The sequence below is a fragment of the Apostichopus japonicus genome, chromosome 17 (genome assembly GCF_037975245.1).
Source record: "Apostichopus japonicus isolate 1M-3 chromosome 17, ASM3797524v1, whole genome shotgun sequence".
NCBI lineage: Eukaryota > Metazoa > Echinodermata > Holothuroidea > Aspidochirotida > Stichopodidae > Apostichopus > Apostichopus japonicus.
In genome coordinates, this window is record NC_092577.1 from 823,006 (window position 1) to 1,067,247 (window position 244,242).

The window sequence follows — 244,242 nt, forward strand, 5'->3', positions numbered from 1 at the left end:
CTCTGCATCCACATATGAATGTTGGGGGGGGGGTGGGGGAGGAGGGGGATATCAAAATTTTGCTGATTTTGGGATTGGCATAAAGAATGATGCCATCACGGCAACTCATCAAAAACTGTTTTTGTTTTTCTTTATAATTGAACTCCCTAATTGTAATCACAGAGGAAATTATTATTCCTGCAATAAATATTGCAGAGAGCATTGACAATTGGGCAAACATTAACATGTTTCACATTCAATAATGATCAAGAAAAGGATCATAATCATAAGAACACTTTTTTTACAAACGTGTGTACCTTGATGATATCATTAAGAGTAATTCACTTGTGGCTATTATTGATTTAAAGTTCAAAGGTCATCTATTTGTGACTTCGACTGATATTCGTTTAATGTATGGTCTTACCATTTATGTCGAATTCATCCAACAGTTCTGTAAATTGCCGGATGCCTTTGTTGCAGGAAGCAGCCAACCATTCACGTCCATCTATCAGACCGTCATTATTCTCATCTAGTTTAGTAAAGATTCTGTTCAATTTACTTGTGTCAACGTCTCCTCCTACAGACCTGAAAACAAAATCAAAAGTTGAGCAGTTTGGACAATGTTGAAGGTATGCAAAACGTGGTCCATGTTTCACATGTGAATATTCTCACGTGAACACATCACGACCTGACGACGAACTCGCCAGCAAATCGCACTCAGGAACGACAAGTTGCCCGTTCCGGGAATTGTTATTTTACGATTTTGTCTCATTTTAGTGAGATCTTCTTCCGAGGCCGTAAAATATCGATACACGGTGAAAAGGCTATGCAGTATTGGAAGGATTAAAGATCCAGATATTTATTAGGAAAATACTATACGGCGTTGCTGCGGGCAATGTTATTATAACCTTAAATAAGTATACAAAACTACATGAAAAACAACAATATTATAATGGGAAGTTGATTCTTATAAACATTAGCATTGTCCACCAGTTCTTTGGTAGAGAAATTACAATCAGTGAATCACAAAGTACGTAGTCATGTGAATAAACCACTGTGTGAATTGATAATAATAATAATAATATAAAAATATATATATATAGTAAAACGCCTGCCAATGGTTTACAAGAAAACGTATGTACTATATAGTAAAGGGTTTATACAAACACCTTGTCGATGTTATGGTTATCTAAAGACTTTATAGGTACAGTTAAATAGACCCAATGCTTTGTTTAGCTGATCTAGAAGCTTTCAGCTGAGCTATAGCGATCGCGCGTCTCTGCCGAAATTCTCCTTGCCATCGTGTTTAAATGACTGCCATTTTGTATTTATAGAGGTAGATTACACTAAAAATTAAACTTTATTTCCAGCAAATTGCAACATCAACACGTGCTCTGTGGTGGTGGTGTTGGTAGTTGCATGAGTTTGTGGTAAAGGAGTATGCTGTGTCGTTATATTTCTCTCTTAAACATTGAAATGTTCACGGTTCACCGAATACTTTCTTCGCAAATCGATCAAACTACTTTTAATATCCCACGCACCTCTCAACTCCCTGATTCCCATCCTCAAAACCCCCTTGCCCATTGCAGGGTAAATTGAATGTAAACCGAGTGCCTCACAACACCTTCCCATCCTGAAAACCCCTTCCCATTATCACAACCCCATCATTGTCCTGACAACTCTTTTGAACGCAAGCTGCACGTGGCTGGTAATACATTCAACAAGTTCATTAATAGTTAGAGCTCTCAGCCCGATTCTTATACAGAGTAAGCTGCTGAGCCTTTAGACACAAATCCTAGGCAAGCCTGTGATGTCTCAATAATTAATGGCAACCACAACATATTAAAATCGTAAAGAACTAACGTATATATTCAATATACTAATGGTACAAACATAGCTATCTTACCTTCCTTTCCGTCTTCTGGTTATCTGGTTTCTGATGCAATTCGCATTAAATTTGGCGGAACCCTTCTTGCAATCTAGACGCCCCTTTCGTCTGCGCCTCGCATTTACTGTGATTGAAATGGCCAACACCAGCACAAAAAGCATCAAAATCTTTGTAAGTTTAGCCATCTTTAAGTATTAATTTCAAGAGATGATATGTCGCTCGAGGATTGGTAGTTGTTGGTAGTTGAATACAGCAGCAGTTCTGAAGGTCTAATGACTAAGCTCTCTATGTAGACAACCCTTATATAGACTGTGACACTGTACCTAACCGTCAGCTACTGGTCTTCGTTAAGTCATCAAACTGACGGGTGCTTCCCCGTAGACCTACTGAACCAGTTAGTGCCAATCGTTGTGGCGGATGCCTGAAATTATTAAATTGTTGTTATAAGGAAATAATTCACTATAATTCGAAAAGAATTTCTGGATTTACTTAAGTTATTAACCTCAATGTTAACTTCTAGTCACATGAAAAGGTAAATGATGTTAATTTCACTTTGTACTTACACACTATATCGTCTTTATTAATATTCCCTCTCAAGCCTTGTAAACTATCATTTGTTCGGATAATAGACCGACCATCTTTTGCACCCAGTTCCGAATTAACACCCTCTGTAGCCCTAAGGCGCCATGCGCATTGCCACGTCATCCCCTTCATAACTTTTACAGACCCTACCCAACCAAAAGTAATAAGTTTGTATACTTGCCTGGAAGTGTTCATCCCCTGAATCGGGGGGGGGGGGTCCTTGACTTTGGTACCCGTCGGCACTTACCCCATCTGCTTATTCGTTCATCTGGCATTGTATAACATCCTTAACTGTCATTCGTATGCCTGGTATCACATAAGATACAGAACGTCTCACATTGGAAAAGTCTTTTCAGGGTCACGTGGTAGTAAAATAATTGCATATGTATGAGCATGGTTGACCATGCTAAGCATATTGTTGGGAGGGGTGGGTGTAACCAGTACTTAATATGCAATTATGTCTTCCGACCTTAACAACAAGCAAAATTGTCAGGACCCCCGACACTTGGGAGACTGGTGTGGGTATGCCGACAACTGGTACAGTACCCCCGAAACTTGGGAGCCTGGTATGTGTATGCCGACATATGGTACAGGACCCCGACACTTTAGAGTCGGATATGGATATGCCGACAACTGGTACAGGACCCCCGACAATTGGGAGCCTGGTATGGGTATGTCTACAACTGGTACAGTACCCCCGAAACTTGGGAGCCTGGTATGTGTATGCCGACAAATGGTACAGGACCCCGACACTTTAGAGTCGGATATGGATATGCCGACAACTGGTACAGGACCCCCGACAATTGGGAGCCTGGTATGGGTATGTCTACAACTGGTACAGTACCCCCGAAACTTGGGAGCCTGGTATGTGTATGCCGACATATGGTACAGGACCCCGACACTTTAGAGTCGGATATGGATATGCCGACAACTGGTACAGGACCCCCGACAATTGGGAGCCTGGTATGGGTATGTCTACAACTGGTACAGTACCCCCGAAACTTGGGAGCCTGGTATGTGTATGCCGACAAATGGTACAGGACCCCGACACTTTAGAGTCGGATATGGATATGCCGACAACTGGTACAGGACCCCCGACAATTGGGAGCCTGGTATGGGTATGTCGACAACTGGTACAGTACCCCCGAAACTTGGGAGCCTGGTATGGGTTTGTCGACAACTGGTACAGGACTCCCGACACTTGGAAGCCTGGTATGGGTATACCCACAACTGCTCTGCTATGTTAATGCATGGTCTTGTCATCAGTCAATATATAACTGGCGGTAATTGCACTCTGCAATGATCACGCAGCACAATGGATATCAAATATTCATGGAGGTGAAGGAATAAGGAAATGATTACAGATAATGATGACTTTAAACTGGTTTAAACATAGACGTGTAGTCACTGTACATAATGCATGTCAATCGATGTGTAATATTGGCCGGAGATATTGAACGAGGTTTTACAGCCGTGCGCGTTATATCCGGGATTGAAACCCCTACAAAATGACAGCCACTATGTGCGTCTTGCGCACAGTGGAGACAGTCACGACTAGAAGCAATGTTAGTACATGTGTCTGTACCATACCTTGGTATGATCAATGCCAATGAACTGTACAATGAAGGACTGTCATCATCCTTTCAATAATGATAACAGTATTTGTACAAAGTCACTGTAGCACGTATAAGTGAAGGTGATTGGTGGTACGTGCTCTGGTAGACGAGAAGGAAAACTTGGCAGTGCGTGTTTAATGACTTTAACTGAAATGCGTAATGCAGGTGTATCAAGAGTGTGTTTTTGTATTGGTCAATGATGTACAACACTGAACGATGATTCATCTTACCAATGTAGCAATGTACTATACCGTAATGTACCGCCAATTCACTGTACCGTACAGTAATTTACCAAACCGTGATGTACCAATACACTGTACCATACCGTAATGTATGATACCGTAATGTACCAATGCACTGTACCGTTCAGTAATGTACCAATGCACTGTACCGTTCAGTAATGTACCAATTCACTGTACCGTACCGTAATGTACCAATTCACTGTACCGTACCGTAATGTACCAATTCACTGTACCGTACCGTAATGTACCAATTCACTGTACCGCACCGTAATGTACCAATGCACTGTACCGTTCAGTAAGGAACTAATGTACTGTACCGTACCGTACCGTAATGTACCAATGTACCGTAACGTACCGTAACGTATACCGTAATATATAGTGGTGGTTTTGTGGTTTTGTAAGAAGTGGTTTTGTAAGGAAATAATAGCTAGTTACTGACTAAAACTAAATTATACCTGTATGTAATTACTATATATATATATATATATATATATATATATATATTGAACATTTAATTTGAACTTATATCCATGTATGTATTCATACACATATATATATTTTGTTTTTTCTTTTCTTTTCTTTTCTTTTCTTTTCTTTTCTTTCTTCAGGGAGTCTTCCACATTGTTAAGCTTTTAAGCTTTATGGAAGACTTCCTCCACTTTGTACTTTTGTGGCAAACAAATAAATAAATAAATAAAAAAAAAATATATACAAATTTACTGTACCAATGTACCGTACCATACCGTAATGTACCGTAATGTTCCCTACCGTACTGTATCATACCGTAATGTATCATATTGTAATGTACTAACGTAACGTGCCGTAAGCTAATGTACCGTACCATTATGTACCAGTACTGTGAAACAGTTTGACTGGCTCTGCTTGTCACGACATGAATTGAATTGCCTGTTTTGCTTGTGTGTTGTTAAGTATTGTTTTTAGATATATGTAATAAACCAAACATAAGTCAAATGCCCTTTTGTTGATCCGTGTTGGGGTCTAAAGTCAATGTCAGTCGTTGTCATCAGAATATCGTCAGGACATAAATTTGCGGTGTACCAGAACATCAAAATAATACTATAAATCCGCCAATTGACCATAAATCGACCGTAATTCGACAGAAAATCGACCGTAATCAAGTGCCTCCTAGAGTCGTTGTTGTCGTAAAGAACTTAAATATCAGTGGTTATGATCTTATTCTCTGGTATTTAGCTTTCGTTACTCCTTCGCACGCAGGTAACGAGTTCCGTACTTTGGTTATTTGCCTAATACTTTTCTGCAAAATGTCAGCGCTAGTGTCATCCGACTATAATAACGTGCTAGGACTCGTCTGGTCTGAGCTGATGGTAAGAGACGATTCTTCCTGAATTTGTTGGTACTAACTATTAACTGCAAACATAAATTTGCTTAAAACAAAGTACACACATCATAAAATGTTAGCACACTTCGCCTGCCGGACATTCCGTGATATCGGTATTAATTTCAGTAGGCACCGATAGTAGTTTACCGCCCCCCCCCCCCCCTTCTTACGAGAAATATTGGACTAGCGACTGAAATCTGTTTGATGATAAACTTTGTTTTTAAAAAGTGCCTGTTTGCAATATACCATAATAAACCGCATTCATTTTTGGTTCCAGGGCTCTGTTGTCGATCATCTGTTGACCAAGTTTTGACCCCGACGTGCCCCCGACAGAGATGTGTGAACCGTTTTTGTTCGAAGTACAACTCTGTCACAGGCTTGGAATAGAGAAGACATTTTTGTGCGAATGATCAAAGGATTGCCATGTATTTGCTTAAGCCGAACTCATTGCTTCCCACGGCAAGTCTGTGCTTGTTTAGCGCGCTACACGTAGGTCACGTGACGACATATGTATGTATACGTCATAACGGATGCCCTGAAGTTCACAGAGCACAGATGACAGTTTCCTTCGCTAAGTAAGTATTTATCGAAGATGGTGAACTTTGGACAGATCTGATGTTTAGTATGCATATGTATAAAATTGGGCACAAGAAACATATCACGATATCAGTGGAGGTTGGTGGTCAATATCTATCTCTGTGATTACATTCATGTCACCTTTACATGCGTCTTGCTGTACTTCCTACATCAAATATATTCAAACCTCTCAATGTACAACATGTCCAAATCATTACAACATAGTGTATATAGTATCATCACAACCAGTTTGAATGATCGCATTCTGCTTCAGAAAAGTAACTTTGTTGTTCATGTTCTTTGCACAACCTATACAGCCCGTAAATCGTCTGGAACCATTCAGTAGTGTCGCTTTGATTATTATCTTTATTTGCCTCCAGCGGTCCACAAACATGTAGGCCCACATCCCAGGATCTTTCATGAGGATTGCACCACCACGGACCGGTGAGATCTCCACTACTTATGCAGAATCGATGCTCATAATGCATGTAAGGTAGTTTGGACCATAGTGCACTGATGTGCAGGAATAAATGAATCCCCGTCGGCAAGGTCCAGAAAACTGTGTATTAATTTTCAAAGTCTGAATAGATCGATTTCGCTATCAACTTTTGGGGTCGCGCCCCTTGGTTTAAGGGACCGATGATTTAAAGTACATTGCGAACACAAATATATTCAAAGATATTCAATGAAGGAATGTAAAATATTGAACTATGCCATCACTTGGTTGAATAAAGCCCTCTTTACGTTACACATGTATTACACTCCTCCGCACAGTGGCTACGACTGAGTACAGGGGGAGTATGGGGGTGAGGGTGGGGGTGTGTGTGAGTTCGTCTGCCTCTCTCGTCTTCATATAACTTGTAGACATATTTCTAATCTGAAAGTTCAAACGAGATTTTGCTGGATAGTAATCCAAAACGTGTCTACCGGTAATAAATCATATAAGCATATAGGTTATAAAATATGAATATGATAATTATGTAGCCTTTCATATGTTGATCCTCATAAACCGATATCACGTTTTAAGGTAATATTACAAGTTGAACCCACAGACTGATATCGAATTACGCAACGAACGGAAACGTTATCATATCGCATCTCGTATACAGGTCCTATATATATATATACATAATTCTGTTCGAGTGGAATATTCTGTGGCAGATGCCTAACTATCCATAGTACAATAACAGACAGATACAAACTTGTCGGTCGACAGGGAAAATGTTATTTGCTTTCATTTATCTGGAAATGTATGGGCCTTTTCGAGGATGAGAAAGTGTAATGCAACAAAAACGCTTTGAATTACAACTCACAAATCTGGTACAACCAACGCTTCCGTGTGTAAATTTACCACGTTCCCACATTCAATAAATTGTCCGTATACCATGACCATGTGTTAAATATTTGAGTTCGAACAATGAATTCAAGCCTTTTCACTCTCAAAAGTCGTTATTTTCCTTCGCTGCTCATAAAGACCGAACGTAGGGCACAACGCTTCACGTTACATTCACGTGGCTAAATATCCCAGCTAGTTTGGTACGATAATGTTAACAGCTAACCTTATTTTTCTTTACACTGCACTTTTCCTGACTGTTTTCGGTAAGGCTCATAATTTCGACACTTTAGGCAGAAGATTTGCTTCTCAAAGTGGTGGAGTGTAGGGGGGAGGGGTGGGTGGAGGGGGCGTTGAGAGCAGGGGCGTAGCGAAGGGGTTTTTGTTGGGGGGTGTGGAGAATTTGATTTGCCGACGGATGTGGAAGTGGTGACTGAAATGGGGGAGGAGTCTAAGGGGAGGGGGTGTCCGCCTCCCCTTTGGAAAATTTTTAGTTTTGAAACGTCGTTAGATGCAATCTGGTGTATATTTTAAGTCAAATTTGATTTGCCGACGGACCTGGAATTGGTGACTGAAATGGGGGAGGGGTCTAAGGGGAGGGGGTATACCCCTCCCCTTTGGAAATTTTTTAGTTTTGAAACGTCCTTAGATGCAATCTGGTGCATATTTTAAGTCAAATTTGGCACGGAAGAAGCTCCCGTTCTCCTTTTCTCTATTCAGCTTTCCTTCTTTCTTCCCCTACCGCTCTCTTCACCTTTTCTCCTTTTGCCGACAGACCCAAAATTTGCCGACAGCGACCAAACCCCCCCACACCCCCCCCCCCCCCCCGCTCGCTACGCCCCTGGTTGAGAGGACGGACTCATGCCTGAAATCTGACATCAAGTCAATGTGTCATCGTTATTGAGAATGGTTCGAAGTGCAGGTGACGGCAGAGGGCTTTCAAAGCCCTGCTAATGTGTATTGGAAAATATAGCAGATTGTGTGTGCTTTTGTTTGTGTGGTAGTTTCAGTTTAATAATCCAAAAGTGAAGTAAAACATATCAAATAGAACATGTGTTAATTTAATTTTCTTAAACTGTACCATGATATTGTGTTGAATTGTTTTCACCATATTGTTAGGTTTCTATAATGTTAATTCCATATCAACCCTTGTCTTCTGCAAGCTGAAGTGATTGCACAATAAGGAAATATGGCGGCTGAGTTCCTTTACATTCCGAACTTGGATACCAGCTGTGAATTGTTTCCTTCAGGCATGTTAATCAGGGACATTAATCATTCCCCTAACTCCATCAATTACTTTCCTTTAGAACCCGCAAAACAAAGATCTAAATATGACCTTCTTGTGGTCGCGCTTCCGTATATCACCTTGTGCAGGGGCTTTTTCCCTTGAACTTGTGCATTTGGGCTTTTTCCCTTGCCATTTAAACTTTCGATACATTTAAAGCATACTACTACTGCATACTACATTACCGCAGTCAATTACTGCAACAACCATATACTATCCAGTGATTTCGCTTTTTATCTCGTACTATATAACTTCATATATTTAGTTGACTGTCGGTTGAAATATATAGAAGACATAGAGCCAATGGCCCTGTATTTAAGTAGAGATATTATAAACGATAGCTGACCCCTCCCCCCCAGCCAATGGCCCTGTATTTAAGTAGAGATATTACAAAGATAGTTGACCCCTCCCCACCCCCTTTCATCTGTAGCGAACTGAATGTTTACTATATGAATGACTCAATCCTTACCATTCCTTTCATTTTTCAGTTTGATTGCGCCAAACATAGTGGAGAAAGACTGTGAAGAAGACAACGTATGGGTGCCCTGGAGTGGGTGGTGGACGCCACCCCCCCCTCCCTCAGCCCTAGACACGGGTACAAGGAACATGCCGTGGGCAGGTAACACATTATATTAAAGACAAATTTCTGTCACAAAATTTATCGAAAAGGGCACGTTTGAGATTTTCACACAGCTGGGGTGAACGTACACTCTCTTCCCCTGCCCCCACCCCTCGTTCCCGGTGTGTGTGATCATGATGAGATTCTGCAATGTGAATCCGGCATTGAATAGTGTGTCTATATGGGGTGTCTATATGACATATTTCTCAGTATAGTATACAACTTTCGTCGGTTACATCTCTATGTTCCGACGTCTCTATGTTCCGACAAATTTTTTGGACTCTAATTTTTTTTTTACCCAAATTTTTGACCAACATGTTTTCGGACCCAATTTTTTCGGACCCAAATCCTTTTTGACCAAAATATTTTTATGACCCAAATTTTTTTGGACCAAACATTTTTTTGGACCAAACATTTTTCTGATAAGCACTATTTGGGTCATAACAAATTTTGGGCCCCTTTTTTCTTTTTCTTTTTTTTCGTGAAAAAAAAATTTGGCGGTGCGTCCAAAAAAATTGAGTCCCCCAAAAAAATTAGGTCAGAAAAAAATTGGGTCCAAAAAAATTGTCGGAACATAGAGACGTCGGAACATAGAGACGTCGGAACATAGAGACGTCGGAACATAGGGATGTCACCCTTTCGTCAGACATCACAAACCACTCGATCGTTTGTTCATGCACCTGATAGTTTGATAGCATTATAAACTTTAAATCAACCCGACTAGAAATACATCTAATCGTGAAATCATGTATAGGCGATAACATATACAGTATAGACAGTTATACTGTATAGTCAATCTATACTTGTCTCTTGGAGGCACGTGACACTTACCGTCCGTCAGAAGTTCTTAATTAAGTTATGATTAATAAAACGTGAGTTATACTTGCATAAACAGTTCTTTTAATAATTTATAAAAACTTGTAAACCAAACATTATTAGAGTTTACGCATTGGAGGATGACGTATACAAAGTTTACATACAGATCAAACTAAAATATATGTGTTTTGTTTATTGCCATTCTAAGGGAACAATAAAGCCAGGAATGCATTGTCTGCAAACACGTAGTATTATGGTACACACAGTGTGGTGATTGGGTGCTTAAAACTGGCTGGGGGCCAAGCGTTATAGTTTAAATACCGTTTGATGATGAAACACTGACCGGAGACGAACTGAGTTATTACGAGATTGCTTACGTAAAACACTTTTTGATATGTCCTGTTTTGCCCATATTTGTAGCTACATTGATTGGTTGCCGTATACCAGCCCCTTTCTTACTTAGGTAACAAACCGGATTATGTTCAACAAATATTACGTACTTGCATATGTTAACTTTGACAGAGAATTGGATGGGGGCTAGGAAGGTAGGGATGGGACTGGGGAAGTAGGGATGGGACTGGTAAGGTAGGGATGGGTCTGGGACAGTAGGGTTTGGACTAGGAAAGTAGGGATGCAACTAGGAAGGTAGGGATATGACTGGAAAGGTAGGGATGCAACTAGGAAGGTAGGGAGTTGACTGTGAAAGTAGGGATGGGTCTGGGACAGTAGGGTTTGGACTAGGAAGGTAGGGATGCAACTGGGAAGGTAGAGATGGGACTGAGAAGGTAGGAATGGGTCTGGGACAGTAGGGTTTGGACTAGGAAGGTAGGGATGCAACTGGGAAGGTAGGGAGTTGACTGTGAAAGTAGGGATGGGTCTGGGAAAGTAGGGATGGGACTGGGAAGATAGGGATTTGACTGGGAAGGTAGAGATGGGACTGAGAAGGTAGGGATGGGTCTGGGACAGTAGGGTTGGGACTAGGAAGGTATGGATGCAACTGGGAAGGTAGGGAGTTGACTGTGAAAGTAGGGATGGGTCTGGGAAAGTAGGGATGGGACTGGGAAGGTAGAGATTGGACTGAGAAGGTAGGGATGGGTCTGGAAAAGTAGGGATGGAACTGGAAAGGTAAGTATGGGACTGGGAAACTAGGGATGGGACATGAAGCGTCATTAGAGAAGAGAAGTGATTGGTTCTTTGAAAATAGAGGGCGTTTACTAGTTGCCGTTTTTCACACTTGACTAATACTGTAAAGAACTACGTTAGTTATATGTAATGTATATTTTTGTTTCCGATTTAGCTCTAGGCAACAGCATCATATTCACTACTTTACACTAAAAGAAAACAGTGCAACTGTAAAAGTTAAATACAAGACAGCAATCTACCAGCAAAAAGGAATTTTCTTTATATTGGTTGGGAGGGGGTCGGAGTCGGTGTAAAACAAGACAAAGAATCTATCACACACAGCTATTGTTGATCATGCGCAAAAGCTTTACTTCGGATGCCCATGCGCCCTGGACACGTGTATTAATTTCTACTAAGGCATTTATAAATTAACTTTTGTTAGGTTATAGTATCATATTTCTAAGTGCTGGTAAGTTTTCCTTATAGACACCGTTTATACTAAATGAAGTCAATGACAATGACCTCACACCGATGGTACTTACAACGCGCAATTGAAATCATCTCCAATAGTATTATATGAATTATAGGTAAGTCTATTTTGTTTTCATATAAAGGTTATATTATTTTTATTTTAAAAGGGGAGTGAGAGGGGAAAACGGAATTAAATCGGAAATAAAAGTTTGCTTAACGGTAGCTATGTCCTTGATTTGAGTATGATATGTTTATCTACCAAAGTATTTGCCTTCAACTTGGATAATGTCTCGCAGATAGTCCGTCTGTTTATTCAGCGATAATCGTGTGTGTCTGTGTACTTTGTCTTACATTCGACAACAGCACGCTATTAACACAACCAGCATGCGGCCTGCTAATGATCCGATGTAGGTAAACGATGTTTATCCTCGGTGCTATAATATCCATTAAAACCTGCAGTTAACAAGTTCTCAATATTCAGTGTTAATTAGGTGACATCGAATTATATAATTTACAACATTTAACAACTTTGAAACCATTCTAGAAAAATAGAACTATACAGCTTTGGGAAGTTTACCTGTTGTGTTCATATTCCATCCATTGTGCGATGGTATCATTTGTAAAAAAATGTTCCAAAGCAATCAACGTCCACCACCTCATCCAACTTCCACCACCTTACCCAACGTACACAACCTCACCTAGCGTCACCCACATTACCCAACGTCCACCACCTCACCCAACGTCCAACACCTCACCTAACGTCCACAACCTCAACCCAACGTTCACAACCTCACCAAACGTCCACAATCTCGCCCAACGTCCCAATCTCGCCCAAAGTCCAAAACCTCGCATAACGTCCATCTCCTCACCCAAATTCCACCACCTCACCTAACGTCCACCTCCTCACCTAACGTCCACCACCTCACCTAACGTCCACCCCCTCACCTAACGTCCACAACCTCACCCAACGTCCACCTCCTTACCCAACGTCCACCACTTCACCCAAAGTCCACCACATCACCCAATATCCACAATTTCGCCCAACGTCCACAATCTTGCCCAACCTCCACAACCTCACCCAAAGTCCACCACCTCACCCAACGTCCACCACCTTACCCAAAGTCCACATCCTCACCCAACGTCCACAACCTCACCCAACGTCCACCACAACACCCCAACTCCGGTCACTGTTCGCGTAATGACTCAGGTTTGTAAGCCAATAAGGGTTTAGTTCGTATATACCTGTAATCTCTGTTCGTGTCCAACTCATGTGGGTAACACATTGCGATCGATTGAAACAGACACTTGTCACAGAATATTCTCCCATTATCACAATATAAAAATCATATTTATTTGTATACTTGTGTGTCTTCATGTATGTCTGTAGTTCTGTTTATGTGTCATAGTTCATTGAGTTGAATAGCAAGGATTTATTTGTGCACAATATTTGATCTGTACGTACATTGTTTCAATGTGGGAACATTCTTCATCTTAACTAGAGACACCAGCTTCAATTTTTTGTATAGAATTTCCACTGAACTACTAGCATCTCAGGTTGTTGTAACTCGTATTATTCCCAAGTTCTAAAAACAATGAGCTATTGTAACCGAAACTGTGAAAATTCTTCTTCTTATCTGCTTACGCGTCCTGTCTTGTTAGAAATCCCTAACAAACAATTAGGCATGATTGAGTACACACTTATTAAGTCGCAGTAACACACAAATAGGCATTATGGAGTACACACATAAGAAGGTCTCAGTAACACACAAATAGGCATTATTGAGTACACACATAATAGGTCTCAGTAACACACAAATAGGCATTATTTAGTACACACATAATAGGTCACAGTAACACATAAATGGGTATTATTGAGTACACATATAATGTCGCAGTAACACACAAATAGGCATTATTGAGTACACACATAATAGGTCTCAGTAACACACAAATAGGCATTACTGAGTACACACATATTTAGTCGCAGTAACAAAAGAATAGGCATTATTGAGTACACACATAATAGGTCTCAGTAACACACAAATAGGCATTATTTAGTACACACATAATAGGTCACAGTAACACATAAATGGGTATTATTGAGTACACATAATAGGTCGCAGTAACACACAAATGTAGGCATTATTGAGTACCACATATTAGGTCGCAGTAACATACAAATAGGCATTACTGAGTACACACATATTTAGTCGCAGTAACAAAAGAATAGGCTTTATTGAGTACACACATAATAGGTCGCAGTAACACACAAAAAGGCATTATTGATCACACCCATATTAAGTCGCAGTAACAAACAAATTGGCTTTATATTACACACATAATAGGTCGCAGTAACACACACTTGTAGGCATTATTGAGTACACATTTATTAGGTCGCATCTACGAGAAAGGAGCATACTTAATTAGTCATGATAGGTTTACTTTGTATTTTATGTTATGTGACTATACTAGCTCGAAAATAGTTGATACATTTCTAATCCCTGACACCCTCCACCCACCCACCCCCCAACCTTCCCCCTTCTCATGCCTGTTTTGAAAATGACACGAGCATAAAGATCAACAGAGTAGTTTAGTACGATTAGGTCTACGAATTGAATCCACATTATGCATACTGGATACTCAAGAAAACTAATGTGTACTGATATACAAAGTTGTCTGTTTCCATGGCTTGGAGTATTAAGGGTATTACTCCCTACTTACTGAGGCTTTATGCACGTGCCACAATGTGGGCACAATATACACTTCATAAACACAGGAACCCTCTCCCTTACTTCATTAACATGTGAGATATTTCAGTAAGAAACGAGACACTTCAAAAGTACACGAGTTGCTTTCTTAGCACATAATTAGACACCTTTGTGTAGCGAACATCGATTCTTTGTTAATATACAAGATCCTTTGGTATAACACATCGAGGCACTTTTTGAACACACTGAGACACCAGTAAAAGAAAACATCGAGGCACCTCGTTAATCTTAGTTACTTTATAAATAGACGAGACTCCTTAGTAATGCACGAGATACTGCACTGGTAAGACTTCAATAGTCAAGGGACGCCAGACCAGAAAATATTGAGTATCTGGATTTGTTTGTCTTAGAAATTGTTTAGGCTAAAATTCGGCTGCATTTGTGAAGGTATCCAATACCAGTGTAAATAATTTTTCGCTAAACTGCAATCCTTTAGTGCAAACTATATCTAAGTTGTTACTAACCAGCCATGATGGATACAAACAACGGTTGCCATGTAGATGAATTTTAATCGAATTTAAATCCAGATAAGGGATCCTATAAATTATCGCTTAAAGCACAGATTTAATTATGTTAAGTCATTTATTTTGCCATGATGAATGCACATTAAACTCTCATTGTATAAAAAGAAAGCATTGTGACGTCACTCCACAAGGTGCATAGTACTTAATAAGTTACTACTTAAACTACCTGCAAAAGTTTACACTTGACTCACTTCGGGTACTAACAAAATGCAATATATCAGCGCACTGTTTAATTGCGAAACTTATGGGGGAGGGGGTGTTTCTGTATTTTAAAATAAAACAAAAATCAAAAATACATAAAATTGATTGCCAATAATACACGCCTCGCAATAATAAAAAACAATAGCTGCATGCGGTCATTTTAGAAATTATAAACTAAATTCAACATTGTATTTAGTCCAACTGGTTTACACACAGCTATTGCCATCCGTCGCAATAAAAACTGTACGGAATATTTGATATCCGTGATTTATCAAACATTAGCTGTATGGTATAGTATCGTATTGATTGCAGCATACACTAATTAATACCAGTCTGTTGTCTTTTATGTAGAGTAGGAAAGGCAATTATATACATATCGAATGTATAAATCAAATCAAACATGCAGGTTATTAACGTAGTGGTACTCGTTTTTTTAGTATAGTTGCTTGTACTAATAATCGCAGTGGTACTCTCGTTTTTGGTTCCTTGCTTTAGCAAAAGGAACCTATGTAGTCAGGTTGGCGTATGTGTGTGTGTATGTGTGTGTGTGTCTGTGTGTGTGTCTGTGACACTTGCTTGGGTACGCTCTATCTCAATAAGGGAATGTTGGATTGAGGCCAAACTTGGACTATAGATCCGCCATATGGAGAAGGTGTGCCCTATTGTTTTTGGTGCCCACAAAGGTCACCAAAGGTCAGTTATGGTCCAAAAACCGAAAATATTAAAACTGCAATAACTCCCAGTGCCAATGTGCGACATGGTTGATATTTTGGGACAAGTTGCAAATGGTATAGGGGAAAATTTTCAAACGTAATGGTCAGGTGATCCGAGGTCACCAAAGGTCAATTAATGATAAAAAACTAATTTTTTTGCGATAACTTGAGAACGAATTGTCCGTTAGGGTTGGAAATTGCTTCAATGTAATCCAATTGTCGACCCGTATCTGGGTGACCTCTGACCTCAGTTTGACCTCTGGTGACCTTTACTTGTTTTGGGAATTTTTACAGTTTCGATGCTATTTTCAGATGTCAAAAGTACCTTCTGATCATAAATGTCAATAGGTTGACCCCTGTGTGACCTTCGTGTGCGAAGTTATACAAGGTCAAAGTTAATTTTCAGACATTTAATGCAATAACCCCCATTGCCAAGGTGTGACATGGTTGATATTTTTGGACAAGTTGCAAATGGTAAAGGGGAATATTTTAAAACTTAACGGTCATGTGATCCAAGGTCACCAAAGGTCAATTAATGTTCAAAAACTAGTATTTTGGGGGAGAAAATGGGCAAAGAAAAAAATGTTTGAATTTTTATAGTTTGATGCTATATTCACGTCACACCAATCAAAAATGTCAATGAGTTGACCCCAGGTGACCTTTGTGGGTTCAGTTATATGAGGTCAAAGTTAATTTTCAGACATTTAGTGCAATAACTCCCAGTTCCAAGGTGTGACATGGTTTATATTTTGGGACAAGTTGCAAATGGTATAGGGGAAAATTTTCAAACTTAATGGTCATGTGATCCGAGGTCACCAAAGGTCAATTAATGATAAAAAACTAATTTTTTTGCGATAACTTGAGAACGAATTGTCCGTTAGGCTTGGAAATTGCTTCAATGTAATCCATTTGTCGACCCGCATCTGGGTGACCTGTAACGTCAATTTGACCTCTGGTGACCTTTACTTGTTTTGGGGATTTTTACAGTTTCGATGCTATTTTCAGATGTCAAAGGTACCTTCTGATCATAAATGTCAATAGGTTGACCCCTGTGTGACCTTTGTGTGCGAAGTTATTTATGTTAATAATTAATGTTAAAAAAAGAGTATTTTGGGGGGGAAAATGTGCAAAGAAAAAATGTTTGAATTTTTACAGTTTCGATGCTCTATTTAGGTCTCACCGATCAAAAATGTCAATTGGTTGACCTCGGGGTGACCTTTGTGTGTGAAGTTATGTATACAAGTTCAAAGTTAATTTTTAGACATTTAATGCAATTAAATCCCAATGCCAAGGTGTGACACGGTTGATATTTTGGGACAAGTTGTGAATGGGGTGGTGGAACATTTTCAAATTTAACAGTCATGTCATCTGTGGTCACCAATGTTATCATATCTGTTGACCCGCTTGTAGGTGACCTTATATTTCTTACATTTTCGACGCCATGTTCAGATCTCAAAAGTGCATTTTGATCAAAATCTGATCACAATTTGTGATCACAAGAGTGTTGGCTATAGTGTTGGTTACATTATGGGTACATGTAGGACCACAATTACATGACTATTTGAGCCCAATCTTGCTTGATAATATTATGTGTATTGTCATATACCCCTACGCAAGGAACCACAGTGCCCTTGGGCTCTTGTTAGTATAGTTGTTTGTACTCGTACTGGGCCGGCCATTTTAGATATCTAGTATCATATAGTACTAGTGGGAGATTCAGTACCCATAGTCACCCTCAGAGTCTTGTACTCGCACACAAGGGCGTAGGAACCGGGGGCTGGGTGGCACCAGCCCCCCAGTGAAAAATATGGAGGGGCGGAAGTATCATTCCGCCCCCCCCCCCCCCCGCTTCGCAAGTCAGAAAACCCCTTTTTCATTTCCAAATGAGAAGAAAATCTCATTTGGAGCACCAAATTGCATCTAAGGCCAGGTGAAAATGCAAAATTATATACAAAATGGAACGGGTGGGTTGAAGTGTGCTATATTGCACCAAATTGCATCTGAGGCCACCTGGAAATGCAAAAAAATTCCAAAGGGGAGGGGGACACCCCCTCCCCTTAGACCCCTCCCCCAGGCTGGCCATCAGTCTTCAGCCCCCCCCCCACTCAAAAGTACCTTCCTACGCCACTGCTCGCACAGTACAACACACTTCTATGATAAAGCCTACCCAAGTTTGCATGAAATACAAAAGACCGAGTATTGTTGTTACCGATAGCTTAATCTAATAATATATCGGCTAACTTGACATTGTTGAGAGAAGTGAAACGTGACTGATGGCCTTCGCTGAAAAACAAGAGCATTTCTCTACTTTTTGATGTATTTGTTTTCTATATTTGTTTATTTATAAATCAATGTATAATGTATAATGTATGTATGTATATTAGATCCTCCTGCAAGCAGGAACTCGCGAAGAAGCCTAATTGGCTTATCAAAACCGCAAGCTGACCAAAGTCAGTCTCTTACATTTATATTTAACGTCCATGATTATGAATTGTTAATTGTCAACAACTCTGTAACTGGACGACATACATTAATCTGGGAGTGACTCGAACCGGGGACCTTATGATTGAAAGGCACCGGTGTTAACCACTGAGCTAACACTCCACAATAATAACGGCCGCTTCCCCTCCCCAACAACAACCAGCATCCAATGCTCGATCGACGAATCCCAGGGACGCTAGTTCCCAGGCTCGTCAAAATGAGTTACGTTATGATCACTAATTCTTGTATGCAATACAAAGAAATATATATCGTTTAAAATTAGATCATTGTTTAGAGATATAACCGGAACTCATAAGTCTCTATTAAGTATTAATATTCATGATGCTCCAACGTAATGAAAGCTCATATTTGAGTAATGCAATTTGAAAAGGTAGAGGAACACAAATATTTCATGAATATTTAACCATAACTCAGATATTAAGGATATATATGATAGGAACATTAGGTCTTGTTCCCATTTAGCCTACATGAATTTATAGTTGATTACAGAATGACACCAAAACATGCACGATGTATTTGTTCATTGGCAAAGGAACTTGTACAGGCGCTACGAAAACTCCCAAGTATTGCTGTTTCAATTTCATTTCTTGTACACACCGATAAGGACAACTGCCTGGAGTATAGTATAGCAGCCTACCAGTACAATCTAACAACGGTGTTAAATTTTTTTAAAGTTTGTCGATACAGCCGCGCCTCGTAACGCTTATGCATATCATACCACGCTACGATTAGCAACGCTATACCAAACATCAAGCTTGTTCACCTCTTCTGTCTTGTTGCAAAGTATCAAAAAGTTGGTTAGCTTACCATTGAGAATATACATCAAAATGTGGCTTGTTTTCTTGATTCCATTTTGTAAAGGCAGTGCAGGTTATCTCGTCATAAATCCTATCTTTTACCGAATCTTAAACAGAATAATTGCATAATACCTCACAATATTGGAAGTTCACAACAGCGTTTATTACTTTATATCAAGCCTAACACACTTTCAAAGCTAATGTACTTAGCCTAGCTTTATTTTGAACAAACATTGGGGGGGGGGGGGGGGTTACGTTGGCCCACTTCAGTGTATACCTACCACACGATCATAGAACATTTATCAGTAAATTTCGACGATATAACAATTCATCAAACGCAGTTTAGCTGAGAGAAAAGCTTCTGATGAAATTTTTAATATTGCACAAGTAGGTTAATTGAATCTTGGCGCAAGATGTATTTGCTCATGAATGGCAACCATCTAATCAAATCATAGGAATAAATCAAGATGAAGAGAGAAACACGAAAAAGAGCCTGGGATCATCTCAACAAATGATTGAAAACTAGTAAGGCCGCAATGTTTCAGGTAAACAATTAGCATAGCTTTAGTTAGGTGTCTAGGGTCACAGTTATTACTAATCACTGCTATGGGCGATTGGATAGTGCCATTGGAAGATATGAAACCTAACGTCTTACGGGGGATCATGGTTCCAGGCCCTGTCGGTAGGCAGTAAAGTAAGACGGCGTTCTTATCCTGGAAAATTCCAGCTTTAATACCATCTCTCTATGAACATTCTAATGATAAAATGAATCCAGCCTGTGCTATCGTTGTAGACTGAAAACCGAGCGACTTGAAGTAAATACAACATTCTCCACCTGTATAAATGGCTGCAGCCGAGCATCGTAAAATAATTGTCTCTCTATAGAGCAAGGTTCCCCTAACTTTATCCCCCACGAACCCCCTGTGGAGTTGTCCACGAACCCCCAAGTTTCGAGACACGATCTGAGTCATTATAATATATTATAATACGCATAACAGTGCTTCGTAAAAGATCTAGCTCATAATGTCATATTGTAATGATAAAAAAAATAAGAGATGAACACATATTTATTTATCACATGCATTGTACGGTACTACTATGGCAACATATGCGTATATGGAACGCGAAAAGAGTTTGTCGATAGGTACGACTTTTGTACATTACTAAATTATATGATATATCAGATTATATATAGTTAAACGAAAAGTACTCTAATTTTGACTATCAGAAACGTCTCACGAACCCCCTGGGATGGACTCACGCACCCCTGGGGGTTCATGCACCCCAGTTAGGGAACCCCTGCTCTAGAGTGTTGATATTGAAACATTTGCCTGCTCGATGACACCAATCTGATATTCCTCTTATTCGCAACCTTCCATTGGTAAAGGATTCTACGGTGAGGAGGTATGCCCCCTCCCCTAAGTTGAGAAATGTTAACATGGTTTAGGGTGCTTAGTTGAATTATGGTGTTATAATTTGCAACTTTTGAGGAAATTTAAGTTGAAGAATTTTCCATATTCCCCCACAAAGTCATATCGGTAGTTTATTTTCTCTTTCGAATGTTCAGCAATCCTCAAAAAAAAAAACTGGCGACCAAAAAAGGCTCACTGCCCCCCCCCACCCCAACCCACCACAATTGAATACCAGGCGCAATATATCTCTTTAATCGTATTTAAATGCTCCTAGAGTTTCAGTAAGATTTGCTTCACGTGCGTGATTAGATCGCTTAGGGGAGGATAAAACCAAATTCGTAAAGGTCAAGGTCATTTGTAAAACATTTATTTAAGATTCAAACAAAGGATCCTAGTTATAATGACGACATTATATTTCTATTTACCAGAACAACATTTACTTTTTAAGTCTAAGTGCATCAAGGTATACCCTACATTTGTGCCGTTTATTAATGTACGGAGCACTTTAATAGCCAAACGAAACACATTTAAATTTATACCTCTAAGCATGGAGGTAAAAACAGTTTTTACCTCCATGCTCTAAGTAAGTAACATTCAGGTTAGTTTGTTTGTATTATGCATACAGCTTTACCATGTATTTCCAGTGGCGGAGCTAGGGGTATTGGTCAGGGGGCGAGAATGGCATGTATAGGGGCGCTTTCGACACTATCTAAGCGGAGCGCCACCACAGGTTGGCGCGGAGCATACAGAAATTTTTTGAGTAAAGAAACTCCCTAGATCGTCGGAAATTGCCCTTTCCGGGCCTTGCTAATTTGCAGATAAACGAAGAATAAATAGGTGTCATTGCCATTTTTGACAACTCGGAAGTTTATATGGGTGTTGGAAGTACATGCGATTCAGCACAATCCCTGTGGTATCTTTGTGAGTGCTCAGGTTTTCGAGAAAAAAATAGATCGAAAACCCCGTACAGTGCTTGGAAATAGTTTCGTACAACGGAATTAAGTGCCGATAAATTAAAGACCGCCGTACGTTAGAGCATTTTGCCAGAAAATTACACCAACAAAATGTGAAAAATGTCAATAGGTAGATGAGAGCGCAATAAAAGTCAATAATAAAAATAAAAATATCATTTCAATGTAATCCTCCCTCAGTCTGTTTTGCTATGAAATGAAACAGGTGAATGATCCATCAGTGCCCTAGGGGACATCCGTAGTTAGAAAAATGGTTCGATGCAAACCTACCACTTTCAAAAGTGGGTCGTCTACTTATCTGGTCCTTTAAAAAATAGGCTTATCGTAAAGAATTGAAAAGGTTAAAATTGAAATGCAAATTTAATAATGGTGCAGGGAACAAGTAATTGTTTACAGAAGACAATTGGTGATAAGAGAATTTGCTGAAGTCAGAACGGTATGTAAATCGCAAAGAACCTTCAATCAATAAGACAATCATAAAATCGGTATCAATTCTCAGACTGGTATTCCAAGGTCAATAGGCATATCGATCTGAAGATACAGCGAGGTAATTGGGAGTATTCTTGTATTTACACTACTGAAGTATGACTTATGAGTACAATAATAATTTATGTAACATTGCGTTTGTCTTGTGAAATATCCTAAAGTAGGTGCACGGGTGAAAGTTTAGGCAATGACGCCTGCAGTACGGGGCAACTGGTGTCGATCGCCCCCCACCCCCTTGCCCTTCACTTGAGTTCATAGCACGGGGGCAAGGGGGCAAAATGGGGCCCTCCATGTAGGGTGGCAGGAAGTGCCTTCCCTCTAAAGACTTGAGCTTTAAAGTTGATTAATTTACCATAAGATTCTGGTATTTGAGTCCCAGAAAGGCCAGATATTGTCTCACGAAAGTGCTAAGTTGCAAGAGCTTCAGGGAATTCGTCCCCCGGACCCCTACCGGGGCTTCGCAACTAGACCACCAAACATGGGCGCAGATCCTGGTGAGGACAGCGGGACGCGTCCCCACCAACTTCAGTGGTGGGGACATGATATGCGGTGTCCCCACCAATTTGTCTTGACCAAACGCTGCATTTCAAATTCCCCTGTATTGAACTTTGGCGCAGTTTGATCCAGCATTGTGCAAATAACATGCAGCAGTTCTCATTTTATGACATTTATCCACAGTTGTTAAATATTGGACGGAAATCGCATTTGCGACAGTCTATAATTGTTTTCTGGGAGAGGACCCCAGACCCATCGTATACAAAAGTCTAAAGATTATTTGTCCCCTGATTTGTTTGCTGCAGACGCCCATATATTTCCCCAAACTAAATTTCAAAGCCATGAGATCTAAAATTTAAGGAGATTTGGGAGCATCATTGGGTCTGGGAAGTGTTATTTACGGAGATCTGGGAGGTATATTTGCCCAAAAAAATGCTTGTACTACGCGAGAACCCTTGGTCGCGCTCCGCTTAGATAGTATCAGAGAACAGACACGCGTCCTCACCATTATCCAAGACTGATCTGCGCCCATGCCGCCAAACATATTTCGCTCCTAACCTCTTTAAATGCAGAGGTCCTGAGAATACGCCAGTGGTTTTTCATATGAACGGTAGATATACAATACAGTGTATTTTCCCCATATATCATTCATATGATCTGTTTTACAGATTGAGAGAAAATAACATTTGAAACTTAGCACAAACCACTAAACTGTAGTAAGGGTTCTTACTTTTGTAGATGTAACGTAACCCTAACCGGCCTAATTTTCTAATTTCATAAAAAATAAAAAAAATCGATTACATTTTTTCCTACTTTTATTTCTTAAAACTCTTGACAGAAAGCGTCAATATTCGAGAAAATTGCAACAATTACTACAAAAACATCCAAGATTATTTTTGGATACAGGAAGCGAAAAAGGAAATGATCATTTCATTGCCTGACACTCCTTTTTGTTAATACTAAGGATCCAATTGAATGTATTAGCAGTGTCGTGTAGTATACGTCAATAGCTGAAAAAGTGAGGGGTAGAAATATATTCCTTCTCCGGCCCACTTTTCAAAGTGTGAGCTTGAGTTATATTCATTTAGCACCAATGCGTATAACACAATACAATACACTATTCCAGTGCTAAGTAACGCTGTGGTTATTTTTGCAGTCATTATATATATTTATATATGAAATCTTGATTGTCACAAGGGACGCCAAAGTAGACTTTAATATCAAACGGGTTTTAAACAGAAACATAGTTTGTACTCTAATGAAATAATTTAAAAACAATGAGTGAAAATAATTAAAATATGAGAAATAAACTAAGACATGCATAGCTCTATTGCCGTGAAGAGAATCATTCTGCTGTTGCCAGGTGCAATCAATAGAAGTAAAATTACGTCATTGTAACCAGTTTAATGGCCAAAAAGGTGAGAAACTGGTGAAAATAGTCTTGTTTTGGGGCAAAACTTTACCCAAATTTGGTACATACGTACCCAGTTGGGTAACATATTTGTCTTACGTTTTTTTGTAAGATTTTTTTTACCTGTAATGAAATTTAACATAATTTGGTTGTCTCTTAGAGAGAAACCTGTTCACACAGTAATAGAAAATGTATTCCCCCATAGTGCCCTATATAGAGAAAACTACATGGAAGGTATACCGCAATCATTATGTCTGACCCAAAATTAAACTCGGTTTCATAATAGTATAATGACACAAAAGTCAATATTATTCGAAAGCAATTTTAACATAATTAATATTGCATGAATAATAAAATCCACACGTTAAGTATCCTGCATATCTAGAAATGAGTTCTCAGAAGGTTCAACCAGAAATTTGCTTGTGTTTATTTAGGTATAAGCACTGACGCTTTGCTGATGCACACTGTAAAGTAAACACAGAAAAGATAACGCCATTCATTAGTGATTATCTGACGTCAAAGTAAATATGAATATCAATAAATGGTCTGTACTTAAGAACGACGACCAACAGGTAATTCTATGAGTGTAGTAAACTTTCTCATGCCGATCAAATGCGTTTGTCTTCTTCTTTGTATTTTACTACAGCTTTAACTGTTCACGTCGAAGGACAACGCTAATCGGACAAGGAAAGTTGGAGAAGTTTTATTTCTTATTCTTTCAAATGATGGTTTCTACTATTTGAGTTTTACAAGATAGTAATTAATCGAGAAACCGTTGGAATGGTGTGGGTGACCATTCCTCACCGGTTCTCGGTGAACTGGTGTTACCTGGTCGTACTGTTTACGATATTTTCGCTTAATCGAGTTACTTTGGCCCAATGTTCGGTGAGTTTCTCACCTAACAGCACTGTCATCATCGCTGAAAATACGGCTTGCGATCTCACAGGAGAACCGAACCAAATATGGCGACTGGAAGTGAAAGGGAACCTCACGATAAGGAAAACTACGCCTCCTATCCAACTGGATGTCCGAGAGCTGATCGTTTATCCGACAGGACGAATATCCGCTGACGGTTCGGGATTCACCGCGGGAAGTGGCGAAGGAAAAGGAACCAATGAAGGGTCCGGGGGTAAGTAGACAACGAGAAGTATCCATGACAACGGTACCTGAAAGCATAAATAAGCGATTTCTGTCTGACTGAGCTTACTCTATCTTGAATCAGCACTGGATTTTAACCAGTGGGTGGTTTACGTAAATGTTTCAAATTTTATTCATTTATAAGAGAATTTACAGGAAAATAAGTCCCATTTGACTCAAATTCAAGAGAACTTTGATGACTTATTGCATTTTCAAAGTCACTTGATTTCAATTTCGTTCTTACTACAAATTCAACAACTTTCCATTCCACGCCAATAGGTACAAAAAACCCGGAAGTTTTCCTGATTTGAAAGTTACAAACCTGTTCGTAGGTTGGAGAAACAAAGATTTGAGTAGAGTTCTGACGGTAAGGGAGAGGGTGGGGAATGGAGAGGGTGGGGAAGGGAGAGGGTGGGGAAGGGTTGGGAAGTGAGAGGATGGGGAAGGGAGAGGGGGAGGGGAGGGAGATCAATCTCACCTCACTTGTGCCACGTCATTCGTTGAAATCGTGAAGAAGATTATTGTATTGAAGGAGACTTGTACGTTACTTTCCATTTTTATGAAGTCATAAAATATATACAAATAAATATAATTGTTAAATTATTCGCTCTTAAGGTTGATCTGCTTTGACACAAATTACCTGTTCTTACTAATGGATTTTTCCTTTCGAGTTTTGATCGACTAGAATAATGAAAAAAGAAAATTGTGAAACGCAGAAAACATAAAAAGGACCAAATCAAGGTATCGAATAAAATATAAAATAAAAATGAAAAGTTATGACAATTAATGACATAATAAAATAAAATAAATAGCCACCGGACCTTGCTTTATAGAGTTAATACAATGCTGAAGGGTTAGCAATAGAGGTATATTCAAATGTAACATTTTTTTTAAAAATCTTCAACGTAAGGCTTTAGAAGACTAACGCTTTAAAATTAGAATTGTGTTCCGTATGGTCTAGAAGTAATGTTGAAGTGAGCAGTAAAATTTAACATTTAGTATTTGCTTTTGTTGAAAGAGAGAGAGAAGGAGATAGATACAAAATCTGAAATGTAGCATTTAAAGTTGATTTGGTAAATTTTGCGATACTCAGATTTGGAGCAAATATTTTAGTTGACCAAATAAAATTTATGAAATGGTATAGTCACGCACTGAACGTCATTTGGTGAAATAATCTATGGAGGTATGTCTTAATATGACCAATCACATAAGTAAGATCACCCAGGCTGGACAAATCATTGATTGTATAAATCCTGACGAAGGGGTGGGGTAGGGGGAGGGGAGGTTGAGGAAGGATGCAGCCTCGGGCTTTAGGATGAAAAAGTTGCCCGGGGAAATATTTTAGGCGTTCGTAAAGGGTGAGATAAATAACTATTTATTTTAATTTTCATAATATGTTTAACGGAGGTAAAAGGGCAAGATTCACATGAGTGTATATACGCGAGACACGTTATCAATGACCAGGGGTTAACTATAGTCAATTTAAATGGTGCGAGAAGGCCTTGACTTGATACAAAATGTAAACCTTCAACTTTAAAAGTTAATATATCTAGTTTTGAAATGACAGCAGGGTCCAGAATACATATGACTTTATTAAAACTCATGATATTCAATACGGTTTCTTTTAAACAAGAAAACGTTTGCCTTCTAGTGATTTTTTTAGTTTGCCCACCATTTTGCACCATATGAAATCTTAAGTTTTAAATTGGGGCCGCAAAGATATATGACTTTGAACAACTAAAGATAAGAACCCTTTATTCTCAGTAAACAACCGCTGTTCATTCATACTTAGTAAAGATTCCTAAATCCTATTGGTCCATTCAGGTCAGCTGATCGTGGTTAATCCTGTGAGTAACGCACGGTAAAATTACGGGGCATCACTTTAATAAATCTTTGGTTATATGTAACCAAAAATGTTTTGTTTTATGATTTTTCCCCCACACAAATGGTAGTGTATGAATGAACGGGGTTAATCAACGGTCTAGCGTGCGTTACTCACATGATTAATGCACTCCGGGTGTTAATGCTATCGCTGGATGCACTCGGGCTCCGCCCTCGTGCATCGCTTGCATTATCCCCCGATCGTGCATTAATCCTGTGAGTAACGCACGCTAGACCGTTGATTAACCCCTTACTTATTCTCAATCAAATCATTATTAATCATGATCAAGAGTTCAAACAGACACTTTGAACACGTTAATACTTTATCAAAACTGAAATAAAAGTGGCTAGTTATGCTACTTACATTGAGAATTTTGTTTTAGTGTATACTGTACTACAAAATTGAACAACATCAATTCAAAATGTTAGCTTACAAATAGAAAATATGCTTTAATGAGGGATTCAATTTTCTACGAGAGCAAGCCAGTTGTAACGTACCCGTGCAGTAGACAGTAAGGTGTAGGGGGAGGGGGGGGGGGGGTCTCTTCGAGAGTCTCAACAGGAAAAGCTGACCAATGAGTTAGCCAAACAGATCAAATGAAGTTCTAATTTCATCCCTTTCTCAGTAACCCTCAACTTATAGGTTTTTTCTTTTCCTATGGTAGTTGTGTTAATGAGGTTTACAACTTTACGAACACATATATACACATACTGACCAGAGTTGTCAACAAGTCCCTAGCTGCAAGTCTCAAGTCAAGTCTCAAGTCTTTACCAGCAAGTCTCAAGTCAAGTCTCAAGTCACCTTGAAAATTTTGAGCGAGTCTCAAGTCAAGTCTCAAGTCTTTGGAGGTCGAGTCTCGAGTCAAGTCTCAAGTCCCTATGAGCAAGTCCCAAGTCAAGTCTCAAGTCTTTGAAGTTTGAATACAATGATGCAGGCTACGAATAATGTAACAGTGTTCCAGGAATTATGTGGTATAAATTAAACAGCCGAATAGCAAAACCGGGGCACACGCCACGGAACAAATTACCTCAAAATTTGCTAGCCACTGTTTTATTGAAAAAGGCCAACTTTCAGCCAAACAGCAGTCCTGGATGGTATATTCAACCAAGCCAATGGTAGTTATGGTAACGCCTGTAGTCGTCGTTGGGCGCTCGTAATTCGAGCGTACACGCAGGGCCGTCTTAACGCATGGGCCCACGGGGCCCTGGCCCAGGGCCCCGCGATGTCAGGGGCCCCGCAATCACAGTAACCCCGTGTCTTAATCTGGGAGGAAAACTTATTGAATAGGCCATTATGCCTGATTGAATTCGATACTTGACAACTTGTGACGAGAGTTGGTGAAACACTTGAGAGTTTGACATTAAATATTCAAATCTGAGTTGGCTACCCTGGAATATACAATGCCCCGAAGGCTTACACAGAGAAACTGTTACTCCGTAACTATAAGAAAGAGGAAATTGCCTCAGCCACGAAAGGCATAAAATTTGAAAACCGTGGGCAGTACCTCACTACCAAACCTAAACAAAAGTAACCACCACTTGTGTTCAAGCTCACCTTTACACCCCATATCAAAACCACGCATTTGAAAAAAAAAAAACTTTAGAAACATTGGCACTTAATCTCGCAACACGCAACAATTATCCAAACTGTTTCCAAAAGAACCGATTCTAGCCTACAATAGGGCCCAAAATCTCAAAGATTTACTTGTTAACTCAAGGTACTAACGAAGAATCAGCTGACTCTCAAGGTTCACACGAAGCTCTTTTAGATGCTTTTATAGCTGCACCATGAGTCCATAAAAACGTGTGCACAGAAAATAGATGCATTTTGAGAATGAGACGCCCAGGCCGAATATAAAATATTCAAAGGCGTCTACTGATATAAGCTCCTCCTATGAAGTTTGAAAGCAGAAACCGGTCTAGTTGGTCATAAGAACCTACGCTAGTCTCTCCTACTATTAACAGTACATTCAATTCACCTAATAGGTGCAATTATGTTTCACCATGAGGAGCATGCTATAAGTTCATGTTCCTCGGGCCCTCCCTTAAAAATACTTCATGTTCTTGGCGACTACGTTGCGTTAGATAGTGTAAAACCGCCTACACCTCCCTCTCAGTTGAAAGACTCAACACAAGGGTGTTACAAATGGTAAGTCCAGTATTGTTAGGGAAGGGATGGAGGGCAACTGGAAGATTTCTCTTCTATAATGTATTTCATTTTTTAGATATATCACGTATGTTATTCAGCTAAAGTTTTATGCTTTATGCGCGACATAGGGAGGGGGTGGTAAATGCAGGCATGTCTATGCTTGAGCGATTGTCAAGGATGTCAATTTTTCACGCAACTTTTTTCGAACTCACTTGATTGATGGGCCCCGCTCCATTGCCGGGCCCAGGGCCCGGTGATCACTTAAGACGGCCCTGCGTACACGAAACCATAATTATTTATTATCGATATCAACTTATGAAGTTATTTAATGATTAGAAAATTGTGAAATACAAACAAGTCTCTAGTAGAAAAACCGAGTCTTTTGAAGGCAAGTCTCAAGTCAAGTCCCAAGTCTTTGCTAACTTTTTGGGCAAGTCTCAAGTCAAGTCCCAAGTCTCTGAGAGCCGAGTCTCGAGTCGAGTCTCAAGTCCTAAAATTTGCGACTCGAGTCGGACTCGAGTCCGAGTCCCTGACTTGAGTCCCCAACTCTGATACTGACGACCCCCCCCCCCCCTCCCAACCCCCGGATAAGTTACCTCAGTCGCCCTTCTGAAAACCACCTTACCCTCATTGACACTCCCATCTGCCCACCCACGCCTAAATTCACGTGATTCACGTGACGAATTCACATGACCTACACGTTCCTTTTCTTTCGCCGACACTCCTAGGAAGTTACGGTGGCCGAGGAGGGCATTCAGCGGGTTTATTCCTAACCGAGGATGATGCAGTGCCCTACGGATCGCCTATCATTCCAACAGAGTTTGGTAGCCCAGGAGGCGGCCCTTCCCCGGGAAACGGTGGCGGTGTTATCATTATAATGAATGCTCTGTCAGTCGAGGTTTGTATTGATCTATTTCATCTTTAATTATTTGTTAATTTTTTCCTTTTTTCTTCCTTCACTGCTAACGTGCTTATATATATTTCTGTTATCGATATAATTATTAATCGATCATTTTTTAACTTGATAATTACAATTCATTTCATTCTTATTCTGGTTATTCAGTTAGGACTATTTCAGGAACGTGTGACACTAGATGCGCATGCTCAATCATTACGTCACAAACTGTAATCATACATGAGCCAATGGTTAGGGAGATCGTTGTTACTATTTAATGAACAGGGTGTGTCTATATGCATATATGATAATACATACAGCTGCGTACAATTGCTAATACAAAGTTAATAGTGCTTGCGTATAATATCACCGCTTCGACCAATCACATTACTGTTGTGGGGCATGCGCATTGGCATGTTAATGATTCGAGGCCGAATTGTGTTGTATCCACTTTTCCAGATTTCAGACTTATGAGCGTTTTGGCGCCATTTGGCCACCGTCTCTGCCTGCTTTTTTTAATTCATCATTTTATAACTTTTCTCAAATTTTCAAATTCTATCATATGTTTATTAAACTAGTTTAGTCCATACAATAAAATCTTGGAGGAATGAGTTATCTCCCTGTGTAAAATAAAATACTGCAGCAAAATGAGAAGATATATTCACAAATATAGTATTTTTGAGACATAAATATGGTGAGTGTGTCTTAATACCAACACAGATGTGGAAGGTCGCATTATTCAAATTTGCATCTACATTTTGTGTTGGGGTTTATTTTGTTTTAGATTATTCTGACCAAACCTTAAACTATCCACATATACAAAATATAGTAACGAAATAAACATACAACGATGTCAACATTTAAACTTACCTGTTAGAGATTTACAAACAATTTAGTCCATGAAAAAAAAAAGATTGTGTACCATTTTTTAAATATTTATTATGGTTTAATTGCTTGGTTCTACGAGGACGATTTTGGCATAGGGAACAGCCCCACATACACCACCCACCCTACTCCAACGGTTACATCTTGGTGGGGGGGGGGGAGTATGTTATTACCCCTCCAATAATTGCTAATGGATATGTAAACAAAACAATAGATACAATAATTTGTTGAGTCTGATTCAAATTATCTAAGGCAGGTCATATACAATGATCATGCAATCATCATGCAAAAGTCATACACTTCATGCATGCCGTCTATAATAAATACTTCATCAAGTAGGAAATTTGTAATTTAGTTGCTTCCTTGGACAAATAATAGGCGAGGAGATGGGGGGGGTGGGGATAGAAGGAGGTAAATGACACAGTCACTTCGTTTTTACTTCTAGTCAAGTGTATTTGCATTCATGGAGGACTTATTTTTAACATTTCGGACACTTTTTTATGTTTGTGCAAGCGAAAAAATACTTGGAAAATAAGATATTTTTTCTTCATTTTATATGCTGATATGTTAAATTTTGAAAATAAAGTTATTTCCCCGTTGTGAATTTATAACATTATTCGTCTGATTATAGAATGAAACGTGCCGCATCAAATTACATTCATCCTGCGCATTTTACGAAACCCGTCCAAAGAAACCAAACATCAGGGCTTATAACTGAACGGCACTATAAGCACTCAAATAGATCCCCGCAAGAAACAAATACAACTATTAACCCTCCACCCCCCCCCTCCTCACTTACCACCCGTACCATTCAACAAACCAATTCTACAAAACCACAAATGTGTTATGTCTTGATGATCTCAGAAACATGAAGATTCTGCTGGATAAGTTTATTATATTAATTTAAATTTCACAATAATATTTATAAATGTTTAGCGCCACTACTACAGCCCTCAAATAGTCAAGGTCGTTTTACAACCATGGGGCAAGAATACATACACTGCAGTCAATCAATCAAACATGAAGAACATGTCAGAAGTTACATTATGTCACGATGTGTATATTTTTTTCTAACAAATATATTAATATATATAAAAAGTATATCGCCCAACTTTGTTATGCCGACAACATATCGCGGTACTTTAAATGGGTTTTTAAGATCCGGACTTGGTTACTTCAAGTTGTTATCACCATCCATCATCGGAAGATCGTTTGCTAAGTTAGACTTTACATAACCTTTAGACCACTTCGAGAAAATGAGACAGAGGACCTAAAACAGGGTCACATTAGAGATTCGTGATTCTACTTGTGGCGTTATACAAATATTTATTCTCACCTTCATTGAGCCAAACTTATAAGTACGAATAGGTGGAAAGTGACTGATATGGGTACGGTTAGACCCAGGGGAGGGACAGAGGGCTAGTTCTAAATTTGGTGAATGGGGGTAATAACACTCACAACAGGTTTTATGACTGTCTCGACAGTGTATATATGACAGTTAACTCTAGATCGACCCATTAGGCTTTTACGGACCTAATTCGTTTCTGTGGACCCCATGTGGACCCCATACGGATCCCCTACGGGCCCCCTCCTCACGCACCCAAATCTGTTACAGGACTCCACAGAAGGATAGCTCTAACATTTTAATAAACACTTTTTCTTAAATCCATCAGTGGATCTCGTGGAACACACTGAGAGTTTGTAAATGAAGAGAGCAACGATAGTGCAGTTATTCTTTTACCAACTTTTAACCCTTTTTTCAATATAAATTACCCACAATAGTTGACAAGGTGGAAAGTCACCATCAATAGAAGCAGTTAATAAAAGTTAACATTGATACGCGTCGTAAAACAAAATTCACCCTCCAATTCTTCCCCTCCCCTCTCCCAACTACTTCCATGACTCATTTTATTCCTGCGTACAGAAAGTATACTAAGGTCGAATGTGGTAACAAGGCGAGCAATACCTATTTTATGCCATTTTGATCCAGTAACTTAATAAACTAAATTTTTATGAGCTTGGAGAATTTAAAGGCATTAAAGACTCGCCCCAAACCGCGTGCCGCCCTGTGAAAAAGTTAACTTTCCGTTACTTGCAAGTGAAGTTTTCTCTTGTCGCGTGACATCCTCTTAAGGGAAAAGCCCCCTTTTCAAGTTTATTGTCCTGTTTGGACCAGTTATTTATCAAACCTGTCATTAGAACCCTGGAAGTTCAATATAGATAACAATAAAGAAAATATCGCCAGTCTGAAGCCTCATTCATCATAATAAAGACTGACATGTCCAGTGAATACCTCCAAAAGAGATTTGAAAAAAAAACTTATCCACTTTATAAAACTAGGCTTTATTTGTTATCAGTAGTTCTTGCAAATACAGTTCGGTAGGTTTGAAGTATAGCCAAGTCAGAAATACACAAGCTGAAGAGGAATATCAATATAGGCGAGATGGGCATGATAAAGTGTTATTCCGTTTGGCGGTCAATATAACTCTAATAATACTAGAAAAGGGAAAAGGAAATATTCCGCAGCTCAATATTATATCAATATAGGTCAAGATATGGTTGATTAGCTGTAGCTTTGTTTTTACTGGCTTATCTTCAACTACTCCAGGAAGTATTTAACATATGCAATGTTATCATAGTAGAGCTTCTTCAAGCGTTAAAGCCTTCTGTGGTAGTCTTTATGCTACTGTATCTTTCAAAAGTTTGGAATGTTTGCCTGTAGCTATTAATTTTCCTCTGTATTAAGCAATTAATGAAAATGTATTTTATTGAAGGATATATTTCCATAATCTTCCTCACTTTGTGTATAAGTATAATTTAAATATTCCATGGCAGAAAACAAGAGAGTTTTACAATGTTGTGACTATTTTCAATCTTAACAACGTAGCTTTATCAGCGGCGGTTGCCTCGTCCTCTGCTGGGGCATAAATGATAGATTTTGCCGATGGTTACTTTGGTTGATATGGTATCAGTGGTGGGATATCCTAGTAAACTCCTTAACAAAATATTCATATCTACTATTGTTGTTTTTATATTCCAATAGATATATGCGATACTTTTTTCGGACGGAGACTTTGCATCAGATGGTGTCAGCGGTGGGGATATTTTAGTAAACACCATAACAATGTAGCCATATCTACTATTGTCTTTTATATTCCAATAAATTAATGGGATATTTTCTGCGGACGGAGACTTTGCATCAGATGGTGTCAGCGGTGGGGATATTTTAGTAAACACCTTAACAATGTAGCCATGTTTACTATTGTGTTTTATACCGATAGACTAATGGGAGACTTTGCATAAGATGGTGTCAGCGGTGGGGATATTGTAGTAAACACCATAACAATGTAGTCATATTTACTATTGGTTTTTATATTCCAATAGATTAATGGGATACTTTCTGCGGACGGAGACTTTGCATCAGATGGTGTCAGCGGTGGGGGAAGTGGTGGCAGCATCAACATCCAAACGAAGAAGATTAATGGGTCTGGTCTCATTTCCGCAACCGGTGGAAGATCATCGAGTACAGGAGGTGGGGGTGGATCTGGCGGACGTATCTCCATCCGGGCACCTACGAATACCTTCCAAGGCAACACTAGGGCATACGGTGGATACATCACAGGTAAAAGTAAAACATAAATAAACAAGCAACTCAAACATCCAATAAACGGAATAGAATGTTTATCTTAGGACGGTGACGGTTGCAAAGACTAATCGTCCGCACCCCCCCCCCTCCTTAATAAAAAGAAATGAAGAAACAATAATGTACCAGGGTAAATTTACCATATGTAAGAAACTGCATTATATAACGGTTTTATTGTTTGAACAATATGGTAAAACAGGCTTGTATCAGGCACATTGTGTTTATGTTACAATTCCGGAAAGCTCTCATGAAGTTGTTATTGTTGTTAATGTTGTTTGTGTTTATTCATAGGTCAATTGGTGACCCTGTCCGACCCTGCTCCCTATTCTCCGTCTAGAATCTCATCAGGCCAATATCAATCAGTGACGTTTACGAGTGCGAAACCACTATATGCTATTTCCATCAAAGGATGTGCTTCGTATAACGAATGCAGATACAATAAAAACAACAGACCGCAGTACGTACAGTCGTATTATTTACGAGTTGATGACGGGTCTGGTGTATACAAAGACTACAAGGTAGGCTTAAAGGAGCAATCGGGGTATCAAAATAGTGAAAATAAAACAGAAAGTGGATCTCACATCCATCTCGTTCCCGCTTCATCGCCCTCAGTTTCATCCTACCTTCGTTTCATTACACTTTCTAATATCAAATTCCTTTCCCACTGAAGGAGGGGAGGGAGTGGAAGGATCGGAACAAGGAATACGCCAGTGGGTTTGAAGAAATCTTTTCGCCTCGTTCTTTATTCATCCAACCATATAATTATCTTTCCTTTTTTATTTAAAATAAGATATCTTCCATTAATTACTATACTTTTGAAGAGAAAAAAATGCCGATTTTGTTTTCTTCAAATTTGCATCTTTTGTCGAATGTTGTATCGAATGCAGCCGGGTTGCGGATTTGTGGTCACTGACTATCCCCAAGCAGTGGAATCATTATTGTGTTGATGAGAATGACAGTCTAACTCAGTCGGCAGAGCACAGGAAACATATTTCATTTTTCTTTCAAATGTTTGAAGGCTTATTAGCAGGGGGCTCGGAGCAAGGTGTGGTTGAAACGTTTTGAAAGTAGCTCCTTTTTATAAATAATAAATATCCATTTTTGGTGAAAAACGTACCACCTTTGATATTCAGTTTGTAAGTAAAAAGTGTCTTTTCTTATTCAAAAAGTACCTTCTTGTTGAAAAATTAATTAAAAATATAATTAGAAGAGTCAATTTGTCTTTCCATAAAGGAAACAACAATGTATTTAAAAAATAGGTTTCGAGAAACCTACCCCTCCTCCCCCCCCCCCAACTGCCCCTCGAAGTATATGCGTGCCTTACCTTTTAGATTGAACCCTCTTTCGCTGCCCTGTTTATCAGTCCGGATAGAGTTCTTGATTTAATTACAGCAATATAATTTTGAAATATCTATTCACAGGAAACTCCTTTAGGTCCAAGAGTGTACTTCAGCGCCAATAGCGATGGTGTTACCACGGTTACAAACTACTTTCAAGCTCCAATAACAGTAAAGAGATTACTGATTGTTCCACACTCATACTACAAATATAAATACATGGACGTAAACTTACTCGGAGTCGCTGGAGGATCCACGGGTAAGAGGAATTGCTGCTATTTCTTGTCGATTACTTCTTGATGAGTTCGAAATTTGAAGTGGTTTGTAAATCGAAACAAAATATGTCAAAACAATCCAACAACTAAGAACTAATTTGTATGTAAGTTAAAGAATAAGTTTCTCGATATTAGATCTCTTTAATTGACAATCTCAATGAACTAATTTATATGTAAGTTAAAGATTAAGGTTCTCGATATCAAATCTCTTTAATCGACACTCTTCAAGGACTATGTAAGCAACATCGTGACTAAAACTGACGATTTACATAAATTTTCATACATGTTTGTTAATCATTTCAGATGCCTGTTGGGGAAGCGACACAGAAGGTACCGTACATAAATCTGTTTTACTAGCACAGTTTGAACGGGAAGACATTGGGGCCAAACTTGAGAACAACTTTAACAGAGAATTTTTTTGTGTTGAAATGGCGGGGGTGATGGGGTCCAGATTAGGAATTAAAGGGCCGCGGAATTGACACATTTATGCATAAATGTCTTAAATCTGACAAATGGTTTTCGAAAGGTTCATTTACCCAACAATAGCATAAAATGTAGGAGGACAAGGATACATTTTAGGGAACAGAACTCGTTTAATTTCTTTTTCGTAAGGAAGCAAAGATGAATAGCTTTCTATTTTGTTGGGTACACCCACACAGTAAACAATTGAAAACGACTTTATCAAGTATACTGTTTTTCAATTCTGAAAGGAAGCCTAACGTTAGGCCTTTCTGCACATCACTCAACGTAACGTAGATGGAGATGATTCCCAGTTCATGCGAAATTGCATAGCTTGTCATTCACCGTTTAGCTTGCCTTGACTGAGGAAATGGTTGGTTAAACGCAAAGTCTTAATCTATAGACACAATTAAGCGCATTGTGCTTCGACTGTCATAGTGAAAGTTCTTGGAATGAGGCAATGCTATTGTACTCCTTAAGAAAGAGATGGTGATACTGATAGTGATACGAATTGTACTACTAAAACTACTACTAGGCTATATGCCTAGTACTAGTAGTAGTAGGCTACTGTAGGCCTTGGCTAATCCCTGATAAGTGATAGTACCAGTAGTACGTGTTAGGCCTAGGCCAGGCTACATTGAGGCTGTAGGAGCCTAGCTAGTCTAGGCCAGCCTACTCTGGCTATTCCACAGGCGCTGTCAACGTATGTAACACAGTATCTGGTCCAGTTTTATAATTTATAAAGAAATATTGTGCTGCACACTTTGGAAGTGCCTTTGTGCTAGCCTAGTACTAGTAGTACTTATATAAAAAAGTTTGATAGTCATGTGACTGAGGCTAACAGAGTCTAACCACTAACCCAGTAGTGTGCCCTTTGCTCATGGCTTGAAGAAAACAGAACCACATGCATCATGTAACCAGGAAAAACTGAACTGTGACATTTTATGAAACATTTTATGGAACAATTATAAACTTCTGAAGAGAAATGTTCCAAAACATTTCACCACACTGGAGCTTAGGAGGTTACGTGGGGACTTGATCCAGGTTTTCAAGATTACATACGTTTACAGGAGGTCTCTGTTGAAAGAGACCTAGGTATCTACATTGACTCGTCTCTGCAACCTTCCAAACATTGTCTTGAAGCTGCTAAAAGAGGTAATAGGGTTTTAGGTATGATCAAGAGGAACTTCAGTTTTCTGAAAGAGGACATCGTAGTTAGGCTTTATAAGCAGTTGGTTAGGCCTCATCTGGAGTATGCTGTGCAGGCTTGGAACCCTTATTTTGCTAAGGATAAGGAAGTACTTGAAAAGGTCCAGAGGAGGGCTACTAGGATGATTAGTTCCTTAAAGAGGGTTCCTTATTATAGGCGGTTACAACTGTTGAATCTCACCACACTGGAGCTTAGGAGGTTACGTGGGGACTTGATCCAGGTTTTCAAGATTGTGTATGGTTTCGACAATTTATCCTTTACCGACTTTTTCATGTTTGCAAACAGTAGTTGTACTAGAGGTCATTGTCTTAAACTTCAAAAGTCGCATAGTAGGATTAATATTCGGCATAACTTTTTTTCTAATAGGGTTGTGAATGAGTGGAATAGTTTGCCTGAGAAAGTTGTACTTGCAAGTAGTGTCAATGGGTTTAAGAATGCTTTGGACAAGCACTTTAAGCATTGTAATCGGGTCTGAGTGTTTGTGTCTTCAGTTTTTTTCCCTCTCTTTATAGGGTCCTTGATGGGGACTTAAGTGTCCCTCCTGATCCTTTTTTCTACTAAACTAAACTAAACTAAACTAAAATGACATATACCATCCAAATTATAAGGAATAGCATACCTTCCCAAAAAAATATATGACTCAAAAGACTGTTTTATTTCATTCTACGTCACAGTTATTCCAGAAGTTGGAGGACCAGGAACAGTATATTTGGGGTCAGAAGAGACAGGTGGTGATCTCATTATTGACAATGGAGGACAGCAAACAGCTGTAAGTTGCTATGGATACAAGGGAGATTCAGAAACAGGACTTGGGAAACTGTCGAAATAAATTCAGTATGGTAGAAACAAGGAATACACTAAGTTGTCCATGAAGCAGCTCTTTAAGGTGCTATGAAATGAGGGAGGTTAGAAAGATGATTTGTGGAACTATAAAACAATATTCAACATGGTAGCAACAAGTTTACACACAAAGTGGTTAATGAGGGACGTAAAAAGGAGCGGCGTTTGCGAAGATGGTTTAACTGTAGAATTAAAATCTATACTGTACAGTCATGGCAAGGATATACACAAAGTCTTAAATTAAGCAGCAACAGATGCGATGCGAAGGAGGGAGATATGGAAAGGATTTGAGGGAACCCCTGCAATAAATCTGGGATTGGAGATATAAGGTGGTACAGAGGGCTCTCTTTATGAAAAGTTAGAGACATTGAGAAACAAATTTACACTAGGGCTGAAAGCACTTGCTGATCTCTTGTAAATGCAGTATGCTAGGTAGATCTTGCAGGACAAAGAAGGTTGAGAAAACTACAGGATGTTCATTTGTTCTAATTAAGGGGGGGGGGGGCAGGAGTGGATTTCATGGAAAAGTCCTTTCAATTCCTAGCAAGTTGCCTATAGATGTAGTTAATGAATTAATCACAAGGAGATAATATGCCAATAACTCTTGTGTGATTCCACTCTCAATTGTTCTACAGCTATATTAATACTTGAAGTCTGAGTAAGCCCCTCATCATGTGCAGAAATAAATTGGATTATTTCAGTTATTCTATTTATTGTTTTTGCCCTTTTCTTCAATTTGGGATGGTCAGGGGAATCGACTGGATGTTGGGTGTCATCTGGCATCTGTAAGGTTACTGAACAAGTTAGAAGACTCCCTACTAGAAGACATGGTTATAATTGTTTGGAAGTTTATGGACAATAACACCGTTCAGGTGACATTCTGATTTTCTTTCCATGTTTATCTTGTCTTCTAACAGCCAAAGAGAAATGCTGACTGTTCACAGTTTTTCATGGAAGATTCTGGTGCAGCAGCTTGGATTCCTGCTGGAACTAACACAGAATTTCAAAGAATCACTTTCAGAGCCCCATCCCACCTAGTGGTAGCAGGGACTACAATCGTTACCACGGTTACCGGTCAGCTTCCATCGTACCTGCATATTCATTCTCAAGGTAGTCTCACCCTCAATGAAACACTCAATATTCCAACCTACGTTGATGGAATCTTTGACCTCCCAGGGAAGAGTGTCACCATCTCTCAATCTTTAAGAGTCTGGGGAACTGTTTCATCCCATCTCGATGCTGGTATTGTCTTCAGTGGAGATCTACTGCAGCTGTTTCCCGATGAAACCTTGCAAGTAAACCAGATACTAAGCTTGAGGGCACTGGACATTGGTGCAAATGCTGCTGTGGTCTTGGACAAGTCTGACCAATCCACCCACTGTGGGTACGCCCTGGATATCCATGGAGGGCAGGAGGGTTCCATTACCATGGGAGCAGGGTCCTCCTTGATGGTAGCTTGCCTGGTGACCATAGATGCAGACTCTGTCAACCTTCATGATGCTATATTTGATCAAGTGGGACATGAGTCTAACTCCTTCGCAGAGCCATCGCTGATCAGAACACCAAATTTAGTCATCTCTGGGGATGTATCAACTGGATTGGTAAAATTAGAAGGCGTGGATGACTTCAGTGTGAGTGCATCTGGTGATTTAACCTTTGAACCCTTTCATAATAACTTCACCGTGGCAACGGTAAGTTCAGCAGGTATTGTACAGAGCACATTACCATTGAGTGTGGTCAGTGAACTATTTGAGATTACTGGGGGCCAGTTTATCTGGCCTGGGTCTGCTAGTTCTTCCTTCAATGCACAAACTGCTCAAATCAATGGCGCATTTAAACCTGGTGCTGTCGTTTCAAGCAGTGATGGGTTTCATGACTTTGTAGTCGGCAGTCAGGGGAACGTAGTGATGAACTTGTTGACAGATTTCAAAACAGATCGGTTTTATATGAGTGGTACCATGGCAGTGAATCAAGATGTAGTCTTCACAGGCTCGTCAAGTGAAAGGATAAACACGTTCACCACAGGTGAGAACAGCGAGCTAAGTTTGGTCAAAACTGAATCTGATGCTCCTTGTCAAATACATGCAGACAATGTTACCATCGATGGTCACTTCGAGGCTGGTCCTTTGGACATCGGAGTTGGCTTCATCTCACTCAGGGTCGGAGGTCATCTTGTGTTCGAACCTGTGGAGGAGCTACAGATACACGAAGTTGTCGTTTCTGGTTGGTTTGAGTCGCAGAGTCACATGTCTTTGGGTCACAAGAATGACACGGACCAAACTATCTTCCAAACCACACCAGGCAGTACGGTAATTCTGAACAGTAACAGCAGTCATAACCTAAATGGATTGACACATTCTCAACTCAGTTTGATTTCATTGGAAGTTGGAGGAACCTTTACTGGCAGTGATGTGGAGTTTACTTTTCCAATGAATTCAGTGTTGGTGACTGAATCTGGAAATCTTCAATTTACATCTGTCGGTTAGTTGAACTCGATTCTATGTTTGAAGTGTCAATTCGGTTTATTGAAGTTGCATTGAACTAGATTGGTGGTGGATAAAGGGGGGCGAGGGGGAGAGGGAGGGGGGAGATGAGTGCTTTCCAATGAATGTTTAATTATGTAATATGAAATCAAAGTACAAGAAAGGATGAATGGGAGTTTTGAATGTAAATGTCTATAGGATAGAGGTGTAGGCTGCAGTGTTTAATATTTTTGGAACAAATCAAATCAAGAAACGATTAATGTAGTTGTCTTCATCCAAGATCATAAACTGAATAAAAATCTGGCCTCTTAATTGTTATAATGACTATTAATTAAAGGTGCCAGGTTAGAATAGTATTTTACTGTATATGAATATTCTTGCAACTGAATACTTGTAGAGAGAGTACTTGTAGAGAGTAAAGAGTTGTAGTTTTTGTTACATTACAGACACCATTAGACTATTTTGAGTGATTCTGACTTCCGTCTTTAATACAATCCTTTTTGGAAGTTTCTTGTCTGAAGGCTAGATTCATTTTCTTCTCGATTTCACAGGTTTCATCCAAGCAAATTCCTTCACCGTCAATGGCATCTTCACCGCATGGAACAACATCATCCTGTTTGGCAGTTACCGACCACGGGAAGGAGATTTAACGATTGGGCCCTTGGGACAGATGACTCTAGATGCCTCATCTCAGGGTGATAAATTGTGGGTGAAAACATCGTACCTCTACCCACTTCATCTAGAGTGTAACGGTCGATTCATGGCCGGTTTACTATCTGTGGATTTACCCGAGGGATACTTCGCTCTGTTCGATAGGGATGGCTTTAGGACTTATGATGCCCTCGATGATGGTAACTCAACAATGGTTGGTATACTTGGATTAGATGACTTCAAGAAGTTCTTGGAATTAAACATCTCTGGGAGCTTTGAATTTGAAGCTGCCAGTGATCTTGATGTGGTCACCATCGATATCTCTGGCCGGATGGAAAGTTACGGCCCAGTCACGATTGGCGTTGCTACCGAAGACTCCCCGACAACGATTACTACGACAACCGGAAGTCATGTGGAGCTTAACAGCCTCAACAGGTCTGTTGGTCCTTCAGGGCTAGGACATTCGGAAATTTATGCAACTGTGTTTACTGTCGGGGGAACTTTCGTGGGTAGAGAATTACATTTTCCAGAAGCTCTTGTGTCGGTTACTGTGACAGAAACAGGACACTTGAGCATGACTTCAGTGGGTAAGATAAATGAATATTCATTGAAATTGAGTACGTAAAGATCTTGGGAGAACTGATATTAAAGTTACAATTGTATTTATAATAAAAATTTCAATAAGACAAAATTATTGACTAATTAAGCTATTTTGGTATGCTAGAAATTTTAATTTCTTCTTTCAGTTTTGTTGCACATGTCTGGAAATTCTGTTGGTTCTTCAGTATCTCTTTGTGACATATATTGCATATAAAGGTTAAATAAGTGCATGTATCCTGACTTCTAGGACACGTTTTATTTTAAAGCTATGAAATTTGAATCTGTAAATTTATCACAAAATTATTTTGAAAAATTAAGTTACAAAATGTAATCTTAACTGTTACTCAAAATGTTGTTGAAAGCTTTTCCATATATTCATTTAGTGATTCCATCAATATGATTATCTTTCATGAAAGGCAAGAAATATAAGAATGTGTTAATTATGGGGAGAGATCATAGCATCTAGAGCATTTAGTTTGGACAGTTAGAGCTTTGTGGAAGAGGGGAGGAAAGGGGGTGCGGAGCATACAAAGAAGAAATTAATGTTAAGCATATTCCATGCAGCAGCATATTACATTCCGTTCAAATTTTTGAATTTTCAAAATCAAATTTTACTTATTAAACTTGATGGTAATGACTTAAACTCTCTTCTAGGTCCATTTGAATCTCACAATTTCAACTTCAATGGCATCTTCACGGTCTCTAACAACATCACTCTGGCTGGGAATCGCCTCGAACGGTCTCGTTACATCGAGATTGGTCCATCGGGATCGGTCATCTTGGATGATGTTGCTCAGAGTACCCGGATGTGGAGTGGGGTTTCGAACGTCTTTGTCCATCAGCTGGACAGCGCTGGACAATTCCATGCGGGGTTACTCTCTGTCATCACAGGGTTCGGTGCAGGCACCGATGAAATCGAGTTCACCGGAAGTAATGCCGAATTTACCTTCCAAAGTCACCTGGAATTACGGACGGATTATTTGGGAATTCTCGACGGAGCGAAGATGGAGAGCTTCACAGAAGTCGTTATCCGTGGAAGCCAAGTGGAAAAAGTGGTGATGGTTAAAGTCGGGAGTGAAGCCATGATGGTTCTAAATTCCCAGGTTCCCCGCGCCTCATGGCCAAGCTTACAATACTCTGAAATCAGGTCAGACAGCCTAGAGGTGCAGGGTACTCTGGAAGCAGGAACATTGTTCCTGGATGAGGGATGGTATAACTTTACCATCGGACCCGCTGGAAAAGTGTTCATGTACATCTATGACGAACGACTCCCCGTGGATAATCTTGTCATTCAAAGTGGCTCTGCCATCCTGGAAGTTTTGAATCCGTTTGTTCTTCACGGTAAAACTCTAGCCGATGTAGCATACGTAGAGTTTGGAACCGGCTCGACAGTAACGTTTGACTCCAGAGGTCTGGCCGGCACGAACCAGTCAGGTCTGACTTACTCTAGAATAGAAGGATTTAACGGCTGTTGTACTTGGAACGGTCGATTTGTTGGTAATCATCTTTCTTTTAGTATCGCAGACCTGTTGATTGGTGGTCATGTGACTTTTATATCAAGCACCCGGCAACAAGCAAATTACATCACCGTGACAACGACGGGAGACGTCGACGTGACGGGTATTATTGACCTCCATGGATTGGATGCTCCGAACGTATTTGTCATAAATATCGCTGGATCTGTGACCTTTGATGTCATGGTCACAACTAGGAACAGAGATGCTTGGTCAGATTTGACCGGGTCAGTAGTTCGTGCCGATGATATCATTGTGGCGGGAAGTTTCCAAGCTGGGCTGCTGTCAATTGATCAAGGAGTACAGTATCTGACTGTCAATGGTCTCATGACCTTTGAACCGTCCAGCTTTTACAAGATCAACACCACATTTGTCGGTGGTCAATTAAGAGCTTTGGCACCGTTTGACAACTCAAAGCCATTGAGTGGATCATCGTTTGAAGTGTCTTCTGGTGCCTTGGCAGATTTTGAATACCAAGGGAGATCCTATGGTGTAGACGGGGGATGTGTACCTTCTTTTGTGATGATGGAAGACATCATAGTTGATGGTACATGGCAGTTAGGTTCTGGAGAAGTGACTACAGACTCACTTACAGTCCGTCAGGGTGGTCTCATCCAGGTCACAGAAGGTGGATACCTGAGCAACTACGGACCAGGTAAAGTTTAAAGCTACCACATTTGTCCCATGTTGATTAGCGTAAGACTAAATTAGGTATTAAAATTGGGTGTATTTAATGAGCCAGGCTTCTTTTATCTTTTTTCATTCTTTCATTACCTTGAGTTGTAAAATTAGTATAGAATCGTTCAGCCCTAGGGCTGTGGAGACCATGTCAGTTTGCAAACTGCAAAGAGTACCTGAGGAAGTAAACAGAGCCCTTAAGGAAGTATCTGTTGCCAAGGTAACTATGGAACTGCAGGCACACCTTGACTGAAGAAATGTACACTAGTGACTACTGTATTAAAATTGACAGTGCATACCATTTTATCTGGTAGGCTAACCTGTGTAGGCCAACCTGTGTAGGCCATGGTAGGCCAACCTCATGTGTCTCTTATCAAGTTGGTTGAATAATCATAAGGTTTGTATGTTCAAGTACAGAGTGATATTTTAACTATACAGTGTGAATGAGAGCAAAAAGAACTTCATAGGTCTGCATTAAGTAGACTAGGGCTCTTCCTGATGTGCTGGTTGCTTGACGATGCCTGCCTTTATAGGAAATATCCCCAGGGCTAACAGACACAGAGTAGAGAGTACCTTTAATATATGTAGATCATGGATTACTCTCCACTGAAAACAAACTGTAATTGTGGAATACATTTAAGTGAATTATTCATAATGTTCTAATTTTGATGCTGTTATTTGTAATCCCTACAGGAGCTGGACTTAGTGGTACCTATGCCTCTGGAGGAAGCTTTGGCGCAAGAGGGGGCAGATCAGGGAAGTCTCCGGTACTGTTGGCGCCCCATCCCTATGGTAGCATCTATTTTCCTGGTACATGGGGAAGTGGAGGTGGTTCATCGTCTAGTTATGATGGAGGAAGAGGCGGGGGTTTCTTCCATGCAGCTGTCAGGGATACCTTTAACATCAACGGTGAACTTGTGTCAAATGGTGGCACAGCTGTTGGGGTAAGTTTGCTATAAGTCTATCTGTGAAGGTAATCACAACAACTGGAAGAGGTCTTTGTTGTTAGAGCATTTGTACTCTATAGTAGACTTGGGTCTTACAAGATTCCTGGAGATTGTAACCATTTCCTGCTCATTTTCTTGAGTCTGTGATGAGGATGTGTCAGTCAAGTAAATATATATATGTTTGTTTATGTAATTTTCTAAAAATCTACAACGGTGGTCGAATATAACAAGATATCAATGCATATTTGCAAAATCAATGCATTTGGTATTTCGGCACTGTGGAAGAAGTTTTTCTTTTTTATGATAAGTTTTATTATAAGTTTCCATCATCTATAGTTGCTTTGAAGTACATTCTTAAATCCCTCTCTCATGAATGTGTCATTTTTAGGGTCACACTGGAGGAGGAACTGGGGGCGCTATCTGGGTTACAGCTGATCGTTTTGTTGGTAATGGTTACCTACGTGTGATAGGTGGAGCAGGCCTAAGCTACGGTGGTGGTGGGTCTGGTGGAAGAATCACAGTGAAGTATGGCTCTGGTGACTTTCATAGTGACCATGCTGTGGCTCACGGTAAGCTGATTGTTTGAATACAGTGTATACACATGTACCCTGCACACTGCTGTATCATAACTAACAATATTGTGTACAAAGATTTAAATAGCGGAGGTTCATTAAGCACCTTAGCTACCCACCACATCCCTTAAACACCCCTCCACCACCTCTACCCTACCAATACCATCTTTACAAGCACCAAGAAGTAAATTAAAGGCATTCGTTGAAGTTATAAATGTGAAACATGCTCAGAGATATCTTATCAGTATTTGGTTGCCATGACAAAAGTCCTACCAGGGTTGATATATTAGACACTTAAAATGTCTTTATTACAGTGACAGGTTTCCAAGGCAGTGTAGATTTTAATATTTTGTTGACACCTAAGTTTTCCGGATGTCTCACATATATGTGTCTAAAATAAATTTTCATTAATTAATGTCTTAAATTTGGTTATTCTGCTTAATAAATTAAGCTAAATATATATAGGTTTTTTGATAGATTTGTTAATATGAATAAGATTTGAGGACATTAAATTAATGAAGATTAAGTAGGCAGGAATGGAAGATCTGATGCAATATTTCCCGTTCATAATTTTTGCCGATTCTCTTCAGCTATTTCGGTGTAAATAACGCACTCAGCAACAAGTGTGTAGAGATTTAAACCTAAACTTAAAAACCATCCCTTGTAGAAACCCATGCATACCAACTTTGGAATATATAGCCATCATCCTCTCATAGCTAGAAAACACTGATTTGTGACCAGATGAAGTTTGGAAGTCTAGTAACATCGGAGCTCTTTTCCCTCTCGTTTATTCTCAGGTGGAGCAACTACATATGGGGAACCTGGAGGCCCTGGTGTTATTTATCTAGAAGGGTTAGAACCAGAGAACAAAAACATCAGGATTGACAATAACTGCCAAGCCCCTCAGGTGAGCTGATGTATTGATGAGAGAGTAAATGCAAAAAGTGAAATCAACACAAATCAATATGACGGAAAGCCTATAATTGGGACGAGAGACACTCACTGAAATTCAGAAGACTATTTTGTAGTATTAACTGACTAAAAGCTTAAACAAGAACTTTGAAATGAATTTGTTCAAATATTAATCTGTCAATTGACAGAAACAATTTCATCATTTTGGGGAATAAATATGTCTTCAAATTATGTATAACAGTTCTGCAGGCTCGGAATTTTTGTCTCTGAATAAGATATTACGGTTACTGTGTAAAAAATTACTATACAGCTCTGAACGTGTTTAGCTATCTGTTCATTTTGCATAGTAGCATTTTGCGATGCGATACTGGATAAATTATTCCCATCGAGCTCTTTGTCTAATTGTAAATTATTTAGTGCATCATCATCATCATTTCTTTGAGACAATGAAGATTTTGGCTCTTAGCCAATTAAGGCACAACATCCTTCAAATCTCGTATTGAGAACGTATTAGTATCATTGGGACAAACATCTCCACAATATTGTTATTTATTTATTGTTATTTATTTATTTATTGATTGTTATTTATTTATTGATTGTTATTTATTGATTGTTATTTATTGATTGTTTATTTTATTGTAGTTTGATGCGGTTCCATCAGGTGACAGAGCTACTGAAGAAGACTACCAAAATTTCTTACATACTGGTGAGCTGCCCTACAACCCTAATTAAAGGCATTGAAGACTCGCCCCAAACTGTGTGCCGCCCTCTGAAAAAGTTAACTTTCTGTCGCTTGCAAGTGAAGTTTTTACTTGGCGCTACAAAATGCAGACAGTAATGAAACGTGATACCTTGTTATCTTTTATCTAGACCTGAGATGTCCATCGCTGCTATGTACACTGTCTGTGTTGTGGGTATTGACCATAACTGCATGTACTGACTGTACACTAGTGTCTAATTACTGACAGTAGCAAGCTGTGTGTGTATTTTCTGGGATCGATGGTGGTGTCTAACACTTCTGTTACACCTCATTCTAAACTAGGTCAGATTACTGTCATCAGACGTTTCTTTGTTCGCGAGTCTTCACTCCTTTTAAATTAGCACAATGTGATATTGTTACTAAGCTACTAACCAAGTCTCAATGTAAATTATATGAAATTACAAAAGCAAAGAAAACCCTCGTATGATTCAGATGGACGTAATTTATGATACATTAGTGTTGGCTGAACTGGTTGGAGACTTTCTGCTTGTTTAGGGTAAAATCCACATCCTAATAACATTTTGTGTGACAAAGATATGAATTTTTGTCAAATTTGGTGATATGTTTGTGAATGCATCTGGCAACAGTAGAGTGAATGAGATGTTGTCATGGAAATTCAAGTGAAAATGTTTTGCTTTCCTTTCCTTTCAAAATAATATTGCTATCAAAAGAGTTGCACTTTGATGAAAATCCAGAGAAACATTGACAGCCAAACAAAAAAGCATTCAAAAGTTATCACATTTCAAGGATAAATCAACAAAAATATTATAACAGGAAATTAAGCTGTTGAAGCACACCTACCATGATGACATCATGCCCCACCCACTGTGATACACTTCCTGTGGTAATAGAGGGTATTACCAGTCAAAAGGTGACATTCAATGAACCATACGGCCTCCAGTTAGAGACAGATATCAAGATAGAGTTTTTTCAGCAGACATTGTGGACTGTTTTCTTGTGATGACAAAGTGTAACCTAGTCTGCCAGTGTAGTCTCTCTCTCAAATTACAATTCAAGACTTTTGATTGTTTTTCTAATAGGAGCTGCAGCTTATCTATTACCAGATGAAGACCTGACCAGTACTTATGATTTCACGCTGATTGAGATCCATGGAGGGGCAGTGTTGGTGTTTGACGGCAATGACACGTCCGTTCACACTCAGGACATCGTAGGTGACGACACTGGAGCTGTGCATGTTGGTCCTTTCAACACTCTTGCCCTTACCAAGGTTGGTATTATTAAATTATTATTTGTTTTTTATATTTATATTTATTTTTAATTCATTTAATTTATTAAATTAATTTATTAAAACGTACTAGTATTATATAATCTATTCACGTATCCATCTCAGCATCATTAGGATATTATTACTGAATATTCAATCCTTACGTATATATGCTGTATTATATATATTTGTACATTTTTCTTTTCTCCCAGGGAGTCTTCTACCTTGTTAACTCGATTTAAGACTTATAGGAGACTTCCTTTCCCATTGTACACAATTGGCAAAAACACAAATAAATGAATGAATTTATAATTAATCAATCTGTAATGCCACGTAGAACTTTGTCTATTAAATATAGATGAATGTAATTTCTTATTTTGTAGATCATCACATTCCCAAGCTTTATCTAAGATTTTCAAGAGAATCTGCAGCAGACCCTAACAGGATATTAAACCCTCTATACTTCTATACTAATAGTTTTTTGTGGAATTAGACGGCAAATAACTTATCTTTGCTGTTATTTTCAGGAATCCACCTACAAGAGGGTGAATATAACCTGGGCTCCTTACATCTATGAGGATGCTAACTTTGTGTTCCCTCCATCCGTGGTGGAATACAGAGCACCGGTGAACTGGAGACTCTTCCCAGACACGAGCAGCCAAGCATGTCCTGCTTCCATGATTCGAAGCTCAGCAACAACTATCTGGGGTCATGTGGACGGATCTAGGGGTCACCTTCTTGTTGGAACAGGTGAGATCTGATACTTAGAGATTTATAAGATATTCTGTTCATAAGGAAAGAATTCCAACTGGAAAAGAGAAAATAATTCATGGCTACAACAGGATTTCAACCAGTGACCTCTGAGTGACCTAGAGGTCAGCTGGTCCAAATCCCTCTTTAGTCATAAATTTCTCTTTTTTTTCGAATGTGTAAAATATTCCAGTAAGTTTCCCATTATTCATTTATTTGTAAAAATTGTTGATAAAGATTTAAGGGTTTGATGACTTAGAGCAGGGGTGGGCAACCTATGGCCCGCGGGCCACATGCGGCCCGCCAGTATTTTTTTGCGGCCCGTGAGATGTCTCAAGAGATAGAAAAAAATCAAGCTATTTTTACATCATCACAAAAAACGAGCTAGCTGCTTAGAATTTATCGGCACGAATGATACTGTCAGGTAGGCCTATTATCCCCATTAATTATCAACTGTACTGTATTGACATTATGTTTTTGTGAATACAGATTAAGTAGACACACCTATTGCTTGATAGTCCTCGGAATCAAAGGTTTGAAATCAACAGCAGGTCGTTGGTTAGGTGTGGCCCAGTCAGTTTTTCACTCCTTTTATCTGGCCCATTCATTCAAAAAGGTTGCCCACCCCTGACTTAGAGGAATGAAAAATTAGAGTACCTCAGAAGGAAGAACAAGGTTAATATCTCATTCATTCTTCCTCTTGAGAAAGATCTTGAAAAAAGCATTTCTGTATTTAAGAAAGTCCTATGATGTCACTCAATACATTATGATGTATACACAGAATTATGTTTGAGCAGGAGAGCTAGAGAAGAGCTTAACCTTCACATATGGTGAAAGATTCCTCCCCAGTTGACTAGCTATCCTACTTCTTGATGATTCTGCAGAATTATGGCCTACCTACAGTTTTTTGTGGAATTATTAAAGTTAAAATCAAATTTGTTCATGGATGAAATGAAGCTATAAATCTCTAACTTCTTAGATGGTAAATATAGGCTGTTTCTGATTTGACATTTTTGTATTCCTTCAGGTGGCACCTGGACCATGGGGTTGCCTAGCAACAGAAATCTTGAATTTGTTGGTATCACCGTCCAGAATGACGGCCATCTTATTTTTCAGACTCATTACGGAGTCGTTGGTGATCAGTGCACTGTTACGGTGAGAATAACACAAGTTTTGTTGACATGATAGGTCTCAGTAGTGTTGATACTTGCTACTCTAATGTGACGTATTATTGGTTTGACATTACAGGGCTCATTATAGTTTTTGATACTTGATACTCTAATGTGACGTATTATTGGTTTGACATTACAGGGCTCAGTATAGTGTGTGATACTTGATACTCTAATGTGACGTATTATAGGTTTGACATTACAGGGCTCAGTGTAGTGTGTGATACTTGATACTCTAATGTGACGTATTATTGGTTTGACATTACAGGGCTCAGTATAGTGTGTGATACTTGATATTCTAATGTGATGTATTATAGGTTTGACATGATAGGGCTCAGTAGTGTTTTATACTTGATACTCTAATGTGACCTATTATTGGGTTATATTGAAGCATCTCCAGTGCTTGGAAGAGAATAATATTTGGCAAAACCTTGGTCACCTCTACTACCCTTTGAGGTCAAAGCTGTTCCCACTCTACCAAATAGTTTTCTGAAAGAGGACATCTAGTTGGTAGGCTCTATAAGCAGTTGGTTCTTGGTGTCATCTGGATGTAGGCCTATGCTGTGCAGGCTTGGAACCCATATTTTGCTAAGGATAAGGAAGTACTTGAAAAGGTCCAGAGGAGGGCTACTAGGATGATTAGTTCGTTAAAGAGTGTTCCTTATTATAGGCGGTTACAACTGTTGGATCTAACCACACTGGAGCTTAGGAGGTTACGTGGGGACTTGATTCAGGTTTTCAAGATTGTGCATGGTTTTGACAATTTATCCTTCACTGACTTGTTCATGTTTGCAAACAGTAGTTGTATCAGAGGTCATTGTCTCAAACTCCAAAAGTCTCAAAGTAGGATTAATATTCAGCATAACTTTTTGTCTAATAGGTTTGTGAATGAGTGGAATGGTTTGCCTGAGAAAGTTTTACTTGTAAGTAGTGTGAATGAGCTTTGGACAAGCAGTTTAAGCATTGTAATCAGGTCTGAGTGTTTGTTTCTTCAGTTTTTGAGTGTCCATTCTGATCCTTTTTTCCTCCTAGAAGCTAAACTATACTAAACTAGTTTAAAGTGATCCAGTAATCTGTTTTGTTGAATGCTTTCAGTTATCTAGAGACGAGGGACCGTACAAGAGAGACGGTGCTCTGATCATCGAGGGAGGAGGACATATCTCTGCCAAGACTCTCCATCTCATAGCTGAATCGGTGTCCATTGAGAGTGCCGGTCTCTTAACTTTAGATGGAGAAGGACTTCTGGAAGGGGGTGGGGTGAGACCTGCGGGAACTCTATCTGGTGCAGGTCACGGTGGATCAGGTGGAAAGGGACGCTCATCCGGTACGATCAATTTGTCTTCCTCTCAAAATGAATTCCTTATGATATTTTGTATATCACCATGGCACTACAGTGATGTTTGTATATCACCATGGCACTACAGTGATGTTTGAACATGTTGCGATAGAATGTTAGGGAGAGTCAATAATTGCATAAGTCAGGAATTAAGACAGTGATCCTCAGCCACGCCCTAAGTCAACAGAGGGCAGCTGTCATATCGGATCTACATAGTTCCGAAAAAAATTGACAAGCTGCTGTCTCTTAAATCACTGAGAATTCCTTTGAGGAATATCTGACGGACACATCTGGGCCAAGTACCTGCACATTCCTTAATTCAAACATAGTGTGACATAGTCGTGTTAACATATGGTTTGCAAAATCTAATAACTAGCTTATGTTATCAATGAAATATTCTATGGTAACTTACACGTCTAGCTGTCAACCTATCAGAATGCTTCTTTGAGGTATTGTTAATCAACTAAGGTTAAGCTTTGGGCGTCAGTAAAATTGTATCCAATTCTCCTAAATGGAATACCTGCGATTCTTATCGTAATTATTGAAGACCAGATTCAAGACATTTGTTATTGCTATGAAATCTCAGAACACGTCATCTTTGTTTCATTGACATCGTTGATTTATTGCAGATTCCACTGTTGGATATATCTATGGTAGTCTCACAGAACCACAGGACTTTGGCAGTGGGACTGGCTCAGGGACAGTAACAGGTTTGTATGGGTACCCTTGATATTAACAAGATATTGATAAAATTCGAAATTTCTTGAAACAAAATTGACTGACTTGAGCATTGGAAACAAACAATGTGAATGGCCATTAAATTTGTGCTTTCATTAAACAATTCTCAAACAATGAGACAGAAAACACTTATTTACTGTGGGGTATGCTCAACTTCTGATCTAATAAATTAAACTTCATCAAGCAAATTCCAGTTTTTACATACAAGTTGTAAATGGAAAACTGCTGAGTGAATGCTAAACACTTATTGAAAGAAAGTTTCTTTGCTTCTTGAAAAAGTAAATTCTTGTTGACTTCATCATCTATTTTTGTTCTCTAACTCTTTGTACCTTGTAAACAATCCTTCCTGACCTATCCATAAACATTCCTTCCTTGACTATCCATAAAAAATCCTTCCTGACCTATCCATAAACATTCCTTCCTTGACTATCAATAAAAAATCCTTCCTGACCTATCCGTAAACAATCCATCCTGACCTATCCGTAAACAATCCTTCCTGACCTATCCATAAACAATCATTCCTGACCTATCCATAAACAATCCTTCCTGACCTTTTCATTAACAATCCTTCCTGACCTATCCATTAACAATCCATCCTGACCTATCCATAAACAATAATTCCTGACCTATCCATAAACATTCCATCCTGACCTATCCGTAAACAATCCATCCTGACCTATCCGTAAACAATCCATCCTGACCTATCCATAAACAATCCTTCCTGACCTATCCATAAACAATCATTCCTGACCTATCCATAAACATTCCATCCTGACCTATCCGTAAACAATGCTTCCTGACCTTTTCATTAACAATCCTCCCTGACATATCCGTAAACAAACCTACCTGACCTATCCGTAAACAATCCATCCTGACCTATCCGTAAACAATCCTTCCTGACCTATCCATAAACAATCATTCCTGACCTATCCATAAACATTCCATCCTGACCTATCCATAAACAATCCTTCCTGACCTATCCATAAACAATCATTCCTGACCTATCCATAAACATTCCATCCTGACCTATCCGTAAACAATCCTTCCTGACCTTTTCATTAACAATCCTCCCTGACATATCCGTAAACAAACCTACCTGACCTATCCGTAAACAAACCTATCCGTAAACAATCCATCCTGACCTATCCATTAACAATCCTTCCTGACCTATCCGTAAACAATCCATCCTGACCTATCCGTAAACAATCCTTCCTGACCTATCCATTAACAATCCTTCCTGACCTATTCGTAAACAATCCTTCCTGACCTATCCATAAACAATCCTTCCTGACCTATCCATAAACATTCCATCCTGACCTATCCGTAAACAATCCTTCCTGACCTTTTCATTAACAATCCTCCCTGACATATCCGTAAACAAACCTACCTGACCTATCCGTAAACAAACCTACCTTACCTATCCGTAAACAATCCATCCTGACCTATCCGTAAACAATCCTTCCTGACCTATCCATAAACAATCATTCCTGACCTATCCGTAAACAATCCTTCCTGACCTATCCATAAACATTCCATCCTGACCTATCCGTAAACAATCCTTCCTGACCTTTTCATTAACAATCCTCCCTGACATATCCGTAAACAAACCTACCTGACCTATCCGTAAACAAACCTACCTTACCTATCCGTAAACAATCCATCCTGACCTATCCGTAAACAATCCTTCCTGACCTATCCATAAACAATCATTCCTGACCTATACATAAACATTCCATCCTGACCTATCCATAAACAATCCTTCCTAACCTATCTGTAAACATTCCATCCTGACCTATCCATAAACAATCCTTCCTGACCTATCTGCAAACAATCCTTCCTGACCTTTTCATTAATCCTTCCTGACTTATCCATAAACAATCCTTCCTGACCTATCCGCAAACAATCCTTCCTTATTTTTTGTAGGTGGTGGGATATTGAAGATGACTGTTAACAAAAGCATCTCAGTAGAAGGAATAATAACAGCAAACGGTAAAGTTGGAGGTGCTAGTGGTGGATCCATCTGGATCAACACATATGAAATTGAGGGATCAGGGATCATAAGGGTGAGTCGTCATGATAATTATTCATAAGAATAAATGTTATAGAGTTGGGAGGTGGTACCAGTGGATCCATCTGGATCAACACATATGAAATTGAGGGATCAGGGATCATAAGGGTGAGTTGTCATGATAATTATTCATAAGAATAAATGTTATAGAGTTGGGAGGTGGTATCAGTGGATCCATCTGGATCAACACATGAAATTGAGGGATCAGGGATCATAAGGGTGAGTTGTCATGATAATTATTCATAAAAATAAATGTTATAGAGTTGGGAGGTGGTATCAGTGGATCCATCTGGATCAACACATGAAATTGAGGGATCAGGGATCATAAGGGTGAGTTGTCATGATAATTATTCATAAAAATAAATGTTATAGAGTTGGGAGGTGGTATCAGTGGATCCATTTGGATCAGTAAATATGAAGTTGAGGGATTAGGGATATAAAAGGTATTAGTTACTGTGATAATTATACTTAACACCAAATTGTAAAGTTGGATAGTGCTGCTATGTTAGTTAAGGATAAAAATGAGTAACATGTAGATATGGTTGTGATCTGGTCAAGGTTTGATTAGATCTGACTAATGTGATCTGGTCAAGGTTTGATTAGATCGGACTAATGTGATCTGGTCAAGGTTTGATTAGATCTGACTAATATGATCTGGTCATTCTGGTACTCTATTAATTGTTTAACATCTTCTTTTCAGGCTAACGGTGGAGCCGGTGATTCTTCTAATACAGGAGGTGGAAGTGGTGGTAGGCTAGCTGTTTATTACCAAGAGGAGGATTGGTGGTTTGGTTCACTGCAGGCATTTGGAGGGTCTGCCTCCTATGGACCTGGAGGGGCAGGAACAGTCTTCCTTGAGGTGAATTTACCAGCTTTGAGTACATCAATTCTGCAAGTCGTTGAATTCTTTCGGGTTTTCTTCCAATACTATAACTGCATCAGCTACTAATTTACATAACTGGTTATTAAAACATGTGCAGTTATAATTGCTGGATACAGACATACATTTCTTTGCTCTTAACAATTGTCTATAAAAGTTCGCAGTCAGTTTTTCATGATTCATTAATTATAATATAATTGAAGGAGATAGATTTGTAGTCATTTTTCATTTTTCTGAATTGAGCTCACCATGTATTGAAAATATGATGTGATCAACCTCCAACTATATCATGGAAAAGTTTCATGAGATTACGTAATTGACCTGACTTTTACCTCTTTTTGCCAATTAGTCTGCAATGCCTGCCATATATTTTTCTTGTGCGAGGGTCTTTGTGTGAACCCTGTATGAATAACTACACCGTAGACATGTGAAGTGAAATCAAATTCCTACCAACTTGAAGTCTTGCATCACTGTTGTAAATTGCTCAACAGAACACCCTTACAGACATTCAGAACCGAACTCTTCTGGTGGCAAATAATGACATGTCCCCTCCTTTGGAAACGGTTACCTCATACGACCCCAGCGTCCTCGATGGAAGCAGAACCTGGTTGAGAGGAGAAGACTTAGTAGTCTTCGATCATCTAATGCTCCATGACCTGGGTCACCTGGCAACCGACCCAAATACAACAGAGTAAGGAAGAGCATCAATATTGTAATATTAAAAAATACAAAATATTATTAAGTCCGTTTAATTTTAAAAACAAAATCTTGAATGTTACCAATAATTCTCTTGAATTAAATCACCAATCAGATGTTTCATACCATGAATGGCAAAGTGTGTAGTTATTTGTAGTAAACCTATACCTATTGGTCTTGTTAGCCATAATAAAATCCAGGTTGGTAAAAATTGTTATTGATCATTCATTGACAGGTTTACATGGAACTAATCAATCAGAACTGCTGGAGAAAGATAAAATACTTTGTGGCATCTAATTTGACAAATTGTTCTAAAACTGGCAGATAAATAGTACTGTAGATAGAGAAATCAAATTGAATTTATGGTAAATTTGGTAGTGAAAAGTATCCAGTTTGCAATTGGGTTTTTATTCATAACTTTTTTATCATTTTAATGCATAGTACAATTTTCATGTATAAATTAAATAATTAGTCATTTTTGATATCGTGCATTTCATTTTTGGCAGTTTAAATTTAAATTTTGTTATAATTTCAGATTCCATGCATTCTCTCTACTGGCTGACCAAACCTCTTTCCTTCATGTGGGGCCGGGCCAGGTTCATGTTATAACAGTCGCAGAATACAATGAAATGGAGGCGAATATTTATGTATATGAGGGCGGTATTCTGATATTACCTCCGTCCTTTGCATGCTACGGAGTCACCATACACGTGAGGTAATTATTTGCATCATTGAGAGTTTTCACTTACCTATCTCCACACACATGTTACACTCTGATATGTAGCAGACTCTTTGTTTTCATTGACGTTGATGTATTCATCTGTCTCCTACAGAGGGGTCATCGTTGTTCATGATGTCCACACACATGTTACACTGTGATATGTAGCAGACTCTTTGTTTTCATTGATGTTGATTTGTTCATCTGTCTCCTACAGAGGTGTCATCGTTGTTCATGATGTCCACACACATGTTACACTCTGTGATATGTAGCAGACTCTTTGTTTTCATTGATGTTTATTTGTTCATCTGTCTCCTACAGAGGTGTCATCGTTGTTCATGATGTCCACACACATGTTACACTCTGTGATATGTAGCAGACTCTTTGTTTTCATTGATGTTGATGTGTTCATCTGTCTCCTACAGATGTGTCATTGTTGTTCATGATGTCCACACACATGTTACACTCTGTGATATGTAGCAGACTCTTTGTTTTCATTGATGTTGATGTATTCATCTGTCTCCTACAGAGGTGACATCGTTGTTCATGATGTCCACACACATGTTACACTCTGTGATATGTAGCAGACTCTTTGTTTTCATTGATGTTGATTTGTTCATCTGTCTCCTACAGAGGTGTCATCGTTGTTCATGATGTCCACACACATGTTACACTCTGTGATATGTAGCAGACTCTTTGTTTTCATTGATGTTGATGTGTTCATCTGTCTCCTACAGAGGTGACATCGTTGTTCATGATGTCCACACACATGTTACACTCTGTGATATGTAGCAGACTCTTTGTTTTCATTCATGTTGATGTGTTCATCTGTCTCCTACAGAGGTGTCATCGTTGTTCATTATGTCCACACACATGTTACACTCTGTGATATGTAGCAGACTCTTTGTTTTCATTGATGTTGATTTGTTCATCTGTCTCCTACAGAGGTGTCTTTGTTGTTCATTATGTCCACACGCATGTAACACTCTGTGATGTGTAGCAGACTCTTTGTTTTCATTGATGTTGATTTGTTCATCTGTCTCCTACAGAGGTGTCATCGTTGTTCATGATGTCCACACGCATGTTACACTCTGTGATATGTAGCAGACTCTTTGTTTTCATGATGTTGATTTGTTCATCTGTCTCCTACAGAGGTGTCATCGTTGTTCATGATGTCCACACACATGTTACACTCTGTGATGTGTAGCAGACTCTTTGTTTTCATTGATGTTGATTTGTTCGTCTGTCTCCTACAGAGGTGTCATCGTTGTTCATGATGTCCACACACATGTTACACTCTGTGATGTGTAGCAGACTCTTTGTTTTCATTGATGTTGATTTGTTCGTCTGTCTCCTACAGAGGTGTCATCGTTGTTCATGATGTCCACACACATGTTACACTTGTGATGTGTAGCAGACTCTTTGTTTTCATTGATGTTGATTTGTTCGTCTGTCTCCTACAGAGGTGTCTTTGTTGTTCATTATGTCCACACACATGTTACACTCTGTGATGTGTAGCAGACTCTTTGTTTTCATTGATGTTGATGTGTTTGTCTGTCTCCTACAGAGGTGTCTTTGTTGTTCATTATGTCCACACACATGTTACACTCTGTGATGTGTAGCAGACTCTTTGTTTTCATTGATGTTGATGTGTTCGTCTGTCTCCTACAGAGGTGTCATCGTTGTTCATGATGTCCACACACATGTTACACTCTGTGATGTGTAGCAGACTCTTTGTTTTCATTGATGTTGATTTGTTCGTCTGTCTCCTACAGAGGTGTCATCGTTGTTCATGATGTCCACACACATGTTACACTTGTGATGTGTAGCAGACTCTTTGTTTTCATTGATGTTGATTTGTTCGTCTGTCTCCTACAGAGATGTCTTTGTTGTTCATTATGTCCACACACATGTTACACTCTGTGATGTGTAGCAGACTCTTTGTTTTCATGATGTTGATTTGTTCATCTGTCTCCTACAGAGGTGTCATCGTTGTTCATGATGTCCACACGCATGTTACACTCTGTGATATGTAGCAGACTCTTTGTTTTCATTGATGTTGATGTGTTCATCTGTCTCCTACAGAGGTGTCATCGTTGTTCATGATGTCCACACACATGTTACACTCTGTGATATGTAGCAGACTCTTTGTTTTCATTGATGTTGATGTGTTCATCTGTCTCCTACAGAGGTGTCATCGTTGTTCATGATGTCCACACACATGTTACACTCTGTGATATGTAGCAGACTCTTTGTTTTCATTGATGTTGATGTGTTCATCTGTCTCCTACAGAGGTGACATCGTTGTTCATGATGTCCACACACATGTTACACTCTGTGATATGTAGCAGACTCTTTGTTTTCATTGATGTTGATGTGTTCATCTGTCTCCTACAGAGGTGTCATCGTTGTTCATGATGTCCACACACATGTTACACTCTGTGATGTGTAGCAGACTCTTTGTTTTCATGATGTTGATGTGTTCATCTGTCTCCTACAGAGGTGTCATCGTTGTTCATGATGTCCACACACATGTTACACTCTGTGATATGTAGCAGACTCTTTGTTTTCATTGATGTTGATGTGTTCATCTGTCTCCTACAGAGGTGTCATCGTTGTTCATGATGTCCACACACATGTTACACTCTGTGATATGTAGCAGACTCTTTGTTTTCATTGATGTTGATGTGTTCATCTGTCTCCTACAGAGGTGTCATCGTTGTTCATGATGTCCACACACATGTTACACTCTGTGATATGTAGCAGACTCTTTGTTTTCATTCATGTTGATGTGTTCATCTGTCTCCTACAGAGGTGTCATCGTTGTTCATTATGTCCACACACATGTTACACTCTGTGATATGTAGCAGACTCTTTGTTTTCATTGATGTTGATTTGTTCATCTGTCTCCTACAGAGGTGTCTTTGTTGTTCATTATGTCCACACGCATGTAACACTCTGTGATGTGTAGCAGACTCTTTGTTTTCATTGATGTTGATTTGTTCATCTGTCTCCTACAGAGGTGTCATCGTTGTTCATGATGTCCACACGCATGTTACACTCTGTGATATGTAGCAGACTCTTTGTTTTCATGATGTTGATTTGTTCATCTGTCTCCTACAGAGGTGTCATCGTTGTTCATGATGTCCACACACATGTTACACTCTGTGATGTGTAGCAGACTCTTTGTTTTCATTGATGTTGATTTGTTCGTCTGTCTCCTACAGAGGTGTCATCGTTGTTCATGATGTCCACACACATGTTACACTCTGTGATGTGTAGCAGACTCTTTGTTTTCATTGATGTTGATTTGTTCGTCTGTCTCCTACAGAGGTGTCATCGTTGTTCATGATGTCCACACACATGTTACACTTGTGATGTGTAGCAGACTCTTTGTTTTCATTGATGTTGATTTGTTCGTCTGTCTCCTACAGAGGTGTCTTTGTTGTTCATTATGTCCACACACATGTTACACTCTGTGATGTGTAGCAGACTCTTTGTTTTCATTGATGTTGATGTGTTCGTCTGTCTCCTACAGAGGTGTCTTTGTTGTTCATTATGTCCACACACATGTTACACTCTGTGATGTGTAGCAGACTCTTTGTTTTCATTGATGTTGATGTGTTCGTCTGTCTCCTACAGAGGTGTCATCGTTGTTCATGATGTCCACACACATGTTACACTCTGTGATGTGTAGCAGACTCTTTGTTTTCATTGATGTTGATTTGTTCGTCTGTCTCCTACAGAGGTGTCATCGTTGTTCATGATGTCCACACACATGTTACACTTGTGATGTGTAGCAGACTCTTTGTTTTCATTGATGTTGATTTGTTCGTCTGTCTCCTACAGAGGTGTCTTTGTTGTTCATTATGTCCACACACATGTTACACTCTGTGATGTGTAGCAGACTCTTTGTTTTCATGATGTTGATTTGTTCATCTGTCTCCTACAGAGGTGTCATCGTTGTTCATGATGTCCACACGCATGTTACACTCTGTGATATGTAGCAGACTCTTTGTTTTCATGATGTTGATTTGTTCATCTGTCTCCTACAGAGGTGTCATCGTTGTTCATGATGTCCACACACATGTTACACTCTGTGATATGTAGCAGACTCTTTGTTTTCATTGATGTTGATGTGTTCATCTGTCTCCTACAGAGGTGTCATCGTTGTTCATGATGTCCACACACATGTTACACTCTGTGATATGTAGCAGACTCTTTGTTTTCATTGATGTTGATGTGTTCATCTGTCTCCTACAGAGGTGTCATCGTTGTTCATGATGTCCACACACATGTTACACTCTGTGATATGTAGCAGACTCTTTGTTTTCATTGATGTTGATGTGTTCATCTGTCTCCTACAGAGGTGACATCGTTGTTCATGATGTCCACACACATGTTACACTCTGTGATATGTAGCAGACTCTTTGTTTTCATTGATGTTGATGTGTTCATCTGTCTCCTACAGAGGTGTCATCGTTGTTCATGATGTCCACACACATGTTACACTCTGTGATGTGTAGCAGACTCTTTGTTTTCATGATGTTGATGTGTTCATCTGTCTCCTACAGAGGTGTCATCGTTGTTCATGATGTCCACACACATGTTACACTCTGTGATATGTAGCAGACTCTTTGTTTTCATTGATGTTGATGTGTTCATCTGTCTCCTACAGAGGTGTCATCGTTGTTCATGATGTCCACACACATGTTACACTCTGTGATATGTAGCAGACTCTTTGTTTTCATTGATGTTGATGTGTTCATCTGTCTCCTACAGAGGTGTCATCGTTGTTCATGATGTCCACACACATGTTACACTCTGTGATATGTAGCAGACTCTTTGTTTTCATTCATGTTGATGTGTTCATCTGTCTCCTACAGAGGTGTCATCTTTGTTCATGATGTCCACACACATGTTACACTCTGTGATATGTAGCAGACTCTTTGTTTTCATTGACGTTGATTTGTTCATCTGTCTCCTACAGAGGTGTCATCGTTGTTCATGATGTCACATGTTACACTCTGTGATATGTAGCAGACTCTTTGTTTTCATCGACGTTGATTTGTTCATCTGTCTCCTACAGAGGTGTCATCGTTGTTCATGATGTCACATGTTACACTCTGTGATATGTAGCAGACTCTTTGTTTTCATTCATGTTGATTTGTTCATCTGTCTCCTACAGAGGTGTCATCGTTGTTCATGATGTCACATGTTACACTCTGTGATATGTAGCAGACTCTTTGTTTTCATTCATGTTGATGTGTTCATCTGTCTCCTACAGAGGTGACATCGTTGTTCATGATGTCCACACACATGTTACACTCTGTGATATGTAGCAGACTCTTTGTTTTCATTGATGTTGATGTGTTCATCTGTCTCCTACAGAGGTGTCATCGTTGTTCATGATGTCCACACACATGTTACACTCTGTGATATGTAGCAGACTCTTTGTTTTCATGATGTTGATTTATTCATCTGTCTCCTACAGAGGTGACATCGTTGTTCATGATGTCCACACACATGTTACACTCTGTGATATGTAGCAGACTCTTTGTTTTCATGATGTTGATTTATTCATCTGTCTCCTACAGAGGTGTCATCGTTGTTTATGATGTCCACACACATGTTAAACTCTGTGATGTGTAGCAGACTCTTTGTTTTCATGATGTTGATGTGTTCATCTGTCTCCTACAGAGGTGTCATCGTTGTTCATGATGTCACAATCGGTCAAGGCTGCCGCCTCCTGCTCTCTCCTGCCGGTACCACCTCTGTCCGTAATAACAGCATCGATACGTCATGGAATGCCACTGACCATGGACTGCCTGGACACTATCAGTTCACCACTCTCACTGTTAGTGACGGGGGAGAGGTAACGTCAACAGAGTCTGCAGATGAGTTGAAATATTTCACACTTTATGCTGCCGGGATCTATGTGGAAGGAGGAGGCTTCCTTCATAATGTGGACCTTACAGTAAAGGCCACAGATCTGGTCGTTAATGACTTAGGCCGTCTGGTAGCTGACTCTCACGCATTGCCTTGTGTCAATCCTGATGGAACAGGGAAGACTGTGACGTATGGGGCTTCAGGTATGTCTATATGTTAGTGGGGTGGGGCTGAGTATGGGAGGAGGGAGGGGTGTCAGGTAGGTCTATTTGTGTGATAGGGGGTCACTGAAGCTGGGAGGGGCTTCAGGTATGTCTATGTGTATGGGTGGGGGGTTGAGGATGAGAGGAGGGAGGGTCTTCAGGTATGTCTATGTGTGTAAAGGGGGGACTGAAGCTGGGAGGAGGGAGGGGTGTCAGGTATGTCCATATGTGGGAGGGGGGCTGAGGATCAGAGGAGGGGACTGAGGATCGGAGAAGGGTGGTTTCAGGTATGTCTATGTGTGAGGAGGGGGGATGAGAATGGGAGGAGGGAGGGGCTTTAGGTATGTCTGGGTGTGTGGGGGGATGAGAATGGGGAGGAAGGGGCTTCAGGTATGTCTATGTGTGTGTGGGGGGACTGAGGATGGGAGGGAGGGGGTTCATTTGCTGGCGGTAGGTAGGTATGTTTGAAGATTGGTGAGCTATGGTTCTGGTTTGACAAAGGTAACAGAAGTTACATCACATTATACTGCAGGTTTAGGAGACTACTTTTTATTCTTAGTGTAACTAGTCCCTTAATACTTTATAAGTTTCAGTCTAGTTGTTACCTTAGCCTTTCCTTTTCAAGAGTTTGCTTTGTCGTTTTCTTGAGAAAGGGGGATGGGGCGAATGGGGGGGGGGGAATATTGTTGATGACCAAGCAACCTTCAGTTCATAACACTCTCATATTACTTCAATTCATTCAGTCTTATTTTCCAAATCTTTCCTTATTTTTAATTTCTAGGTGCCGGTCACGGGGGTCGTGGGGGCAGAGGGAGCCTAACCAAGTCTACGGGAGCTGCCTTTGGGAGTGTCTTTGAACCCGTTGAATTTGGATGCCTTGGTGGAGGTGGCAATGGGGGTGGTGGAGGAGGTAGGATTAAGCTCTATGTGACCGGTACCATGCAGATTGATGGTGAAGTCAGCGCCAATGGTGCAGATGGTGACCTCAATAAAGCAAGTGGTGGAGGCAGTGGAGGATCCATCATGATTCATGCTGAACATATGCAGGTAAGAAGGACTTAACAACCTGCTGATCAAAATTGTGATAACTCTATCAACAAATTTGAATGTTTTAAAGTTTGTCATCTATTCTACACTGTCTTGCTGCATAAGTGACATATCAGAATCGATAGGAGACGGTTGTGAATAAAACAAATGTGGGAAATTTGAAATACAAGAAGTAAGGAGATTGCTAAGAATTTTTAGTATTGACTGTGAAGTGTGACGTGCATGAGGAATGAACTTTATGACAAGTATTGTGTGAATGAAGTGTTCATTTTGAAAATTAATGAAACTATAATAAAACTAGACCTGGTGAGATTTAGTGGCGAGTTACAGCAAAGATGTGTTCTCCTCCATTCTATACAACCTTTGACAAATCTGTTATGAGTAACCCTGACTAATGTTACAAAATGATTACTAGGCTACTTCCAACTGGCCGTATCTGTTTACTTTTTCTTTCCAGTAAAAGCCAGAAGGTATTATCTTGTCCAGTTTGGTGGAATCATCTATTATATAAATAAAACCTAAACACTCGAGGAATAAATGACTATAACCCAGAGTTTTATATCCAGATTAACTTCAGCCAATTAGAAATATTTGCCTTGGAAGTGCTGAACACCTGGGCTAAGAATCTTAAAAATAAGTACACTTTCTGAAACTATTGTGGTATAAGTGCAGCTAAGAAATTGGGTTGTTTGAGATGTTAGATTGCCAGCTAAGTGGATGTACTCTCCTTTCCTTCCCCAGGGGTACGGAGCTGTTCAGGTCAACGGAGGTGATGGGAGCATCTACAGCACCCACCAGGGGGGTGGGGGCTCTGCTGGACGCATTGCGGTATACTTCTCACTTAACAGAACATTCTCCGGTGAATTTCAAGCTTTTGGAGGTCTAAGGGGCGGACCAAATGCTGGAGATGGCGGGCCGGGCACTGCATTCTTTTATCACACAAGTAAGAAACCGATCTTAATAGGCTAATACCTCCTGATTCTAACCCACACCTGGGGAATATATCAAATCTGGTTAGATGAGAAAAAGCTATAGCTAGCATAAAATAGGGTTGGTTTTTGTCTTAAATGAAGAAACATAGAAATTCTTTACTCTTAAACACAATTAATAAACTAAAATTAGATTGGTGATCGTGTAGCGATTTAGACTTACTGATAGTGTTACAGAGTAACTGATTACTACATACTTAAAGCAATATAGGCATACTTACACGTACTTACAGCAATAACTTTATTCATATGGTAATTAGTTATTCATAGTCTTTCAGAGTAACTGACAGCAACATATGTAAAACAATACAGTCATACTTATAGCAACTTATAGCTGCAATTCAAATAATTCCTACAGTAATATACTCTTAGTCTCTGAGAGTTACTGACAGCCACAAGCATAAGGCCTTATAGCTACATAGTGTCAACTTCACTCTTACAGTGGTGTACTCATAGTCTCCCAAAGTGTCTCACAGTCACACATATTCAGACAATACAGAGATGCTTGCAGCTACTTAGCTGCAGCCATATTCCTACCGTAAATTTCTCCAACATTTGCTGACATCTTTCAGGGTTTAATCATCGCACTCTTGTTGTCAATAATATTGGCCGAGGGCCTGGCGAGATGGAGAATGCTATTGAAAGCTACCAGGATCTCAGTGAAGATGAGAGCAGAGCGTGGCTTCTCCCGATATCAGGAGAACATGAATTTGCAGGTACAGGACGAAGCACATTATAACTACTTTAACAACATTTAAATGTGATACCGAAATGTTTAGTTAGTTTAAATATAAACTTATATATCCAACAGGGTGTTAGTGGGAATTTATTGTCAATGGGCTTTACAATGCAGGAAAACTGTTTGGTAAAGTGGAATCTTTTACTCTATTCAGAAAGATGGGAATATGAAAAGTAAAAATATGCAGAGGTTTTTCAAATTTCTAACTTACAAAAAACGGTGAGTAAGTGACTTAGGATTCTGGAGGCAAGAATAAGAAAATACATTGACTACTGCCATTATGGCAATACAGTAGTTAGAAATTTTTGAAATGATTTCTAATTACACGAATTAATATTTACTCTTCTAGTTGTGTGAACTTTCCTCTTTGCTAGTTATTCAACAATTAAGAAGAAAACATGATCATGTGATTGAACAACTTTTGATGTAAAAATATCTGACATAACCAATGAATATCTTGATTATGTAAATATCTTGTTTATGGTATAATTTTCTTGACAGGAAATCATAACTACTACTTTGAGGAGCTCCAAATATACGGCAACGCCCATCTAGCTGCCCTCCAGGAACCCTTAGATGCCTCTGCAAGCATCTACTTTGAGAACATGATTGGAGACAGGACAGGGACGTTGCACATTGGACCAAACCAGGAGATGGATTTATATAGAGAGGAGGTGGATTTACCTTTCAGTGTCAGGGTTTACCAAGACGGCCATCTTGGGTTAGCTAACAGGACCGTCGTCCACGATGTCACCATCTATATGGACGGTGCCCTCAGCTACGTGGACAACCTCACCCTTCACCATGGGGGTAGATTTTGGTTGAATCACCACGGTCATACCAGCCAATCGGAAGTGGGCTTCTATGAGTTTGATCACGTTCATGTACAGGATGACGGATATATCCACATGGTCTCTGATCCTGTAGAGGACACTAGTATCAACTTTAACGTCATCACCCTTCATGTCGATGGTGGCGGTCTGGTGGAGGGTAGCTATGTCTACATTCATGCAGAGAATATAACTGTTGATGCAGGAGGGGTTTTCAGAGGGGATGGATTAGGGTACAGTGTCACTGATGGGGTGTCTACCTATCCTAATGGTACTTTCAGATGGGGTCGTCATGGGGTCATCAACTTTGGTCTCGGATTCACAGGATCAGGAGGATCATCTGGTGCCGGACATGGGGGAAGTGGAGGACACGGTCAGGGTAGGTACTAAGCATGTATATATGGTACTGTATGTTACTGTATGATAATGAATGGATAGGTTTTAAGAGTTATAGGTACTTTAAAGCATGGTATATATGTTAATGTATGATAATGAATTGATAAGTTCCATGGTAGTGAAGTAAAATATTAGTAGTTATTATAACAGTTATTATAAGGTTAACATTCACTGATGTACTCATATACTGAAGGTTTCATATTTGTCCATAGGAGCTGCCAAGACAGGTCTACCATACAGTGACCTCTACGAACCAGAGGAGTTTGGAAGCGCAGGAGGAGGTCCCATTGGAGGTTCTGGCGGTGGTAGGATATGGTTCAATGTGACGGATACCATCCACATCGACGGAGTGGTATCATCAGATGGTAACCCTGGGGGAGTGGGCAGTGGAGGTGGAAGTGGTGGCAGTATTTGGATGCACTGTAACTTGATCAAAGGGTACGGTACCATCAGCACCAACGGTGGAGAGGCGGGGTCCAACTCTGGTGGTGGTGCTGGAGGTAGGATAGCACTCAACTTCTGGAAAAATGAGACTTCCAACGGGTTTAAGTTTGAGTCCCACGGGGGGTTGCCCGATGGCGACTGGGAGGGCGGAGGTCCAGGGACAGTGTTCATGTACCATCACGAACATGAACATCGCACTCTGTACGTAGAAAATGCTTACATTTACCCGAAGCAGAAAACTATCGACTGGAACAATGTAGAGGAAGATGGCTGCAGGGCTTGGATTCTGCCAGTCTCTGGGACTCACCGACATGCTGCCAGTAACAACGAATTTCATTTTGAAGAAATCCAGATATACGACGGTGCCCATGTAGCTGTGATGCCACCTGGGGAAGCACTGGTGGTGGTTGAGTCACTCGGCTTAAACGATAACATGGATTTCACATTCCTATGGTCGAACTCAACAGAGATGGAAGCCACCATTTTCTTCAAGCACATGATCGGAGATCGGACCGGAGCCATTCATATCGCAGATAAGCAAGAGATGGATCTGGAGAGACCAGAAATTGATTTGCCTTTCAGCACTTACGTCTACCACGACGGCCACCTCGGACTGGCACCCAAGACAGTGGTTCATGGTGTGGAGATATTCAATGCTGGGCTGCTCTCCCATATCGTCAACCTTACACTTCACCACGGGGGATTTCTGTGGACACAGTATGGTGGGAGGACGGCAGGCCAACCACCCCACCATTATGCATTCCAAACCGTGAGAATTCAAGATGGCTCTACGATTAATTCAACCACCGATCCCATCGACGAACCGGGTATAACCTTCATTACGGAATCCATCTATATTGAAGGCGGAGGTATCTTACATGGCACCAAACTCACAATGATCTCAGAAAACATTACCATTGATGCTGGAGGTAGCCTCACGGCAGAAGGACTTGGCTACACGGGTCACCACAGCAACGATACCCATGGTGAAGATTCCCTTCATGGTGATGTCAACCTTGGTAAACCGCATCCAGTCTATGGTTTAGGTGGTGGAGGTGGTCATGGAGGCAGTGGAGGTAGAGGGCCCAATGGTAAGGCTGGGTTTGCCTATGGGGACCTGTATGAACCTTTCCTCTTTGGAAGTGCTGGTGGTCACGGCTTGAATAATCAGCATGGTGGTACAGGTGGTGGCTACATATGGTTGAACATTTCTGATACCATTCACATCGACGGTGAACTGACAGCCAATGGTGGCTATGCAGATGCTGTTGGTAGTGGAGGAGGCAGTGCAGGGAGTGTATGGTTACATTGTGATACCATCAAAGGTTACGGAAGGATAGCAGTGAATGGTGGGGATGGGTACGAAGACAACCAATCCCCAGGGGCCGGAGGAGCAGGTGGACGCTTGGCGATGTACTTCTACAAAAATGAGACGGCAAATGGCTTCAACTACCATTCTCGGGGCGGCAGAGCAGGAGGTCCGCTTGCGGAAAATGGTGGAGCAGGGACGGTGTTCCTTTATCACATGGAATATGATCATCGTACTCTGCTAATCGACAATGGTGGTCTGGAGGCCTGGACGGATCACCACACGCTATACGATTACTCTGATTGGGCAGATGACGGATGCAGGACCTGGATACTCTCACTGTCTGGACATCACTACTTCGCTGGTGGCAATCACGACTTCCATTTCGAAGAGCTCCAGATTTACGGCTCTGCTCATCTGGCTGTGCTGACCGAACCGTTCGGTAGAAATGCCACTCTGTTTTTCTTGTACATGATCGGGGACAGGACGGGGACGGTCCACATCTCAGAAAACCAGTCGTTGGATCTCCACAGACCTGAAATAGACCTTCCGTTCAGCGCCAGGGTCTACGCCGATGGTTACCTGGGTTTAGCTCCAGACACCTATGTCCATGGGGTTAGTATCTGGCTGCATGGTACCATCGCTCATGTGAAGAATATGACGCTTCACCATTATGGCATGTTTACCATGGAACATGGTGGCCGTTCCCTAGGTGATGAAGAAAGCAGTTATCACTTTGATAACATTCTGGTCCAGGATGACGGGACTGTTTTAGGAGTTACTTCGACCACCAAAGATCCAGGTATTTCCCTCTATGTTGACACTCTCACCATCGAAGGAGGAGGAACCGTCCATGGGACTCGATTGTTCATACAGACAGAGAACATCACCATCGACGATGGCGGTAGTCTGAATGTTAACGGCCGAGGGTATAACCGAACTGACATCAGGGACGATGCCGTTGGAGTCAACATTGGACAGGGCGTGGCAAGCACAACGGGGTCATCTGGTGGAGGGTTTGGAGGGACCTCAGGAAGGGGAAAAGGTACTCCTCTGACCGGGCAACCATACGGTAACTTGTATGAACCATTTGACTTTGGTAGCTCGGGCGGTGGAACCATGGGAGGTGCTGGCGGTGGAATACTGCTGCTAAATGTCACAGGATTTGCCATAATTGATGGTGTCGTGAGTGCCAATGGGGTGATGGGCGGAGACACAATCAGTGGTAGTGGTAGTGGGGGTACCATACTTATGACCACCAATGTGTTAAGAGGACAGGGTGTCATTGCTTCAAATGGTGGTGACCAGTCCCAAGATTATCAAGGAGGTGCCGGATCCGGAGGCCGGATTGCCGTTTACTTTGAGGTCAACGAAACGTATCGAGGTGAGTTTCACTGCCACGGAGGGGAGGCCTTCAACCAAGGGGAATCTGGCGGTCCGGGTACCGTGTTTCTTTACCACCTAATTCATGAGCACAGGACGTTACTGGTGGACAATGCCCACTTGACATCTTCCTATGTTGGCCCCATAGCCACTTACTCGGACCTCAGTCGGGACAGCTTCAAAGCCTGGATTCTTCCCCAATCTGGTGAGCACCACTTTGCTGGCGGGAATCATAACTACCACTTTGAGGAACTCCAGATCCTCGGCAATGCACATCTCGGTTACAGGACCGAACCGTACGATATGGGAGCCTCTTTCTTCTTCAAGCACATGATCGGCGACTGGACTGGAAACGTTCACGTGGGACCCAATCAAGTCATGGACCTCGAGAGGCATTTCATCAACGTTCCGTTCAACATTTACATTTACCAGCGCGGTTACACCGGTTTAGGATATTTGACGGTTCTCAGTGAAGTCTTTGTTCACATAGAGGGTGAAATGGATCATGTTAATGATTTGATTTTGTACAATGGGGGCGAGATACGGGCTTTCCTGACAGGTTCCGCCAGTTCCACCAAAGAACGACATTATTCATTCGAATCCATCAGGATCAAAGCAGATTCGAGATTTAATTTCTCGATGCCCTTCGCTCATCCAGATCAATATAGACTCTCGGTCAGTTCTGATCTGTACGTAGAAGGAGGCGGATTAATTTATGGAAAGAACGTCTTCATCCACAGCAGTGGAAATATGACGGTAGATGATGGAGGCTCAGTAGATGTCAGTGACGGAGGCTTTCTGACCAATCAGGGACCAGGTAAGGGGATATCACATTTTTTATGACCAATCAGGGACCAGTTAGGGGGTTACACAATTCATTTCATATTTGTTTCATTTAATATGTTTTAGGTTCAAGATACACATCTCAAATATTGATGTAAAAGAGTATGCACATCATTGTAAAAGGCAGACCTGTTCTAACACGCCTTGTAGCTGAAAAAGTTGGAATGCTTGCATCACAGAAAAGGAAGATTAGAAACGAGACCTAACAAGAACAGAAATAATTAAAACACATTTTGACAATGAAAACATTGGCCGAGGCCGCATCTTCTGTGAAATGTCAAAGTGTAGTTTCTAATTTTTATTTAGACTTTGTAAATGTATCTTTTTTGTCTGAAGGCTTCATTAAAAGCTATCAGATAGAAGAAAAGTATGGTCAGAGCTTTCCTCCGTACATAACAATTTAAAACTGATGGAGTAGAACTGTTTTCTGTCACTATTGTATTTTCATCACACCACACCTCTTTATCCAGCTCCAGGCATAAGTCATCACTTGGGATCTAGTGGCGCAGCTCACGCTGGTCTTGGTGGAAGAGGGGCCTGCAGTGGATCTAAAACTTGTCGGACATTCAAGAACTTACCCTACGGCAGCATGTATCATCCAAGAAACTTTGGAAGTGGTGGCCATGGTAACCAAGGTGGAATTGGTATGTTGGATTGGTCCTGCGACATTGATGTTTTATGTCGAAAAATTCTGAAGATATCAGTTCATATGGGTATTCCCATCCACTATGATCGTAATGTTAATGTTACTCTCATGAGTATTCAAAGTTATGCTTTCATGAATGTTAATAAGTATGCATATTAGGGCTCGAATTAATAATCAAGAGATGCAAGGCATTTTTTAAGGTGAGTTAGTAATTGTCTTTGATTTTATTGAAGTGGCAGGGCGCCAAGGCAAATTATAAAAATATATAAAATCATTTCATCAACTGAAGGTTTTTTTTTTCCAAATGGGGAAAAGCTACATACAGAAATGACACCAAATAGGAATGGTTTGTGAGATTGGCCAATACATATGACCATACATCTGATCTTGGCATTTTCAGGCATAAATATTGCTGTAGTTTCAGACAATTTGGAGCTTTGATTCAGATTATTATCAGGGCTCATACTAGCATTTGATTAAAGGAACAAAGCAGTTGTTGCCGTTGGTAACAGATTATTTTTAAGGGTTTTTACTGCATCTGGTAGGTTCAGCAGCAGAGATGATGTTGGTTAATTCATTCCCTGATGCATGTTATTGAGTATCAGTAACTATGCTATCAAATAGTATTCATAGCTATACTGTGATGAATATTCATAAATTATACTGACATGAATATTCATAAACTATACTGTTATGAATATTCACAATCATGACACTTTCTTGCAGGTGGAGGTATCTTGGAGATTGAAGTCCATGACATTCTACGTGTGGATGGTGCGATTAAAGCAAATAGCTTGGATAAAGATACAGGGGTCTCGATGAGCGGTGCCTCAGGAGGAAGTGGTGGCAGTATTTTAATACGAGCTGGTGCTTATGTCGGTAAATATCTTTGTATACTACCAATGGGATCTTTATCTTATAACTTAATGACCAATATTAGCATAGAACTGTAATGACTTAAACTTAAAAATTTGCTTCTGAAGAGTAGCAAGAAGAATCAGTTTAATCTGATATTCTGTGTTCATTTTCATGCTCTGACCTTTCTTATCATATATGCATATATTTGCATATATTTAGGCTGAACAAACCACAGAACTAACAAACCATAAAATTAAGTCTGAGAATGTCTGTAAAAGTGTGATAACTCTTTAATCCTAGTCAACTATTTTGAAGCGTTTTAGCATTCTTTACAGGCAATACCATTCCTGTTAACTATTTTATTTTATTTTAGCATTCTTTACAGCCAATACCATTCCTGTTCACTATTTTTTTATTTTATTTTAGCATTCTTTACAGGCTTAACCATTCCTGTTAATACCTTCATGAATAATCTCTGTCCAATCAGGTGGTCACACTGGTAGCATTGAAGCACGTGGTGGCAGCGGTGATAACACTGGTGGCAGCGGTTCAGGAGGACGTGTTGCAATATACTCTGCCAATAAAATGACTCATGGTCAATACCTTGGTTCATATTTCCTGCAGGGTGGTCCTGTAGGTACAAGTGGGGCAGAAGCAGGGGCTGCTGGAACAGCTTATACCATTCATACTGAAACAGGTAATTATTCATCACTTTGAATATTCATGTAAGCTAATTTCATATTCCTGTTTGGAATAATATCTCTTGCACATGAATCCGTCGTACATAATAATAGTGAGTAACTATTTATCTAGTTGTCTTATAATCCACGCCATGATTTACTTAATATCCTGACAAGTTATTTGTGTTTGTGTATCATTTTATGCTGTTTCAGGAAATTATTGAGTTCTGCTGAAGTAAATTACTATTATAATTTAAGTTTTATTTCTCTTTTTACCATATTACACTTAGTTTCTGTTTCTTTCTGTTTCACCAATTGTTTGTAATAGCACACAGCACACTGTATGTGAACAACTATGGACGACTCCCTCTATCTTCTGAGATCAGAAACATCGGCCGAAGACTTGATTTAACGACCTCCACCGCTTTAAACGTAAAAAGTGAAATATACCAAGCCGATAATGGCATAATGGTAACTTCAACCGGTGCAATTTACGATGACATATATAGTTCTGATAGTACGTACTATGCCATTGGTTACCTCTTTGACCAATCGTTAAGCTCGCATCCTACACATTACTACAGGAATGCCTACGCCAGCGTTACGTTAACCTTTGACCTCAAGAAAGTTTACTTCCTGAATGTTGTCAGAGTTCATGTGTTTTGTGGATTAACGACAAAATTCAAAGTGAGTATCTTTATTTCGAATCTGGTAAATATTGTGGAAGTTTATTGCGATGCTTTAACAAATCGTTGATAATTGTAAACAATTTTAATGATTGTTTACTGTATTTCCTAAAAAGAAATTCATTTTTGCACCAGTATATTATAGAATACTAATATATCATTTTCATGCTAGTTTGTTAAGTTTTCACTCTGAACTGAATTTATATCTGTAATATTTTGTTTGATGTCCATGACTCTCTATATTTTTCCTCATGAATGAGTTTTTAAGGAATTTGACAATTGAATGGAGAGAACAAAGGTCCATAGATATTAAGCGGATAAACTTGGTAGTCTTAGAAGAATCTTTAAAGGATTGGTTCAGTTGTCATACATGTTTATGTTATATGAAAGAGGACAATAAAAGAAACACAATGGTGAAAAAACTGTTCAAATATCTTTTTCGGTTAAAGAGATATTCACGTGTAAAGTTTTATCAGATTGTGTAGAAACTGCTGAAATCTGACTAGCTGTGATGTCACATCCTCACATTCCTGAAAAGTCTTTGTTTTTTTTCTGAATATTTTGTGAGATTTCATGACTTTCAACCAAAAGATATGTCAGGAGATCTCTCTCATATTTGTCAAAGGAAGTATTCGAGATTAAACATCTGAAGAATTTTTGATTATATTATTTTCAAATGTGTTAAAAAATGTAAATCATTTTTAAAGAAATATATTGACACATGTTAAGGAAGTGAGGATGTGACATCACACCCTCACAGTAAGTCTTTCTACACCAGTCATTTTCAAAGAAATTTTGATATCTTCAAAGTGTCGTATCTCCTTAACAGAGCATGCTATCATGGTAGTTTCTTCACTGTTCTTTTTGTCTTTTTGTGCTCTTTCATACAAAATAGACATGTCAAACACCTGAACCAATCCTTTAAGAGTTATCTGGTCTTTAACTTACTTACCAATGGTCTGTGTATATTATACACCTGTTCAGGGGATACACAATTATCTGACTTTGTGATCTCCTGATATTATACCTATAGGGCAATGTATGAGGCAGTACTTTGAAATCAATCCCGACATAAGTATTGGATTGCTTGAGATAAGTGTCAGTTTCTTCCTGAGCAAGGCAAAGTATTACCGTTAATTTCACCCTTACTCAGCAAAGGATACGTAATCCTATATATTGAAAAACTGAATATTAAAAATGGAAAGAAAACATCATTTTAAGTCATTCTTTTCTGGGAAAATCACTTAATTTTAATTCCTATTAAACAAGTATGGTATGTTTACTTTGGCAGATCACAGGGAAGTTGGAAGGATCAACTTACCCAATCACCACGAGCTACGTAATCCCACCGTCCCCTTGTACCAGCTCTGAGCCCTACGTGGAGATACCAGTCAGACAACAGGCAGATGGTTTGATCTTTTACTTGGTGGCGACATCATCCAGTGGTGATGCCTCTCTCTCAGAGATTGAACTTTATGTAGAACCCATTGATGTTTACGATAGGTGAGTGAATCATAATGTAGTCCCCCAATTTATAGTCTAAAATAGTATTACAATTGCGGCTACTTTAAGTTAGTAAGAATTACCTATCTTGGTGATCATTCTGAGCCTGAAAGCTCTAGAAACTATTTACAGTACTAACCATATTGTATTTTGAAGGAGTTGATCACTTAAGCAAGTCAGAAGTGCACCTTTACTCATTAATACTGATACACATAATTCATTCCCGGGTGGAGAAGCCATTCAGCTTCTCACTGCACATACACATATGGGGCTGTTTAACATCTTTCAGAAAGCTGCCTCCTGAGCTGATTATTATCAATGAAGCTGTGTATGTCAATTAATTAGAGTAATTAACATTGGTCACACAATGCCTGACTAAATGTGCCCCAACTCAAGTCAACTGTTTAACTTGATTTCTTATCTAGCTTCTTACAATAACACACTGATCGGCTATGAGTACACAATGAAAACCTGTTACTTTGTAAAGTGTGGTGCTTTGCTTTGGTCATGTGAATAATTAAATTCCCTTTGATTGATTACAGTTGGTGAAACTGGGTAGACCTTCTGCACAGTGCCAACTGGTATCAGGAAAGTCTACATGTTAAATTTCTCCTAGAGATGTAGCCCCAACATAAAACTCTTGATCAATGATAGCCATAAGCTGTCCACGACTTTCCTCCTTTAAGTGGACATGAGTTTCACCCTTCCCTACAGCCTTTAGGCTTCCATTATTGCCATGGCAACCACAAAAAGTACCTTTTTATTGTTTTCTTAAATACAGGTACAATCATCGTGAATTAGACTCGGCAAAAACCTGGATTGAGGAAGACGAGGGACCACATGACTTCACTGAGCTGACTGTGATTGGTGGATCCCAGTTAGCCTGTATGTCTGCTGGAAATCTAACCTCACCTGTAAAAACTACAGTAGAACATCTCCATGGCGATACAACAGGTAGGATGCTTAACTCAAATAACATTTCAACAAAATTAAATGAGGGGGTAAGAGGGTAAGACTTACTTGCAAAGGTGTCTCCTCATTAGATGTGGTCATTAAAATCCTTAACATGAGTCTCAGATCTTTGCATCCTCCAGTTATTACCATATTTCCTTCGTCAAAACGTAAAAATTATACTAACTCAAGTCTGCTTCTTTCTCTCTTCTCTTTATTCTTCTCTCACACCCTCACTGTACCCCTTCCCGTTCTACCCCTTCCCCTACTCTACCCCTTCCCCCACTCTACCCCTCCCCCACTCTACCCCTTCCCACTCTCCACTACCCCCAATCTACCCTTCCCCCACTCTACCCCTTCCTCAATCTATCCCGAATATACCATCCCCCACTCTACCCCTTCCCCACTCTACCCCTCCCCACTCTGCCCCTCCCCCCACTCTGCTCCTCCCCATTCCACCCCTCCCCTCTACTGTTTGACCTTGTGTGAGCTTCATTTAGACTTAAATTTGCCTGACTGAACCCATCATATTTATTTCACCCTAATATGTGTTTCATTCTATTGGTTCCCTTAGGGTACATTCACATTGGGTATGCACAGAGTATGGATATTGCCCACGCTAATCCAGATGTCCCTGTCAGCACCAGAGTTTATGAGAATGGTGAACTCCGAATGCCACACAGAACATTCTTTTGGAATGTGGAAATGATATCTTCTGGAAAGGTAACATTCTTCAAGCAACGACATTGTGTTTTCTGCTGTATATATGTTAACTGTTGATGGTAGGAATTTGTACTTGAATAGGTTACCATAACTTAGAAGTAATGTCATTAGCAGCTTAATGAAGTTAGTTGCAAACCGGTAACTTTGTTAGATCGATGTTTTGCTAACATCTTTGTCAGGCCTGTGTGATGTTAAAGATACGGTCACAACACTTTATTCCTAAGCGGCTCTTGCCTGCCCTGATTCTTGCATGCAAATTTTGCTAGAGGTATATATCACTTCTCTGAGTGTATTTTAGGACCAGTACTATTTTCATTTTTTTTTCAAAATGGAAGGACTTTCTTGGTATATTGAACATCTCTATGAGTCTGTGGTATTTAATTATTTGTTGGAAATATGATTTTTTTGCTCATTTTTATTTGCAATGCACACTCAATCAGTTGTCTTTAAAAAGTGGGGGTTTTGATGGACAGTTTATTCTCAATCGTCTAACTGTTTTTTACTTTATTTGTTTTTCTGTCATTTGTTTGAAAAAGTTGCTTCAGTGATAATTTGCTAACTAAAACAGTAAAAGGCCTGTGTATGTATTTACTTTATAACAGATTCCAGTCCTTTTGCAACCACAAACAAGTTGCTTTCAATACATATAACATACAGTTTAATCTCACAGTCATTAATATAATATTATGTCCTACTCTACACAGGTAACAGGTATTGAGGACCTGTTTGTTCACTACATATAACATACAGTTTAATCTCACAGTCATTAATATAATGTTGGTGTCCTAACTTCTTTCTCTACATAGCTAACAGTTATTGAGGACCTGTTTGTTCACTACATATAACATACAGTTTAATCTCACAGTCATTAATATAATATTATGTCCTTCTCTACACAGGTAACAGGTATTGAGGACCTGTTTGTCTTTGACAGTGGATATGTCAGGTTTGATAGTAACTCTAGTCTTGGAGAAGATGCAGAACAATCTCAATTCCATCTGAAATCCCTTCATGTCCAAGACGGAGGAACTTTTGAGCTGAGATCTCATGAGAAGGATGCTGGCATGGACATAAAGCTCGGTAATCTTACTGTAAGTATATCTCATCTGACAGTTATTTATGTAACTAAACTAAATATATGCTGTGGGTCTACATCCTCTGAAACTAACATATGAAACTTAACTAAGTACATCCTGTGGGTCTGTATCCTCTGACACTTACCTATGAAACTAAACTAAGTATATCCTGTGGGTCTATATCCTCTGAAACTTACCTATGAAACTAAACTAAGTTTATCCTGTGGGTCTATATCCTCTGACACTTACCTATGAAGTTAAACTAATTCAGAACTAGCTCACTGGGTTGTACACTCTCTGTTGGTCTTATATGTTGCGACTTGTTGCTGTGTTAGAATAGAACTAAAAGTTGCAGGATACATTTTACTTTCTGACAACAGTGGCCATCTATCGCTGTCAGTAATATGAATCTTAGAAAAGTAAAGAAAAAAAAGGACAAGCTATATTCCAATTCTGTTAATTAGACATAGTATTTTATCTATAAGGTTCTTTGCCTTACTTGTAAGTCCTTGTTGCCTTACTATGTTACTATATTAAAAAGACATAATCAGTGGCGGAGCGTCTATACAGTCAGAGGGGGCGGATGCCCCCCCCGACGGACTCAAATGGACTGCTGGGGCCCTTTTCAGCTTTTTACCTCATTTGACTTATTCACGATTATTGACTTTTTTATTGCTCTCTCATCTACCTATTGGCATTTGTCACATTTTGTTGGTGTAATTTTCTGACACCTATTTATTCTTCGTTGATCTGCAAATTAGCAAGGCCCGGAAAGGGTCATTTCCAGCGATCTAGGGAGTATCTTTACTCAAAAATTCTGTACGCCCTGCACCAACCTGTGGTGGCGCTCCGCTTAGATAGTGTCGAAAGCGCACCTGCAGACCATTCTCGACCCCCTGACCAATACCCCTAGCTCCGCCACTGGACATAGTATATTTTATCTATAAGATTCCATGCCTTACTTGTTAGGCCTTGTTGCCTTGAGACAGTATATTTTATCTATAAGATTCCATGCCTTACTTGTTAGGCCTTGTTGCCTTGAGACAGTATATTTTATCTATAAGATTCCATGCCTTACTTGTTAGGCCTTGTTGCCTTGAGACAGTATATTTTATCTATAAGATTCCATGCCTTACTTGTTAGGCCTTGTTGCCTTGAGACAGTATATTTTATCTATAAGATTCCATGCCTTACTTGTTAGGCCTTGTTGCCTTGAGACAGTATATTTTATCTATAAGATTCCATGCCTTACTTGTTAGGCCTTGTTGCCTTGAGACAGTATATTTTATCTATAAGATTCCATGCCTTACTTGTTAGGCCTTGTTGCCTTGAGACAGTATATTTTATCTATAAGGTTCTTTATATTTCTTCCATCTGCAGGTGTACGGTGGTGGCTTCTTCAAGTCCAATGATCGGTTTAATCTCACAGCGGATCATCTCTTCGCTATCCACTCTGGAGGAGAGATTAACCTTGATCATGGTGGCTATGAAACCATGGAAACCAGAGGACCTGTCAATGGCTATGTACCATCTGAAGGACCTGGTCAAGGTTATGGAGAAGTGGGTAAGTATACATGAAGGACTTAATGACAACATATGGAATCCTTGCGGAGCTCGGCACAAAACAGCGCAGCAAATATCGCTACAAAATAAGCACATTTCGAGCGAAGTCTTTTCATAACTTTCTAAGTATAACCCTCAGAAAACTCTTTCTTATGTCATTTCGAAGATTATTGTGTCCTCTTTACAATATTGTGTCGTTATTTATTATGCTTGTGAACTAAACCCTGTACTTTTTAATCTGAAAAAGTAAAAACCACTTCAGAATTGAACCTCTTCAAAATATCCCTATCTCTCAATGCTTACATTGTGCTTGCTGGTAATGTGATTGCATAACCAATTATTTTCTATGCCAAAGAAAAGTTTGTTGACTCTTCTCTCTAATGATATAAAATTCGACTTGATTGGTCAATATTAAGGCTCCTACTTTTCAATAGCAAATCAAAAGCATCGTAAGAATTTTGTGAAGTCCTCCTTTACGCGGCTAATCTGAACACACCACAGTGTGCAGTGCTCTCACAGCAGTTTCGGAGAGTAAAAACCGCAAGCTTCCTGTGCGTATACAACAGCATTTAATTCTCCGACAACGGGCCGTTTATAGAGCAAAGGTTTCCATATGGGATTTATTCTATAGTTTATATGACAGTCATTATACAGTATGAATAAATGTTGCAGCATCTATATTGATAGTAAGTTGATTCTTGTTACCCCGGAAACCACTGGACAGAGTATTGGCCGGGTTTGGCCAAGATGATGATTATCTAGCAAGAAGGTTACTCTCTCAAAGGCTATTAAGTGACCATGTCAAAAGTTGGATACTGGGGGGGTAGGGTTGAGGGGGGGTCTGCAGCATGACCAGGCTGCATAGGACATAATTTATTGTGCTCCACAGTTTCACAGAATAGACACTGCAGATCTGCAGAGATAATCACCTAGTGTATGATATCAGATCGTGTTGTAAAGGTTACAGCAGGCACAGCAATTAATTATGCTGTGTATGCAATAATTTATATACTTCTATTCTGCTGTATATGCAATTGCTTATAAAATATTTTAAAAAAGCATTTGTTGAATATTATATACGTTATATTTAGATATTATCAGTCTGATATTTAAACACTTGTAATATTAAATGTCAAAAACATTACTTGAGTCCTTACTAACTTGAGATATTATAAGGGGAGTGATTTATCTTTACTTTTCTGCAGGTAGCAGCAGTGGAGGGAGTGGAGGTGGACATGGTGGCAGCGGTGGGAGGAGTAGCTCTCAGGTCAAAGTTGGTCTACCCTATGGCTCTATTTATGAACCTGTGGATTATGGAAGCACTGGAGGATATGGACGAGACTATGGTAAATATCTATTGCATATTCATGAATTGAATATTATATATCCTAGTAGATTACAGTGGGGTAAGTGAATGTGTACATGGTGGCAGGGGTGGGAGATGTAGTTCTCATCTCAAAGTTGGTCTACCCTATGGCTCTTTTTATGAACCTGTGGATTATGGAAGCACAGGGGGATATGGACGAGACTATGGTAAATATCAATTGAATGTTCAAGAATTCTTTCTTATTTCCTAGTAGCTTGTAGTGGGGTAAGTGCATGGTGGCAGGGGTGGGAGATGTAGTTCTCAACTCAAAGGTGGTCTAATATATCACTCCATGAATGAATCTGTAGACAATGGATGAACTGGAGTATAATGAAGAACTATGGTAAACATCTAATGTGAATATTTATACATTCATTCTTTCTTTTTTTTATTTCCTGATAGCTTGTACATGTACATGGTGGCAGCAGTGGGAATATTAAGCCATCAACTCAAAGTGTGTCTAATGTGTGACTCTGCTGATCCTTTAGTTACTGCTAATAGTTAGTAATTTATTACTTCTACACAGGTCAGTTGTACTTTGGAAATGAAGCAGAACTTAACACTGTCGTTCGGCTTGGATTGGGTGGAAGAGGAGGAGGAGCCATGAAAGCCATGGCCAGGCACATATTCATCGACGGAAAACTGACAGCCAATGGGGAGAATGGAGATGTTCATGCAGGTAAGTGTCATTAGGGTAACTTACAGCCAATGGGGAGCATGGAGATGTTCATGCAGGTAAGTGTCATGAGGTAAACTTACAGCCAATGGGGAGAATGGAGATGTTCATGCAGGTAAGTGTCATGAGGTAAACTTACAGCCAACGGGGAGAATGGAGATGTTCATGCAGGTAAGTGCATGAGGGTAACTTACAGCCAATGGGGAGAATGGAGCTGTTCATGCAGGTAAGTGTCATGAGGTAAACTTACAGCCAATGGGGAGAATGGAGATGTTCATGCAGGTAAGTGTCATGAGGTAAACTTACAGCCAACAGGGAGAATGGAGATGTTCATGCAGGTAAGTGTCATTAGGGTAACTTACAGCCAATGGGGAGAATGGAGATGTTCATGCAGGTAAGTGTCATGAGGTAAACTTACAGCTAATGGGGAGAATGGAGATGTTCATGCAGGTAAGTGTCATGAGGGTAACACATTAGCATATGTATTCAGCAGCTCGAAAACCAGTCTTGTCAGTCAGTCTCACAATGTTTTCTGGTCTTACTTCAATGAAAACTGGCAGAACAATTCATGTAAAGCTGTGTCATATACCTGAATATTTAACCTAAAAAACTTGAAGTTAGAAAGGGGTTGCTGTGTTTTGAAAATATGATCACAGTCTCCATTTGCTAAATTCACTGCTACTATCAACTAAATCTATTCATAATGGTTGCTATAAAGAATTTTAGTGTCAATATTTAAATTTTTTCACTGAAGTGCGATTGATTTCACCTGAGAAGAAAGATAAACAGAACTTTGCTGGTAAAACAGAGATGAACATATTTAAACTAATGGTACGGAAAATTAGTTAAGACTTTGAATATCACTAAATAGTGTAATATGTAACTGCGTTATTCTGTTTACGGTAGAGATTTCTTATTGCAACAAAATGTTATTGATCCTCTTTTCACACAGTTGCGTCAAGTTCTTTTTGTATACTATACTTTAATGCTTAAGTGCACTTTCAATGACAGTAATATTTATTAGTAACAATTATCCTGTTTCTAATAGATAATCGTTAAGATATGTTCATATTGTCACTACAAGTCCCAACTCCAAGCACAACATGAGAGGCCCAGTCTAGAGTCATTTTTCTAGCATTAGAGAATTGTCCCAAATGGCTGAAATTGTCCCGACTAGGTGCACCGGGCAATAATGTGACTTGACCTACAGGGAAGAGATAAAACTGATTATGTAGATATCTTATAATATTACTTTCATTTTAGGTGGTGGGTCCGGTGGCAGTATTTGGTTGGACTGTGAGGAGCTGGATGGGGACGGTGAGATCTCAGCCAATGGTGGTAAGGGTCATACTTACTCTGGAGGTGGCGCTGGTGGTCGGGTGGCCATCTACCATCACAGAATGCATGACTTCAACGGAACCATCTCTGCATATGGAGGTATGATAACTGATGAGTATTCATGTTGGCATTTTTTATATTTTTGCTTCCAGTGGAACCTTGATTGATGTGTTTGTCAGAGGTCCTCTTGCTGGAGGTTGAAATGAAATTTGCTGTAAAGCACAAGAAAGGTTGAAAAGGCTATGACTGGAAAAATATTTGAGATCAAAGTATTAGACTTCATAACGTGACTATAATTCCTTAAACGTTATATAATTCCAGGGCCCAAAGGTGATTGGAATGTAATAGTTAGTGAATTGCATAAGAACACCTAGAGTAGGATGTGTGCATCTTTCAAATACAACATTTAATGGAGAAGTCAGTGCAACTTAGTGTTTCACATTCATCAAGTGTGGTTCACTGTAGTTTAATAGCTGGTTAATGACCTCACCAGTTGATAACAATGATAACAAATGTATTCAAACTCTTTTATGCAGTGTAGTTTAGGCTAAGGTCAGTTTATGTTGAATGTTTTGTAGGTATAAGCCAAGTATTGGCCTAGCCCTGTGTTCACACTAGCCATATGTTTCACACTAGCCATATGTTTCACACTAGCCATATGTTTAACACGCCATATGTTTCACTCTAGCCATATGTTTAACACTAGCCATATGTTTCACACTAGCCTTATGTTTCACACTAGCCCTAGCTATGTTTAACACTAGCCATATTTTAACACTAGCCATATGTTTCATACTAGCCCTATGTTTCACACTAGCCATATGTTTCACTCTAGCCCTATGTTTCACACTAACCATATGTTGTACACTAGCCCTATGTTTCACACTAGCCATATGTTTCACACTAGCCGTATGTTTCACACTAGCCATATGTTTGTGCTGAAAGTGCATTGTTTCGCTCAGCAGGGAGACGATACTAAAGTTACAAATTAAACCTGCTGTTTTCATAAGACTCTCAGCAGTTTAGATTTGATGAGGAAATCTGGTTGAGGTTACAAGTATATGACAATAACTTCTGTTTTACTTCAGGCACTGGTTACAGCAGTTATTCTGGTGGAGCAGGAACAGTTTACTTGGAGAGAATCGAGGATGAAAGTGACTCTGACAGACGTACGGTCTACAAGATCCTTAAAGTAGACAACAAGGGCATCAACCATCCTCCCACCCAAAATATTTTGAATGGTGTTTATGATGACATCACAGAAGTAGGCGGAGTCACCTGGTTGTGGCACTCCTCTCATGAATATCAATTTAATGAGGTAATGCAGAAATTGTCATTTGAATTATTTCATCACATTTTCCTGTGATATTCATTCGTTTCTGTTCTGACATCAGGTCTGAAGTTTCAATTCCAGATGTTTGTGATCAAATCATAATTGAAGTATTGCACACTTGACGTGAGCCTGCAATACTGGTGTGCATATTCTAGCATTATATAGTGGTCTGCCCTCATACTCACACTCATAGGGTGAACTGTACATAGTGGTCTGCCCTCATACTCACACTCATGGGTTTGTACTGTTGCGCATATTCCAGTCTGCCCTCATACTCGCACTCATGGGTTTGTACTGATGCGCATATTCTAGTCTGCCCTCATACTCACACTCATGGGTTTGTACTGATGCCCATATTCTAGCATATAGTTGTCTGCCCTCATACTCACACTCATGGGTTTGTACTGTTGCGCATATTCCAGTCTGCCCTCATACTCGCACTCATGGGTTTGTACTGATGCGCATATTCTAGTCTGCCCTCATACTCACACTCATGGGTTTGTACTGATGCCCATATTCTAGCATATAGTTGTCTGCCCTCATACTCACACTCATGGGTCTGTAATGGTGCCCATATTCTAGCATATTGTTGTCAGCCCTCATACTCACACTCATGGGTTTGTACTGGTGCGCATATTCTAGCATTATATAGTTGTCTGCCCTCATACTCACACTCATGGGTCTGTACTGGTGCGAATATTCTAGTCTGCCCTCGTACTCACACTCATGGGTTTGTACTGCTGCGCATATTCTAATCTGCCCTGGTACTCACACTCATGGGTTTGTACTGGTGCGCATATTCTAGTGTGCCCTCGTACTCTTACTCATGGGTTTGTACTGCTGCGCATATTCTAGTCTGCCCTCATACTCATGGGTTTGTACTGATGCGCATATTCTAGTCTGCCCTCATACTCATGGGTTTGTACTGATGTGCATATTCCAGTCTGCCCTCATACTCACACTCAGGGGTCTGTAATTGCGCTCTCTCTTGCAACATTCTAGAAAGCCAGCTTAGATACTATTTCATTATTAAGTACTTCTTGTACTCACTCTTAGGGGCTTGTAGTCATATTTGTACTTATAACTGAGTGGGAATTCTTTATGTACTCTTACTACAAGAGTACTTTCTTGAGAGTAAAAAGAGTTCTGCCCAGAAACTGAACATTATTTATACTGCTTCATCAAGATAACTGTCAAAGAATTGGAGCGATGCCCTAAAAAATCCTTTGGCAACAATCAAGCACAAAAGATAACTTGAAGAAACAGAACACGTAAATCTTTCATTATGTAACCAGCTTGAGCATACTTGGCTAGTTATAAAGGAAGTAATTGATAAATTTGAAATAATGTTTCTCTTTCAGACTCACGTACATGGCAATGCTCACCTCGCTGTCTTGAGTGACACAGAGAGGGAGACAGTTGTAATAGATGGCGGCTCGCTCTACGGGGATCGCTCGGCAGTGATCCACATTGGAATGAATCAGTCCCTAAGCTTTGATTGGGTGGATGTTTACTTTGCTGCTAATGTTATGTTGTACAGGTGAGTAGAATTTATCACAGCTGTTCAGAGCAGGTTCACGACAAGTTATAAAGAATTGCGTTTGAAACTGAAAAGAAACTGTTTTATAATTGATTCATCTCAGATGCTGCAGTTAAAGGTAGAGAGCTATGGGTAGTTTTATGTTCTGTTGTAACAGCTGATAGTGCTTGCATTGCTCAACTATTGGGTGTAATATTTCAAAACAATACCAAGCATTACTCAAAATAAGTTAAGAGTTGATCAAAGGGAGATTTTCTTTGCTGATATTTTTACCAAGTGGGTATTTATCAGTGGAAAACCAGGCCTTACATTTTGGTTTTCCATACCATTAAAGATATGTCCTCATTATATAGCAGGTTTACATACCACACAGCACTAATTCCTATATTCATTAGATTCTGTAGATGCCTTACAGCCCTGAATGTCTGTAATGCTGGGTAATCTCTTTCATTACATCATGGTGAAGTTTCGAAATGTCTTTGTCGCATAGTCCATGCGATGTCCCTAAATTATGCGATTCTCCGGTTACTTTTGTCATTTCAGACATGGCTGGATGGCCATCCCTTCTCGTTTGAGTATGCGGGATGTCTGGTTCCAGGTCAGGGGAACATTCTCCCATTCTTTGGAGCTGTTTGTGGATAGTGGTGGATCCCTATCCATGTGGTCAGAGGGCAATTCGGCGGACCATCCAGTCGGTACTTTCAAATTTACCGACATTACGGTTCGAGCCAACGGTGAGGTCGTCTGGTGGACTTCTGCTGATTTCCCCGAAATGACTGTTTTACTTCGAGATTTGAAGATCAATGCTGGTGGTGAAGTGATAACAAACCAACTGATACTAGAAGCAGAGAATGTTACGATTGATACCTCTGGTATGGAGAACTTTTACAGAAATATATTAAAATAATGTTATTTGATATAATAAATGTATCTGCCTGGGGTGAGACAGAAACTAATTCATATTTCTGGTTTTGATAAATTTACAGAAATGAATCAAAATAAATAAATGAATATGATTCACGAAATTAACGCTCACTTCTTTGTAAGTCCCTCATTGCTACTCTATAATTGATCAGAGGAAGATAATTGTTTATATGTTGCAGCTCAGGAGAATGATATTCGCATGCCTTACCCACCTTGTGCATTGGTGGTAATGACAATAGTTCATTTAATTGGGAATTGGTATAAACGTGAAGTGTTTTAATCCTAATAGGATCAACCTCCATATTTAAATTAAGCTTCCATATTTACCCATTCAAACATCCATATTTTAATGAGACATGTATCCATTTTTAACCATATTTATATTACACATCCATATTCAACCATATATATAAATTCCAATATAAACTCCAATATTTAACCATATTTACATTCAAATCCATATTTAACCATATATAATTTTTAACTTCCATATTTAACCATATTTAAATAAAATGTCCATTTTTGGATTTTACACAGCCAGAAAGTTGTTAAAATGAATTATGCATTTTGATAGGAGCAAACTTGAAGAAATCATGGGCTCTTTTCTGTTCTTCATAAGTTTGCTGTTCAATAATTTTTCTCTTGATTAAGGAATGTATGTATAGAAGTAACAGATGAATGTAAACCAGAGGAGAATGTGTTTTAGAATGTTAAAGGTCTAACTATCATTCCAACCTCATTCGGGAAAATGATTCAAGCTATTACATAACTTTAAACTGCAATGGCTTATTTATGAAGAGAACCAGGTATTTTGACTATTTTGATCATTTTCCTGTAAAGAATGTGATTTACGTATGGTTTGGTGTACAGGTCAATTCCATGCTGATGGAGGTGGCTATTCAGAGGGCCCAGGAGTGGGAACACCACCATTATCTAAGTATCCCAGCACAGAGGGGGCCAGTGGAGGTGCCCATGGTGGAAGAGGAGGTCGTGGTTATTATGGGCTATATTCCTCACAGGGGTACGGGTCTGTTCATACGCCAAGGACGATGGGTAGTGGTGGAGGTACATCCTCAGGAACAGCTGGATCTGGAGGAGGTGAGTAGGAAGATATCTAATTATTGGGGATGGAGGGTGGGGGAGAAAGTACCTCATGGGGGTATGGTTCTAGTATTATGTCAAGGACAATGGGTAGTAGTGGAGGTACATCCTCAGGAACAGCTGGGTCTGGAGGAGGTGAGTAGGAAAATTTCTATTGATTGGGAATGGAGGGGTGGAGGTGGGAGAAAGTACCTCACAGGGGAATGTTTTGTTCATATGCCAAGGAAAATGGGGGAGTGGTGGAGGTACATCCTCAGGAACAGCTGGGTCTGGAGGAGGTGAGTAGGAAGATTTCTATTGATTGGGAATGGAGGGGTGGAGGTGGGAGAAAGTACCTCACAGGGGTAAGGGTCTGTGTGTACACCATGGACAATGGGTAGTGGTGGAAGCACATTCTCCAGAACAGCTGGGTCTGGTGGAGGTGAGTAGTGAGATTGATTTAGAATGCAGGAGGGTGGAAGGGGGGGGCGGGTCACTGGACATGGTATCAACAAGTCATCAATAAGTTTGCAAACCTTGTGTACCCAACTGTATTAATGATATCCCTGAGGTTAATTGGTACAGTATGTTATTAGTATGTTAATTAGTTTAGTGGCCCCCAAAAATGCTATGAAGTATGTTTCCTTCATTCTTTACCATAGAAAAGCATTGATATCTCTGTTAGCTCATTTTCATTAATTTAAACTAATAAACACAGTTTCACATATATTGTTCTAGTATGCAAAGAAACCTGGGCTTAGTTACAACCAGGGAATATTTTAGTGTTCAAATTTTGTCTCATGAAATACAATAGTTACTGTCTACAATCAAATGCTACACATCTTTGCACTTGTATAGCTTTTATAAATGTCCACAGGGGAATGATAAAAGTATAAGTGCAACACAGTGAATATATAATGTAAGCTCAGTTATGCATTGTGTCAGAGACTGTTACATTGAAACATGATTTGGTGAATGTGCAATGTATCGGATGTGTGCTCTACCCAGTAAGCAGATTAAAGGTGCAATGTATCGGATGTGTGCTCTACCCAGTAAGCAGATTAAAGGTGCAATGTATCGGATGTGTGCTCTACCCAGTAAGCAGATTAAAGGTGCAATGTATCGGATGTGTGCTCTACCCAGTAAGCAGATTAAAGGTGCAATGTATCGGATGTGTGCTCTACCCAGTAAGCAGATTAAAGGTGCAATGTATGGGATGTGTGCTCTGCCCAGTAAAGCAGATTATTGATAGTATGAAGTGATATGACAATTTTATTCTTTACATCCTTGTTTGATCAGCCGTGAGACACATTCAATACCTTTTGTAGTAGCATGGATGGCCAGTTATAATTTTTAAATACACTGTAATATTTAATATCATAAAAAAAAAATTTAGCCAGCTTAAAATGCATTCTCAAGAGACACCCTGAAAGTGACAGAACACAAACTGTATAAAGTTACTCTTAAATTGTGATTTTTTTGGTTGTCGTAGGAACCATTTTGATGACTGTAAGGGACACTCTACGAGTTGAAGGAGAGCTTCGGGTGAATGGAGAGGCAGGGACCGGGTACTCAGGTGGAGGCTCTGGTGGAAGTATTCTGGGATATTTGAATCATCTGGATGGCACTGGTAGTGTACAAGCACTGGGAGGAAGGGGTAAGTGGAGGGTCTATGGGTAATGTTAATTAGAGGTATTATGGGATATTTGAATCATCTGGATGGCACTGGTAGTGTACAAGCACTGGGAGGAAGGGGTAAGTGGAGGGTCTATGGGTCATGTTAATTAGAGGTATTATGGGATATTTGAATCATCTGGATGGCACTGGTAGTGTACAAGCACTGGGAGGAAGGGGTAAGTGGAGGGTCTATGGATCATGTAAATTGGAGGTATTATGGGATAGTTACATAATCTGGATGGCACTGGTAGTGTACAAGCACTGGGTGGAAGGGGTAAGTGGAGGGTCTATGGGTCATGTAAATTAGAGGTATTATGGGATATTTGAATCATCTAGATGGCGCTGGTGGTGTACAAGCACTGGGTGGAAGGGGTAAATGGAGGGTCTATGGGTCATGTAAATTAGAGGTATTATGGGGTATTTGAATCATCTGGATGGCGCTGGTGGTGTACAAGCACTGGGTGGAAGGGGTTAGGTTCCAACAATGATGTTGCACAAAATATGTGTGAATGTTTTGTTTACCCTTAGCTTGGATTTTGATGGAAATATATATGAGGTCTAAATACAATTTCTTGAAGTATATATAATGAATGCTAAATCCTTGACATTTTATACTTGATTGTGGTCATATTTTATCTCCATTGTAGGTGCCCTAGGTCACTCCGGGGGTGGTTCTGGCGGCCGTCTGGCATTCTATTACACCACCGATAGCTTCATTGGTGACTTTATGGTCCACGGTGGATCAAACATCCCTCCATACCAACCTGGGTCTGGTACAGTCTTCTTACAGGACAACTTCAACATGACCAGCCCAATCAGAAAACTGCTGGTAGATAACGACCTCAGAGCAACAAAATCACGAGTGACTAAGGAAGAGACTCTCTCTACGGCTGGTGTACGGGTTGGAGATTACCAATATGAGCTGTACAATGGCATCGTTGCCAAGACAACAGCCTCTCACTATCATTACAATTATTACACCTACTATTACTTCAGTGATATGTTCCAGCAAAGTACATATGGTTACGTGTCGGTATCAACAGCTCCCAAAATCACTCTGCAGTTTCCACTCACCACGTATCTAGAAGCCCTCAAGATATATCCGATATGCTCAGGGTGAGTACTCATATTGTACAATGTAAGATGTATCTTATTTGCTCAGGGTGAGTACTCATATTGTACAATGTAAGATATATCCTATATGCTCAGGGTGAGTACTCACATTGTACAATAGGAGATATGTCCTATTTGCTCAGGGTGAGTACTCATATTGTACAATGTAAGATGTATCCTATTTGCTCAGGGTGAGTACTCATATTGTTCAATGTAAAATGTATCCTATTTGCTCAGGGTGAGTATTCATATTGCACAATGTAAGATATATCCTATTTGCTCAGGGTGAGTATTCATATTGTACAATGTAAAATATATCCTATTTGCTCAGGGTGAGTACTCATATTGTACAATGTAAGATGTATCCTATATGCTCAGGGTGAGTACTCATATTGTACAATGTAAGATATACCCGATATGCTCAGGGTGAGTACTCACATTGTACAATGTAAGATATATCCTATTTGCTCAGGGTGAGTACTCATATTGTACATTGTAAGATATATCCTATATGCTCAGGGTGAGTACTCACATTGTACAATAGGCGATATGTCCTATTTGCTCAGGGTGAGTACTCATATTTTACAATGTAAAGATATATCCTATTTGCTTAGGGTGAGTACTCATATTGTACAATGTAAGGTTGTGTTACGTCTTTGTCATTTGCCTGATTGACCGGAGTTAGAGGATAGTACACTTGATAAGGGAACTGATAAATAGGGTGTATGGTGTGTCCTCCTCACCTAACCTGTTACCCCCAGTATCCCTCTATCCTCCCTATACCTAAGCTGTTACCCCCAGCATCCCTCTGTCCTACCTATACCTAACCTGTTACCCCCAGTATCCCTCTATCCTCCCTATACCTAACCTGTTACCCCCAGTATCCCTCTATCCTCCCTATACCTAACCTGTTACCCCCAGCATCCCTCTGTCCTCCCTATACCTAACCTGTTACCCCCAGCATCCCTCTGTCCTACCTATACCTAACCTGTTACCCCCAGTATCCCTCTATCCTCCCTATACCTAACCTGTTACCCCCAGTATCCCTCTATCCTCCCTATACCTAAGCTGTTACCCCCAGCATCCCTCTGTCCTACCTATACCTAACCTGTTACCCCCAGCATCCCTCTACCTTCCCCATACCTAACCTGTTACCCCCAGCATCCCTCTACCTTCCCCATACCTAACCTGTTACCCCCAGCATCCCTCTGTCCTACCTATACCTAACCTGTTACCCCCAGCATCCCTCTATCCTCCCTATACCTAACCTGTTACCCCCAGCATCCCTCTGTCCTACCTATACCTAACCTGTTACCCCCAGCATCCCTCTACCTTCCCCATACCTAACCTGTTACCCCCAGCATCCCTCTACCTTCCCCATACCTAACCTGTTACCCCCAGCATCCCTCTGTCCTACCTATACCTAACCTGTTACCCCCAGCATCCCTCTATCCTCCCTATACCTAACCTGTTACCCCCAGCATCCCTCTGTCCTACCCATACCTAACCTGTTACCCCCAGCATCCCTCTGTCCTACCTATACCTAACCTGTTACCCCAGGCATCCCTCTACCCTCCCCATACCTAACCTGTTACCCCCAGCATCCCTCTACCTTCCCTATACCTAACCTGTTACCCCCAGCATCCCTCTACCTTCCCCATACCTAACCTGTTACCCCCAGCATCCCTCTACCTTCCCTATACCTAACCTGTTACCCCCAGCATCCCTCTACCTTCCCTATACCTAACCTGTTACCCCCAGCATCCCTCTACCTTCCCCATACCTAACCTGTTACCCCCAGCATCCCTCTACCTTCCCTATACCTAACCTGTTACCCCCAGCATCCCTCTACCTTCCCTATACCTAACCTGTTACCCCCAGCATCCCTCTACCTTCCCCATACCTAACCTGTTACCCCCAGGCATCCCTCTACCTTCCCCATACCTAACCTGTTACCCCAGGCATCCCTCTACCTTCCCCATACCTAACCTGTTACCCCAGGCATCCCTCTATCCACCCCTACCTATATGAATAAGTCATATCTGTAACAGTTTATATCTATTCTGATTTCTTTCAGTCTTGGCTCTGGTACTTCTTTCCAAGTATCCAGTAGGCACGGGGACATCGTGACTAGTCACAGCGACGGTTACCTAGCAACCAGTGGATGTAATGGTGAATACGACAATCAGAAAATCTTTATTCGCAGAGACGTTGATGAGGTAAAGCTTCATAAATATCTTGTTGTATAGAAAGAAAATATGAACCATCGTTAGCAATTGCATCATTCATAAAACTCTGCAATATACACAGCTCTTACAGCCTGTATTAGTTAGTGGCTTGATTACAGAGCATTACATATGTGAACAAAAATGTAACCCAATTTATCAATAGCAAGGACCTGAATTTGACATGTGCTATATATCTACAGTGGTGTAGCAAGTAGGAAGGCCTTCATGTGGGTACCAACAAGTGATGAGTGTATTGATGTACAATTATGCTGACTTTTACCTCTAGATATACTCACTGACCCAGCTGTGACCACCGCTGTATTTAAACAAGAAGTATGATTCCTGAAATTTGAACCAGACCCGTCTCATTTGCAATTGATATTATTGTGTTTATGCCTTTGATGAAAGTCATCTTACAGCTAATGTCAGCTAAGAACTTACTTGTACTTAACTTTCTGTGCCTGATAGCTGGTAATAGCTTACATGGCTATCTGCTAGACCTTTCACCTTTAAATGATATTAATATGTCCTTGAGGGTAATTCATAAGTAATCTTGCCAATGTTCGAGGGTTGATAAGTTTTGACTAGTTTTGACTAGTTTGCGAGGATGAGAGGTCTCCTTCATCTTTGTGGAAAGCTGTGTAATCTTATACTGCCAGGTTTATCAAACCCTTAAAGCAGCCATTTGTGTTTGGGTGAAAATGTTCCTACTTTAATAAAGCTCTCTGTGTTATCTTCAAATATGAGTCATTTTTGTACTCAAAATAATATTTGTATTTTACTGTCTTGCCCAAATCTTAGGTCATCATCGATCTCTATTTGGGAAGTGGTAGGGCCGGTCTGAAATTCATGGAGATCATCGTAACAGAAGATCCAGACCTGAATCGTCAGTTGGAGTATTCCATCGAGGCAGAGAGTCTGCTCATCGGAGAAGAACAAAAGGGGGCGGAGTTTAATTATGATGAGGTAAGAGGTTAAACTCATTTGAAATAATCCATTTTGGTTTCTTTACACTGGGCTATCATAGTCTTACTTGTCAATGATTAGAATAGGTTTGAATATGTAGTGTGTAGTATTAGGTTAACCGGCCTAACACAGCTGCTTGAATGTGTAGTGTGTAGTATTAGGTTTAACAGCCTAATACACCTGATTGAATGTGTAGTATAAGGTTTAACAGCCTTACACAGCTGTTTTAATATGAAGTGTGTGGTATTAGGTCTAACAGTCTAACAGAGCTGTTTTAATGTGTAATGTATAATGTGTAGTATTAGGTTTAACAGCCTGACACAGCTGTTTTAGTGTGCAGTGTTAGGTTTAACAGCCTAACACAGCTTTTTGTCACTTTTTGTTGCTTCTGCAAGACTGGTTTTAAAAATGGAAAAGAATAAAGGAATGTAAATGGTTATTTGGCTTGTATAACATGAAGGAGATGTTATTGTTTCAAATATTTGATGCTACACCCAGTCCTATGTTAATTAAATGGGGGGTGGGAAGGGTAAGGTGCAGGGGGAGGGGTGGAAGAAGGAGGTAGCCTCAGTAGGCTATACATCATAAAGTGTGTAACTAACATACATCTGCGAAGGAGGACTGGTATGTGTTTCCTCCTAATGAATTGGTTTTTCAAAATATAAAATTGATTCCAGATTTTTATTACAGAGTGAATGTTTTATCTAACCATTAGGTCGAGATCAGGGGTGGAGCTACACTCGGTCTGACAGGGAATGCTACATTAAGGACTAAGGCAGTCAGGGGTGACCACACAGGACAGCTGAATATTCTCTCTGGTCAACAGTTTGACATAATATCGGAACACACTCTGATGCCCTTCTCTATATTTTCACGGAGTGACTCTTCGGTTACTTTACCGATGTCGCTCGACTGTAAGAATGTTGAAATGTCCCTCTTTGGTAAGTGGATGCATTCTGTGCCTTTATTTGCATAGTTATGTTAAGTTTTAACTGAAATAACAAATAAAATGCATGTTCTGATTAAATCTCATCATAATTGGGAGGATAAAGGGCTGTGGAGATAAACAGCCCTTAATCCTCTCATCACTCTCTCCTTTCATCTTACCTCTCCTTTGTTTTGTCTATTTTTGCTCTATTCATTGCTCATTTGCCTGAAATATCCATTAGAATCTTCCCTGCCTATAGCAAATACCACCCGAATCCCCTGTTTTTGGCCAAAAACAGGGGCGATAGAATATCTACCCGGGTTGGTAAATGCTAGCCATACTGACCGCTCCTGTGCACAAATTCATGATCAAACACACAGTGTACTACTTCATTGGCCATTAGAGCACTGATTGTGTTTACAATCATAGGGTGGCTGGTCAATTAATTAGGTGCACTCAAGAATCAATCCTAATGGCAGTACATGGGGTAGTCTATGCTATCAAGTAACATTATTTATGCTCGAGTGAACTTGAGGAGGACTGTTTTTCTAGTCAGGCTTGACCGTCTTGTCTGTCTGTCCGTCTGAGTCTCTTAATGTGCGGTTTGCTCTCAGATTCTTTCTCTCTTTAAAATGCATCAGAAACACAATTCCAAATGTTGATAATTTTGTTTTATAAATTGATAATCACTAGAGATGCCTAATAAACTACACGCATGCACTATGCTGACAACTTACCATCCTAAGGTCAAACAGATTGTATTTTCTTCATGGGATCCCAGTAAAAAGTAACATGCTCATCCCAGACTTATTATAGGACTGCTTCGATGAAAGGTGCAAGTTCACTTTCAGCACTGTTTGGAACCATACAAACAACAAGTTAAACCACCACAGAGTTCAGAAGTCCATTCTGTGAAGCTATTATTTAAAGTGACAGTCATAGACATATGCATCATTACCTTCAAGTCAACAGTAGTGAATATCATTTATCTACATCACAAATCAAAGTCTGGGTCAGTAGTGGGAAAGTTTGGTCAAAACGTGGAGAATGGTCACAACTGTAGATTTGGGGCTTCTTGGTATCTGTCATGTAGTCTGTTTGTGCAATTATTGACTCCAGAAAGATTCCAGACCTACTCTCTGCTAATAGCTCAACAAACTTGGCTTTAATTTGCTACTCTTGTATGGAAGACAAGACAAGTTTAACATCTAGAGTATTAAATTGCAATATACACTTAAATCTTGATGATTTGTATGTAACAGGTGAACTCAATTCTTTGGACCATTTGAAGCTGAGCTCCCATTGCATTGTGGGACTGCAACATTCTGGTGATCTAGCCATCAACATTAATCACTTGGATGTGAAAACTTTCGGCAGTCTGTTGATCAACGACTGGGTACCTGGGTCAACCTCATTGACAGGCACCACTCTCAATGTTAGGAGTGGTGGAATAGTAAGTTAACACCACTTATTAGTTTGCCAATGACTGTGTCAGTGTCTACCTCATTGACAGGCACCACTCTCAACGTTAGGAGTGGTGGAATAGTATAAAGTCAACAACGCTACTTACTTAATTCATGAAAAATCTAATCTTTTCATCGGCTAATTCTACATCACTTCTTTCACAAAGCAAATACCTAAAATCTTTTATTTCTGTTTTCATTGGCAATTTTCAGATCCGAGCCGGTGACCTGCAACTCCGCTACACCAACATAAGTTTGGAGCCGTCTTCATTCTTGAGTGTTCAGTACGACCCAGAAGCTCAATTACAGGTTGGAAGTGGTGAGGATGTTGTAACTGAATATATTCAAAAGCAGACAGTGAAGTGGTCTTGTCTTGTTGTAGAAAATAATAGCATTCTTCTTTTCTTTTCATTTTTGCATTTTGGAAGAAATTAAAGATACAGTAGAAAAAAAGAGGTCAACCCAATGGATATATTTCATCAGTTCTTCATTCTTCTTTTCTTTTCAGATGTTGGCTATGGTGTCAGTAGTACCTCAGGTTCTTCCGGTGCAGGACATGGTGGCAACGGTGGGCAGGGATCATCTCAGAATACAGTAGTAGGGACCTCCTATGGGTACTTTGCCATGCCCACTGACCCAGGGTCATCAGGGGGTCATGAGGTCTTTCCACACATGGGTGGAGAAGGTGCTGGGAAGCTATTCCTGGAAACGACTGATACTCTAACCATCGATGGAACCTTGGAAGCCAAAGGTAAATAAACAGAGTTCAGAAAACAAAAGGAATGAAACAGGAGGAGTAAACGAGTAAAGTAAAATGAAAAATAAAAAAATTCAAACAAATAAAATGATGTCAAAAGCAACGAAAGTTTTCCATTCTGATGATGCACTCTCGAGATATACAATTTGATCATTTTAAGCTGACACTTCTTCCTGTGACAGAATACATTTATGAATGTTGACACCAAAAGGGGCAGCTTTTTCTTTGGGAAATTTATATATTTAAAGCAAGTCTTAAAGTGGTTCTTCACGGTCTGAATCAAATGTTTCCTTTTTACTTGAAAAAAATAGGTGGCGATAGCAGGAGCCCCCACTCTGGTGGTGGCAGCGGTGGGAGTATATGGATACAGACAGAAATCTTTGATGGCGATGGTACATTGAATGTTGGTGGCGGTAGTGGGGATGATGGTGGCGGCGGTGGGGCAGGAGGCTTTGCTGCAATTTACTACACTTACAACCACTACTCAGGTAAGTTGAAAAGATTACTGGAGCCTATGCAAGGACTAGCAGGTTTGCACATAGTCTCTTTATCAGGAATTAAAACAAACGGACTTCAATCGAACACATGTAGAAATGTGTGCCCTTGTCTTTCAGTTCAACAGTGTTTCAATATCCTGATGTTGCAATAAGCAGACTTATTCAAAACCTTTTGTCCAGTTGGTTGTGAACCCAGAGCCTTTAATGAAAACCACTTCAGTTGCTCACTGAAACATAACACAAGGTATAACTACCACATTTATGTTCACTTGCCATGAATGGGAAACTAGGGTCTCAATTTACTTGAATGATCTTTCTAAGAGCAATGTACAGAATTTAGTAAATTGAACAGAACTTACATGTTGAATACCACACTGATGAACTATTGTATTCCAAGCTGTTTTATCAAATAGAAGCATTGTAGTACTAGAGTATTCTGGAGACTAATATTAGGAATGGACAGAAGACTTTAATTTTAAATTAAGTTAATAGTTGTTTCATCAAACAAGATTCATGAGTCACTTGCATTTTTATATTAGACCATGTCATGAGCAATACCAAACTTGTTATTTCTAGGTTGACTTCAATATAAATATTTGTTTGTTTGTTCTTCAGGTGACTTGATTACTGCTGGTGGAGAATCGTTCTATGAGCCTGGGGGTTCTGGAATGGTGTATCTACACCACCTCCAGCCCATCAATGGTACCAAACTACTGGACGCTACCAGCCCAGAAGCACGAATACACCACCAGTCCAATGTCACAAGTCCACTCACTAACCGAACCCTGTACCTCAATAACCTCGGTCGGCTGCCGAGAGTCGCACTGAGGAACATGACCACTTATTATGGAGCCGTCAGGAATATCGGTGCAGTGACCTGGTTGGAGCCTTCAGAGGTGGCGCCGATTGTCCGGGAGAGGAACACGCCGAGTCATTACTACGAAGATCACATCATCATCGATGAGCTTCACGTTTACGGTGGAGCGGAGATTGGGTTCGTTCGACCCTCCCAGCCGAGGGATGAGCTCAATATCAGACTAGGTACCATCACTGGTGACTACACAGCCCGTATGATGGTGGGCTTCAACCAGACTCTGTACGTCTCCAAAGCTCACTTCCCTCTCAACGTTGACATCTACAGAGGCGGACGGTCATCCCTCTTTGGAGAACTGGACATCAAGAAGATCACGTTCAATATTGAGGGTGTGCTGGAAAACTTTTGGAATGTCACTATTACTCAAGGTAAATATTCATCTGTTCAGTAATTTGAAAAGAAAATGCTACTTTACAGGACTCTGTTGTGTTTCAATTGGAAAAACAATATTTTAAAAATAATTAATAAATTACTTCAGGTGTACCAGTGGCAAAGACCAAATGAGGGATATATGCCCAGTACCGTAATGTCTCAAGCAACAAAAGACAAATATTAAGCTAATTATAATTTTGTTTTCAATCACAGAGAGCCCACTTTCAACTTCCTTGAAACCATTTTTTATATTATTTCACAGGAACTCTGAATATGCATGAGATGATTGACACAGAAGGTCAGTCAACCCGCGAATTTATATTCAACTCTATCATCGTGCGTAACCACGGTACCTTCAACACACATCATGGAAAGGAAGAAAGATTCATGCAAGGAAAATATCTCAGGGTAAATAGAAATAGTCTACTCCAGTAGATTATTGAAAAAAAAATGATATAAATATGTAACTCAGAGACTGGCAGGTCCAAAAAGATCCTCAAATTTCATCCTTTTATGACATAAGAAGACAAGAAATGCTTTCTAATGTTGAGGTGAATTTCCTACAAGCTTTAATCAAGACCACTCTGTATATTTTAAAGAAATTTTAAAAGCTCTGGTTTGCCATGTTAAAATTTCTTCTAAGCTTCTTTCTTTATGGCTAAATATATTTGACATAAAGTATTTCATTTTCAAGTAAAAGGAAAAAATTCTCTGAAATTTTGGTAAGTATGGAATTCACTTAAGAAAATTTTGTAGTGACATTAACAGGGATGTACCCAGGATTTCCTGAGTGCCGGGTATACTGATTGCCGTCCTGGGGGAGGGGGTCTAAGGGGGAGGGGGTGTCCCCCTCCCCTTTGAGAAATTTTTGAATGTGCTCAGATGCCAAATGTTGGCACTTGTGTAGCTTTTTAAGCACATACACAAGTTTTGCAAACAATTTACATTTTTATATATTTTTTTAGTGAAATATATTACATACCTGGTAAAAGTTATTAGTTCGTTTCAAAGAGATTTTACAAGGGATTTATTGAGAGCCGTAAGTAATGTTTCTCGCATGCGTAACTGATGCATTATTAGTCTGTTTGATTTTGGCATAGGCTAGGCCCAATTTATGTTGAATATATTGTTAGGAATGTTGGGATTTTAATGAAAATAGTGCTGGGCGGGATTCACAATTTTTAAGACAGTGCTGGGCTTTAAGTTTTAGTGCTGGGCGGGGCCGCCCAGTGTGGGCACATCCCTGCATTAACATGTAATGTCAGTCACTATATGAGCTGGAAAAAAGGAGGAAATTTAAGCTGTTTGGTATAAAAGTCTCAAAGCTACCTTTGGTTTTAATTTTCATTTCCTTCTGTAGTAGACATATTTTATTGCTCTGCTACTGAAGCCAAAGTATGTGAAGATATGAGCTGCATGTATAAAGTATAAAACTATCAATTATATGAGCTACAGGTTACCTTTAAGTTCTTAAAATTGTTAAAGTTGTTACATCAGAACAACATGAAGAACTTCAAAGGAAGAAATCATGTATGAGAATTTAGTTAAAAGATTAATTTGATTAAGTATTTTTGCTCAATGAGACCTAACACATTATTAAGGATATATATCAGGTTGAGACAATCAATATGTGAATTAATTTCCAAAATGCTATGTATGTATTAGTATTATATTTGTCTTTAATGAAACATTTAAATAACCCATAGTGGTAGTTAATTTCAGTGAGGAAAGTAAAATGGAAGAGGATTAGTTATCATTGTCAGGTTTAACATTGTCTGTGTATCTTTCTACTTTTGAAGGTCTTTGGTGGTGGCACGCTGACTTCAATTAATTTGCATATTGATGTAGATGAGGTTGTTGTGGATACCAAGGGTTCTATCAGCGTTACTGGACAAGGCTATGCAGCAGACGGTAAGAGAAATGAAAATCAAAATGTCATATTATGATGGACCTGACCACTTTCTCAAATACTGAGGGAATTGACAGCATCTAATTCATCGTCACTGCAGTGCACACATAATGAATGCAGCACTGCTGTTTTGCCTGCCAAACAAGGCAAAACCATTTCCAAAATTCTCTTAGCTGACATTTGATGGTAATTGTTGTTAACTATACTCAATCATGAGTTGATAATTAATTTCTCCTTGTTCCTTATAGATGGACCTGGTGCCGGGAAGGTATCTGGTGGCTATGGGACAGGGGCTAGCCATGGAGGTGAGGGAGGGGGCAAGACTGCCAGTGATGTCGCTCCGGCAGCCTACGGTTCCTTTACAGTACCGGATGAGTATGGGAGTGGGGGAGGCAAGAATGGAGGCCCAGGAGGTGGAATTCTGAAAATCGTGACCGGTCGACTGGAAGTAGAGGGCGCTGTTGAAAGTGACGGTGATTCATCATCCAGTAGTACAGGAGGTGGCGGTAGTGGGGGCAGCATTGTCATAGACACAGAATTGATATACGGTGGAGGAATCATCTCGGTGAGTATGAGGGTTAGGTAACACGTAAATTTAATACTTTGAATTTTTAATCCAAAAACAGGAAAATAAGGAATGTGGTTTGACAGGTACATTTAGTATTAACATAAACATATGCAGCATGGTCTAGCATTAAACACAAACTAAAAAATGGTCTTTAGATTTCTGAAATGCTTTTCTTCAAGCGCAGAATGTTTATCATCTCATCTCCTCACAAATTCCTCTAAGAGCATTGTTATTTGTTATATTCTGTAAGACTGTTTTACAATATCTGCGTAAAATCTACAAATTGAGAAAACTGAGATCGTAAAAAAACTAAATTTGGAATAAATCAGAATCTTACACTTTAAGCTCAAGATAGTTATGTTCTTCACCTTTCTCATAATTATCTCTTTAAATTAAGTTATTTTTACTCATATTTGATTTTTTTTGCTTTGTAAGACGGATGGTGGAGCTGGTGTCTCTGGTGGAGGTGGTGGTCGTCTAGCCGTCTATTATCAAACTAATCTCTTCCACGGAATAATTGATGCCCAAGGTGGCGCTGGTTCCCAGTATGAACACGGTGCAGCTGGGACGGTGTACATGAAGGAGACCGGAGGAGATGAATATAAAACCATCAAAATATATAATAACTTTAGGAGAGCCGACCAACAGGTATTTTAACCCATCTAGTTACCATGGTATCGAGAAAAACATTGTTGAAATCAGTCCAGTCGGTGATAGTGGAAATTGCCCGAAGAACCCTTAAAACAGTATCAAGATGGTATATTTATATTCTATAAAGTTATTATTGTCTGGTTAGCTTGATTTCCAGTGTGGGAATTCTTTAAAGTGTGTAGTTCTATCTACAAAAATCTTGAGAAGAACTTTACAAGTAAACTTTAATAAACTGTTTTGCCAGGTAACAAAGGTACAATAAGATAAAGAAAACAGTGGCAGGAAAATATCATCTGTGTGATTATATAAACACAGTACTTTGTTAATTATGATAATTCTATAAAAAGTTTGTTGTTTGCAGGAATCAAATAAATGAATAAAAACAAAGGAAAGAAATTCTTCCTCACATTTGAATATATATGGGTCATCACAATTCATACGCCCAAATTGTACTACCTAAAATATCTTCTCATGGAATTGATGTAATTAAACTAGATGTTCAATATTGAAGTAAACCGTAATTATTTGAGAGAAATTGCGATAAAGAAACCAGTTAATACGTTCTAGAAATGTTCCTGATTATTTGGTATTCATATAAGCTAGTAGGTTAGAAGATCTGATAGTTAGTCATATCAGAATAAAATAATTATTTCCTGGCTAAATCCTTCACATTTATTTCCGTTCATATCTTTCATATATCTTTGCATTAGGTATTAAGTACCCCCCTCCCCCCCCCCCCAGCTCCACCTTACCCTCCTTCCTGTCTTTTTCTATTTTTCCCATAATTCATCAGTATTTACTGCCAGGTTCAATCACTCGTAGTAATTTTGCATACTTGTTAATTAATCTGTCTTTCCGTTTGTCTTTCTAGACAAGACGAACATTAATCACTCTTCCTCCATTTGATGATCCCGATCATCACATCGACCTGCTGGACATCGGTCATTACGCTCACGTAGAACTAGAGGCTGTCGACGACGATAATAATTACCCAGTCGTGAACTTGAGTGAACGTGTACTTCATGTGAAGAGTATCCATGGTGATAATACTGGTACCATGCACATAGGGGAACAAGATATCCTGAATGTTGAACCTAACCATTCAAAATACTTACCCTTCAGCCTAACAGTGTATCAGGTTTGTATATGTCATTACTTAGATGTGTAATTATAGCATAGTGATATTAGAACACAGACAGTAAGGCTACTCCTGTGAAGGGTATGATATTGGTACCATGCACACATGCACATAGGGGAACAATGTTGAGCCTAACCATTCAAAATACTTACCGTTCAGCCTAACAGTGTATCAGGTTTGTATGTCATGACTAGTAAATGTTTTATAAATTTTTCAACAGAGCTCTTCAGTACCATTTTGTTCACTGGGTGTTTCCTCACAATTACCAAAGTATTTATATGATAAGACTATCTGAGTGACATTTTACTCTTTTTTTTTTATCTAGAATGGAGAGGCAATTCTTCCAGAGCATACCATCAGTCAAGATGTAACCATTGACTTGCAAGGAGGGAGAGTAGCGGGCGTACAAGATTTAGAGGTACACAAGGGTGCGGAGCTGAAATTACATCCCGATGCCAAGATCAACAGCTATAATGCCAGCTCGGTAAACCTGAGGTCCCTGTCTGTATATGGATCAGGGCTGGTTTCGTATCACGGTCTTGCGGAACAAGGCGACCAACTTCATGTGAATTTAGAAGAGAAGTTTCACATTAAAGGAGGTGGCCTTGTCAAAGCCAACTATCTCTTACTTGAGAGTAAGTCCAACTTTGTTTTGGTTGAGGAGGTAATTAGGGGTAAGGGAATGGTGCATGTGGGTTTTTTTGTTTTTTTTAATCTGAGAGCAAAGAAATGTTGCATTTCAGAGGAGCTGGAAAATGGAATATCAAGGGAACTGGAGCCAGATAGATAACTTACTTTAAATTCAAAGCCTTTCTCATACATAAATAGTAAATGGAAAACTGACTGCATTGGGAAAAAAGGGGCTTAGCAATTATTGGTTAAACTTTGATTTGAACCAGTGACACCAGGGTTACATTACTACTGAGGGACAACGATTAAATGTTAAAAGTAAAGCTTCAGCCCGATTGTTCCCTTTCGTGGTTCTTTTCAGGTAAAGATCTTGAAATTGATCATGAGGGCGTCCTTGATGTATCCGGGCGAGGATGGAGCCATGGCCTTGGTCCTGGCGCAGGGTTGACAGACAGTAATGGAGGGTCTGGTGGCTCTCATGGGGGTGAAGGAGGTCGTGGCGGAGGTGCTAGTTTCTCTGCAGATGCTTATGGAGATACCATGTACCCAGAACACTATGGCAGTGGAGGAAGTGACCAGAATAGTAATCAGAAGGTAGGCTTAATATAATTTGCTAAACATTCTCACGTAATATTTGTTGCCTCTAAAGATGCTACTAATTCATATAATGAGACCAGTAAAGATTAAACTTGCTCAAAATGTTGCCTACTGTACCTTTGTTCCTATCCACTATCTGTGTCATGTTTTATTGTAGTGCTCAGGAGTGGTGATAGTAATGAGATGTACCTGTGTTTCTCTACACTATCTGTGTCATGTTTTATTGTAGTGCTCAGGAGTGGTGATAGTAATGAGATGTACCTGTGTTCCTATCCACTATCTGTGTTATGTTTTATTGTAGTGCTCAGGAGTGGTGATAGTAATGAGACGCACCTGTGTTTCTCTACACTATCTGTGTCATGTTTTATTGTAGTGCTCAGGAGTGGTGATAGTAATGAGATGTACCTGTGTTCCTATCCACTATCTGTGTTATGTTTTATTGTAGTGTTCAGGAGTGGTGATATTAATGAGATGTACCTGTGTTTCTCTCCACTATCTGTGTCATGTTTTATTGTAGTGTTCAGGAGTGGTGATATTAATGAGATGTACCTGTGTTTATCTACACAATCTGTGTCATGTTTTATTGTAGTGTTCAGGAGTGGTGATAGTAATGAGATGTACCTGTGTTTCTCTACACTATCTGTGTCATGTTTTATTGTAGTGCTTAGGAGTGGTGATATTAATGAGATGTACCTGTGTTTCTCTACACAATCTGTGTCATGTTTTATTGTAGTGTTCAGGAGTGGTGATAGTAATGAGATGTACCTGTGTTTCTCTCCACTATCTGTGTCATGTTTTATTGTAGTGCTTAGGAGTGGTGATAGTAATGAGATGTACCTGTGTTTCTCTACACTATCTGTGTCATGTTTTATTGTAGTGTTCAGGAGTGGTGATAGTAATGAGATGTACCTGTGTTTCTCTCCACTATCTGTGTCATGTTTTATTGTACTGTTCAAGAGTGGTGATAGTAATGAGATGTACCTGTGTTTCTCTACACTATCTGTGTCATGTTTGATTGTAGTGCTCGGGAGTGGTGATAGTAATGAGATGTACCTGTGTTTCTCTTCACTATCTGTGTCATGTTTTATTGTAGTGCTCAGGAGTGGTGATAGTAATGAGATGTACCTGTGTTCCTATCCACTATCTGTGTCATGTTTTATTGTAGTGTTCAGGAGTGGTGATATTAATGAGACATACCTGTGTTTCTCTCCACTATCTGTGTCATGTTTTATTGTAGTGTTCAGGAGTGGTGATAGTAATGAGACATACCTGTGTTTCTCTCCACTATCTGTGTCATGTTTTATTGTAGTGTTCAGGATTGGTGATAGTAATGAGACATACCTGTGTTCCTATCCACTATCTGTGTCATGTTTTATTGTAGTGTTCAGGAGTGGTGATAGTAATGAGACATACCTGTGTTTCTCTCCACTATGTGTCATGTTTTATTGTAGTGCTCAGGATTGGTGATAGTAATGAGACATACCTGTGTTCCTATCCACTATCTGTGTCATGTTTTATTGTAGTGTTCAGGATTGGTGATAGTAATGAGACGTACCTGTGTTTCTCTCCACTATCTGTGTCATGTTTTATTGTAGTGCTCAGGATTGGTGATAGTAATGAGACATACCTGTGTTCCTATCCACTATCTGTGTCATGTTTTATTGTAGTGTTCAGGATTGGTAATAGTAATGAGACATACCTGTGTTTCTCTCCACTATCTGTGTCATGTTTTATTGTAGTGTTCAGGATTGGTGATAGTAATGAGACATACCTGTGTTTCTCTCCACTATCTGTGTCATGTTTTATTGTAGTGTTCAGGATTGGTGATAGTAATGAGACATACCTGTGTTTCTCTCCACTATCTGTGTCATGTTTTATTGTAGTGCTCAGGATTGGTGATAGTAATGAGACATACCTGTGTTCCTATCCACTATCTGTGTCATGTTTTATTGTAGTGTTCAGGAGTGGTGATAGTAATGAGACATACCTGTGTTTCTCTCCACTATCTGTGTCATGTTTTATTGTAGTGCTCAGGATTGGTGATAGTAATGAGACATACCTGTGTTCCTATCCACTATCTGTGTCATGTTTTATTGTAGTGTTCAGGATTGGTGATAGTAATGAGACATACCTGTGTTTCTCTCCACTATCTGTGTCATGTTTTATTGTAGTGCTCAGGATTGGTGATAGTAATGAGACATACCTGTGTTCCTATCCACTATCTGTGTCATGTTTTATTGTAGTGCTCAGGATTGGTAATAGTAATGAGACATACCTGTGTTCCTATCCACTATCTGTGTCATGTTTTATTGTAGTGTTCAGGAGTGGTGATAGTAATGAGATGTACCTGTGTTCCTATCCACTATCTGTGTCATGTTTTATTGTAGTGTTCAGGATTGGTAATAGTAATGAGACATACCTGTGTTTCTCTCCACTATCTGTGTCATGTTTTATTGTAGTGTTCAGGATTGGTGATAGTAATGAGACATACCTGTGTTTCTCTCCACTATCTGTGTCATGTTTTATTGTAGTGTTCAGGAGTGGTGATAGTAATGAGATGTACCTGTGTTCCTATCCACTATCTGTGTCATGTTTTATTGTAGTGTTCAGGAGTGGTGATAGTAATGAGATGTACCTGTGTTCCTATCCACTATCTGTGTCATGTTTTATTGTAGTGTTCAGGATTGGTAATAGTAATGAGACATACCTGTGTTTCTCTCCACTATCTGTGTCATTTTTTATTGTAGTGTTCAGGATTGGTGATAGTAATGAGACATACCTGTGTTTCTCTCCACTATCTGTGTCATGTTTTATTGTAGTGTTCAGGATTGGTGATAGTAATGAGACGTACCTGTGTTCCTATCCACTATCTGTGTCATGTTTTATTGTAGTGTTCAGGAGTGGTGATAGTAATGAGACGTACCTGTGTTCCTATCCACTATCTGTGTCATGTTTTATTGTAGTGTTCAGGAGTGGTGATAGTAATGAGACGTACCTGTGTTCCTATCCACTATCTGTGTCATGTTTTATTGTAGTGTTCAGGATTGGTGATAGTAATGAGACGTACCTGTGTTTCTCTCCACTATCTGTGTCATGTTTTATTGTAGTGTTCAGGATTGGTGATAGTAATGAGACGTACCTGTGTTTCTCTCCACTATCTGTGTCATGTTTTATGGTAGTGTTCAGGAGTGGTGATAGTAATGAGATGTACCTGTGTTCCTATCCACTATCTGTGTCATGTTTTATTGTAGTGTTCAGGAGTGGTGATAGTAATGAGACGTACCTGTGTTTCTCTCCACTATCTGTGTCATGTTTTATTGTAGTGTTCAGGATTGGTGATAGTAATGAGACATACCTGTGTTTCTCTCCACTATCTGTGTCATGTTTTATTGTAGTGTTCAGGATTGGTGATAGTAATGAGACATACCCGTGTTTCTCTCCACTATCTGTGTCATGTTTAATTGTAGTGTTCAGGAGTGGTGATAGTAATGAGCCTTACCCGTGTTTCTCTACTCTATCTGTGTCATGTTTTATTGTAGTGTTCAGGAGTGGTGATAGTAATGAGATGTACCTGTGTTTCTCTCCACTATCTGTGTCATGTTTTATTGTAGTGCTCAGGAGTGGTGATAGTAATGAGACGTACCTGTGTTTCTCTACACTATCTGTGTCGTGTTTTATTGTATTGCTCAGGAGTGGTGATAGTAATGAGATGTACCTGTGTTTCTCTACACTATCTGTGTCGTGTTTTATTGTAGTGCTCAGGAGTGGTGATAGTAATGAGATGTACCTGTGTTTCTCTACACTATCTGTGTCGTGTTTTATTGTAGTGCTCAGGAGTAGTGATAGTAATGAGATGTACCTGTGTTTCTCTACACTATCTGTGTCATGTTTTATTGTAGTGCTCAGGAGTGGTGATAGTAATGAGATGTACCTGTGTTTCTCTACACTATCTGTGTCATGTTTTATTGTAGTGCTCGGGAGGAGGTGTTGTTCACTTGGTGGCTTCTCAAAATGCTTTGATAGACGGTGACATCAAAGCTAACGGAGACGATACCTATGTAGCTAGCCGTGGTGGTGCTAGTGCTGGAAGTATCTGGATAGAGGCTGGACATCTCACAGGTATGATCACAGTGTAACATTTAATGTAAGCATTTCATTATAAATGGTTGAGTGTAATATTGTGTTTATCTAGATAGATGTTGAATGATCAGTTGTCATCATGTGGAGATACAGCTATTAGGAACTGAAGGAAGTTGTTGAGCTACAAAACAGATAGATTATCGGAGATCCATTACTGCTCCAAGCTGTTTACCTTTCAGACAATCATCTTTAAACTTTAGATGGCCATATATTGGAATATGATATATCTGTCATCACTCCTCTGTTTTCTCTATTTTTAGGTCGAGGTCACCTCTCGGCAAACGGTGGTAAAGGAGGATGCTTGCCCAACTGCCACTGGTGTGATGAGTATCTCAGATGCAGAAGATGCTCAAACAATTACTGGTGGCAAAGTTACAACTGTGTCTCTGATTGTCATTGGTGGTACAACAGACATAACAGTGGCTCTACCATCGGCAGATACTGTAGCAGGGAGAGGTCTAACAGCGTCTATGTGAGTCACTTGTCATTCATTAATTCAGATCAGCTTTCATGATTTCTATGATATTTGATGCATAACATTATTAGAACCTTTGTGCCAGTTTAATATGTCTCTAAAAAATCAGAATTAAAATATGTATTTATATAAGGTTTCACAATAAAGTATTATCTGAAAGCAGTTAACGAAACGACTGGATAAAATGATCTTGAAAAGTAAAACTATAAGATAGTTGAGTTACATGAAATTAATATAAAAGTCCAAAGTAAAATATTGAAATATTTATAAATTAATGGAACTGAAAAGGTTAAGGCTGTATATATGAATAATTGATGTTTAGGAATAGATCTAAATGCTCTACCCATATGTTTGTGTCATGACCATATGTTTCCATGGTGACCATATGTTTGCATTGTGACCATATGTTAGCATGGTGACCATATGTTTGCATGGTGACATATGTTTGCATTGTGACCATATGTTTGCATGGTGACCATATGTTAGCATGGTGACCATATGTTTGCATGGTGACATATGTTTGCATTGTGACCATATGTTTGCATGGTGACCATATGTTTGCATGGTGACCATATTTTTGTGTCATGACTATATGTTTGTGCCATGACCATATGATTGTGTTATGACCATACGTTTGCATTATGACCATATGTTTGCATGGTGACTATATGTTTGCATGGTGACCATATGTTTGTGTCATGACTATATGTTTGTGTCATGACCGTATGTTTGCATGGTGACCATATTTTAGCATCATGACCATGTTTAAATCATGACCATATGTTTGCATTGTGACCAAATTGTTTGTGTCATGACTATATGTATGTGTCATGACTATATGTTTGAGTCATGAACATATGTTTGCTTTGTGACCATATGTTTAATGTCATTGAGATATATGGATGTACTTTCTACTACTAAATAAAATGCACAAGGTGTTTGCCATTGTCATATATTCCTTCCAATGGAACTTGTTTTCCAACCTCGATTCCATCTGACAAACAAACTGGCTCTTTTTTTTGTAATAGAGAGTTGGGGGAGGAGGTGGTGGGGGACGGATAGCTTTGCATTCTCACCAACACTACACATTCCGAGGAACCTTTAAGGCCTACGGTGGACTGGGATATCTGGAGTCTGGAGGTGCTGGTACAATATACATATCACAGAATGTTAGCAGTGGTAGTGACATTGATGTCAACAGCATCAGCAATGGTGACAGCGGTTTACACAGAGATCTCGTCGTCAGCAATGATGGACAGGAACCAAAGATTGAGTTCCTATCAACGGTTGGGACAGACAGCGGAAGGACGGTGGCAGTTCTTGGATCAGATAGTCAGTATGATTTTGAGAAGTTGACGTTAGAAAGCAAATCTCATGTCACATTCAAGCCTGCCAATAATGGATCCAAGATTAACATTGGTATCATCAGTGGGGACAAGACTGGTTTGTTGCATGTTACTGCTGGAACACCAGTAAACATTAAAGATGCTTCCGGTTCTTTTGGAGCTGCGTTCAGATCGTACAGCGGCTCTGACTTGGGACTGCCAGAAGGTATAAATATATTGATGGGTGGTCCTAGCCTAGCCTAGTGAAGTATTGATGGGTGGTCCTAGCCTAGCCTAGTGAAGTATTGATGGGTGGTCCTAGCCTAGCCTAGTGAAGTATTGATGGGTGGTCCTAGCCTAGCCATTGAAGTATTGATGAGGTACTCCTAGCCTAGCCTGAATTTGAAGAAATAGTACAGATCAGAGTCGAAATGTTTCACATTTTGTGAATTTCCATCATGCAACATTTGGCAAATCAACTTAATGTGATGATAAATTATGTTTGAAAATAACTGGAATTTTCCTGAATATACAATGTTATCATTAAAATGAAGCATTCAGTCGGTTAGTTGTAGACTATATTATTCTGGTGTATCAAATGCAGCTGATTGGTTTGATCACTGTGGGTCAGTCTGTACATATGGTGGTTCTAATGCCAAATGTGGATAATTTCAAACCTTTACTGATCAAAGGGAATGAGAAAAGGAAGGGGGGAGTGGGGGAGGGGGAGGTACAGTAGTGGGGCAGGTGGGAGTAGCATGTGACCATTGACCAAGTCACATAATATTTACAAATTACCGGATATTAACCATCAGTTTAAATTAGTGTTTTGTAGGATTAGAACTGTTTAGTTTATCCTAATCTTTCTTGCTATACTTTTGTTTTTCACAAAAGTTGAGTCTTTTGTTTATTATCACATTTGCAAATCTTTGAGGTTTTTTATCTAATTTCATGATTTTTGGAGTGATTTTGGTGGGTTAAAGTTAGCAGATTATATTTTCAAACTCTTTAGGCTTCATTTACGTATAGAATCTGGTCAGAATCTATCACAAATGAAATGAAAGAGGTATAGCTTCAAGAGGTAGCAAATAGTCCAAACCAACGTAGCATACCGTATTTTGTTATGAGAATCTTTTTTCCTTTTCATTTTCAGTTCTTCATCTGAACGGTCTGCATCATACCGAGATCTACATGGCTGGAGAGATCAGTGGTGTTAAAAATATGACGGTTGGAAGTAACATCCATGTCATCATAGAAGAAGGGGTACATTTAATATTCAATTTTTATGAAAGGAAGTGTAATACATATTTCAACAACAACATATATGTAGAAGTTTCCTTTTCCCTTTTTTATAAGACCTAAGTTGTCTAGCTACTCCTGATAATATATGATAAGTTCCCCTCTGTCAACACCTGTACCATACAAGACCAACACCAATCCCTTTTTTATTAGTTTCATTTCAAATTTGATGTTTATCTTTTCTAAAGGAATAAAGCCAATAAATAGGACAATGAATTATAGATTACTTACATCTTATCACAATTCATTTTTGCTATCTTTTATCAGTTTTGTTTCAAACATTTTCTATATGTCTCTTCAGGGCAGAAGCAAAGGAGCCTCGCCATGGACCTTTGACCTGGATAATTTACATATACTGAGTGATGGGCATATGGAGTCTCTATACCCATCAGGATTGACACATGACCCACCTGTTACCATGGTAACTATTCCATCCCTATCACTGCAACTGAACAACTCTTTGAAGATTCAACCCGGAGGGAAACTAACGGTAGGTTTCTATACTTGTTCTGTGTTGTTTGAATTAACATTTTAAAGTTACAATATTTGGGAAATTATTTTACCAAACCGAAAGAATATTACACAACAAAATTAAGATAGCATTTGATCTCACTGAGACAGCTTCCTAGATTTTATTTACCAGCAAAAGGTTAATAAGTGAATAATTAACAAATTTGGTTTATAGATTTTCAAAATTTTGGTGCCTGTAATACGTGTTTCATGTTTAGCAGTAGGCTATTAATGCACATTTGAAAGCACAAAAGGGAATTTCAAAAACGAAAGGATGAATTAGGCAGAACTGAAGTAAATATGATAATACAAGAAAAAAGAGAAACATGGATAGCTTGTAAAGTTTCTTCAACTGCTTTGGCTTAACAAGGATATCCAACTTTAAATATAACTAAATCTCGGAAATGCTCCTTTATGGCTAAGTTAATGATGTTGTCAGCTCCTCATTGCAGGCCTGACTGATAATGTTAATCCAAGTTCTTTGAATCCTCTATGAACAATGGAGCTAACAACAGATTTAAGTTTGTGTCTTAAGTAATCCATTAATATGATGTGGTGTACGATATCACTGATTTGAAGGAAAAATCAAACCTTGTGCAATTTAACCTAAATAAAATAACCAAAATTGAACCAAAAAAGTCTGAAAAGTTCATTTGCCAGAAGGGGCTCATTGTGCCATCTCAGGAGACAAATTTACCATATTTCAGACTAGTATAATTTACTCATTAAGGGATATGTCGTAAGAGTACCTTCTAATGAGTTTAGTGTGGAATACAACCCAGCTGTTACCAAGTCTTTGATTCAGTCTGTGTTTTGACTGTTTCAGACTAGTTGGTTGGATGTTTCTGCCGGTGTCGAGATTGACATTGACACAGCAGCGATGATTGATGCCAGAGGGAAGAGTCCAATCCCACCCAGAGGAACACTGAGTGGTCTAGACAGCAGATTTGGTAAATTAAATCTTATGTTATTTTACAGTATTACAACGATATTGCCAACAAATATGGTAGTAGCATTGTCTGCTTATGGAGTCAATACTACATGTTAAAGTCTCAATGTGTGTTTGCCAAATTTTAACACCTTTCCAGCTTACCGCAGTAAAAGCTCAGTGAAAATAACACCGTTCTATGCAATTTTCATATTAATAATGATTATTTTTATTGAGTTATCTGTTGAGTTATAAATTCCTTTTTTTCGATTGCGACAGCTTTTCTCCATTAAACCCACCTGGTCAGAGTGCATTTAGAATAAAAAAACATTGAATCTGCTTCGGAAGTTTGTTTTCCAAAATTCATCAGCAAACACGTAATGAGACTTTAAGTTACATTAAAACTCTCTCCATGATGCACATACATTGTAACTTATTTTATCCTTGAGCTCTTCAGGAATATTTTCTTTAATTGTGTTCTGCTCTTTTTTTCCCTTTCCTTAAGGTGCTTCTGGTGGAAGTAACGGTGGTACTGGTGGCAGGGGGTACGGTCAGACCATTCCAGGCCCTCCTCAAGGTTCAGTCTTCACCCCTAAAGAATTTGGAAGTCCCGGTGGGATGGATGATAAGGATAACACTGTTAACGTTGGAAGAGGTGGAGGTATAGTCTCATTGGTGGCACCATTCATTGAAGTAAATGGTGACATCCTGGTAGATGGCGTCTCCACCTCTCATCCTTCTTTTGGTGGTAGCAGTGGTGGCTCAATATTCTTATCCACTGATGTTTTCAGAGGCCATGGAAAGCTCTCAGCCAATGGAGGAGCAGCATCTACTCAACAAACAAGCTACCCCGGGGGAGGGGGCGGGGCTGGACGTATCGCTGTTCATTTTGCGGAGAAGCATTTCGCCGGAGAGGTCTCCTGTCACGGTGGGGAGAGTTTGTTTGAGGCAGGAGGGCCTGGTACTGTACTATGGCACGACACTAGCAACATAACATACTCACTCCATGTGGATAACGCCAATACGGCAAGTGCCACCCTCGACACCGATGTTAACTTTATACCTGGCCTACCAGGCAGTCAAACCAGCAGCAGGGCATGGTTACTACCGGAGATTGATGGCAGGGAATTCACTTTTGAGGAGGTGTCCCTTAGTGGCGGAGGTCATTTAGCGGTAGCTTTAAAGGATAAAAATGACTCTGCCACCGTTGATGTGAAGCACAGCCAAGGAGATCAAACAGGGCTGTTTCATGTCGGCCCATATCAGGTAAAAATAGCAATGTAGAGCCCTTTCTCATTTCATCATTTTTACAGTTTAAACTTTATATCAGATAAAAGTGTTTAGCTTTGTTTCGTCTTTGCAAATACCATTATTGGTTTATGAGCAAACTTATGATTTGATTTCCCCTTGTATTGCTACTGATGTAAATCAGAAATATTTGCTGTACAGATGTATCACTTTGATTAATATTGCACATGTCATTTGATAATTTTGCTGGGTTGAAGTTTTGAAGACTATGAAGTTAATATTTCTCATTCTAGGATTTGGAGATTGACCTACCCCCTGAGAGCCCTCGTCTTGCCTGGAGCATCCATCTCTACCCCCGGGGTGTCCTTACTTTACCTCCAAAGACTGAAGTATATGACATGACTCTTGAATTGGACAGCAAGGTCAACGGCATGGGCGACATAACTATCGGATCTGGAGGAGTAGTGAACCTTAGGTAAAGACTTCAGAATAGCTGCTTGAGTTTGTAGTATTTTAATATCTCTTGCTATCATATACAGCTTCAAAGAAATTAGTTTTCTTATAGATTAATGTCATAACAGTATGGTGTGTTTAATGTTATGATTAACCTATTTGAAAAAAATAAATGCAATACAAGAAAGAATAAAACTGTCTTTGACGTATAGTTCCATTCTGTAAACTCTTCTAGTGTGTTATCAGCTATATAGATGATGAATATTATTATAATAATTATGATTATTATGATTATTATTATTATTAATATTATTATTATTATTATTAATATTATTATTTTTATTATTATCATTATGATTATTATCATTGTTATAATTATTATTAATTATTATTATTATTATTATTATTATTATCATCATTATTATCATTATTATTATTATTGAATTACATTGGTATAGCACTTACTCTGAAAGTAAGCTCTAAGCGCTTTACAAATAGAAGAAACTAATATTTTAGATGAAAGTTTTATAAACTAGTCAGTGGCCAATTTTCATTCATTTCTTATCCTTTCCTTCTTTTTTGTTTTTAGACCTTACACCAACCTGACAGAAGAAATTGTTGATACAGTCACCTTCACTAGCATTGACATTCGTGGCGGAGGAAGATTGGTGATAGAGGGCGACCATCAAGGCTTAAATCTGATTGGCTCTACGATTCACATCGAGAGTGGTGGAATCCTAGAGGCCGATAATGTCCGTATTACTGCTGATGAGTTTACTGTCGATGAGTCTGCTGTTCTAGATTTAACAGCTAAGGTACAATCAGTAAATAATTTGAATAATTCAACTGCTCTTTCTGTTACACTAGATGACTTTAGTTGGCAGAGAAGATAGTTAAATAATGCTTTTAAAACCAAAAGAAGAACGCGTAAACGACCCTGAAACTAAATGGAATTGAATTAAAAGCGGTTTTTAAGAATTAAGCAAATGAAGCAAATATCAGATGCTTAATTCCCATGTCAGTGAAGTTTTTGGAAGTAAAAGATCTCTTCCGGGGAACAGTAAAGACATCTGGAAGGGATTTTTTTCTTGTTTCTTAGTTTAGTTTCCTTCGGGGTGGGTAGTATGGCTAGTCTGTTTCCCAATCAAGGGCGGCGGAAGCACTTTTAATCTGGGGGGGGCACCGACATCAAAGGGCACTTTGCAGAAATTCGATTGGACTGATGCAGCCTTGTATTAAGTACCCTTTATAACTCTTATTGTATTATCTTATTTGCGTATACACCTCACTCCATCAAGCCCCCCCCCCCCCTCAAGGAAACTATGCATATAGCACTGCAATATCCAATGAGCAAATTGGGAAACAAGGAACAAGTTTTCTATTGAGACAAAATGAGGTGAAATCATGCTAGTTGCTAATGTAGGAATCTTCCGAATTAGAGTTTATTTCTTGTTAATATCTTAACAAATTTTTGCCATTCGAAGTAGCTTTGAGTTTGACCGACAGAAATTCATTAAAAGTCAGGGGCGTAGCCAGGATTTGGAAAATTGTATGCACGACTATCTGAGAGGAGCGCCACCATCGATTGGCGCGGAGCGTACAAGAATTTTTTTGGTTTTACAAACCCCTCAGATGGCCGGAAACAGCCCTTCCCGAGTGTTCATTCTGGTTCCCTGGCCTCTAATTGCTAACTTGAGACACCTCAATTTTTATGTAGAAAAAGGGCACATTTTTAACCTGAGGAAAAGCGGGGGAGGCACGTGCCCCCTGTGCCCCCCCGGTTCTGCCGCCCTTGTTCCCAATATTTTATTTGCTAATCTGCTGGAGCAGTGCTTGGCACGGCTCAATCAGGCTTGTTCCCTCAGTGAAGTTTATTAGCTTAGAGAGCTACTCTGGTGGCAGATCATGCAATATTCTTATATCTTAAGCAGAAAGATATTCCACATTGTGAGATCGATAAAACCCCATCAGTATCATGTCTCTAGTAAACTGAAGATATGTAATGTAACCTACGTTGTGTGGCTTAACCTCCCATTACTCTTTACTCAGCTGTTAGTAGCCGCCCAGAGTGAACTGCTGTAAAACAATGTGCTGTTATAACCAGCCTATCCAAGCATGCATTAACTAATAGTCTGTGGGAGTAAACAAGCCTATCCAAGCATAAACTAATAGTCTGTGGGAGTAAACCAGCCTATCCAAGCATGAACTAATAGTCTTTGGGAGTAAATGTTACCCTGAGAAAGTGACACATGTCCCAACCAATGCCTTCCTACTTTTAACTTAGGATGAATATTTTGAAAATTTATGGCACATAGATTTGCATATGGTAGGATACTCGTTTTGGTAGAAGTATGCATTGGTGTAATTCTTTTATCTTGACTAGTTTTATTGTTTTTATATTTTTTATTGATTTAGTATATTTTTTCTTCACACCCTAAGGCAACTCCCAAGTTCAGTGATAAAGGAAGAGCAATGTCTTGCTCTGGTGCTGGACACGGTGGTCTCGGAGGGAGATGTCTCACTTACAGTTCTGGATCTTTCTACGGTAGCCTGAAAAGGCCACAACACTTTGGAAGCAGTGCCAGCGAGGATCTTGCCTGGGGTGGAGGGATATTGAAGTTGACTGTACACGATTCCTTGGTTGTCAATGGTAAGTAGACATATGTTTAAGAAGCAATATATGTATAGACAACAGCTGAGTAGAGCTGATCGTATTTACTTATATTTAATGGTAGTTAACTAGCTGTGTTTAAGCAGAGTGCTATCCTCTAGAGTCTACTTATCCCAAGTAACAAAGTAGTAAGAGTCTGTTATGCAATGTAGTAAGAGTCTGTTGTATTGTTGAAACAGATTTTGCTTTGGAAGATTCTGTCTTCGTTCTCTTATAATGCCCCTTAAAATTCTGACTGATAATTTAATGGTTTGAACTGGTATCTTCACTGTTTTATGCTATATTTACAGTTTCAACTGTTGTTCTTAATGTTTTTAAGTATTATATTTGTGTCTTATGGTTTTAAATGATATTTTTATGGTTTAAATTTACAGTTTGAACTATTGTGTTTTAGAGTAAAAGCTATGTTTATGGTTTGAACTGATATGCTTAGGGCATTATCTGATATGTTTACAGTTTTTACCAATAAATTTATAGCTTGAACCGTTGTGTTTACAGTAAAAGCTATGTTTATGCTTGGAACTGGTATGCTTTCAGTTTGAACTGTTCTGCTTATGATGTGAACTGATATGCTTACAGTTTTAACTCTTTTGTTTATGGTTTGAACGAATATGCTTACAGTTTTAATTGTTTTTTTTTATAGTTTGAACTGATATGCTTACACTTTTGTTTCATTTATGGTTTGAACTGTTTTGTTTATGGTTTGAACTGATATGCTTACGGTTTGAACTGATATACTTACTGTTTGAAATGATATGTTTTGAATGTGTAATTATACCTCTTTCTAATACATTACAGTTCATCTTTTTCTTGAATATTATTTCTTTTGCTTTAATTAAACCCAGGTGACATTTTGTCTGATGGTGACCATGGTTACAACGGTAAAGGAGGAGCCAGTGGTGGCAGCATACTGATAGACACAGACTATTTTAGTGGAGTTGGAAACATCCGAACAACTGGTGGACAAGGTATGCAAACCTGACTCTCACAATCTATTTTAGTTGATTAATATCTTTCTACTTGAATTGTTTTATTACAATTAAAGATGTTTTATCGATTGATTGACCTCTATATTTGTAGATGACATGTTTTGTGTATTTATGATTAATTTAAATCATACATTCATCTCATCTCAAGTATGCTCAAATTATTGTCAATACTCATGTAGTGTATGTACAACTAAATCTAAATTTATTGATCTTCGAACTTATTATAAGAAAATTTATAACACACCAGACCTCATCCACTGCTTTACCTTTAACTCACAGAGCCATAATATTTCTTGTAATTATAATATTGGTGTATGATCACTCTTAACTACTTTAACTTGATTTTCTGAAGCTGTGATAAGGTTTATGCATTACATTGAGACCCTGTTAACTTTTAGTGAGAATATTAATGCAAATCATACTGTCCAATATGCCCAACATGCTATAAACTTTTCCAAAATTTAGATAAAAAATTGTTGGGTTCATTCAAGTTCCCAAGTTTACTGTTTGTATTTTGTAGGCTGATATTGTGTTCTATATTCTGTAACCTGCTGACCCATTATCATATATATTTATTAGTCTAATGCAGTAGACCCATACTTCTCAAACTATAGGTGAGTCTAAAGCTGGGTAGCTGAAAACAAAAACTGTGTGATAAGTAGACAATGTTTCCGAAAGAATATGACAGTAAAGTTCCTGTCAAAATGATTATAGTTTTGATAAATGTGTGTGTCTGCACATGTGATGTTGTTTTCTTAAACTATTAGTGAAATCAGTCAATGTGCAATCATCTCAGTCAATGTGTAGTTAAATGCAATCAAATCAGTCGATTGCAACCACATCAGTTGATGGACGTACAATCAGTTGCAATCATCTCAGTCAATGTGTAGTTAATTGCAATCCAATCAGTCGATTGCAACCACATCATTTGATGGACGTACAATCAGTTGCAATCATCTCAGTCAGTGTGTAGTTAAATACAATCAAATCAGTCGATTGCAACCACATCATTTGATGGACGTACAATCAGTTGCAATCATCTCAGTCAATGTGTAGTTAATTGCAATCGAATCAGTCGATTGCAACCACATCATTTCATGGACATACAATCAGTTGCAATCATCTCAGTCAGTGTGTAGTTAATTGCAATCAAATTAGTCGATTGCAACCACATCATTTGATGGACATACAATCAGTTGCAATCATCTCAGTCAGTGTATAGTTAATTGCAATCAAATAAGTCGATTGCAACCACATCATTTGATGGACATACAATCAGTTGCAATCATCTCAGTCAATGTATAGTTAATTGCAATCAAATAAGTCGATTGCAACCACATCATTTGATGGATGTACAATCAGTTGCAATCATCTCAGTCAATGTGTAGTTAATTGCAATCCAATCAGTCGATTGCAACCACATCATTTGATGGATGTACAATCAGTTGCAATCATCTCAGTCAATGTGTAGTTAATTGCAATCAAATCAGTCGATTGCAACCACATCATTTGATGGACGTACAATCAGTTGCAATCATCTCAGTCAATGTGTAGTTAATTGCAATCAAATCAGTCGATTGCAACCACATCAAATTGATGGTTGTACAATCAGTTGCAATCATCTTAGTCAATGGGCTGTTTAATCATCAATCCAATCCCCAGGGAGTAGAAATTGGGTGATATTAAGCCTTAAACATTTTATAGGTTGTGACTCGTTGCAGGAAATACAATGGTAGAATTTGGCGTATGGGTAGTTGACTGTATCATCAAGCATTTTATTCAACAGGTCTCAAGTTAATTTCCGTTCATCCTGTTCTACAGGTACAGGCAGTGATGGTGGGGGTGGTAGTGGGGGTCGTATTGCCATCTACTACACCACTAATGCTTTCAGCGGTACCGTTTCATCCTATGGAGGTGACTCTGGTCGAATGCCAGGAGCAGCTGGCACAGTTTACTTGGAGTCTAAGACCAGGTCACCAGAAAACAGACAGTTAATTGTTGACAATAAAGGCTTGGATACAACAGCTGTAAGTATGGCATAGAAAAGTGAGAATATGGTTGTTAAAAATATGACATATATAGTGTAGTGTAGATATTTTAACTGCCGGTTACATACCCAAAGCAAGACATGTCAATGAATCAGATAATTTGCTGGCCAACACGATAAATATTAATATGTTTTTACTTTTGCTGGTGTCTTACGTAAGCATCTGAAGTTTTGTTTGAACAGGTTGTGATGGTTATAACTGAAGTCTATTTCTTTCTTCCATTACCTATAAGTTGGTTGGAAATGGATTGTATGGAATATGAAAGTGAGTTAAGACACATGTCTTATTTACACTGATATTGGCCTAAGTTATATGGTATTTGCACAGATGACCACTGACTGCTACCGGATTTTGTTGTGTGTGAGAAGAACAAATACCACAATATTGATATAAATATATCAAAGTACCCTAGACAACATCCACATTAGAGTCACTCTGGTTATATTTTCTTATGCTTTCTTTAAATTATTTATAGCTTTGTCCTACTTTATGGATGAACGTCTCTGGCTGAATTGTGGACTAGATTTCTTGTTTGATCTCTGACATTATTTCCTGTCATTTCTCATTCCCTATGCTGAATATGGTTAATTAACCATTCTCTTAAGATTACAAAACACAAGGACAGAAATTATCAGATATGATCAAAGTCTCCAAATATATTTCTTCCTGTCAGACAACCATCCCCAGCTACTTCGACCACACAAATGATGAAGCTCGTACGTGGATTCCTTTGAACAAAGACGGATATGAAGGATTTGAATTTGAAGAGGTGACCATCAAAGGGAATGCCCAGCTGGTCTTTGAAGTTTTGCCCGAAGCATACGAAACACAGCACATACTTATTCATCAATTATCGGGGCCCGTCCCAGAGAAGAGCCATCTTTACGGCCGGCTCCATGTCGGCCCGGACCAATACATTGAGATAAGGAACTGTCCTTACTTTTTTCCTGTCAACATTGAGACGTACTTGTTCTCGATCCTCGTGCTTCCACCTCGTTTACAGTTTCATGGCCACCAGAGTTCCGTCGAAGGAGCTGTTAGTGGTCTGAGAGAATTAATCGTGTCAGGAGGTTCGCTCACCTTCCATCAGGATTCCGGAACTCTGACGGGGCCCGGATCCAAGACTCTTCAACTTAATTCGTTACAGGTTAAGAACGATGGAGTTGTGAATGTCGGGGACGGGCTGGATTTATTTACTCTGCAGACACAGTCGTTGGATCTAACGTCTGGATCAATCCTTCGAGGCCGTAAACTCCTCTTGGAAACGGAAAGACTTCATATCGAAGGAACGGCAGAACTAAAGGTTTGGGGATTTGATGACAACCCTAGAGGTACAGTACAACAATAACTAACATGTTATATCTATATTCTATTAAATCAATTTTTGTAACACTGGTATTCAAAGCTTGTTTTGTTAGAATTCAAGAATATAATTATGGGATTAAGTCTTTATTTGAAAAGAATACCAATGATGAGTTGCTCTTTATTTATAAAACTTTACTATTGTGAATGTATAAATTAAAATACAAAAGCAAACATTTTAAATCTAAATTTGCTAAAACTATTATTCAAAATATACTAAATTACCATTGGGAATGAATATTTGTAAGAAACAAACAAATGTAACTATAGTGGGGTTACCTTCTGACAATAATGAATATTTGTAAGAAACAAAACAAATGTCACTATATCGAGGTTACCTTCTAACAACCATAGGAGCTGAATAGAAGGGAATTTCTGCTGTTTTTGTTCACAGGAAACAGCGAAAAGTCAGCAGGAGGAAATCACATTGGACAAGGTGGTCATGGTGCCTCCTCCGTTTACTTCTATGACACCTACGGGGACATTCTGGCGCCCGATACGTTCGGTGAAGCTGGTTTTTGTAGACTACAGAATTCTGATACAATTGATACAGTCTGTATCAATGGAGGTGCACCAGTATCTGGTGGCGCTCTGCATATTGTCGCAGGAACCATTGAAAATGCTGGAACCATCAGTGCCAGGTATGGTTACTAGAAACCTGTAACAGCTTCGAAGCTGTAAGTGATACATTGTCACAAGAACCATTGAAAATGCTGGAACCATCAGTGCAAGGTATCATTACTAGAAACCTGTAACAGCTTCTAAGTTATAACTGATACGCAAGTTTTGACTTCCTGTAAGAAAATTACATGTGCTTCAATGGCCTTCGAAGCTTGTGTAATGACATATTTCCTGAAAGACAATTTGATACCTGATCAGAGCACCACCATGGATAGCTTGGGATGGATATGTGGTTGTGTGGCCAAAGAATTTAGGCTGGTAGCAGCATTATGTGAGGCTAGCATTAACAAGGGATACATATTGTTACGTTGCTAAATCCATCTTGGTCACATTTAATGGGAAGTTCAGAGCATCGCCAAAAAAATGTTAACAGTATCAAGGAAATATGTCCTTCAAATGTGTTCTCTTCAGCAACACACGTGAGAAGAGATTGCATGTGGGTATTTGATAGGACATTTCATGCTTGGGTGTACAGTTTCTAAAATACCATTATAAAGCAGTTTAATGTTTATTATTCTCTCCTGTTTGATCTTTTTCAGAGGAGAGTCAGCAGATGTAACCCTTGACCTCCATTACCAAGCTGGAGGTGCAGCTGGGGGCAGTATCTGGATAGAAGCTAATCGCTTAACTTCCACAGGTGAGCTGAGAGTGAAGAAAGATCAGCTAGAGTAGTTGGTTAATGCTTCAGACTAGTTACATAGTAAAATACAGTGTAAATGACTAGTTGCATAGTAATACAGTGTACATGACTAGTTGCATAGTAATACAGTTTACATGACTATAGTAATACAGTGTACATGACTAGTTACATAGTAATACAGTGTACATGACTAGTTACATAGTAATACAGTGTACATGACTGGTTACATAGTTATACAGTGTACATGACTAGTTACATAGTAATACAGTGTACATGACTAGTTACATAGTAATACAGTGTACATGACTAGTTACATAGTAATACAGTGTACATGACTAGTTACATAGTAATACAGTGTACATGACTAGTTACATAGTAATACAGTGTACATGACTATAGTAATACAGTGTACATGACTAGTTACATAGTAATACAGTGTACATGACTGGTTACATAGTTATACAGTGTACATGACTAGTTACATAGTAATACAGTGTACATGACTAGTTACATAGTAATACAGTGTACATGACTAGTTACATAGTAATACAGTGTACATGACTAGTTACATAGTAATACAGTGTACATGACTAGTTACATAGTAATACAGTGTACATGACTAGTTACATAGTAATACAGTGTACATGACTAGTTACATAGTAATACAGTTAACATGACTATAGTAATACAGTGTACATGACTAGTTACATAGTAATACAGTGTACATGACTGGTTACATAGTAATACAGTGTACATGACTAGTTACATAGTAATACAGTGTACATGACTAGTTACATAGTAATACAGTGTACATGACATAAGATACAGCAGTCTATCTAATCTGACAAGGTATTCACTGGTCCTGTACCATCAATGAAAGGCATAGGAAGATGGTTCTTACAGAAGCTAGTGGCAATTTTAAGGAGGTCTTAGGATAGGGCAGGGCTAAAATATGCTCCATATTATAACCAGCCATGACTTTTTACAATTGAAAACTAGCTCTAAAATGTGCCAAGGTACTGTTCATTGTTAACACTGACAATTCTTACATTATCATGGATGCTATTAGCAACTTTTAAGAGATAGCATCTTGTTATGCCTTCCATGCATCCCACTCTCTCTAGATATGTCTATATATTATCTTACATTCACTGACATCTTGTGAAACATGTTGCAAATATATTGACCTTATTTTACTCTATTGATGGATATATTGATGCTTCAACATACAGGCACTATAACAGCTACCGGAGGGAATGCCCATCCACAGGGAGGGGGAGGATCAGGGGGCATCATTACCCTGGCATACGACAATGTATTCATGAGACAGGATCCTGCTGCCCATGGTGGCACTGGGTGGCAACATGGTGCAGCTGGTATAGTTCATCTGAGGAGACGCAGTGCTGGGGATCTCCATTCACAGGTAATTGTACCTATTTAAACCACGATGATTACTTCAATATTTAGTCTGTGTTTCGTGAGTTATTCCATTATATGACTGCAGTACTAACGATAGTTTAAGTTATCTAATTTGGTGCTATGTCACATAATAACTAGTATAGCCTTAGTGTACAAGTTCATTTACATTGCAATGCACTTCCTAAATCTCCATGATCAATTTAATCCATTGCATGTCACTTTACACCTCAGGATGGAATTAAATCATTAATTTCAATAACTTTAATTAACATTCACTTCATTTACTGAATATATAACAAGTTCTTATATGACTCCACCAGTGTTCAGGTTATTGTTTAAATATTGTTTGAGGACATTGGCTTTTGATATAATATCTAATGTGATTAATATTCATGCCCTCTCCTTAACAGCTGATTATTGCCAACAATAACAAACAGACACCTATGGAAACCCGAGCATACCTTAATGGAACCACATTTACCCTAGAGAACCTCCAAGTGACCAATAATGGTCGATTTGTACCTCTAAAAGGATCTACTGGTCCAACTAATCTCTGTATGTACACCGGAAGGATGGATGGTGATTCTACTGGTACGTTGGTATTGTCTGCTGGTATCTTATTCCATCTGTCAACATGTGGATGTCCATCATGTTTCTATGGCCAGCTGACGTCACTGGACATTAATACAAACCTGATAGTCAAACCAGAAGGTTATCTCAGCGTTCCTGAGAATGTAGCTATAGGTAATGGTATTTCCATCGACTTGTGCGGCACGCTGGACGGTCTTCAGAGAGGTGCTTTGAAGATCTACGGTGGGGCTAGGTTCCGTGCAGATTACCCGGCAAACTCAGCAGAGCAGGATTCCTTGACTTCCTCTCTCGTCATCCAACGAGTAGATATCTTCAAAGACAGCTTCTTTGAAACGAGCAACCTTTGCTCGTCAGGGTTGAAACCAACCCTTTATTCTGATACTGTCAATGTGTACTATAGAGGTAACTTTGTCCAAAATGAGTTTATCCTTGCCAATACAACAACGGTAGATATGTATAAGACTGGCCAGTTGAACCACACAGAATGTCCTACGTCCGGGGAACTGGTATTGATTGCCAATCAAGAATGTACTCTGTCAGTCGGTGTGTACAACTATGATGCTATTATAGTCAAGGGTGGAGCTACCATGTGGCTGGAGGGTGACTACAATATCACAGAGTGGACAGACATTAGGATGAACATAATGACAGACATTCTGATAGTAGAGGCAGGCGGACTTATCACTTCTGTCGGAGAAGGTTTACCTGAGAGTGGAGAGATGGCTTGTACCGAAGATGATCTCGGTTCCATACAATACCCTGACTTCTATGGCAGCGGTGGCACGTATGTCAGGGGTGGTGGACACCTGGGATTAGTGGTAGCTACTGAAATGAGAGTTGACGGAATCATCGATGTGAGTGGAGAAGATGGATATCATCTTTCTGGTAGTGCCGGGAGTGGTGGCAGCATCTCTATTACAACCCCAACCATATCAGGGTTTGGTTCAATCCAAGCGGAAGGAGGCTCCACCTCCAAGGGATGTGGAGGGTATGGGGGTAGAATTGCTATTCACAGTACCTCACAGCTGATGTTCACAGGAAGCATCAGTGTGGCTCCAGGAGCTGGTGTGACTTCTGGAAGGGGAGGGGTCGTCTTCACAAGCGATGCTTCAGCTGGTAAGACAAAGATCACCATTCATGGAAGCAGAGGCATTCCGACCATCCTCGGTCATCAAGATTTGACAGGACTCTCTGAAATTGATGAATTGGTAGTTGAAGATTCTGGTTACCTTCAACTGCAAACCTCTATACAAGTACGTCTCCTGAAAGGAGACCAGACAGGGAGGATCAAGTTGTCAAATGGAGCCACGCTTGAGATACAAGACAGTCGTGAAAGAGGAACGGAATGTTCCTTTGAAGTGGACTACGGCTCCGAGCTCGTGTTGGGAACAAAGATTCGTCTTACCGGACCCACACCTGTGCTACAAATAAGTGGAACAGTATCAACTGAACATCTCTATGTAGGTCAAAGCAGGGTAGCAGACATAACTCCATCTGGTGTCATGAATGTCAGAAGCATCACTCTTGAAGAAGGTGCAGCATTAGAGATACAAAATGGTGGCACCATTGGTGATGCTGCTGTAGGCAATATTACCCTGAAAGAGTTTGAAATGGGTGCAAGTTCAGAAGTCATTTTTGGATCAAGAACAACAGATGTCACTGCTGACATATTGATTCTGAGAAGCCAAGCCAAAATGCGTAGCTCTTCTGAATTACAAAGACTCTACATTCATGGAAAGAGCATTATTCTAGAAGGAGATTCTGAGATTTCTGTAGATTCAGGTGGCCACCCAGGTGAAGGAGCAGGTGGCTGTACGGATGGATCCATGGGTGGCTCTCATGGTGGCCAGGGAGGGCATGCAGAACATATCAGTGCATCAAGTTGCTATGGGGCTATTCACAAGCCTTTGAACCCTGGAAGCGGTTGCTCCAGCAATGGACATGAGACCAGAGGCGGAGGGCACATCACAATTGAAGCTGTGGACTCTCTGATTCTGGATGGAATCCTGAGTGCCAGGGGACAAGATTCAGATGGAACTGTAGGAGCTGGATCCGGAGGGAGTATCTTCATCGATTCACCAACCGTGTCTGGTTTGGGATATCTGGTTGTAACAGGAGGAGATGCCTCTACCACTGGACTAGGTGGAGGCGGTGGTGGCAGAATCGCAGTAGACTCAGAACAGGTGTCCGAATTTCATGGAGTGTTTGATGCTTCGGGTGGAACCGGGTTTTACTCCGGTGCTGCAGGAACAGTGGCCATGGTAGATAGATCAAAAGGTTTTGATTGCAGTCTAACCGTTGATAACAAAGGCAAGCTGTCGGACAGTTACGCAGTGCTTAAGTTTCATTATTCAAACATAATCTACGGTGTGGTAATTGTCCAAGGAAGGGGTCGTTTGACCTTTGACACACCACCAGATACCACATTGTCATTCACATCCTTGGAAGGTGATTTAAGCGGTCTCTTCTTAATTCAATCTAATCAAAGAGTCTCTGTCGCTAAGAGTTTCAGCACTAATTCCTTGTACCCTTTGCAGTGCGCTATCAAGGTAGAGGAAGGTGGAGAACTGATTTTACCACCGGAAGTTTACCTGCTGCATATTCCAGATATGATCAGTCTGGATCTGTCTGGCACTTTGACCGGTGTTAGGAAATTAGAAGTGGGTGTCGAAGCTTCATTCCTAGCACATCCTACAGCCAGTACAGCTGCCAGGGATAGTAAGGACATTCTTCTCTTCAGAGATCCAGCTGGTACTCTCAGCTTGGATACAGCGGTAGTCCATGGCAGTGGTACAATGTCACTCAAGAGTGACCTCGACCAACCGATGGTGCTTGTAGTACTGCAGGAACTTACTATACACTATTCAGGAACACTGAAGGCAGTTTGGTTACAGATCAAAGCAGAGGCACTCTACCTGGAGACTGGAGGATCAATTGATGCCATTGGTCAAGGGTGGACAGGAATGGAAGGACCTGGAGCTGGTGTGGCAGGTAGCATAGGATGGACAGGAGGAAGCTATGGCGGCGCAGGAGGCGGTATCCTGGATTATGATCCAAACCTGAGCCTCTATGGATCCATTTATGAAGCTGACCAGTTTGGAAGTGGGGGAGGTGGTGATTCTGTATCAGAGACTGGTGCTGGAGGTGGACTTATAGAGATTGATGCCTCCATACTAAGACTAGATGGTAGTATCGATGCATCTGGCCTACCAGGTTACCGAGTGATGGGAGGTGGCAGTGGTGGGTCTGTTAACATTAATGTTAAAGATGAGATAAGCGGTGCAGGTGCTATATTCGTGGTGGGTGGAGATGGTGGTGAAGAGTCCGGGGGTGGCGGTAGTGGCGGTCGAATTGCTGTTTACATTGAAACAGTTAGTGCATTTACAGGTAACGTATTGGTCAGAGGGGGCAATGGTGGATTAGAGACCCAGGCTGGAGGATCAGGTACCGCTTATTGGCAGGAGTCCATCAAGGGTGTGGTCTCATCTAAATTATTCGTGGATAATCGTGGAGTGACTTTGGAGACTCCTCAGATAACCGTGATAAATGAGACTTTATCAGAACTTCATTTCAATGAGCTTCACTTGCATGGAGACAGCCATCTAAAGTTTGTGGGTGATTTGATTGTCTCGGTGGATAGATTAGTATCCAGCAGTGGTGGGGGAGTAATCAGCATTCATGATGGCATGGTACTGAGTGTCAACGAAGGATTCTCAGAGCACGTCTTCTACTGCAGCTTCCACCTGAGTGCAGATGGGGAACTGAGGCTTCCAGCCAGAACAACCTTCAATGGAGATTCAAACACATTTTCAGGTTTGTTTACCTGCTGTTATTTCTCTCTGGCTTTATGCATACCTTAAAAAATGATATCATATCCTTCTTGTCAGTCAATTATGCTTTTCAATTTACATTTCAATTTGTAACTTAGGTAACATTTTGTTACAGATGCTTACTGCGTTGAGTAAGATCACAGACGATTGTCCACCATGATAGTTATGTTGCATGCAGCCAAAACCTGGTTACAATAGTTTGCAACATTTTTTGTTAAGGAACCATGTCAGAAAGAAAAGCAAATTTCTGATGTGCAGTAAGGCTGAATCAAAATTGTCTACAACTTCAGAGCACAAAAAAATGCTGACTGCAGCTTTTCTTTGTGCCACAGTGCCTAACTACACAGGTGGTACTTACAGTCTACTATAATCCTTCATAATCATGTTTAAAACCATAGATTTTGTCATGACTCATTTCTTTAATCTGCACAGGTAACCTCACAAATTTACAGGACCTAGTTGTTGCCCCTTACAAGACACTTAAACTCTCTCCGTTGGCAAGGACAACATTATACGTGGATGGAGTCTACCAATTTAGTTCACCAAGGGGTGCCTACAAATTATCATCTATTACCCTTCAACACCATTCCACATTGGTCCTGGAGGAAGGTTACCCGACGGAGCAACCACTGGCTATATCGGTGCTAGAGGCAGACTATGGTGCTACAATTGTGGCGTATAGCTTAGTAGTTACTGGGAGTGAAATGATTCTCCACTCAGGAAGTAGACTGGATTTAAATGGCGGTGGACATGTTGGAGGTGAAGGACCAGGCGCCGGTTATCTGGTAAGCATCTAAAAAGCATCCAGTAAGTTCTGGATATAGGAATGCAGGTTGTACTAACTTCAAGCATACATCACGTACAGACATAAACATAGTGTTTACATATTGGTATTCTGGCCTGATAACCAGTACTACTCAGAACATTTGTAAATCTAATATTATAGATATTAATGCACATTTAGTACAGTCCAAGAGACTTTAACTTGTATTTCTAAATCCCTGCCAATTCAAAGTGTTTTGTTAGAAAAACCCAATGTTCACCTTCATCTTGGCAACGTTATCTGGATTGACTACATATCCAGTTATATATGGCTTTATATGGTCAGATCAAAATTTATCTATATATCTGGATTGACTCTATATCCAGTTATGTCAGGATACTGTATCATTCAAATTGTAAGTGGTCGTCAAAAGTGAATCTTACAAGGACACTCTAAAAGACTAAACTTTAGACTAGAAGAATTTTTGTAACTACTATTCAATATTTTTAAATAAAGTTGATGTCAACAGACCACAGAATTTATTTTTCAATCAAATCTATTTTTATCATGTGCTCTTTGTAGGATACAGACATTGGCACTGGTGCAGGCTACGGTAGCTTTGGAGGGTCATCCTCCGGAAGTACCTCAGCTCTGCCTTATGGTGACTTTATGACACCCTCAGAGGCTGGTAGTGGTGCTGGGTCTGGACCATCAGGTTCCCCTGGACGAGGAGGTGGTATTCTTAAAATTTCTATGAATGGAAGATTAGTTGTGGATGGTAAGTACAGTTGTGCTTCTATTTGTAGCAGACTACATTTGCTAAATTCACTATTCAAACAAACACCCCCAAATTTTGTATCCCTTGCAGTGGCACAGATTGGTGTTCTGAGCAATGATGTGCAAAGGGTTTCAGAGGTGGGGGAGGGGAGGAATTTAAATCCTCAGTGACTGATTTTGGTATGAACCATTATGTCAGGGCCAGAGACAGATAAAGGATTTTATAGATGAGGGGGCAGGCCCTAGGATTGTTGAAGCTGGCAATCTGGGGGTCCTCCCTCAGAAAGAAATGAAAGTTTAGAAGTCAATAGGGCATTTCGAAGCCTTGTAAGACTAGATTAGAAATTTGGTCTGTAATTCTCTCTAAATGTTCTCAACTATTGGAAGTACTTTTTTGTGTGAGTTTGTAAAAGGAGAGTGGTCTAACTCTTCCATGACTGAATGTAAAAATCCCTCAACTGATACATTTCAGAGGGGGGGGGGGGGGAGGAGGGGGAATTCTTTTTACCAAATTTGGGTGACAGTATGATAGCTTAATGCAGCCAAAAGTTGGTTCCTGGCAAAATGTCTACAGAATTTCTTGTTCTACTATGGACAGAAGTTAGCACATCCTTTCTCTAGAGGTTCTGATGACAGAGGAACCTCGAAGTTAAGCTTCTGATGTATATATATATCTGATTTTGTTTCAATACAGGATATGTGTCAGTGGATGGTTTACCTGGCAGTGGGTCTAGTGGTGGAGGCAGTGGAGGTGGGGTCATCGTAGAGGTCAACAGTCTCGATGGACATGGCATAATTTCTGCGAACGGTGGGAATGGGCTAGAAGATGGAGGGTCTGGTGCTGGTGGCAGAATATCTATTAATCTCATCCAGAGGTACAAAGTGAATCTTCAAGTTTCCAGCATTCATTGAATTCCTTGCAGTGTACTGTGTAACCATTGGCAAAATATTTTAACGTTTTGCTCATATCATAACATATGCTTTGTAAGAGCAGTCCACAAACTCTTAACCCCCAAACCCCTCACCCCTCAGGATCGATGCTCAGAATGTATGACAGCAAGCTTGGACTATGGATGCCATCAAACCCTGAAAACTGTAGATAAGTTGTCTAATGTCTGGAAAAAGTCTGCAACCCACCTAAAATGTTTTGCAACCCACCTAAAATGTTCTGAAACCCACTTTAGGGTCACCGACTATGACTAAGATACAGCTAGTCTGCTTTGGGTAAGATCATTCGGGTAGAAATCTATTACTGTCATTTAATGAACCAACTTTGTGGACCTTTTTGAGACAGATGAAATACGTCCACTGATGATAGCGGGATGTAATCCTTTGCTAAGTAACTTTACAATTTAAATGCAAGCAGTTATTTTGAATTGGCTTCACATTTTTCTTAACATTTTCATGATTTACAAATGTTCTACAGTTTCAACTTTGACGGAGAGATTGAATGCCATGGTGGTTACACATCTTTCCCGGACTTGTACACAGTAGAAGGAGGTGCAGGTACCATCTACATCAAGGAGAATATTGACACATTCCCAAAGACTACTCTGATAGCCGATGGAAATAGGCTGAGTGATCTCCCCCTACTAACAAGGACTGTTATACAACTCTCTGAACCCACCAAAGATCTCATCATCAATGAGCTATATATAAGAGGTAAGTCTGAATCTATCTAAGATGCAGTCAAGTCAATATAGTAGAGGCATGGAGGTGTAGTATTACTTGGAACCACCTGGTTTATACTGAAAGGAATACTACCTGTCTGAACAAATCAGTGAACCATGAATCCAATCTATGGATGTCCACTTCAGTTTGACGATAAATTAATTAATATTATATATATATATTTAATACTGAGTTTTTCCCACCTCCTTCTCCACCAGATAGATTTATTGTTCTTATGTTAGGACCATAAATAAAATAAAAAAGAAGATTTTATATCAATGGCTTCCAATCCAATCATTTCTAATGCATTTTGTGATTTTTAATACTATTAACAGACAAGAATGTTTCAAATTTGTGAAAGAAGAATTCATTATGAAATACTAATCGGGTATTTTTTCTTTCGGAAACACATTATGGTAACATTGTCTTTAATATTAGACGATTGTTTTCCCTTTCACTTACATATTAATCGTGATGTTATTGTAAAATCTTGTTTTGTCAATTCTGTTTTAAAATGAGCTAATTGTCAGATAATGCTATAACAGTGGTTCTTTGCTCTCTTTCACAGGTTACGCCACTTTGGAGGTTTGGGGAAGAGACTCCTCAGTGACTTTTGACAAGGTCTCTGGTGATGGCACAGGAACATTGATTGCTGAACCGACTCAGACCATCATCATAGAACCAAATCTACCTCAAGCAAACTTGTTTATCCTCCGTTGTAGCATCAAAAGTGATGAAAACTCCACCTTAATTTTGCCCTCGGCTCTAGCTATTGATGCGAAGGTCAACCTCACCATAAAAGGAAAGTTTGATGCACAGACTGTCTATGTGGAGGAGCAAGGACTCTTTCAGCTTTACAAGACAGCTCAAAGCATCCAAATGCCCAACCCAGATGAGTTCTTCTTCACAGATCTGACGCTAAAGAGAGGCTCCACATTCTTGGTCGCTGATGGGCTATCTATTTCTGGAGGTGTGTTTGAAGTCAAGGGTGGAGTGACTCTCACTATGGAATATTTTGACATATCTACATCAACATTCATCCTGGAACAAGGTGCCACTTTAGATGCTTCTGGACAGGGCCCAGCAAATGCTGATCATCCAAGTGCTGGAAGTTCTACCAGTAGAGGTGGAGGAGGCCATGGAGGTCCAGGGGGTGTGGGAAAGGCAGTAGGAGTTGAGACCGCCGCACCTTCCTTTGGCTCCATTTACTCCCCCATTCACCCAGGGACAATGGGAGGAAATGGTGGTAAGGGTGGTTCTGTGATCACCATCACATCTAAGACAGTTCACCTCGATGGTAGTGTATTAGTAGATGGTGCTGGCTCATCATCAGGTGGAGCGGGCAGTGGTGGTAGTGTCTTGATGAGAGTTAGTGAGTCCCTCTTAGGGTACGGTCTGGTATCAGCAACGGGTGGCACAGCGTCTAATTCTGGTTACGGAAGTGGAAGTGGAGGAAGAATAGCAGTTTACTCCGAGGGTGGTTACCATTTCAAAGGTGTTCTCTCTGCCCGTGGAGGTGGGAGTTCGTATAACCTCGGAGGGCCTGGCTCTATCTATCTGTCACGTGTCTTGGATGGTTTACACCATGAGAAGTTGATGGTTGATAACAACAATGCACAGTCTCAATTGTATTTTACTCTTGATGAAGATCAGACAGATATTGTGTTTGATGAGCTAAATCTGCAGGACAATGTGCCGTTCGAACTCAAAGAGGACGGAAGGGACAAAACGTTGGATGTAAAGAAGTTCGTTGGTGACGGAACAGCACTTATGCATATTCATGACCACCATCTTATAATCTTTGAAAGGAATCTTGATGCTAACAATACAGAAGGAGGAGTCTTTGTCAATGTGAAAGTTGATGAAGGTGGCCAAGCTGTGATGTCATCTCGGGCTCACCTGCTTGGTAGCGGTGAAGAATACATTGCATTGGATCTGGCTGGTAACTTGTATGGAATCTATCACTTGGTCATTGGTGAAGATCGTGTCGCCAACATCATGACCACAGCTGGTGCCACAGCACTGGTCGACTTTGACCTTGATGTGGTGACTGGCATGTTCACATTTGCTTCTTTAGTCCTTCATAGTGGAGCCAAGGTGGAGTTTGCACCAGATATGGGATCTATTTTGGAAATGGGAAGCCTCCAAGTCAAATTTGGAGCAGCAATTTATGCTGATTTCTTTGACCTCAGTCTATCGGAGATTGATGTGGAAGTGGGAAGTATTTTATCTTGCAGTGCAACTGACCGAAGCCAGTCGGAGACCTTGGATACCCTGCTGGGAGCTGGGATCCAAGACCCCAAAGGAAGCAGTGGAGCTGGTCATGGCAGCCCTGGTGGTATAGGTTATTCAGTATCAACAGAGGGTGGACCTGCTTATGGATCCTTGTACAAACCAAGAGCCAAGGGAAGTCATGCCGGTGGTACCTATGGGGGTAGAGGTGGTGGATACGTGTTGGTTAATTCAACCGTTACCTTCATTGATGGTACTCTGATGGCTACTGGTGGTGATGCAGCAACAAACAATTATGGAGGTGGCAGTGGTGGCAGTATATACCTAACCACCATAGAGTTAGATGGTGTAGGCCTGATGGATGTTAATGGTGGAAATGGCCGTTCATATGGTGGAGGTGGAGCTGCAGGTAGGATTGCTGTATATACTTCAACTACAAATGAATATGTGGGTGATTACACAGCCCATGGTGGAAACGGCATGAGTCAGATGTCAGTACCTCGAGGTGGTGGATCTGGGACACTCTTCATCCAAGACATGGTTAATGGATACCCTTACAGAAGACTTTATATAGATCATCTAAACCGACACAGATCACAGTATGTCACTCTGGATGAGGAGGAGGCCATTTTCTATGAATTCGAAGAAGTTCACATACTAGGAAATGCTGCACTGGATATCGTGTCATCCCCAGAGATAGTTTTACATATTCATGAGGTCAAGGGTGATCGATCTGGACTTCTTCATGCTCGTAACGGGCACAGAATGATCGTCGAGTATGTTGCATCTGTACCGAAAGTGAGCAAAGTGCCTGTTAACATCATGATCGACTCTGGAGGTGAAATCATCTGTCCTGCCACTATGAACATCCTTGGAAATGGTTATCCAACTTCAAGTGGCCGTGAACCATCGTTCCACTGGCAGGGACGACTCACCAATGTCCTGAATATGATCCTCCACCAAGGAGCCTTGGTTTTCATTGAGGCAGATGCACATACTGCTATTTTTAACAATGGCACTTACTCTCACATCGGAGTACCATGTGAGTTCTCCTTTGGAACATTGAACCTGCTGACAGAGTCTTGGATATTGTACGATGTTGATTTGACAGCTCTGCTTTCAGTCAGTGGTCTGCATATCAAGTATGATGCGGTCATATCTGCAGAGACCATCAGAGTGACCGGGACCGACGTAGATATAGAGACTGGCGGAAGACTAACAACATCTGCGATAGATCGCACCTCTGATACCTTATCCTCCACCGGCGGTACCGGAACCACCACAACCTCTGGAAGTGGTGGTGGCGGTCATGCAAGCTACGGAGGATATGGGTATGATGGCAGTGGTAATGAGATAGCAGCCGGTGGCATGTATTATGGCACCATCTTCCACGCCACGGAGCGAGGCAGCGATGGCGGTCATGGAGGAAGTGGTACTGCCGGTAGAGGTGGAGGAGTGGTGACCTTAGTAGCCGCTGGTACATTGCATCTAGATGGCGAGATTAATGCTGATGGGTCATCTGCTTCTGGCTATGGCGGTGGTGGAAGTGGTGGAGCAATCGCATTAAATATCACACATCTCACTGGACATGGTATTGCACAGACTAATGGTGGTGCTGGTACCTCAAGTTATGGTGGAGGTGGATCAGGCGGTCGAATCGCTGTTTATGTCAAGGAATCCACAAAGTACGAAGGTTCATTCCAGGCTATCGGTGGATCAGGTTATGGAAGCGGTCTCACACCCCATGGCGGCCCAGGATCTGTCTATTTCCATGAGTCCAGATTTGGATACCCGTACCATAAACTATTCATAGACAATGTAGACAGGTCTTGGGATCACTACTTTACGATCGATGAGCCTGGTGAAAGATCTGAATATTTTGATGAAATTCATTTGACCAGTAGTGCTTCATTACATCTTCCAAATGATGGTGTTCCACGACAACTCACCATCAACAAACTTTATGGAGATAAGACAGGCCTCATAACCGTGCATGGCAATCAAGAGTACACAATAGACCATCGTGAGAACAGCAAGACCACGCTGAAAGCGCCAGTTAACTTCAAGCTGGAGAAAAATTCAACAGCTTTCATAGCAACAACCTTTGACATCATTGGCTCTGGTGTTCCAGCATTTGATTGGAATGGCCGGTTGGTTGGAGTCCAGAATCTTCGCATAGCTCCAGGTCGAGAAGTTTTAATCAGAGAATCAGCCCACACGGCTCTCATCGTGGACGATAATTATGAATACATCGATGTTCCAGGAGAATTCCGATTTGTGCATCTGGAGTTTGGCGCCCTCACCAATGTAGCCTTCCCTCCTCCTCTTGGGGTCCGTTTCAAAGTCGGTTTCCTGGTGAGCTCAAATCATATATGAAGTTATACTTTTGGATGTTTTTTATCTAAGTTGATTGTCAGCTGTTCATCTTTGGATCATGTGGCATTTATGAAGAAATACTGTTACTTTAAATACAGTGAGAATCAATGTGTTAAATCCAAGAATATCGTTCTCTTACAACACTTATTATTTATAGTTCAGTGTAATAGCAGTAGTCAGCTACTTGAATGTGTCGAAACAGAAAGTCATTGCAATAGTTGTCTTGTTTTTGTTTGAAACTTACTAAAGTATCATAACCCGTTTATATATATTTCAATATATTTTTTTTTCATCTAGGACATGAAATGGGGCTCACAGCTGACTGCTGAGTATTTTGAGATTTACTCCTCTGACATTCACTTGGAACCCATTGCTCTCTTGGAAGTGTCCGGGAGAGGGTTCTCTGATGGGGGACCTGGTGCGGCTTCTGTGAGGGGTGCCGGAGCAGGTCATGCCACTCAAGGAGGAACTGGTAAATTAAACTGTTCTCCTATCAGTTCTATTGGTGTGTGTCATTTAGAGGGAAATAGAAATGTTTTGATCTAACAAAGATAATCTGTATTAATTTTTTTGAAATGTTGCCTTCTAAAACTACAAATTTGAAATGGCACTATAATTTTTCTGTCCTTCCAAAGAATATTCTCAGACAAAGGGGAAGGTTAAGTTCGGTAAATTCTCTCTCAGGTTATACATATGCTGTATTGTACTTGTTGGCATTTGAACATGAACGACCATTATTTTAACTTTCTAGCATTCTTGGGGGTGCCGTTAAAGTGGGTCTCTACATGCGTAGTAGCCCCTATTTGACATACAGTATAGCATCACACATCTGATTTAGTGTAGACTGAATTCATTGTACACCCATGTTGGAATAATTGTTGGAAAGCTTAGCTTTACTGATAAACATGATCTGTTAATTTGTTGCACCACAATGAGGCTTAACCCGTCACCCAACCCCACCTCCCACCCTGCAAAGAAATTTGCAAGAGAAACAATCAAAGCATTGCTGTAAATTTGTGGGAGGCAAACATATTCTTTATTGAAATATTAAATAGTTATAAACTGTCTCCATTAGAAGTGCCAACCACATGTTTATAACCACATAAATCAATATTAAATTGAGAGGTATTATCCCAATTTAAATAAACAGTTTTATCAGAAGAAGCTGTGATTACTACCTAAGCCCAAAATAAATCTTCAAACTTTCTAATTTTTTTTGTCAAAAGCTTCAAATGGACAAGCTGGAGGCTCAACCTATGGTAGCCTCTATGAGCCAGTTGACATGGGAAGTCAAGGAGGTGCTACTAGCTCAGGTGCAGCCGGCCCTAGAGGAGGTGGTGTGATAAGACTGAAAGTTGGTTCAGTCTTACAACTGGATGGCACATTGGATGCAACTGGTCTTAGCGGTACCAGCGGGGCAGGAGGAGGCAGTGGTGGATCTATTTGGGTCACCACAGGTGAGATGAACCTCAATATAAGCAAGCCATTTATGTAGCTAACTCTCTGCCAGTACTGATGCATGTGAATCTTTACAGTTTTCCGTAGCTGGTGATTTATGCAGAAAACAATATTAATGTAAAATTGTAGAATACAAAATTATAAGAGACATATAGATATGATTTATGCTTGATGGCAGATAGCAATGTAAATGTAAAATTGTAGATCACTAAATTATAAGAGACATATCTCAATCCCTGAATTTGTCTGTAAATTTAATATCTGGTGTACTGTGTGAACTTTGTGTACGATTAAACTATAAAGGGTTATAAGGATATATTTTAATCCCTCCAAAATAGATGTGTAAGGTTAATGAATTTCAAACAGCAGAAATTATGTGTTTTGTTTAGAAATGATAATTTTAAGATATTATATAAGTTTTATTTTTAAACTAATATTTCTCAGATCATTTTAGAGGTCATGGTGTCATGAGCTCATCAGGAGGTCAAGGGTCAGGAGGTGGTGGTGCCGGAGGTAGGATTGCTGTCCATATAGAAGACAAAGATGAGTTCCGAGGAGATCTTCTAGCTCTTGGTGGGAGTGGAACGTCGGGAAACTACGGAGGAACAGGAACTGTGTACGTGGAGGAAATAAAGAATGGCGAGACATTCACAAGACTTTACCTCAACAACCAGTATGCAGATCCTCCCATACCATTCATCTTAAACGAAAGAAACCCACGGATAGATGTAAAGTCCAGACCAGATCACAACCAAGCAGATTATGCATTTGAGGAGGTCACACTTCAAGGAGAGGTAAAATACTTATTTACGGATGACAATTTTTTCCATCATCTTTGTACAATTTTTCTCATACATCCAAGTGTACTACAATGCATTGTATCTTGTTCAAGCATAGTTCTAACACCTAGCACAGCAATGTTTTGTTTCCAAACATAAATTGTTCTGTTGGTCTGTGAAATCTCAGGAATATCTCTTTCTACTCTCCAAACTATCTAGCTCCCATTTGAAATTACCAAAGCAGATGAAGAGAGTATGCCCTCTATTTCAATCCATACCATTCTTGGTGACACAACCAGCGTCCTGCACATACTGGCCAATCAGAAGTTCTTCATCGAATACACAGTCTCGGAAGGCCGCAGGTCAACACCACCTGTAAACTTTGAATTGAATATCAATGGTTCGGTTTACCTTCCAGCAGATTTCCGGACGAAGGGTAACAGAGATGAACCATTTGTTTGGAATGGATTGGTGATAGGTGTGTTTAACTTCACAGTCCCTGAAGGCAAAATGCTCAATCTTGGAGAGGAATGCAGTAATGGCCAAATTAATGATGGTTCTTTTATATCACCTCCAACAAAAGGTAAGTATTTCACAAAGATGAAAGTAAAGTCCTGTATCATCATTTAACCATGAAGTGATAGTAATAATTTTCCCTGAGAAGTTGCTGGATACATAGTGTCCAACCATTGGTCTAATAATTCTGCTCCCCCCCCCCAACCCGTATTCTAGCCAAGTGTATAACTTTGACATGTTTCTAGCACCTTCTAAACTGTGATACCATTGTAATTTTATGTGTATGTGTTGTTATATCTTATATGTTGTCCATGTATTATCTTTGTGGTATTCTTTTTCAGGTACCCTACAGCTGGACCTCTTGGAACTACGAGCAAGCAGTCGATTGACCTACCCAACAAATCTGCAGTTCAAGCTTGGAGAACTCCTGATGCGATATGCCTCGGTAATAGAGGCAGAGACGGTGCATGTCAAATCAAGCTTCATTTTTGTGGAAGGCGATGCTGTTATTGACACTTCCGGCAGAGGACCGGACTCTGGTTCTGGAGATCAGCCTGGCGGTGTCATAGATGGTACCCCTGGAACAGGGACGGGAGCTGGGCATGGAGGATTTGGAGGTGGAACTGATGTCCTTGGCTTTACCACAGGTAAACCAAAAAATAAAGTGTTTTTTTTTCATTGAGTAACTCATACTATATAACTTTTGAAATTTTCAAATGTCTTGAAACTTGATGTAGCCTGACCTATCTACAACTATTAGAAAATTAATCTGAATATCCCTGTGTTGAGTTTAGATGCCCATGGGGATGTTTTAAATGCTTTAAGAGTTTAACCGTCACTGAAACATTCTCTGTTACCTAGTATGCAGCTCTAATGATCTTCGACAGTGTTGAGTAGGCAGATAGGGGCGGGCAGGGAGAGGAGTAGGAGAATAATACTTCAAACTAAAAAGCTCTTGGCTGATGACTTCCAACTTTTATCTACTGCTTTGTTGAGATCATTAATTGTCATTATTCCTTTATTTCTGTATTAGGAACATCGTATGGATCTTATGTGACGCCAACACATTCTGGTAGCAGCGGTGGGGGTGATTACAGTGGTGCTGGTGGGAGCACAATGAGGATAGAGGTAGGCCAGGAACTTCATTTAGATGGCAAGCTGAGGACTGAAGGCCAAGATGCCACTGGTGGCAACTCTGGTGGTGGCAGTGGAGGAAGCATCTGGGTATCAACTCTTTTGTTTTCAGGACATGGATATATTTCTACCAATGGGGGAGATGGATTTGGTCTTGGCTATGGGGGAGCTGGTGGAAGGATTGCTGTACATGTTGGCTGGAGACGAGAGTTTTCAGGAATCTATGAAGCTTTTGGAGGATTAGGTGGGCCAAATAATGGTGAAGATAATGGAGGAAATGCTGCAGGTGGGACGGTTTATTACACAGATACGAACCAGGGACTGAATCATCGTAAGGCTCTGCCTTCCAATACAAGTGAAATCAGCTACGAGGACGGATTTACTAAGCTTTTGCTTGATAATGACAACCGGAATCATGCTTTACCCACAGTCATTGAGAATGATGAAGGCACAGCCACCTATGAGATAGATGAGGTAGAGATTAATAACCATGTAGTTCTTTGGTTACATGAGAAGGATGCCAGGCTAACCGTACATAAGTTTATCGGTGATCGTACAGGACTGTTGCACATGAGATACACCCAAGTCATGTACTGTGAAGTTGTGGAAAGCATGAGTGGTATCACAGTGGCTCCAGTCAGCTATAAGATCGATGCAGGTACTGAGGTGGTCTTTCCATCGACTCTTTTCATTCTAGGAACTCGGTCACACATTGATGGGCTCATCACTGGAGTAATGGATGTGTACTTTGCAGAAGGAGCAGACACAATTTTCACGTCGACATCTCAAACTGCTTTGGTAGAAAATGGAGAATACAGCTTTATAACAGAGCCTGGAAATATCTCTTTCAGTGAAATGACAATTCAAAAGGATTCTGTAGTTGAGCTTAGAGAAAATGAGAATGATCTGACTGTCTCTGTGAGTCTCTTTACCATCAAATATCATGGACTTATGAACATGAATCAAGGTTACATTGAGACAGGTGATGCCAACATCGAGAGCCAAGGAACATTAAACTTGAGTGGGACTGGATACTCTGGCCAGGAAGGCCCAGGTGCTGGCTGGACCACTGAAGATGGTTCTGGTTTAGGTGCTGGCCATGGTGGGTATGGAGGAGGACCTGATCCAATTCAAGGTGGATTAGCAATGGGATCTTTGTATGAGCCTGATCACTTAGGTAGTGGCGGTGGACATGGGGGAGGTTTAGGTGGTACAGGAGGGGGGCGACTGCTGTGGGAGAATGGTAAAGAAATGAGGATAGATGGGCTCATTACCACATCTGCATCAGATGGTACTGGTGGAAATGCTGGAGGAGGGAGTGGTGGTTCCATTTTCATAAAGACTACAAACTTCACTGGTTATGGAGAACTGAATGCGAATGGCGGCAATGGAGCTGATTCCAGTCAACTTGCTGGTAGCGGATTTGGTGGAGGTGGAGGACGCATTTCTCTGCACGTAAGGCATAAGTACACTTATGCTGGACACTTGAATGCCTTTGGAGGTAGAGGAAAATCAGAGAACTTTGGAGCAGCAGGTACTGTTTATGTCGAAGAAACTGCAAGAGGACCCCAGTATGCAGACATCAAATATGACAAGGAGACGGGTGTATATTACGAAGTTGCTAATCACAAACTACTGTATGTCAATAACAATGATCAACATGCTCCTTGGATGTTTACTCTCCTTACTGAAGGTGATCTAGACTTCTGGGAGATTGATGAAGCTCACGTCACAAGGTATGCTAATGTCAGATTTTACACCCCTCCTGCAAAGTCCAACGTCACCGTCATCATTCACAGGTTCTTGGGTGATAAGACAGGTCTCCTACATCTTCAGATAGATCAACTGCTCTTTGTAGAAGTCGTAGAGTCTATGACCAATGAGAGTATAGCTCCCATCAGTTATCGTCTGGATGCAGGATCAGAAATCGTCTTCCCAGCGAGGGTTTATCTCATCGGTATCAGGAGCGAATTCAGAGGGTTGATCACCGGTATCCATGACTTGTTGGTCAGTAGAGGCGGCATTGCCAGTTTCTATTCTTCTGCTCACACGGCGAGGGTAGAAGACCAGGAGTACGTGGAAGTCACGCCATATGGCAATTTCAGTTTTGGAACCTTCACTGTAGAAAGGAACTCTTGGGGAGAATTTCAGCAGATTGTTCATCCTATGAGCTTGATTTGCAGCGAGTTCAAAGTGAAATATCAGGCCCAACTGTTTATGAACATAGCTGAAATCCTCTCTAGTTATGCATGGATTGAAAGTGAAGGCATCTTTCATCTGGATGGTCGTGGACATGAAGGGGAGGAAGGTACCGGAGCTGGCTTCACCCACAATGGGATTGGTATGGGTGCAGGACATGGAGGACAAGGAGGTGGACCTCCACCATATGGTGGTGAACCATACAATTCAGTTTATACCCCAGTGGGTATTGGTAGTGGCGGTGGACATGGACTGGGGGTTGGTGGTAGAGGAGGGGGCTTTCTGTGGTGGAAGGTAGGTCAGAAGTTGCATGTTAATGGTGAGTTGGCTCTAAGAGGTATCTCTGGAGAAGGAACTGACTCAGGTGGAGGGAGTGGTGGATCTCTATTAGTGGAGTCCACCAATGTGACAGGACATGGTATCATTGACATAAGTGGAGGCAAAGGACTTGGAAGGGGCGGAGGTGGTGCTGGTGGTAGGAGTGGCATCCATTGTCGATGGAGATACCAGTTTGGTGGAAAGTACATCGACCACGGAGGACTAGGAGGTGTTGGGTATGAAAGTTCACATGGAGGAGCCGCTGGTACTGTGTACAAGGAAGAGAACCAAAGACCACTAGAATATCGTATCTTGAAATACAGCAAGGTACTAAACCACACCTATTTTGATGTTGACCACAAGTTTTTACACACTGACAATGATGGAGTGTTGGTTCCACCCGCAACTATGATCATGGAGGTGGATACAGTATCCTATGTATTCGATGAACTGGAACTGACCGGTGCAACCCGCCTTTTAATCTACCATCCCACAAATGAGACGCAAGTCAACATAACACTCCATTTGTTCATTGGGGATAAGACAGGTCAATTGCACCTTCGAATAAATCAGATAGCTTACGTTGAATACTTGGAGTCTCATACAAACAAAACGGAAGCCCCGTGTAGCTTTATTCTTGACTCTGGTTCCATAATGGTTCTACCAACAGAGTTCCACATGCATGGTACCAACAGCTCTCTTGGAGGGATGTTGGTCGGGGTTCATCACCTCTACATTGAAGATAATGCATTTGCTATCTTCTTCTCAACAGCAAATACTGCTCTTATTGAGAATAGGGAATATGTGGATGTTACACCACCAGGAAACTTCTCATTTGCAACAATAACAGTCAAGTTTGGTGGTGTTGCAGGCTTTTCAAGAATCACTGGTGACTTAAGTATTGAATCCAGTGAATTTAGGGTGAAATACGGTGGACAGCTCTTTGTCAATCATGTACAAATTTACTCTACCTATGCTTGGGTTGAAAGTCAAGGCATCTTTCATCTAGATGGGACAGGGTTCAAAGCAGAGGGTGGTCCTGGTGCAGGGTTTACTATTGATGGAGTAGGGTATGGTGCTGCCCATGGTGGACAAGGAGGGGGCCATGATACCCTGCTGGTGAGGGAGCCTTACGGTTCTATCTTCGATGCCCTGACCCTTGGAAGTGGAGGAGGAAATGGAGGTGGTACCGGAGGCAGTGGTGGAGGACAACTGCATTGGCTTGTCAGTCATTCCCTTGAGATGAATGGATTATTGTCTCTTAAAGGACAAGCAGGTGTAGGAGGGAATGCAGGTGGGGGCAGTGGTGGATCGGTATTAATAGAAACCACCAACATGACTGGTCATGGGGAAATAAATGTTGTAGGTGGTGATGCCACTGGTGCTGGGTGCGGCGGTTCCGGAGGTCGTATTGCGATCCATTGCAGATGGCGTTACACTTATGGAGGATTGTTTGTGGACCATGGGGGAATTGGCTCTGGCCAGAATATAGAAAGTTATGGTGCTGCAGCAGGAAGTGCCTACGTTGAGGAGAACCTTCGCCCTCTGCCATACAGAAAGGTCAAATATTTGAAAGGTACCAACACAACACTACTAGAGGTGGACCACAAATATGTTCACATTGACAACGAAGGTATATACGTACCTGTAGCGACAGTCTTCATGCACAATGATGCCATTGCCTATGAGATCGACGAACTGGAGTTGACTGGAGCCTCGAGACTTATCATCTATCATCCGAACGTATCCCTGGTAAATCTGACCGTTCATACATTTATTGGAGACAAAACTGGACAACTTCATCTCAGAAGCAACCAAAAGGTGTATGCTGAAGTAGTTGAGTCAGAAACTAATAGAACTGAGGCACCATGCAGCTTCCTGGTAGATTACGAATCAGAGATTTTCTTTCCTTCCGAGGTCCATCTACACGGCACTAGGACAGAGATGCATGGGCGTGTCACGGGTGTTCACAAGATGTTCATTGAGGACAAGGCCGATGTGATCTGGACATCGACTGCTCAGACAGCTATTATAGAAAAAAGGGAATATGTCCACCTCTCAGAAGAAGGGAACTTCTCTGTGCCAGAACTGACTATCAAGAAAGGCGGAAAACTGTCGTTCTTGAAAATTTCTGGTGAAATAATCGTAGATGTTGCTGATTTTGAGGTAAAGTACCAAGGACTGGTTTTAATGAACCATGGAATGATTGACTCTGGTCATGCAGATTTGGAGAGTGAAGGAGTCATCACTTTAGATGGCAAAGGTTTCAGCAGTGGTGCAGGGCCAGGCGGGGGGATATCTGAAAGTGGTAGTGGCACAGGGGGTAGCCATGGTGGCCAGGGAGGTGCATTTAGTAGCTCCAACACAGGGTCACCCTATGGGTCAGTGTACACCCCAGCAGGCTGGGGAAGTGGAGGAGGCTCAAGTACCTACGGTGAAGGTGGTAGCGGGGGTGGGTTCCTCCACTGGAAGATTGGTAAATTAATCCACCTGAATGGTGTTTTATCAGCCAATGGTGAAGCTGCCTCAAGCACTAATGCTGGAGGAGGTAGTGGAGGAGGTATACTACTAGAGGCAACGAACTTTACAGGTCATGGCGATATTCAAGTCAATGGTGGCGAAGGATCAGCAGGTGGAAGTGGAGGCTCCGGCGGTCGAATGGGAATCCATATCGATCATCAGAACGATTTCGGCGGCCGTTACTCATCAGTTGGTGGTCTGGCAGGGTCTTCTCATTCTAACTCATTTTATGGACATGGTGCTGCTGGGACGGTATACAAGTTTGAATCCCGAAGAGGACCTCAGTACAGAGACCTGAAGTACAATGATCCTGCTAGAAATCTCACCACCATCAAACCCGAGCATTCCAAACTAAAGGTGGACAACGGACCAATTGATGTTGACCATCCTGTGATGGTAATGGAGGAAGACATTGTGTTCTATGAATTTGATGAGGTACAAGTGGAAGGCTACTCTTACGTCCATTTCTATCACCCAGCGGATGCCCATAATGTCACTGTTGTTATTCATGAACTAACTGGTAACAAGAAAGGTCTGATACGAGTCCAAGACAGACAGAGACTGTTTGTCAACGTCGTCGAATCAACCCATACGTATCTGGATGCCCCCTGTGGGTTCCACGTCGACTGGGGAGGCGAACTTGTTCTTCCAACTACAGTCATCATTCTAGCAGAAGCTGTGATAATAGAGGGCAGACTAACTGGGGTAGAAGAACTCATCGTGGAGAGGAATGGAGAAATTCAATTTATAGGTAGAGCTTTTACTGAGCAGCTTCACGAGATCCTTTGGCACGAAGATGCACCTTACGATAGTGGCAGAGCAGGCTGGGTGGAGATACCCTACGTCGTCGTAAACAATGAAGCAATGATAACATTGAAACTGACAACACCAACGCATAAATTAGATGCTGGAGAGATGTTTGTGCTCAAAGGTGGAACTGTTAACATTGATGTACCAACTTGTTACATCAGTGCTGGTGATATGATAATTGAGAGTGGAGGAACCATCACAGCTTCTGGCAGTGGTTTCTCTCAGAACCAGGGTTCTGGGAAAGGAACTGGTTACAGCGGCGCTGGACATGCATCTACAGGTTTGTAGCTTCCTATAAAAACTCTCTGTTTTTTATACAGGCTGTTAAATTTGTCATTATTAAAGAAGTTTTATACCAACTTGATATCACCATTATACTTTTGGTGGTTAAATGCCATTAAGTTTAATGTATCTTAAAGTTACAGTGAGAATCTTACCTGGAAATAAGTTAGGAATTGATCAAATTAGATCTCTGTTCAAGCTTATATACCATGCTGAACTTTTGAATCAGAAATATTCTGATCCCACATGCAAAATGTAGATTAGAAATTTGGAAGTTTGAACATGATTGTGAAGTTATGGTTCCCCTTCTTCTTTTTTTTCCAAATAGTCTTAGAATTGGCCAAAGTCATGGCAGACACTTACTTCTTATATCCTTCAATCCCAGAGGATGGAGATGTTACTCATTCATGTCACTTTTGGAAATATAGTAGCCAAGGAAAGTGAAAACTTCAAAAGGGTTTGCAAGTTTGCTAAAACCATAACAACTGATCGGCATAATTATTCCTACTTATAACGATTAATTAATTTGCATACTTAATGTGATTGAATATTTGTGAGAATTTTTTTGTTGGCGGCTACTGTGTAGTTATTCTACTGCTTACTGGGACTGAAATGGTTTCATTTTGCTATGCTTATACAAACAGAGAAAAATATGTAACAGTTAGTAAAATTCTCAAAAGACAGAAGTATTCGATCAGAAATGTGGAAGATACATGCTATGATACTGTTAGTTTGAGTTCGAAAGGTATGAAATAAAATGTAATATGATCACAAACTTGATGTGTTTGAAGACAACAGTGTTGTTTAAATATGATGACTTAGGAGTTTCATATTAGTGGCTACTACATGATAAGCTAAAATATGACATAACATTTTTGACATAGCATTCCACAATGGTTAATAGGTTTTGATCATTCAGTACATACAGTACTCATCTAAAAGTGAGCTTCATTCACAATTTGCTGTATATGAAAGGAAAGTTTAAAGTTTGCACTTGACAGTTATTCCTTTTCTCTGTTCAGATTGGACATGTTAGGTGTCAGATGCACAGTTTTGCGACGAATTTCACAAAGACACACTGTCATTTCTAAGAATGCTGAGGGGGCTGCAGCATCACAGCAGCCAGGCTGCATAAATCATAATCTTCGTATACTCCTATGGTGTACCTAGATAATCACAATTGTTTGATATTGGGGGTTGGCTGCAGGGGATTTTGCAGCTGCTGTTGCTGCTTACCTTTTTGACACAGTGCCAAAGGAAACTAGATTGTGACCATACAACTTAGGCAAAGATTGGAATCTCTGTTGCAGTGGTGCTTTAAATTGTTGTGCATGGCAAATGTGTTACTGGTTTCTTTATTTCTTTTACTTTTCATACTAGGAGGGGGCTTATGTGGAGGAGAGCATAGCAAATGTTTTAATGGTTTCCTTTTTACTCTTCATAACAGGAGGGGGCTCAGGTGGAGGAGTGGCCTATGGGTCATTGATGACCCCTGACCTTCCAGGAAGTGGAGGTGGAGGTACTGGTGGAGCTGGTGGAGGATACCTTCATATTATAGTTGGGAAGGTAGTATTTGAACATACTCTGCATTCGTTTAAGAAGGGAGAGGGGGGGAGAGGGGCCAGGTAGGGTATTGATGAATATTCATTTATGACACAAGATGTACTTACATGTAATTATTATAGGAGAATTATATCAGATTGTATACAAGCCAAGCAATATAAGTTTCTCATTTAAATCCATTATGCAGTGTTATCTAGGTGGGATTCTTGACCACATGATTATCTACAGAAAAGCAGGCTGGTCCTGAAGTGACCTCGTAAAATGATACTCTCAATTTGTAAAGAAAATACTTCAATGATCATAAATGATGTTAGTCTGTTTTTGTGAAGTTGCTTATTTCTTGCCAAAAATACCAATATTTTGGAAATTAAGTTCTTTCTAATCTTTTAAAAATTGATTTTCTCTTTAAGCCATTGAAAACATGATTGTGGTTACTATTTCAGCCAAAAGAATCTTTTCACTTGGACGTCTGCTCAAAATCCCCTCGTTAATTTACCATTTAGTCTATTACATAATTATCTAAAACAATTACACATCTAACGTGTGATAGAAGTCTTTACATTGCCATCTGAAAAAGAAAAAAATACTGATGTGTTTGAAAAGTTTTTCTAACCTTTTGATAATCACTATAACAAAGTTACAACCTTGCTACAAGTTAGAACCTGAAATATTTGTTATCCTGATTAATTGAATGCAATTGGTTACTTTCAGATGGATGTATGTATGTATGTATTTTAGATCCTCCTGCAAGCAGGAACTCGCGAAGAAGCCATCATTGGCTTATCAAAGCCGCCCGTTGACCGAAGTCAGTCTCTTACTTTCAAATTTAACGTCCATGATTATGAATTGTCAATTGTCAACAACTCTGTAACTGGACGACATACATTAATCTTGGAGTGACTGGAACTCGGGACCTTATGATTGGAAGGCACCGGTGTTAACCACTGAGCTAACACTCCACAACATACATAACATTCATGTTCACCCTGTTTGTTTTCTTTCATCAGATGTTGATCTGTGATGGCATTATCACTGTTGATGGATCGCCTGGTTTATCCACTGTTACTGCTGCTGGTGGAGGGAGTGGGGGCAGTATTCAAATTCACACTTCTCAATTCAGAGGGCATGGCGAAATTCACTCTCACGGGGGCAGCTGTAAATACTACAACACAAATTGTAAATATTCTCTTTCAATTTATTATTCCATTTAGTGGTCATTAAGTAACCTCTTTAACATTTGTTTGCAGTAAATATCAGAGATAGATTAAAAGCCACATTTGAGTTTTTAGTGATTAAAGTAAATGTGATTATTTGTTGTATTCCTTTCATATTCCAAAATAATGTTAAGTCAACTTTGGCTTAAAATTAAGAGAAATCAAATTCTTTAGATGTGTGCAGCAACTTTGCCCGTGTTCATTGTAATTTTTTAACTACTAGATTAAATATACAATGTCAAATACTTTTACTACCAGTTATTGCCAGTTAATGCTAAAGGCACAAGCAAGGATTGGTGTGAGGTAAGGGCAAGTGTCATATCCAACAATTTCTACATCAGGTCCATTTTACCTTGGAATGAAAAGTTTGGAGAAACCCATGAATTCTAATAACCTCCTTTTTCATTATGTCTCGTTTGAATATAATGAAGAATTTTTCTCAGTTACTACAATTCTGTTCTATAAGTAAGGAATATTTTATAAAAAAAATTTCAACTTGTTTGGACTATCAGACAATTCCGGGGGAGGTTCTGGAGGCCGGATCGCCATTTACCAGAGGGAGTCAAAGCGATTCCGAGGCATGGTCTCAGCTCTGGGAGGATCTTGCTCAAGTGACTACTACGGTGGCCCCGGATCTGTTGTGAACGTGGTTACTCTAGGTACCGACATCGAGAACTTCCTGGAAATTGACAACCTCGGAAGGAATTCAGCCTCATACTGCTCCCAACCTGTAGTTCTGACAGTGGACGAGAAGTTCTGGTTTGAGGAGATTTACCTGAAGAGGAGGGCCTGTTTCTCCCTCTCTGTGGTATGCGTCTTTGGATCTGTACCCAGTTTTCATACTTTAATATTAAAGGTCTTTTCATTGAAAGTATTTAATCTGTGAATGGGCTGTAAATATTTCCTCACAGATATCGTCTCTTTCCCGATCTGTGATGATAGCACTTAACGATTGAGATGAGGTTGAATCTATCACCAACAGTAACAGGAAAGAAGAGAGTAGAAGAGGTTTCATGAACGTATCTTATGTTTTCAATCTCTTACATTTGGGGCGAGATTGAGATTTGAAACACTGACTTTCATTTTCCATTGTTCTAGCTACCAATCCTAACTTGGATCAGATTTACAATGCAATCTTTCTTTAGTAGGAATGATGCTCAAATCCTTCAGAATCTTCCAATTTCTATAAGCCATGATCCACATATTTCCTTTGATGATGGTTTCTCTGTATTTGATACATTTGTACTTCTGCTTTTTACCCAGCAGGCTGAGAACTCTGAGCAGGTCGAGATATCGCATCTCAAGGGAGATGGAAGTGGTCAACTGACAATTGGGAATTATGTATCTGTGTTCATTGGTAGCGGTGTAAAGAGGACCAGAATACTCTCCCGTTTGGACGTAAACCGCTACTCTAAATGTTCTGTTGCACCACTGACTGTACTGATGCAGCTGACTTGGATTAAGGGTGCCGTATTTGGGGCGGATAATATCCGAGTGGGTGCAAACTTGAAACTTTACAACACAGGTTATTCCGACTGTCTGAACTGTACCGACGGGAGTACGGACCTCGGTGAATATTGGTTCCGAGACCTCCAGATACTATCGCAGGGGGTATTGACAATAGTCTCATCCAAAGTAAGAGATGTTTCCTCTCCTCGTACTATACACCTAATCATCTCCGATACAATGGAGATGGATTATACATCGGATTTAATCATCCAAGATGGAGTCATCATCACCTCGGAGGTCATCTTTGTGGAGAATACTTGCCAGATTACAGCCGACGGATATGGCTATGGTGCAGACTCAGGACCAGGAGTCGGGGCAGCTTATTCTGCTGGAGGTAGCTATGGGGGGTTAGGTTATGGCTCTGGAAGTGGGGATAGGGTGTATGGCCAGGCATGTCAACCCACAGATGTTGGGAGTGGCGGTAGAACCAGTCGATACTATGGCAGAACAGGTGGTACTGGAGGAGGAGCAGCTATGTTCATTGCTGATGGCTTGTTGATCTTGGAGAGTTCTACAATCACTGCCGGGGGTGTGGAAGGGGTTTCTGGTGGAGGGGGAGGTTCAGGAGGCTCTTTATGGTTAGATGGCAGCAATGTAGAGGGAAGAGGGTCTGTTTCAGCAATAGGGGCTGATGCAAGAACATACTACATATCTAATGGATATTATCAATATGGTGCAGGGGGAGGAGGGGGAAGGGTCAGGACATACTCATTGTTACCGAGTGCTGTATTTTCCCGAAGCATCGATGTTACTGGTGGTAGAAACCTGAATGATAACAACAGAGTTGGTGGTACAGGGACAATTTGTCAGTCTGGGGCAGAGTGCAGCATGCATGGAACATGGTCAGCTACCTCTGGGAGATGCCTTTGTGACCAAGGCTATGTGGGGTTCAACTGTCAGATAGAATGCAGTAGTGAGATTCGCTGCAATGGCAATGGTGTCTGTGAAGACAATGGAGGCTGTCTCTGTGACTTTGGCTACGCTGGGTATCGATGTGAGTACCAGTGTACCAGGGAGGATACCTGCAGCGGCCACGGAGATTGCTCATCCCTGGGAACCTGTATCTGTGATCCTTGTTACCATGGTCCCTCATGTACTCTGCAATGCAGTGGCCACGGCTCCTGTCTACACGGAAGGTGCGGTTGTGATGCCTGCTTTGTGGGGAGATACTGCCATTCTGAATGCAGTGATCACGGAGACTGTAGAAATGATACCTGTGATTGTGATGCTCTATGGACTGGAGATGTATGCAGTATCAGAGCTTGTCCAGGGATGGATGGTGACTGCTCTGGTAATGGTGTCTGCAACGCTGCTATTGGTCTCTGTTACTGTGATCCAGCGTTTACGGGTGACGATTGTTCCATCCCAGACTGTCCTGGGACCCCTGACTGTGATGGGAAGGGGACATGCAGTGGAACATATGACCCACCTAGGTGTATCAATTGTGATGCAGGATGGATGGGAACTGGCTGTGAGTTGGAATGTTTACATGGTACACCAGAAGAGACTGATGGGAAGTTCACATGTACTTGCGACCCATGCTGGACTGGGAAAGGTTGTAATACTGTATGTACAGGGCACGGGGAGTGTAATAATGGCTCATGTAACTGTGACCCCTTGCAAGGATGGAGAGGGGCAGTCTGTCAAATACCAGGATGTCCTGGTTTTGGTGAGGATTGCACAGGACATGGGGATTGCAATTCAGCACTTCATGAGTGTTCTTGTGATCCTGGTTGGACAGGTGTGGGTTGCCATGTACCGGACTGTCCAGGAGAACCAGACTGTTTTGATCGAGGCTTCTGTAATACTACCTATGAATCTCCAAGATGTACAGAGTGTGAGAAAGGTTGGATGGGACGTGGTTGTGAAATTGAGTGTACCCACGGTGTCCATATGCCAATGAACAGCGACCAGTGTTTGTGTGACCCAGGATGGGTTGGAATCAGCTGCAACTCAGAATGCTCTGGTCATGGAGTAATAGTCAATGATATTTGTATCTGTGATTATGATACTGGATGGAAAGGTGAGGTGTGTGATGTACCTGGATGCCCAGGGTTGTTTAACCTAGACTGCTCTGGCCGTGGTGCTTGTGAAAGTGCCCAACATATATGTACCTGTGACGCAGGGTGGCGTAGACTTGGCTGTGAAGTAGCTGATTGTCCTGGGGAGCCAGATTGTAACAACTACATTGGTATCTGTGATGACAGTTTTGATCCTCCTAGGTGTGTCAACTGCTCTGATGGTTGGATGGGGGAAGCCTGTGAGGAACCATGTATATTTGGGTATCAAGATCCACCAAATAGTGGCAACTGCCATTGTTTAGATGGCTACTCTGGAGTAGGGTGCGATGCAGAATGCTCCACACACGGTGAAGTGAAAGATGGCATCTGTAATTGTGACAAGGAATGGAAAGGACCATTGTGTGATATCCCAGGATGTCCTGGCAAATTTGGGAAAGACTGTAGTGGCAGAGGAGAGTGTAACTCAGCCACTCACAAGTGTGTCTGTGAAAATGGATGGACTGGGGAAGGATGTGAATTACCTGATTGTCCAGGAGAACCAAACTGCAATAATAATGGAACTTGTAGTGAGGAGTATGACCCTCCTCAGTGTATAGATTGCATCCCTGGCTGGATGGGTGCAGATTGTGGAGAGGTGTGTCTCTATGGCCAGCAGAGCTATCCAAACTCAGGGGTATGTGAGTGTGAACCTTGCTACTCGGGAAAAGGATGCAATGTAGAGTGTCAAGGGCACGGATCATGTGACACTGATACAAACAGATGTATCTGTGATGATGGATGGCGCGGTGAGAAATGTGAGACTGCTGGTTGTCCAGGTATTGGAGAGGACTGTTCTGGACATGGTGCTTGCAACAGTGCAATTCATTTATGTGATTGTTACCCTGGATGGGAAGGAGGAGGTTGTGAGATTCCAGACTGCCCTGGGAGTCCTGAAGATTGCAGTGGAAATGGTTTCTGTAATGGCACAGCAGACCCACCGGTGAGAGAATTTCTTAATCATTGATTTAACAAAACAACAACATGAAGTCATGACAATAGATCAATAAATATCCAACTTCAATTGCATGGATGATATCTTTTCTCCTGTTTCTAGGTTTGTAACTGCTTCAATGGTTATCAAAGTGCAGACTGCAGCTATGAATGTGCAAATGGCCATACTAATGCTACAGGCTTCTGTGTCTGTGATCCTTGCTACAACGGCTTCGAGTGTAACTTTGAGTGTTCTGGCCATGGCAGCTGTGATAAAGACACACTGACCTGCAAGTGTAACAACAACGAAGACGAAGGTTACCTGGGGCCCCTTTGTGAGATCACTGGGTGTCCCGGGCTGGATGGTAACTGTAACGGCCATGGAACATGCAAAGGAGTGGATAAGGAATGTGCCTGCTACCCTGGATGGAGAGGTTCTGACTGCAGTCAACCTGACTGTCCTGGAGAACCGGGGAGTTGCTCAGGTAAATACTTGATAGTCATTTATAGAAGGTTAGTGGTGACATCATTTATCCAGGTAAACTATGGATCATTGTTTAGGATTTGACTGGAAACATGCTTTATTACTCTTCTGGATCAGTGTTCATTATTGTAGCTGGCAGGATCATAGTTTAGAGCTGCAGCGTTTCATATTATAATATTCACTGATCCAGCGTCTGTTAAGGATCAAGAATCATATTCACTGATCCAGTGTCTATTAAGTTTCATAATGTGACATGTGTTGATCCACATCAAGGATCATATCATATTCACTGATCCAGTGTCTATTGTGTTGATCCACATCGAGGATCATATGATCATATTCACCATCATAATTCACCATAAGGAGAACAGGTTTGTCATTATTTTTAAGTCTAGTTTAATTGATAAAAGTAACTTCAGTATAGATTCTCTACATGTTGCAGTCACAAGTGAGAAGGAGGTGATATTTTGATCCTAGAAATAAAGAACTGGACTATTACATTACATGTGCTGTTTTATGTAATGTTATATTCCTTCATCAGGTCATGGTACTTGTCTCAATGAATTCCCAAGGAGGTGTGCCTGTGATTCAGAATGGGCTGGAGAAGCTTGCAATGTTCCCTGTCAGAATGGATATAACTATGGCAACCGCAGCGGGTGCATCTGTGATCCTTGTTACAATGGAGAGGGATGCAGTCAAATATGTTCTGGCAAGGGAACCTGTACTGATAGGTACTGACATTTTTTGTGGTTTATTTGCAAAAAGAAACTTGAGTTCCCGACTTGGAACTTTTTCTCATAGTCTCTGGCATAATAGTTTTTTGTATGTAGTTTGTTTTTGCATGTTAACAGCAAAAGAGATATTATTCCCTGTGTGCTAAGTGGGGTGAGAAGGGGAGGGGGAGTGAGTGTGGGGAGGGGGTCTATATTGTTGGACCTGAAGGGGCTGCACATTTGGTCAGTGAACAGCTGTTAACGGCCCCAGGTTATTATGTTTGGTCACCTGAATTTTATGAATGCAAATTCTTAATGGCTACATCTAGCTCATGAAATATGACAACTTGGGAAAATAATCTCTGATGACAAATAAAGCAACCCATTCCAACCAAGAGCAGAGCTATAACTGTACTTGTACACATGTATGCAACCATCAAACAAGAAAAGTTTCCAAAGTCATCAATATCTCTCATTTAATTTTGTGTATTTTATTACCAGCGTTTGTGTCTGTGATTTTGAGTCTGGTGCGAGAGGAGATCGTTGCCAGATACCTGGATGTCCTGGAGTAGGGACAGACTGCTCAAATCATGGATCCTGTAACTTTGGAACTCTAGAGTGTGACTGTGATCCAGGCTGGAAGGGCATTGGTTGTCACATACCTGATTGCCCCGGTGCCCCGGACTGTAACAATAACGGAAGCTGTCCAATACCAGAATCAGATGATGACCCTGTGGTATGCCATTGTTATGAGACCTTCATGGGGGATGAATGCGAATTGAGGTGTATCCATGGAGATCCTGTAAACATCAACGGTACATGGGTTTGTGAATGTGATCCTTGTTATGCTGGCCTTGATTGCTCTGCCAAGTGTAACGGTATCACTGACGATTGTCAAGAAGGTGTTTGCAACTGCGGATTCAGCGAATGGCGTGGTGACGCTTGTGAGATACCAGGTTGCTGGGGATACGGTGAAGACTGCACTGGACATGGTGATTGCAATGGTGGTGACCGCACATGCTCCTGTTACCCAGGCTGGATTGGTATTGGATGTGAAAATGCAGACTGCCCTGGAGAGGTAGATTGCAGTGGTAGAGGGGTCTGTGTACCAGAGGAGCCTGTACCCAAATGTAACTGCTCAGAGAATTATATAGGTAAGAAAATGATAATTCACGCCATAAATGTATAAAAACCTACCACTGCTCCAATTATATATGGTATAAAATAGTGGTACTTACAACAAATTTTTGTTCATTGAGTCATTTTGAATCATTTTTCAGGACTTGCTTGTGAGACCTTGTGTCTTCGTGGTACTCCTGAATCTCTAGAATCCAACAACTGTACCTGTGATCCTTGCTGGCACGGACCAAACTGTGATCGGATGTGTAATAATGTTGGTGAATGTACGGAGGAAGGGGTGTGTCTCTGTGGCTTTGAGGGCTTCAGGGGACCTTACTGTGACCAGATCGGATGTCCAGGAATATTTGAGTTGGACTGCTCAGGAAGAGGGACTTGTCTCAGTGGTAGGAATTCATTTGTGTTGCATCTATCGTTGCTCTGTTAAACATCTCATTAATGGTATGTATGGTAGGACTGTTGATAGGAGGTTCAATTAAAGTCTAGTGTCTGGTGAAATCCTGAGAGACTGGTTAGTAATATCTAGTGTCAGGTGAACTCCTGAAAAACTGGTTAGTAATATCTAATGTCAGGTGAACTCTTCAGAGACTTGGTTAGTAATATATAATGTTAGTTGAAATCTTGAGAGACTGGTTAGTAATATTTAATGTCAGGTGAACTCCTGAGAGACTGGTTAGTGATACCTAATGTTAGGTGAACTCAGCTGCAAGACTTGTTAGTAATATATATTGTCAGGTGAACTCCTGAGGGACTGGATAGTAATATCTAATGTCAGGTGAACTCCTGAGGGACTGGTTGAAATATCTAATGTTGGTGAATTCCTGAGAGACTTGTTAGCAATATCATGCATAAGCTGATATTGCATAATATGTTGAAGAGACTGAACACCCATATGTTCTGCTATTCGTGTTCCACAAGAGTTGACAAAGTAATCATAAAAGATCTACAATTTGTCAGGGTCAAACGCTTTGCGGCTTCGGATATCTGGGTGGTGTAAAGTTCAATATTGGAATCGGTTATGGGTAGTGACATTTACCAGACCTGTGTTTCTGGCAGTAACTTTACATATCAAATTTTGACATTTCTGGTTTGTAATTAATAACTTACTGACACTTGTAAGAGTTTAACTATTACAACAGGGTAATTAATAACAGAATAATTAATAACATGATAATTAATAACATGATAATTAATAACGTAATAATTAATAACAATTGTCATCCCTTTGAAGGTGAATGTCTCTGTGAAGCTGGATGGAAAGGAGAAGGCTGTGAGCTACCAGACTGTCCCGGTGAACCAGATTGTAACAATAATGGCACCTGTGATGGTGACACCATACCACTGCCATCCTGTGTTGACTGCATCCCCGGATGGATGGGAGAGTCGTGTGAACTACCCTGCGGGCCAGAATATGGCTTCCAGAATCCTCCTAATAGTGGTATCTGTCAGTGTACACATCCCTGTTGGCATGGCGATGGTTGTCAGGAGATGTGCAGTGGATTAGGAACATGCAGCAATGATGATGCATGTAGCTGTGTGGATGAGGATGGACTGAACCCAGGTAACTGGGGAGAGTTTTGTGAGAGAGAGGACTGCCCTGGTGTGGGATCACCATGTTCAGACCACGGCTTCTGTACCAATGACCTTGAATGTCAATGTGAAAATGACTGGTTGGGTATTGGATGTGAGACACCAGACTGTCCTGGGGAAGAAGACTGTTCAGGACATGGTGTGTGCGATGGCAGCAGTGGTACCCCACAATGCATCTGTGATGACCAATACTTTGGCGACGCCTGTCAGTTGCTCTGCCAGAGTGGCGCAGTAGTGGATGGTGGCTGTGTCTGTGACAGTTGTTTCTCTGGACCTTTATGTAACATTGAATGTGGTGCTCATGGATCTTGTGATGGTGGAGCTTGTACCTGTGACCAGGCTTGGTGGGGTAAGAATAAAAACATTTGTTGCTTGCAAAATATGGAAAATACATAATATTGGTCTTGTGGTGTTCTTTTCTGGAATTTAAGGAGAAAAATCAGACACCTGGCATTAGGAAACAGTTGACAAAGATATCTTTATTTTTTCAACTGTTTTAGAATTGATTTTCTACTGCAGATGATGTCTATAAGCTCAACAAGCATCATTTAGTCGCCTTCTGTAGTTTGTGTATGTATATCTCAATGTTGACATTTTTGGGAGCAATTTCATAATTTGTAAAATTGATGAGAATGATCTTGAATACCTGGCTAACATAATTATTCCTTTCATCATTCTTCTAGGTGAGATGTGCGTCTTCAGGGGATGTCCCGGTACCAACAACATGAACTGTACAAACAGAGGACTTTGTAACCAGTTGGAACAAACATGCTTCTGTGATTCAAATTGGAAGGGGCTAGCTTGTGAGCTGCCGAACTGTGAAGGAACCCCGGACTGTAATGCACAGGGTAAGTGTAGGTACCCCAGACTGTAATGTACAGGGTAAGTGTAGGTACCCCAGACTGTAATACACAGGGTAAGTGTAGGTACCCCAGACTAATGCACAGGGTAAGTGTAGGTACCCCAGACTGTAATGCACAGGGTAAGTGTAGGTACCCCAGACTGTAATGCACAGGATAAGTGTAGGTACCCCAGACTGTAATGCACAGGGTAAGTGTAGGTACCCCGGACTGTAATGCACAGGGTAAGTGTAGGTACCCCAGACTGTAATGCACAGGGTAAGTGTAGGTACCCCAGACTGTAATACACAGGGTAAGTGTAGGTACCCAGACTAATGTACAGGATAAGTGTAGGTACCCCAGACTATAATGCACAGGGTAAGTGTAGGTACCCCAGACTGTAATGCACAGGGTAAGTGTAGGTACCCCAGACTGTAATGCACAGGGTAAGTGTAGGTACCCCAGACTATAATGCACAGGGTAAGTGTAGGTACCCCAGACTGTAATGCACAGGGTAAGTGTAGGTACCCCAGACTGTAATGCACAGGGTAAGTGTAGGTACCCCAGACTGTAATACACAGGGTAAGTGTAGGTACCCCAGACTAATGCACAGGGTAAGTGTAGGTACCCCAGACTGTAATGCACAGGGTAAGTGTAGGTACCCCAGACTGTAATGCACAGGGTAAGTGTAGGTACCCCAGACTGTAATGCACAGGGTAAGTGTAGGTACCCCAGACAGTAATGCACAGGGTAAGTGTAGGTACCCCAGACTGTAATACACAGGGTAAGTGTAGGTACCCCAGACTAATGCACAGGGTAAGTGTAGGTACCCCAGACTGTAATGCACAGGGTAAGTGTAGGTACCCCAGACTAATGCACAGGGTAAGTGTAGGTACCCCAGACTGTAATGCACAGGGTAAGTGTAGGTACCCCAGACTGTAATACACAGGGTAAGTGTGGGTACCCCAGACTGTAATACACAGGGTAAGTGTAGGTACCCCAGACTAATGCACAGGGTAAGTGTAGGTACTCCAGACTGTAATACACAGGGTAAGTGTAGGTACCCCAGACTAATGCACAGGGTAAGTGTAGGTACTCCAGACTGTAATACACAGGGTAAGTGTAGGTACCCCAGACTGTAATGCACAGGGTAAGTGTAGGTACCCCAGACTGTAATACACAGGGTAAGTGTAGGTACCCCAGACTGTAATACACAGGGTAAGTGTAGGTACCCCAGACTGTAATACACAGGGTAAGTGTAGGTACCCCAGACTGTAATACACAGGGTAAGTGTAGGTACCCCAGACTGTAATACACAGGGTAAGTGTAGGTACCCCAGACTGTAATGCACAGGGTAAGTGTAGGTACCCCAGACTGTAATACACAGGGTAAGTGTGGGTACCCCAGACTGTAATACACAGGGTAAGTGTAGGTACCCCAGACTAATGCACAGGGTAAGTGTAGGTACTCCAGACTGTAATACACAGGGTAAGTGTAGGTACCCCAGACTAATGCACAGGGTAAGTGTAGGTACTCCAGACTGTAATACACAGGGTAAGTGTAGGTACCCCAGACTGTAATGCACAGGGTAAGTGTAGGTACCCCAGACTGTAATACACAGGGTAAGTGTAGGTACCCCAGACTGTAATACACAGGGTAAGTGTAGGTACCCCAGACTGTAATACACAGGGTAAGTGTAGGTACCCCAGACTGTAATACACAGGGTAAGTGTAGGTACCCCAGACTGTAATACACAGGGTAAGTGTAGGTACCCCAGACTGTAATACACAGGGTAAGTGTAGGTACCCCAGACTGTAATACACAGGGTAAGTGTAGGTACCCCAGACTGTAATACACAGGGTAAGTGTAGGTACCCCAGACTAATGCACAGGGTAAGTGTAGGTACCCCAGACTGTAATACACAGGGTAAGTGTAGGTACCCCAGACTGTAATACACAGGGTAAGTGTAGGTACCCCAGACTGTAATACACAGGGTAAGTGTAGGTACCCCAGACTAATGCACAGGGTAAGTGTAGGTACCCCAGACTAATGCACAGGTTAAGTGTAGGTACCCCAGACTAATGCACAGGTTAAGTGTAGGTACCCCAGACTGTAATACACAGGGTAAGTGTAGGTATCCCAGACTGTAATACACAGTGTAAGTGTAGGTACCCCAGACTGTAATACACAGGGTAAGTGTATTTGAAACAAGGAACAGAATCGGAAATACATGCTACCACATTGCTGTTGAATATGCCAAAACTACAAAATGGATACCTTATTGGTTGTTGGTGGTTGTTGATTTAATAAAGGGTACAACCCTCTTGGTCAAACCTCACTTTCCCCTTGCTTGGCTCCACCATAAAATACATTTTCATGTTCTAACAGGTGATTGCATATTGGTGGACGGTGAAGGCCATTGTGAGTGTTATGAAGGTTGGATCGGACCTGCCTGTAATGTAGAGTGCATTCAAGGGACCCAAGACCCTGACTATCCAAGTCTCTGTGTCTGTGAGCCTTGCTACTCTGGAGATAAATGTGACATCCAATGTTCAGGACAAGGAAGTTGTATGTAAGTTGAGTCATACTCTTACCATGAACTTTGACCTCTGAAAATAGCCTGTTTCAGTTTGTTTGATTTGACTTAATGTTTGTAGCAGTACCTGTACAAATTCGAAATTGTCTTTAAAATTTTCCTAGGTTTGATGTGGTTGACCACTTTGCATTAAAAGAAATCTGTTAACCTCTGAGACTGTTACTGTTCTGCATAGATGAGTCCACAATTCCCTCTTTTGCCTTTGCAAGATGCATTGTGGATCCATGCATGTGTAAGTTAATTCCATGGCAGTGTTATAACCAAAAAGAGATGAGAAGTGATTCTGAAATAGCAACAAAACTATCTACCTTCAGTATGTTTGTCTAGCTGAATTGTACCAGCCAAAAGGAGGTAATATTCTGGCATCTGGACAAGTCCTCTATAGGGCAGACTATGCAAACAATGTTATTGGATTTACTCTGAAGAAGTAACAAAATATGGATAAGTTGCTATGGTGATATTACCCATCATTCCATTCTCTTGATTGTTGCTGATGTAGGTTTTTCGTTCAAAGCCTCAAAACTTGTTCATAATTTAAATGTATTTATTTATTTATTATTAAATTAAATTTGCAATCAATTTTCTGTGTTTTTTTTTTCATTTTTGGCAGAGATTCCGCTTGTGTCTGTGAAAGCAATTACAAAGGAGATGACTGCAGTGAACTGAATTGTCCTGGAGAACCAGACTGTCTAGAACGAGGATCATGTGTCCTTAGAGATGATACTGCCCTCTGTCTGTGTGGGGCAGGATTTGCAGGAGATAACTGCAGTACGATCGTATGTCCTGGGGAACCACAGTGCAGTGGCAATGGTTTGTTGGATTCTCTCAAGCTTGCAAAAATATGCTCCAAAATGAAAAGTTTTATTCCTACGTTTATCTGCTCATACAACTTTCTCAGCTTTTGTGAAATAAAATATCTGTTTCAGTGATATAAAAGTGATGGAGTGTTGCAACATTTAAGACAAAGAGCTTCAAACTCAGTGGCGTAGGAAGGTACTTCTGAGTGGGGGGGCTGAAGACTGATGGCCGGCCTTGGGGAGGGGTCTAAGGGGAGGGGGTGTCCCCCTCCCCTTTGGATTTTTTTGCATTTCCAGGTAGCCTCAGATGCAATTTGGTGCAAAATAGCACACTTCAACACCCACTCCATTTTGTAAACTTAATTTTGTATTTTCACCAGGTCTTAGATGCAATTTGGTGCTCCAAATGAGATTTTTTTCTCATTTGGAAATGAAAAAGGGGTTTTCTGACTTGCGAAGCGGGGGGGGCGGAATGATACTTCCGCCCCTCCACATTTTTCACTGGGGGGGCTGGTGCCCCCCCAACCCCCCCGGTTCCTACGCCCTTGTTCAAACTTATATGGAACTTTGTGGCTATCAACATTTCATGAATATTGATAAATCATTAATATTGACATGGGTGTCAAATCTCTGAAGAAGTGTATTATTCATCGACTTTGATAGTTCTGTCTTTCAAAACTACATGGAAAGTTGTAATATCAATTGCTTAAACATTGGGAGTAATAAACTGCCCCGAATAGAGCACAATCAACATTGCTCAGTTGTATGGCTCAATTTATCCGTTGGTTTCTGAAATAATCAAAACGACCTTTAGATTGATTTTGGTAGCAATAATGGCTTTTTTTGTACCTACTAAATATTACCATTCAAGGTTTCAAAATATAGGTATTGTTTATATCACATGTTGCTTGGAGCTGTTTTATAGATGATTTTGATCTAGACTGTCTTTTGAAAAAATCTGATTAAATTTCAAAAAGTTGAAGATGTAAATCATTTGTGGAAACTATCTGTTAACTAATACCTGAGGTAGTCCTTTAGTACTATCCGTCTCATATTCGTTGCAAAATCTAGACGTGTCGCTGGGTTTGAACTCTTCATTTCTGATTCGTTGGCATTCTCACATCAACAGGGCAATGCATGTTACTAGGAGATTATCCCGAATGCATATGTAACCATGGTTACACTGGATCATCATGCAGAAACTGCCTGCCACGTTTCACTGGAGAGGCATGTGAGAGTTGTGTGCCTGACTACATAGGCTGGAATAATACATGCAGCGTCTCCTGTCGCCATGGTTACGCAACCTTACCAGGCGGAGACGTATGCAAATGTTACGCTGATGAAGACAATGGCTTTTGGACGGGAGAAACGTGTTCCGAGTGCATGGAGGGATTTGCGCAACCATTCTGCACAGGCTGTGCCCCTGGTAGGCTTTAATCAAAAATCCTTCCTTCTACTGTTCAGAAATCAAATGTGAAGTTAGGATACTGTGTTTCATCTAAGATATGTTATAGGTCAAACTAATGTTTCATCCTTATTCATGATTCATCAGCATGGTCTAGAACCATAATTGTCTGTGGACTGTACTCTAATTGATCGATGACACCTGAATACCCCTAGCATTGACCTGCTAAGACCTAAAATACTCCTTTCATAGCATCCAAACAATAGCATGCTCTTATTGATCGTTAACACCTGAATACCCTAGAATTGACCTGCTAAGACCTAAAATACTCCTTTCATAGCATCCAAACAATAGCATGTCATTAATGTTGCTACATTATTAATTGTTTGGCAGGTTATGTCGGGGACTGCTCTATCCGTTGCACACCTCTGCAGGGGGTGTATGCAAGTGACCCATTGGATGGTTCAGGAGGAGGTGAACCTGTCACCCCTTATTTGCAGTGCGTGGATCCACCAATAGATGGTGCTGCCGGCATTGCATGGTATGGTTACAACAATGAGAATGACCACAATGTGTACATAGATGTCGGCAGTGACAACTCATTCAACACAGCAGGCAATCTTGGACAGCCAACAAAGTTTAAGCCGGGAAATCACCAAAGTGCATTCTTTGTCAAGTGAGTTCATAACTTTTTTTGTACCAATGCAAGAATTTATGATAATTCCAAAAGTGATTTCATTGTTTATAAATGTTACTGTAGGTTCTCATGAGTATCAACAAAAGGCATCAATCTTAGTTGTGTTGTCTGTTTTTCTGTTATTAACAGTACAGGGGCTTCAGATTTACTGGTTGTCTTAACTAGACCTGATAATTAGATCGTGTAGCTGATTAAATTGTGATTTAAGTTGATAAAATAGCAGTAGTTTCCTAATGTCAGGAAAATTGCAAAGAAAACACATAATGTAGGTGTCAACAAACACAGCTTTGATAATTCATCCTGCATATCCAACAATGTTCACGCAAGAAAAATAATTTTATTGGTAAATGGTTTATCTCTTGTTATCATGATCAATTCAAAACCAGCTAGCATTTGGTATATTTTATAAGATTGAAGTTATTTTTATATTCCGTCTAATGTTGGCTTGGATTTCGCCAGTTGGTATCCGGTTGGTATCACTTTAAAGGTGATGCCTTCTTTTGTTGCATTTAGAAAAAGCTTACAAAAGCACTTCATCAACATGTACTAGAACTGCTAATTGTTTTGTCTACTACTCAATTATTGCTTGCACTTATTATAAGTGGGAGGGAGAGGGGGGAGGTGAGGGAAGGGAGAGGAAGGGTGGTTCTGTTTGTGTTTTTGGTTCTCTTTTCTAATTGTAAAGTTCTGTATTTTTTCAGGGAGTGCCACTACCCAACAAGCCCTATAGGGTTTTTTAGTACACTTCCTTTCACAAGTTTTGTTTCTTATCTCCTAAGCTTCTTTGTTATATGTCATACTTATGTTGTGATAGAACAAAAATAAATGAAATGATATGAAAATGACATGGTGCTCATGATAATTGAAATGTTTTGCAGATTCTGAGGAGCAAAGGAGTAAGGACCGGTGAAAGACTTTTATTTGTGAGACCATCGTTTCAAACCCTGCTCTAGCTAAAATTTACTTTACAAATTCAAGGCCATTAATCAGTTCCAATTATCAGTTAACTCCTAGATAATTGCCGGTTTCAGAACACCTGATGTAGGTTACTCTTACATAAAGCATGGATAGTAATATTTACATTTAATATATGCGGTTCTTGTTTCTTATGTTTTAGTCTGTCAACGTCTAGTCCTTCCCTCGTGTGGACCCTTTCCTACATTCCATCAAATCAACGATTCCATACACTACCCACAGATGGTGGAGACTTACCTTGTACAGGAGATGAGGAACAAATTTATGAGGTATTGATTTTCCTCTACAATTGTTCATATCTGCCTTGAGAAGTAACATCACTAAAAAGAATGATTCAAAACTCTTTAGTGGAGATATTTTTCCTTAAAAAGAGAATTAGTGGCATGCTTAAAAACCTTTGTCTTAATAATTATAATATGAGATATTTGTTACTAAAAGGATTTTTTGTAAATTATTTTTTAACTCCTTGTGCAGCACATCTTTGTATTATGTTTTTGTTTTATTAAAAGTGATTTTTTTTCGGAAAATCGTCTGAGTTAATGTGTACTATTTTATTTTCTAATATAAGTAATTGACTACTATTATTTATTCTGTGAAAAAGAGTTTTTGAGACTTTTAATATTTTACATGTATTTAAGAGACAGTCTGTTATGTTAATAATACCTTTATAGCAATATCTTGTATAATGCAAGATCAGATTCAGATGTTCTGTGGACTCTCTCAAATCTCAGAATTTCAATTTGTATTAAAACTGGATATTTTGTAATAGAGGCGGTGGTTAGCTTTTATAGAATAATCCAGATAAAATAACCCTAATCCTAATGTAGGAGAAAGATGGCCTCAGTCAAGAGGGCAATGAAAGTTTAATTATTTATCTTGCAAAATCAGTATTTTCTTTCCTTTTTGATCTGGTTTAAGATTCTTCAACCTTTTCTCTCTTGACAGGTTACTGTTTTAAATGCTACAGACAACAGCTATTGTAAGTGTCTTGCTGGTTACTGGGGCAACGAGTGTCAGTCAGAATGCCCTGGAGGTGCCAACAACCCTTGTCATGGCAATGGTGCTTGTAACCCAATCACTGGTAACTGCACCTGTAAAGCTGGAGTTGAACAAGATGGCGTCTGTAACACATGCGAAGACCGACGAACTGGTGCAGATTGTTCCATCTTTGTAAGTTCGCCTGGCATTGAGGGGGACTTTCGTCTCAGCAGGGCTTATGGACAGGGAGAGTTTAGCACCTTTGATGGCACCAAATATACCTTCTATGGAGAAGGGGAGTACATTTTGTACTCCACCTTGGACTTTGAGTCACAAATCAGAATGGTTCCATGCTTTGCTGATAGTGATGTCAGTTGTATCAATGCCTTTGCTGCAGTGCTAAGTGATGACAAGGTGATTACTATCCATGGTGGGTACACAGACCAGGAACTCCATGGATATGTGTGGCTGGACCAACAGGAAATCAAAGTTGGACTCTCAATTGATTTAGGGCTTGGGTATGTCCTCATAAGAGTATCATATGACCATTACAGACTGGAGAAGACCAATTCATTGACTGTTGATATCTACATCCGAGGACGATACCTTGATGTCCAAATTAAGACAATAGAAACTAATTGTGTGGATGCTGGTGGTCTCTTGAGCTTTTGTGATCTAGATGCAGCAAATGATTTCCAATTACCAGATGGTCAATTCATATGTCCAGATGGATCAGTTAAAGATGAATGTCCAGTGAGTGGTATCGCAATCAGCCAGGAAGATATACATGATGTGTTTGGTCAAGGATGGTCAGTATGGTCAGTATCTCTATCAGAGACAGGATGGTCAGTATCTCTATCAGAGACATCAGTGTTCGTGTACAACTACGGCCAGTGTGACGAGGTACGAGACATTCACAACTCCAAGGCAGGCTATGCGTTATATTTTGAAGATTCTCAGGTAAAATCGTCTGCAATGAACACCATCTCTGGATCAGATTTCACAATCGAATTTGATCTGGAGGTGAGAAGCAGTCCTCATGAATGTCAAGCGGTATTTTCATATGTTAAGACTGATTCACTGACGTTAGCCCTCTGTTCATCCTTGGTGACCATTTCCTATCAGAGTGTTACCTACCACACAGAACTCCACCTGGATTTCAATGTATGGTACCGCGTGGCTCTAGTTTGGCAGCAAGAAACCAAACGCATTCGGATCTATGTGTACAGAACTGTCACAAACTGGCAGACATCAGACGTACAGCTTCCAGAATCAATAGATTATCCATTACCACCTGGAGGTAATCTAATCTTGGGTCAGTGGTATCCACCACAAGGATACATTGGTCCGGTACTCTTCCCAGGTTTCCATGGGTGGCTGGACGAAGTAAAGATATGGAACCATCATGCAACTGCTACAGAGCTCCAGTCCCGTTTGGGATTCGATGTGGATATTTCAACAACAAACAATCTTGCACATTACTGGCACTTTAATGAAGGGCAGGGTGACATTGCTTATGACTCAGTTACTGTTACAGTTCTTCACTTCCCTGATGAACTATGGGGACGTCCATTGTGGACCTATTCATCTGCTACAGTCATTCATTCAACTATTAGAACTGTAGCTGAGATATACCCTGCTCTTGTAGAAGGAGATGTCAGAATGGATGTTATTAGCTTCTGCAAAACTGTCATCCTCACAGGAACACTACATGATGTGTGTCATGCCCTCAAACTTGGTGATTTCTACTACCAGAAGTGTTTAAGTCATGCTGAATCTGGTGGCACTGATGTATCCATGGAGGTAGCACTAGCATATGCTGATGAGTGCCAAGCAGCACTGTCTCTGACCACTTGGCCTGGACAACATCTCTGTCGGTCGTTCCCGACTAGACACTTCCCGAGTTGGATTGGCACAGGTTGCGACGTGGCTTGCGTTTCGGGTTACGAAATGGCATTTGATGGCAAATGTCATTGCTACCATGGTTATCTTGGAGTATCATGTCTAACTCAATGTGATGGTGGAGCTGGTGAACCATGTGGTGGAGTTGGTATCTGTTCATCCAGTGATGGTGACTGTACCTGTCCTCTGTATACCAGCCAAACAACATCTTGTTCGGATTGCTCTGATGGATGGATCGGTCAGGATTGTTCAGTGGCTTTAACAGAACTTCCCTATGACGTTACACACACCTGTGCAGTCTTTGGATACGGTCGTTACCTGTCATACCTAGGTGCGGGATTTTCAGTCGATACCTACGGAGAGTTCATTCTAACCGAGACGGAGGAGCTCGGTGTTTACGTTCGTCAAGCTCCCTGCGGAGGCAGTAACTATTGCATAAAGTCTGTTTGGCTTCACATAGCTGATGGTGACATCACTGTAACCATGGCAGCAGAGGATGATGATAATTCAGCATCCTTGAAGATTGGAGAGGAAGAGGTACTACTTGATTGGAGAACTGGACTTGGAATTGAATTTGAATCCGGTTTCGTTCTCAATCAGACATCGGACGGTTACCTATTGTCCGGACCTGATGGTAGCCAAGCAGTGGTTGTGGTTCAAGATATATCTATTGACCTCCACTTGTATCATACTGATTGTCCATCAACAGTCTCTGGTATTTGTGGTGACTGCGAGGAGTCTAACCTTGATCCCTCCGAGGATGCCTCTTACTGGTACATCAACAATGAATTCATCAATCGTTTCCGTCTATCGATCGATTCCAAATTGGGTCTCCTCCCCGGAGAGAGTAGAGATATCACACCAGGAGGGTATGCTATACATTTCAACAATTCTCACTGCATCAGCGATACCCTTAATAACCTTGTATCACAGGAAACTGACATCTCTCTGGAATTACACTTCAAGGCAGAAATCAGGGAAGGTGTTCTTGTGGGATATTATACAGTATCATCCTCCGTGGCTGTTATTATAGATGTAACACTGGCTGTCGTCGTTAACGGTCAAATCTACCAAACCGACATAATTCCCACGTTAAATCAATGGGTATTCATATCCTTGAACTATTACCATGACAACAGGGGCATGACCATATTCTACATCAGCGATGAAGGGTCCTTGACCGGTTCGTCCTTCTCAATCGTCGGAGATGTATTCCTCAACGATGGCACACTGGTACTGGGTGCATGGCATCCCGATTACGAAAATCCTTTCGACATCACGTACATTGGTTTCATCGATGAGGTTAGAGTGTGGGGTCGTACTTTCACAATGGCCGAAGTTTGGAGAAATTGGAGGATGAACATTCATGTTGAGGTGTCATACCTAGCAGCAGTCTGGAAATTCAGTGAAGGGAGAGGAGATGTCGCTCATGACTGGACTGGCCGCTACTCTTTTAGATTCTCTACCGATGTCTTTCCAATTTGGATCATCGCCGGATCTCCGCTGTTGTCGTACCAAACTACTAGCTTCAACTTTGAGGAGAGAATTTATTATCAATTGGCTGGAGAGATTAGTTGGACTGATGCAGTGATCTGGTGTGAAAATCTAATCTTTAACAATACTGTTTACTCTGACTGTGAAACTCTAGGCCTAAGTAATGCACAGTTTTTCCAAGATTCATGCGTCTGGAGTATCGTTGCAGAAAACGATTTATCGGCTGGTTACCCATCTCTTGGACAGTATTCAATCTACTGTCAGAACTCCCTTGACCTTGAGTATGCACCTCTGGAAGATCTCTGCACCAATATCACAGATTCTCAACTCTTCCGAGACCTTGGATGTCCAACTGGAGCCTGCATGTCTGGTGCCTATGATACAGCGACTGGTGAATGTTATTGTTACCATGGTTATTGGGGTCCAAATTGTTTAGCAGAGTGCCCAGGAGGAGCAGATAACCCATGTAATGGAAGGGGTGCTTGTAATGTAACAAGTGGAGAGTGTACCTGTGATCCAGCATGGACATATGAGAGTGACTGTTTTGAGTGCAGTGGCAACTGGACGGGAGGTGACTGTTCAACTGTGCTTCCTATAGAACCTAGCATTGGCACTAATCCAATATGTCTGGCATATGGTCAAGGCCATGTAACCAACTTTGATGGTGTATTGTATGACTTCAAGGAAGTTGGGGAATTTAGGGTCATGTCTGATGAAAGTTTGGACTTTGAGGTGCAAGCAAGAATAATACCCTGTTACAACCAGTCATCATGTTTGGTAGCCTTTGCAGTGAGATTTGGTTTAGATGTGTTAGTGATGAGATCTGGTTACACAAGCAATAGCCAAGTGAGGTTCTGGAAGGATGGGATCTCTCTTCAATTGGAGAATGTTACTGATGACATTGGCCCAATGACAATTAAGCATACGAGCACCCTATCATATGAGATAGCTATCCATGAGTTGGATGTGTCAATTTCCTTAAGAGTCCTTGAGAGATCTCTGAGTGTCATTTTCCACCTTTCACCGTCCATTTCCTGTCAAGAGTCAGTGGGACTTTGTGGAACCTGCAATGGGAATATCACAGATGACATCTTTAGTGATGTTCTTATAGCTGCAAATACATGGCGTGTAGATGCTGGTGCCAGCCTCTTTGACCCAATATTCCTCAATAGTAGTTACCAAGAGTACAGAAACTTAACTGGAGCTGGACATTGCATCGAAACCAATGGTGGGTACTTGTCATCAGGTCCCATTGAGCTTGCCCTAGAGGGTGACACAGATATAACCTTTGACCTTTATGTCATAGTCCATAGCAACAAGGGAGTACTGCTATCATACAGTCATGAACTACACTTCACTATTTACTTTAATGGAACACTGAAAGTGAACATTGGATCTGATACTTGGGATACAGGATTAACGGTAGAGGTTGATATCTGGACTAGGTTGGTATTTACCTGGGGTAGGTCCTCCCACCAACTAAGACTGTGGATAATTAACCCCGACCTAGCTGTGGTGAGTGTGACTCATCGATTTAGAACAACCATCGATATTTTGGCTCCAGGAGGTTACTTGTCCATCGGACAATGGCAACCAGGAACCGAGGGTGGAGTAATACCCACACAGGATCGATTTTATGGGACCCTCGATGAAATCCGCATCTGGCGTAGAGAGCTTATACTGAAGGACATAGAGTTTACAAATCTCATAAATATCCCTGCCACCTACCCTGACCTTGGAGGGCTTTGGAAGTTTGATGAAGGAGATGGTTTGGTAGTCGTTGATCTGGTTTACCATGTCCATCTATCCATCCATAAAATATCATGGATGGTAGTCCATCCTGTCTGGAGATTCTCAAGACGTATCACTGTACGGTTACCTCCAGTCTACTCCATCACAGATCCAGCTTACGATACAGGATTCTGTGAATCTCTAATCATAACTAATCCAGCTTGGGATTCTTGCGGTCTCAGTGGACTTCAAAGAGATTACCTGTACTATGCCTGCATCAGAGACTCATCGTTTTCCGGCAGTATGTACAGCTCCTTGTCTATTGTACTGGTTCTATCAGATTATTGCTACATCCATACCGACTATGTGGGACCATGGCCCGGACAGGGCTTCTGTTCACAGTTCACAGATATTTACTTTCCATTGTGGAGAGGGGACAGTTGTGACTATGAGTGTGTATTTGGTGACACCAACTACTTCCAAGATTGCCGCTGTTCCAGTGGCTACTGGGGACCTCACTGCGTGAATGTTTGTGTTGGTGGAGCTGCTTCACCATGTAACAACCACGGGACATGCTCTCAAGACTCAGGAGGCTGTCTGTGTGAGATCAACTGGAGTACAGATGAAAGTTGCTCAGGTTGTTCCCAGGATTGGATTGGACAAGATTGTTCCCTACTGGTTCATCCCGTATCACCAGTGAATCGCTTCTGTAGTGTTTCCAGCAATGGCTACTTCACCCTGTTTGATGGTTCACATTTTGACTACAGGGAAACTGGAGATTTTCTGTACTATGAAGATACGACTGTAAAAATGGAAGTTCAGATTCGTCAGATAAGTTGCAGTAACATGCAAGCTTGTATCACTGCCATCGCACTCAAATTTGAAGGAAGCGAACTTGTCGTGCAAGCTCCGGAGGCCATTGAAGAACAGCCTCTCTTTGTACTGGACGGTGTGCAGATCTCATGGGACACTGCCCTCAGTCATGGCTACCAGATTACAGCGCCAACTGCCGGCATCTATGTCATCATGGGGCCATTGAACTTCAAGATGGAACTTCAGACTCAAGGAATCTATTTTAGGGTCCAACTCTCTGTGACAGTTACATACACTACCTATGGTATTTGTGGTCCAGCTCTTGTCAGTGAAGATAGCTGCAACGACCCCGAAAACGACCCAGAGTGCGTTTTAAGGAATTACGGCCCAGTTTCATATCACAGGTACCATGGAATTGACAGACATATCATCATAGGCTACTGTGGGCGATACAGACTCTCAATAGTTGACAGCATCATTTACAAGACATTCATTGGAAGGACCTTTGAGAATCATGTGGTTATTGCGATACCATCGTCTGGTGGCTACGGCCTTCACTTCAGTGGTGGTGGTGTCACAACATTACCTCTTCCATCAGGGAGCTTTACATCAGACGGATCGGGCACCGTTCAGTTCTATTGTAGGTATGAGGGAGCACCAGGTGGTACCCTCATATCTTACAGCGAAACCAACATCATCGCTGTGACCGTCGGGCAGACTGGTACCTTCCTGGTACATGTGGGTTGGGTGGTTCATGATACTGCATTGATAGTGCTGCAGGACGTGTGGATCCAGATCACTGTAGTTGTGGATCACATTAGTGGTATAGTAAGGTTTTATTGCATCAGTGATGGTGTCACCGTGGTGAGAGAGTATGTCCTAATAGTCGACGTGTTTGTACCAGGAGGAAGCATTGGAATTGGAACGTGGAGAACACCAACAAATGGAACGTTTGTACCACCGGGTACCGGCATATTCATCGGTATCGTTGATCAGCTTGTCTTGTGGGATCGTCCTCTCTCCTTCAGTGAAGTAGTAAACAGTTGGAACAGCCGAGTCATCACTCGGGGCCCGTCCATCATCGGGCTGTGGCCCATGGATAGCGGACACGGACATACAGCAGTGGACGTTGTGTCCAGAGTGGACATTTTACTTCCATCTGATATTGGAATAGCTCCTGTATGGCAACCATCAGTCATTCCTGTCACACCCGTGTCAGTGGTTGATATTGAGTTTACCACAGTCATAGAGTTTGGTTCCCCTGAACTAGAACAGGCTGCCAGAGAGAGCTGTAACCGCCTGTTACGTTCCGGCCCTATATATGATGCGTGCCACAGTCTACAGAGCGAACTAGATAATGCCTACCAAGAGTGCCTGGAGACCATCGCTATCACCAGTCAGGAGCACCGGGGTATGGATGTGGCCTTGGCGTTCTCCTACGAATGCCAGGCACAGTTAGACCTAGAGGACTGGCCGGCTAGAGGTCTCTGCGGTTTATTACCTGGACTCTACCACTTGGGATATGGGGGTGATGACTGCAGTGACCGATGTGATTATGGTGTCTTCACAGCTGGGTCTTGTCATTGTTTCAACGGGTACTGGGGTGAACATTGTGATCAACTGTGCGTGACCAATGATGATACTGGAGTGCCGTGTGGTGGAAGAGGAGAATGCAACCAATACTCTGGTGGCTGTCTGTGCTTGGAGCAGTGGCGAGGGAATGACAACTGTACATCATGTAGTATGGGATGGGATGGTGCAGACTGCACCACTTCCGTCATTGTCTTACCACCAGAATCAGACATCTTCACGTGTTCTGTCAGAGCTACCACCTTGGTCAATTTTGAGGGTGTTGCCTTCCAAATGAGGACTGAAGGTATATACAGACTTACTAACAACTCAGATATGGATATTCAGGTGAGATATTACTTAATAATACTGTTAGGATTTATATCTTGAGCTTCAAACCAGTGGGAGAGGCTTGCTTCCTAACCTATTCTAGAGAGATGTTAATGCGAGTGTGACATTTGGATAAGTTCCTCACACTTCACATTATCCTATATGTTAAGATGCTGATCCAGGACTCGTTGCTTCTGTGTTTGGTTCTGTATACAATATGAACGTGAAGTTAAAGAATAGCTGGTTGGGAAATGTAGGAGGATGTTGCATAGTGCATTGCTGACAATTCAATACAGGGATGTTAGTTCCACTGGTGAGGAATTCCAATAATATTTCTTCAATTTACTACTGGATAAAATTCATTGCACTGACAGACTAGCCAATGGACGCTTTGCATGTCAATATATTTACATGAAAATAGGAAAGGTTGGTGAATCTATGATGATATTATTTATAAGTTTACTCATTGAGTTTCATAATTAGATGTTCATATGAAGAAAATGACATCATTTAGCAACACTGGATGAAAATGCACCCAGCTAGTACTGGTTATCCTATTGTAGGATCAGACAAGAAAAAAGCACAAAGTTAACACCATGGATCACCTTTTAAATTACTATTCCCATTTTTCACAAATTATAATTACTTTTCAATAATAACTATCTTTGGACTACCTTTCATCATTAAAATATCGTATCTGTCCATCTTTGATCTGTACAGATAAGCCGTAGGAGAGAGGGAGAGTTGGAGATGAGCGTGGATGCCATTGGCTTTGGCATTGGTGCAGTTGGTATTACAATACGGAGTACACTAAACTTCCAGTCTGTCGTTCATATCAACGGTCAGCAAGAATCGTTGGACGAGATCTTTACAATCGACAGTGAAAGTTCCCTCAGGAAAGTCTCATCTACCTCATACGAGCTGGTAACATCAACAACTACAGTCTCCATCTCTGTGTTGGCATCAACTGTCATTGCAGACATCAGGGTGACAAGATCAGAATGTTGTCAATATAGTGTTCTCGGCCTTTGTGGACCATGTTCTTCTTCCTGCTCGGGGGTTACCCCTCCATCCTCACAACCAGGGGTGGTGATCATACATCCAAACTGCAGCAGAGAAGAGATCGAGGATGCGGTCGAAGGAGGACTGTTGACAGATCCAGTGGATGTTATATTCTTCCCAAATGATCCTGGATTCAGAGCGCCATCGGGAGGCTATGCGTTGTACTTCAGAGGAGCCGCCGCATTTGTGAATCGCATAACTCTGTCTGTAACACGTTACACTACCGTAGCATTTTACATTAAGACCTGCGACCAAGGCTGCGGTGGGACTGTAATATCTTACAGTCACCAGTATACCTTCTATGTCTCAACAACACCCGGCTTCTACTGCATCCACTACCATGATTTCATATTTAAGACCGACATCGTTGTCATCGGTGAAGTCTGGCAGCAGGTATGCCTCGTCTTTGACAGAACGACGCTGATCTTAGACTTGTACATCATCGATACAGACGGTACACTGATACGCAGGTCCTGTACACTCCCGGCGGATATCTTCCCAGGAGATGGCAACTTAGGATTCGGAGTTTGGGTTCCACCGCTGCTGGGGTCTGGAGTAATACCAGATGGACCATTTACAGGAGCAATAGATGACATTAGAGTTTGGGATAGGTAAGAAATATAAAGTTGAAAATAGATAACATAGTACTAGATTGCATTGTGAATTGAATCATGACTTTAATATATAACGTGCTTGCTTCTAACTAATATGCAGAATTCATGCAATGAGATACTTTAATTTGGTAATACAAGTGATTAGCAGACAGATTGGCGGGAGGTTTAAGACATGTTTTACAATGAATGTCAAATTGTCATGATTTGGTAATCAGAAGAACTTCAGCCCACTAATCTTGTATCATTTGATAAAGCTCAACTTCATTTGATAATACCCTGAAGGTGGCATGGAGTTGATTTTGATTTTTATCCAATGACAGTGGGTCACTGGCTTGCACAGCATTTAATAGGTTTGGGGGGGTGGGGGGCAAATTCTAAATTTCCGCAACTGATTTAGGTAGGGGCCTGAATTTTATGGAACAGCCAGAGGTGAATCAAGGATTCTACAAAGGAGGTGGTGGCCCAGTGGTGGTGAAACACTATCATGTGGTTAAGACTAAATTACTAAGACTAAATTAGTGTCAGAATATGCTCTTAAGTAAAGCACTAATACTCTTGATTTAGCTCATTAGTAAAGCATTAATACTTTGAGTTAACTCCTAAGTAAAGTACTGATACTATTGATTTTTTGTGAGGTTGGAAAGGGAGGTTGCTGTGGTGTTATTTTTCCCTGAATATCCAAAATGCCCTTACTGATCACGGGGCAGGGAGGGGGCCTTTCTCCCTGCACCTTGTGCATGCCTCGAAAGTTGGTGGTGACTTGTGGTTACACGGTATGCTTGAGGCTTCCGACTGACACCCCCATGAATGTAGTTAAAGGGTATAATCACTAAATAAAGGGCTGCTTGGATGCATGGCTCAGTTTGTGGAGCACATGGATTGTGTTCCTGGGTTTACTAGTTTTTAATGTGATGCTAACCCATAAGTTTCTTTCAATGGAAATTTAATTTCCAAGTCTTGGTCATCGTTTGCATATTCAAGAATAATTTTTGTAATATAAAAGTAATACTGTGATAAATGCTATAATGTCTATTTATTCAGATGTTCCTCTCTTTTCATATCACAGATATTTTGATGGTAATGCTGTGTTGAACTTAAGGGACAGACTGTCAGCGCCTCCAGATGGCCTACGAAATCATTGGAGCTGTGATGAAGGAGAAGGTATTGTTCACATAATTGTCTCAAGGAAAAACACCATGCATACTCAATGTCAGACCTTGAGGAAACTTTCACTTACTTTTTTTCAACTTTACAAGTGTATTAATCGGTAGTCTTGCAGTAACCACTCCCAACTGGAAGGTAATTTACAATGTACAGGGATGGTAACATACAATGCTTTCCTTGAAGCACAGGGAAGGTAACATGCAATGCATTCGTTGAAACACAGACAAGCTAACATACAATGCTTTACTTGAAGCATAGGGGAGAAAGATTGTAACAGAAGGTCTTGCTACTTCAAACTTCCAAGTCACTAGACTACCAGCAAATAAAGAACCAGCACACCCCTAGCTGATACCCTAGCTTACAAAGAATTCATTTAGTACTGTTTGGAGATAAACAAGGGACTGGTAGATTTCTTACCAACTATAGATAAAGTCTAAAGGCAGATCCAACAGTTTCTCAAAGTGAAATGTGTTATTTGTCTCCATGTTTTATTTAATCTGTTAGTCACAAACACTCAGGTTGTAATAATAAGAACTGTTCTGTTTGTTTCAGGTAATGAAGCAGGAGATTCGATTGGAGGATCTCACATGCCGCTGACTAACATCGGTTCTAACAGTCCAGAGTGGATCCAATCTGATGTACCTCTTCCACCCCTTACCCTTCCAGAGGACCTATCTCTTAACCCAGAAGACCTTCTACCTTGGATCAAAGATTTCTGCTATGATGTGATTCTCTCTGGACCAATCGAAGAGTAAGTGAACCTCTATTTTGCTTCCGTACAAAAAACTTAACAGCACTAATCACATTTATATGTGAATTATCATATGTCAAAGGTCATATCTGATCTCAAAGCATCTTCAGATGAACACACAGTTTCATTTCAGTTGGGTGATGAAGCTTATTAATCCATGGTTGGCCATGAAGGTTTACCTACTTTGCAGCACTTCAGCCTGTGTTTAAGTTGGCATCAATTTGTGAGGATGTTACCTCTTCATATCAATATATTTTCTGACAGATTTAACCTGACCAAGAAGACAAACACAAAGTATCAGTGTTTGTAGATCACTCATGTATTGCCTTAACCTGTTTATGCTTTACCATTAGAAACATTCAATTTGTAAGCCAAGGGGTAGAGTAAAGGCTATGCATTGAATAAACTATGAATTCCTTATGTCTATCTCGCTGTATCTAAGTCTTGTCCAGTAGTCTGCTTACTACCCTATCTCTGCGGGTTAATTTCAGTCAACCTGAGTTACTGAACCTAGATAGGTTACACCTCTAAAACTGCTTTTCTTATGCCTTGTCATCTTTTCTGGTTAGAGGCTGCTGGAGATGCAATGCACTCAGTAATAATATACAGTATATAAGTGTATGGTCTATAAAAATGTATGGTCTTGAAAGCATCTCCCCTAAAGCAAGTAGGAATTTAAGTTACAGGCTTTTGGTGTGACAGTACAGCTCAGAATAGGTTTGATGAATTAGTTTTGAGTCCACTTAAATCAACCAGAAGGAAATCGATAGGCAGATTGAACAGAAATACTGTACCAAGATTAAGATGCCAGTCAACTAAGTTATCAAATGGATTATTTGCTATACAATACCTTTTCTTCCTCAGGCATTGTCATCTCGGGGAACCATCAAGTCTTCGATACTACCAGCAATGCCTTGATGATGTCTTCAGAGCTAATTCCACCGATGCTGCCCTAGCTTCAGTCATCGACTTCTCTGACATTTGTGAATCAACTTTAAACCCTCCATTTTGGCCAGCCAAACCTCTTTGCAATCATTTCGGTGATGAACCGTTCCCTGTTTGGATTGGAGATAACTGTTCCACGATGTGTTTGTTTGGGTTGAAACATCCAATCAATAGAAATGTTTGTGTTTGTCAGAGAGGATATTGGGGTACAGCATGTGACAGTGTGTGTCCTGGTGGCTCATCATCACCATGTAACAATGTTGGTATTTGCGACAGTGAAACAGGAGTTTGCAGATGTCCGCCCAACTGGCAGGGAGAATCTTGCTCGGTTTGTTCCCGTGGATTTGAGGGAGAGACTTGCAGACTGACATCAGTCTATCAAGGAGAGACTCATCTTCATCTTGTAATTAGAAGATCAGTAGTTGCAACATTCTCACAAGTAACAACTTTGTCCGGGATAACATTTTATCACAGCTTAGTAGGGGAGTACTACCTCATTGTCATATCTGAGACTAGGCTTATCATCCAGGCTAAGTTTGTTAGATGTTACAATGGGTATTCATGTATCAAATACATCGGTATACATTGTGGAGATGATACCCATGGGTATGGCTACATAACACTTGGTGGACCAAATCAATTGGGTGGACTCATTAATGTAAGCATCAATAGCAGGTACACTGACCTAAGTTCAATCATTGAGTTTGGACAAACAGGTTACAGACTTGTAAGACTCTCCTACCAAGAAATTGGATTCTACGGACCAGACAACCTCCTGATAATAATACGAGTACAAGGAACACATCTCATATTAGATGCTCGATTACCTAGTGAACTTTGTGGTATCTCGTCTGGTTTGCTTGTAGGGGGATGTTGTAATGACACCAATACACCAGATGTCCAAATACCACTCCCCTCAGGTTTGTGTACAGTATCAAGTCTCATACAGGACCCATCACCTTCAAATGGTTCATATCACTCTTTCCCAAGAGGCGTTGGCTTTGAATTCAACAACTTGTGTGGCAATGATGGCTTAACTGAGGAGAACGTTGCATCATATGTGGACCAATGGCAAGTACCAGACTGTGACACCATCATTGTATATCCACACACTGCAATTAAGGTTCAAATAAGAAGAAGCTTCACATTGTACTTCCACCTGACAGTGATATACACAAGGCACATCTTTCTGTTGGGCGGAACAGCAGGAGACGTTTCGGTTGAATTCTTCATCAAGCCAGATAATCTAGATGCCCTCGATGGAATAGTTCTGTCATTCGCTCACTCTGTAGACTTTGCAATTTCTGTCCAAAGAAGAGTGTCCCTTTTTATTGGGCATGAATCATACCTTACTGACTTGATACCACCACTGAATACCTGGTGCAAGGTTGTTTTAACATACAGGGATAATGGAGATGCAAGTTTGTATCTGCTTCCTTCTGAAGGAGTCGTCAATCGTTTCGATCTCGTCATTCCTGTAGGCCTATTTAGAAGTCCTGGCCACCTTTCACTCGGACTGTGGCAACCAGGCTCAGATTTGAATGGTCAGCAGGCTGTACCATCCTTTGTTGGAGTTATTGATGACCTAAGGATTTGGAACAGGGCTCTCAGCCCTGCCGAAATACCAGCCTTGTGGAATAACAGAATACCAGATAATACTGATGGACTGAGTCATCACTGGCCATTTGATGAAGGAAATGGAAATGTAGCCAGAGATTCAATTGGTGGGATAGAACTGATAATGCCTGGTGATCCTTGGCCACCTTGTCAGTGGTTACCTTCTGATGCACCAGTACCAACTGAAGACATCTTGCCAACTCTACCTGGAAATCCAGCATTTACAAATGCAACTCTGAAAGAGAACGCTGAGAGCCTCTGTGAGAGATTGATGCATGGGGATCCCTTAGCTGTTAAATGCATTGATTTACCTGATGGCACTTCAGCCAGTTACTTCATTCTTTGTGTGGAAGTCATTGCAGCTTCTGGAAATCTTGAAGATGGTTACCTTGTAGCATTTGGTTTTGCAGATTTATGCCAGGCAGCATTAAATATATCTGAATGGCCTGGTCAACCTCTCTGTGATGAAGTGCCCAATCTACGATCTGGAACACAATGTAAAGATGACTGTGTTTTTGGCGAACTTACTAATTCTAAAGACGAAGAAGAAGAATTTATCTGTGTTTGTCATGATGGATTCACTGGAGAGAACTGTAGTGAAGTGTGTCTGGGTGGCTCATTGTCATCCTGTAACCATCATGGTACTTGTCAGTTGGATGGGGGATGCATTTGTGATCTCAATTGGGACGGTGACAATCAATGCAGTGTTTGCTCCGACAATTGGTATGGTACGGACTGTACATTAAGGGTTGGAAGTGCAACAAATGTTCATCGTGTTTATTACACATCATCAGTATCTGCCTATTGCTATTACACCGTATACGATGATATCAGCTTCTACTTTGGGGCAGTCGGTGAATTCTGGTTAATAGTGTCTTCCACATTGTCAATTCAAATCAGGCAAGTACCATGTTACACACATGCCACCTGTGTGAATGCAATTGCACTTAGACTACCCTCTGAGGATACCTTAGTCATCCATGCACCGTACACTGTTGGCAGTTCAGCTGTGATTTGGCACAATGATGTCATATTGGATGTTGATTGGACAATCATCAACATAGACACTCATTGGTACATAGAAGTAGTCTCTCAAACATTGCTGGTCATAAGGGATAAAAATGATGTTCATTTTGCTGTATTTGTGCGTGTTTTAAATATCTATCTTACTGTTTCGACTGTTGCCCCTCTTGGATTGTGTCAGAACACCCAAGGGCTTCTTGGAAACTGTGATGGTAGTGCTGACGACGACCTATGGGATGTACCTCCCACTAACACTTCACAACATGACATAAATACTGCTATAGCAGAGAAGTGGAGGGTATCGGTGGATGAGAGCCTATTTATTCATGACTACAACTTCTATCATGAAGTCCTGATGCCATCTGGTGGTGTTTATAGCCTCCTCCTTCACAATACTGGAGCCCGGTCTAATCCTGTGATATTTGACGATGCTAGGCACTTTTTGATGGAGTTCACAATTGATCTTCATGTACTCCTGAAAGCACATGGGGGTGTCATAGTAGCCTTTGGAACAAATTCAACCTTTGCAATAACAAGTGAAAGTACGATTGTGATCTATGTCAATGGTGTTTACTATAATACAGGGATTAGCCTGTCAATTGGTGTGTGGTATCGATTTGTGACGGTTGTGGAAAGTGGAAGGTTGACAGTATATTGTCAAAATGGAATAATGGTATATTCGTACACAGCCATCCTCAATCATGCATGTTATTTGGAGGCACATTCAATTATATCTGTTGGACAATGGTTACCCACTCCATCTGATGGTACCATCAGACTGGACAACCCTTTCTTTGGTGAAATTGATGAACTCCGTGTTTGGGATTTTGCTATTCCTCCAGCATTCATTCAAATCAGCGAAGACAATAGCTTGTTTGCTGATGTTAACGAAGTTACACCACTCATACTTTACAAGTTTGATTCGGTGGTAGAATCCACAATACCAGACTTGCTTTCAGACAACAGATTGGTGTACCCCTCTGACCCCTGGCCAGGACCATCTCTTACCTTCTCCAGTGCAGACTTAGATCTCTCCATAGACCCACCTTTTGGAAGGATTGTCAGGAATGAGACATTTGATGCCATGGTGATGGAAGTTTGCAGCAGACTATTCTGGACAAGCTTTACCTCCCAGTGCAGTGGCTTAACACATGATGTCCTTGTCTTTTACTTCCTCTCCTGTCAGAGGATGTGTTTAACCTCTCAGAACTTACATGAAGGATATATAACTCTAATGGCAGTTTCTGACTTGTGTGCCATCAATCAGTCTCCTACAAATAACACCAACATATACTGCATTCTCCTGAAAACCCTCCAGCTACCTGAAATATATCTTGAAGACTGTGATGCTTGTGTATTTGGAAACACTGAAGATCAGGATACATGTCTCTGTCAACCTGGATACACTGGAGTCAACTGTGATCTTGTTTGCCCTGGTGGTATCTTGAATCCATGCAGTGGTAATGGAGTATGTCGTCAAAACGGAAGCTGCATTTGCAATGCCAATTTGAGAGGTGACTCGTGCACAACTTGTAGAGAAGATTGGATGGGTTCAGACTGTACAATACCCAAAGGAGGTTTCTACGAGGTCACAAAACGTAAGCATGTATTGCCAAGGGCTTGCCTTGGAGGTTTCATTTACACCTTTGAAGCAGCTGGTATCTACCTGAGCACCCTTGGATATTACAGACTTCTCTTAAAAACGGATGAAGAGCTTACAATTGACATTCGCTATTCTTACTGTGGCTTTGAAGACAGATTTGTTACATGTTATGACATGGTCATCATCAAGCATGACAGTCATGAACTTGTCATCCGTGCATCACTCGATGAAGTCATTTTGGTACCATTCATCTGGTTGGACAAAGCACTCACTACTATTGATAGCAGAGTAAAGATATCAGATCACTTTATCATCTCAGTCCATACATCTGTACAATACAAGATCGAGATCAAAGACTATAAGCTTGATATCATAATCACTTGTAACAGACGAAACTTGGATGTGCAGTTGATCACCAAGGACAACTTCTGCAAAGACTTTGACACCCAAGGAATCCTTGGCACATGTAACACTCTGGAGAGCATCGGGAAACTAAACTGTACTGAAGTTGATGATGGACATCGAGGAAAAGGTAGTAAGGAAGCAAGCAAGTCTAAAGGAAGCAGTAAGGAAAAAGATTTGACTTGTAGGAGTGAAGCATCACAGAAAGATGTGGATGTCTTTACAGGTCGTTATAGACATGAAGTAGTCTTTGGGACCGACTACCAGAAATGGTGGCTTCTACAAACTGTTGGGCTGCAGGGTTTCCACCTCTCTTTCAATAACAGCGTGTTGAGTACAGCATCGATGCATTGGGGCAGAGAAGGGTTCACTTTAGATGTTGTTGTTAATATCCACTCGTATGGCGGTGTTCTATGGTCGTATGGGACGGAGGAAGAATATATCCTGGTTATTGTGGAAGCAAACGGCATCAAAATCTCCAGTCGTGGCAGACAATATCAAGTGGGTTTGATAATCACAAGGTTCTCTTGGCAGGTTGTCTCATTCGTGTGGCGTCCTTTCCATGGTCTTCTTGAGATTTACACCTTTGATGCAGATGGAATAGCAACTGTTCAAGCAGTACAACTTGACTCTACCACTTTCGATGAGGGAGGAACGTTTGGTATCTGCCACTCTTGCTGTGGCACAAACATGGACAGTCTGCCAGGTCTTGATGGTGCAGTTGATGAGATTAGGATATGGAATCGTGAGACTAATCCATCAGTCTTAGGTCAATCTCTATATCTTCATGTACCAGCTGACAGCCCAGACCTCATCCATTTGTGGACTTTCAATGAAGGCACCGGTGACTTGGTCCATGATCTCATCGGTGAAAATGACCTCATGTTCCCAGATGAAAGGAAACCGGCATGGAGAATAACAAATGATGACAAAGCTGAATATGTAGGTTTAGCTTTGGATGTCCAAGTGTTCACAAATCAAAGTCTCGGGGAAAATGCTCTGGAGAAGTGTTCAGAAATATTTAAGAAAGGAGATTTCTTTGAAGTCTGTTCTGTTCTTGGAGATTCAGTTTTTTCAACTCATTTCACCAAATGCCTTGAAGATATTTGGGCACAGCAAGACCTAGATGCCTCAGTGGAATCCGCCATGTCTTGTGCTGAGCTCTGCTATCTGGAACATGACGGCAAACGGAAATGGCCAAAGGAATTCTTCTGCTGGCAGTTTGGGGACAGGGCTTTGCCGGACTGGATGGCAGATAAATGCGAAAGTAGCAAGGGCTCCTCAGAAGAATCGAAAACTGATAGCAGTCAGGATAAAACGAAGGATTCGAAGGATAAAAGTAGCAAGAGCTCCTCAGAAGAATCGAAAACTGATAGCAGTCAGGATAAAACGAAGGATTCGAAGGATAAAAGTAGCAAGAGCTCCTCAGAAGAATCGAAAACTGATAGCAGTCAGGATAAAACGAAGGATTCGAAGGATAAAAGTAGTCAAGAGGATGAAAAGACAAAACCTAAAAGCCAAAGCAGTAAGGAGGATAAACCAACTGATTCAGCAGAAGAGGATAACCCAGGAGGAGATGCATCTGAAGACAAAAAGAAGAAGAAGAAAGATAAACACAGGAGGAGGAAGAGGTTAACAAAGGAAGATGATGTAGAGTTTGTTGAATTGATAGAGTTGGAAGGGAGAGAGACAGCGATAAATGAACAAATTACACAAAGAGAAGAAACCAAAAAGATGGGGGAAGTTAATGAGATTGAAAATTCTCATCATCGGTATGACTTGAGTGTCAGTTACATTGTGATGGTCTTTGTGACTATTGCTGTCTGTTCCACTATCAGTATCCTCTATTACTGCAACAGACGGGTTCGTAAAGAAAATCTGAATTTTGAACAGCCATAAATGTTCTGTGTTCATTTCATTTTAAATCTTGTACTCTAGATACTATAAACACCATAAGCTTAGAATTTAAATATAGCTCAGAAAGAAGTATCATCCATTTGTAGTATTTTCAATTGTAATAACAAACATTTTGAGACTGTCAAACTGTTTAACATGATTTCTTAAGATTTTTTAAGGTTTAATTGGTTTCATCATTTCTGTTGCATGTAATTGCACTCCTCGTATTATCTTTTCTCACATGTTATAGGATACTGCAGGAAAATAAGTATATTATAATAGCTAGGAGCCTTCTACTGCTGTGTTGCATGCTTTCCAAACAATGTTAGCTTCAAGTGTGTAAAACACTAATATTAATGTTGTATTTATTCTCATCACTATCATTGCATAAATCCTTTTTTATGAAAGCAGCATTTGCAGAGCTATATTGTCAGAGTAAATGAGCAGTTGTTTAAGGAGATTTATCTGCCTTTCTTTCTGTTTTCATGTTTCAAAGAAGTCTCTAAATTTTGATACCTGTTTTTGACCATTTATTGTTAAAACTAACTGATGAATGTAAGTTAAAAATATATAGACAGTGGAGTTTAATCAGCATCTTCATATAACAAAAAGAAACAATTACTTTATTATGAAATTATAAAGTAATTGTTTGCCTTCATGCTATATTAAGATGAAATCAGTAAACTGGAATTATAATTTAATAGAATTATTATTTAATAGAATATGCTTTCTCTTTACAAATATTATTTTACACAGGATTGTATACCGTCTGTTCTTCCCACCAAGAATTATTTTATTCATTTATCATGTAGAAAGAGTTTTTTAGTTTAAAATTCTTTTCATTTCTCTTCTCCATTGTAAGCAGAAAAAATGTGTTTTGCTATATCTTGCTTTGCACAATCTATATGCCCAATTGTCAAAGTTACCAAACATGAAATAAATTAGCTTATCAACTGCATTTTCTCAATTCACGAGGTGTGTGTTCCTTTATTTTTCTTCTTGGCCTCTGTCTTTCGTTTTTAGAAGGTAAACCATCAGTAAACTTTGAAGAAGTTAAGTAGAGACTCAATCTCTCTCGTACGGTTTCACATTATTAAGTTTTAAAATTTAATATTTAGAAAGTCCCAAGGTTAACGTTATGATAACTGCATCTATATGAACTTAATCCGGAGTGTTAAAGGTATATTCTGTGACATATATAGCAATTGTTTCAATATTTCACAGCTCCACATTTGAAAACCAAATAGCATATGTTTCCCGAAGATATAAAACTTGGCGAAAGTTCAATTCATCTAATAACTGAGAGCAAGTAATATCATTAAGATAATTGAACTAAGCCTAATTATGGAACTAATTTCAAGTATAAATATGCCTCAGAACTATAATGCCCTGATTGACATCTAAACTTCTTTTTCTGCGGGAGGACTCTAAGAACCACAACATGTGGCATACACATGTGGCTTCAACCGCCAAAGGGCCATTCACCTTTGTTATAAACTATTTCATTCGGCCTCTGTTTCTTCCATAAAGGTTTATTCCATTACCTAAATCAGTCGGAGAATTTTAAGACTCTGCTCCACACCCTCTAACCCACCTTGGAATCTTCAACAATTTTACGGATGAATTAAACTCCGTTTTCTAGTCAAGTGGTGCTCGCCCTGTCGGGCACCCCATTTCTTCACCTGTAAATCACCAGAGGAATCACTCTCTTGTTTAAATCACCATATTACAAATTAGAGGTTTGAGGATCCATTGCTAATTACAAACTTAATAGCCATGATTTCTGAGTTGGAGAGGCACCAACACTTTAAGGAGGGGTACCAACAATTTAAGAGGGGCATATTTCTCGTGTTCTGTCATTTGTGAAGTTATTTGAAGACATGGCTCAGATTCGAGGTCACAGTGATCTGTACGGCTACCCGTGCCCGGCCTTCACCTACCTATACCTGTTCCCAGCCTATACCTATAAGTCTGTTAATACTGATCAGGATAAACGTCATCATAATGACGTCTGCGCTCATTTCCTTAGATACTGCAGTGCAATTCGCTCACAATCACTCTAAGGACTCATTTTAATGCTATAATTAGGGAAAATATGAAGACTTCATCATTAAAGGTTGCCGTGTGATATAATTATCCCCGGGGCCCGACTAAGCTCTCGGAGTCAAGGACTCTACTATCTCTTTATCATTATGACGCCTGCATGCGTACCATGCGTTGAAGTTTTTGCCAGCGAATATAAGTTTGCAATATGCCCCTATATGGCAGGGGCGGACTGGGTCTTAAAACCGGCCCGGGCATTTTCCACCTACACTGGCCCATTATTCATTGATGTGTTACTTACATAGTGATCGCCCTCCTGGGGGAGAGGTCTAATGGGAGGGGTCTTCTGGTGCTATATTTCTCAATTTTGTATATAGGTTACAATAATCCTTTAAAAATTACCCAAAAATATATTTTTTTTTAATAAGGAATGCCTAGATGCAAAATGGTGCTATATTTCTCAATTTTGTATAGGTTACAATAATCCTTTAAAAATTACCCAAAAATAATTTTCAGAAGCAACACTTGATTAAACTGAGGAAAGTTAAAAACAAAACACAAAAATATCTGATTTAGAACGGATTTTAATTAGTTTTTCAAACATTTTGTGACAACATGCTTGAAAGAAAATGGGAAAAAAACCTAAATAAATCCATTAGCACGTACGGGTTGCCAATAGCACGTTCTTTTGTTACGAACTAAAAGACTAACTAACATGGTGATTTGAGCTGATTCCCACAGTTATAAAATATATTTCTACACAGCAGTGGCGTAGCTACGGGGGGGCCTGGGGGGGCCGAGGCCCCCCCATGAAATCGACTGGCCCCCCCACTGGCCCCCCCACTGGGAATGGGGTAAAAAAAAAACACTCATCAGTGCGATTCGCTAATATTTTTTGTTCAATAATTTGGGAAATAGAGTTACACAATTTTCTCGTCTGCATCTGGCAGAATAAGAATAATACAATATCTGTAGTAATCATGAGAATGGTCACACAGCATGGCATGGCAATGGTCGATGCGACGATTGCGACCATACACCACGAACCTTGTTGTGCTGCGTGATAGCGATATCTGCTGAAAATATGTTCAGTGCTTCCACCTAGCGCAACAATCTATCAAAAGATTGGCTCCGTTTGTTCTGAGCCGAGGTATCAGGTATTCATGGGTGGCGATCATGGGGGGGGGGGGACGGGGGGACATGTCCCCCCAATATTTCAGGTGGGGGATATAGTATCATATATCCCCCCCCCCCCAATATTTGGTGGCATAGTTTTTTTTTAAGCATATGTTTTGTATTTTTTTATGATATCGCTAGTAATTTCAAAATAGAAAATGCTTAGATGCAACTTACAAGGCCTGGGAAGTGCCATTTCCAGCGATCTGGGAGGCATTTTCGGCCAAAATTTTCTTTTGCGCTTCGCGCCAACTTATGGTGGCGCTACGCTTAGAAAGTCTGGGTACAAGCTTTGCCCCTCCCTTGGCAAATTCCTCGCAAAGCGCCTGTCTAACCGTGTCACAATTTGTTACTATATATGACCGAAAGTAGTTTTTACTTTTTTTTCTAGAAATGAATAGCTAGACGGACCGCATCCGTAATGAAATTTGGTTTGCATCTTGTGTATGAGTGTAAGTACGTACAATCATACATAGGATCCACATCGATATGGGTTCACTGGGTTTCCATTTGGCCTGTTTCCTACAAGATTTCTAACCGCAGGTGCGTAGCCAAGGGAGGGGGGGTGAAGGGGTGGAGACCGCCCCCCCCCCTCGAGCATATTTTTTGGGTATTTTCTATGATATCGAAGTTTTATAGTAGCCGTTATAAGAGGTTTTAATATTTGTACACCAATAATTTAACTGTGTCTGAAATTTCGAAAATTCCTTGACCAACATTCTTCATCATAGTATACGTCCCTCTACACTCGTACAATTTTGACCGGTCTGTTAGTGGTTGAGGGGGGGTTTTCTATATTGGTTGTCCATAGATGAAATTTAGTGCAACAGTATGGGTATGTTTTGAAGTGAATTTATTATTCAAATTCTGAACAAATAATGGGCTTAGAACCTTGAAAAGTGGGGCTGACGGGTATTGTGGGGCGTTACGTAGAATTACCTACAAATGCAATGAGGTCGAACATGATGTGTGACTGGTGACAATCTTAACAAAAGATTATGAATGAAAAAAAAAAACTATTAGGAAAAACTTGGTTCTCAGGCAAAAGTGTACATCTGGTTGGTCATTTTCAAGCCCGAGAAGTGCCATTTCCGGTCATCTGGGGGGCTATCAAAACCAGAAATTTTCTTGTACGCTGCGCGCCAACTAATGGTGGCGCTCCGCTTTGACAGTAATTCGCCTGCATCCAAGCAGATGCCCCCCCCCCCCTTAATATTTGAAACAGATCGCCGCCCATGCAGGTATTCATATATTGCCTCGAGTCAAATGAATATATGTCATTGAATATTCCACAAAACAACTTTTTTATGGCCACGAAACTGTCGAAACAGGATTTTCCACTACTGGTAGAGATATAAATTATTGGGAATTCTGAAATTCCTGCAAAAGTTAAAAGTCTGGTTGAGTTGGCAAGGCCAGTCAGCATGAAAGAGAAAAAAACTTTTTTTGCATTTCTGTCTCCAAAGTTGCACATCTTTTTTGGTTGCTATTTTGCCTCACATGTGCCATCTCCTGCGATCTGGGGGGTGCTGAAAATCTCAAATTTTCTCTGTACGCTCCGCGCCAACCATGGTGGCGCTCCGCTTAGATAGTAACCTCCGGCCCCCCCCCACTAGAAAGAACAGCCCCCCCATGGCCCCCCCACTCAAAAAATCCTAGCTACGCCACTGCTACACAGCCCGTCTGTATTCCAATTACTTCTGTGAAAATGGGCTGTAACTTTAACCAGACTCCCAAGCCCACCGGGCAGTGCCCAAATGCCCGTGTGGCCAGTTCGCTACTGCCCTATGGTCTTGGAATAGCCTGTAGATCAGAGCTGCTTTCTTTTTCTGTTCCATTTCTATCTGTCTATGAAGCAGATTTTAAAACGTTTGACAGTTCACTAATGAGGCAGACATGTGGGTACCTACAGGCTACGGCAGATAAATATGTAACTGCTGCATATCGTCCTATTACGGAAGCGTGGAAGGGACATTGCATTGACGAGTTACCAACTTGACAAAACGACAATTATCTGCAAATTGACGAGTTGCACACTTACTACCATCTCGACAAGATGACAAAATTCAGAAAATTGACGAGATAACGGATCTCGTCAATGCAACAATTTTCTGCAAATTGACGAGTTGCACACTTACTACCATCTCGACAAGATGACAAAATTCAGAAAATTGACGTTTTGACGAGATAACGGATTTTCTGAATTTTGTCATCTTGTCGAGATGGTAGTAAGTGTGCAACTCGTCAATTTGCAGAAAATTGTTGCATTGACGAGATCCGTTATCTCGTCAAAACGTCCATTTTCTGAATTTTGTCACGTTACCATCTCGTCAACTCGTCAATTTGCAGATAATTGTCGTTTTGTCAAGTTGGTAACTCGTCAATGCAATGTTCTTCTACGATTCCGTATCCTATTAATATATGGGGCAAGTATCTAGGAGTAGTATTGCCCCACCCAATCCCTCCACAGGGTCAAGCGTCTCAGTGAACACTTTTACGCAAGTCTTGGTCTAACAACGTTTACTATTTCCTGGTTTTGTATTTTGTTAACACTTAATTTTTGAGAAATCAACGTTTATACAGATTTAACTTTCATCAATGAAAGTGACTGGACTATAGTAGTAAGTCTAATACCAACCATAAGGTCAGTTCCTGGTCAGATGCAACACTACACTCGATAGGAAAAAACATATTTTTATGGCCTCAGATAACATACTGCACTAACAATTCGTCTAGGACATGACCATAGAGTTTTATATATAAATTAACTATGAAACTCTATGATTTTGACTGAGTTATTAGAAGTTAGAAAAGAATAGGTTATATTCATATTTAGACCTGCACCGAGGAGCTTAAGCCTTAAAGGAGCATTCTAGAGATTGGGCATATGTTAAAGCTAGTAAATATCTTAAAAATCAGAAAAGCTATCGTCATAGGTGTAGGAGCCCAATTTGATTTGGAAAGGGGGGGGGGGCTATAACGACTTGCCCGAAAAATATAACCATTTTTTTCGCGCGTTCAACATATGTTAATGTGCATATCATATAGGCATGCATCCGTTATTACGTCTCATGTCAATTATATACAATCACTTTCGGTGTTATTACCCTTCCATATTGGTTATAATGATTGGGGAAGTTGTTACCATAATAATGATAATAATATCACTTTAACCATTGAAAAACACATTGCAAATTATTTTTCTTTCAGTAGGTGCCCGAAAAATCTCAGGATATTGCCTGAAATTTCACCAAAAGAAATTGGTTGGGGACTGCAGCTCTCCCCCCCCCCCCCCGCCTCCTTCGCCTATGGCTATCGAATAATTTCTTGTAAATTAAATGTGTCGTTTTTCTTGGATCCATATAACAAAATAATAGAATTAAAATTATCTTACAATTTCATTTTAAAAAGAATTCCGAGAGAAGCTCCGCCTTGTTTCGAAAAAAGTCTTTGCAGCTAGCTGTTTGATATACCGACCAGAGAGTTGTTATGGCAACTCCCTGTGCCATAGGCGTACGAGGAGGGGGGGCAGGGGGGCAGACTGCCCCCCAAATTTCCAGAGGACAAGAAATTCGGGCAAAAGTCCTGAAAAATTCGGGCAGCCTAAGAGGAGAAAAAAAAAATATATATATATATATATATATATTTTTTTTTTTAGGCTGCCCGAATTTTTCAGGACTTTTGCCCGAATTTCTTGTCATCTGGAATATAAATATGCAGTAGCTTGCCCGAAACTTTTTCAAATTTTTGCCCGACAATTCCATGATTTTCTTTATTCAGCATCATTATGCCCGAATATTTCCGTGTAACACCACCGGAAGCGCAGTTCATCTGGGCTACCACACATTTTGCAAGATCAATTTTTTTTTCTAACTAGTCAATTGTTTACCTGGACCAAGGGCGGCGGAACCGGGGGGCACGTGCCCCCCCCCCACTTTTCCTCAGGTTAAAATTGTGCCTTTTTTCTATATAAAAATTGAGGTGCCTCAAGTTAGCAAGAGGCCATATATATATATTTTTTTTTAGGCTGCCCGAATTTTTCAGGACTTTTGCCCGAATTTCTTGTCATCTGGAATATAAATATGCAGTAGCTTGCCCGAAACTTTTTCAAATTTTTGCCCGACAATTCCATGATTTTCTTTATTCAGCATCATTATGCCCGAATATTTCCGTGTAACACCACCGGAAGCGCAGTTCATCTGGGCTACCACGCATTTTGCAAGATCAATTTTTTTTTCTAACTAGTCAATTGTTTACCTGGACCAAGGGCGGCGGAACCGGGGGGCACGTGCCCCCCCCCCCCCACTTTTCCTCAGGTTAAAATTGTGCCTTTTTTCTATATAAAAATTGAGGTGCCTCAAGTTAGCAAGAGGCCAGGGAACCATAATGAACACTCGGGAAGGGCCGTTTCCGGCCATCTGAGGGGTTTGTAAAACCAAAAAATTTCATAGTACGCTCCGCGCCAACCGATGGTGGCGCTCCGCTCAGATAGTCGTGCATACAACTTTGCAAATCCTGGCTAAGCCCGTGACTTTTAATGAATTTCTGTGGGTCAAACTTAAAACTATTTCGAATGGAAAATTTGTTAAGATATTAACAAGAAAAAAAAAACAGTCTAATTCGGAAGATTCCTACATTAGCAACTAGCATGATTTCACCTCATTTTGTCTCAAGAGAAAACTTGTTCCTTGTTTCCCAATTTGCGTATTGGATATTGCAGTGCTAGTATGCATATTTTCCTTTAGGGGGGGGGGGGGCGTTGATGGAGTGATGTGTATACACAAATAAGATAATACAATAAGAGTTATAAAGGGTACTAAATAGAGGGCTGCATCAGTCCAATCGAATTTCTGCAAAGTGCCCTTTGATGTAGGACAAAGTTTCTTGGTGTTTTTATTGACCATCAACTGAGTTGGAAAGAACACATATCGAATCTATCAAGTAAACTTTCTAAAAGTATTGCAGTCATACGTAAAGCAAGTCATATATTAAACAAAACGGCATTATATACCTTATATTGTGCAATTTTTCTTCCATATCTGAACTATTGTATAGAAGTATGGGGACACACATATAAGTCCAATAGTACTCCATTATTCTTAAAACAAAAGAAGGTCATTCGCATAATATGTAATGTTCATTATTTAGCTCATACTTCTGAACTGTTTTACAATTTAAAAATCTTAACTGTACCCAAACTAATTGATTTCTATACAGGTGTATTCATGTATAAGGTTTTTCATAAGTTATTACCACCCACTCTACAAAGCTATTTTTCTTTTGCATCTTGTGTTACTTATAATATAAGGCACAAGAATTATAATTTTAAACAAATTTTTGCAAGAACAACCAAAAAACAGATGTGCATCTCCATCTCTGGTGTTAAACTCTGGAACTCATTTGATGTTAAACTGAAGAACAATGGAACCCAGTCATTATTTAAGAAAATGTACAAATGTTGTTATCTACTGCTATTTCAAATTGATTATCTCCATTAATGTCAAATATGTATAAATGCCCAATCTTCTCTTTCTTTCTTTTCTTTTTTTCTCTCAAACTTTTCTTTTTTTCCTTCGATTTTCTGTTATTTTTGTAACTTTATGTATGTTAACTTGTCTTGACTAATTCTTTTGTCTATACTTTTCAACACATATTTGGAGGAAAACGATTCATAAGTATTGCACTTCAGTTTTTCTCCTTTTCCACACATTAGATCTTTGGTAGTTTTCATTGAATTATATTTAATACCATGATTATTTGATTATATGTATTGAACTCTTGTTGAAAATGTACTTAGCTTTTGTGTTGGAAATAAACAGTTTCATTGTCATTGTCATTGTCACATAGGTGCCCCCCAGATTAAAAGTGCTTCCGCCGCCCTTGACCTGGACATCCCCAACATGAGTGTATATAGAAGAAACATTTTCTTTTTCATGGATGGTGGGGGGGGGTGCCTACAAGCATAGAAGTACGGGTTTATCATATTCTTTGTTATATTTTATACTTTTTTGTGAGACAAATTGCAGTCTCACCCGACACAGCGACATTATCCCGCTTACGTGTCCTTGAACAATGTATGATTTTCTGGAGGTAGTTGAGTACTGTGTTAAAATAATAAATAAGGTAACTAAATAGGAGCTTAAAAAATATACTGTCCCATTTTCCCCCTTCAAAGTGATGTTACCATTTTTTCTTCTTCTAATAAACCAAATTTTTGGGGAAGTGTAAATTTCAAAAACGTGAGATTATAAAATAAAGAATGTTTAGATGCAACTTGCAAGGCCTCAGAAGTGCCGTTTCCGGCGATCTGAGAGGCATTGTGTGCCCAAAATTTTCTTGTACGCTACGCGCCAACCGATGGTGGCGCTCCGCTTAGATAGTGTCACGGGAACTTTCGGGCACAAAAAGTTCTGTCCCCAAACTGAAATGGTCCCGTACGCCTATGCCCTGTGCCGACTTATGTTGTGAATAAACAGATCATGTTCGCAGTATAGTCAAACGCTAAACGTCCTGAAGAGACAATTGGCGTGAAAACGAAGTAAATGCGCAACGGGAAGTATATTTTGTTCGCCCCAGAATTTGCCAGACTTTCGCTGGGACGCCACTCCGGCCAAAAATGGGGCAACTTGTGAAAAATACCGTCTAAATATAAATTGAAGAAAAACCCCGCTTTTCTTTCACTCCCTCGAGTATTCTAGTTATTGTATACTGCATTAGTCTATATTTCCCTTGTCTGAATCGCTAATATAGGGAATTAGTTTAAGTGTATAGAGCCACTAGTCAATACATTATTTCAATTACTCTGAACGTCTGTTGGTGTTCCATATCTTACATGCGCCTTCGTGTAATCAAGGTATCGTTCCCTCTCTGGCTGAGGGCCTGGATAAGCAAAAACGGAAGTCACGTCCGCGATGTTTTTATCAAATTTATTATCTGCTTATTTTTCTTTAAATTTTTTGAACTTGTGACTGGGTGTTTATCAGCAAGCTCTGGAAAATACTTACTATCGGTTTGGAATGTATGGGGACGCGATGGGCGACGGTTAATAATCAAATGGAGCAACAACAACAAAAATATAAATGTACTCGAACCTGGGGGATGGGGCCGATGATGGGGAAAAAAGAGAATGTTATAAACGGTTATATCCTCAATCATTTGTGCGCTACCCGGATGGTTTTCGACCGAGCAGGCGCGCACATTATATTTTCGTTTTTTTTTCCAAAAAAAAAGGTAAAGGTACTGTACCAAATATTTTTAGTATGTGAATGTGGTTGGAAATGATATAGCACCATTTTGCATCTAAGCCCTCGACTCTCCGAAACACAACGACACCCCTCCTTATACCCCTCCCCAGGATGGCGGTTCACCGCTATGTGCCTGAAAATGGGGACAGAAATTGATTTTGCCCCCCCCCCCCACACACACACACGCCCAAAACCTGGCTACGCCACTGATGTCCCGAAAACCGCCTCAACCAAGAACTACGGAGATCGCGCTTTCTCGGTCGCTGCACCGAAGCTTTGGAACGACCTACCACACGACATAAACTTGACTGCCAAATCTTTCGCCATATTTAAGAAAATTTTAAAAACACATCTTTTTAGTTTCTCTACGTGATTTTGTCACTTTTATATACTCATGTTTTTTTCTAGACTGTTACTTTTGTACAACTCTATCTTATGTGCTTATCCTTTGTTTTGTTTTTATAGGTTTTGGTCTGTTTTATAGTCTTCTCGTATTTTTAGATTTTTGTGTTCGTATTTTTCATACTGTTTAATTTTTCGTTTTTGTGTTTTCTAGACTTTTTATTCCTTTGATTTCTCTGTCTTTTTATGTTTCTATTTGTTTTAGGTTTTGTAAAGCGCCTAGAGGCCTTATGGTATTTGGCGCTATATTAAGAACTTATTTATTAGTATTATTATTATAATATACATCTTTAGTAGCGCTCTCTACTAAATCTCAATCCGGTACCGACGTCTCGTCTTACATACTGCCCATATATACGCCTACAGACTTTTCATCGTATTTCTTAATGTGCGCTGTAATTTTTTTTTTTCTCGTAACGGTAAAGGAATAGAAGGAAATGCCATCATTAATGACGTATATGCATTAAGGCGTTATGGACCTAAAGGCTTAATTAGGTTAATAATTATCTTCCTGCCATTTTGAAAGAAAGCTCAAAAAATAGAGAGAGAAAAAGGAAAGTAAGAATGGAGCATAATGAAGCCTTGTTAGACGTTTCCAAATCGAATTTCTGATAAATATAGATTCTCAGTAATGAACCACTATTTTCAGACATTCGGAACGAGGCGAGTTATAATCTTGACGTGAATTTTCCGAGGATTATGATGACAATTTATGAATTATCATTTCGTGAAAGTGTTGACTTTTCTGGCATCCCCAGGGTTGTACGTACCGTATAACTGTGGAGAAAACAATATCGGATATTGTTTTCTCCACCTGCCTGTTATTGGCGGTTGCAGTTATCAAATTCTAGTATAAATATTAAAATCAATCTTCCGTTTACATAATTAAATTCATTAAAGTTCACAATAAATCTAATTGTTAACGTGCAAACTGAAAATGAAAAAAATCTTCACAGGTTTCAAAACTCCGTTCTTATAACCCTTCTAATTTTCACAGACATTTTGGGATTGTAAAATGTGTAGGCTATATATAATTTTCCGGTCGAAGTAAATGTTTGATATTTGTTAATGAAATGATCAATTATGTCCGGGATGAAACTTCTAAATGTCAAATTGAAATGTAGGGCATAACGTGAGGCTTTCAGTATACGCCACAATGCAGGGCACGGTAGGCCTGCTTACCAAAATGCCCAATTATGGATGTATGATTCACCGTGTGTCAGATTACGTCACAACTGCCTGTAAACAAAAAATCCGGAAGTACTAGTACAAGTTGGACTTTTTGCAGCTTAATCTGTACTCACCCTGAGAACGAGCAGTGTCAAAAATTGAGGATAAAACAACATGATTGAGGTAAAATTCCGTCCAAAGTGTATATCTTCATTCATTTAAACTGTATCTCGAGGTAATTCCTTATTTTACGCTGGCTAAAGATTCGAATATTCTAGAACGGTGATAGAACCGAACGACATTCCTGGCATTCCAAACCTACACTCACACCATTACACATGTTACGTACATTTCAACGGAGACCTATTCCGCTAAACAAAAGTTCTGTCATTAGTGTTAGTTTGCTATAGCACACGAACTCGCTGTGTCTCAGTAGAGTGTGTCTCTTAATCTCTTACGCATACAGACTTTCTTTTGTGGTAATCCCATGGTCATTCGTGTAAGTCCTTATTAGCAAGGATCTAAACTTCAGAACAATTAGATTAACTTAAAGTCAGTTTGGCTAGTAATAATTAGTTCCTACAGGCCTAACCAGTATAAGGCTGACAGTAGGCCATTTGTGGACGAGTTCTATCTTGTGCTAGCTGTAGCCTCATGCAGCTAGGCCTACGTTCAGTATGGTGAGTATTACAAAAGTAATGGATAATACTAACTAGGCTAGCACCCAGTTAAGTTTAGTATGGACAACCAATATAGGCCAGTGAAGCAGAAGGCCTACGGTACCCTAAATTCTAAGTGTAGTGACTTTATTTGTTATAAGTTTCCCCTCGCTCTCCCTGCCTCATTTATTAACCATTCATAGGTCCTACTGTTAGGCCTACTTATTTTACTCAAATTTATAGCCTAGACATAAAATATATCCATCTTTATTGACATTAATATAGTCGTATGCGCATAAGTCTCATCGCTTGGCCAGGTCTACATAAAATTGTTGTAGCTTAAAACTTCATTTTGAGTTGATTTTGTCTCAAGCTGGTGGTGCTGAAGGGTTATGAGTTTTTTATGCTCACAATCGAAATTTGTTTGCTTGTCGTTGCCTCAGTATCGTGACTATCCACCATGGACCAGTTGTTGTGGACGTGCCTTTGGAGAGAAAAGTTGAAAAGGCTAGAGACAGCAGTATAAACTTAACTGTATATATGTGTATCAACCATACCACTCAATGCTGGATCCTTCTTCACGAAAATGCTGTTTTTATTTCATAATTAGTTAACCTTTGCCAAACATTCGTGTCCAGACATGTTGGCTACTTTCACAAAATTTTTCCTAAAATTTGTTTTTCAGCCAATGGATGCTCTCGGTTACAAAGAAGAAGGCAACAAAGCCTACAAAGCCGGCAACTTTGCGGAAGCCATCACAGCTTACACGAAAGCCATCGAAATAACTCCAAAGAAAACGAATGAGAAGGCAGTGTTTTTGAAAAACAGATCGGCTTGCCACTTGAAATTGGAAAACTATGAGAAAGCTGCAAATGATGCCTCATCTGGTAAATTACTTGCTTCTGTTCCTTCCATTTTCTTAAGCGGTAAAGTTTCTGTCTTTTCCCAGTTTGGCTCCTGACATTTCCCTAAGTGTCCATCCAAATTTTGTTTTAAAGCTGTAGTGAATCAATTTTGCTACAGATCTAATGATATCATTACTGACTGGTTAAAGGAAACATTAATGTTATCTGGCTGTTACTTCAGCTCGCCAGACAAGCACAAAAAGTTATGTAAGTTTGGCATAAACTTTAATGGTACAGTACCTGCAAATTTAAAGAATCAAGCATTAATAATATATGCGAGATAAGTTTTCTGTATTGGGTTTTACTAAATTACATACTGGAAGAAACTTGTTTTGTCTAACATGCTCAATATTGGAATATATGTATCCTACAATTTAAAAGCATGCTTCCTTTCATTCCTTCCTTCGGTCTAACATTATTTTATCCTATTCACATCTCGTATCAGCAATTGATATCACACCGGGTGACACCAAGGCTCTCTTCAGGCTATGCCAAGCCTTGGAGCAGATGGGTAAATCAGAACAGGCCTTCCAGGAGGCGAGAAAATTGATACATCTGGAACCCAAAAATACAGCTGTGCAGCAGATGTTAATGAGACTAACTGTCTGTGTATCGGAGAAGGTGAGTTTCCAGTATTTACATCAGTTTGGTGAATTGTTTTCCTGCCTTTTTTACATCTTTCTCTAATAAAATGTTTTGTGGACCTCTACTGCGTCATTTGCATGATTTTGTTTGTGTTTGTTTGTTAATTTATTGAAACAATATTAAATCACCAACTTCATACCCACTTTATATTTTATTCAGGAACAAACCCTTCATTGCCATCTAATTTTTTTGTTGTTGACATTTTTGTAGGAGGACTCATTTAATGCTAGTTATGATGGTAATAATAACATGAAGTTCTTACTTTAGGCCTCTCCAGTAACATTAGTCCATTGTTTTTAATATTTTAAAGATGCCCGTTCAACAACATCCTTTGTCATCCATAATGTTGTCACACATGTGTTATCTGACACAACATTATTGACATGATTTCCTAAGATTACTGACTTAATAATTGTTAGCCCCCTGAACTATAAAAGAAGGTCGTTTTAAAGGGTAATTTCTCTAACGTCAAACAGTATAAATTTGATCTAAAAAGTTACTTCATTTAATGGGTTATCAGTAAGCAAAAAATAAGCAGAAACTTGCACTGACAAAAAAAGTCTAACTTTTTGAAATGGTTTTTGTCTACCTAAGGGCTGCATTTGATTTGGTGATAGTTTAGTTTTGAGGCAGTTGGTTACTTATTTTCATTTTTTAGCCCAGAATGCCTTGTTACTCTATTTGTAAATATCCTTTTGAAGTTTGGTCTAATTTTCCATCTGTTTCATCTTCAGGCCAAAAAGTTCCAGACAACTGATAACAAAGTAGAACAAATGTTTAAAGCTCTGGAGGAATCTGGAATTGATGAAGAAAAGAAAATACAGGTAGGTTATCTTTTTCTCCTTTTTTTTCAAAGTCCTCCAATATTTATTTCTACCAGGTAAATATTAGAAATATCGATGATAGTTTTCTTTGTTCAACATCAGTGATGAGCCTTGGGTAAAACCAAAATCATGGAACTTTGCAAAAATTGCGGTAATGGCTCCAGTTTGCGTATGTTACAGTGTGTTAGGATAATAGTATTTGTCCCCGAGGTAGAAAAGAAATCACGGATATTCCGCGAATTCCTGCAACATACAGTAGTTCACGTTCTATTTCTTTCGTAGGCTGCGAATAATCTCATCGTGCTCTCCAGAGAGGAAGCAGGAGCTCAGAAGATTTTTGCCGAAAATGGAGTAGAAAGGATCAAGAAACTCTTGACAACAGAAGATACAGACTTACAGACAGCTGGACTTAGGATATTGAGCTGTTTATGTTCAAAGCACAAATCAAGGGTGAGGAGGAATTTATGGATTCTAATCAAGGAATGGAATTCTTTTCTCATTCACACAGAATTGAAATTACTACTACTGAAATTACGTTATATATTCTGTTCACCGTAGAGAATTAATTTAGTTTCCCCAGTTTTGTGTAGCTCACTTATGAGGCTTTATTAATTTCTGTTTCTTGTGAAACTGTGCTTGTTATCTGTCAAAGATAATCATCATACATGATTGGCATTGTTTTAATTAAATGCATTTTAATTTTCTGACAGGCGTGGGCAGTTTTGAAGCAGCTCAGCTTGGAGACCCTAGCAGTGAGCTTCTCGTCAAAGTCGGAAGCTGTCTGTAACTCTGCAGCAAGCGTCCTATTATCAGCGGTGAATTCTCTCATCGGAGAAAACGTTGGAGAAGTGAAAGGTGGCGACATGGCGGTTGTACCAGGTAGAGGAGATCTTGGGACAACCTTAGACATGTAGAACAGTGTAGTGTGGTGTAGGGATAGGTGGGGTAAAGACATATTTCGTTAGAACAGGATTCAAACCATTTTATGCAAGATACTGTGTCTTCTGACTGGCACCTAGAAAAGAAACAGCTTTTTAGGGCTTTCTGCTGTTAAGTTATGTTTACTTTCGAAGTTAGAAAGAAAAAGTCTAACTTTCTTCTGAGTCAGGTTTAAGGTCTAACAATGTTTTTTTTTCTGATTATTCTTTCCTAGATCCAACTCCAGAATTTAAATCTTTGATGATGTTCTTCATGGGTCTGCTGACCAATGAATCTGTTTCTGGGTTTGGACGAGATGCAGTCATAGACATGATTATCAAATTTGTTCCCAAGAAGGAAGGAATCGGGAGAGCTTTGACTTTTGTTACCAATGGAGGTCAGTTTCATGCATCTAATTAGGTGTCAAAAGTAGCTTAGTACTTGCATTAGCACTACCTTACTTTAACTGTATAATTCAAGGCTGAGTTTAAAAACACTGATTTTTTTTGGTCTCAATTATTCTCAATAAATCAGGTTAACTTCTGAAAGTACAAAATGTTCATTTTATGAAAACTTTTATGAGGATGCCTGACTGAAGTTTGTATTCTAGTCTGACAACTTAGGGAAAATATAATCAAATTGTTTTTGAAGTTTGAACATTTGCCCATATGCAGGTTTACTAAAGCTGTTAGATGTCGCAGGACAAATTCCAGACGAACCACGTTACCCGATTACTACCAACACCAGGATGCATTGTTCCGTTGCTCTGGATAAACTTTACAACGAGATGACAGGCGATAAAACGAGAGGGTTTTATGAAGAACTTTGTTTCAAGTTTGTTGCGTAAGTTTTCTTTCAAGAAACTGCTAAAACATTACATGTTTCAACAAGCGTACAATATTTTAATGTCGTGTACAGTAACTGGCTCATAGCGCCTTTGAACAACTTTTGTTGATATTGGCGCTAAATAAATGTTTCTGAGTTGGTTGATTGATTGATAGACGGTCTTGTAGGAAGACTTTTACGAAATGTAGTAACTTTTGTCATGGCTTGTCGCACTGTATCATAATGTCTTGCCTTGATTGTTACCAAAACAAAATGGTAGCCACATCTAGTTATTCAACATTTTGATTTCTTTTAGAAATAAATTCAGTGCCAATTCCTTGGAAACCAACATGGAGGCCCTTATTGCATTGAGTGCTCTCCTTCAGGGACCGTATGATGTCGGGAATAAAATGTTGAGCAAAGAAGGTGTTATGGAGGTCATGGTTGCCATGGCGTCAAGCAAGGTCACTTTACACCAGGTATGTCAGTTCTGTGTTTGTTGCTTACATAGCAAACTAATACATATGTTGAGTAGGTGATAATGTCAACAAATTTATGATTGTTATTGATGTAGATTATTGTCGTTTGCTCAAACTGTGTACTTTCAGTAGTGTTTAATCACAAAAACAACATATCCATTGTAGTTTTGAAGTAGGTTAGACTATAAAGGTCAGTCTGTTATTAAATTGTGGAAAATGAAGACTAGTCTAAATTTCAAGATTTGTTATGTGAAATAAAATAACCGAATTTGGTTCAGTTGTTAAGCATTTATTGTAACACTGTTGCAAGATATTTTGTGCTGGTGTAATTGCGTGTAGAAAGACATAAGACATGGAAACGCCCAACTGGATTTAAAAGTGAAATGAGGTTTTTAATATACTCAATTTAAAAGAAGATAATACACAAAAACTGCAAAAAAAAGACATTAAAATTCAAGTTAGCATCCTGCCTTAAAGTGTGGTTGTTTTACTGTACCGAGCAGCCATCAGTTCTCTGAGATATATGTGATGTTTATTTTCCAAACAGAAAGTTGCCTTAGAAACAATCATCCACGCAGCTAACAAGAAGGATAAATGCACCGGGGTGCTTCAGTCCGGTGTCGAGATTATCAAGAAGCTGTATAAGTCGTCCAACGATCACATCAAGATCCGTGCCTTGGTCGGGTTATGTAAGCTGGGATCTTACGGAGGCACTGATTATGGCCTTCAGGCATTCAGTGAGGGGTCTACGTTGAAGCTCAGTAAAGAAGTTCAAAGGTCGGTTGCATTTGACTTTGCAGATTTACACATAATATTGTATGAGTGTTATACTGTATGACTTAACAGAATGTAGTTACGATCACGTTAGCTGTTTATTTTGTCATTGTCTGTATCTGTTTCATTCAGTAATTCAGTTTAAAACAGTAGTGAGGTTTCAACAGGCTTGTCATATTGTGTGTTAATTTGTAATATTTTTTATCCTTCTAATTTATGATATTAAAGTACAATGCCAAAACAAATGTAACAGGAAGATTTCCCTAGCCTATATATCACTAAATTAAAAAAGACTTGAAATACAGCTTATCACAGATATAGCAATATCTGGAATGCCTTTATCTGTGCGTCATGAATGAAGTTTATATATGTAGTGTTAAACAGTCAAAACAGAATGTACTTTGGAGCTGTTGTGCTACAAACAGATGGCTAAGTAGGCTAATTAGGTATGATTAATCAGGCAAATTTGACAGTATATCGATTTCGAGGACATTTGCGGGGGACCGTCCCCAGAAATCTGGGACGTCTGTCCCCGGAAAACAGGGGTGTCTGATGATCTTAGTGTACAGTATCAGACCAGGAAAGTAGAAATCATTTTTGAAAGAATCTGAATCTTGCATCATCTAACTTACTACACCATTGCTCTATTTTTTATTACTTTTCTTATTTGACCACGGACAGGTTTCTGGTCAACGCCCAGAAAGATCACGATCTCAAGAAATGGGCAGCTGAGGGATTGGCGTTCTTATCGTTAGACGCTGATGTAAAGGAAGACGTCGTAGGAAACACTGAAGCACTTCATGCCTTGATGGATCTCGCAAAAGTAAGGCATATAAGTATCTTTTTACGGGAAATTTTGATTGCAATTCTTTAGTAAGTCTTCTTGAGATCTTTTTACGGGAAATTTTGATTGCAATTCTTTTTCTTGCTTCTTTTGTTGTTGCTGTTGTTATTGTTGTTGTTGTTTTTTTTTACAATGGAATTATCTAATCATAATCTTGTCAGACTTGATGTATCATAAAACTTGTTTCACATTGTCTGCATTAGGCTGGTAGTATTTCAGTTATGTCTGACTTATCTAGTCGAATAAGCAGGGTTCAAATGAAATCAGATCTTATCTAGTCTGATAAGCAGGGATCAAATGAAATCAGATCTTATCTAGTCTGATAAGCAGGAATTAAATGAAATCAGATCTTATCTAGTCTGATAAGCAGGGATCAAATGAAATCAGATCTTATCTAGTCTGATAGGCAGGGATCAAATGAAATCAGATCTTATCTAGTCTGATAAGCAGGGATTAAATGAAATCAGATCTTATCTAGTCTGATTAGCAGGGATCAAATGAAATCAGATCTTATCTAGTCTGATAAGCAGGGATTAAATGAAATCAGATCTTATCTAGTCTGATAAGCAGGGATCAAATGAAATCAGATCTTATCTAGTCTGATAAGCAGGGATCAAATGAAATCAGATCTTATCTAGTCTGATAAGCAGGGTTCAAATGAAACTAGTTCTTATCTTGTCTGATAAGCAGGGATCAAATGAAATCAGATCTTATCTAGTCTGATAAGCAGGGATCAAATGAAATCAGATCTTATCTAGTCTGATAAGCAGGGTTCAAATGAAACTAGTTCTTATCTTGTCTGATAAGCAGGGATCAAGGGCGGCGGAACCGGGGGGGCACAGGGGGCACGTGCCCCCCCACTTTTCCTCAGGTTAAAAATGTGCCCTTTTTCTACATAAAAATTGAGGTGTCTCAAGTTAGCCAGAGGCCAGGGAACCAGAATGAACACTCGGGAAGGGCCGTTTCCGGCCATCTGAGGGGTTTGTAAAACCAAAAATTTTCTTGTACGCTCCGCGCCAACCGATGGTGGCGCTCCGCTCAGATAATCGTGCATACAACTTTGCAAATCCTGGCTACGCCCTTGACTTGTAATGAATTTCTGTGGGTCAAACTCAAAGCTACTTCGAATGGAAAATATTTGTTAAGATATTAACAAGAAATAAACTCTAATTCGGGAGATTCCTACATTAGCAACTAGCATGATTTCACCTCATTTTGTCTAAAAAGAAAACTTGTTCCTTGTTTCCCAATTTGCACATTGGATATTGCAGTGCTAGTATGCATATTTTCCTTGAGGGGGGGGGGGGGGGGCGTTGATGGAGTGATGTGTATACACAAATAAGATAATACAATAAGAGTTATAAAGGGTACTAAATATAAGGCTGCATCAGTCCAATCGAATTTCTGCAAAGTGCCCTTTCATGTCGGTGCCCCCCCAGATTGAAAGTGCTTCCGCCGCCCTTGGCAGGGATCAAATGAAATCAGATCTGATCTAGTCTGATAGGCAGTGATCAAGTGAAATCAGATCTTATCTAGTCTGATAGGCAGTGATCAACGAAATCAGATGTGACCTAGCCAAATCTTTGGTAGTCTGTTCTATGTAATTAAGACTTGTGATATTAGTCTGGTCTCATTGGAGTTTTTATGGTCTTATCTAGTCTGAGAGTCATCTAATGGGGAATTTTGCAGTCTGCAATTAGAAAAAGAAAATCTTGTTTTAAGTCCACAGCAGTCAATTTTGGAATATTTGTAATTTTCCATTGTAGCGTTCATGCATATTAGCCAAGGTATAAGGGCCTCATTTATAGTGTGTGGGTTACATAGTTAAGCCATAACTTATGTTTTTGGTCTTGCAAAATGCTGCGATTTAAGTTGTTTAACTGTGAGTGAACCTTGATTAAAATACTCACTAATTATGAGCTACAGAATGTCTGCAGCCATGTAGGTCCCTCAGATTGAGGAGTTTCCTGTAAGTTGTGATAGTTACGTATCCTGAATGGTCAAAGTTACAATTCCATGCTAAATACAACTCTTTCACACATCTCTTTGGTTTTTGAAATGATTTTTTTTCAGACCGTTGACCATTCTGCCCTCTATGGAGTTATTTCAACATTTGTTAACCTCACAAATTCATACGATGTCGAAGAAATTGATCCCACTATGAAGAAACTGGCTGAATATGCCAAGCAACACGTACCTGAAGAGCATCCTAAGGTAAAAAAAGAACATTAAAATGACAGGCTTAATTAACCAAACAGGCTTAATTAACCAAACTCCCCATCACCTGAAGGTAAAATAACATGAAGCTGACAGGCTTAATTAACCAAACTAATTAACCAAACTCCCCATCACCTGAAGGTAAAACAACATTGGGCTGACAGGCTTAATTAACCAAACTAATTAACCAAACTCCCCATCACCTGAAGGTAAAACAACATTGGGCTGACAGGCTTAATTAACCAAACTCCCCATCACCTGAAGGTAAAAGAACATTAAGCTGAATGGCTTAATTAGCCAACCTCCCCATCACCTGAAGGTAAAAGAACATTAAGCTGACAGGCATAATTAACCAAACTAATTAACCAAACTCCCCATCACCTGAAGGTAAAACAACATGAAGCTGGCAGGCTTAATTAGCCAAACTCCCCATGATCATCTGATTGTGATTTATACGTCCCAATCAAAAGATGTATTAGACATTCAAGAAATAAAACAAGCTCATTGTTTGGTTTGTTAGACAGAGTGATAGTAAACATGAAAAGTCTTCTTAATTATAAGATTTTTGTGAATATTTTCATAGTATAATTATATTTTGTCCAAAGACTTTTTTGGTTTCTTAGACAGAGTGATAGTTAACATGAAAGTCTTCTTATTTATAAGATTTTTGTGAATATTTTCATAGTATAATTATATTTTGTCCAAAGACTTTTTTGGTTTCTTAGACAGAGTGATAGTTAACATGAAAGTCTTCTTATTTATAAGATTGTTGTGAATATTTTCATAGTATAATTATATTTTTCCCAAAGACTTTTTTGGTTTCTTAGACAGAGTGATAGTTAACATTTAGGTATTCTTAATTATAAGATTGTTGTGAATATTTTCATAGTATAATTATGTTTTGTCCAAAGACTTTTTTGGTTTCTTAGACAGAGTGATAGTTAACATTTAGGTATTCTTAATTATAAGATTGTTGTGAATATTTTGATAAAGTTTGGGGACGGGGGGGGGGGGCGGGGAGCGGGGAGAGACATACAGATTGAGTGGATGGGCAAGGCAAATAGCACAGGCAGTAGGACAGATGAGTCCAGCTGCCATCTTTTATTTTAATGGCATTAAATATATAAATTATATGGACTGTTGACAATGTAGGGACTGCTGTCCTGTTATAAACATTGTGAAGTATGTTGGCAAGAACAGTATTAGTAACAAACTTAAAATACAATGGATGGATTGCATGTGTGTTTCTATCGTGTGTACTATCATTTATCAGTTTCATGAATATAAAAAAAAAAAAGAATACCTTTAACTGCCCTGTTAGATAGTGACAACTTGTTTATTTCCCAAACATTTAATGGAATTGTTTTGCCAATGGCTAATAATAAGGTACATCCGATCGTTGGTTTGTGCTCGTGTTCCATTTCCAGAACCTAAGTAATTTCCAAGAGTAGGGAATTTAAGATTCGTCTGAATAACAACAAAACTACCTTCCTCCGCTGAGGGCCGACAGGTGTTAACGAGACGCTCGTTAGCATTTAAGATTAGGTTCACAAGTACATGTCTGATTTATGTGGAAGTGATTCTGTGAATTTAAAATCTATTTCTTCAAACTTTGTATAGTTGCACTCCCCACAATTAAAGTAAAGAGTAATTTGGTTTACCTGGCGTGAACCCTAGAAGCCATTTGCATTTGTTTAAAGTCATTGTTATGAGCATCTAACGTTAAGCATCGATATGCATTTTCAAATAGTTAGGCCTCTATGTGCTGCTAGTAGGCCTCCCAATAAGATGTTGCAAGGCCTCGAGTTGATGCATCTTGGTGAAAGCTGCATATGTTAATTTTAACCATTTGCCATGTACCTGAAGAGATGTTTGTTTTTATTTTTTGAGCAATTATAAGCAAATGCTTCAGTCATTTCTGTTAATTACATTCTTTTTGTTTTAATGTAAAATGTTTCTATTCAACCTCACAGGATTCTAAGGAACACGTCAGAGGGCGGGTTGAAAAATTAGTGAAAGCGGATATTATTACTGCTCTTGTTGCTCTGTCTAAAACCGAAAGTGAAAATAGCAGAGAACTCCTCTCAAGGTTTGTCTGTTTTCCACTTTCTTTGGGGAAAGGGGGGAGGGTGATGGGTAGGTGTGGGGGGGGGTTGTAGGAGAGATTTAAAGTGGCCAACTTTACTAAATTTGAAACCAGACGTGGTACAAATGTTTATTCAATTTTGTAGTGGATTAAGTGCACTTTGTAATTCCCCAAATTTTACTCCAATAGTTTTGTCTGAACAATGAACAAACAAGTGTTCTTCTTTTAATGAATGTCTGCAGAGGTTTTGGTTTAGCTCAGATTCATGTTTACCTCTGAGATTTCAATTCACAGAACTTACCACATGTTGTTCTTTCATCAGAGTTTATCTTGCTATCGCAGAAGATGAAAAGCATAGAGGGAATCTGGTCCAGAAAGGAGGAGCGAAATGTCTGATTCCGTTGGCTAACGAAGGAACAGAGGTTGGAAAGACCAGAGCAGCTCAAGCCCTGGCGAAAATAGCGATAACGATGAATCCTGAACTGGCTTTCCCAGGAGAGAGGGTAACATCATCTATAAACATTGATTTATCTAGTGAATATTCAGTGAAAAAACATTTCAGCAGTATAAAATAACGATGAATCCCAAACTGGCTTTCCCAGGAGAGAGGGTAACATCATCTATAAACATTGATTAATCGAGGGAATATTCAGTAAAAAATAACATTTCAGAAGTATAAAATAACGATGAATCCCAAACTGGCTTTCCCAAGAGAGAGGGTAACAACCTCTATAAACATTGATTAATCGAGGCAATATACAGTAAAAAACAGCATTTCAGAAGTATAAAATTTACAAGAGATAAAGATAATGTGCTGTCTTGTTTGACATTGTGTCCACGAATCTGTGTTAATGTGTGTTATAAGACCACTGGTCTCTAAATAGAGGACTGTTTAGGGTCAGTGTGTAGGTATGTCAATAGGTTAGTTTAGAGTAAGATCAACAACTGTTCTTCATATACTGTATACTTACAATATGGTTTATCTACGTTGTCTGGCGAATATGCTAGCAAGTTCAAGAATGGTCAGGTGTTGTCTTCGTTAGTGTAACTGGAACCTCGTAAACAGAATCCTGTATTACTCTTGGTGTCAAGCCCTTACCTCACCTACGATCTATTGTTAGAAATGACTTGACTTGACTTTCTGTGACTTGACTGAACACTATCAGTGTGTAGTGCACCTAACAGACAGCCACTCATCAGCTCTGCCTTGACAACAGTTACTAGTATAAGGAGTAGTATATATATATTGATATCTATATCATTAGTAGTATAAGGATAATGGCTTGCCATATTGATATCTCTCACTCAAAGCATCTCCTTAATTTTATATTTTTTGCAGGCTTTGGAAGTGGTTCGTCCATTGATTTCCTTGTTACACATTGATAACACAGGCTTACAAAACTTTGAGGCTCTCTTAGCTCTCACAAATTTATCCAGTCTGAGAGACTCAATAAGGTAAATTATTTTATGACTACAAATGAATAAATATATTATCAATATGAAATGAATACCTCCTTGGAATTGAAAATGGAAGCAGAATATGAATTATAAAAACTATAATATAGATGTGATATTTGATATTAGAAGGAGTGATTTTAAAATCAAGTTTCATTTGTTAACTTATTCGTCTTCCTAATTGTTCGGTTTTCTTTCAATAATCTCAAATTTTACTGTTACATTTCTACAAAGAAATGATACTTCCAAATACAAACCAGTGGTTATGTTATAATTACTGTATTGTCAGATAAGTTAATACCACACTAATCCATCTTAAATCTATTTGTGAGGATGAGCTGGTCTTCAGCTAATCCGGCTAATCTCCAACCAGATTGACAGATTACTCTGAGGGGGAGTCATGTTTGTTATAAATATTGATTAAGATTCTTTTCAAAATGTAAGGGGAAAAATGGAAGAATTTTGAAGATTTTAGACTTGATTTTCTTGAGATTAATGCTAATATGAAAAAATGAAAAAAAAATCTAAACTGGAATGAAATCACTGCCTGGTTTAGATAATGCCTGATTAGAGATCACCAATCCTGAAAATTTTCGATCTACTTTTTAAATATTTAAAAAATTTGACCAAAGATTTGAAATAGCTTTCACAAAGATATTGTTCACATATCATTTGTCCTTGCCCTGCATTATACTATTTAGGTCTCTTTTCAAAATGTGAGGGAAAAATGGAAGAATTTTGAATATTTTAGACTTGACTTTCTTGAGATTAACGCTAATATGAAAAAATGACAAAATTTCTAAACTGGAATGAAATCACTGCCTGGTTTAGATAATGCCTTATTAGAGATCACCAATCCTGAAAATTTTCGATCTACTTTTTAAATATTTAAAAAATTCGACCAAAGATTTGAAATAGCTTTCACAAAGATATTGTTCACATATCATTTGTCCTTGCCCTGCATTATACTATTTAGATCTCTCGTCTCTCATTTTCTGTTACAGAGGAAAAATTATGACGGAAAAGAACGGCTTTAGCAGTATCGAAAACTATATGTTCGAAGATCACGATATGATTAAAAGAGCTGCCACAGAATGCATGTGCAATCTGGCCTCTAATAAATTGGTAAGTGCATTCGGAAGTTTATGTTTTTTTTATCCCATTCTTTGCTTTTTATTTTCAAATATATTTTTGAAGGAAAGGTTTTTTCCCCTTGGAGTGATATATTATACGTGTTCCCAATTAAGAGGCCAATCTTTTACAAATGTGAAGAAAAGAAACAATAAACAGCGAGATATCCATTCCTAATTAGTTGAGGGAAGTTATGTTCCATGAGGGAGTTAAAAGCAGTCCATTCTGATTTCTGAATTTATTTTTGCCAAAATTGATCCACTTTTCTATGGGTTGAAATTTCTCGTAAGATTCCTAAAACTTTTCAAGAAATCAAAGAGGTTCCCTAATTTCTCTTCTTCAAGACACAGAAAACAAAACTGACCTGTAGGGCTTATATCTTTTCTATCAATGTTTTTCCTTTTTTCAGGAATTTGCAAATTGGCACATATTATTTCCAATTAAGGGCCAATCTGAAGCATTTACATAGTTTGTTTTTATCTGCAGAGATAATTTTAACATCTAGCTGTATGTGTTTCATTAACTCATTTATGTGGCCCCACTTCAGTACATTTGCTACCCATTTCATACAATTGCGGGACTCCAGTGGTTGAGGGGTGGGAGTGGAGGAGGGGGTGGGAGGGGGTGGGGTATAACATTGGCATTATCTTTGCTTGAGGGTGCTTTTATGTAAAACGGTTAAATCAGACCAAATTTGTCTTCATTTCACATCAGAGTCTTGCTAAAAGTAAAAACTGACAAGTCTCCTAGGAAATTGCAGGAAAACAACCCCCCCCCCAAAAAAAAAATTGTTGTCCTCAGGAATCTATAAATAAGTTATTGTACGTTTGTGTCTGCTGTGTGTGAGTCTTCTGCACCTAGACTTGTGAACTTGACAACTCAGAAAGATCCATGGTGGCTCCACTCTGAGCCTGCTTTAACGATCCACCTGTAGTAAGTGCGAGAACCCTTTGGCTTTTGTGCAGGTCATTGGTCATTTGTATTCAGGAGAGGTGAAAGTCTGCACAGTTTGTGTAAAGTTGATCAAATATAATCATACAAACAGCCACACTTGAGATCTCGGCCCACCACATTTTCAGCACTCCACCCATCTTTTGTTCAATACCAATTTTTCGTCCATATTTCATCCACCAAGTCCCATTTTCTTGCCTTCCAGGCTCTGGAAAGATTTAAAGGTGAAAATGACCGGGTGAAACTCCTCGTCCTGTTCTGTTTCGAAGAAGACACAAAGTTAGTTGCCGCTGCATCGGGCTGCCTCGCTTGTCTAACCAGGGACGAAGAAATTTGTAGCAAAATTTTCAAGGTGAGTTTATGTTTTGTTTTTTGGGGCCCTTAAAATATTAATCGTGTCGATTAAATCAGTGTGGAGGAAAAGATTTTGTTGATCTGCAAAACTGATTGGAATTCCCAGAAGTGGTTATAACCTCAAATATAAACAATCTTTAGATGGAGATGTGATTCTTAATAAAAGTTTCGTTTTTGAAACTTAATGACGAACCACTGCTGTATAAGTCTATTACTGTCATCTTTCTCAAAACTGATAATGTAACCTGTACCAACCTTTGAGGTACTTATGTACACAAATGCTATTTATTTTTTATTTTGTTGCCAAGTGAATCAGGCAAACTGTCAACAAAAGCCAAAAAGAACCAATATTGCTGTCTCTGTTTACATCTGGAACTTGAATAATTTTGTTGTTTTGTCTTTTTGTGGTGTCACAAATGGTGTAATTACATAACATACTTGTTATATTTTCTCTGCACCGAGCCATTATCTCTGTCATGTTGTTACACTACTTGTATGACATGGCCTGCCTGTTTTACATTATGAGTCCCAAGCCATATTTTCTGCACCAAGCAATTTATCATGGTGTTACAGTCATTGTATTGTAGGCCTATGATATACCCCACCCTAAGCCATTCTCTCTATCATGGTGTTACACCCTTAGCATTACATGCCCTAGCTGTAATATATGTTTTACACCAAGCCATTCTATCATGGTGTTACACCCTTAGCATCACATACCCTAGCTGTAATACATTCTCTAAACACAAAGCCATTCTATCATGGTGTTACACCCTTAGCATCACATGCCCTAGCTGTAATATATGTTTTACACCAAGCCATTCTATAATGGTGTTACACCCTTAGCATCACATGCCCATAGCTGTAATATATGTTTTACACCAAGCCATTCTATCATGGTGTTACACTGTTTGTAGTTCATTACTTAGTACTAACATTACGCAAACCCATCCATTCTATCATTATGTGTTAATATATTCTCTCTTCGAAGTCATTGGTCATTCCATAACCTCGATACCCTATTATAAAAAAGACAGCAGGGGGTTATGAACAGTTCAGTTCAAGCAAATATTGTGACAAACAACTTTTTTAGATTATCAAACCAGTAAAGTGGAACAGAGAGATTCACTTGTAAGGCCCTTTAAGGTTTCCAAACCTTTGTGTCAAACCAGCTGACACAGACAGATAATAATTGTCTCAGAAAAACATTTTACTGGAGCGATTCATTACTGCTGGCACTGATAAAACAAGCTCAAGAAATCTGGGAAAGAAAAAAAAAAATCATTTTGACTCTGATATAGTTTTCAGTTATTACAGGGACATACAGTAGGAAGCTATTAAAACTGGGCATGGAGAATTGGAGGAAAGGGGGGGGGGGTTGACATAGGTGGGTAGCAACCAGCAGAGGGGCCATTCCGTACGTAAAGTTTAAAGAATCGTGCTATGAGGACATGGAATTCTCTAAATGCTACTATAAAATCTAAACCATCTAAAGTAACATTTAGAAAAACGCTAAAAAAAAGAAATAATTTCTCAGTATTGATACATCGTTTATATTGTATGTTATTGATTATTCCTTATTAAGACATTAATTATATTTTCATTTATGTACATATGTATTTTTTCCTTTCTTTCTTGGGAGTCATTTACCTTGTTAAGCCTGAATTGGCTTTTTAGAGGACTTCCCTCCACATGTATATATTTATAATCTGTGGAAAATCAAATAAATCAAATCAAATCAAATCAAATCAAATCAAATAAGCAGGTATGATGGTGACCTGCTGATGTGGTCAGATGTGTAAAAACCATTATACAGTTCTGCAGGTTGGCTTGTGTGGCTCCCCTCTCTGTCTTTATCAACCCTAGGAATAATGCTAAATAGTGACAATCAACTAGATGAATAAATCAAGTTGACATTAATCGAAATAACACCATGGCTGTTTTATTCACTAATATCATTCTCAACAATCGGCATCCCACAGCTTTTACTAGATCCCAATCCTCTTTTCCCTGATTGTCTGCAAAATTCTGTTTTGTATTTTAATATATCAAAAAAATATTTTTTTAAGAAATTGTTCAGACACAATCTATGACAGACGAACGATATAAATACAAATACATCTCTGGCTATCTCACATGAAACTCTCATTTGCAATTCTAGCATCTCTTTGTGGAATTAAATTCACATTTTTACTCTATATTAATGCCAAATGTCTTACGGGTATGAATTATTAATAAGACCTTTCCCTGGATGGCTTTGGTGGGCTGCTGTTTCTTTTTGTATCGAGAGATTACCAGGTTCACTTCATGATCTTTGTCGGGTGTAGTTGTTTTGCTTGCAGGTCCTTAACCCCAATTATAACCAGTCGTGATGACATCATTGCCCTGTTGATACTGCATTTAATTATAATACTTTGCAAGACATGCCTATACTAGATGATAGCAGCGTAGAGCCTCTATAAATGTATACCGGATGATAGAGTGGCGTGGAACCTCTATAAATGTAAACCAGATAATAGAGCAGTGTGGAACCTCTATATATGTATACTGGATGATAGAGCAGCTTGGAACCTCTATTAATGTATACCCGATGATAAAGCAGCGTAGAACCTCTATAAATGTGTATCGGATGATAGAGCAGCATAGCACCTCTATAAATGTATACCGGATGATAGAGCGGCGTGGAACCTCTATAAATGTAAACCGGATAATAGAGCAGCGTGGAAACTCTATATATGTATACCGGATGATAGAGCAGCTTGGAACCTCTATTAATGTATACCCGATGATAGAGCAGCATAGAACCTCTATAAATGTGTATCGGATGATAGAGCAGCGCGGTACCTCTATAAATGTATACCGGATGATAGAGCGGCGTGGAACCTCTATAAATTTAAACCGGATAATAGAGCAGCGTGGAACCTCTATATATGTATACTGGATGATAGAGCAGCTTGGAACCTCTATTAATGTATACCCGATGATAGAGCAGCATAGAACCTCTATAAATGTGTATCGGATGATAGAGCAGCATAGCACCTCTATAAATGTATACCGGATGATAGAGCGGCGTGGAACCTCTATAAATGTAAACCGGATAATAGAGCAGCGTGGAACCTCTATATATGTATACCGGATGATAGAGCAGCTTGGAACCTCTATAAATCTTTACTGGATGATAGAGCAGCATACAACCTCTATAAATGTACAGTATATAGGATAATTGAGCAGCGTAGAACCTCTATAAATGTGTATCGGATGATAGAGCAGCATAGCACCTCTATAAATGTATACCGGATGATAGAGCGGCGTGGAACCTCTATAAATGTAAACCGGATAATAGAGCAGCGTGGAAACTCTATATATGTATACCGGATGATAGAGCAGCTTGGAACCTCTATTAATGTATACCCGATGATAGAGCAGCATAGAACCTCTATAAATGTGTATCGGATGATAGAGCAGCGCGGTACCTCTATAAATGTATACCGGATGATAGAGCGGCGTGGAACCTCTATAAATTTAAACCGGATAATAGAGCAGCGTGGAACCTCTATATATGTATACTGGATGATAGAGCAGCTTGGAACCTCTATTAATGTATACCCGATGATAGAGCAGCATAGAACCTCTATAAATGTGTATCGGATGATAGAGCAGCATAGCACCTCTATAAATGTATACCGGATGATAGAGCGGCGTGGAACCTCTATAAATGTAAACCGGATAATAGAGCAGCGTGGAACCTCTATATATGTATACCGGATGATAGAGCAGCTTGGAACCTCTATAAATCTTTACTGGATGATAGAGCAGCATACAACCTCTATAAATGTACAGTATATAGGATAATTGAGCAGCGTAGAACCTCTATAAATGTGTATCGAATGATAGAGCAGCATACAACCTCTATAAATGTTAACCCGGATGATAGAGCAGTGTAGAACCTGTATTAATGTATACCGGATGATAGAGCAGCACAGAACCTCTTTAAATGTATACCGGATAATTGAGCAGCGTATGACAGAACAGCATAGAACATCTATTAATGTGTATCGGATGATAGAGCAGCATACAACTTCTATAAATGTACAGTATATAGGATAATTGAGCAGCGTAGAACCTCTACAAATGTTTACCGGATGATAGAGCAGCATAGAACCTCTATAAATGTTAACCCGGATGATAGAGCAGCGTAAAACCTGTATTAATGTATACCGGATGATAGAGCGGCGTGGAACCTCTTTACATGTGTATCAGATGATAGAGCAGCATAGCACCTCTATAAATGTTAACCCGGATGATAGAGCAGCGTGGAACCTCTATAAATGTAACCAAACTTTTACTTCCAGATTTAAATCAGCAATTTTAAAGGTGGATACAGTTTTGTGGAAAAGTTTTCTATAAAATTAACCAGCAAACAAGTTGCTCAAACATCTTCTAGCGAAATTGGTCATGAAAACCTGCTCTTGGTGACAAAATGTTGAAATCAACATTTTCTATAGTGCTCTTAAAACAAAAAATTTTCAAATTCACATTTGACATGAATGTTCCTCCACTTGATGACAATTAAATAATATTCATGTATGTAGGCTTCTTTCTTTATTTCATATATACAGTAGAGCAATGCAATGGGTCAAAGGTCACCACAATTTAGCCAAATGAGCATATTCATGAATTGCATTGTGCCTTTGTTCATTCTAAGGCTGCAGCCTTGTTTCTGGCAATGTCCTAGCAAGGTCTGGACACTGATATTCAAACTATCAGTTACTTGGTAAACACTTCTCTGAGTCACTGGTTAGCCTTGATCTACAAGCATGATCATGTAAGAAGCACTTAATATTGTCAACAGACCACACAAGCTGATTTATACTTAGGTTATAATCTTACATTTTCTTTCTAATTTTAGGTTAAACAAGGACTGGAAGCCTTACAAGTTCTCTGTGTATCTCAAGATGTAAATTTACAGTTACGAGGAGTAGCCATCGTGTCAAATATTATTGATAGCAACAAAGAAAATGCTTCTAAGCTGATGGAAACAGAGCTTCTGGAAATACTGATGGCATTGAGCAAACTGAAGGAACCTGGACAGATGGCTGTGCAAGAGAGGGCAGCATACTCACTAGAAAGGGCTGCTGAACTTGGATTAATACAACATGTTGGAAATGGTCAGGCATCTTGATAGTCATACATATTCATAGAGTGAGAAGAAGGTTGACTAATCAGTAGTGGTGCAGCGTTCAAAGTACTTCATAACGCATTTCCCAAGATCAGCAATAGCTATGAATATGCATGAGGTGAGAAATGACCATTGGTGGAACAAATTACCAAAGATCAGGGTATTTGTGTAGTTTGGCAGTGAACTCACTATCCCGCCCTACATATGCACGTACAGAATTATTGCTTATGAATAGACATGAGTGGTACTAATGAGGTGAGAATATTCATTGATCAATTTCTTCAGATGGTTCACTTCAAACAAAAACTAAAATGACTGACAGAGATTTTCTTGTGTCTCTTTGCACAAAACATTGACTAGTTCCATTCATATCTGCCCATTTCTGTTTCAAAATTAGTTATTTATGCCTTTCATATTCATCTATGTTTTTTCTGAAGTTGACCCTTCCATTAATAAAGTAGGATCTTAATATTTGCCATGAATGAACTCTTTTTTATTTTTGATATAATTTACATATTCTTGCCATGTTTGATTCTAACTGGGAAGATTAATCCATTTCCATCCTGTTTTCTCTGCTGTTTTTTCACCAAGAATTTCATTTGCTGTGTCAATATTAATTTGTCAGTTATTAATTGGGTACCAGACGGGGGTAAGGTGTGGTGAGGGAAAGGCTAACAGGTAACAGCTTAAATTTGAATAATTGTAATTTGTTAAGACTTTTGTCACTGATGGACATCCACAAGCATGAGTACAAGGCTCTCGGCATGACTGTGAGTACTTAATTTTGCACTAGTATCTAAACTTGATTCCAAACTGCCAGGAGCATGAGTACAAATCTATGAGGATGAGTACACATGAGTACAAATCCATGAGTACACATTAGTCCGTACACTTTGCCAAACTACGAGTCAGACTCACTACAATTCTCTGGTTAAAGGGAATTCTTTGATTAGCATCTCTTGCATCTAGACCACCTCCACCCCTTCCTCACTCTCTTAATTGGTTAACAACTATTTTTCATTTGTTATCTCTACTTTTTTTCTATGTAACTTCAGAATGATATTTAAGTCTGGCCTTTGAATTTTGATTTATATTCAGTGTGCAGTTACACTATCCATGGCCTCAAACTGTAGGCCCTTCTATGCTAGAACCCTACAGTGTATAGGTTGCACATGTTCAGCCTAACTTGTGACTTATCATAGGATATTATGATACTTAATCCAAAATGCAAATAAAAAGAACAACTCTTCATCATTTTTATGAAATTTTGAAGTGTTACAGTGTTAAGTTGTTACACAAGTCTTATTTTATTTGTTTTTCTCAAAGAAACAAGCTCCTTCAAGTATTTTGAGGCCAGTAAAGTGTTATTGATAGAATAATGCTGGAGGATTAGGGAAAGGGGATATAACTAGGTCCTATGGTCAATTAGGGGGCTCAGGCTTAGATGTGTTAAAGACTATTTTGATGATATACCTAAGGGAAAACAACGCCTTCAAAAAGAGGACCTGGTAACATAATTGTCTACAGGGGAAGGGTGATATTTATCATGTGGACAGGGCTGTTCTGTTATAACCACTTTGTCTTAATGAGACAGGGTGGATATTTTCTAAGAAATTAAATATTTTTCCAAGTTAAATTATTAAAATATAAAATGTGGTTGAACATTGACATTAATTATTATGTTATTTTTCATCTTTTAATTAATCAATTATTTCTAGCCATGATGTCGTCCAGACCTATTACAAATTGAACCATAAGTAGATTTAAGACTGCCTAATATCCAGGAGCGAATTAGAGGCTAACGAAGTATCGTCTCGATGGCGGTGCGGCAACAGGACTGTGGCGCTGAACGCATCATCACCCCCCCCCCCCTCCAAGTTAAGGTGCCGATGGTCCTGAAATTTCCTAGCTTCGTTCGTGGTGTCCAATGCACCGTTTGTTTCAAGGTCCCCATTACCACCTGTTGATCCGTACTGAGTCGGTAGCAATCTATGATCCGGTCCACCCCTGTGCATATCTTCGCATTTCGAGGGGCGGGAAAAGAGCCTTAAATGTAGATTTACACCTATTTATATGTTAATTACCTGTTTGTTAACGGCATATCATTATACGTGCATAAAACAGTGGTGTTTTGCATATAGTCCACAATCTCCTAGGATGATGTTCCAACAAGTGAATTGTTAGTGATGACCAGTTAAATTAAGACGCTGAAGACAATAAATCAAATTCTGGCTATTCCACAAGTTAACCTACAAAAAATAAAATAACGCCGGAATAAACGATGGATTACCTCCCGGATAAACACGAGCACATGACTATCAGCATACTCCCAGAAAGCCCGACGTAAATATTCAGTGCCAAGAATCTCGGCTTAAGTGGGAACACGAGCAGTAATTTTCATATCGGCCTACCGGAAGAATATCCGGTAGAAATGACTAGTGGACGCACGGAGCAAGCGTAACTTCTTTGTGCGCTACAGGAACAAGGCGTAAACCCGTCATAATTCGTCTGATCAAAACTCATTACGAGTAATGGTCAAGACTGAATTAGTCTTTTAGGCTTATTATGATGATCTAGGTTCTGGTAAATGACGAATAAAATCGAGTTAATGAAACAGGGGGCAACACTACATTAGATTAATATATAGGCCTACCACGTGTATCTGCGTAAACTTGTGAAGTGATAGTCTCAAAGAAACAGTGATATATGTAAAACGTAAAGGAAATTTCAAATCAAAATGGTCTGTGAGTAAAATAAGAATAAAATCAGCTGAATATATATGTGTGTGTGTGGTGTTATGTGTGGTGTTATGTGTGTGTGGTGTTATGTGTGTGTGGTGTCATGCCTGTGTGTGGTGTCATGCCTGTGTGTGTGGTTTTATTATTTAGAATCTTACCTCTTCTTTGCAAACGGTAGTTCAATTTATTGTTGAAATCGAATCCAAGTCAGAGAAATCTACTATAAATTACCAGCAATTGAAAAGTACGAAATGTAATCTTACGTTACGGAGATATTTTATTCAGGAAATCCAAGGAATTAAATATCGATGTTTTAACTCCTCATGTTGACATGAGGCGGGGGGGGGGGGGCAAGGGCGGCGGAAGCACTTTTAATCTGGGGGGCACCGACATCAAAGGGCACTTTGCAGAAATTCGATTGGACTGATGCAGCCTTATATTTTGTACCCTTTATAACTCTTATTGTATTATCTTATTTGCGTATACACATCACTCCATCAAGGCCCACCCCCCCCCCCCCTCAAGGAAAATATGCATACAGCCCTGCAATATCCAATGAACAAATTGGGAAACAAGGAACAAGTTTTCTTTTGAGACAAAATGAGGTGAAATCATGCTAGTTGCTAATGTAATGAGTTTATTTCTTGTTAATATATCTTAACAATTTTTTTCCATTCGAAATAGCTTTGAGTTTGTCCGACAGAAATTCATTAAAAGTCAGGGGTGTAGCCAGGATTTGCAAAGTTGTATGCACGACTATCTGAGCGGAGCGCCATGCACCATCGGTTGGCGCGGAGCGTAGAAGAAATTTTTTTGTTTTACAAACCCCTCAGATGGCCGGAAACGGCCCTTCCCGAGTGTTCATTCTGGTTCCCTGGCCTCTAATTGCTAACTTGAGACGCCTCAATTTTTATGTAAAAAAAGGGCACATTTTCAACCTGAGGAAAAGTGGGGGCACGTGCCCCCCGGTTCCGCCACCCTTGGGGGGTCCCCTCGGCGTGTTAAACAGTTTCAATATATCATTTTTGAGGGCATCTCAGTGTTTGATGGTTGGTCAATGATTCCCAAACCTCTTTGCTTATAAACCAAAAACAAGGAATTTTATCCAAAATTTCTTCTCCACTCAACAATTTTTGGTAACACTATGACACCCAATGGGAGTAGTCCATTCAAATTGCCGAGTTTACTCCACTTTTTCTTTTTTTATTACCTAATGTGCACCTGTGCTTCTCTTTGTGTCTCTCTTACGCAGGTGTTGTCTTTGTTTATGAACCCCCCGGGACGGTCTCGTTGTAACTTCTATTGTCTTCATAAGTATACAATGTTGACGTGAAAAAATGTCAAAAGCCGCGTGAGTCGTTCTTCCGGCAAAACATGACAACGTGTTCACAATAATAATAGTTAACATCGGGGAATTCGGCTAATATCGATTGGGAGTGTATTTTTATTCCTTCGCCTTGTTCTTGTTTTAGCGTTTGGTCTTCAGTTTTACCAATACTACTGCATGTTGCTCAATCTAAACCTGCTATTCGTCCAGCTAAGACTCTCAATAATTCCGTTCTCTTTCACCAAATGAACATAAATGTAAGTAAATGATTTTCTCAACATTTTTTAGCCTCGCGTAGAGATAAGACAAATTCGACTAGAGGGAATTTGAAAAATAGGATCTTTTTGGGAGGGTTCTTAACTAAACTTGTTCCAGATGTTTAAGTCATTACCTATTAAAACTTACATAACAGAAAACACCATCCCACGTGACATTTCTTTGGTACTTTTCTAAGGGAAAGTCACCCAGGAATGAGCCTGGGCACGAAATTCAAACGACTTGAGATCCACTCTCAACCCCAGTCCCCTTGCATCGAGACTGTGACCGTGTGATCATGAAGTTATAATCTTTAATGTGAATCACGAGTCCCTTGGTAAGAGAATAGATACTACACATGATAGTAGTAGTTAAAGATCATCCTTATTCCACCTAAATATGCGATGAAATCTCAGAAAATGGTAACTGACGCCTAGGTTCCAACTCATTGAGACATTTTCAAGTCTTATTGAACACTCCTCTGTCATTTCGAGAGCCAGGCTTCACAGAGAACTACTTTTGAATACATTTCACAATATTCTAGCATTTAAAAATGCAAAAACATACTGATGTCCTCTGAATTTGATAATTAACGTGTATTATAATAATATCACGGCGTTATGTTATCACTGATGCGTAACAAAAGACTTCAAATAATTGAATAGAGTTTGTATGTAATTTATAAAGATTTACTACAACTCATATACAAGAAATATAAATGCTTCACATGTATGTTTTCACAATGAAACAGACGACAATGCTCAAAGCAGAGATCATTCCATTATTATAACAGTTCGTATTTTGACCGTTGTAAAGAAGAGCAGAAACTTCTGTTGGAGAAATTTGTTTTGATTGCCAATACTTCTGAGCAGTTTATGCATTTGTTTGTGCGTAAAATATAAGACATAGGCGGGATATCCGTGTCATTTCCTTTCCTCCCGTCTCCTTTTTTCCTTGTCCTATATGCTCCTTCTTAGCAGACATAGTTTTGTCACAATGTTAGAAAGTTGTAAACATTTGTTTTGAAAAACAAATTATAAAGATAGATGTACTTTTTGATTTTTATTGAAGTAAAAAAATGCGACACATGATCATGGTATAGCAAGTGCGATCAATAACCAGTGTTTCCACATTTCAGAAATGAATTACGCCGCTACATATCCTGAAATCGGGTTACTTTTTCCCGAAATGTACTGATTTCAACGGTTGTTAGCCTTAATTATTGTATGGTGTACACGAACCGCCCCTCGTTAGTCCCAGAAATATTTTTGATATATATAAATTTCCTTCAAGGTGGAAACACTGTCACGAACTTATTTTATGCAAATATACTTTCTGAACAACTTTTGTTCACCACCATTCAACATTTCAGCAAATTTGTCCAAACGATATTTTTTCCTTCATAAAATGACCTCTCGTGAATTCAAATGACCTTCATTTTTTTGAAATGTGATCGCATTTCGGCAGAATCGCACGATCGCTATGGCTCAGCTGAAAGCTCCCAGCCGAGGTAAAATGTGTTCATGGAGACTACATTTATTATTCAAGAATACATTTCAGATTTATATATATATATATATATATATATATATATATATATATATATATAGAAGTGTATAAAATGTTCCAAGTAGAACACGACAGAGTGCTCAATTCCGCGTTATGAAGAAGAGCGTAATGTAAATTTTGAATTTTGCAGCCAAACCTCTACTCAGAGGTTTGGCTGCAAAATTCAAAATTTATATATATATATATATATATATATATATATATATATATATATATATATGTTATAATGTAACTTTTAACGTTTTAATCGTGGGAGGCTCAAACCAAACTATAAATTAAAATCTATACTTTGCATACGCCACCCTGCCGACTGCTAATCGGAATATCGCTACATGTTGAGTTTCCTCGACTGAAGGTTGACGCGCGGGTCGCAACACACGTAATACACGTACGCAGACTGCAGGGTTGACTGTTCACAATTATCCACGTTATGAAGATCCGGTTTGGGGAGGGGGAAGGGTTCAAATTTTCTGTCACGTTGGAAATGAAGTTGATATATTTTCTCTGGCCGAACATACTTTTCTAGTAAATAGTTACAACGTTACACAGTGTTGCACACAAGTACGAGCGTGTTCGAACCCAACGCAGGCGCGTAGCCAGGAATTTGCCAAGGGAGGGGCGAAACTGTAGATTCGGCATTGCAAACTATCTAAGCGTAGCGCCACCATAGTTGGCGCGAAGCGTACAAGAAAATTTTGGCCGAAAATGCCTCCCAGATCGCTGGAAATGGCACTTTTTAGTTGCATCTTAGCATTTTCTCTTTTGAAAATACTTGCGCCGGATATCATAAAAACATTAAAAAAAATTTTTGAAAATATGCTCAAGGGGGGGGCGGCTGCCCCCTTCGCCCCCCCCCCCCCCCCCCTTGGCTACGCGCCTGACCCAACGTGACAGCGTGTCTCGCTTCTATAGTGCAGAGGTCAGAATAACAGTGCAGTCTATAAGAATAAAAAAATAAAAGTGAAAAAGGAATTGACCTAGACTATATTTGCACTAGCTCCGATTAGAAAATTAATGCCTTTTTATTTATTTATTTTTTTTAAACTTAGTTTTTTAATATTCTGTATTATCTGATTGAGGTTAAAGTAATAAAAACAAATTATGATCGATCGTACAGATTATATTCTAAGCGGTTGGTTGTGTTCCCCATGGTGACTAATCCTTTCACACATATATTTCGTTAAGCACAGAATATATTGTGCACGTGTTGCATATCCACATGTATGTAATAACCTATGGCACAAAATATGTCTGTTGCCTGTGCTGCTATTTTGTATAACGAGTACCAAAATTTTAGCCTAGTATCAGCTAATACGCAAATGTAAAAAAAAGGGGGGGCACTTTGACACAATATATCGCTGCCTATAGGCAATGCAACAGAGAAAGATATAAGAGGGTGCTTTGGTTACACGGCCACTAGAGTCCCTTTATAGATATGGAGGGCCACAACGTAACGTGCTACATAGATATATTATCATTAATCTATGCACAGCCGAAATAATTTGTTTGCTGACGTTCTTCAAATTGCTGATAAAACCGTGAAATACTGGCATTTTGCCATTTGTACTTCCAAATGCAGAACATGATATACCGGTAACCATTCTTGGGCGATTTACCTTCATTTGTTGCAATGCAATTTCCGTAACGTTGTGCTCCGTGCCTCCTCTTTCTGTGGCTTTACGTCTGACTTTCATATCAAATTGTTATACCTAGCAACGTAATCATGGTTCGATGATGTTCGTATTAAAGTTGTACCATTCTAATATTGTAGGGCAACCATTTGACCGAGAGAAAAAAAATAAGTTTATACAGGCTATATATGTATATTGAAATAATGTACTACACTTAGTATTGAAGGTTCCACTCTCCTATGTATACTGTAGTGAATGTCATGCCTTATACTACAGTTGTTCGTATTAAACGTTATTCAGCCTACATATACTACAGTTGGTAGTATTGAAGGTTATACAGCCTAAGTATAGTACAGTGGTTAGTTTTAAACGTTATTCAGCTTATAGATATACTACAGTTTTTAGTATTTAACGATATACAGCCTAAGTATATAGGCTACTACAGTTAGTAGTATTGAAGGTTATACAGACTAAGTATACTACAGTTGTTAGTATTAAACGTTATTCAGCCTATAGATATACTACAATTGGTAGTATTGAACGTTATACAGCCTAGGTATACCACACAAACATGGTTTAATGGTATTCTTTTGACTGTCAAATGGTTTACCCGTTAACTTTTTCTCAATATATACTTGTTATATTTAGCTGGATGATTCTTTACCGGTTATCGTAAACCCTATAGTTTATATACTTCCCACCTCTTGATGTATCGCTGCGGATGTCCATGATACCACACGACACTGAACTTTATACCATTACCTATAGTTAAACTATATACAGATAAGGTATAACAGTTGCTTTAATTAAGGAAGGAACAAGGGCTATTTATACCACTCAAAAGATTTTAAAGGGCAACTTCCGCACTTCGCAGTTTGCTAAGATGATCGATGTTCCTGATACACAGCTTATATGAAAAAGATATTCAAATTATGCCTGTTATTGTGTGGAAACGGTTATCAAGGAAACTAAAATCTCAAATAAACCGCAGCGAGATAATCTATTTGATTTATGTTAACGTCTTTTTTCATATCTTTTCTTCTTTTATTTCTTTTTTTTTGGGGGGGGGCGGCATTTTCATTTACACGCGACTGTTAGGTCGGAGAGCTGTTAGTTTATATTTCTTATAATATGAATTATGCATAAAATTCATATTGAAAGGATCGATCTTCTCGCACAACAGATCGTAAAACGACTTCAGTAAGCATACAATGTCGACAAATGACCATACGCGGATGTGCAAATACATTTTTAACCTTGATAACCATTGTGTTTATTTCGAACATATACATGAGGGATGCCTTACAAGGTATAAGCTATACCCTTGCCTAACGTATATGTGTAAAATTATTAAATTAAATTTCTATAGTCTCAGAACATGCGTAGACATGCAGTTGACGATACTAGACCGTTATAGTTTATATATATATATATATATATATATATATATATATATATATATATATATATATATATATATATATATATATATATGTATATATATATATATATATATATATATATATATATATATATATATATATATATGTATATATATATATATATATATATATATATATTCGTATATATATATTTCAAATACATATATCTAAGTTACCATCAGAGTCACATTGAACTCAAAACTATGAATTAATTATACATAATTAATTATAGATATATATATATATATACATATATATATATATATATCTATATATATACATATATATCTATATATATATATATATATAACTTTATATATATATATATATATATCTATCTATAATATATATAACCAGCATATGTAACCATTTAATGCCAATCTAGCATATTTGCGGTTCAGATAGGGCCTTGAGATAAAAAAAAAATCATACTTACGCGACCAACTAAAGCAATGTTTGAATTGCCTATGATTAGGACGTGAAGGTGAGTTTCAGTCACAAATCAGAGAACGAAGTCCAAAAACGAAGAAGACACATTCTGTCTGCGCTTATGAAATAAGTCAAGCATTCCCAAATTTGTGATAGAAATACTGTAATTAGACAATATCCCAGCACAGCTATAAGAAAGGCTACTTACATTAACATATGTTGAATACGGAGCCAAAGAGCTGATATTTTTGCACTTTCCATGCAATTAAAACAAGTATTTCTTAATTATTTTTGCAAAAGCATTTCATCTGACTTTATTCTCTTTTTGGTACTCATGCGTGTGCGAGTATCCGGATCGCATTCACCGTCCTATCAGTGTGGCGTTTACGCGTTTCAACTCCCGTATTCGGCTCGGCTACCCGACGTACCGGCCCCCTCCCTCCCCCAATGCCATCGTCCATATATGTATAGCGGCGTGTTGAAACCACATACACCTGTCCATAATACTGGGCCGGGAGAAGGCGAGGGGGGAGCTGGGGTGGTGTGGGGTAGGTCGCGAGTACACAGCAGAAGCATGGATCAATTACAGATGTCTGTAGCAGATTATAGTGTGTTATTGATATATTTATTTATACATTGCACATAGTCCCATAAAATACCAATAAATTAATATACACTGATATAGAAGCACTGCTTAGAAGCTGTTAAAGAAATAATAATAATATTATTAATAATAAACAGAGAATACAGAGGTGAGTGTAAAATAAGTACAAGAGAAATATTAAATACAGCATTCACTTTCATATAATAACCAAGGTAAACCTTTGACACAGATAAGAGAATGTACATTGTAAACTGAGGGCGTGCTTACTACCTATTTTTTAGAGTTTCTATAAAGGTACTCTATTATTTTTGTATTGAGGAATGAATGGACAGATGTTATATTGGCTTATTCCTTGCAGTATGACGGAAAAGCAATTTTTTTTTGTGGTGAATAAATATTTTTCGAACCCCACACCCGGTGAATGCGTTTGGCTATCTCTTATTATACTAGTGAGTGATATTAGTAAAATGCAATGTAACACCTATAGTTGTGTAATGATTTTTGCAAAGTTATACAATTACGTGGTACAGTTGAAAACATTATATATGTTTTGTGTTATAAGCTAGCATACACTAGCCTAACATATAGATGCCCTAAACATTCTGTTCAAATATTACTAATACCACATGCGCCTAGATAAGATACCATCATAAGCCGTGAATGGCCAATGAGATAAGTGTAATCTTTAGCAGACGACATACTGATAAATAGCGTAACTTATAGTAGTCAGGGTTAGCTAATAATGTTGAGAGTTCATTTACACAATCTAAGGAAATTGGGAGCCCCAAGCAGTGTTGAGATAATTATGTGAATATGCATAATATGTAAATATGCATTGTTTGATCACTGAGTATTGTTCACCTAAATCACTCGGGTCCACTTTACACTCTCCTCACCACTCCCCCACCTTTGAAGTCCTGTGTACGTCACTGATCTCACATCATATTCACTACCAAATATTGGAAATGAGATAAGAACCCTCTGGCAGAGAGAGGTACATGCGCAGCTACTACCGTAGCACAGGGAAGGACAAAAATATAGTCTCATCTTCTCGTGTTAAACACAATTCTATCCTACCGGGACATTGGGAGCATATGTGGGCTAAACATTGGCCAGCCTAGTGTTAGGTTATATCCTACATAAATACATTCAGCACATTCCCACAACAATCAAATTGTGTAGACTAAATAAAAGAACAAAACAACAAGTCTTCCTTTTATCCGTACTGTTGGAATTTCTTTTCGTTGAGCTCAATGTTACGCATACTTTCTTCATACCGTAGCTGGGCTAGTTTCCTTGACAACACGTACAAATGTAAGTTTGTGCCTCGACCGAGAACCAGCGGCTCATCACGTTTCTCGATTATATCAGGCTGTGTCCTATTTGTATGAATGAATGAAAATGATTGAGCGAACGTCTTACATTACACATGGCATCTCGTATTAATGAGAGCAAATATATGAGTTATTGTTAACCTTGAGGAGGAGGGGGGGGGGGGTGAGCATCGTATAACCAGTGGCATCGATAGCCAGGTCACTCCCTAAAGTAAATACGAAAATGGGAATAGATTATTTCCTATCCCATATTTCTTCGCCCCCCCCACCTCACCTCCACACTTGACCCAGAGCTGTCGCCCAATTAGCCATACTCCCCACTCTCGTCAGGCATGTACATAATTGCCCCCCCCCCCCTTTCACTTGTTCACTGCGTGGGTGTGATGTATGTGTGTGTGTGCTCATCTGTGTATGTGTGAAATATACATTGTGGTCTGACGACATATAGCAGGTAAACCAACTCGTATATATATACGTTGCCATATATCAGGGAAAATAAAAGGTCACATGTTATTTTCCTGTCAGTTACAAAAGGGTCCATATTTAAACTTACCCAAGCATCGGATTGGGCAGACCGTGATCACCGTTGACCGCTCTGTCTATTATGTCCAGGTTACCGGTTAACCGCGATATTAGATCTTGTAGTTCATCTTCGTAGATCTTAAGTAAGGTTTTTCTCAATAGAGACACGCCATCGAAAGAGTCCGATGGTGGAATTGAGTTTTCACTGTAAGAATTAAATACATCAATTTGTTTTGTCAATGAAGTAAAGAGACATTCCGGTGACTGAAGTTGATTGGTTAGGACAATTATTTGCATGTTTAGGCTAAAACAACATACTTTATAGCAGTTTGTATGACGAAGATGTGAATGTTTGAAATTTGGCGGTATTTTGCATCTGGCAACCGTGACAGTGACCGACATCATTACTCATCAGGGCAATTGAAATAAAAAGAATTGTCTTTGTTTTTCTTTAAAATATTTAAATCAGTTAACCACAGAGCAAACAATATTTCTACAAGTAAAGATGTAATTTTTTATTAGGAAATTCTAGATACAGCGACAACAAAAACGAAGCTAGGCAAAAAAATGTATCACATTTCAAAAATACATGTCTAGAACAAGAATATTATAATGATAGGAAAATACAGCTTTGAAGAACACCTGACGCGATGTCATCACATATGATATGTTAGCCCACTGCCCTCCCCAATTCAATAAATGGCTCTTTCAAGGAGACTTATATGCTGGCCTAGATAAATCCTTCCCTGGAAAGAGATCACAGTAGGTGGTTTCTGAATTGTTCAATGAACAGCTGCATATATTGCTGTTGATGTGTCCATAAAATGTTTCGTTTTTTTATACTAAATTGTCTCCTTTTGATTCAAATAAATCGAAGGCTAACTTACACTTCTGTAGAGATTACTCCATGGCCAGTAGTGCTTTCTTCTCTGCCTGGCGCAGGCGCACAATACACACACAAAAGGACACTACAAATCACAATGCCTCTTATAGATGACCTCACGGATGACGTCATCATGGTAGCTCTATTGTTCCTTTGTCTACAAACTGAAAACGCAAAAACAAAAAACGTAAAAATTATATATATATTACACGAAAGATCCATTTAAAATTTACAATCTATTTTTATGTTGTTCAACACTGTCCTATAACGATATATACCAGTGGAGATCATTTGGTTGAATAGTCAAGTATTTATTTCAATTTGAATTTTACATTGTAAACTTATAATTAAAAATAAGTGTGCTACGAATTATACCGAAGCCTATTGGATAATTAATAATTAACACCTTAACGTTCATTTGAAATCAACAAAAATATACAGTGGGGTATCATTGTTTCATTAATTGTAATTTACTTATGAGAAGTAAAAATTGCCGACAAAGTCAAAATAAATACATAAATAAATAAAAGATAAGTCATGTTGTAGCATTTATTTTATTACAATAAACGTAAATTTTTTTTTTCAATGTAATTATGGCGTTTTCACAGAAAATGTCGTCAACACATTTGAAATCGCTGATGTTTGTAGACAGCAACTAAAAGTTGAAAAAAAAATTGAACATAAATCAGCCTACTTTTAAAAGTTTGCCAAATATCACCATTTTGCAATTCGCACCCTTACCCAGGTAAAATTTTCTGAAAGACAGAGGGAAGGGGGTTAGGAAAACGGAGGGCGTTAGGGAGAGGGAGGGAGATATCGCCTCCCCTTAACCTCTTCCTCATGTCACAATATCCATCTTTGGGGGGGTGGGGGGTGTCGCAGAGATAATGAAGATGAAACTGGTGGTCACGGTATATCAAAGAGGATTGAACTGTACAGAGTGTCTGTGTTTGACTGATTGTGGTATATACGGTAAACCGCACTGGATATATTTATAGCCCTATACCACTGACCTAATTAGAATGTTTACGGTAGATTAACGTGCTTGTTATTTTTTTCCCATTTGTTTAAATGTACGTCTCAATATGATAATTACTTTACAATGGTTCATTATCAATGTGTAAAGTTTGTACTCAACGGTGATAAAGCCCGATTGGTCTGTTCCAAAAATAACAGCATATTTATGAACTTATCGATCTCCTTGTCCCAGTGACTTACCCTTGACAACTTGTATTCTTATCATGAAAGGTATTACATATATTACAATGGCGGATGTAGAATTTCTTGGAAGAGGGCTCTGTGGGGGGGGGGGCGGGGGCGGGGGGCGGGGATGGTTACTACATAAATGACGGTGCGTCAATCAACATCGGTAAAAAACCAAACTTCCACGCGCCCGATTTTACCACTATGTACCTTGTTTGAACAAAGTTATGTTTGTAGGTAACGTTAAGTGAGTGCAACATTGAAACTTCGGGTTGTCTTGTCACTTTGCATCAAGCTGGACCATATGGAACGCCAAAAGTGCCACTACATATGATGACTGTATAACCTTAGGATGGCGTACTTGAGGTACACGGTGATGTTCTAAAGACACATTAATGTGAAGTAAAACTACATTATCATCATCATAATCACGATATCTTTGTGAATGAATATGATCCTGTGCTATATAGTCTGGAATCTGGTTAGTTTACTATGGAGTGCTGATATATGATACAGTAACACTGTGGAACAGCTGTTAGTCATGCTACAATAAAATCAGAATACAATTGGAATAATTCCACAAAAGAAAACTTAAACTGCACGAAAGGTTAAATTTGGGATGTCCTATAGACTCCAGGATAATTTAATAAGTCAAATTGAAGCTGAGGCTCTTGTGACAAAGATTCTTGTTAAAAGATCTTTGACACTTCACGGAAGAGCGGCTGTTTCATTTACATATCTCTGGGTAAATAAGGTGGTGGAAGGAGAGGAGGGGGGGGGGGGTTGATTCTACGGTAGCTAATACGTGAGGCAATGTGTGGACAAGTAAAATAGTTGGATTTGTTTTCTTTTACTTTTTTATGTTTTAATTTTTACTTTTGGTTCATCTTTATTCTTTAATTCACTATAAACTTTTCCTTTTGCTGTTACGAAAAGTACAAGTAGTTTAAACTATATTGATAAACAAAGCTTCACCCGTGATTAATTAAAATCTGTGTGCTTGAAACATTTTCAAGTACTGAAAAGTGAATAGGAAAAGGGTTTGAGGGTTACCGTAAGAAGGGAGGGGCAAGGGAGGGGCAAGGGAGGGGCAATTAGGAAGGGGCAAGGGAGGGGCAAGGGAGTGGCAAGGGAGGGGCAAGGGAGGGGCAAGGGAGGGGCAAGGGGTTGGCAAGGGAGGGGTAAGGGAGGGGCAAGGGAGTGACAAGGGATGGTCAAGTCTTTAAAGAGAACCTCAACGCACAGCATAATGTTTCATAATATTACTGAATACCCATATCTCACACCATCCTGCCCCCTCCTTTCTTTATTATTCGATTTAAAATGAAGTAAAAGGCTTATTATTTCAAAATCATTTCAGACACAAACACGCCTGCAGAAATGTTTACTTTTTCTTTTTCTTTGATGAGACATTTGAAAAGAAAAATCCTTATAACATGATACTGTATAGTCCTGTAGTTGATGATGGTACTGTACATTAAAAATAGAAAAGTTATTTCCAGACGCCTAAAGTTAGACAAAAGTTTGGGTTCGAATACCACCCCCCTCCCCTTCCCCACTTCCATCGTCCGTTGCGTTATGCAACAACTGACAATTTAACTTAAACTTCTTATATATAAACGGATCACATCTCTTAGTCACAATGTGGATTTCCCCGATTTGCTCGTTAAAGAAAATGCAACGACACGTTTATATGATTTAATGACAAGTTAATAAATACATATTTAAATGTTAACCAATATAAATGTTATTATGTTCAATCGTCTTACCTTAAATCTAGTCAGTATCGTGACCGAAGACTTCAATTGCAAAGTTGTACGTTTTTTAAATTTTTTTGATAACTTTTTTTGGTTTTTCCGAGCTCACCACCTGTCATTGAAAGCCAGGGAACATTCGAAGGGTTGAGGCACTCAATCGTCTGGGTGTATCCTGGATCTCAAAATGTCAAACAATTGTTTTGTAATGGCCAGGATCCTGTCCTTAATATAAGGTGATCAAACAAGGGTACCGTGGCCCTGACGTGCCATTAGATTGTATGAAGTGAAATCGGCATCGATTTTCGAGGTATGGCCTACATTCACGACGGGTGTAGACTATTTTCAGAGAGAGAGAGAGAGAATCGGTTGCATTTTTTAAAATAAAGCTTTGTTTTCTTCAATTCTGTCTTGTTTTCGTATTTGCTCCAATTGGACGCAATCACTGATAATTTATTATTCTTCCCGATCCCCTTCTTCCGTATCAGGGATAACGTAGAAGTATGGCTCGTATTCTGCACCTTACAAATTTATATTGATAGTGTTCGAAAATAAATTTATCTAACACTTCATAGGTTATTTTAACAGTTTGTCAACAAAATTCTTCTGAATTTGAGATATGCGTTAACGGCCTAGTAACCTCCTCACGTGATCAAAGTATACTTATAGCCAGTAGCTTGTTTGCGCTTCTATTTGTCCCTTCGACATCAATTTGTTCAATGACTATATACCAATTTATTTACTTCTTGTCAACTACAATTGATTAATATCTAAGCAAAATATGAAGGGTGCCCTTCCACCAACTTAATCACAGAACAGACCTTAATAGATTTTAATTTGTTTGGTAAACAATGTTAAGTATTTAAGATTAGTGTTATCTGTTGCTTTAAAAGTTGAAAAATAACTTATATAAATAAATCCTTACATTTTGTAAATGAAGTATACAAACAGCATTGCTCATTCTAATTGTGAACTCTACTTAAAAAGCTTTTTAAATCAAGTGGTTTGTGTATTTAGCAAATACCAGTCTGTGTGGGGTTTTTTTTTCTTCTTTTTTTCAAATTGATTAACGAAGTATTGTTACGTAAAAATTGTATCTATGAAAAATAATGACAATTACAAAATTACCAATTTTCTTTGAATGAAATGTGTGACGTCATCAATGACGTAACTCCTAAAAGTGAAAGCAGTTACTTGATCGACGTCGCAGTAGTTTGGTTAGTGGGTTCGGTACAGAATTGTAGTATTTACTGAAAAGTGTTAGTCTTCCATTGCGTCACATGACTAGTCACATGACCGGGATGTTCCTATAATTTATTGTAATTGAAGAACCGTTTGGTTTTTCGTGTCCCGCCGAATTTTGTTGGATTTGTGAAACATATTCATATAACAGGTAATGGCATCGACTCTCCTATCCTCAGAAGACTGTCCAGTGCAGGTCATCATTTTTGCTTACCAATGATATGTCTCTCTGCCTGTGTGTCAATGCCCTTTCTCTTAAATGTTGGTTTTTAATAAGGTATACTTTTCTTGACGCTATGCTATTTATTTATAGAACATTATTCCCTTGTTTTATTACTCTTTTTATTGGGGGGGGGGGGGGGGTTGTTACATTTTAGTAGGGCATACCCATAAACTTTCACGAAGAGAACAATTCCAACCACCTGACTAAGAATACACGGGGGATAAACGCTTTCGCGCCAAGTCAGTTTTGTATGTAATGATATTTGACACAATAGTTCTTTAGCACAATAAATCGACTTCCCAAGGGGTACAAACTTTTGTGTCAGTTTACTCTAAAAGGGTACTATGGTGGCTTTGTAACATATCCTCCTGTCAAGCTGATGTACTTGGACACAGATCAACCCGTTTATCAATAGTGACAATGCATCGTAAATGCAACTGTGTAGTTCACTTTCAATGTACTGTAACGTTGTAAACAAATATATATATATATATATATATATATATATATATATATATATTTATATAAATGCTTAAACATGCTAAACCTTTAGACCTCATATAAGATTAAGAAGCAGGTGAGGTTATGACGTATCAATGGTTGTTGTCAATCATATCTTAGACATGCATGAATCCATAATGCTAATTCAAACACTGGTATCGCATATTAATGAGCACTATCAGTTTCCTTTTATAGAATGTGATTCTCATTAGATTACCTGAATAATATCTTTGATCTGTCATTTTCTATATCACCTTCGAAGCTGTTCCTCCTAGGGTAACACCATCAAGGTGGAATCTTGCATGCGTGACTACATGCGTTAGTTTCTTACTAAGTTGTGTGAATGAATTCTCATGGGTGTGCGCATGATACCAATATAACTATATCACATGTAGAGAGAACACACAACATGAATACAGGTCACTACGTGTCGGCCTATGTATTATACTATGAATGATACTTTGTGTTAGTGGAGACTAGAAGTGATTTATAAGTAAAACAGTTTGCGACAGAAGTTAATGGGGAGGATATCGTAACATTCCTTGTCAACACGACTGTTCGTTTTATATGTGTCTGTCTGACTGTCCGTTTCGTTCTCCTTCCTTTCGTCTTTGATGATAGAAATTAAGTGATTAAAATTAAGCTATTTTTATAAATCATTGAAGGATGGTTTCCCCCAATATTCACGATACTTTTGGAGCAGCTGAACGCTGTCCAGTTTTAAACATACGTCACCAATAACACAGACATTTCACTATCCAGATAAGCGTCTTATACGCTACTAGTGTCTCCAGTCGTAGTGATCGTTTGTTCGGAGCTATTGTCAAACTTATTGTTTTGAAACCATTAATCACTAAGGGAACGTTCTTCTTAGGGCCAGGTAGACCGTAGTTGGTCCTGAGAGGCGGGAATGCTGGGTGAAAGGTCGTCCGAAGTCGAATTATATCTTACTTTGTTTAGTCCAGAAAGTATGGATCACACATTTTAACCTTCAACACTGTATGGACTAACAGTAATGCGCAAGTCATCTTAAAGTCACAACAATGCATTCCATCCCATACAATCCCGCCCCTACGCACGTCCCTTTTCCAATCTCGTCACATATCACCCCATACCGTCCCGGTTTGTTCCCGTCTCGTCCCTTCACCTGCGTCTGTGCTCATGTCATCTTCTTCTACATGTTTACATCATCGTGAAAATTATAAACAATTATTGCAGTTTGTTCACATTCCTCCTTCTCTTTGCTTTGAAAACAATAATTATTTGCCACTACAACCTTCCCCTTGCTTTCTTCCGGTTGAAGTATGAAGGTATTTATGTGTGTGTGTGTGTTTAGGGGGGGGGGGGTGGATGCTGGTAGGGATGGGTGGAGGGTAGCGGAAGGCATTGATACGGTCCACAAAATGAATACGTTATGAATACTGCTTAAATTTGTTTGAAGGTAAGTTTCCTGAATGTTTTTAACACTATAAAATCTAAGAAACAAAACAGGGGAGGAGTGTCAATAGGCTTGGGGTGGGGGCGAGGGGGGGGGTGGGAGGGTTTGAAGGTGCATTGAGCCAAGTCTAATAATAGAGGTAACAAGGTGGTGGTAAATATGACCATAGTTAACCTTTTCCTGTGTCTGTACAACATATTTACAAGACATTTTTGATTAACTCTTAACCAGGCCTTCGTGTGACCAAATGAACTTCTCTCCTGCGTTCGACAATACTTGAAGATTTAATTTATAACCGTTGACTGTTTAAACTGATAACCTTTTAATTTATGAAGCGGGGATTATTGGGAAATGAAATGTTAGGAATTTCGAAACGTGTGAAAACAAAGCATGGATACTTTGAACCCTCAGAATCGTTTGTTGTTTTAACGGTTGTTTAAACAATCTTGAACACTTGTTGAAGTCGGCAAGTTAAGAAAGAATAAATAACCCTCAACGCCATAGCCAAGAAATAAGCCTAATTTATATGAAATTATGTGACCTTTCATACGCTCAGAGTTGATCACCTGCCGATGTGCGTTTTCGTTTTGTCATATTTCGGTAAATATGTTTAAGTCGATATGAGCCAATTTTCATCTTTCGCATTTGACCAAATTACTTTTTGGCTGAACTCCGAAAAAAAAATAAAAATAAAGTAAGAGCATGCGCATAATAGAGGATTACATCGGTTAAACACTTGATGAATTATTCTGGGGTATTCTTTTTTGTTGTTGCTGCTCAAATTAATGTGCTACCGCCAGATTTAGAAACAAAAGCAAAACAAATGCAAAACCGATACTTACCTTCGGAGCACATTTCAATTTTTAATTTTGTCCATATTACCTTCGACTGATCTCCGGGAATTGTTTTTTGAGAGCGTATGAGAATATAAAATGCGTTATACACTTGATAAACTGTTTTCTTTTTTTTTTATAATTTATTTGATTCCGACAGATCTTAAAATACAAATACAAACGAACTAGAAGGGGTAAACAAAACAGTTCATTATGATAGAGATGTATATTACTAACTACCTCCCCCCCCCTCTTAATATATTAATATATTTTAAATTGTATAAAGTTTAATCTCAAAGGGCGGCCTCTTAGACAGCTGAATAATTTATAACCCTGCATATTTTCACGGTTGAAATTAAACGCCAGCAATGAAAGCCATGCAAGTGTTTAACTGGGTAAATATGTTTATTATTTTGATATGTCTCATGAAACAACTTTTAAAAGTAGCACTTGTACCAAAACAATACATCTACGTGTATATTACGAAAAGAAAAAAAAACAATATAAGATAAATAATTCTTGGCAGTAGTGTGTTTGTGATTATGTTGTGTTTTAGACTTGTTCAAGTCTTTGATCTCTATGAAGAAATATCAAACTGATACCTCCAAACAGAATAACGTTTCTTCCAGCTGTTTGTGGAAGCATTTGATAAAAACAAGTTTTTACCGTGTGGATTACTTATATGCATAACTTTAAATCAGTCCGGTTCACTCAAGAAATTTTAAGCCCGGGGCGGATCAAGTGTTTTTTTGTTGTTAATAGAGTGGATGTGGTCCAGAGGTTGCTTCTCAAAATTAGGGGGAGGGTGGAAATGGTCCCGAAACTGACATGGAGTCTTACTGAGTGTCATCATTTGTGATGGGTCTAAGTGCAGGTGGGTAAATTGTCGCCCGAGGGCATGTTCCCCCCCCCCCCCCATCCTGCAGAGCGCATTCATTGCTCTGTTGATCATCGTCGAGTAAACAATGTTTCCACTAGTGTGCAGTCGTGTTTCATTGTTACTGGGGGAATACATGGTTATAATTAAAACATTTAAGCTACCACAAGAGGGGGTCTCCTCCATAGAGGGGATCTAAATAAGTGTGGATAGTAGGACGATCGGTTTTATAAGTATACCAAGAAGGCATGTATCTCCCGACTCCGCCCCCCCCCCCTCCCGTCCCTCCCACCCAACCCCATAGACACCCATGTAAGGAGCACGATGTTGGTGTTTATTCGAAAAGGGAACGAGCTTTCTAGGGTTTTTACACAAAGCTACTTCGCAAAATACAATTTGCTAATTAATGTAGCTATGTATTATATAATCTCCCACTATATTTACAGCTATATTTCGTAGCTGTGTGATATAAACTCCCACTTTACCTTTGCAGCTATATTTCTTAGCTGTGTGTGTTATGTTGCAAGAAAAACAAATGTGATTGTATGAGTATATGTAAAACATATAGAGGGTTATGCGATTGAAAGGGCTAGAGACGTGATACTTTAAGCCCCTGGTGTTCAAACGTTTTTGGTGATTCAAATTTAACTGTTGATCTTCTTGTCGACCCGCCGGGGCGGATGTTGGTCCAAGGAGGGGGTCTACGGGGAGGAGATACCCCCTCCCAATTGAGAACTGGTTTTATGATCAAGGGTGTTTAGTTGTAAAATGTTGTTACATTTTAAGTTTTAAATATTTTAAAGTAATTTACCGATATGTTCAACACTTTATTTTCTTGCAAATATATTCGCGACCCTCCCCTCCCCTACCCGCCTCCCCCCCCCCAGCAATACACACGGCTTTCCATGGTTTGTCTATTTTTGTATTCCGTTACATACACGCACAACCGACGCCTATTATGTCTCCCTAACTCGTCTTATTATTCAAACCTGTTCAGTATCCGACAATCACATTACCTGCATTATCAGCTATACTTTCGCTTGACATTTTGTCCCTTTGGCAAAGGATGCAGAACAGAAACACTGACATATTCACGAACTGTGTTTCCTCTTTTCGTTTTACTATCAAAGCTGAGTTTTTCGTGGAATTGTCTACAGTTATTGAGTGCCATACCCGAGCGTTAATGGGGGTTGGAGGGGGGGGGGGGGTTAGCTTAACAAATCGAAAAAAATATGATGAAAAGATGCAAGCACGACAAGCGTTAGTGTTACAAAAGTAATATGTTTCATAAGCTTTTTAAATTTTCCCCATTGAATTTAAACGATTGATGACTCGTACATTGTTGGCACTGCAACCAAATGATTGTACCAACACAGTTTCTAACCACACAATATCTGACCCACATTGTATCTGACCCACATGGTATCTGACCCACATAATATCTGACCCACGTCGTATCTGACCCACACAGTATCCGACCAACATAGTATCTGACCCACATAGTATATGACACACATCGTATCTGACCCATCGTAATCTGTCCCACATCGTATCTGACCCACATCGTATCTGACCCACATCGTATCTGACCCACATCGAATCCGAACCACATAGTATCCGACCCACACAGTAGCTGATCCACATAGAAACCAACCCACACAGTAGCTGACCCACAAAGTATCTGGATGTAAATGTTACGTGCCGTGGTAATATGTTTTGGTCAAGGTTTTCTAGTAACGCATGCGCAAGTGCATGTATGACCTCTGACTACTACATATTCATGAAGGAAAGATCCTGGATAGCTACTCGACTATCAACAATGGCTACGAATATTCGGAAGGATAAATTATTTATTGTTCGTGATGTGAATTTTATCTTCATACAGATGGACTAAGCTGACTGGCTTTGAGTCGCAGGTAAAGTCTTCTCTAAATTCTTTCCTTAGTTTAAAGGCTTACGTTGTTGTCAACTTGTGCTATAACACAAATGACACTGCTGTTTCTCTGAGTGCAATACATTAGCGCGTATTGTAGTGATTGCGCGATAACACCGTTAACATTGTCACCATAGAATAGATAAGCGCTGCTGCTAAAACTTAGGCAGCGCATATCACCCAATCATTCACATCCTCGCAAGAAAATATCCATAGTAAATTTTTTTTCTCCCTTTTTCTGAAGGATATATGCTCATAGGAACACGTGTTCTTTGTTCTTGGAAATTCATTTACTATAATAAATGTAGCCTAACTGTGACCAACAGTCATGAATATTAAACAGAAAGAATGCAAAACAAGTTCTAATGCATGCGTGTAAGTAATGTTCCGAACTGGATGATTTATGAATCTTTGCATCGTATTTTCATTAAATTTGCTCATCTCTTGCGAATTGACTAACATTTAGCAGAAGATAAACGTACACGTGATTGATCGATTTGGACTAATCGGAGTTATTATTGTCATCAGGTGATATATTTCAAGATGATTACAAGGCTAGGCCTATAGATGCAAATGCTATGGATACCAGTATCGTTCGTATACGTGAGTAATAAACCAGAGTAAATACCTTTCAAAGAAGTGACATATAATTGAGTAAGATTAAATATCATCCATATTGCCAAACATTAATCAATACAGCCTTCATATATATATGGAACGCCAAAAAAGGACATCATTTCAGTAACTGTGGAGTGTTAGCTCAGTGGTTAACACCGGTGCCTTTCAATCATAAGGTCCCCGGTTCGAGTCACTCCCAGATTAATGTATGTCGTCCAGTTACAGAGTTGTTGACAATTAACAATTCATAATCATGGACGTTAAAATATGAATGTGAGAGACTGACTTCGGTCAGCTTGCGGCTTTGATAAGCCAATGAGGCTTCTTCGCGAGTTCCTGCTTGCAGGAGGATCTAATATACATACATACATACAACTCTAATTTGCAGTCACAAGTATTTCTGCGACATCAAATTGAATGTCAGCTAATGTAAATTTCATTTCTGTATCATTCTGTGCCACTGAATATTATCGCGTTTGATCATGCGCAATCATGATACAGATGTTACGTCATCTACTATTACTGTAGAGTGGTACTCAGAACTGAAGTGGGACTCGAATCTACTCCATATACGTGAAATATTTATTCCATCCTACTAACGTCATGTCATTTCTTGTTAAACCGGTCGTAAGAAGATTATAGAATGCATTCTTTGCACTTGACGTGATGAAGGGAACTTCAAAAGAGCCAATATCTGCACTTAAATTTTCAATGTCAATGTAAGTGACGTCATTTTCCAATTGAAAAAAAACCCATCTTCATACACAGTATAGTCGAAAGTATGTTTCGATGAAACCAATCAAGTTAATAGGATCTCTTCTAAGACGTCAGCTTTTCCTTGTTTTTCTTTCTTTCATTGTTTATTGATGAAATCCACTTTCAGAGTTTTATCCTCTAGAGATGCTAAAACTATATAGATACGCGGAAATAATTCCAAAATTAGATGTTTTGTCACGGTACACCCACCCACGGAGCACACGCCCTCAAAAGTTCAAAGTCCGGAACACGTTAACCAAATACTTAACAAAGATAAGAAAGGATCTCATGACGTCGAAGCAAATAAATCAAGCAAATTATTGTAAATTTCTCTGCAAAATGTGTGTATTATGTAACCTGTTTCTCCGAAGCTCATTTACACAATATTATTGCACATCTAAAGCCTTGTAAGAGTAGAACATTGTTACGCAGTTCCTAACGCCAAACAAATTATTTGGTTTATAGAATTATAAAGGACCACAGCAAGAGCCATCACGGAGTGTGCATGGTTTCAACTTGGTGGGGTGGAGATGATGGGGCTGTTTTCCTCTTCAGTTTTGTGAAAAATCTCAACCCCCTCCCTTTTCATAAATAAATCCCTCCACGGGTTATAATAATTAATAATAATAATAATATATATATATATATATATATATATATATATATATATATATAGAACTAGTATTGTTCGATACAGGTGGCAAACGCATACAGTGGAATTACGACCTTCCTTACCGGTTTCGAACCTCTGGACATACAATCAGCGTCCATAGCCTAGTGGTTAGGGTGTCCGCGTACAGAGCGGAAGGCTCGTGGTTCGAATCCCGTTGGAGGCTGAAAGTTTTTTCACTGTTCTTGATTTTCCAACTCATTACGATTTTCATTTATATATATATATATATATATATATATATATATATATATATATATATATATATATATATATATAGCACACTTACTCAGTCGTGGTTTAATCATTTGAATGATTTGCAGCAAAATGATAAATTGATCGGTCACTTGATCTCGTCAATTCAACTTTTAATTACGCTCGCATCAAAACTTCGTCATTCCAACATTTTTCATCAAAATGATAAATTTGCAACAAAAAATTCAGGGAAAGCTTTTAGAAAGTTGACAGCACCTTACAACGTTTTCCAGAAATCAGAACATCTGAATCAAACAGTACAACTAGCTTCCTCACTGTTTTACTATAGCAACAATGCCTATAGAGCAGGTTACGAGTGTTTCAATCTGGTCACGTGTGTGTTCTTGATCCAAGAAAGGAACACATAGGCCTATATGTGGAACAATCTCCATGGGAACCATTGGAACTTGAACCACGTAAATATAACCAACGCATCATTATTAGTTCGTACCATATGTTTATTTCGACACGGACTATGTGACAGGTTTCTTTTTAAAGATGTTTGTAATTACATTTCAACTATTAATAGTACGCAAAATAATATCAATGACTTGAACTCGATTTAAGTTTGAACCAACTGTCACGTTCTGTGTTTGGCAAATCTGTTTTTAAAGAGGCGGCGTTACTTGCGTTCTTCAAGTGGAGAACAAATAAAATAACCGAAAGGTTACTCTTATTTCCTTAGAATAACCGAATAGTGTTCGGTTACTCTCATTTCTTTAGAATAACCGAAAAGTGTTCGGTTAGTCTCATTGCTGCTAGAATAACGGAATAGTGATCGGTGACACTCATTTCCTTAGAATAACAGAATAGTGATCGGTTACTCTCATTTCTTTAAAATAATCGAAAAGTGATCGGTTACTCTCATTTCTTTAGAATAACGGAAAAGTGTTCGGTTATTCTCATTTCTGTTAGAATAACGGAATAGTGATCGGTTACTCTCATTTCTGTTAGAATAACGGAATAGTGATCGGTTACTCTCGTTTCTTTTAGAATAACAGAATAGTGATCGGTTACTCTCATTTCTTTAGAATAACCGAAATAGTGTTCAGTTACTCTCATTTCTGTTAGAATAACGGAATAGTGATTGGTTACTCTCATTTCTGTTAGAATAACG

The 244,242-nt window shown here is 39.7% G+C and overlaps 6 protein-coding genes and 1 long non-coding RNA gene across 15 annotated transcripts in view; 4 read left to right on the top strand and 3 right to left on the bottom strand.

Annotated features, from left to right (window-relative positions):
• The window catches only part of LOC139984515 (uncharacterized), a 4,180-nt gene extending 2,025 nt beyond the window's left edge, over nt 1–2,155 (bottom strand). The window contains exons 1-2 of the mRNA XM_071998432.1: nt 1,886–2,155; nt 404–564 (exon numbers count right to left, since the gene is read on the bottom strand). Of these exons, the coding sequence (XP_071854533.1) occupies nt 404–564; nt 1,886–2,052 (328 nt within the window). The 5' untranslated portion in view covers nt 2,053–2,155. The remainder of the gene's footprint in view (nt 1–403; nt 565–1,885) is intronic.
• Nucleotides 1–6,900, top strand: part of LOC139984517 (uncharacterized) — a 22,326-nt gene extending 15,426 nt beyond the window's left edge. The window contains exons 1-3 of one of the 2 annotated variants that reach the window (XR_011799088.1): nt 5,507–5,653; nt 5,945–6,242; nt 6,624–6,900. This is a non-coding gene — a long non-coding RNA (uncharacterized lncRNA). Of the gene's footprint in view, nt 1–5,506; nt 5,654–5,944; nt 6,243–6,623 lie in introns of those variants that run through there. The other variant, XR_011799087.1, reaches the window with a different exon arrangement.
• A 4,928-nt stretch (nt 6,901–11,828) lies between these two features.
• On the top strand, nt 11,829–66,453 carry LOC139984504 (uncharacterized). Its single transcript, XM_071998418.1, has 28 exons — nt 11,829–12,005; nt 24,816–25,298; nt 30,065–30,234; nt 34,501–34,738; nt 35,051–35,277; nt 36,181–36,355; nt 36,675–36,701; nt 38,715–38,809; nt 39,798–41,361; nt 41,915–42,601; nt 43,269–44,783; nt 45,500–45,750; nt 46,142–46,322; nt 47,123–47,232; nt 47,880–47,943; nt 49,038–49,225; nt 49,750–49,972; nt 51,000–51,127; nt 52,237–52,465; nt 53,107–53,187; nt 55,139–55,278; nt 55,984–56,142; nt 56,655–56,854; nt 57,395–57,574; nt 63,278–63,669; nt 64,451–64,716; nt 65,458–65,659; nt 66,278–66,453. The coding sequence occupies exons 2-28, from the start codon at nt 24,950–24,952 to the stop codon at nt 66,442–66,444; spliced, it is 8,208 nt and encodes a 2,735-aa protein (XP_071854519.1). The 5' UTR covers nt 11,829–12,005; nt 24,816–24,949; the 3' UTR covers nt 66,445–66,453.
• Nucleotides 66,454–66,948: 495 nt separating this feature from the next.
• LOC139954933 (uncharacterized) lies at nt 66,949–186,779 on the top strand. Of its 6 annotated transcripts, XM_071954946.1 has the most exons (84): nt 66,949–67,653; nt 67,883–71,623; nt 72,120–72,293; nt 73,022–73,174; nt 73,641–73,850; nt 74,162–74,520; nt 75,811–76,022; nt 76,804–76,976; nt 77,548–77,696; nt 78,596–78,787; nt 80,153–80,336; nt 81,541–81,681; nt 82,228–82,380; nt 83,641–83,814; nt 84,804–85,033; nt 86,410–86,588; nt 87,132–87,460; nt 88,383–88,577; nt 88,859–88,891; nt 90,085–90,249; nt 90,917–91,385; nt 93,460–93,601; nt 94,412–94,576; nt 95,292–95,517; nt 96,767–96,957; nt 97,181–97,286; nt 97,476–97,718; nt 98,036–98,212; nt 98,837–99,463; nt 99,730–99,875; nt 101,267–101,378; nt 101,625–101,941; nt 102,380–102,592; nt 103,467–103,733; nt 104,059–104,368; nt 104,725–104,957; nt 108,932–109,079; nt 109,361–109,572; nt 110,604–111,126; nt 112,054–112,163; nt 112,501–112,689; nt 113,536–113,659; nt 114,143–114,903; nt 115,179–115,360; nt 115,928–116,153; nt 117,778–117,988; nt 118,855–118,977; nt 120,820–121,025; nt 121,720–122,377; nt 122,803–123,049; nt 123,629–123,726; nt 124,962–125,152; nt 125,559–129,552; nt 130,002–130,354; nt 130,915–131,110; nt 131,804–131,984; nt 132,536–132,771; nt 133,349–137,367; nt 137,686–137,860; nt 138,615–138,845; nt 139,291–139,640; nt 139,845–140,208; nt 140,483–140,788; nt 141,175–147,402; nt 148,852–148,970; nt 149,975–150,143; nt 150,694–150,989; nt 151,448–154,690; nt 154,805–155,165; nt 155,706–155,895; nt 156,379–157,031; nt 157,158–157,400; nt 158,246–158,953; nt 159,288–159,452; nt 161,832–162,015; nt 162,650–162,849; nt 163,966–164,262; nt 164,635–164,917; nt 166,056–166,182; nt 166,859–174,748; nt 175,451–176,403; nt 177,473–177,567; nt 178,123–178,321; nt 179,186–186,779. In XM_071954946.1, exons 1-84 carry the CDS (start codon nt 67,050–67,052, stop codon nt 185,808–185,810), a joined length of 55,536 nt encoding a protein of 18,511 aa, XP_071811047.1. In that variant the 5' UTR covers nt 66,949–67,049; the 3' UTR covers nt 185,811–186,779. The 6 variants fall into 6 exon arrangements, with proteins under 6 accessions (XP_071811047.1, XP_071811046.1, XP_071811048.1 ...); XM_071954945.1 differs by lacking the exon at nt 88,859–88,891 and having other exon boundaries at nt 88,383–88,610; XM_071954947.1 differs by lacking the exons at nt 66,949–67,653; nt 67,883–71,623; nt 72,120–72,293; ... (8 more) ...; nt 81,541–81,681; nt 88,859–88,891 and adding an exon at nt 81,785–81,868 and having other exon boundaries at nt 88,383–88,610.
• An 11,116-nt stretch (nt 186,780–197,895) lies between these two features.
• LOC139984174 (protein unc-45 homolog B-like) lies at nt 197,896–219,758 on the top strand. 3 transcript variants are annotated; one of them, XM_071997946.1, is made up of 18 exons: nt 197,896–198,025; nt 199,187–199,388; nt 199,852–200,027; nt 200,786–200,875; nt 201,158–201,325; nt 201,586–201,754; nt 202,029–202,190; nt 202,468–202,636; nt 202,935–203,097; nt 203,645–203,874; nt 204,553–204,694; nt 206,789–206,929; nt 208,906–209,021; nt 209,341–209,521; nt 210,358–210,473; nt 211,478–211,598; nt 212,761–212,907; nt 217,819–219,758. In XM_071997946.1, the coding sequence occupies exons 1-18, from the start codon at nt 198,017–198,019 to the stop codon at nt 218,089–218,091; spliced, it is 2,775 nt and encodes a 924-aa protein (XP_071854047.1). In that variant the 5' UTR covers nt 197,896–198,016; the 3' UTR covers nt 218,092–219,758. The 3 variants fall into 3 exon arrangements, with proteins under 3 accessions (XP_071854047.1, XP_071854046.1, XP_071854048.1); XM_071997945.1 differs by lacking the exon at nt 197,896–198,025 and adding an exon at nt 198,145–198,341; XM_071997947.1 differs by lacking the exon at nt 197,896–198,025 and adding an exon at nt 198,369–198,522.
• On the bottom strand, nt 212,914–217,184 carry LOC139954997 (uncharacterized). Its single transcript, XM_071955095.1, has 3 exons — nt 217,159–217,184; nt 216,149–216,704; nt 212,914–216,065 (listed from the first exon to the last, which is right to left on the bottom strand). The coding sequence occupies exons 1-3, from the start codon at nt 217,182–217,184 to the stop codon at nt 215,337–215,339; spliced, it is 1,311 nt and encodes a 436-aa protein (XP_071811196.1). The 3' UTR covers nt 212,914–215,336.
• An 8,324-nt stretch (nt 219,759–228,082) lies between the features above and the next one.
• On the bottom strand, nt 228,083–234,097 carry LOC139984178 (uncharacterized). The gene is made up of 4 exons (XM_071997954.1): nt 233,795–234,097; nt 230,827–230,986; nt 229,971–230,144; nt 228,083–229,462 (listed from the first exon to the last, which is right to left on the bottom strand). Exons 2-4 carry the CDS (start codon nt 230,955–230,957, stop codon nt 229,300–229,302), a joined length of 468 nt encoding a protein of 155 aa, XP_071854055.1. The 5' UTR covers nt 230,958–230,986; nt 233,795–234,097; the 3' UTR covers nt 228,083–229,299.
• Between the last annotated feature and the right edge of the window lie 10,145 nt (nt 234,098–244,242).

Bases quoted from the DNA above. Each gene is read 5' to 3' on its own strand.
- LOC139954997 (XM_071955095.1), bottom strand. From the start codon at position 217,184: ATGCTGCTCTATCATCTGATACACAT. The intron at 216,705-217,158 runs GTAAAGAGGTTC...CATCCAGTAAAG, and splicing joins CTCTATCATCTGATACACAT to ATTTATAGAGGTTCCAAGCT. The intron at 216,066-216,148 runs GTTCTACGCTGC...AGATTTATAGAG, and splicing joins TCCGATACACATTTATAGAG to GTTCCAAGCTGCTCTATCAT.
- LOC139954933 (XM_071954945.1), top strand. From the start codon at position 67,050: ATGATTGGAGACAGGACAGGGACGTTGCACATTGGACCAAACCAGGAG. The intron at 116,154-117,777 runs GTACAATCAGTA...TCACACCCTAAG, and splicing joins TTCTAGATTTAACAGCTAAG to GCAACTCCCAAGTTCAGTGA. The intron at 123,050-123,628 runs GTATGGTTACTA...GATCTTTTTCAG, and splicing joins GCTGGAACCATCAGTGCCAG to AGGAGAGTCAGCAGATGTAA.
- LOC139984504 (XM_071998418.1), top strand. From the start codon at position 24,950: ATGGTGTGGGTGACCATTCCTCACCGGTTCTCGGTGAACTGGTGTTAC. The intron at 35,278-36,180 runs GTAGGCTTAAAG...ATCTATTCACAG, and splicing joins GTGTATACAAAGACTACAAG to GAAACTCCTTTAGGTCCAAG. The intron at 47,233-47,879 runs GTGAGCTGATGT...ATTTTATTGTAG, and splicing joins ATAACTGCCAAGCCCCTCAG to TTTGATGCGGTTCCATCAGG.
- LOC139984174 (XM_071997945.1), top strand. The intron at 203,098-203,644 runs GTATGTCAGTTC...TTTTCCAAACAG, and splicing joins GCAAGGTCACTTTACACCAG to AAAGTTGCCTTAGAAACAAT. The intron at 206,930-208,905 runs GTAAAAAAAGAA...TCAACCTCACAG, and splicing joins TACCTGAAGAGCATCCTAAG to GATTCTAAGGAACACGTCAG.
- LOC139984178 (XM_071997954.1), bottom strand. From the start codon at position 230,957: ATGATGACGTCATCCGTGAGGTCATCTATAAGAGGCATTGTGATTTGT. The intron at 230,145-230,826 runs GTAAGTTAGCCT...TAATTCTTACAG, and splicing joins GGAGTAATCTCTACAGAAGT to TGAAAACTCAATTCCACCAT. The intron at 229,463-229,970 runs GTAAGTTTAAAT...TCATACAAATAG, and splicing joins CTGCCCAATCCGATGCTTGG to GACACAGCCTGATATAATCG.